Genomic DNA, 288,358 nt, shown 5'->3' with positions numbered 1-288,358 from the left:
TCTGATCATTGTTTGGTATATTACTCAAAAATGTAGTCCACTGCATATGATTAATCAGATTACTGACTTTACAGATTTATTAATCAGAAAAATGAATCACTTAGTTACTTACATAATTTTTTTTCAAACAAATTCAAAATAATGTCTATACTCCTTGTTCATCGACACACAAATATAATACATTCAGCACAACACGCTTCTCTCTGACAATGACTTGTTATGGAGCGTGCATCCTTCAGCTTTTACAGAAAATGCAAATAGATGTACAGTACTGAACATGGTTTTATTCACTCTCTCTCTCTCTGTGTCAGTTAGCTGCAGTGAAGATCGCACAGGATCCCAAGAGGGTGTGTTGATGTCACCAGGCTGGCCTGGATCATACCCAGAAAACTCTGTCTGCTCATACACTCTGGCTGTAGAAGAGGGTCTGCAGTATGAGTTCATGTTCACTGGGGTCTTTGATGTGGAAAAAGGAGAGAATGGAAAATGCATTGACTCATTAATTGTAACAGTACACTGTAACCCATTGAACACATACTTTTACACCTGCAATTTCCCACAATCTCATCTCTTTGTTTTTTATATTTTTAATCTCTTCTCTCCTTTTCCATATGGTCTTCTCTCAGGTAAAAACTGTCTCTGAAAACTTCGGTCCATTTTGTGGCCACATCCGCCCTAGCTCCACCTTTCGCACTCGGTCTCGACGTGTTGAAATTATCTTTAGGACAGATGATGCAGGAACAAACCAAGGGTTTAGCCTCAGTTACAGAACCAGAGGTGTGACTGTTACTGCTCATTTTTTAGAGCTAGACGTGTTTCTGCAGGTTCTAGCTCTATTTATGTATTTACTAATCAGATTGTTGATTGAAAATTGCTTTGGTTTGTCTATTTATATGTTGTAATATGTTTATCGATAAACATTATAACTCACAGAAATGACTTGTCCTGGAACCGTGACGCCAACGTCTAGTCTGAGCCTGAATAGTTCTGAATATTTCCCGAACAATGAGGTTACAGTAAAGTGTGACAAAGGACATGTATTGCAGTCAGTAAGTATTTATTGGTGAATATAATCTAATTTATCCTCAAAAGATTAAGGGCCATAGATTGAATGTTTGAGTTTATCAAAGATAGATTATAACAGTCATTTTCAACTGGTGGGTTGCAAACCCAATAAAATTGATCACAGGTCTGTTCAAATAAATATGACCAATGTACAGTCTGGGTTCTGAAGCAAAACCAGTTGGAAACACAGAAAATAATAATATTACTACTACTAATAATAATTATAATAATAATAAGAATATAGGCTATATATATATATATATATATATACATACACACACACACACACACACACAGTATATATATATATATATATATATATATACACACACACACACACACACACACACACACAGCATATATATATATATATATATATATATACACACACACACAGTATATATATATATATATATATACATACACACATATATATATATACATACACACACACACAGTATATATATATATATATACACACACACACACACACACAGTATATATATATATATATATATATATATATATATATATATATATATATACATATATATCATACACACAAAAAACAAACAACCGCCATTCGCCACTAAGTGGCGGTGACGTCACCACGACGCTTGTGCCAGGCTATGTGCACGTTAAGGCCACGTGAAGTGTCGAACGCCCGCTGGCAGGAGGTCACGGGACAGATCCAACCGGTGACATGGGTCGAATGACTGAGATGACTGGTTGATGCACCACCTGTGCCCCCTACTGTGCCAACTTGCTGTGCTTTAGCCACCCTGCGCTCTGCTCGTTGTTGTGAGCGTCGCTCCTCTGCCCTCCGTTGTTGTTGGAGGCGACTGCCTCCAACTGGCCAGCAGCATCCTTCACAAGCCTCCTCCAAAGAGGCCGATCTTGACACTGCTGGTACCAGTCGTCGGCAAGTCCACTCAGCTCCAGATCCTCCTGTACCACATCACTCCATCTCTTCTCCAGCCCGTGCCGCGCCGCTTAGCCCCCTCTATCCGGCCAAACAACAACTGTTTAGGCATGCGGTGGCTGGGCATGCGGGCTACATGACCCAGCCAACGCAACCTTGCCTGCCGGAGGAGCTCACCGATGGGACTTTGTCCACATCTTTCAAAGACTTGTGAGCTCCTCACACAATCCAGCCTGGTTAAACCCAGGATGGATCTTAGGCAGGCCAGCCTAAATGTTTCTAGCCGGCGATGATGTTCCATTAGGGGGGTCCACGTTTCGCAAGCATAGAGAAGGGAGGGAACGACCGTGGCCGAGAATACTTGAAGCTTTGTGCGGAGCGACAAACCGGGTAGCTTCCACACAGCATTACGCAGCCGATGAAAAGATAATGCCGCTCGACTGATTCGGAGTGAGACCTCTGCTGTCAAACCGGAGCTGGTCATAAGCACACTTCCCAGGTATGGAAAACACTCCACTCTCTCCACAACTGCCCCATCACCAATTGGGAGCTGTGGGGGTGTAGTGTCCGTTGGTACATAATACCCAGGAAGGTGCTTAGTTTTGGTTGGGCTGATGGTCAGGCCCCATCTCTTAGTGGCAAGCTCCAGGTTCATCAGCAGCCTCCAACTCCTCCTCTAAGTGAGCAGCAATCACCAGATCATCAGCATACATAATGTGGTTGACCAATAGGGAGCCATCCCTTGACCGCACCGGGCATCGATCAACCTCCCATTATATCTGTACCAGATGGAAATTCCTCCAGTACAGCCATCGAAGGCTTCACGAACCACATGGTCAAAATAGATATTAAATAATGTGGGGGCCAGAGGACATCCCTGTCGCACTCCAAGGTGAACAGGGAATGGCTCCGACTCCCGACCACGTAGTTTTACCGGGCCCGCTCGCCATCATGAAGGTCCTTAATGATCGCGAGCAGCGGGTCTGGGACTCAAAGCACTGAAGAACAACCCAGAGCCCAGACCTACTGATGGTATCATAGGCCTTGACCAGGTCAATAAAGCAGAGATGTAGGTCTTGCTGGAATTCCCTACACCTCTGCTGTAGCAGACGGACAGAGAATATGGCATCCGTGCAAGACCGCCCCTTCCTGAAACCACACTGGGGCTCCGCAAGTCTCTCCTCAGCGTGCCTGGCAAGGCGATGTTGAATAATCCTTGCCAGGACCTTTCCTGGCACACTGAGGAGTGAGATGCCCCTATAGTTATTACAATCTGAGCGGTCCCCTTTTTAAAGAGAGGGACCACCAGGGCATCCTTCCAATCCTGCGGAACCCGCCCAGTGGTCCAGACTGTTGTTATGATGTCATGTAGGGCAGTCTGTGCACAAACACCACCCTCCCTCAGCATTTCACTGGGGAGATCATCTCTGCCCAGTGCCTTTCCTGGCCTCAGGCTCCGGATCGCCCTCAGTACTTCCTCTAAAGATGGTACCTCAGCCAGCCACCCACAAGGAGTGACTTCTTCCTTCAATATTTGTGGCACATGAGCCCCAGCAGGGTCATCCCCACTTTGTCCCACAATGTTTTCCAGGCTCAGGGACTTCCCTTCCCCCAGGACCTCACAGAAATGCTCAGCAAATCTGTAAACCTGTTTCTGGGGGTCGGAGATTGGATCACCATTCTTTCCCCTAATGATGGTAATAGGTGTGGCGCTGCAAGTAACTTTTTTGTTAGAATTAAAGAGCGATTTGTGATCGTGGGCCACTGAGGCAGACTCCATCTCCTCAGCAACCCGCGACCACCAACCATCCTTGCAGCGCCTCACGGCTCTCCGAACCTCCGAGCGAAGGCTGCGGTAATCCTCCTCATTCTCTGACGTGGGATGCTGTAGACGATGAGAGTGGGCCTGTCGCTTTTTCTCAGCCAGCCTGAACACCTCCTCTGTCAGCCAGGGTTTCTGAGGAGGTCTGGACCGTGTGCCCAAAACTAGTCTGGCTAAACAACCCCCTACCTCCGTGTGGTGCCGGACGGGCAACGTTGTAGGTAGTGCCATGAGGGGAGGGCCAATAAAGACTGTTCCTTCCCCTTTCTGTCATGGTGCTTTACAGCGGCCAAATGGGGGCTCTGGACGGGTGCGAGGGGCTGGTAACCCCTCTACCTTCAATCTCATTACCACTAAACCACGAGGTATAATTAAGCTAGTGCCGGAGGCCCTGGGGGGACAGGCGTCTATGACGTCTCCTGGCCAAACTCCATCAGGCAGAGCCAGGAGACTGAATCCTCACCCTCGGGGTTCCTCCAGAAACAACAAAAAGCCACTACGGATGGCCACGTGGAATGTTCGAACACTCACAGCGGAGGAGAGGCTGCCACTCCTCTGTCGGGAGCTGGACCGGTACCGCCTGGATCTCTGTGGTGTTCAGGAGGTCCGGTGGACCGGCTCTGGCTCTTGCCACTATGAGGGGTGGACTGTCCTCTACTCGGGGCAGGCGACTGCCAAACAACAGGGAGTGGCTCTTCTTCTGAACAAGAGAATGAAGGCAGCGTGGGAGCGTGGCGGCGAGGTGTGGGAAGCTGTGAGCCCCAGGTTACTTTGGGTTCGCCTTCCCATCAACCAGAGGCGAGGAGTGGTGGTCGTGGTTATTTATGCCCCCACCGAAGACCGAACATCCGTGGAGGGATGCGGGAAAGACAGATGAGTCAGATGCCTTCTATGACCTCCTGTCACAGGTGTTGGCTAAAGTGGCCCCTCGGGATAGAATCATCATGTTGGGTGATTTCAATGCCCGAGTTGGTCATGATGCTAGCACCTGGTCAGGAGTGATTGGAAGACATGGGCCTGATCAGCTCAATAACAACGGCAGGAGGCTGCTAGATTTTTGTGCAGCCCATGGGCTTGTAATTACCAACACACTGTTCCGTCATCGGCGCATCCACACAACATCATGGATGCATGCTGGGTCCAAGCAAGAACATCTGCTGGACTACATAGTGACGGAACAGCGGATGCGGGCCCATGTCCTTGACACCAGGACCTACCGTGGAGCTGATCTGCCCACTGACCATCGACTTGTCATCTGTAAGATGCGCCTGCCATTCTTCCACTCCGGTGGTGGGTGTAAACCCAGGGCCCCTTTCAAACCCATAGTGGCCTGGTCTAGGCTAGCTGATGAAAGTTGCAAGCGAGAATTTCAGCATCGCTTGCAGCTGGAGTTGGCATCGTCCCCCACTCCTCTGGATGTCGAGGGGAAATGGGCGAGGTTTAGGGCTGTGGCTCATGTAACTGCAATGGCAGTTTTGGGCATACATACACACACACATACACACACACACACACACACACACACAGTATATATATATATATATATATATATATATATATATACACACACACACACACAGTATATATATATATATATATACATACACACACACACACACACACACAGTATATATATATATATATATATATACACGATTATTGCCAGACGGGCTGGTTTGAGTATTTCTGTAACTGCTGATCTCCTGGGATTTTCACACACAACAGTATCTAGTATATATATATATATATATTAACTATATGTATAACTATAGCTATACTGTAGCTATGCTGCAGACTATAGTTGTCTGCATGTATAGTGTATGAGCAACCCTTGTTTACCATTGCACGCTTTTGGTGTCTTTACCTTGAAGTTCAATATTCACACTGTGTTTCACAGGAAGCAGCAGCTAATGTTGAGTATAAATCCAAATGCCAGAGGAATGGAGAGTGGAGCCCTGTTATCCCATGTGAACGTGAGAAAATATCTTCTTCACCACAGGCCTCTTTTCATGATTTCTGAACAAACAATTTTTTTAGATGCATATCAATGTGTCTATCTGTCTGTCTGAACAACTGTCACTACAAAGAAACAGGAAAACAAAACATTAGCACAATAAACAAGCAGCATTCACAGTACATACAGTATAATTACATTTTTCACTGATAATGTTATTTAGATTTTTTTAGAAAATGTTTGTTGGGTGTCTTGGACCAAAATTTAATTTAAGTGAAACATTTTTGGAAAAAGTCATTTTTAATGTCCATTTTCAGCTCTATCGCTGATCCTTAAAATTATTCTTCTTAATGACTTCTTGGATGACCTTTTGAATGGCATCTTATGCATTATATGATTCAATTTACTGTAAAGGATACATGCAACATAGTCTTAAACTTAAATCTAAAATCATTTCAATTATTTATTTTTTTCAACAAATTTTAATTCACTCTCAAGCAGATTCTTCTTCTTTTTCCCCTTCAGCTGTGGATTGTGGCATTCCTGACCTACCAGATTTAATAGAGCTAACAGTGGAAGATCCTCTCACAACTTATTTAGAAAAAATCAGCCTCAAGTGTCCTGAATATTACCTACTCTCTGGAAATGGTGAGATGTGTGGTGCATGTGCCAACTACATTGATTTAATGCTTGATATAAATGAGTAATTGCTGCCTCTCTCTGTCCTCTTTTACCTTAGGCCATTTCATCTGTGATGCTGAGGGTAATTGGGTATCTGAGAGTGGTCAAAAATTCTCAGAAGATTTGCCTAAATGTATCCCAGGTACATTCATCCTGTGTGTTTGTGTGTGTGTTTGTGTGTGCGTGTACATATGTGTATAAAACATAAAACCCAAAATACCATTGGTTTTAGACCATTTTACATGCTCTGAAGGGGAAAACTCTTTCCACATATCTTTGATTTTTTTTTCCTTCTATATTTTAGTATGTGGAATGAATACACAAATCACTGCTGGTGGCAGAGTCTTTGGTGGGAGACCAGCATTACTGGGGCAGATTCCCTGGCAGCTCTTACATAAGTCAAAACCCAGAGGTGGTGCTTCACTGATCAGTGATTACTGGGCCCTCACAGCTGCTCATGTAGTTGATGGGTATGAAACAACCACCATGAATTGGTTAGGGGGAATGATTGATGCTCAGGACAAAAACATAATTACCATGGAGACACAAAAGATAATAATTCATCCAAAGTATAAAAATGGGGGACAAACAAACTTTGATAATGATATTGCACTGATCAAAATGTCTGCTAGGGTGCCACTTGGTGTAAACCTCAGGCCAGTGTGTCTGCCAAAGAAAACAAACAGACCTGTGATGGAGGATACGATGGGCACAATTTCAGGTTTTGGAGGATATAACAATACAAATCTAAACATGCTTATAAGTAAAAAATTGCTTTATGGGTATGTTCAGGAGTATTCAAATGATAAATGTATTTTAGGAGATCTGCCTGTCACTGATAACATGTTCTGTGCTGGAGATGATGTCCAGGGTATAGACAGTTGCAAAGGTGACAGTGGAGGTCCTCTGTTTCTCCCTACATTAGATCAAGGGTCTGCAGAACAGCCTTTTAGGCTTGTAGGTATTGTATCGTGGGGTCCACATGGATGTGGACATAAAAGCTATAAAGGTTACTACACTAAAGTACAGAACTACCTGGATTGGATCAGAGAAACTATAGATAACAACTAACATCCACACACAGAAATAAGATTCTGTTCCACCATTTTATTGTAATGCACACCAGTCAAGTCTCTCAGAAAATACGGTTACATCTGATCAGCTTGTAAATGCATCTGCTGTTTAGATAAATGATTCAGCATTTTCTATAAGTTTGTATACTCTAATATATTCTATTATACTATAGTATCATGTGTACTAAATTACAGAAAATGATAAAATATATATGCTCTATACTGCAATACAATAAAAATGTTGTATCAAAAATCACTTGTTATGCAATACCCCCAACGTGTGTATCATAACACTAATTGCAATCATGCTGGTGACAGTTTTCTATGATTGTATAACTGAACAGTTCATGGGTTGCCTCAGTCTGATACAGTTTCAATTGCTCTCTTCTTTTTCATGCATGTAATTTTCTATTGCAAAAAATAAAAAATAAAGTTTATTTTCCAGGTTTGTCTTCTTTAGCCAAATCAAACAAACCTGATTTTGGTTGTGACTTTTAGACTCATTTTCCCACCTATGACGCCATTAAAATTAAAAATTAAACATTTATGAACATTTTAAAAAACCCTTCATGATTGCTTTAGAGTATATATAGTACGCTGTATACTGTATGTCCTGACAAGGATGGACCACATCTAATAATCTTCAATAGATTTACTCTTAAGAAAAGTTCTAAAGAAAAAATGGTCAATATAGACTTTAACCCTTACTGTTTGAATAAACAGGTTTAAAAAACAACACAGGGATTATGGGAAAATTTGTGTTTATCTCTCTCTCTTATTTTTCTCTCACTGTTTTTCTGCCATAGCCAAATCAAACAAGTTTATCTTTTATAATGACTTTTAGACCCTTGTGCTCTCACTAGAGAGGCTTCTCATTTTTAATCGTGTAGGCTTTCTGAACACAAGATCGAATAATGGTCGTATTACATATTTAGTGAAACAGCTACTGACGGTGTCTGTCATGGGTGGAATACATCTTATATTTTGGTAAGTTGTGTTTAAATGTAATTATTTTGCATGTACTATCCTATAATATAATACTTCAGCCTTATGATTAATTTCATAACAATCATCAGGGGTTGCAATGTTAGTTAAGCATCTCAGACTGCATCTCAACACTATTTAATGAAATATTCAAACCTAAATCAATTATGACTTCTTTCCCACTTATTATGTCTGTTCCTAATGACACACAATATTCCAGCCTGCTGTGGGCCTATGTGAATGTTTGTGAGTGTGAGCCAGTCATGTTTGGGGAGGTGTCTTCTCCTCTGTACCCCCAGCCATATCCTGCTGATCTCAAGAAACAGTGGGACCTGGAAGTGCCACAGGGCTATCAAATCCAGCTAACGTTCAATCACCTGGATATTGAGCCCTCTTCAAATTGCTACTATGATTATCTCATGGTCAGTGATCCTTCATAAAAGTTACATACTTCAAAGACATGCCCATCAAGGTGTAATGGGGTGTGAATATTTTATGGAGAATGACTACTCCGATCCCATTTGAGTTGCACAATGACCATATTGCACCTTGTTCTGTGTATCTTGTGTGGTGAACAAAAGAAAATTGTTTCAAGGTGCATGACTCCTATTACATATACAGCGTTGGGGAGTAACTGAATACATGTAACAGGATTACATATTTACGAAATAAATCCACTACAGTTACATTTTAAATCACTGGTAATTAGAATACAGTTACATTCAAATTATTTTTTTTTCTTCTAGTAAGACCTTTGATATTAGGGCAAAAATCATATTCTTGATAATAAGTTTTGTATTGTTTTCCTGAAAAAATATCAACAAGTCCTTAAAACAAGATCAGTTTGATTTATCTTGTTTTAGAAACAACATTGAAATTCAGGTTTTTCAGAGAATGTATTTTAACATGTGTATTTTGTCTTACTGTACTGGCAGTTTCTGTATCTACCAGTGCTGTGCAGAAGTAATCCAAAGTATTTAGAATACATTTTCTGACTTAACTAATCTTGCAGAATACATAACAAATGACATTTTACAGCATGTATTCTGTAATCTGTAGTTGAATACATTTAAAAAGTAACCCTCCCAACCCTGTCCATATAACATCCAAATTAAGTTGAAAAATGTCATGCTGATGCTTCTAATAATGCTTCAAAAAAGATTATTATTTTGCATTTAGGTTGTGTCTGATAAGAAAGTTCTGGGGAAGTTCTGTGGCCAGAATTCCACAGACAGGTATCATCCAGGTAACAAGCCCATCTTGTCTCCTGGCAACCGTTTCCAGCTGGTTTTTCAAACGGATGACTCCAACCATGTGTCACATTTGGGCTTCACTGCATTTTACCAGGCTGTTGGTGAGTTATACAGCTGTATAACTGTTCAAAGTACATTTCAAACAATTCAGTGATGTAGTATACACTACCAGTCAAAAGTTTAGACACACCTCCAAATGTTAGAACAACAGTAGTCATCAAAAATATGTAGTGCTAAAACTGTTTGATAAATTAGCTTCTTCAAAGAAGCTACATAAGCCTGTAGATCAAAAGGTTATAAGACACATAAATCCTGGCTGGCAGTGTACTGTATACGTATGTTAAGCTTCATAACATCTCTTTCTGTATGCCTGTTAATGCTTGTGCCCTTATTCATCTGCTCTCCTAGACATAGATGAGTGTACCTCCACCACTGTGGAGAATGAGTCAGATCCACCATGTTCACAATTATGTCTTAACACTCTGGGCTCCTACCTGTGTGCCTGTCACCATGGTTACCAGCTACGACCTGACCAACGCACCTGCATCTGTGAGTGTTTTCTTTAATAAAAACCCATATTTTCAGGAAACCGTTTATGTCGATTTTGTAAGTCAGTTGTAAGTCAAGCTGAGCATCCCCAGGTGGTCTGCTACATGTTCACCTTCTGTCACTCACTCAACGTTGTGTCGATGTAGTGACACAAAATGTCTCTCTTGAGAGCCCCGGTTACCTCTTATCTTTGAGAAAAGGCAAATGAGAACTGGTGAACAGAATTTGCATGCTCCTCCCTAGGACATACGAGTATAAAAGGAGGGAATAAAAGGCCTCGTTCAGGGAATCAGGCATTCACATACTCAACTATCTCGATGACACACAGGGACCTGGTGCTCAGGCACCTCAGCCATTTAGGGCTTCGGGTCAACTGGGAAAAGAGCAAGCTCTCCCCGGTTTAGAGCATCTCTTTTCTCGGCATGGAGTTAGACTCAGTCTCAATGACAGCATGCCTCACAAGTGAGCATGCGCAGTCTGTGCTGAACTGCCTGAGTACAAACAATTTCAGACTAGAGTCCCGAGATGGGCATGGCGCTGCGGCACATATTGTGTGACCCTCACCCCTTCCTGCCATCACTTATTCAGCCCTTGGACAGACCTCTGTTTTCTACGGGCAGGAGTCCCCCTACAGCAGGTGATCAGACGTGTCGTAGTTCCTACAGACGCCTCCCAGTAGGGCTGGGGCGCCATGTGCAACGGGTACACAGCCGCTGGCTCCTGGATAGGGCTGTGGCTGGGTTGACACATTAACTGCCTAGAGTTGCTGGCTGTATTACTTGCCCTGTGTAGATTCCTGACGCTGATCCGTGGCACACACGTATTGATCAGCTCAGACAACACAGTGACAGTAGCGTATATAAATTGCCATGGCTGCGTTCGCTCTTGTCGCATGTTGCAACTCGCCCACCATCTCCTCCTTAGGAGTCAGCAGTGGCTGAGATCGCTGCGTGCCACTCATGTCCCGGGCAAACTCAACGCCACAGCGGATGCACTGTTACAGCAGGTAATGCTCAGCAGAGAGTGGAGACTCCACCCTCAGGTGGTCCAGCTGATTTGGGGTCGATTCAGCAGAGCACAGGTAGATCTGTTTGCCTCCCAAGAATCCACCCACTGCCTTCTCTGGTACTCTCTGACGGAAGCCCACTTTGGCACAGATGCGCTGGCACACAGCTGGCTCTGGGGGCTGCGCAAGTACGCATTTCCCCCAGTGAGCCTACTTGCACAAGTCCTGTTCAAGGTCAGGGAGGACGAGGAACAAGTCACTCGCGTGGCCCCTTACTGGCCCACTCGAACTTGGTTCTTGGATCTCACACTCCTCGCGACAGCACCTCGCTGGCGGATTCCCCAGAGGAAGGACCTTCTTTCTCAGGGATGGGGCACCCTCTGGCATCCGTGCTCAGACCTCTGGAACCTCCATGTCTGGCCCTTGGACGGGATGTAGAAGATCTAAGCGGTCTACCACCAGCCGTCGTAGACACGATCACTCAAGTCAGAGCGCCCTCTACCAGACAGGTTTATGCCCTAAAGTGGTGCTTATTCGCAAATTGGTGTTCTTCCCGATCTGAAGACCCACAGAGGTGCACAGTCAGGTCAGTGCTATAATTCCTGCAAGAGAGGCTGGAGGGGCGGCTGTCCCTCTCCACCTTGAAGGTTCATGTAGCCGCCATAGCGGCTCACTACGATGCAGTGGATGGTAAGTCGTTAGGTAAGGTAAGCACGACCTGATCATCAGGCTCTTTAGAGGTGCCTGAAGGCTGAACCATCCTTGGCCATGCCTGTTCCCATCATGGGATCTCTCCATGGTCCTCTCGGGCCTTCGGAGAGCCCTGTTTGAGCAGCTAGAGTCGAAGTAAAGGCCCTCTCCTTGAAGACTTCTCTCCTGATTGCACTCACTTCCATGCAGGGTGGGGGACCTGCAAGCATTCTGTCAGAGACACTTGCCTGGAGTTCAATATAGCAGATTCTCACGTCATCTTGTGACCCCGACCGGACTACGTGCCCAAAGTTCCTACGACTCTTTTCAGGGATCAGGTAGTGAACCTGCAAGTGCTGCCCTGGGAGGAGGCAGACACAGCCTTAGCTCCGGTATGTGCTTTGCGCACCTAATTGGATCGCACGCAGAGCTTTATACGTGATGAGAAGCTCTTTGTCAGCTTTGGTGGACAGCGGAAAGGGAACGCTGTCTCCAAACAGATGCTTGCCCACTGGATCGTGGATGCCATTGCGTTGGCCTACCAGTCCCAGGCCGTGCCCTCCCCTTTGCGGGTTCAAGCACAATCTACGAGGAGTGTGGCATCCTTGTGGGCACTGGCCAATGGCACCTCTCTAGCAGATATCTGCAGAGTGTCGGGTTGGTCAACACCCAATAACTTCGCAAGATTTTACAATCTCCGGGTTGAGCCAGTCTTGTCCCGTGTTTTGATAGGTCCGAACACGTAAAATTCGGTAATACGGAACAGCTGGCCAGGTGTATCGCTTGTGCATAGCGCCTTTCCACTCTCCTGAGGCGAAGACGTGCGCTCTACTCCCCCAGTCAACTCCACAAGTCATGGATCCCAGATGTCCATCCTCCCTAGCCCTCTGGCTCCGAATTCAGCAGAGGAGTTTGCAGCCAGACCCACTGCACAGACCCACTGCACAGAGTTGCCTGTACTGGAACAGGTGCTCCACAGGTACTGATTACTCCGGTAACCTCCTGTGATGTATTTTCCACGGTATGTCCCCCTGTCTGCAGACCCATGTCTCCCTTGGGCAGAGTTCCCGCTGCTCCCTGGTCGCTGTGTTTGTAGAGCTTTTCCCCGTCGAGGCAGGACCTACCACCGCGCCACCTCCATATGTGGCTTGTAAGCCTATGTGACATATTGTGCCACACGTTAACCTCCCCTTCTGGGCAGGATGTGGTCTCAGCGTGGCCTTTTCCACCTGAAAGAATAGGATAGGAAAAGAACACCTTCCCTGATGCGTGTTATAGCATTAGATGGCACCAGCCACATCTAACACTCTATGGAGTGAAAACATAGAGAAAAAGCAGTGGCTGGCGCTACTTACGTGTCCCTCTTGCCACAACACTGTACTAGCTGCTGAAATGGCCGGGACCTTACTCTCGGCTCCTCAGCTCAAAACCTGTCTGAACAGACACATGTTTCCCTCCTTTTATACCAGTATGTCCGGGGGAGGGGCATGCAAATTCTGTTCGCCAATTCTCATTGGCCTTTTCTCAAAGATAAAAGGTAACCGAGGCTCTCAAGAGAGACCCCTAGTGTCACTACATTGACAAAACGTCTTGTTCCCTCTATCAGGGAACAGAGGTTACGACAGTAACCAAGACGATTCTGTTTGCCAAAATATTTAGATAATTATTATACTCACCCTGAGGCTGTCTCAAACTCATATAACATTTTCTACAGAACACAAATGAAGCGAAATGCGAACGCTGAGCATTTGTTAACAGGACACGTGACGCAAATATCGTTATCAGCAGAGTGCGTGAGCACTGAATGCGTGCGTCTTTGAACGCACAGAGTGCTCCTGGAATTATTTGCACTAATTAGTGTCCACAAGGTGGCAATGCTCACATTTGAGCCATTGTTGTTGTCACATTTAAATGTTTTTTTTTATGTTTTGTGTTCATGTCTTTTAATATAAAAGTTTAGTTCCTTGTTTTGTTTCCTTTTTCTGGTTATGTGATATCCCGTTTCCCTCCATGTTCATGTGTCTTGTGCTCATTGGTTTATTGTCTTGTTAACTTGTTATCACACTTGTCGTGTCATTGCTTAATGTTTTAGTAATCTTGTTATAATGTTCATTAGTTTAGTCTCGTCATTGGTTGTCACTCATTTCAGCCCTCATGTTTGCCAATGTCTTTTGTTGAGTATTGTTGGTGTAACGACGTGCCTCGTCCGTCCCAGAGCCAGCGTTGCAAGCCTCATCCATGCCAGAGCCTGCGCTGCCCACTTCGGCTTCCCGGAGGAGGAGAAAGGCTTTTGTTTCCAAGTCTCTGCCCACGCACACGACCATGAAGGTTGTTTCCAAGTCTCTGCCCTTGTACATGACCACGAAGGTCGTTTCCAAGTCCCTGCCCATGTACACAACCATGGAGGTCGTTTCCAAGTCCCTGCCCATGTAGACGACCACGGAGGACGTTTCCAAGTCCCTGCCCATGTACACAACCACAGAGGTGGTTTCCATGTCTCTGCCCATGTTCACGACCGTGGAGGTCGTTTCCAAGTCTCTGCCCATGTTCACGACCACGGAGGTCATTTCCAAGTGTTTGCCCATGTTCACGACCATGGAGGTCGTTTCCAAGTCTCCGCCCATGTACACAACTACAGAGGTTGTCTCCGATTCTCTGCCCTTGTTCACAACCACAGAGGTAGTTCCCGAGTCCCAGTCCATGATCACGACCATAGAGGTCATTTCCGAGTCTCTGTCTACACCCACAACCCCAGAGGTCGCTCCTGAGAGTCTGCTCATGTTCACAACCACAGAGGTTGCTCCCGAGACTCTGCTCATGTTTCGAGCCTTCCACGACTTTGCCCCACGACATGGTCGCCAAGCCCGAGTTCTACGTCATGGCCGCCAAGCTGATTTTCACATCATGGCCGCCAATCCAGAGTCAGCTCCAGGCCATGTCACAGCCATGCCTCAGACTGCTACATGCCATGTTATAGCCAAATCTCAGTCTGCTCCATGCCATGACACAGCGAAGCCCCAGACTGCTCCATGCCATGTCACAGCAACGCCTCAGCTTGCTCCATGCCATGTCACAGCAACGCCTCAGCCTGCTCCATGCCATGTCATAGCAACGCCTCAGCCTGCTCCATGCCATGTCACAGCAACACCTCAGCCTGCTCCATGCCATGTCATAAGCAAGCCTCTGCTCAATGGTCCAGGCCCGCCTCTGCTGGTCCTCAGCCTCTCATGGAACATCCAATGCTCTGCGCTCTCCCCCAGCTCCCTACAGAACTTTGTGTTTATGTCATGTTTAATGTGTGTGTTCTTTGTGTGTGTTCTTGTTTTGGGGCGTCAGGAGCCTCCCCTAGTGGGGGGGATATGTAATGTTTAATGTGTGCGTTCATGTTCATTCTGTTGGTTCCCTCCATGTTCATGTATCTTGTTTTCATTGGTTCATTGTTTGATTACTTTGTTATTAGTTCTAGTTTGTCATTGGTTTTAGGTTATTAGTCATCTTGTTTATAGTTCTGTCTGTTCATTGGTTGTCTTGTTACCCATGTCTGTGTATATAAGCCCTCATGTTTGACATTGTCTATTGTCAATAATTGTTTGGAAGTGTAAATTTGTTTTGTTCAAGCCATGCCAAGTCTAGTTTATGTCAAGCCACGTTTATGTTTAGCCATGTTTTAGTCATGTTCATCTTGATGTCTAGTTTAGTTCTCATTTATAGTTAGGGTTTTGGATTTCACATTTATTTAATAAAACTGCACTTGAGTTCTATACTCCTTCATCTTTCTCATTACCAGCAGCAGCATACGTTACAGCAGAACACAGTCGATTGCCTCGCTCTCGCACTTTCTTATCGTGCCTTCGCAACATGCACCACCTTACAAGGGTAATGCCATGGTACAGAATGATTGATCATGTTCATATTTCATGATACTGTCATGGTACTCCAAGGTAATTTAAAAAATACCATGGTTTTACAATGACACATGTCATAAATATGGGGTTATCACAGATCAGGTCTGAAAATAAATAAATAAACAAGTGTATTACCATGCTACTTTTTGTGAGAAATATAACAGAATAGGCTATTATTTATGAGAAAGAAAAAATGAAAAAAAAAAAAAAAATGTACAGTATATATTTATATACAAGAAAATGTATAAAATCCTAAATAAGCAGATAAATGAGTTAAGTATTTATATTACTAATTAAAAAAATAAAAAAATAAAAATCAGTGCCCTTTTTTTATCCTTCCACCCCTTCCCTGCACATAACTGATGACCACCTCTTCAGACACTACAACACCCAGGGGCAGATTATGTCTAGAAAGGGCCCAGGGGCCATTGTTCTTTAATGGCCCCCTGGTCCAATTATCTTTTAAAGCTGAGATCTACGCAATCTATTTTAATTCATTGGAGGCTTTTATATGGAGGCTTCACGCTACTCTCTGCAGCATTCATGCACAACTCACAACGCGCACCATCGAGAGCAAACCACATTATAGTGACCATGAGGAGGTTACCCCATGTGACTCTACCCTCCCTAGCAACCAGGCCAATTTGGTTGCTTAGGGGACCTGGCTGGAGTCACTCAGCATGCCCTGAATTCGAACTTGTGACTCCAGGGGTGATAGTCAGCGATAATACTCGCTGAGCTACCCATGTCCCCTATTTAAGCCTCTTTTAATACCTGTTCTGTTATTTACAGTCAGATTACTTAAAACAGCACAGATGTGGTAAAGAAACCGCTGAACCGAAACATGTTTGCTGAATGGCCACTGTTCTTAAAGAGACAGTACCATTTTAACGTCTGTTATACATAATGTAAACTCAGTGTAAATACTACAAACTATGCATATAAACTGCATATATTTACAGGGGCCATAATAAATTATGAAATATTTTAGCTTCATCAGTTCTGGCTTGCGCTGCTATATGTTTTCTAACTCATCTGAATAATGGGGTGCATTCCATTCAGAAGTGATCATCCCTACACCCTATTTCCTTCAAATACTTTACCCTCTATTGTGAGAGCTTCAAAGTGCTGAAAGGAGTGGGCTCAAAATTAGTGGTCATTTGGTCATTTATTGGGAAATTCTAATTGGAACAACCCTACAGCTTGGCTACCATTATTATTCTTCCATCGAAAAGCCCTACAAAGGCATCATTTAAGCCTTTTCAAAGTGTCCAAAAATCCCCTAGACTACATTACATTGGCAGAATATTTAAACAAGGTACGAGTCTATTTTGGAATGTTCTTAATTTCAAACTTCAGCTGACAAAACGTACACAAGCCCTTTAATCTGCTTTAAGATGCTCTCTTTTTTCTTTCTTTCATTCTTTTCGTTCTTTCACTCTTTCTTACTGTAAAACCTGTTAAAGCATTTCAAACTATTTTAAAGTTTTTTCAGACCAACATTGTAGTTTGTCTCAAACTTTATGTATCTAGTTTAATCCGTACCTTTAAAGCTCACAAAGTAAAATATCAATATTTTCTTTTTCCTAAACACCTGAGCCAAGTTATTTTTTGTAATGTACAGCAAACATGCAGTTTAGCAATGAATAGTATAATAAACATTTTGGTTCGACAGCCCTTTAATACAAAGAATAAAGCTTAAACATATAAAGGCTAACGTATGAAATAATAGTCAGAAAATATTTTTTAAACCTGTTTAAATCTATTTTTCAACAAAATAATGAAATATTTTGAAGCATGTGTTGTTTGAATCAATAAAATACCTTTTTTGAAATATTAGTAACAAAATAAACATTGTTAATTTTACTTCATCAAAATCAGCAAAGATTTCACATAAAAAGATGACTGCATCAAACATGATGGTAGTTATTTTGGAAAAATATATAACAAGGTCTTTTACTTCCAGGACAGCATGAAAACTTTCACCAGGAGACAGTATATATCTCATTCACATTGTGATGATGATGTAGAGGCTTTAGAAAGTCATGTATCAAATATGATTTGCGCGGCATTAGGGAAGTTTAAAGAGTTGCTCAAAAAATTTATTTAATGACCCTGCAAAAGGGTCATGTAAGAGTGTTGGAGGCCCTCATAGTTACAGGGACCTGTTGAGCCCATATATTTACAACCTGGTCTCATAGTGAAAACATGTCTCTATATACATTTTTGCTAAACTTGTTATACGTGTCTCCAGGAACTGCAGTTCCAGGAGAAATGGTGCTGCAAAACCAGAGGTGCTGTGTGTTTTATTCACTTTCACTTAAATCATGACTTAAATGACTGATTATGACTAAACAAATGTTTTTCTCTCTATTACTCAGACCATGTTATTTTATGTTATTGACAAACTTTTACTGCTTGTGCAGTAGCTCATCTGATAGGGCATTGGACAGAGTTGGAGGACTGTGGTTCAAGTCCAGCCATGAACTTAATCTGAAAAAAATAAATAAAGAAACAAATATATATATATATATATATATACAGTTAACTTAAATTTCATGAGACCAGGCTGCATATTGTAGGATATTAGAGATGATTTAGAGATGAGGACAGGGTCAGTTAAAATGGGTATTTTGCACGCATTTTACCACCATTATATGTAGGGTAATTTGTATGCATGCTAAATTTAGAAGGGAATTTAGAATCTTGAAATATGTGAGCTATGAACTAAATGAAACTGTCCTTATTAGGTAAGGAAATGTATAATGGAATTAGTCGCGTTCGACAACCGTTATAAATTAGATAAATAACAAATAACTAGATTATTTGTCTTAATAGATTCTCCACCATTAAAATCGTAATACAATGTCTAGTTGTATCAGCTCAAAATTTCTACTGCAAGGAATTAGCTTTAAAAAGTGAATTATGATTAATTTATTTATTGGAGTTATATTATTCTCATGGCTTATTGAAAATAATATCACATGTATTTAGGTACAGCTTAGAAGCGAAATCTTGTAGAAACAGGGATGAGATTATTTATGAAAACATGCCACAGTCAAGTCGTCTTTGAACACAGACAAACTTTATTACTATTCTAAACATAAATCTAATCTAACACATATATACATGAGACAGGTTGGTGAGAAGAGTGACAGAATGTGAAATAAATGATCAGTACAGTGAAAATGAACTTTACGGTGTCTGACAATACCTTAAGAACCATTTATCCTTCTTTGCATCTACATCGATTTGCAATCGGATTACCCAAATTATTTAATTAATACACCAGCACTTTGAGCACAATATTGGAGATGTACTTGCTTGTCTTTGTGGTGTTTCCTTGCATTCTTTGTGTTGCTCGGTTCTTGGTCGAAAGTTCTTCCGTTTTAACTTCTGTGTGACCAAATTTATTGTCTGTATGAATAATTTTAGCTGTAAAGCCAGGCCTTCTCATGGGTTTGTGAACTGTAGATAGTGATGAGCTTTCTCAGGACCTCGAGTCCCGAGCTCCCTTGGACCTCACATGGCGCGTGCAGGCAGAAGAGCGAAGAGCCTCAAGAGGATGAAGAGATGAGAAGCCAGAGGCAAGAGAAGAAGAGCGAAGAGATGAAGAGAGCAAGAGAGGAGATGAAGAGAGAGAGAGTTCTTCCTGTTTGGAACTATTTGAACTGAGATTGGCCGCATCCCCCAAAGGTGTCCTGTGCCAATCAGAAGTGACTTTTCAGAGTCACATGGTCAACTGGGCTGTCTTTTCTGACAGTTGAGTTATGGTCCTTTGTTTCAGACTCTTAAAAATTTCCCACTCAAAAATAGTGCATATTTAATCATGAGCTTTTATATCTTGAGAATGGTACAAGAGACATGATATTAATTTTCACCAGATTTCTCTTCATACACCAGTGAACGCTTACATACTAAACATAAAAAAAAATTATGGATGTTATACGTGTAGGTAACAAAACATGAAAATCCCTGGTTACAAAATCATATTGGTTTTACACATCATTGTATTTTATCAAGTTAAACCTTATAGTTACCATACTTAGTAGAATTAGATAAATCTTACAGAATTAAAGATTATATTTATCAATTATAGGCGACTGCACATACACACATTTTAAAGAGGTCCATCAGTCTATAATCATTAATTTGTCAGGTACAAACGTTACCACATTTCAAAGCGATTTTTAGCATTATCTAACAAGGCTAGATTAAGATGAAATGTCTTAGAGTTGTACAAATCTGATGGTCCTTGTAACCTTACACAGAAACAACCTGGTTTAACTGGGTGGGGGTTCTTGTGAAGGGCTGTGATTTACGACATTGAAACATTCCAAACTGAAAGGCTGTTTTTTTCTCACTTCAAATCATGTTGGTGGAATTCTTCTGCATATATAATCTTACAATATTTAAGCAAATATAAACATTTGTTGATGGGCCGCAAGACCTTGAGCATAAAGTAATTTGACAAGCTTGCATTCGACTGTACGCAGACGCTGAGCATTTGCGTCAAAATCGAAGCATACATTGGGCTTTATGCTGCCTTTGGACCTTATTGACTTGCATTATATGGATATATTCACATCATATCTTGGGACATGGTGGGCCCAAATATTTAGCAGGTGGTGAGAAATGTGGGTGTTTATTTTGACACAATTTAAAATTTTGAATATTACATCAGGCAGATTGTTTAGGATTGTTTTTATCAGTTAAGGAACTTTTCCAAGGCTACAATTAGTGCAAAATGCTGCTGCTACTTTTGACACAAACTAGGTCTTCAAATCATATTACTCCTGTTTTAGCTTCTTTGCAGTGGTTACAAATTTAGCAGAACTTTTAAGACATTACAAAATATTTTGACCTTGTAGATCAGCTTGTTGTGAACTGTTGACTGTTCCAAGATCCAGATGCAAAACTAAAGGTGATGGAACTTTTGTAGTGAAAGCCCCATGATAATGGAACAACCTGCCCTGGGATATTAGATCTGCTGAATATATGTCTGTTTTTAAGTCTCATATAATGTGTTGTGTTTTATTGAGTACCTTGATATTAGGCTTTGTGAAGCACTTTGTGCTAAATTGTTAAAAAATGCTATAAAAATTAAGTTCTTAAAAGTTATTATCAAAATATGTGTTCCGCAGAAAATAGAAAGTCATACGATATGAGTTTGAGATGGCAAAAGTGTGAGTAAATGATGAGAGAATTATCATTTTTGGGTGACCATTTTTGTTTTAATTTTAAATAAAAAATGTATTTAATTAAAAATTTTCCTTTTTCCGGTCCATTTCTATTTTCACTGTAGTGTAATAGAGCTTTGTGCATCTGTTTATTTGAATGTGTAGTCCACATTTTTATGTTGATAGTACTAGGAGTGAATAGGTGAGGTGGTCAGAACCAAAGATTAGTGTGAAGTTTCTCATCCTGATAGTAAAAGAGAAAACACAAACTTAACAAATACAGGGCAAGACAAGTCATGAAACTATTGACAGCTACACAGGCATATGGCTAATGCGGTATGTAAGCCATTTTCGAACTTTACAAATGCAGCCAAAACACATGAATACGTATAGCAAGCAGAATAACTTGTGTGTTTCCTCCCTGTATTAGTGGACTGTGGGGGTGGAGTTTACAGTGAACCAGAGGGGACCATCTCCAGTCCTGGATACCCAAACACCTCCCCACTTGATCTACACTGCGTCTACAGCATCTCTGTACAGCCAGGCTTTACTATCACCCTCAACTTCAGCCAGACCTTCCACATAGAACAGGTCTCCAACCAAGGATCGACCTGCCTCTTTCACTGGCTGCAAGTATGTTTGGCTATAATTGTCTGTTTATCCATTTATTAACACTTTAGGTGTTGCACTAACAAGTCAACAAACTCTATTATTTCTACATCTATTCAATGCTTTGGGTCTGTGTGACTAGTCATGGATCACATGTCTTCAGTTGCGTGTGTTTTATCTACACATGACTACACAGAATAGTACTGATCAGATTACTGAGACCTCACAGCAGCTCATGTACTAAATTAATATGAAAACACCACCATGTCTTTCCAAATGTTACTTGATTGTTCTATTTCACCCATTAAAAGTGGCCTATTTCATGTCTTGCAATCACATGATAACTTAATGTATAAAACTGTCACAACTTTTACATAAGGAAAACATTAATAAGTCAACTAGTCAACAATTTGACTACTTATTTAGAATAAACAAGTAGTTGTGAAACCCCTAAATACACACATTTATCTATCTTCCAAACAAACATTTAAAAAATGTACTGTACATCTCCTATGATGTGACATTCCTACCAATCCATCAATGAGACACTACATGGAATATCTGTAGGCAATAATTTGATAAAGTCGAAAACTAAAATGGTTACCCGTTAGGATCTACAGAAAGTTATGCACTTTTTCCTTATATAGTCATACACATTTTAAACTAAAATCTTGATGCTGATTTAAAAATGTTATTATGTCAACAACCCATTTACTGTATATATACTTTTTTAAATCAGCATTAATAAGCTGCAAGACACACACACACACACACACACACACACACACACACACACACACACACACACACACACACATGTTGTGTTTCCATGTTTTATGGGGACTTTCCATAGACATAATGGTTTTTATACTGTACAAACTTTATATTCTATCCCCTAAACCTAACCCAACCCCTAAACCTAACCCTCACAGAAAACTTTCTGCATTTTTAACTTTTCAAAAAACATAATTTAGTATGATTTATAAGCTGTTTTCCTCATGGGGACCGACAAAATGTCCCCACAAGGTTACAAATTTCGGGTTTGACTATCCTTATGGGGACATTTGTTCCCCACAAAGTGATAAATACACGCTCACACATACACACACACACACACACACATATATTACATCTATTTATCTGTGTTCATCTCTGTCCCAGGTGTCTGTCCCACAAAAAGAGCCCCAGAAATTTTGTGGTGGAAAAAGCCCTGGACTCCTCCACACTGACTCCCATTTCACCCAGGTGGAGTACCACACTGACAGACACGGACAGAGCCAGGGGTGGAGTTTACATTACACCACCCAGAGTGAGTGAGAAAACAATAAATATCTAAACGAACTGTTTTTCCATGTGTGGGAATACTTATTCATCAGATATTCTCAATTGTCTTTAAAGGGGTGCAGTGTCCAAATCCAGGCAGGATACAAAATGGAAGAGTAACTCCGAACTTTGTCAAGTACTTGTACAGAGATTACATTCATGTGCTCTGTGACCCAGGATACAAGCTCATGATGGTAAGATTAAAAATAAAACTGGGGAGAAAATAAGAACAGCTAGCGTTAATATAAATCAATCATTTGTACGGTTCTGTCCTCTGATAGGACTATTTGAGAGTATAATTGTACTCGAATATGAATAGATATCAGTACTTACAAGCATTTTTCTCTCAAATAATTTCTCTTTCCTTACCCTTTGCCATTTCTAGGGAGAGAAAGAGATTCAAAGATTTAAATCCATGTGTCAGAGTGATGGAGAATGGCATTTGACATTGCCAGAGTGCAAGAGTGAGTACATAGGGAATACTAGGAAATAATGTATATTTACACTGACTTGTTTTTAGGACTGTTTTGCACACATTGTATAATATACCACTCACTTTATACATACACCTGTATAAGTATTTAGTCTCTTTTCAGTTATTGACTGTGGAGCTCCAAAGCCTTTGCTAAATGGAAGGGTTCAGTTTATCAGTGGATCAAACAATGAATATCACTCTGTCATCGAGTATCACTGCAATGAGCCATACTATGCTTTTGAGGAGATTCCTAAAGGTCAGATACTATACAAAGCCCACCTTATTCAATGTGATTTCATAACTTTCAACAGCTTGAACTGAATTTCAGCCATTTGTATCCTTTCATTATTCCTCTTGTGCAGCAAGATACACCTGTGCGGTGGACCGGAAATGGACAGAGGATGATAGCAATAATATTATTCCTCCTTGTATTCCTGGTGAGTTTTCTGTTTTGTTTGTTTTACAGACAGGCAGACCGAAAGAGTGATTAGCCACATATTCAGAAACAGAATGATTAATCTCTATCTCTCTCTCTTTCTCTCTCAGTGTGTGGAGAAAATATAGAACCTGCTTTTGCTGGCAGAGTTTTTGGTGGAATGCAAGCTAAAGTCGGGCAGATTCCATGGCAGCTCTATACTAGCTTGACAAAAGGGGGTGCTTCTCTGATCAGTGATTACTGGGCCATAACAGCTGCACATGTAGTAGATGGATTTGAAAACACAACAATGTCTTTTCTTGGTGGAATAATTCATTTAACTCAAGATGAAACCATTATATTAGAGACAGAGAAGATCATAATTCACCCAAATTATAAGAGGGTGGATAGAGGTAATCCAACAAACTTTGATAATGACATTGCACTGATTAAAATGTCTTCTAAGGTGCCACTTGGTCCAAACATCAGGCCAGTGTGTCTGCCAAAAACAACAGACGGATCTGTGCTGGATGGCATGATGGGTACAATTTCAGGTTTCGGAGGGTTTGAGGGTAAATTAAAAAGTGATCATTTACGCTATGGGCATGTTCAGGAATATCCAAATGATAAATGTGAATCAGGAGGTCTGCCTGTAACTGATAACATGTTTTGTGCTGGAGATGACAAGAAAGGTGTTGACAGTTGTCAAGGTGACAGCGGGGGTGCACTGTTCCACCCCATGTTGGGCTATGGGTCTGCAGAACAGCGCTATGAAGTGAGGGGCATTGTGTCATGGGGTCCTACTAAATGTGGCGATACAGTCTTTAAAGGTTTCTACACTAAAGTGCAGAACTATCTAGACTGGATTAAAGAAACTATGGCAAATAACTAGTATTGGCTGAACAAGATAAGACATGACCCATTTGTCATTATTCAACCCCAGATAAGACTTTTAACCTTGAATAGTTTGAAATTAGTTTCAGATATCCACATATCTATAATTTACATTCAGACTCCTGATAAAAGTTATTTTAAGTAATCTATTAATGTGTCAACTCTGAATGTGTTATTATGACCAAATGTTTTTTTAATTAAAGGGTAATTTAAAAAAGTTCAGCTTATTTTCCTCTGCTACAGCAGACATTGTAGAATTGTGCCATATTTCCAGAATCTTCATTTTTCGTGTTTCTCACCTTTTGTTCTCTCTTCAAGTTATAAGGCTAAGAATTCCATAATAATTTAATAAGGCATCCACGGGCATAAACTGCTTATAACGCTGCTCGAATTTAGCCCTGATTAGCAGTCGGGTTGAGTCTGTGCAAGTCGGCACCAGATTTTGGACCAGTCGTAATTGACAGATTTCACAGAGTATCGCAGTATGGGAATTGACTCCGATTTCTTATGCTAAGACAACGAACGATTACAACTAGTCAGTGTATATCATGTGTGTTTGTTAATTTAGAGCCAATTATAGAGGAAATCTGGTTGCCTGTGAAGCTCAGCGACTCAAATATGAAGTTATATGGTCATGGTGTGATCATTGTTTGATGTGTGTAATGCCTATTTTTTCTGAAGCCATTTAGCCATCAGAAAAATACACTATGGAATGTAAAACCTGCCTATATTAAATAAATGAATGCAGTGATAAAAATTACATTTAAAACTTCATTAACCATTTCAAGTGTCTGTAAAATATGTGACAAAATAAAACATTTAATTCAATAATTACATTTTCATTTTCACAGTGACAATGCTTCATTCTTGTCAAATTAAAAACTAAAATGCAATAGCTGATTTTAAATTTCATTTGCACTGCAATTTTGAGGCAAGACTGCCAATATACTTAAAAACGCAAATAAGAAAAATAAATTACAAATACATTTTCACAAAGCATTTTCTTAATGTTAGTGCTATAAATGTGACAATTAAAATTAAAAGTTAAGTTTTAATTTTTATTTTTTTTTTCAATTTCAAACCAACAGGTAAATTCTATGTTACTGAGAGAATCCTTTAATACAGTTGTTCTCACACTAGGGGGCGCAGAGAGGTTGACAGGAAGAAGGATACTGTATATAATAGGGTTGATCCTGATAAATCAGTCATCGATCAATTATAGTAAATAAAAAAAAAACAAGGAAGTTCAACAGAATTTACCATGCTAAGGATCTTAAAGTAATTAATTATAAATACGCTTGTTACTGTAAGTAGATTTTCCCAGGAATTGTACTTTTTTATGTAGTTTTAAAATGGGATTCTTTTACTTGAGTACATTTTATGTGCTGCCATTGTACTTTTTCTGCACTATTTTCGCTGTCTGTGTTCACTAATTCCCTGTCCTGATTTTATCTATCAGTGTTATTGGCTATGTGAGTCTTGTGACTCCTGTCAAATCAAATCACTCAGAAACTTGAACAGCAGCTGTAGACCTATCTATCTACTTTAAGGACTAATCTTTTTAAGGATACTTGTCAGATTTGGAGAAATCTGTAAATATTTTTGGAAACAACTTACTCGTAATAAGTATGGTGAATAGCATAAACAATGTCCCACAGGCCCAGTTATTTATAATGCTAAATAAAATGAAGCAAGATCATCTTATTAACACCTACTGTCACTATTACTTTTTAAAGTCCTGAACGGATCATTTGTTCAGTGTAGATACAGTATTTTTAGTTTTGAAAAAAAATTAAATTAGGCTAGATTAATTCTGTGCAGTAAGGATAAATTGCACATTAACCAAACACAGAGTGAACTGGGGTAGAGGATGATCTACAGGACTGACTCAGGGCCGGATTCAGCCAGCCCCACTAGGGGGTGCAGGTAGAATATCAGGGGGGGCAAGTCATTTAACGGAACATTTAAATTTGACAAATATAGTGATTTGATTTATATTGTGATATATATCGATATGGCCAGAAATGAAAAAATATATTATGAAATGAAAAAATCCTATATCACCCAGCTCTAATCTATCAGCTCCTTTGATCCATTTGATTTGTCTTATAGGTTTTATGTTGGATGCCCTTCCTGACACTACCCTCTGCATTTACCAGGGCTTGGGACCGGCACAAATAGGACACTGGCTTGTGCCCTGTTGAGGCTGCATTTATCTTTTTTTTTGTTTTATTTTATTTTTTTTATCTGTCTGTCTGTCTGTCTGTCTGTTTGTCTTCCTGTCTGTCTTGTCTGTCTGTCTGTCCTTTCGTTTTTTATTTCTTTTTTGGGTTTTTTTTGTTTTCATTTCTTTAGCTCTGTACACAGCATAGCTTATATCAGTCATTATAGCATCAGTCGTCTGCTTTTCTGTGCAAAAGTCCTAACAAATGCGTCCATATCTAGACCTGTTGTTATAGCCTTCTCGTGAGCCAGAATAACTACATTTCTTTTTCTCTCATGTAGCATAGTCGTGCGGAAGGGGTAAGAACACGAGACAAAGTGGAGAAAGAGCTCTGCATGATGCAGATGATATTCCAATCACAAGTGAGGTCACATACATGCGATGGAGCTGAGGAAAGGCATTCTTATACCTGTGTAGATATGTGCAAATGGTGGAGAGGTCTACAAACTCTACGTTCTCATCATCATTAGTCTTTTTGAATTCTTTTTCCAACATTATTTTTGCGACAAGAATCTCATTGGAAAGTTTGTCACTGTCACTTTTGCCATTTTTTGCAGAGGACTTAACATGGCAACATCCAGAAAAGAGGGAGATTGTGGTTGAAGGCAATTAACTGCTTTCATGAGATCCAGATTGCTTTTGGAGAATCTTGTCTCCATCTCTACAATGGCGATGTCCAAAATGTTGAGAAGAGCTCTCTTCAGAGCCTGGCTAGGAGTCATGGAGTCTTCTGCATGGCCTACAGTGGACGTAACAACGCTACCTACGAGCAGTGAGCTCATTGTTCTTTTTCTTTTAGCAGCTGGTGCAGGCATGCTGGTTAATGTCTCGCTCTCCTCATCTCTCATCTGCTTCAGAGCCTACAGAGATGCACTGACTACTTCTGAAGCACAGCACAGGTCAACAGAATGAGCCTGCAGCATAGCATTTGCAGACTTCAAGGAACCCAGAACTTTGAGGAGGAATTTTCCTATGTCAAAGAAATGATGCCTCCTTAACATCATCAACAGCCCTGATGCCTCTGTACAGATATCAACAGCAGTGGCTCTGTCCTCTGTAACCTCTGACAGGATACTCAGAATAGCATCCTGATTCTCCACAAGACACTTGGTCACATCATGGTGGCTTGTGCACCTGATCTCCAACAGTCGTTTAAGGGAGGGAACATTATAGTTCTGTGACACATAATGACGGTGAAAAAAATAGTGCAGTGATCCTGATAGATCAAAAAAGATTTTTGCACACGGCTCTCCTTGCATTGCATGGACCACGGCCAAGTGCAGCTGGTGGTTATAGCAGTGGATATAAGGAATATCCTTCCCTACCTTCTTTTGCAATAAGGCCTGAACCCCACCCCTGACCCCACTCATGACAGAAGCTCCATCATAGCACTGACTGATAATTTCAGCTGCACTATAGCCTGAGTCAGAAAGATGCTCAAGAATTTGTGTGGTAATAAATTCAGCATTTAACTGACTGAGGTCAAGCAGGCCAATCAGGTGTTCCTCTGGAATGCCTTTACAGACAAATCTAACCATGATTGACAGATTCTCCACATTACATCTGTCCCTCGTTCCGTCACTTTTGATGCAAAACCCAGCATAATCTGCTTTGTCATAATTACCTTTTATCTGATTTAATACCATTTTGGCCAGTGTTTCAATAATTTCATTTTGTATGTTGTGAGAGGTGTATTTTGCATTTGGTGGGATGTGTTTGTTAATTTCATTAAATTTGGGGTCCTTTGCCAGTGTGTAGTCAACCATTTTTAAGAACAGTCCTGCAGAGAAATCATCATCATTTGAACTTTCCACACTGCCACGAAGTGGAAGTTCATTTACTGCTAGGAACTGAACTACTTCTCCAATTGTTTTAATATAATACCTATTTTTTTCCATTTGTGTGGGCCCTATTAAATTACAAATGGTCTCCCCTGTGGCCTCTCTTTGGGACATTTCAGACCAGGCTTTTGCATTTTTTATGTGGCATTGACTTGATGCGTGCTTTGAGAATCCCTTGTCCTTTTCCAATGCAGTTTTCCAATTAGTAAATCCTTGTTTTGTGAAAACCAAATCCCTATCATTGTTCCCCCCAAATTTCTAACACGGGAAACAAAAGCACGCATCAAGCTTTGCTGAATATTCGAGCCATGGTCTCCCACGATACCAACCTGGGCAGAATGAGCGGGAGCTCTTGCCAAAATTACGTTTGGGGAAAACCAGAGCTATGGGTTGTGACGGTGCTTCAGTGTTTAAGCCTATGTTGTATTCATCCGCAACAGCCACGGATGGGCTGAGAACGACGGGGATTCGGTCTCTGCTGCAGCTAATGCCCTAGCAGCCTCGTTGCTGCTGCCAGTGCTAGCTTTAGCAACCAGAAATCGAGCATACTCGACTCGTCACTCGGTGCAAATTACAAGAGAAAGCGATAGAGAGATATGGAGGGAATGAGAACACGCTTACAGAAAGAGTAACCAAATAATTTCAGTGACTGACGTCGAAGGAAACTCAAAACAGGGGCTGAGCTCAGCTGATGACAGTGTGTCTGCCTGCTCCGCTCTGCAGTGACTGACTGAGAGTGAAGCTCTGCAGGTTCACCACAAGCCGGTGAAGCGGCCACGCCCTCCCTATGCATCTACCAATCAGTAGCTACTTTGAATGAGGGATAGAGAGCAGAGAGCGCTCACTCTGACCATTTTTCTTGAAATATTTTTTACATTTGGGATCTTTGCATGCCATCACGTTTGGGGGGGCAGTCACAGCATTTGGGGGGGCATTGCCCCTCCTTGCCCATGCCTATATCCGGCCCCGGACTGACTAGAGAACAAGATAACAAGATGAACTGGCACTGGACCGCAAATATGAGGAGACTAAAATAGGGAGAGAAATCAAGCGGGTTAATTCAGGGCAGGTGAGACTAATGAAACAATAACAAGCAAAAAAGGAGGCGGGGTGTAATGTAAGACAGAGAAGCACGTGGCGATACTTAAACAATTACAAAACCGCATGTTTTCACAAGAAGACATTTGTGTGAAATAGGGATGTCGCAATTACCCTATTTCACAATTAACCGCGATTAAAATGGTCATGGTTATTAAAGCGTAAGGATTTAGAAGCTATGGTAAAAAACTGGAGAAAACAAACATGTTGTCTATTAAACCACACACGCAGAACGTGAACTTTCAGTGCACGTGAAACTCTCAAAATGAAAACATGGCAGAACAACACGATCTCCCGGAGTTGTATCTGCCGAAGAAGCAAATTAAATTGTAATCAGATATTTGGGAGCATTTTGGCTATCTAAAAAATGACACAGGAATTGTTGAAGATGGGTTTCCAATATGCAAAATGTACAGACGAAAAGTATCAACAAAAGCGGTGAACACGTCTAACATGTTCCAGCACCTGAGGGTCCCCATCCAGAGATCCATACCCAGATGAAGGTAATAATTTTACAAGCACAGCAAATATTATATGTCGTGTACTACTTACCTTTTGTTAAAGTTTAAAAGAGGAGGGGTTCAGCTTTATTTTGTGAATGTGATGCTTTCAAATAGTTTTTCCTACTTGAATAAGATTTCAGTGAGTGTAAAAGTGCTGTGTTATCCGGCAGATCGTTAGATTACTGAATAAAGAAAGAAGGTTCTCCTAGACTAACACAGTTTTATTTAAACATATGGTTTAATTTATAGTTGTTTTTGCTTATTTATTTTTCATTTATATTTAATTATATTTTTAGTTATTGAAAAGGTACAGTACGTTTTGGTGTCAGGGGGCAGATAGAGAAAATTGCACCTACTTAAATACAAGTACTTTACCTACGTGTTTTCAACTTAGAAGTAGGAATATATATGTTAACTGCATGTCTTAACGAATGCTACAATAAAACTTAAGTTGTGATCTGTTTGTGGAGGGTTTTATTGTTGCATAATAGGTACATTTGCAGATAATCATAAAAATCGTGATTTATTTTTTTTAATCAGACCATAATCATACCATAAAACAAATTCACATCATGACATCCCAAGTGTGAAGTTCAGCCACACACACACCCGACCCCTTACCAAAGTGACCAAACTTCAGCACAAACTTGAAGACCGCTTGTGACCCGGGCGCACTGCGCAAAGGGGCCGAGGCGTGCAGATGCGAGACAGACACAAAGACCGACATAGATTATTGACGTGCATGCAGCCAAGATGACACAAGCGTGATGCATTTTAAGAAATGTTTTAATTAATGTTTACTGGTTTAAGAACAGAACAATGAAAACCCCTTTCTATATTAATCAAGCACCTAGATAGAGTACTTACAGGCAAACAGAATATCTCACGTTTTATTTGATCTTCTCTCAGTTTCTGCTGCTCTTGATTTAGCGTACAGAGCATAAAATTTACTGTAGGTTGAGGCCAATCTCGAACCTGCAAGTACTGAACAGGCTAGGGCTTCGGGTCAACTGGGGAAAGAGCAAACTCCTCCCAGTTCAGAGCATCTCTTTTTTCGGCTTGGAGTTGGATGGCACACCTCACAAACAAGCGCGCCCAGTCGGTGCTGACCTGTTTGAAGGAGTTCAGACAGAAGACAGCGATTACAGTGAAACCGTTTGAGAAGCTCCTGCGGAATATGGCATCCTCAGCGGTGGCCACACCTCTTGGGTTGATTCATATAAAACCGCTTCAGCACTGGCTCCAGACTTGAGTCCCGAGATGGGCATGGCGCCGCAGTAGACATTGCGTGGCTATCACTCCGTTCTGTCACCGCCTCTTCAGCCCTTGGACAGACTGTCCTAGTAGCACCCTACTGGCCCAACCAGACTTGGTTCTCGGACCTCACGCTCCTCGCGTCAGGCCCCCCTGGCAAATTCCCCTGAGGAAGAAGGTCCTTCCTGGCTCCAGACTTGAGTCCCGAGATGGGCATGGCGCCGCAGTAGACATTGCGTGGCTATCACTCCGTTCTGTCACCGCCTCTTCAGCCCTTGGACAGACTGTCCTAGTAGCACCCTACTGGCCCAACCAGACTTGGTTCTCGGACCTCACGCTCCTCGCGTCAGGCCCCCCTGGCAAATTCCCCTGAGGAAGGACCTTCTTCCTCAGGGATGGGGCACCATCTGGCATCTATGGAATCTCCATGTCTGGCCCCTGGACGGGACGCGGAAGACCTAAGTGGCCTACCACCTACCCGCTCGGCAGCCGTTTCTTAACCCCGGCGCATTTAGTGGTTGTCTACCCGGGGGACATATTTATCCCTTTCTGATGAGGAGGAGATCGAAATCTGGCACATTTCCGATCCTGGAGTGGGATTGACTACTGGTGTCTGAAGTAGCCACGGTGTTGCCCACCCTAGTGTGGAACTAATTTGCATAGCATATAAGTACAGTGTTAAAACAGTGCCTTTAAAGATTTACCCATGCATTATTTCTTTAACAAACCTCTTTCAAATTATTAAAGGCATTGTATAGAACAGATAGAGACTAAACATGATAAGAAACGGTTAAGTCATCATCCATGCATTCATTTATCTGTTAATAGGTCTGTCCTGTGAACTGTTGTGTTAACAGTCAATAATCATTAACATAAACTGTGCTTTGCATGGAGATGGAGTGGATGTGTTGCAGTTTATATTAATTTAAGGTCTCCAAACATAGGTATGAATAGATCTCTGTGGTCCTCCACTGCTGCTGCATCCAGGAGGTCCTAAAGGAATTTTAATTGCAGTTCTTGCCTAAACCTTAGGAATGAGTTTGAGTTAAAGTCAACCTGTAGTCCAATGAGATATTCTGCCACCCTTTGGTGGTGGTGGGTGCAGAAGGTCCCCCTTCTTGCCCTGTAAGAGGTGTCTGGTAGTTGTCTAGGCATACTAACTGATGTTGCTGAACATTTGTTTATTGTTCAGCAACATGGGTGAAGAAGTGTGGCACATCTTCACCCACACCAGCAGTTGGAGAGTGGCCCTGCCATAAACTGGTCCCTGGAATGCTATCTTAACTGATGTTGTAAGGGATATCCTCTTTGGGGTGCTGTTCCCCTCCAGAGGGTGCTCGCCTTGGGCCTCCCATGCCATGCTCCTCTCCACCCCTGCAGATGGCACCAACACCCCTAACCTGGGTCAACTCCCTGCTCGTTTACCCTCATTCCCTTCACCTGTGTCTAGGCCTATATACGTCTGTTTGTTCCCTGCTTATGTGTTCAGTCTTTAGCCTATGTATCCTGTGCCTCGAGTGGCCAACTCTCTTGCTAAGTGTTTTCTTGTTATACCGTTTCACTCTTGTGTCTATTTAATTTCTCTGTTTTGTGAAAGCTTGGCCTAACTTGTTTATTTGTACTTTGTCTCTTTACCAGGTAAATGTTTCCTGGCTCATTGCTCTTCTGCCCTTGGACTCAACTATCAGGGAGTTAGTTCAGTGGTAAGACACCTAACATTAGAGCACAACTGACCTGGGTTCGATCCCTGCCTATGGCAGTCTCATCACAGATGTTCACCACATGACAGTTAGAGAGGAGCCCTGCCATAAACTGGACTCTGGAATGTCATCTTAACTGATGTTCATGACAAGACCCATTCATTTATATACAGTATACTATCCTAACTTTAAAATGTTATGTTAAAATATTTTTTTTAAATTTTATTACTTCTGATGCCACTAAAAAAAGATTATCAAAACATTCAGGCTTTACGGAAAACATTCGTGGCTTAAGCCCCAGTAGCCCAGCCCTGAAGCTGCTTTTTTTTTAAGCAGAGTTATTTTAGTGGAGTAGGCTACCTGTAATATTCAGCTTTAGATATAGTTTACTTTTCATCCGTCACTGCTTGCATGTTGATAGCAGACATTCTGAAGAAGATCCCTGAGGTCTTCTTGTAGGCTACATCTCCCAAACTGCTGTCTCATCATCTTCGGGTGTTTTTACCTTGTTGTGCAAATTTGTGCAATAACAGGTGTGAGCCATGTGCACGAGTTTGTGAATGGGAGATTATAGTTTAATTAAGAGATGAATGGTGTGTGGTTGATACATCCATTCTGCGATCACACGTTATAAATTTGCTCATAAACGGTGACATTTAAAAAAAAAAATTATTACACAGGTCAGCCATGATACAGCACTCCTGGAGCAGATTGGATCAATGGCCTTGCTCATCTTGTTGGTGCTGGGGCTTGAACCCATGACCTTCTGGTCAGTCACCCAGAGCCTTAACTGTTGAGCCACCACTGCCCCTGCTACTACTGCACCCTACTTCAATCTGGTCACTCGCACCGTTGCACCTATATATTTTTTTCATAATCGCACACAATCATTTTCAGTCGCAAATGTTACAGAAATGGTTGCACTGTAGAGCTCTGAAGTGGGTTAATTCTGAAAATGTCAGACTGGCTCATCGATAAGCAATTATAATCTAGTCATAAAGTTCCCAAGAGGAGCGAACTCCCCTCGCCCTGCTATGGTTCTGACTTGGAACATAAATCTGGTGCTGAAGGCACTCACAAACTCCATTTCGAGCCATTGTAATTTGATTGAGCTGTGGGTGCTTTCCTTAAAGACTGCACTCCTATTGGCTTTGGACTCATTTAAACAGGTGGGTAACATGCAGGCTCTGTCGACTGATAGCTCATGCCTGGAGTTTGGTTCAGATCTGTCACCACCATTAAACCTAGAAATGGCTACATGCCTAACATTTTTCAACACCCTTCAGGGCTCAGGATGTTCGTTTTCAAGCCTTCTTTCCCCCACAATTTAATTCCGGTGAAGAGCAATCTATGCATATGTTATGCCCGGCGAGGGCATTGCATACATATGTTGACCGCACCCGTCAGTTTAGGCTGTCGGATTAGCTCTTTATTTGGTATGGAGGACACCCCAAACAAAGGCTCTCTCACTGGATCGTTGATGTGATCACTCTCGCTTATGAATCACAGGGAGTGAATTGGCCTATTGATGTCAAAGCACATTCAACCAGAGGCATGGCCTCTTCATGGGCGTGGACAAACAGTGTGTCCTTATAGGACATATGTTTGGCAGTAGGATAGTTCTCATCAAATATTTTCACCAGATTTTATAACCTGGACATGGTGTCCATCTCCTCAAAAGTCCTCTCTGTATAGAGCACTTCTTACATTCAAGCAGGTGAGCCCAAGGCCTTATTATGGGTGGGCTACCGACACAGGGCTATGAACACAGCCACCTAATTATATGCTGTTGAAATGTCTCTTGAAAAGTCATTAGGACTCTCATAAGAAATAAAACCCACTTTTACAACCTTGATGTGATTGGTTTAATAATCTATACTGTGTATATACACTCACCTAAAGGATTATTAGGAACACCTGTTCAATTTCTCATTAATGCAATTATCTAATCAACCTATCGGCAGTTGCTTCAATGCATTTAGGGGTGTGGTCCTGGTCAAGACAATCTCCTGAACTCCAAACTGAATGTCAGAATGGGAAAGAAAGGTGATTTAAGCAATTTTGAGCGTGGCATGGTTGTTGGTGCCAGACGGGCCGGTCTGAGTATTTCACAATCTGCTCAGTTACTGGCATTTTCACGCACAACCATTTCTAGGGTTTACAAAGAATGGTGTGAAAAGGGAAAAACATCCAGTATGCGGCAGTCCTGTGGGCGAAAATGCCTTGTTGATGCTAGAGGTCAGAGGAGAATGGGCCGACTGATTCAAGCTGATAGAAGAGCAACTTTGCCTGAAATAACCACTCGTTACAACCGAGGTATGCAGAAAAGCATTTGTGAAGCCACAACACGCACAACCTTGAGGCGGATGGGCTACAACAGCAGAAGACCCCACCGGGTACCACTCATCTCCACTACAAATAGGAAAAAGAGGCTACAATTTGCAAGAGCTCACCAAAATTGGACAGTTGAAGACTGGAAAAATGTTGCCTGGTCTGATGAGTCTCGATTTCTGTTGAGACATTCAGATGGTAGAGTCAGAATTTGGCGTAAACAGAATGAGAACATGGATCCATCATGCCTTGTTACCACTGTGCAGGCTGGTGGTGGTGGTGTAATGGTGTGGGGGATGTTTTCTTGGCACACTTTAGGCCCCTTAGGGCCAATTGGGCATCGTTTAAATGCCACAGCCTACCTGAGCATTGTTTCTGACCATGTCCATCCCTTTATAGCCACCATGTACCCATCCTCTGATGGCTACTTCCAGCAGGATAATGCACCATGTCACAAAGCTCGAATCATTTCAAATTGGGTTCTTGAACATGACAATGAGTTCACTGTACTAAAATGGCCCCCACAGTCACCAGATCTCAACCCAATAGAGCATCTTTGGGATGTGGTGGAACGGGAGCTTCGTGCCCTGGATGTGCATCCCACAAATCTCCATCAACTGCAAGATGCTATCCTATCAATATGGGCCAACATTTCTAAAGAATGCTTTCAGCACCTTGTTGAATCAATGCCACGTAGAATTAAGGCAGTTCTGAAGGCGAAAGGGGGTCAAACACAGTATTAGTATGGTGTTCCTAATAATCCTTTAGGTGAGTGTATACTGTGTGTATATTGTATATACAGTAGATCCCAGACTACATACATTTTCTTCTGCCATCTGCCAAGTGGGTCTGTTCATATACACTTTAATATGATTTATAAGTCATCGGCCTGTGACTCCTTATGATTATTTCTATTTAGTGTTATAACTCTTGGAGTGTAATGTCACGTAGTGCGGCGTGATAGGATATCGTTCCCTGTAGTGCTTACAGCAATGTTGAGTGACCTGAATCAAAAGGGAACGTCTCCGGTAACACATATACACATATAACCTCGGTTTCCTGAGATGAAGGGAACGAGACATTGGAAAAGCTGGTGTAAGGCTAGGTGCCAACCCAGCACATGCCCACATGGAACAACAAGACTTCTGGAAAAACAACACTCAAACTATCCCACAAATTAGACCCACACCTGAAATAAAAAAAAAGACATCACTGTGAGAAAAACCCAGCGTAACAAACATTGTCCACCTGAGACATCCTGCCATCCACATTCTGCCCCACAAATTCCAGCTGTTCTCTCTCCCCCTTGTCTCCCCCACAAGGCACACACAGACACAAAATGTATATGTGAAAATGTAACAAAGAAAAACCATGAAAACAAATAATGTAACCAGGCATGTTTGATATAATTTAAGAGTTCTCTGTTGCGACTGGTATACTGTTATTTTTTCCAGGTTTGTCAAACTAATGACAAGAAAGTTATAAGGTCTTTGCCAATTACTGAATAATTCTGGAGGTCTATCCCCCTCCTTGCCTGTATGTTAATAAGGTAAAAACCCTAGGAAGCCAAAAACCCATTCACCCCCAAATTCTCATTGTTCAAAGGATAATACCATTTGGAACACAATGTTTATTCTGTCTGGATATTTAAGGAAAGCTGGCCCAGAGCTGACTGCATAGTTTTCTGTCAGTTTTCTGTGTGTAGTTTCTATCAGGTTAATACGATTTGAATTTATTATTGTCCGGTATGTTTTTCTTTGATTTTGTATTTTATTTTTAGGAATGTTTGTTTATTCTAATCATATGTAAAATTGGCTTTGATTTTGTATTTCACATTTAAATCCTACCTGGCAAATACATTTTATTATTTGATTTATTCTGTATTCCTCAAATCATTTAATTACTGGAGCTTTAATATAGGAGGAAGCCATTTAAAGAATTTCAGTTTGAATTTTATTAGAACATTAGAACAGAACTATATTGGAGCTTTAATATAGGAGAAACAGCAATGGATATAGCCGGGCAGCAGAAAGTAATTTAAAGATTTTCAGTTAGAATATTGGAGCTTTTAAATAGAGTAAACCACTCAGGAGAACCAGGTAGGACAGCCTCCTAGGAGAGCCAAGTAGGAGAAAGTAATTTAAAGACTCTGTTTGAATTACAGATCAAAAGGACAATAAATAGAAGAGGATTTAGAGTAATCAATAACCTAAAATTGTTATATTAAAAGAATGATCAGAAAATAATTAGAGCTTTAATCTAAATTAGAGGTTAACTTAAATTGGAGTCATATTAATATAAAATTGGAGTCAGATAAAATTAATAATGACAGAACAACGCAGAGACTTTCAAAGGGCAATCTATTCTATTCAAAGCGTTCCACTCAGGTTTTCAACATATAAAGGTTTCAACAAGGTCGTTTTAAGGACACTCCTCATAGTTGCTTAGAGCAATGTATCTTTTCCTTCATCTCAGGGAACCGAGGTTACATGTGTAACTGGAGATGGGTTAGTGCCCCGAGGCTGAAAGCCATCATCACCCCTCTCAACCTGGACGTGGAAGGGAAAATGTGCGATCGACAAACCCTGCCTCTTATCCTGATCAAATCCTTCTTTCAACTCTCCAACCTACAGTACACCATGACCAAGTCATTGTGAGGAAATCTACCTTTTATATTCATTTATTTGTTATTAGAAGTAGCATTAAAGGCAGTATTAAGGGTGGGGACAGGAAAGGGGATGGGGGAAAAAAGTGGGACAAATGCAGATTCAACAGCAGGCCACCCTCACAAAAAAGCACATTCAGCACCATTATTATGCCACTGCGGTGATGCTTACAGCATAATATGTCATATTGCAATGTTTCCATCAGATTATTGGGGTGTAAATATTCACGCTGTGTGGGAGGTGCTATTTACACCTGGGTGCAAATAGTCACTCTGAAAATAAAGTTGGTATTATAATATACAGTAGCATGAAAAATGAAACTGAAGATGTTGGTTTAGGGAGCAATTTGCACCTGATTTGAAATAACTTTTTTTTGGTGTAAGGTTGATTCAGGTTAATTTAGGTTGATTCAGTCATGTTAAATAATATTTGTAACTTACTACAAATATTACCACAAGAAATACATAATACAATACTATACACACTAAAATACAGTATAATACATACTGCTCAGATAAGAAGTTTGAGAATGAACTGTATAAAAAATTGCAGACTTAAACCCTTTTTCCCTGAGTAAACTGGTTGAAAAGCTAAAGGGATTACAGAAAAAGTTGTTTACTGTTCTCTCTAACCATTTTTGCTGTTACTGTTGTTCTGTCATAGCCAAATCAAACAACAGTGTCTTTTATCATGACTGTTAGACCCTTGCTCCATCGTTGGTGAGGCATCTCATTTTTAACCACATACTGTCCAGTAACTAGAAAAACTAATGACTGCATTTCAGCCAGGATTAGTCAAATATCTACTGACTTCTGCATATCTGTCATGGGTGGAATACATCTAATAATTTGGCAAGTTCTTTTTTAGTATGATGTACTGACATTTGCATGTACAGTATTTTACATTAATAAAAAAAATTATCTTTATGATTAATTTAAAAAGCTGTCATTAGAAGGCAGCAATGTTCTCAAGCATATCAGAACACATCCCATCTCTGTTTAGTGATCAATTATTCAAGCATTAAACAATTATGACCTCTTTCTGTATCATCCTACCAAATATCAATGATTAAGCTTGCTATGGGAATGTGTGCGAGTGCGAGCCGGTCATGTATGGGGAGGTTTCCTCTCTCAGTATCCTCAGCCATATCCAGCTGAATGGAACAGTGGGACCTAGATATTCCGCAAGGCTATCAGATCCAGCTAACGTTCAATCACTTGGACATTGAGCCCTCTCCAAACTGTTGCTATGATTCTCTCATGGAAAATATTGCCTCACTATACCACTTTAAAACCATAGAATACTATAGAATCTATTTTGGCTTGTTCAAATAATTTATGGAACATTATTTGTGGATAACTATTAAAATTGCTTGTATATATCTCATGATGCCATATTGTCACCAAATATTGGACTAAATGTTTTTCAATGTTAACAACAATTACCAACTAGTTTGTTTTAATGTTTCACAGGGAAGTTTGTTTTGAAGCACTTATTTTGTAAAAAAAAAAAAAATGGCAGAAAGTCACACTTGTGGTGTTCCTGGTCAAAAATTACTAGCCATTGAAAATGAGTGGTGAAAATCGCCAAAAACAAGACATTTATTTTTAAATGAACCAGGGCAATTAGCCTAGTGTCATGATCAAGGATGTGATCAAGAGCCTTGTGCACAGAGAACTGCTTGGCCATTGTGCTGCCACAAAGTCAATGATGAGCAAGGCCCTTTGAGGCTTTATATACTTTAGCTGTGAGAAAGTTTCTGTATATTAGTAAACATTAGCTTTGTTTCCACTATCAGTCCAAATGAGGGCATGCTAGTGTGTGCCATGGCCAGTTACGTTCCCACACTCACTTCCAGGGCTTCATCGTGAATCTGATGGCCAGAGGCCTTTGGCCTGCAGATTAACCATGGTCCAAATGAGGCGGGTACAATGTCAGAGTTTCGCTGAACTTGTCAGGATATGTATAGATCACACAACGGTACAGGTTTGGGAAATAAATAAATAAAAAAATGTGAGCACTGTACAAATCCTTTTCAAATGGACAAAATGGTACCCAAAGTAATTTCTTTCCATGGTTCAGTGAACTTTCATAGACTGTGTGCTGGGACATCGTCCCGCTGTTGTGGAGAGACCACTCAGAACATCATAGCAGTTACAGTCGATTGTTTTCATTAATTTATCTTGCTATCTAGCTAATGTTTACATTAAATATAAACTCGATATTCTAGCTTGAGCTTCCCTTTTGCTTGTGTGAAATTGGCACCAGCTATTGGCCCCAGCTGGCCAGTTGATATCCCTGGCTCACACTGGCCTGATAGTGGGAAAAAAAAAGTCTATTGTTCTGCTTTGTGAGAGAATGAAAATTCCAAAACACACTGTCATAATATTTTGTCTGACAGGTGTGATGAAAGAAAGATCACAAAAGACAGATTATATTGGAGAGGGCTCACTGTGGAGCAAAGAAAGTTTGTTCTCTTATTTTTGATCTCCTCCATTCATTTTCAATGGCCAGTCATTTTTGACCGGGAACACCACAAGTGTTACGTTGCACCATTTTGTACAATATAAAAGCAATTCAAAACAAACTTCCTGGTTAAAAATGAAAGCACACTAGTGTGATAAATAGCACAGCATGTTTTCATATTTTATTTAATATTGCCAAAATTATCCACAAATAATGCAGTGCATATGCTCAGGTTAATGAGGCCTATAATCGGTAAGTTCCAAAAAGAAATACAAAACCTGTGCTAGTTGAAAGAAACAAGTTGACAAAAATATCTAATACAATATTTGGTAATAACATAGCATAATGAAAGTTTTATATATGCCGGTCATGTTTGGCCGGGAACACCAAAAGTGTAAAAGAGAAACAAACAAAAAACCCACGCAAAATCTTAAAATATATATGTATAATTGTTTTTTTTTTTTTTTTTTTTTTTTTGGGGACATTTTCATACCCTGTGTGAACAAAGTCACAAAGTTTTAGTCCAATAGGATAACAGTAATTATTATTTTCAGGCCAAAGAATATCATCTTCAGGTCAAAATGACTGGAAGACAACATGAGGGTTAAAAAATGCCATGCCATTATATATACTCATTCTATCTTTTAGCTTTCTTAAGATATACAGTGGCGGTAAAATCTAAGCCCACTTTTAAAGTTTTTTTTTTTTTTTTGTCTTTCTAATTTGATGCAGATTTTTATTTAATAATTTGTTTATTACAAATTATGTTAATAGCTTAAATTCATTTAAATGTAAGGACAGACTTTCTGGGTCTGTGGTATGCCCCCTTACACTACACAAGAGTATATAGCCAAGTACCTGTATGTTGTAGGCTTTTGAAACTACCGATTGTTTGATGCTTCTAGTATAGCTATACATATTCCATTTTAAAGGAATAGCTCACCCAAAAAGGAAAATTCTCTCTTGATTTACTCACTCTCCTAGCATCCCAGATGTGTATGACTTTCTACAGAACACAAATAAAAATTTTTTACAAGAATATTTCAGCACTGTAGGGCCATACAATGCAAGTGAATCAGTGCCAAAATGAGTGTAGTGACACTAGGGGTCCCTATGGAAAATAGCACAACTACTGAACTGTGTTATGTGGACTGGCGGTGCAAGACAGGCAGAGCTCTGTGTGCCTCGTAGCCAGCGCACCAGGCCGTCATGTAACTACCCACAATGCACTCGTAGGCGTCAAACGGTCCCCTGCACCTCGGGGACAAGATGATTGCTCCAAAAATAAGGACCGGCTGAGCCGCAGCCTCTTCTCTTTTTTTCCCAAAATCGTTCAGCTGGGGGCCATCTAACTTTTTTTGTTCCACATTGGGGGGTGTTCCTCCAAAGAGGAGGACACCGCTGAGACCACACCCCACCCGGAGTTGGGCTCTAGAGTGGGAATACATCACATGGTCTTACCGAGTCCAGTCGGAAGCACGTCATGTGGAGGGATCCCATGGTAGATTACCCTGGAGGAGTTATTACAAACATGGTGACCGGGGACAGAGAGGCCTCTGCCCAAGGAAGACGCAGTTTAACAACGGGGAAACACTTTTGAGGAAAATGCATCACATTTTATTTATTTGTTTATTTAACAGGGACAATGCCGAAACAGTGCTATAATTTCAAGCAACTGATGCTCCACATACAGGCTTCTAGCTAAAGGCTAATTTGCAGCCCCAGTCCCTGGTTAGGCTTTTTTAACAAAAATAAAACAATCACACACACAAAAAAAAACATACAACATGTCCCACGAGTGAGCTAATATTAGCCAGTCATCGAGTTAGTTGAGGATGCGGACGCCCGCTTCCCTCAGTGGGGCAAGGGCTGTCTCTGCGACCTTCGTGAAGGCGCGAGGGGACAGGGACAGGCCAAAGGGGAGGACTTTGTACTGATATGCCTGACCCTCGAAGGCAAACCGGAGAAAGGGTCTGTGTCGAGGAAGGATCGAGACATGAAAGTACGCGTCCTTCAGGTCTACCGCCGCGAACCAATCCAGATGCCAGACGCTCGCTAGAATGTGTCTCTGCGTGAGCACCTTGAACGGGAGTCTGTGCAGAGCCCGGTTCAGAACTCGTAGGTCGAGGATTGGCCGCAACCCGCCGCCTTTTTTTGGGTACGATGAAGTAGGGGCTGTAAAACCCCTTCTTCATCTTTGCTGGAGGGACAGGCTCCGAGCGAGAGGGACCAAGGGGACTATAGCATCAGACGTACTGGCAGGCGGGGCGGAGTGACGGGGCGGAGCCTGGGGTGCTGAGTTTAGGGACATCGAAGCACTTATCTTGCTCCTTGTGACCGCTCCCGGAACAGCCTGGGACGGGGAGGAAGAATTTCATCCTCGTGGCCCATGGAGACCGTCGGGGCGGGGTTGTGCCACGGCTGGGAGCGTGGAAGCAGGAGATCTGGTTCCAGGGCGCTGTACCTGCCAATGAGAGCTGGTGGCCGGCAGTCATGATAACAACGGCCGGGGAGACCGGAAGTAGAGCCCAGGGGCTGAGGAAACTGCTCATTTTTTGAAAATGTTATTTTGCCGCAACCCATTTGGGCGTGCGGCAAAATAAATTTTGAATGTAATCTCATCTTCATATAAATCAATAACCTGGAACCGGACCAACGCATTCTCCCAACCACACGTTTACAAACAAATAATGAATAATCTCTGAGTATTACTGTACAGGGGGGAAGAGGCCCAACCACCCATAACATTTGGTTATGTCAAGTCACAAACAAACTAAGGGAGCTTGGTTTGGAGGTGCCTGTTATGGTGCCCCGGCGTACTTTTTAGAGGAAACCTCAATGGAGCCTAGAAGCTTAACTACGGGGGTTGGGTGTCGCTGGCGGCGGTGAGGGGGAATCGGATTATTGAATAGAGGAGAGGTGTCGGTGTCTGTGTGGGGAGGGGGGTGGAGTTGTCTGTGGGTTGTGCTCACTGGCAGTTGTGGATCAGCCCCCTGACCTAGAGTTTAGAGCAGGTACGGTGACATTATTGACTGACCTAAATGTATCGTTATTTTATTATTATAGATTGCTAGAGCTAATGCTCCTATTACTGTCATGAATTATCATTATAAATATTATCATTGATACTATCACCACTAATATTAATATACACTCACCTAAAGGATTATTAGGAACACCTGTTCAATTTCTCATTAATGCAATTATCTAATCAACCAATCACATGGCAGTTGCTTCAATGCATTTAGGGGTGTGGTCCTGGTCAAGACAATCTCCTGAACTCCAAACTGAATGTCAGAATGGGAAAGAAAGGTGATTTAAGCAATTTTGAGCGTGGCATGGTTGTTGGTGCCAGGCGGGCGGTCTGAGTATTTCACAATCTGCTCAGTTACTGGCATTTTCACGCACAACCATTTCTAGGGTTTACAAAGAATGGTGTGAAAAGGGAAAAACATCCAGTATGTGGCAGTCCTGTGGGCGAAAATGCCTTGTTGATGCTAGAGGTCAGAGGAGAATGGGCCGACTGATTCAAGCTGATAGAAGAGCAACTTTGCCTGAAATAACCACTCGTTACAACCGAGGTATGCAGCAAAGCATTTGTGAAGCCACAACACGCACAACCTTGAGGCGGATGGGCTACAACAGCAGAAGACCCCACCGGGTACCACTCATCTCCACTACAAATAGGAAAAAGAGGCTACAATTTGCAAGAGCTCACCAAAATTGGACAGTTGAAGACTGGAAAAATGTTGCCTGGTCTGATGAGTCTCGAGTTCTGTTGAGACATTCAGATGGTAGAGTCAGAATTTGGCGTAAACAGAATGAGAACATGGATCCATCATGCCTTGTTACCACTGTGCAGGCTGGTGGTGGTGGTGTAATGGTGTGGGGGATGTTTTCTTGGCACACTTTAGGCCCCTTAGTGCCAATTGGGCATCGTTTAAATGCCACGGCCTACCTGAGCATTGTTTCTGACCATGTCCATCCCTTTATGGCCACCATGTACCCATCCTCTGATGGCTACTTCCAGCAGGATAATGCACCATGTCACAAAGCTTGAATCATTTCAAATTGGTTTCTTGAACATGACAATGAGTTCACCGTACTAAAATGGCCAGTCTCTATTGGGTTGAGATCAGTCACCAGATCTCAACCCAATAGAGCATATTTGGGATGAGGTGGAACGGGAGCTTCGTGCCCTGGATGTGCATCCCACAAATCTCCATCAACTGCAAGATGCTATCCTATCAATATGGGCCAACATTTCTAAAGAATGCTTTCAGCACCTTGTTGAATCAATGCAACGTAGAATTAAGGCAGTTCTGAAGGCGAAAGGGGGTCAAACACAGTATTAGTATGGTGTTCCTAATAATCCTTTAGGTGAGTGTATTGCTGTTGTTGTTGTGATTGTTGGGGTGAATAATACCCTCACTAAAACTATACTGATACTACCGGACTGCCCCTATCTATACTTGCGTCACAGAAAGGATCTCATGTGCCTACATACACCACTTTATCGATGACTGTGTTGGGCTGTTTTGTATTTTGTTGTTTTTGTTTGTTTTTGTGCTTATTCTCTCTTCTGTTTTGTATATGTGTCTCACTACCTTGTATGTGTTACTCCTTTGTTAATAAAAAAAAAAAAAAAAAAATACATTTTGAACGCAGCTCCTGCATTAGACCAGGGTCAGGACTACCCTTGTGTAGTTCTCTAAGTGCCTTGGCTTGGTGCACCTGCAGGAGTGCCATGGCATGCAAGGCGGAGCCGGCGTGCCCAGCAGCGCTGTAGGCTTTAGCCGTCAGAGACGATGTCAGCCTACAGGCCCTGGACGGAAGCCTCGGCCGCCAGGTGGAGGCGTTTTGCGGGCATAAGTGCACCGTGACCGTTTGGTCCACCTGGGGAATCACCGTGTAGCCCCTTGCCGCCCCGCCGTCAAGGGTATTGAGAGCGGAGGAGCTCACCGCTCGTGTGCGGGCAGTAAAAGGTGCCTGCCACGAGCGCGTAAGCTCCTCATACACCTCCGGGAAGAAAGGAACGGGGGCGGAGCGTGGCCGTAAGCGGCACTCTGGCCCCAGGAACCAATCGTCGAGCCGCAAGGGTTCGGGAGGAGGCATAGAGGCTTCCACTGTGGTCCCCATATCGCCCCCAGCGCTAACCGACACTGCCTCATACCCGTAGGTAGAAGGACCGAGTCGGGGAGCGGCTGGGGTGGCTCGCGCTCTTACGATGGCGAGCAACGTAGCCATGGCCATGCTCTCGCAGTGAGGGCATGAACCATCCACAAACGCTGACTCTGCATGGGTAGTACCCAGACACAAGAGGCAGTGATCATGGCCATCAGACGGGGAGAGAAAACAACCGCAACCAGGAAATACATACAAACGAAAAGACATCTTGAAAAAGATGCTTCACCATTTGTGCCACTCTTTTAGAGAAATATACTCTTTTATTGGTGTTTTTAAATATATATATGTGTATATGGGAATATAAATCTATATAAAAACGAAGTTATTCACTCCGTGAGCTCTTTTTCTGCTGCTGTAGCGCCCAGGGGTGTGTGCTCGGCACAACGTAGTGTGCGAGGGGGAGGACCGCTGGAAAGCGCCGTAAAACCAACAGCATGTAGAGATGAATGAACGGCAGAGGAATTCAGCTCTGTGACTGCTCTCTAGGCTCCGAAGAAGATATCTGATGTGTATTTGCAGCGTCACTCCTTTTTATACCCGTATGTCCAGGGGAGTGGCATGCAAATTCCACACGCCAATTCTTATTGGCCTTTTCTCAAAATCAGAGATGTCTGGGCTCCGCAGGTGCGACCCCTAATATCAACTCATCAACACAACGTCGAGTGAGTGACCGATGGGGAACACATGTACTCATTACTTTCGGATATGATGCTCTTACAGGCAAGTTCAAAAAATGGCAAATGGGCAAAATAGGAGAAACATGGTCTACATTTTGACAGTAGAAGACGGGATGGCATGACAAACATTTAACATAAAAAAGAAACATAAACGTGTAATTTCACTGTAGAAAAAAATCCTACACCGCAACATTTAGCTGATATTTTAATTATTATTACTGATAATATATCAACATGTAAAACTACTTTTTTTTTTTTTTTTTTTTTTTTTTGGTTGTCTTTTTTGAAAGGCACAATCAAATTTAATTGGTGCAGTTTAATGTTCTCTAAATCACTTCCTTACCTCATTTCCTCACAATGTTTTTTACTTTTTTGATACAAATCAGAGTAACAGAGAAATGTGAACAGGCCAGAGACAGAGACAGCATTGTATTAAGTTAGGGTTCGGGTCTAGTTACTTGATATTAACATACAGTATGTGTGATAAGCAGCTCGATCCTTAACCAGTGTCTCAGAATAATAGACAGGATCAGTGCAAGCCACTGAAAACTGTCACAGGCCACTCCCGTGCTTTTGCCTTCACACATAGTATTTTATGGAGTATTTTCAGAAATCAGTTGCTAATCTGCTTTGTTTGTATAATACAAGCCACAAATACCACTTGAGTTTTCTTGTGGATGGTGTTGCCAACATGTGATTAAGACTCCGTTACCATGAAGACAGATTGATTAATATCCCATAAGGAGCAATTCTGGACATGATAGGAAAGAGAAAACCTTAAGCAAGTATTTGTTTAACAAGTATTTATAATTTAGATCAGGCCACTTACAGAAATCAACTGTAGCGTTTTCATATAAAAAATGTTAAAGGGCAGCTTAAAAGAGCAATGGGGAAATCTGAGTCTCCTGAGGTTTGTGTGGAAGTGTTTCCTCCTCTTTCTGAGGATTTAGTGTATAGCAGCAGATGACCAGTCAGTCCTTATCCCTTTATCCCTGTGGTGGAAGGTGAAGAGTTACAGTTGTCCCAGGTGACAACAGATGAGGCTTTAGAAAATACTTAAAGAAGCAGAGCTTCATTCTGCGTCACAAAAGCCTAAGAGTCTTTAACTGCAGGGAGATGCTAAACCCTTCAGGGACAGGTCTTTAATTCCAATGGGATGATGGAGTATTGGTGGAACTTGCTGAATGTTCTAACTTTTTTTAAGCTAGCTCAGGTGCCATCGTGTCATTGCCATGTACGGCATCAGCTGCCAGTTTTATGGATTATGCCACTCAACGGAGAGCCAAGGAAGGGCAACATTACAGCAGAGGTTTTACCTGCGGTCCAGCTAGCATTGCATCATTTGAGCGAGCAGCCACCTCCTTTGGGCAACTATGAGCTTCAGTTTCACCTCACAGACTCTGAGGTAACACAGCAGACCTGCTCATGTCTTTCTCATTTGACTGATTGAAGCTCATACGTTTCTACCAAGAATGTGCACCAACTATTAATTAACTCACATTCATGTTTTGAATAGTAAGCACACTTTGTGATGTTTAACTAAAGAGCACATACATTGATTTATAATTTCATTTGAAAAAAATTGTGCACGATTGAACTATACAGTATATTATTCTTGTTATCCTAGGACCTTAAAGGAATATTCTGTGTTCAAAACAAGTCAAGTCAAGTCAAGTCAAGTCAAGTGGTTTTTATTGTCGTTTCGACCATATACAGTTAGTACAGTACACAGCAAAACGAGACAACGTTCCTCCAGGACCATGGTGCTACATAAAAACAACAAAGGACCAACACAGGACCACATGAGACAACACAACGAAATAAAATACCTATATAAAAAACCTATATATACCTATATAAAGTGCATGTGCAAACATGTGCAAAAAGTATGGGATAGTACAACAAATTACTGACAATGAACAGGACAATAGACAGTGCAGCGCCGACCAGTACTCAGTAGTGCAAAAAGATGACAGTTTCTAAAAATGTAAACATAACATACTATGAGATAATGTTCTATGCACATAGCAGTTATTGAGGTAGCAGACAGTTATAAAGTGTCAGTAATTAAAGTGCAACTCAGGACACGTGTGTGTCAAACCAGTCTCTGAGTATTGAGGAGTCTGATGGCTTGGGGGAAGAAGCTGTTACACAGTCTGGCCGCGAGGGCCCGAATGCTTCGGTACCTCTTGCCAGACGGGAGGAGGGTAAAGAGTTTGTGTGAGGGGTGTGTGGGGTTGTCCACAATGCTGGTTGCTTTGTGGATACAGTGTTTTTTGTAAATGTCTTTGATGGAGGGAAGAGAGACCCCAATGATCTTCTCAGCTGTCCTCACTATCCTCTGCAGGGCTTTGCGGTCCGAAGCGGTGCAAGTCCCAAACCAGGCAGTGATGCAGCTGCTCAGGATGCTCTCAATAGTCCCTCTATAGAATGTAGTGAGGATGGGGGTGGGAGATGTGCTTTCCTCAGCCTTCGAAGAAAGTAGAGACGCTGCTGGGCTTTCTTGGTGATAGAGCTGGTGTTGAGGGACCAGGTGAGGTTCTCCGCCAAGTGAACACCAAGGAATTTGGTGCTTTTGACGATCTCCACAGAGGAGCCGTCGATGTTCAGCGGAGTGTGTTCACCTTGTGCGCTCCTAAAGTCAACAACCATCTCTTTTGTTTTGTCGACATTCAGGGACAGGTTGTTGGCTCTACACCAGTTCGTCAGCCGCTGCACCTCCTCTCTGTATGCTGACTCGTTGTTCTTGCTGATGAGACCCACCATGGTCGTGTCATCGGCGAACTTGATGATGTGATTCGAGCTGTGCATTGCTGCACAGTCGTGAGTCAGCAGAGTGAACAGCAGTGGACTGAGCACACAGCCCTGGGGGCCCCAGTGCTCAGTGTGGTGGTGGTGGAGATGCTGTTCCCGATCCGGACTGACTGAGGTCTCCCAGTCAGGAAGTCCAGGATCCAGTTGCAGAGGGAGGTGTCCAGGCCCAGCAGGTTCAGCTTTCCAATCAGGTGCTGGGGAATGATTGTGTTGAATGCTGAGCTGAAATCTATGAACAGCATTCGAACGTATGGGTCCTTATTGTCTAGGTGGGTGAGGGCCAGATGGAGGGTTGTGGTGATGGCATCGTCCGTTGAACGGTTTGAACGATCACGCAAACTGCAGTGGGTCTAGTGAGGGGGGCAGCTGGGTCTTAATCTGCCTCATGACGAGCCTCTCGAAGCACTTCATGATGATGGGTGTAAGTGCGACGGGACGGTAGTCGTTGAGGCAGGACACTGAAGACTTCTTTGGCATGGGGATGATGGTGGTGGCCTTGAAGCACGTTGGAACGACGGCGCTGCTCAGAGAGATGTTGAAGATGTCGGTAAGAACATCTGCTAGCTGGTCTGCATATCCTCTGAGCACTCTGCCAGGAATGTTGTCTGGTCCAGCAGCCTTCTGTGGGTTGACTCTACGTAGAGTTTTCCTCACATCTGCCGTGGTAAGACAGAGCACCTGGTCGTTGGGAGGAGGGGTGGACTTCCTCGCCATCACGTCGTACTGCACTTCAAACCGAGCGTAGAAGTCATTCAGCGCATCTGGAAGGGAGGCATCTTTGTCACAGGCAACTGATGTTGTCCTGTAGTTGGTGATGGCCTGGATGCCCTGCCACATGCGCCGCGTGTCACCGCTGTCCTGGAAGTGACTGTGGATTCTCTGGGCGTGTGCGCGCTTTGCCTCTCTGATTGCCCGTGACAGTTTGGCCCTAGCTGTTCTTAGGGCTGCCTTATCGCCTGCTCTGAAGGCGGAGTCTCGGGACCTCAGTTAAGCTCAATCGACAGCATTTGTGGTAAAATGTTGATTACCACAAAAATACATTTTGACGTGTCCCTCCTTTTAAGTAAATGAGGCCAATCCATAAAAGATAAAATAAAAAAAAGAATTCTCACTGTTTCAAAAGTATAGCCACAAGACCATGATTTGGTGTAATAAAATTGCTTACCTTTTCTGTGACCATTATTATTATTATTTCATGACATTATTGCCATGATGACATTAAAAACAACCATAAAAAAGGGCCATTTAAACAACTGTACAGATCAAATAACACACACGTTTTAACAAGAATTAATGTAAGTCCTTTTATAGCTTATCAGATGCTGATGTAAATGTATATGACTCAATTCATTTATTTTTTTATAAAAGGGATGAGTCAAAAAAATTTAGATATATTTAGTTTTTTTGTTAATCCACATTATGCCAAAAATGCCGTCGATTTATCTTAACTTGTATTGAACTTGGAATATTCCTATTACCATTTTTACTATCTAATTTACCTTTTGACACAGATTGCTATTGTTAAGTGCTTAAAATATCTTAGTGTATGACATATATGAAATTCGTTGCTCTGTTTATGTTGAAAATTTAATAATACCTTTTAGTATATACTCTAATCTAGTTCCCCAACATTGCTGTAAATCAGCCTGCTTGAAACTTAGAAAAGAAAAACTGCTTATTTATTTTTCACTATGCTCTATTATTTGTTTTAGTGTGACAGAGCCAAAGCACTGAAATCTTTTTTTGATGCCACATTCTACGGCCCCAAACCTCTCATGATTTTTGGAGGGGTGTGTTCTTCAGTTACGTCCTTCATAGCCCAGTCATTGGAGGGTTGGAACCTTGTGCAGGTAGTCAATCAATCAATTGTCACAAATTTGTTATAGTAGTAAACACAGGAACTGTCTAATTTAGTCTCTATGATGGGACTTTGAGCATATTTGAAGCTTTTATTTGATTGGCCAACTATCTCTGTTTTCCAGCTGTCATTTGCCGTAACAGCCCCTTCACTGGCTAACAAAAGAAGATTTTCGAACTTCTTTCGTACTGTTCCATCAGACAGTGCTGTCAACTTGGCACTTGTGAGGTTTCTCAGGCATTATGGATGGAGTAGAGTTGGCACTTTGACCCAGCATGAGCAGAGGTTCACAGAGGTAATCCTAATCTGTGACCGTATGATTAAAAATACAGGGCCTATTTTGTATTAAAGACAAGTAGAGAGTAAACAGTCTCACCTGCGCTCCAAAGGTACAGAGTGATTTAAGCAGACATCTCGAGGTGGCTAACATCCAGCTTGCAGAGGCAGAGAGCTTCTCTGATGCCCCCTGTGCCAGTGTGAAAAAACTAAAGGCATGTAAATTTTCTTGTATTCTCAAACACATTCCACAAATCGACAAACTGTCAGAGAACTTTTTTTTAAGGTATTGGTTGTGAAGGTAAACTGTAAACAAATAATGCATGAAATCCATCCATCCACTCAAAACTTTTGAAACACTTGGCTTAAATGTTTCTCATGATCTTAAAAATCTTTTGATCTGAAGGTGTATGCTTAAATGTTTGAAATTAGATTTGTAGACAAAAATATAATTGTGACACCATATTCATTTATTTCATTATAAAACTAAATTGTATATATATAAAAAAAAGGTTATAATGATTACTTGGACCAAATAATAAAGAAAAGCAGCCAATAAGTGCCAAACATAGATGGGAACACCTTCAATACTGTTTAAAAATCATCCCAGGGTGATACCTCTAGAAGTTGTTTGAGGAAATGTCAAGAGTACATGTCTGCAAATTCTAGGCAAAGGGTGACTACTTTGAAGATGCTAAAATATAACACAGTTTGGAATTTGGATTTTGTTTAGTCCACAACATAATTTCCATAGTTCCACTTATGTTATTCCATAGTTATGATGACTTTAGTATTATTCAAAAATGTGAAAAGAAAAATGTATTAAGTGTTTCAAAACGTTTGACCAGTAGGGTATCTATAAAAAAAAAAATATATATATATATTCTTTTTTTTAATACACATCTAGTGGACACTGTAGATTCATCCTGTAAACATTTGTTGTTTTTTCCTTTCAGGACAATGATGTGAGAATAGTGTTTGCTCATTTTGATGAGAGCTTAGCAGCTGAAGTCCTTTGTTGTGTAAGTATATGTTCAGTTTGTAAGGATATTTTGTTTAAGGCAATCAGTGCTAGTTGTCCCTGATACATTATTAATGCAAATTTATACAACATAAACATGTTGTTGTGTCACAGGTGTATAATCTCAGCATGTATGGCACCAAGTACCAGTGGATTCTGCCAGACTTGTCCCAGAGTAGCTGGTGGACCTACACTGGGTCCACCAACTGCACTGCTAATAACATACTGACTGCCATGGAGGGATCCATCAATGCAGATTTTGAGACTATTAGCTCCAGACACATCAGAGGAATCTCTGGTAGGGTATGTTTGCATTAAAATGTACTATATCAATAAACTGTCATTATAATCAATATTATTAAAATAATACAAAGCTAAAAAATATATATATAAACATATATGGCTTATGCAGCATTCCATTAAACTCAGAAAGTGGAAATTTCCATCTTCCTACTTTGACAAGTGGAACAGAATGCCACTTGAATTAAGACTTACAACTTGGAAACTTGTGTGGAAATCTCAACTTGGAAGATGTTCATGATAGTTTATGATAAACATTCATTTTTAAGCAAATAAAAAGCATTACAAAACTTGTTTAGCCAATGTTTGCAGAGACAGGAGTGTACAACATGGTAAATTATACTCCCTTTTAATAATCATACACCTGTACAACAAATGCTATCACAGCATACTGTAGCATCATTAATCTTCCGTTATTTGGTTGCTAGACGATGTCTGGTGACAAATTAAAATCTGCTAAGCCAACGGGAGCCTTTTCAGTTTTGTTTCTTTATATGTCATCTTTTGAACATCGAGCAGTGGAATCCTTTATGGTCAGAGATTGGTTACATCAAGTGGTAATATCCTACTTCCAGCATTTGAATGGAACGCAGCATTAAAGGAATAGTTCACCCAAAAATATTAATTCTATAATTTACTCACCCTCATGCCATCCCAGATGTGTATGACTTTCTTTCTTTTGCTGGACTTAAACAAAGATTTCTAGAAGAATATCTCAGCACTGTTGGTACATTTAATGCAAGCGAATGGTGACCAAATCTTCGAAGCTCCAAAAAAGACAAAGGAAGCATAAAAATAATCCATACGCCTTCAGTGGCTAAATCCATATCTTCAAAGCTATATGATTGGTGTGGGTGAAAAACAGATCCATATTCCATATTCAATTGAATTAACTATTCTTGCACTTTCACGTCTGTGTGTTTTTACGTAGACACCTCAGGAGTATGAGAGGGAGTATGATGAAAGACGACAGATCAAGCATCTGGGTGCAAGCAAGTTTCATGGCTTTGCTTACGATGGTACATGGGCAATTGCCAAAGCTTTGGCAAGAGTCATGGAGACTGTGAGGTACAGACAGAGATACAGCATTTATCGCAACTATACAGTCACTGACCAAGAATTGGGAGAAATGATTCTGCAGGCCATGGACAAGATCAACTTCTTTGGTGTGACAGTGTGTACTAATTTCTGACTTCTGCTACAGAGATACTTTAGTGAATAGATAACAGTAATTATGTGAAACTTTTTTAGTTTTTACTTTCAGATGCGTGTTGACTTCTGGTTATGTTGTTGTTTCTGTCACTTTTTTGTTTTTTACTTTTAATGTGTAATATTACTTAGGGGCATGTTATGTTCTATCAAGGTGAGAGAGTCGCCAATGTGGAGTTTGCCCAATATCAAGGTACAGTACAATGTATGTGAAGGTTCTCACCTTTCTTTATGTCTCGTATTATTCTTGAGAAGTAAAAAATATTTTCCTTCACAGATGGCAAAGCTGTCAAGATTGGAAAATACAGTGCTAGCACAGACGAACTAGAGTTCATCAGTCCAATCAAATTTCAAGGTAAAAGTCTGGAAAAGAAAACGTGTGATTTTGTGACTGATGTTGCTCTGACTTCAGCAGGCCTCTGGAGGTGTGGTGTATGTAGGATGGATAGTTGACAAAATTTTAGGATAAAATTTGGGAAAATGTGTATTTTAACTAATCACCTAATCAACTTATAACCCTGTTCTGCCCTGGGCCTTTGCGTTTTGCCATTTGGGTAGTTTTTGTTTGTTTTGTTTATTTTTTTGAGTATTAAATAAAGCCCATTCTTCTCACTTTCTATTCGTCCTCGCCCACTCTTCTACCATTCCTGACACTTTTAGCTAGACAATTAAAAAAAACTTTGAAGCTATTTTCCTTTTACAATATTGACATTGTTACTGCTTTGTGATTTTGTAGGATTGAATAGACCTCTATGATAACATGCCAGATTCCAGATATTGTTATTTTCTATGCAACAATGGGAGCATACAAAGGAAGGCTGTATGTCCATATTCCATTCAAAGTTGCATGATGAAATTGAGACATATAGAGAAAGCTGATAGTAGATAATGAAAACAAATTATTTTTCATTATGAATTTCCAGATATACCTATAGAAGTATTTTTATATCGATGAAGAGATTCTGAAAATATTATATCATGATAGCTCCCGTATGCTAACATTTTTGTTGCTGGTAGACCAAATATCTCAATCAGTTTCCAGTTTTCTTATTGGAAAAAGAAAACATTGAATAATTTACAATTGCTGTTATAAGCCTGCTATGAAATAAATCATATGCATTTGCCTTCTACAGGGAATGAACCCACAAACGATCGAACCCATGTGTACCCTCAGAAAAAACGTGTCAGTATATTGCTCTATGGTATCATGGCATTTCTGACTCTCTTAGGAATTCTTACAGCTTGTTTTCTCCTAGTCTTCAATGTGAAAAACTACAATCATTGGTAAGTCATGTAATTTGTTTAAATTATTATTCTCAATAAATTTGCTAGCAATGTGACATTAATGAAATAAATGACCACAAATTAAAAATTCTGTCATTATTCTGCACCCAACTTGTAAATAGCAAAAACAAGTAAATTTAAAGAATGTACTGTTTACTCTTTTCCATGCAATTACAATAAATGGAGACTGGAGATTTCAAACTCCTAAAATAATGCATTATTGCACCATACATGTTTAATCGAAGTACTTCATATGACTTGTGAGCTTTATTCCAAGTCTTGTTAAAGGTATATATTATCCAAAAAGGAAAATTATCTCATCTTGTAATCCCCCTCATGCCATCCCATATGTGTGTGTATGTATGGCTTTGTTCTGCAGAACACAATTGATTATATAAGTTAAATATAGAGGTTTTCCTCAGCTCTTTAGCTTCATACAATGTAAGTGAATGGGTGCCAAAATCCACATAAATACAGGACAAAAGTAATCCATATGACTCCAGTGGTTAAATTCATGTGTTCAGAGACAATATGATACAGTAGGTATGGTTGAGAAACAGATCAAAATTATATATACAGTATAACAGTAAGTCATTTTTTGTCATAAATTCTCCTCCCTGCCCATTAGGGGGTGAAATGCAAGAAGGATGTGAATTATGGGCTGAAATATGTGCCACCAGAAACTGAATTTGAACCATTTATATTTGAAATTGTATTGTTTAATTAAAATTGAATTTATTCAAAAACTGAATCTGAATTGTATCATTTGAAATTGAATTTATTCGTTTGGAACTGAAGTCCAATAAAATGTGATCCTCACTGAAAATTAAACTCTCTATATATCTTCACATTCACTTCTCACAATTAAGATTCAGTTCTCAAATTCAATTTCAAGTTACTGAGACAGACATCCGGGTAGTTGGAGGATGAAGGAAGAGCAATCGAGCGCAGATCGATAGATAGCGTTCATTGGCGCACAGGACTCCTCTTGGGCCAATCAGCACCAATGTTTTGGAGCACAGTACGTTACCCGCCATGAAACTATGGAATTACGATTGTGTCAATAATAATGAATGTAACTTTATAAAACTGAACGTAACTTTTTCAGAAACTATCAAAAATATTCCATTACAAAAGAAGAAAAACACAATTAAAATGAAAAAAAAAAAAATGAACTCAGTCGCACGAATTTAACAGGCTCTTCAAATATTCTTCATTTTTTGTTAATGTTTTTCAAAGATTCGTTTTCGCAAATCGTGGATTCTGAATACATTGCCACAGATTTCTATGAGGTGCCCCTAGGGACATTATTCAGAATTACCATGCACATACACATATGAAACTAAATTCATTCACATACTATACTGAAATGCTCACACACACACAAGTGAAAAGCTCTCACACACCCAACTGAAACGCGCTCACACACACAACTGAAACGCTCTCACACACACACACACAACTGAAACGCTCTCACACACACAACTGAAATGCTCTCACACACACAAGTGAAACGCGCTCTCACACACACAACTGAAATTATTACGCTCACACACACAAGTGAAAAGCTCTCACACACGCATAGCTGAAACGCTCTCACACACACAACTGAAATTATTACGCTCTCACACACACAAGTGAAAAGCTCTCACACACGCAACTGAAACGCTCTCACACACACAACTGAAACGCTCTCACACACACAAGTGAAGCAGCTCTCACACACACAACTGAAATCGCTCACACACACAACTGAAGCAGCTCTCACACACACAAGTGAAATGCGCTCACACACACAACTGAAATGTGCTCACACACACAACTGAAATCGCTCTCACACACACAACTGAAGCAGCTCTCACACACACAACTGAAATCGCGCTCACACACACAACTGAAATGCGCTCACACACACAACTGAAATGCGCTCTCACACACACAACTGAAATGCGCTCACACACACAACTGAAACGCTCTCACACACACAACTGAAGCAGCTCTCACACACACAACTGAAATCGCTCTCACACACACAACTGAAATGCGCTCACACACACAACTGAAATGCGCTCACACACACAACTGAAATCGCTCACACACACAACTGAAGCAGCTCTCACACACAATTGAAGCAGCTCTCACACACACAACTGAAATCGCTCACACACACAACTGAAGCAGCTCTCACACACACAACTGAAGCGCTCTCACACACACAACTGAAATGCGCTCACACACACAAGTGAAGCAGCTCTCACTGCGCACAAGTGAAATGCTCTCATACATACAACTAAAATGATTACACTCTCACACACACAGCTGAAAAGCATTTCAGTATGTTGTATGCAAGCATTTCAGTATGTTGTATGCAAGCATTTCAGTTGTGTGTGTGAGAGCATTTCAGTTGTGTGTGTGAGAGCATTTCAGTTGTGTGTGTGAGAGCATTTCAGTTGTGTGTGAGAGCATTTCAGTTGTGTGTGTGAGAGCATTTCAGTGGAAACGGAAGCACATTTCAGTTGAAACGGAAGGTGGTTAAAGTACCCACTCCACTCCAGTTGGTGGCAGTAGTGTATGGCGTTTAATTTTGGACAAAACAGCGCAAGCGCAAAAACACAGCGCGCAAGTGAACTTCAACAGTGTGAGCACCATGACACAGCTTCGCACGTAAAATTTAAACATGCAGAACTTGCAAATCACAAACTCGAGCACAAAAATATGATTGTGCACACAAATTAACAAGTCCCACACCGCGAGAGTTTTTCTGCACGCGCGCAGAACTGTACACACGCGCGAGTTCTTTTCTGCACACGCACGAGTTCCATACAATGGGAAGCCAAACAAAGCAAAAGTGGGACGAGACAGCGGGGGTTTACAGAGCTCGCACCGCGCTGACATGTCATCTGCGCGGTTCAATGGTCCGAGCCGCGCGGCCAGTTCGTCAGCGCAGCGCGGACGTGTTTCCTAGCGACACCCAATGGGCAGCGCGGCGCGAACAATCCTCAACAGCGCTGCGCTGACCAATTTAAACAGCGCAGTGCAAACCATACATGCAAATTAATGTACAATAAAGAAACCCCTCCTTCCTTACCAAAAATTGGTTCTCTGCTGAAATTTAGCAGTTTTTCCCTACAGAAGACAAAGAAGAAGAAAGACAACATGAAAATGCATACATTTCTTATGTTTATTATCTTTAATAGTGTTAGTAAAGAGTAGTGTTGTGATATATATATCTAATGTTTTAGAATGACCTTAGCAGAAGGTTGGCGTGCTCCTCAAGACGACTACGATATTGAAAGTCATTGAAGTTTCTGCTTTGTACAGCTCTTTCCGTAGCCTCTATACATATGTGCAGTTCTTCAAAGTAGGGTATCGACGCACAACACTACTCTTTACTAACACTATTAAACATAAGAAATGTATGCATTTTCATGTTGTCTTTCTTCTTCTTTGTCTTCTGTAGGGAAAAACTGCTAAATTTCAGCAGAGAACCAATTTTTGGTAAGGAAGGAGGGGTTTCTTTATTGTACATTAATTTGCATGTAAGGTTTGCGCTGCGCTGTTTAAATTGGTCAGCGCAGCGCTGTTGAGGATTGTTCGCGCCGCGCTGCCCATTGGGTGTCGCTAGGAAACACGTCCGCGCTGCGCTGACGAACTGGCCGCGCGGCTCGGACCATTGAACCGCGCAGATGACATGTCAGCGCGGTGCGAGCTCTGTAAACCCCCGCTGTCTCGTCCCACTTTTGCTTTGTTTGGCTTCCCATTGTATGGAACTCGTGCGTGTGCAGAAAAGAACTCGCGCGTGTGTACAGTTCTGCGCGCGTGCAGAAAAAACTCGCGCGTGTGTGGGACGTGTTAATTTGTGTGCACAATCATATTTTTGTGCTCGAGTTTGTGATTTGCAAGTTCTGCAGGTTTAAATTTTACCTGCGAGCTGTGTCATGGTGCTCACACTGTTGAAATTCACTTGCGCGCTGTGTTTTTGCGCTTGCGCTGTTTTGTCCAAAATTAAACGCCATACACTACTGCCACCAACTGGAGTGGAGTGGGTACTTTAACCACCTTCCGTTTCAACTGAAATGTGCTTCCGTTTCCACTGAAATGCTCTCACACACACAACTGAAATGCTCTCACACACACAACTGAAATGCTCTCACACACACAACTGAAATGCTCTCACACACACAACTGAAATGCTTGCATACAACATACTGAAATGCTTTCATACAACATACTGAAATGCTTGCATACAACATACTGAAATGCTTTCATACAACATACTGAAATGCTTTTCAGCTGTGTGTGTGAGAGTGTAATCATTTTAGTTGTATGTATGAGAGCATTTCACTTGTGTGTGTGAGAGCGCGTTTCACTTGTGTGTGTGAGCGCATTTCAGTTGTGTGTGTGAGCGCATTTCAGTTGTGTGTGTGAGAGCGCATTTCAGTTGTGTGTGTGAGAGCGCGTTTCAGTTGTGTGTGTGAGCGCATTTCAGTTGTGTGTGTGAGCGCATTTCAGTTGTGTGTGTGAGCGCATTTCAGTTGTGCGTGTGTGAGCGCATTTCAGTTGTGTGTGTGTGTGTGCGCGTTTCAGTTGTGTGTGTGAGAGCGTTTCAGTTGTGTGTGTGAGCGCATTTCAGTTGTGTGTGTGAGCGCATTTCAGTTGTGTGTGTGAGAGCGTTTCAGTTGTGTGTGTGAGCGCATTTCAGTTGTGTGTGTGAGCGCATTTCACTTGTGTGTGTGAGAGCGCGTTTCAGTTGTGTGTGTGAGCGCATTTCAGTTGTGTGTGTGAGAGCGCGTTTCACTTGTGTGTGTGAGAGCATTTCAGTTGTGTGTGTGAGAGCGTTTCAGTTGTGTGTGTGTGTGAGAGCGTTTCAGTTGTGTGTGTGAGAGCGTTTCAGTTGCGTGTGTGAGAGCTTTTCACTTGTGTGTGTGAGAGCGTAATAATTTCAGTTGTGTGTGTGAGAGCGTTTCAGTTGCGTGTGTGAGAGCTTTTCACTTGTGTGTGTGAGCGTAATAATTTCAGTTGTGTGTGTGAGCGCGTTTCAGTTGGGTGTGTGAGAGCTTTTCACTTGTGTGTGTGTGAGCATTTCAGTATAGTATGTGAATGAATTTAGTTTCATATGTGTATGTGCATGGTAATTCTGAATAATGTCCCTAGGGGCACCTCATAGATTTCGCTTACGCTTCGCAGTTTTTCGTTTGCTGTTTTGAGACAAACCTCTCGTGGGGGTGGGCTTAACAGTGATCTACTCTGATTGGATAGTGAGCTTTTGATGGACAGGTGCTCTCTGACCGGATGTACAGACGTCACTCAGTGGCGCGATATTGGAAAGCTCTGCGGTGATTTGTAGTAATGCAATACGTCGTGCTTTGTTGTATTACTTACTAACAATATGTAAATAATATTTGACCTATAATTATATAATTTAATATTATATGAGACCTTCGATCGTCTAATAATCGTCTTCGATCAGTCTGTAAAGATGAGCTCTCAGGAGAGACACGGAGCGGCATCATCTTCCTCCTCCTCTTGTTTTTTATTTATTTAAAAAAAAAATTTTTTATTATTTTTTTTAATGCAAAGAACAGGAACATACAAAAGAGAAAGCATACGTACATCACATAATATCAACCAAAACAATAAAGAAGACAAAAATAAATAGGAAAAAAAAATAATAATAATAATAATAAAAAAATAATAATAATAATAATGTATATAACAATAAAAGAAGAGGTAGGGCCATTACATCACACAAAAATGTTCACATGAAGAGATCAAATGCAGTGCAGATTCTAACAGTCCTTATGGCTTTCTTATTAGTAGATACTGAAATCAAATTTAGATAATTTTCTATTTCTTTTAAGAAGACAGAGAAGATAGGTTTACAGTTGAAAAATTTGCATTTGTGAATATAGAATTTGCTTAGGAAAATAATTAATTTAATAACAAAACAGACATTTTCGTTTGTGGGGTCTGAATCAAAATACCCAAATATAATGTTTCTCATATGTATTGAGAAGCCTGGAAAAATCTTACACTTGATAAAAACATCAATATCATTCCAGAGCTTCTGAGTGTAATGACACGACCAAAATAAATGAACCACTGTTTCATCAGAATTCACACAAAAAGAGCATGTTAGCTCAATGTCAGATATAAATCTTTGTATAAATTTCTTAACAGGATAGAACCTGTGTATCAACTTAAAGGAAATTTCTTTCACTTTATTTGTGAGAATGAATTTCTGCTGTAAAGACCAGATTTTTTCCAATTAAGGTTACCAAACAAATTATTCCAAAAGGAAATAACAGGTGGAACAGAAATCAAATCCTTAAGAAATAAAGATCTTATAGTTTTTAGCTTTCGATTCTGAAAAACAGATTTGACCAACAGAAGTATCACAAGGTTTAGGAAAGGATGCAGTAGATACTGGGGTGAAGTAATTACGTTTTTTAAAAAGCATACATAAACCAGAGGGAATAGCACCCATTACTGTAGCAAATTCTTTTGGGGTTACTGGTATTTGGTATTCAGAAAGAAATTCTGAATATCTGAATAAAAGACCTTGCTTATTAAACAAATGCTCCACTCCTCCTCCTCTTGTCCTTCAAGGCAGCTTGAAGTAAGTTCGTGTTACTGAAGTAACCAATAACATCGATAAAAGCTTTATTCATGTAACGTTACTGTGTGCAACAGTTCTGGATTTATTTTGCAAATTTATTGTTTAACCACTTCAGCTCTGCAGGATATTTTGAATTTTTTAGAGAATTAGGCTTATCTGAATTTAAAAGAGCGTCCTGCCCACATACATTGGAGTAAATGGATAGAAATTGTCTAATTTTACAGAAAACACTCTAAATTTCAACACAGTGGTGGAATATTGCATATATTTTATTATATTTATTCACAATGTTTTGATAAACACATATAAAATATCATATATATTTTTTAATAATTTTTTTATTGTCATTCACAAGTTTGCAATGCACTGATGTCATGTCATGATGTTATGTAGAATTTGAGAACTGAATCTTAATTGTGAGAAGTGAATGTGAAGATATATAGAGAGTTTAATTTTCAGTGAGGATCAAATTTTATTGGACTTCAGTTCCAAACGAATAAATTCAATTTCAAATGATACAATTCAGATTCAGTTTTTGAATAAATTCAATTTTAATTAAACAATACAATTTCAAATTATGTGATTCAAATTCAGTTTTTCAATGCAATTATTCAAGTTCAGCCATTCAAAATCAAATATAAATGGTTCAAATTCAGTTTCTGGTGGCACATATTTCAGCCCATAGTGAATCCCCAAAAACAGGAGAATGCAAAAGTAAAGTGGAAATTAACTGAGCAGGGAGGCGAATTTATATATATATATATATATATATATATATATATATATATATATATATATATATATATCTGTTTCTCACTCACACCTACAGTATCTCATTGTTTCAGAATATATGGATTTAACCACCAGAGTCATCTGGATAAATTAATTTTTTTGACATTTTGGCACCCATTCACTTGTATTTTATTGACCTAAAGAGCTGAGAAATACTTAAAAACAATTGTGATCAGCAAAAGAAAGAGTCATTCACATCTGGGTTGAGGGTGAGTAAATGATGAGAGAATTAACATTTTTAGTTGAACTATTCCTTTAAGCCAAATGATAGCTTTGTGTGAGGAACAGACAGGAACAGACAGGAATTTTGTTTGCACATAATAAAGACTATCATAATCATATAGGTTTGAAACGATGTAAGGGTGAGATAATGATAACAGACTTCATTTTTTGGGTGAACCATTGCTTTAAGTACAGGAGTTCTGATAGTTTTGCATTCATTTGTTAATACATTTTTGCTATGACTAATTTTTCAAATTTTATCCATTGTCTACCATGGTTTTACGTCATTGTGGAATTTATTATTTTGTCATTCACAGGGCCATTAGCATGTCAAGCCCTTTTTTGAACTCTTTAATAATTCTTGGTGCTGTGTTGTCTTATTCGTGCATCTTCTTCCTGGGGCTGGATGGGTCTTATATTTCTAATGGAGTATTTGAAGCTTCTTGCTCTGTGAGTCTTCATGTCATCAGAATACTGTTCAAATTGTACTTTGAATATTGTAGTCTGATATGTGCTGTTAAACCGTACAATATATGCACAGTAACAATTATGCAGAATAACAATATGTGGCAATATATTTAACAGGTACAAATATGGCTTCTGTGTATTGGGTATACAGCAGTGTTTGGGACCATGTTTGTAAAAACATGGAAAATGTATGATGTCTTCAAAAATGACAAAAAAACAGTAAGAAAGATTTATGCGATTTTATTATTATTATGGAAAAAATAATAGCCTTTGACATAGTTTCTATTTTAAGCTCAAAAGTTTTTCAGACTTATTTTTATTTTCTCTTTGTCCTTCTGTTTTCTTGGTTTTTGTGGACTTCCCCAGATCACAAAGGAGTACAGGCTGATTCTAGTTGTTATGTTCCTTCTGTTGATTGACCTGAGTTTGTTAATTTGTCTGCAAATTTTGGATCCTTTGAGGAGGACCTTACAGGAGTATCGTATAGAGGTGAGAACAAGCAACAAGAAGAAACTCATATTCCAAATGTATTACGAAAGCAAGATATCCATCTTCATGCTGGGTTATGGTTTTATAATTGCAGGAGACTGCATGCTATGTTTGTTAGGATATATCTATTTTGGTTCTTGCTCATTACTAGCAAACAATAATGTGGCAAAGCATGGACTTTGGAGTCAAAATGAAATAACAATATTTCATTAGAATGTGTTAGAGAAAATGTATCGTCTAACAAACATTTAAAGCATGCAATGCAAAACAAAGATAGCATGACAGAGAAACTACACTAAAATGACAGTTAGATTCACTAAATAACAGGATAGGGCTCGTATCACACTAAACACATTTGACGAACATAAAACACTAAAGGTGTTTGAGAAACGAATGTAAGTTCAGAAATTAATTTGTGAGAAAGTGGCAAAACATTTGTGATCTGTTTAAACCCATGCTAAGCACAAAGCTGATTATTACTGCTAATACAAATTAATTGACAGTTGCTTCACAAAATTCACTGATCACTTACAATGTTTAGTACATGCAGATAAATAATTTTCTCAGTATGTTAAATTAGAGACCTCTGATATTTATGCAATACACACTATGAATAGTTGTTGTCTTTTTTAATTGGTTACATTTTAAGCACAAAGTGATTTTTAAAAATTATTCAACAATATACCATTTTTGTTCAAAGATGAAAGAAGCCCTGTTTGGAGCTTCTTTCTTTTTTTTTTTTTTTTTTACCAGGATCCATCTCTTCATATTTTGTTTCCATTCATTAAGCATCAAAATCCTCACTTTCTTCTGAATTTCGGCAGCACCTCGTAATTGTCTCATAAAAAGCCCATGAACATGCTTTTAAGTTATGTTTAGTTTTAAGGAATTGTGATTCTTGGACGGATAGACAGATAGATAGATAATTCTTATTATGCTTATCATTCTCAATTTTACTCTCTCTCACTTGCTTTTTTTAGGCTGACCATCATGGGCGAGACTTTTCCATTCAGCCATTTTCAGAACGCTGTGCAAACACGTACATGGGTTACTGGATGGCTGCTTTCTGTATTTATAAGGGGATACTCCTGGTATGAGTTTTGATGTTGACATGTTCAGAAAGTGAAATAGCCTATGTGCATTATACTGACAACAATTTGACTCAAATACATTCTTATATTAATATTATTAAATATTAATAATACTAAACATCAGGGTGTACTGAGGGACTCCAGCCAGGTTTTCTAAGCAAACAAATTGGCCCAATTGCTGGGGTGGGTAGAGTCACATTGGGGTAACCTCCTCGTGGTCGCTATAATTTGGTTCTCGCTCTAGGTGGGGTGCATGGTGACTTGTGCGTGGATGCTGCGGAGAATAGCATGAAGCCTCCACATGCGCTAGGTCTCCACGGTAACGGGCTCAACAAGCCAGGTGATAAGATGCGCGGATTGACGTTCTCAGACGCAGAGGCAACTGGGATTCGTCCTCCGCCACCTGGATAAAGGCGAGTCACTACGCCACCACAAGGATCTAGAGCACATTGGGAATTGGGCATTCATAATTAGGGATAAAAGGGGAGAAAATGCTAAATAATAATAATAATAATAATAATACTGAACATCAGTGAAATCAAATACATAGAAAACAGTTTATTCTTCAGATCTGTATAGTGTTGCCTGATGATTCTATGTGTTACATAATGATAGTTCAAACTAGGTGAAGTTATTGAACGCATGTGCACCTTTATTGGAAGACATTTTTTAAGAACATCCTGAGGGGAAAATGAAAACGATTACAAGATCCAAAGAAGCATGAACTTTACAAAGGGAAGTCACTGAATTTGTGACACAGTTGAGATAATTTAATAAAACTAGCTTTTTTTTTATTATGACCCTGCAAATATTATTAAACACAGAAACAGTTGGCGTAGCCAAATAACTTGTATCATAAATGACTATTAGTAGGCCTACATGTGTAGATGCACTTGGTTGAGACTTAACCTGCAACATTTGTGTTACCTGCTTTAACCACTAGGTTTCCTTGCTGAGTGTCAAAGACACTTTATAATGCATTAGATTAGATTCATATTAAACATTGAATGGAAATGTGATCATTTAAACATATGTTAACCATGTCAAACATAAGCATCTCCTGTCCCCTATCCAGCTGATTACCTGTTTCCTGGCCTGGACGACACGCAATGTGAACATTCCTGCCGTAAATGACAGCAGGGGAATCAGATTCAGTTTGTTTGTGTCTTGCCCAGTGATTCTGATGGGCACATATGCATCCATACTTACCCAAGATCAGCCAAATGTACAGTTCTCTATCGTGGGCCTTGTAATCATCACATCCTGTTCCAGTACTCTGTGTATGGTGTTTGTTCCAAAGGTATGACATGGATATTACCTGAAAAGTTTCTTTGCTATATAATGCCATCTGATTACTCAAATTAATTTCTATAGCCTATATTAGAAACTTTTCACATGTGCTGTGCAGAATTTAAAATTTGTCCATATTTTAAAACATCTATATTTTTTTAACCCTAAAAGGCTATTCCTTATGTAGGCCCTATTATGTCTTTTATATATTTTTAGCCTTTATTTTCAACTGTCCATGAAGGTTTGGATGATAACTGTAGGTAGTTTTAGGTAATTCATTAAACTGAAAATGTACCTCATGCAACATTACACACTACCAAAAGTTGACTTATGGCCTAGACTTATGATTACTTTTGCTCTGAACATATGAGATAATATTTTGCCCATAATTTCTTCCATTAATTTAATGTGACAGATTATCATCATAAGGATGGGTCCTGCATCCTTGTCTAGAAGGTTCCATCTCACCCAGTGGCATGAGATAGAGAAGGAGAGTGAACGAGAGAGTGAAGAAAATAACACTGTGGAGCAGAAAGACTCAGGAGCATATGACTATGAGGCAGATATCATGGAAAACATCTCTTCCATCCATGTCATTCTACGGTTGGATAACCAACACTTCAAACTACGCATTACAGAAGTGAGAAGATTTTTGCATTTACATTTACAAGACACACTTACATTTACTATCAGACTTAAGGCCAGACTTGGGATACTTGTGCAGAGATTTATTGAAAATACAAATCCAAAGACAAATAAATGAGTGTTAAGTGCAAGCCAGTGTTTCTCAGTCCTGGAGTAACCTAACATCACATATTAAGCAAGACAATCCAAACAAAAACATCGATTGGACAAAATCCACAGAGTATTAGAAAAAGCTAAATTTGACCTAACAATTACAGATTCAATAACCATGTGCATTGGCAATTTTTATATTGAATCACAGGAAATGATATCTAGGACTAGGTTTGTAATAGCACAGCATAGCATACCTCTCACTACTTCTGCCATAAAACTAGAACGCTAGTATGCCATTTTGGATGTGGATCCAATCTAATGCGTAGGCAATGGGGACCTCTGGTGGTGGGGAAGAAGCAGTTCATATGTAGTGACAATTTCTCTTCAGTGAATAGCAATAACACCAATTAAGAACGACAAATCTAAGAAGACCAAATGTAGGGAATGTGTTAGGACAGGTTAACTCAGTAGGTTGTTTATTTGGTTATATAATATATTATCTCATCATTTACTCACCCTCATGTCATCCCCGATGTGTATGATTTGCTTTATTCTGCAGAAGACAAATGGAAGTTTTTAGAAGAATATCTCAGCTCTGTAGGTCCATACAATGCAAGTGAAGTGTGAGAAAAACTTTGAAGCTCCAAAAAGCATATAAAGGCAGCATAAAAGTAATCCATACTACTCCAGTGGAAAAATCGATGTCTTCAGGAGCGATATGATAGGTGTGGGTAAGAAACAGATAAATATTTAAGTCCCTTTTTACTGTAAATTCCAAAAAATTGGAAATGCAATTTGTCAAAAAGAAAAGAACTCTTAGGAGAGAATAGCACTTAGAAGCGCTGATTGACTGTGGAGATTTATAGTAAAAAAGGGCTTAAATATTGTAATATCTGTTTCTCACCCACACCTATAATTTTGCATCTGAAGACATGGATTGGAAATGTATGGATTCATTTTGCCTTTATGTGCTTTTTGAGCTTTGAAGTTTGGTCACCATTCACTTGCATTGTATGGAACAACAGAGTTGAGATATTCTTCTAAAAATCTCTGTTTGTGTTCCACAAAAGAAAGAAAGTCATACACATCTGGGATGACATAAGGGTGATGAAATGATGAGAGAATTTTTATTTTGGGTTGAACTATCCCTTTAAGGCATAATTAACCTATTATCATCAACATTGTCCTAATTCATTTCAAACCTGCTGGAGGACCTATATTACACTCTTAAAAGTTATTTCTTCAAAGCTTTATTCGTATGTGTTTAATAGTTGCTCATATTTGAATACATTTGTGGCAGACAAGGAATGGATGAAGTGTCTGTAGTGTCACTTGTAACGCTTTTTAAACAATTTATTCTTACCTCCTGCAGCTGGATTCTGAACTGGAAGCTTTGACTAGGCAACTGAATGAACCAAATCCTATGGAGAATATCTTTGTCGGAAGTTCTGTTCACAAAGGAGGTTGGAGAATCCTTGAAAGCATGTGTGCTTTGCAGCAAAAACAAATAATTTATTAACTGTGATATCAGATGGATTTAGACTTTATTAGCAGCTTGTTTTGAACTCCAGTTAATAACTACCTTTGCACAAGGTGACTGATTAAAAAAAAATGTTTTTGTTTGTTTTGCTGTCCTTGTTATTTCAGGCAAGAAGAAATGTCTAACTCTCCCTGCAGCCGAATGTCTACCGGAGGACATTAACTCTCCTGAACAGTACGTGTCAATTGTCTTTTTCAGTCTTTTTAAAGTAAACTAGAATTCAATGGCACATGGGCAATATTCTGCAATTGAGAACTCATCTTAATAGTCACATTTTATAACATTTAGAAAGACTATCCTCATAGAATCCTAAATGGTTTTATTTGCCATGTCTTTGAGTAATTAACTTGTAAGTTTTTTTCTATGTTCCAATTTATTTTTTTTACTTGAATTGATTCTGAAATTTGTGCATATAGAATAGGGCTTGTTTGTAAGCTTTTTGTTTGTGTCATACTATCACCTTATTTGGATTGGTTTGTTGCTTTCACAGCATTCAGCGTAGACTCTCTCTGCAATTACCCATTTTGCACCATGCCTACCTCCCCTCCATTGGAGGAGTGGACTCCAGTCCTCTGAATAGCCCTTGTGAAAGCCCACAGCATAGGCAGATGCCCAAATCATATGATATTATGGTGTCTTGAGGGTCATGATTTGCTACCATAGCACTCAAAGACATGGTAACAAAATGCATGTAAGCATCCATGTGTATTTTACAACATACCTGTTATTTCGCTATCAGCCCAACCCAACTTGTAACCTCAAAACTTGTGGTTTAAATGCACAAACACATATGAGTAAGCATCATATTTGAAAAGAACTTATTAATGGCATATACTGTATATTGTATACACCGATCAGCCACAACATTAAAACCACATGCCTAATATTGTGTAGACCCCCCACGTGCAGCCAAAACACCGTCAACCCGCATCTAAGAATAGCATTGTGAGATGATATTCTTCTCACCTCAATTGTACAGAGCGGTTATCTTAGACTTTGTAAGTTCAAACCAGTCTGGCCATTCTCTGCTGACCTCGTATTTCTGTAACTGATGATCTCCTGGGATTTTCACACACAACAGTCTCTAGAATTTACTCAGAATAGTGCCAAAAATAAAAATAAATACACTGAGCAGCAGTGGATTTGATAAGAGAGGTCAACAGATAATGGCCAGACTGGTTTGAACTGACAAAGTCTACGGTAACTCAAATAACTGCTCTGTAAAATTGTGGCGAGAAGAACATCATATCAGAATGCTATTTTGAGATGCGAATTGGTGCAGATTTGGCTGCATGAAGGGGACCTACACAAAATTAGGCAGGTGGTTTTAATGTTGTGGCTGATCGGTGCATATGTAGTGCAGCTTTTACTGTGAACTTGTGATGAAACTGAAAATTGTATATTACAAATTATTGTCATTTAAAAAAGCTACAAATTAAAAATGGTGCTTTTAAATTGCATTTGTAAATGGCTACTTTATAAATCAATGGGGACATCATCATCATCAGACTCCCCAAAAGGAGTGGTAAAATATGACTTTTCACCAAGTGTGTTGCAACTGAAAAAGTTTGTGTGAGGTCCAAGCTCCATAAATTGGGAAAAGCCTATATAGCTTCAAAGCGAAAATCAATGTAAAATGGACTTAAAGGAGTAGTTAACCCAAAAATGCATATTCTATCATAATTTACTCACCCTTTTGCCATACCAGATGAGTATGACTTTCTTGCTTCTACAAATCTTCATTTTAGTTCAGCATAAGAATTTCTCAGCTCTATTGCTACATACAATGCAAGTGAATGGGTTCCAAAATTTTGAAGCTCCAAAAAACACATAAATCAGCATAAAAGTAATCCATACTCCAGTGGTTAAATAAATTTCTTCTGAAGCAATGTGATAGGTGTGGGTGAGAAACAGATCAATATTTACAGTGCTGTGGAAAAGTAATGGCCCCCATCCTGATTTCTTCTGTTTTTGTGCATATCTCATACTAAATTGTTTCAAAAATTCGAACGAAATCTAACATTAAACAAAGGCAATCTGAGTAAACAAACAAAAAAAAAATACAGTTTTTTTTTTAAATGGTAATGTTATTTATTGAAATAAAACATGAATGCAATACCAAATGGGCCTGTGTGGAAAAAGTATTTGTCCTTAATCCCAAAATCTATGAAACTGCCTTCATAATGGGGTTCAGCTGGACTAGACACACCCAGGCCTGATTACTGCCAGCCCTGTTCAATCAAATCAACACCTAAATAGAACTTTTTCAGCAGCATGATGTTGGCTAAAAGGTCTCACTTCTTAGCACACTATGCCAAGGTTGAAAAACAATTCCAGAAATGAGGAGGAGGAGGAGGAGGAGGAGGAGGAGGAGGAGGAGGAGGAGGAGGAAGAGGAAAAGGGAAAAGGAAAAGGAAAAAGAAAAAGAAAAAGAAAAGGAAAAGGAAAAAGGTGACTGAAATACATCAGTCTGGGAAGGGTTACAAAGCTAATTCAAAGTCTCTGGGACTTCAAAGAACCACAGTGAGAGTCATTATCTCTTAAGGGAGAATGCTTGGCACAGATGTGAACCTTCCCAGAAGTGGCTGGCCTTCCAAAATTTCTACAAGAGCACAACGACGACTCATCCAAGAAGTCACAAAAAAATCCAAGGACAACATCCAAGGAACTGCAGGCCTCTCTCAAATCAATAAAGTAAAAATGCCGTCCATTTAAGAGGAGCAAGGTGAAAACCACTGCTAACCCAGAAGAACATTAAGGCTCATCTGAATTTTGTTAAAACATAGCTTGATGTTCTGTGGACTGATGGATTTCGGAAGACAGGGGTCCCGTTACAGAAAAAAGGGAGGAAAAAAAAATAACTGAAGTATTGGCCCTTTAAAATATATTCAATATTTTTCACACATAATGCACATTGTAAAAATAGTTTGAGTTGTTGGTAATTAATGAAACTGAATTATATGGTTGCAAAGCTTTAATCTTTTTGAACATTTGATTTACATTTATGCATTTAGTGGAGGCTTTTTTTTTTCCAAAGCAACTTACAGTGCACTTATTACAGGGACAATCCTCCTGGAGCAACCTGGAGTTAATTGTCTTGCTCAAGGACACAATGTTGCTGGCTGTGGGGATTGAACCAGCAACCTTCTGCTTACCAGTTTTGTTCTTTAGCACACTATGCCACCACCACTCTAATTTAAAGAATTGAAGATCAAAAATTAAACAAAAACTGACAGTAATAAATTGCAGTCTGTAATTTAATTGGCTAACAAACATCTAAGGCAAATGCAAAAGTCCCATAGCATAAAGCATACGTGACCACTGTGCAACATGGATACAAAATGCACTGCACTGAATGCCAGGATGTGGTTTTGTAAACTGTTCATAACATAAGTCATCAGAGAAACAAATTAAATGTGTAGTTGAATGAGAAAGTTGCAAAGCTTAAGTAATGTTTTAGTAGTTCTGTCTTAAAGCTACCATTTGCAGTTTTTCTCAATCGATTTTACGCATTTTTCTAAACTCAGGTCACTGCTTTCAATACAATTAACACACCCATCTGAACACTTTGTAATTGTCCTAAAGAGATTGTGATTTTCTCAAAACACTACAAATTTCTCTGATCTAAAATTTGTGCTTTTAAAACGGTTAACACAAACAACTAAATTAAAGGCATACTCTCAAATGCACGCCAGGTTGTCAAATTATATCTGCAGTGTTAGTAATGCACACAGCAAAGAAAATGCAATTTACTAAATTTTTCACACAACTGTCATGACTTTGCTATAAAAGGGGTCAAATACGAAAATTCATAGCAAAAAAACAATTAGGAAGAAGAACATGAAGAAGATGTGCAAAATGAGAAGAGGTAGAGTGGGTAAAGGATGTGTAAATAGGAGGAAGAAGAGAGAAGAAAAGGGGAAGGTTCTCTCAACTTTTTCAGGGGTGAGAACTGTATTGAAAGAGCTGAGGAAAGAGAAAATGGAGATGGGGTAATGATGGTGAGCAGAGAGAAAGTGGACAGCAGGGTGGAAGAGTGAAGAAGACACAGAAGAGGCTCAAATGATCTGATAGTTCCTATAATTTATCATATTATTAATCACGTTCTCTCTGAGACACACAAAGTGTCCGGACTAATGTGAGCAGATCTACAGGGACTTCAATTTCAACAAAAAAGAAGATGGAGGAATGCCATTTCTCTGCATGCCAGTCAATCAATGTCCACAATTTGTTTTTTTACATTAAACTTTGTCATCATCCTTCCAGAAGAAGAGCAAGAACAACTAGAAATTTAGAGGCATATTATGAAAAATAAATTGGATTTTTATGATAAATGTGTTATTTCAATCATAGAGTTGTGTGTCTATAGCTGAAAGTGTTATGAATTCAATAGAGAACACATCTATAGTTTTGATGTTAGTATTTAGTTTTAATAAATGCATTTTCAAGAAAGAATATGTTGCTTCATTATGCAGTGAAATTGAATTGGTTTGCAAAACTGAGTGTCTGTTTCATCTGCTGAATTGTTTTGAGAGCACTGATTATAGTTTGGAGAAATTTACAAAATTGACTGAGAAAAAACTGTAATCTAAAGCTGCTTTCTTTAGAGCCTTTCAGATTCAGCTGTCGCTTGATCCTCCATTAATGAAGCTCTATCAGGAGGGGGTGTTGGACTTGAATCAGCATCCTCCATTTCCACTCGTTCAGCTTCAGGTTTTTCTGTTCTTGCTGATTCTCCGCGACACCTCATACATCCAAAAACTAATATTATCAGAGAGCTCAGGAACAGTATGGCCAATCCCACCACCTGAAAAACACATGACGACAATGCTTATACATTTAGTTTCAAAAGAAAAAAACAAGTAAAAACAGTGATGTTACATTGGAGACCTGTGATCCATAATTACATTTTTAACTTGGAAATAAACTGAATGGAGCAGAGCTTTTAAGGATTTAGAAAAATGTAAAACACAGTAAAGCATTATGACATAAAATGAAATAGAAGATTTTAAGATAAAAAATGTTTTATCAAGCACATTTTCTTGCTTCCACTGAAGTTCACAAGATGCTCTTTGGAACATTTGAATAACATGGATCATAAGGTTTTGCACAAACTTTGCATAAAGTCACTTCCAGCTTTAATAATTTGAGCAAAAAGTATACATACCAAATACAATTTTAGCAATTACCAATCAAATTGTTATACTAATAATGTAATTTGTAATGAAAAGACAAACTCATCATCATCATCTTCTTCAACAACACATCAGTTCAGCATCAACTGCATCATCCCCATGATTCACTCACCTGAGAATTATTTCGAAAGCTAAAAAATTCCATTTGTTTCATAGTGATGTTGTCAGGATTTATCAAAGGCTTGCACCATGTTGTTGAAGCAGATATGTCAGTGTGAACCGTCAGCCCTTCCCAGGAGGTTTTTGCACAGGAAAAGTATTGTCCATCAAAAAGCAACAACATGATCCAAACAATGGCTGGTGTGATACAAGTTACAGTGCAGAGAACACACTTTGAAACCTTTTTGTTGCATACAGGGTTTTGAATATAAAGCATGAGTGAGAAAGAGAACAGAGCAGGAACCAGAAAATAGGCAAGAGAGAAAATCAGATTCCACTTTGGATGACAAGGGCATGCAAAGTCCATCTCTACCAATTTTTCAAGGCCCAACATCAAAAAGCCAAAAATGACATTTGAATATAAAGGACGCCCAGACACTTCTTTCAAGCGTGCAATCCATTCCTTTTTGCTCATTGTCTATGTTGAAAAGCCAGAGAGATGTGTAGACTAAAACCGAAAGTGCATGCTGATTAATGTTTTGTACAGTGATGCACATGACATATACGAACCTTTCACATGTTCATGTGCCTGTTTGTTTTTCATCTCAGCTTTGTGTGTGCTCTCACATTGGTTGTGTGGTTATACTACTGAGATATCTGAATCTCAGCTTTGAAAGATTTTGCATGAGTGAAGTTGATGGCATTGCAATGTACTTCTGAGTGTGTGTAAATAAGTGATATGATTTGAATTGAAGTGTTGTTCTTTGTCAATCTGTTGGAGTGCTGAGGAAAAGAATGCCACCTTTGCTTTTGAGAACATTTTCGCATGATTTTAATGATCAATAACATTTGTACTTCTTAGTAGGCTCATCTTACCCCACTCTCTCCTGATCCATTAGAGTGTATAATTTTGTATAGTTTTTTGTCTAACAAATACTTAAGACTTTTATTAAAGTAACACCCAAGTGTGCAATTCAAAGTTGAGGTAACGTAAACAGAAAGTAAAAATGCGACCTTTCTGAGGCATAAATGACAGGATGTGGTTTGGCACACTTTGTTAAAGATGGTAAAGGAAAAACATGCAATTTGACAGTTTCAAGAGTTTCAGAATATATATAGTTTTTACTTATTAAAAGTCATGCTATACAAAAGTTTCTGTCAGCAATGCAAATACAAAAAAGACAAGGTAGACAAATTTCACGCTTAAGGTTTTTAATAGCTAATTGGCATGTAGTTTTGGCATGCCAATTTGGAGAATAAGTAGCACATTTTTAAATGTGAGGTTTGTGAACATGAAGGGGCATTTAAAAAGTCTTTATTCAATGCTGCTTTATTTAGAGCTGTCTTGATCCACAATGAATGAGGGGCTGTCTGGAGGGGGTGTTGGGCTGTTTCCAAAATCCTCCATTTCCAGTTGTTCATCATCAGGTTCTTTGGTTCTTGTTGATGTGTAGTGCCACCTCTTAATTCCCATCCATATTAGGGGCAGGGAGATCAGGAGCAATATGCACAGTCCCACTATCTGAGGCAAAATAATAATAACTTGAGTCCATATAGTTTCTTGTTATTAAAGGTAAAGTATGTGATTTCTGCACCTCTAGTCACCAAATGGATTTGCAAAAATAATGACAATGACTGAAAGCTATGGAAACTGCTTGATGCCACACTGCCCAGTTAGTCAATGACTTCTAAGGCAACGATTTGCATATGAATGCAACTTGTAGCAACCGCTATTTCAGACAGCCCTTTAAGGCACTTTAACATCATGCCTAATGACCAAAAACTACTGCTAGTGAGCTTTAGACATACCCAAGCAAATATTTAGAAAACAAAAGGATTACTTCTTGCTAGAAGTGGAGTCATTAATTAAAATATAGGAAAAACTGGACATTTGATACTGCTTTCACCTGCTCCATCAGACACCAGATTGACTAACAATCAAACTGCACATGGAGGGATATCAAAGTCAGTAAAGTCTTGATCTATGTTGACTTCAAAAACTGCCTGTTATGCAAATGATGGGTTCAGACGTGCCTCGATGCCTTCCTTTTTCCATATAGTCTTCAAAGGCAGCAATTTTCAGCTTTTGGATGCAGCCAATGACTGTATTCAGGCAGGTTTCCTTAACACTCACTCTATCTGCCATTGGTTGGTCAAATAGATAGTCCCACCCCAAACTCAAGACATTGTTTAAGCCAATGTCTCTAAGTTTCTTAGCACCACATAGCCAAAGTGTTTATGCTTTTAAGGAGAATTAACCTATGATTTGTATTTTAACATCGAAACATGTTCACCCAAAAATGTAAACTTTCTCATCATTTACTCACCCTCATGACATCCCAGATGAGTATGAATTTCTTTCTTCTTCAGTACAGTATAATATCTCAGCTCTGTAGGTCCATACAATGCAAGTGAATGATGAAACTAACTATGAAGGTTCAAAAAGAATATAAAGGCAGAATAAAAGTAATCCATATATGATGGTGTGGGTGAGAAACAGATCAACATTCAAGTCCTGTTTTACTGTCATTCTCCACTTAATACACATTCTCGTGTGAAAGTGACTTTCACATTCAGCCACCTACTGGTTGGGGCTGGTCAAAGGAGATTTATATTGAAAAAGGACTTAAATATTGATCTGTTTCTCTCACTCACCTATCATATCACTTTTGAATATAGATACATTTTATGCTACCTTTATGTCCTTTTGGACCTTCTGAGTTCTGTTCACCTTTCACCTGTATTGTACGGACTATAAGAGCTTCAAAAACTCTTTATTTGTGTTCTGTAGAAGAAAGAAAGTCTTTCAGTATACATCTGGTTTGGCATGAGGGTGGGTAAACGATTAGAGAGTTGCAGGAACACAATTGACTCAAAACAAATTGACAAAAACAAATCAATATTGCCCTCTAACTTCATTTACAGAATACTGGTTTAATTGTACCCTTAATTACATAAAAAGCATCATAATTGTAGCAGCCTCATCAGCAACAATACATCATAAATTCTGCATCATGATTCACTCACCTGAGAATTATTTCGATAGCTAAAAAATGCCATTTGTTTTTCTGTGATGTTATCAGATTTATTCAACGGCTTACACCATGTTGTTGAAGCGGATATGTCAGTGTGAACCGTCAGTCCTTCCCATGAAGTTTTTGCACAGGCAAAGTATTGTCCATCAAAAAACAGCAACATGATCCAAAGAAGGGCTGGAGTGAGACAAACTGCTGCACAGTGCAAACAGCTTGAATATTTGCATTGTGAGCTCTGGATATAAAACAAGAGTGCAAAGGAAAACAGAGCAGGAACGACAAAATACGCAGCTGAGAACACCAGATTCAGCTTTGGATTACAAGGGCATGCAAAATCTATCTCCACAAGTTGTTCAAGTCCCAGCATCACAAAGCCAATAATACAATTTGAATATAAAGGACTCCTCTTCACCATGAGTTTCAAGTTAGTAATCCATTTCCTTTTGCTCATTTTAAGCGTTTTTATGGACGAATGGTTGAATGGATGAATACACGCTACAAAAATCTAAATTGCTTACTAAGTAATATTTTTGCTGTGAGTGCAAAGGTGCAGATGACACATATATGCCTCTTCCACATATATATATTTTTCTGAGTGAGGCAAGCCTCGATCTGAGGTTTATGCGTGATGGTGACATATATTCTGCGGTTATGTCATTTAGAGATCCGAATCTCTAAAACAGTTTCTAAACATGGCACAGAAGTACATTTGATGGCACTTTTATGGATAAACTTGAAAACTGATTGTGCCATGGCACAGTCAATATAATGTTTCTTTCCAAAAAGTCACAAACAGAGCAATATGTAGCTCCACAGAAAATGTTATGGGGTCTTGTGGGTTGAGATGAGGGCTTGTAATTCTCAACAGACCTTCGGGTCGGCACGCCCAGTGGAGATATTATATATATATATATATATAATCTCTAACAAGCATTTACCTATATTTAATATTAATTTTTACAGCAATACACCTACATCACACAATTTGCCAAATAGTTAATTTTCTACTCAAACCCACATTTTGTTCATTAAATACCAACTCTACATTTCAAAACTTTCTCTGCATATGCAAAATTTCCAAAAAGTCTGATTTGGCAAAACTGTACAAATCCTAAGTGTTTAAAGCTGAGAGTTTGAACAGACCTCTGGAGGGGATGTCTTTCCAAATAGGCAACTCAGCCAATCTGGAGTCAGGTAAAATTAAGATTCAATCAACAGTTTTGTATATGACTTAGTTTAAATAAAATATGTAGCAATATAAACAAGGCTCAAGAGTTTAAAGACATCATACTTGAAAATTGTGTAGACAGTATCTTATGCGTGTCCTATCTGGTCCTGCTTTTAGAGTGACTTTTTTTTTTTACATATTGTTGAGATGAAAAATGTAGGTGGGAGCAAAACCGTATCTGTTTGTAAAGGCTGGAGGAACAAACAATCTTATCTTTGATAACTGTCATGATGCTTCTGGCCACATGATGGAACATTAAATTATTTTAAATGTAAATGTGTTGCATGTTGTGAATAAATTATACTTTTTTATTAATATGTCAATACATACATATATTGTGATATTTACTGCTACTATGTTGCTTAAATAAATAACTTTATGTATCATTTTAGTTTTAATGTAAAGGATATATTGATATCTTTCCTAGTCTTTGAATCCAATAACCTTAATCCTACAATTTATAAATAAAGTTTCTAAAATGTTAATGCATCCTCCTTTCATTTGAAAGTCCTAACACTCTGCATTACAGTTTTTCTTAATTGCTAAAACACTAAACCCCATTTTCTGAACCAAATGCTCAGTGGCCTAAACCCATTTGTCTATTCAGTCACTCTTTTGGCAAAACCTTAAAGTTCAGGTAGTTAGACACCATTTGCAAATTTCATCCACTCTTTTTGCAAAACTCCAAACACATTCTCACTCACTAAAACACATTTTGCACCGTGATGCACTTGTGTTGCAAAAGTTAAACACAACTACAACTACAGTTGTACAAACTACCTGAAGCACAAAGACTTGATTCTGAGGAAGAATGAATCTCTCATTGACTTTGATTTTGCAATTGCAGAACATGATTGAGTGTACTGTACTGTGTTTTTCATTTAGAGTCTTCTTTGTGGTTTTGCAGTTGGACTATTTACAGTATACGAGTGCTGAATATACAGACATTCATTGCTGTATTACTTGCAGTACTTACAGTATACAGTATATATTCACTGTATTACTGTAAGTTGTGATAACTATATTTTTTTTACAGTAATTGCAAAATGCGCTTACTGTATACAATAATAAAAAAAAAAACATGGCCTTTATGCCGTGTTCTCCGTTTTCTGATATAGTGTCTAATGAATGCTCTGAAGTGCTTATATATTGACTTGCTTGTGTGTATGATCTGAAAGCATTGTTTGATTTTGAGCACAGATTAAATGGTTTTGAAGCTAGGTCAAGGGTTTTGTGAATGTAGTTTGAAGATTTGTTTTTGTGTTTACATTTTTTTCCAATTCTCAAGTCTCCAAAAGTCTAAACACATTTTCTGCTTTACACACATTTTGCAATTCAAAATGGCACTTTTACATGCACTGCACAGGGTTCTCTGCATAAGACACAACAATCTGACATAAAGTCACATGTTTGCCATTTCAAAGCACTGCCATTCAAAATGACACTACATGAGCTAATTGGCCAATACATGTGTCACCTGGCCAAACACCTCAATGGTTCATTGTTAGCACTTCAATCAGGAAGAAAGCACTATGAAAAGACCACAAGTGAGCACCTTTTGTTTTACAATAACAATGGAAGACGTTGCAGAGAGAGGAAGAGGAAGAGGGAGGGTGAGAATGAGAGGGGGAGAAGAGTGAGATGTAGGGGTAGAACTGGTAGAGGAGTTAATGGCCAAAGAAGACCCAGCTGTGCGGCAAGATGCTGCCTAATTATTTTTCTTGCCTCTTTTCTTTTTCTATATATTTTTTCAGCACATTTTTTCTGCAATTTTATTTTTCTGTTTACTGTTTTTTGTGAGCATATTTTTGTTCAGTCCAATGTAAATATATCAGCTGTGCATATGTTGCACTGACTTGTTTGGTGAAAAATAAAACAAATAAATGTTTAATTAGCATGTGTGTGTATCTGCAAATATTTCTGTGCATGTGAACAATCTGAAGAATTTTCTACAATTTGAACTATTCTAGTATTATGGCAAAGCATACTAAAGATGAGAGTGCTTTTCATTGTGCACAACAGTGTGTAGTTGGTTAGACAAAAATCTGGAATGAATGAAGTTTGTGCCATTTCGTGCAAACGTTTGATTTTGATAATGCTATATGTAGTTTTGGTCGCAGTGCTTCATTTTGCAGGATATATGAGGTATTTTGCAGTTTGGGTGTGTGGTTTTGTGAATTGTGTTAAGTATTTTGATAAAACCAGCCTAGTTTGCAAAATTGTGGGTTAGCAATTGGAAAAAACTGTAATACAAACGGCTGCGCAATAGAAATTTAGAATTACATCTGTATTCCACTATAAACTTCTACTTGTACAATTCTACCATAAAACACATCAGCAGAAGAGTTTACACTCCCTGAAATACACAACATAACATATAGAAGAAATTATTTCCAGTTCAACACAACTGCATTTGTCAGAGAGAGAGAGAGAGAGAGAGAGAGAGTGTTGGAGCTAGTGTTGTTGACTATGCCATCACTGACATGGACCCCTCCTCCTTCAGTGCATTCACTGTCAGACAGCAAACTCCACTCTCAGATCATAACCAAACTAATATATATAATAAAAGACACCACACAGCAAAACAAAGAAGTATGGAGAACTGTCAAATGTATCAAGTACAGCAGAGATACAGATGGACTCCACACAGCTCAGACAAATATATCCAGGCCCTGAATTCTGAAGAACTGAAAAACCTAATCACTACATTTATTCACAAACTATTTGGAATGAACAAGGATAGTGTAAATCTGGCTACAAATGAAAACAATAACATGTTTCAAAAACTAGCCTGTAAAAAAGAGTTGAAAAAGAAAGGCAAAAAACATCCTAAAAAAAACTAACAAAATGGAAAAGTGGTTTGACACAGACTGCAAAACATTAAGAAAACAACTCAGAAAATTATCAAATCAGAAACATAATGAACCAAACAATACAGACATAAGAATTGACTACAGTTCCAAATTACAACAATACAAACAAACAATTTGAGTAAAAAAGCATCACCATCTCACCAAAAGCTAACATGAAACTGAACAATCAATAAATCAAAATCAGTTCTGGGATTTGTGGAATAATTTGAGCACAACAAAACAACACGATTTGCAAATCCAAAATGAAGAAATTTGGAATAAACATTTTGAAAACTTATATAAAGAAATCCCACCAAGACAACTAAATGATAATTATAATCAGGTCTAACAAAAACTACAAATATATGAAAACACAATAAAAAATAACCAAAATCCACTTGACTTTACAATTACACGTGACGAATTAGTCCAAAAACTTAAAAGCCAAAAGTGCAAAAAATCTTGTGCTGACAACATCTTAGGTGAAATGCTGAAACACAGCACACCTGACCTGCAGACTGCTTTGCTCAAATTATTCAACCTTGTACTTATTTCAGGCTGTTTCCCTGACATCTGGAGCCAAGGACTTATTACTCCAATTCACAAGAGTAGGGACAAACTGGACCCGAATAATTTCAGAGGCATTTGTGTGAGCAGTAATCTGGGGAAGTTATTTAGTAGTATTTTAAATAATAGAATTGTAAACTTATAATAAACACATACACCAGACCAAACAAGGGAAAATATTTGCATGCTTTGTTGATTTCAAAAAAGCATTTGATTCTATTTGGCATGACGGACTATATTACAAATTGTTACAAAGTGGTGTAGGGGTAAAGTTTATGACATCATTAAATCGATGTATTTGGACAACAAATGTGCAATAAGAATTGGCAACAAACAAACAGAATTCTTCACCCAGAAGGGAGGAGTGCGGCAGGACTGTAGTCTGAGTCCAACACTCTTCAACATTTACATTAATGAATTAGCGGTACAGTTGGAAAAGTCTACAGCCCCTGGACTAACTCTGCAAGACATAGACATCAAGATTTTGCTCTATGCAGATGACCTGGTGCTGCTGTCACCCACCCCACAGGGGCTACAGCAACATGTGAACCTACTGGAGAACTACTGCTAGAACTGGGCCCTGGCAGTAAACCTGAAGAAGACAAACATTATGGTCTTTCAGAAAAGCCCAGTTGTCAGGAACACAGATACCAGTTCTCTCCAGGCAGTACTGCACTAGAGCACACAATGCAGTATATTTACCTTGGGGTGATTATTACTGCATCAGGGAGTTTCAGTAAGGCGGTGAATGCACTTCAAATAAAAGCTTGAAGAGCTCTATACACTATTAAGAAAAAGTTCTATAATATTGAATTACCAATTCCAATCTGGTGTAAGATCTTTGATAGTGTCATACAGCCCATAGCGCTGTATGGAAGTGAGGTATGGGGTCCACTCAGTGATCAGAACTACACTAGATTGGACAGACATCCAACAGAAGCCCTACACACAGAATTCTGCAAATTAATTTTGAAATTACAAAGGAAAACACACAATAATGCATGTAGGGCATAATTAGGATGATTCCCATTGATTATTAACATACAAAAAAGATCTCTGCATTTTTGGATGCATTTAAAATCAAGTCCCACAGAGTCACTTCATTTTAAAGCGCTACAAACCCAAGAACTGAATCCCGAAAAAAGTCCCCTCAGTCAGCTGGTTCCTTAGACTCACTAACCTGGTTAACACTACTAACACTAACCAGCCTCAGACCAGCACTGCTTTACAACCAAACATCAGAATAAATCAGATCATCAAAAAATCTCAAATCACCTATCTGGAACATTGGGATCAAGAAACTAAAACACAAAGCTAATTACAATTCTATCGGACTCTAAAATCAAAGTATGAATTGGAAGAGTATCTCCTGACTGTCAGAGATACAAAGCAGAGACAGATCCTGAGCAAGTACAGGCTGAGTGAGCACAGTCTCGCCATCGAGAGAGGCAGACACAGAAAAACATGGTTACCCAGAGAAGAAAGGGTGTGTGCTCACCAGTGGGGATTTCTTTAAGACTGCAAGGGAAGCTCAGCTTCCCCTATAATGTCAAAAAAATAATGGTCAAATATGTACTATTGTGTAAACAATTTATTGACTAAAAATGCGTTAGAACACGTTCATCTCGAAGACGAGTTCGTTCAGAATCAGCTACATTACATATAGCAGGTCGGCTGACTCGATTTACTTCTCATACATTCCCGTAGCGTCAGTGCATTTCCCTGTTGAAGCCGAGCGTCCATTGACTTCAGTGGGGCTGCTCTGAACAGTTTTTTTCAGTGCTCCGAAAATAGACGGTCATTGGATAAATGCTGCAATTATGTCCCGCCCACGGACGCTCAGCGTCTCTGGGGGTGAATGAGGAGTGGGCTGGCCCGGACTCCGGGCTTCCGCGTGATGATTGGAGGATCTGTCGAAAGACTGCATCTCCTTTTGATTGACAGCGAATCTGTACTATAAGAAGTCACTGAAGCTATTTCGCGCTCAGTCCCATCGTGGATTTCTCAAGTGTAGTCGAAAGACATACTGCTGCAACCTATTTCTTTATATTTGTTTGGCGAAATTGCTAGTCAATTTGCATAATACATTTCACACAATTATACACCACATTCCTTGTTTCAGTTTTACCAAGTTTAATATATTTTGTTTTAGAGCGTTCGTTCGTTCGTTCATTCATACATACAGTAGGCTAGGCTAGCGTCGTACGGGTGAAACTGCGCACGATGGCAGACGGTGCTAATATTGTCGACCTGATTTTGGCGAAGCCATTTGAAAGTCTTCCTTACGAGGAAAAAAATAGAATTAAACAGCAGGGCAGATCAACACCTAAGATTGATTTAGTGCAAAAAAATAGGGTAAATAAGTTTATAATGTAGGCCGAAAATGAGCTTCCCCTCTTTGAAAGACCAGCAGTCGCCACTGGTGCTCACTGTATGACAGGTGAGGTTGAGACAGAGGTGCACTTTCTCCTTCACTGCCCAAAATTTCAAGATACAAGGGACATTTATATAGATAAATTAACAAACAGCATAGACAAATTTATAACCATGACAGAACAAGAAAAAAATTGATATAATACTTGGAGAGGGACACACAGAAGCACTGGCTGCAAGATACGCTTTAACGTGTTACAGCCTGAGAGACAGTGGGTGAATATGTGTTGTGTTTTACCCCCGTGTGTGACCCCAATGTTCACCACAGTGACCCTCAGTTTAAGTGTGTATATTAATCTATGTGTAAGTATATGTCAGTTCTCTTCAGCTATTTTAACACTTTGGTCTTCAGCAGTTCTGATCTTGTTTTTGTATTTATTATTTATTTTTATATTTGTTAAATTGTTCGACTAAATTTAATTACAGATGTAGTTCTGTCTTCATACAGCCTCTGCTTTGCCAATATTGTACTGTTTATACTCATGCCAATAAAGCTACTTTGAATTGCATTGAATTGAGAGAGAGAGAGAGAGAGAGAGAGAGAGAGAGAGAGAGAGAGAGAGAGAGAGAGAGAGAGAGAGAGAGATCCAAATGCCAGTCTTCAGGTCTGGAACATTTCCACCAATCTGTGAAAATCATACTGTATATTTAAACTCTTCCTCTTTCTGTGATTACATATACTATAGATTACATATATACTATCACCATAAATACTAAATACTATCACCATAGTCTTATATCGCATACAAGTGTGGATATTACATATCAACGTAGTAATGATTTGTTGTGTGATATTTCCCTACTGCCAGTATTACGACAACCGATGACAATACAACAATAGCTGATTGGTCAGTCTGCGAAACGCGTTCTTGTTTGTGCGTCGCGTGCGTGCGCGCGCCCGTGTAGTTTGGGTAAAAGTAACTGAGCTGGAATGAACATAAAACACTATAGGAATTAATTGCTAACCTCTCAATGAATTTGCTAAGGTAAATCTCACATCTGTAACTCGTATAGCGGATGTCAACAAGCAGTTGTTAATCTTCGAGTTGTCTTCCCATAAAAAAAATGAAACTGGTCTGTCATTTTTGTCTTTTTGGAAAAATAGTTTTATCCCCTCGGAACGTTTTAGCTAGTCAGCTGGTACAGCATTAGCTGGTTGGCTAGCTCCACTGTGCTAACTGGACATTTAGAGGTTTGGCTTTTTTTTAAATTTTATGTTGTGGTGTCTTATTTATACTCACATCTTGCTAGTATTTTTTAAATGTGAAAATTATTTATGAGCAGCAGAAAATAGAGAAGAATCTCGTTCTCCAGTACCTAGCATTAGCGTACTATTATAATCCAGAGAAGAGTCAGTTATCCTGTCTTTTTAATGTTGTCTTTATTTTTTAAATTTGTGTCTGGTACTTTTATAAGGCTTTCCGTTTTCGTTAGAGGCTAAACAAATCTTATCAGAACGTTTTAAATAGTGTGCCAGGCTATCAGAAGTAGCTGGTTAGCGGAGTTAGCCAGTCAGCCACTGTCACCTGCGAGCCTTTCAATATATGTTCATATATTTGTTTTGCTATTGTTTGTTGTTGACTGTGTTACTTCCTGGCAAGTGTACAAGTTTTAAGAATATATGTTAAATTTGCTGGCTAGAAGTGTATCAACATATTTTGGGTTAGCCAAAGGCCTTGTTTAAGCTACAACTTGCCAGCTGGTTCATCTTACACGCAACTGTACATGTTTTTGATACGTTTATAAATCCTGACCTTGCAAAAGCAATGCATGATTAAACAGACAAAGACTTAAAATGCGTTAATATAAAGTTCAATGTGTCCAGTTCTTGTCCATGCAGGTCCTGTAGTTTTTTTTAATTTATTTGCCTCCACATGTTAATTGATTTGTCTATAATTTATTTCCATTCATATGTGCGTCCACAGGACCAGAGTGCATTTGTGTTTTGAGAGAGAGACCTGGGAAGAGTACCCTCAAAATGAGCAAGAAACCTCCAAATCGACCGGGGATCGATTTTGAAGTTGGAGCCAGGGTAGAGGCCCAAGACTACCTACAGAAATGGTACAAATTTATTTTGAAAACCCATTTATAAAATACAAGCTACAATAACTGCTGCTATCATATTTGTGTCACACAAACAATGGTTTTAGAATAACATAACTAATTTTATATACTCACATGATGAATCTGTTCATGTTTATTATTGTGTTTGTGCCCACTTTATTGCCCTCAAGATAGTTGTTTAATGAACCATAAAGTGCATACTTATGTTCTGTGAATGTTCAGTGCTTTTGTTGTGGTGTTTGCTCCAGTTGTTCATTCATCCAAAATCCATGGTGAATGATTGCAGGTACCCTTCACGAATTGAGAAGATTGATTATGATGAGGGAAAGATGCTTGTGCATTTTGATCGTTGGAGTCATCGGTATGATGAATGGATTCTCTGGGACAGCAAGAGACTTCGGCCACTAGAGAGACCAACACTCCACAAAGAGGGTGTCAAAGAAGAAGAAGAAGAGATGTCTGTATGTTTGCAGTACTTCCTTTATACAGAATCAGATCTGTTAATGAACACATATTTACAGTATGTAAGATGTATGTCTTTGTAGTCTGTTGTCTAAATAGTCTAAAACAGTGGTTCTCAACTGGTTTTGCTTCGGGACCCGATTTTACACTGGACATCAAGTTGCGACCTACCATAGTAAAAAACGTAACTTGTATTTAATAAATTTTTCAAGTATAAGGGCATGTATCAAGTGACTTTAATTTTGTTGTTGATGTCAACAACAGATACAAGAAGTTTTCTCTCCCTCCTTTTAAAAATTTAAGAGACTATTTATATAAGCCGTTTATATTTATTATCCAGTTTATTTCCTATTTTCAAACATAATTCCAACATAACATATATATAACACAGGAGGAACACTTAATAATTTATCCACAAGTTTTGGAGGTACAGAATTTAAAGCCCTTATATTAGGCTTTCACGGTATACTGGTGCGAACGAAATATCACGATAGCAAAAAATTTAAAACGGTACAATATCATCATCTTTTTAATTTTGGTACCATATTGAAGTATGATGCCATTAGCAAAATGTAATGTAATGTGAGAGGTTTGAGATGAAATCTCAATGCTAATGCTTGATTTTCATGCAGTGTGTCCAATAGTATCCATTTTTGCAGAGCCACAGTTCAGTTTGTTGAGTGTATAAACAGCAGTGAACTCTCAAATAAACACTTTCTCCATTGCAGCTTGGAGATTTCAGCTCGTGAATTGTGGGAAGCTTGATTATAACAAACCCATCACAGACAGGAAGAACTTCAAAGATCTTTCTAAATAAAATTCCCGCTGAAATGAGAGCTCTATGCTCTAAATTGAAGACATTACAACAGAAAAAAAAAAAAAATATATATATATATATATATTTACAAAATATATCTATATAAAATATATATATATTTATATAACTGTATAAAAGTGTAATATTCAAAACTGTCGTTGTAATACTCATAGTAACAATAATATAATATTAAATGGTTATATTATTATTATTATTAATATCCGTAAGCAATATCCCATAAGAAAGTGTACAAAAAATTGATAAAATATCTGTACAAGAACATTCAGTATACAAAGAACTCCAGACAACATGAGTTGTGGAAATTCAGATGTGATCTAGGAGCTTTATACTATTTTATACCATTCGTGCCATTGAAGAGATGGTAATTCTATTCCTCACAGCCTTGTTGTCATTCCCATTAATAATCATAGATGGCGCTATCGTGAATAAGGTCAATATAAAATAGAACTGGATTACTAATTACGTCATAACAGTGAAGCCACTGCGCCTCTATATTGCTATGCCCAAACATTCCAGTGTCCCTATCGACTTAATAAGAAATCATCTAATTTCAGTGAGTAGACATTAGTCATTCAATCACCGATTTTATATCTGAAATCTGCATGTTCATCAATACAATGCAAACTTCCAACACATGTAATTATGTAATGTCAGGAATTGTTCCTGTTTCTTGAAAGCCTGAGCATGTTATGTTTATCTGTATCAAACAGTATCCACCTCTAACAAACTTAATCGGTGTAAACAAGTTTACTGAAACTGATGTAAGATACAAACAGACATTTTTTTTACTAAACTTTCGACCTGCAACCCACCAGTTGAGAAACACTGGTCTAAAATGTCTAGGATGGCTTCACAAGAATGAGAAATTCAGGGAAGTTTGTTGACTGCCAATGAAGCTTGTATAACTTTTTCAGTTTAGTAAAATAAAGTTTTCAGTCACACAAATGAAATAAAAGAAAATCTCATTAACCACTTGTTAATGAGATGAATGATTGATTAATTCTTGTCTTGCAAACATTTCTGCCAGGAGAGACTCGGCGAGATGAGAACATCACGCCTTCGTGAGCTCCCTGGAAGTTCGGAGAGTACAGAGGACCAAAAAGACTTATCCCAGCAGAGACAAGTACATACCTCAGTTGCCTGTCTACCTTGATCTGGCTCTCTTAACTGGTTGTCTCATCATTTTTAGTTTTTTTTCCCTAACCACATAGGCAAAACCTTATAATGTTCTGTTTGGGATCAACCAACCATTAAAAAATGTATTTATTTTGAAACCTTTGTAAAGAGGTGTACAACACGGTCTGTAGAGCCTTTATTGTGTACTCTACAATTCCACCATATGTCCTGTGTTGTTACACTTATTTAGAGATGGCTTTCCTTTGTGCTACACAGACCTTAAGAAACAAAATGGAAAAACTATCATTGAAATGTAATGCAAACCATGCAATGGTTTGATAACACAATTAAGAATCTGTAAATGAATTATTCTAATTTGGTGTACTTGAATTGGATTTGAATATGTATTTTTCGGGTTGTTTAACTGCTGTAATCAGCTTTATAAGTTTTTAATGAAATAATCAGAGTTTTGCCTCATGTTCATCACAGTTTGTTCTGCTCTCTCACCATTCACTTCTATGATCACAGCCATAGCTTTTTGTTTTTTGTGGTGATAACTGTACAGCTTGCAAATAATCTAACGGCTTAAAATGATCTGAGAAATAATTTTCTTGCTGTTATTTTCATCACTGATGAAAGCTTATTCATTATACTTAATTTATTTTCTGTTTTGTTTATTGCACACCTCTAGGAATTGAGAGATGGTGAGGAAGTGCTTGCTCGATGGACAGATTGCCGCTATTACCCTGCCAAGATTGAAAGTATCAACAAGGAAGGTATGATACATCATGCACCTTAATCCTCAGCCATGCCTGCCCTCTATGCATACTTCTACTGTTTAGTATCAATTTTACAGGAAAGAATTGAGTTGGAGGATGAGGTGTTACAGTTTATTTTATGATTCTGTTTAAATTAATCTGACACCAGATTGGTGTGCTTGACTGTATTGATTATTCCAAATAGATGAGGAAATGTTTTCTTCTCAAATACTATTTTGGAAAGGATTGCATTTACCCAAAGAATAGATCTGGCTGGAAGCCTGAAACAAGCTTGTTCAAAAAAATCAGAGCTGCTATATAAAATAACTCTGCATTCATACACAACTACATAATAGCAACTAAAGTAGAAAATGTCAAAATGTGCACTATTAGTTTGACATATTTCCAGTGGTAAAGGTAGAAGTAAAAAATAAATAAATACAAACATCCTTCATCTTAAAAACGAAACAAAATTAAAAATAACATTTGGTGGATATGATTTGCTGTATATTTGTATGATTTATTTTTGCTGTAGGCACTTACACTGTACAGTTTTATGATGGAGTCATTCGCTGTGTGAAAAGAATCCATATCAAGTCCATGCCTGAAGATGCAAAAGGACAAGTAAGTTTTTCAAGGGTTTTCTGTGTCTCAGAGACTTCACAGGGTCCACTTCTGTTCCTTTTATTTATCAGATAGGCAGTCTGAAGTTCCATATAATGTTCTAGATATGCATTGCTACAGAGCATTGTAACTATTGTATGACCTGCAGCAATCAATTCTTAACTTGCTATAGAGTTGAGTGTATATTTAAGTATGGCACTTTAGTTATGTCCTTGACCTCTTCCTCTCTTTCAGAAGGTAAAATGCATGGGGTCAATCCTGAATAATATTTGAAGACACAAGCAGCTGGTCCACACAGCTTACAGTTGCTTGATGCCAGTCAGGCAGCCCAGGGATGCCAAAGCACTTTATTCTACCTCAGTTCCCTTTACTACATTATTAATAGCTTGAAAAGCTATTTTTGCATGCTAGCCATGGCCAGCTGTTTGTTTGTGTCCAATCAATGTCAGTTGTGACTGATAGTGTATTGTTATTGTTCAAGCAGGACTGGATTGCTCTGGTGAAGGCAGCCACAGCAGCAGCTAAGAGTAAAGGAGGGAGCCGGCCTCGCACAAGCGCCAACAGCAACAAGGACAGAGAGGACAGGAAGGAAAAGCGGTCGGATGATGAGCTTGATAACGAGGATGATGAGGATTCTGAATCGGAGAAACTCGGTAATTGATTTGTATGGATTTTTTCTCTTTCCTTCAAACAGAAAAAAAAAAACTGAAGATGAATGGTTAAGGAATTGGGAGTAACTTCTGTATTGGTGCTGTCCTCCCTGTAAGTAAAACTGCTTATAACAAAATGCATTAAATCCCTGTATTCATGTTTTTTTAATATGATGATGGACAGCCCTGTGTTTGCATTTACTGTATACCTTTTATTGGGGTCACTGATACAATGCTGGTCTTCCAGCAAATCTTTACAAAAATCTAGAAAGTGTAGTATGTCACACACACTTTTGCTTCTAACAAAAGTCTTGAGGCAATTATAAATCTTCTGCAATCTAGAAAGTTAAACTGACACAGAAACTGTTCTTTTGCGCCTGCTTGATGAATTTTAGTTTCTGGACATGTCTTTCTTTTGTGGTGATGTTCTCACTGATCTTTGTTGAGTTACAATTTCCTGCATGAACCTGTACATTTAATCATGTGGTTGAAGACTTCTCTTCAATCAGCACAGTGTCCACCTTTAGCATTTTCATAACTTTGTGAGCCATATTAATCATGTGTATGTTTCTTGCTTTAAGCAGCAGACCTGGGGTCAGAAGAAGAGGACAGTAAACCAGCTGCTAAGGATGTTGAATCCACTGCGATGAAGAGGAGAAGCAAAAGACAAGGCAACATGTGTAGCAGGAAAAGGACTCGCCTTAGCAAAGGGACAGGTAACAGTTCGCAAAATGTAACTACTCAAAGCAAGGGTTTGTTTCTAAATTTTATGACAAGAAATGGGTTACTAACAGGGTCGGATTCGAGAGACTATATTTATCCATAGATATCTAATGTATTCTATTATTATTATTATTATTATTATTGATTGATTTATATGTAGGTTTCATAGGCTATGTTGCACATAAATAGAACAGATCGACCCATCCTATGAATCACTGACTGATGTTAATGACGACTCGGTGAAATTGTTATAATACACAATGTACAACCTCATTTAATCTTGGGTGCTTATCTTTATGCAGCTGGAAGATAAATAGGTGAATAGAAATATTGAAAATATCTTACCTTTAAGTAACTGGTCATCATAGAAGAACACATGGATCCGGTTGATCAACAGTGTTTTTGTGCAAACTTCCTTTCACATGCCACTAGTCTTTTGCATTCTGTGCTGCGTCTAGCTTTTTTGTAGCACAAGGGCATGTTCGATGTGAACAGCCCCTTTGTCTTTCTTCGATCCTCTTTGGTCCATTGACAGATGGGTCCTTGAAACATTGAGGAATTAACTATTATGGTAGTCATTTATATTTTTTTAAATGTTGCACAGCAATAATGTAACATTTTAAAGGAGATTTATTCCTTTAATTTTTTTTGTTTGTTTGTGTTTATTTTCTCCCCATTTTGGAATGCCCAATTCCAATGCGCTTTAAGTCTTTGTTGTGGCGTAGTGACTCGCCTCAATCTGGGTGGCGGAGGACGAATCTCAGTTGCCTCTGTGTCTGAGACCATCAATCCACGCATCTTTTCACGTGGCTCGTTGAGCACGTTACCGCGGAGACACTGCACATGTGGAGGCTTCACGCTATTCTCCGCGTCATCCATGCACAATTCACCACGCGCCCACCCACAAGCAAACCACATTATAGCAACCACGAGGAGGTTACCCCATGTGACTCAACCCACCCTAGCAACCGGGTCAATTTGGTTGCTTAGGAGACTTAGCTAGGATCACTCGCTGAGCTACCCAGGCTTCTATGTGTGTATGTATGTATATATGTGTGCGTATTTATATTTTATATTTTATATTTTATATATATATATATATATATATATATATATATATATATATATATATATATATATATATATATATATATATATTAGGGCTGTCAATCGATTAAATTTTTTAATTTAATTAATGACATTGTGTCCCGATTAATTAATCGCATATACAAATATTTGCTGAGAAAGCCCCTCATATAACAATAATTCAATATATAATGATGAAATAATTATACATATCTATCTTTAAATATTTACAATAAAACATACAGTTCACAGCAATCCATTTCGCAATTGAATTTGTCAGTCAGTTTGAGATTTATTATGAGGGCTTGTTTAAGGACCCGTCAATGTGTACCTGCTTCAGGCATGCTTGTGTAGCGTCTCGGGTGCGTTGTGTTATAAACGTAACATTTTTAGGTCACTGTGTCAAGTTAAATATAGGTTAATACTTACAACACATCTTGAGATCCCTGAAGCTGCGTTCACACTGCCAGCGACTTTGTCGTGCATGTCGCCAGTGGCTGGCGGTTAGGTCGCTAGTGGGCATTCCCACTACTGGTTGCCTAGTAACGTTTATAAATAACATTCACAGATGCCATTCCATTGCTGTTGACAGCCAATCAGTTTTCTTGCTGCTAAAAACAAACATTTTGGAGGGAAAAGACTAAATATAAATGGAATCAGTACATACTGTAAAATGCTTTATATCAAAGATGAACGAGAAACAAGGCGTGCTCTTTGCCATAGTGGCTGTTTATCTGCGGCGAAAACGCAAATGCCAGTCTGTCTGGGTCCACAAAACCATTCAACCTCGGAGTCAGCATGGTGAGTACCACCAGCTGGTGCAGGAGCTGCGGCTGAATGAAGTCCGGTTCCAGCAGTACTTCAGGCTTGACAGGACCCAGTTTGATGTGCTGCTGCAGAGGGTGGGTCCCCTGATCTTTCCATTACTGCAGGAGCTGAGAGAGAGCGACAGCTTGTATTGCCGGAAGTCACTGTGCTCTCATTGAAAATGAATTGGATAGTGTCGCTGTCTCTCGCGATGTCGCTGGCAGTGTGAACGCAGCTTTAGTTCGAATTTGCGCTCCAACTATTTTGAACGCAAGAATGTAATGCATGTTAGTGTTGTGCTGCCTGCTGAAGGGTTGTTTTGTTCTCTGTTTAAACTGCGCATTGCCATGCAGCTGAAGCTTCACTTACTGCCCTCTGGAGTAAACAGGTGGTACTACATTCTTGCATTTCTCAGGAATTTTCTTTATTACGATCCGGGGGCATTGCGATTTAATTGTTTTAACGTGTTATTTTTAATCAAAATTAATCACGCTGAATTAACATGTTAAATCGACAGCCCTTATATATATATATATATATATATATATATATATATATATATATAAAAATATGATATATATATATATATATATATATATATATATATATATATATATATATATATATATATATATATATATAAAAATATGATATATAAATATGCTGTATATCATAATGTGCATCAGCCTGATAGCTGTCCACATGTCCAGATTCTCCAATGGCCAATTCGACACTGTTCACAAACATACTTGCTAAAGTTCCTAAACTGTTTTTATTTTTGTGCTGGACATGAAATCAACCTTATTGATTTCTATTTTATGATCATCTTTTTAGATGTTCTCAACTGGTGGATTGCTACCCCAAAATAGACTTGGGTCTGTTTTTATAGTATTTCTTTTGCTGTTGACATCAAAGTCTGTTTGTCCAATCAAACTACTGTATTTTTGTCCAAATGTATCAGTCAGTTAGGAGAAGCTAACCGAAGTAGGCAGTAGCCAACATTTAACAGATCTTTTGGCATGCCTACATTCCTGAAAACCATTTTATTGCAGTTCATTGTAATAGTAATACATCAATATTTGATTTGAAAAGATTTTTTTTATTTGCTTTTGTACAATAAGCAATTTTGGTCCAATGTAAAAGCTCTGCGTTGAAGCAAAACAATTTGAGCACCACGGTTTAATAACACTGATCATGAGTTATCATGCCTGTGATTTCCAGTATACTGTGACCTAGATTCTGATATTTTGTGTGCATTTTTCATTTCTAATCATCCAGGATTTCCCGACACTGAGTCTGAAAGCAAAATGGATCCAAAAGAGCTTCCAGTGACCGCACAGCAGGTACAGATGAATTTGACATACCATGACTAATGTGGTGATTATTAGTACATCGCCTAGTAAACTACCTGTTTCTTTTCTACCTTTACAATCTTCAGAAAATGTCAGGAGAAGAAGCTAGTCTAGCAGAGGAGAGACACCAGTCTGCCAGTGCCCAGAGATCCCCAGCACCCCTCTCTATTCCTGCTCCTTTCCCGTGCAAGTCTCGCTCCAGGAGGTTTAAGCACGACTCGGGAGAGTCCACCTCCATCAGTCAGAACATAACCATAGCTCCTGAACCCAGTCCTTTACTCAGCTTGACACAAACCCTCCCAGACAGCGCACACATTGGTGGGTCACCTGGGGTGAAGATAATCTCTGTTAAGTGTTTGTATGGTTTGAATGTGTTTGGAGATATCAGCAGAAGTGAAGTAAAACATATGAAGATATTTCATATTCATATACCGTAAATCTAAAGATATCTATGTAATATAACACACATGTTACGGAAATATGTATGTCTTTGTGTAGCCCCTCTCAACTCCCCCCAGAGAAGGAGACGTTCTCAGCGTTTAGTGACTAGCTCTGACCAGACCTGCCCCAACTCACCGCACATGAGGGATTCCATCCCCCACCCTCCACCCACAGACAGCTCTCAGAAAACTAGTGAGGACACAAGCTTACATAAGTGGAGTTTTGTTTCAGGTTTTTTTTCTATGTCCAGTCTTTGTTTTGAAACTTTGTGTCATAGTAGAGCACTTCATACTGAGGAAAGTTAGATACATACACTACCGGTCAAAAGTTTGGAAACAATTGACTGAAATGTTTCTCATGGTCTTAAAAATCTTTTGATCTGATGGCGTATGCTTACATTTTTTTTAATTAGTTTTGTAGACAAAAATATAATTGTGCTACCATATTAATTTATTTTATAACTAAAATATAATTAATAATTTTTTTTTTTTAATTGATGACTTCGACCAAATAATAAAGAAAAGCAGCCAATAAGTGATCAACATAGATGGGATATATTCAATACTTCAATAGTGTTTAAAAAGCATCCCAGGGTGATACCTCAAGAAGCTGGTTGAGAAAATGTCAAGAGCACATTTCTGCAAATTCTAGGCAAAGGGTGACTATTTTGAAGATGCTAAAATATAAAACAGTTTTGATTTATTTTGGATTTTGTTTAGTCACAACATATTCCCATTTATGTTATTCCATAGTTTTGATGAATTTACTATTATTCTAAAATGTGAAGGAAAAAATAAAATAAAACAAATTATTTTTATATATATATATATATATATATATATATATATATATATATATATATATATATATAAAATGTATGTGTATGTATGTTAAAGAATGAGTGTTTCAGAACTTTTGACCTGTAGTGTACATAGTGTTTATTTTCAATAGCAACACTATATAATTTTGTTTTATACATTTACAGTATAGCATCGTTTCTTTCTTTGGTTGGTTGGTTTTTATTTTTTTTTTACTGGGCATAATATTTTGGGCAGAAAGTGGACCCAGGCCAGCCTGAATCCTCTCCGTAAACATGGCTTGTATTTTCTAGTATTAATATAGAGCCACAAACTCTACCATCTTGGGTAAAAGGGTTTGCATTAGTGCAATTTAGAATTAAACCAAGGGTTTCATAAGATTGAAATGCAATCTGATGTTCCAAATTGGCTCAAATCTTTCATATGCTTTTGTAAAGTAATTATTTAAGTCAACCTCCTTTTTGAGTTCACTTAATAATAGGCCAGTTTTCCGGTCTGTATCCCTGTCCTATCATGTTTGAATTCTAAATGTTAAAATGCTCATTTTAGATGAAGACTGCTGCACTGCAGTCAAAACAGAAGCTTCTTCACAAAAGCCAGTTTCAGGAAGTACATCATCAGCCCCACCCACTGGCAGTGCTCATTCACCAATCGCTGAGAAGGACAAGATGACTGACATGTTGACTAGTAATCAAACAATGCTTGGAGAAAACTCACCTTCTATAGCAATAGGTATGTTGATTGTGTAAGCATACCGTGGATGATGTGAAGCTTTTCCATGAAGGACATATTGGGTTTAGTTGATTCAGTAAACATACCGTTACCAACATACAGTACATAACACTTACCAGGATAGCAAAATACTGTACTGTCAACAGCAGACTATTAAATAATGTGTATTTAAATTATTTTTAATTTATTTTTATTTATGTCCAGCTTCTGGTCAGAAAGTTCCTTCCAGGATACCTAAAACCAACAAACATACCAGAGAGCCAAGTATGAATTGTTGCCTGTCTTCCATTCACTTGATTTAGATGTTGCATTTTAAAATTGATAAAATGATTTTTTTTGTGCCATCTACATGTCTTTTGAAGCTACAAGCATCAATATCTTTATTTAAAATTAATAATCAAGCTTTTTCTTCTCTTCCTTCCACAGTTATAAATACCAAGAAATCTGATGACCCTACTGCTCCCAATGAGTCTCTAATAGATCTGGACCATAATAAATTTAAGTGTAAAGTCCCTGGCTGCTCCAAAGCATTCCGGAAAGCAAAGCTGCTGGACTATCACCTGAAGTACTATCATAACACAGAAAAGGAAATGGATGGCAAGGTCTGCTCACCAGAGAGGATGGGCCGCACTAGGGCCACATCTGCTTCCATGCCTACTAGCACCCCTTCCGATACCCCAGAAAACAAGAGACGCAGGACCGTCTCCACTTCTTCCTGTAGGTTTCCTTATGGATGTATGTTTGTGCTTTTATCAGGATCATGTAAATCAAATGGCCATGAAATTTTGAGTAACTTGTTATACAAACAGAATTACAGAGTGCTCTTCTTTGTTGCATTTCAGCTCTGTCATCTCAAGGCTTCATGCTTCAAATGGACAGCACTGGCTATGTGCGGCCTCCAAAGTTTTGTAAAAAGAAACGTTCCTCTGCCTCTGTCAGTTCAGACAGTACAGAGGTGTCTCTACCACCTCCACCCTTTGATAACCACCACGACAGGTTTCTCAAGAAGGAAAAGCACCTAGATGCAGGTGAGTTAATTCTGCTGATTGGAAAGATGGTGGATGGAGTAACCTTACATTGTACTTTTCCTTCTCTAATGGTTTATGTTCTCAGCAGGACTATGTATAAAGACAGAGCGAAAATTCAAACTAGAGGAAAAATGTCAGTTTTTTGGTGAGTTTAATGAACACTTTTTCTTCTCAAAGTTCCATTTCCTTAACCAGAAAGTTGCCATATCTTGAATTTCTTTCTCTTCCATAGCGAAAAAGAGAGATAAAGACAGGCGGGACAGAAAAGAGAAGGACCTTTTCAGAATTAAACAGAAGAAAAAGAAAAAAAAGAAGAAGAAATCGAAACAGCACGGTAAGTAAATTTTTCTGGTCCCTTGTGTATTTGCTCCAATGAATTGAGAGGGTGATTGTTTTCTCAACTGTGTGCTTAGGTTATTCAGACCTGGAAGAGATGTCATTGGCTTACCTGGATAGACAGTCTTCCCCGCTACATCATTCTTCCTCCAGTGCCTTCTCAAAGCACAGCACCTTCCAATTCCCCCGTGCCATACTGTCTGTCGACCTTACTGGAGAGAGTGAGTCAGCAGTCCTCTCAATATGATTAAAGGTGCTGTTAGCGAGTTTAGCCGTTCTGGAACTTCCACCAGACCAGTTGCTGAATTAGCCATGCCCCCTCTTTCCAAAACCTGCTCTCCAAAGACATGCGCACACACAGACATACTAGACTAGGGATGTCCTGATACCACACTCATGTACTGGTACTTGTATTCATAAAAATGTTCCTATTCCAAAACCGATTCCATCTGATGAAAGTAAACATTCAGCCCACAAATTAAAATCACATCATGTCCTAGTGAGATTATTTAACTGCAAATTCTGTGATTTAATTACTTAAATATATAGTTTGCATGTAATTCAAATTGAGCGCTTGTGAATGTGTGGAGACAGTGTTGTGCTGATGCCAGTTACTTATACCTTTTAACATACAGGGAAAACACCATCATGAGCATCCCACACACTGTTTGTTGCAGATGACAGTAAATGGAGTGCAAATTCACGTTGTAGCGTGAGGCAAATAGAGAGTACATACTTATTTAATTAAATAGCAGCCTTGTGCAGTTTAATAATCACTTGGAGTCAAGTAACGACAGGCTTTTCCAGAGAGGGAATCTGGCGTCAGAACTCCTTGGTCAAAACAACACAGAGACACAGTCAAAATAAAAGTTAAATTTATAGGAAAAAAGACAGAAATAAATCACTACTGTAAATGTATGTAATATTCACTGTACTATACTACTACTAATAATAAATCAGTAGCAGTTGTATTATGCTTAAACATTATCTTACATTTTTGATGCTCTGTTATAAAGTAGCACTTTATTTGACACAATATATTCATCCAGTGTTGTATTTTGGATTGTGCTGTGAGGTTCTGTATACAAGCATTTTATTTGCTAAAGAATAATATGCTATTTTGTAAAAACATTATTATATTTTCATTTGATTAACATGTGGGGTGGGGTGCTCAAGTGCTATTCATCTGATGGAGGGCAGGCTTCTGTCAGGGGGCAGCACCCCTCCCCCCCTCGAGCCGCCGCTGGTGCTAGAGAAAAATAGCGCTGAAAGATCAGTGCAATCTATACTCCAGAGCTCTTGCTGAGTACACAGCTCAGTTGTTTTGTCGTGCTGCTAACCTAAAGTATAGAAATGATGAGATGGGGCAACCATCGTCATGATGTGTTTCTGTCCAGAGGGAACAAATCCGGGGTCCTGACCGCGGTCCGCTAATTGGTGACCATCTTCAGTATCTGCATTCTTAACTTTGAAAACAGTTTGTCCTCTCAATGATTTACCTTTCTCTTGCTGCTTTTCTCTTTCCCACCTCTCCCACATACCTTGGAGTACAGTGTTTATTGGCTATTTACTTGTGATATATAACCATATAACCGACATTGAGCCAGACTACAAGCAGTAACATTTCAGAGAGATGCGGTGGCATCAGAGCCAACGGAGCGCATTTTTAAATTTATCAGCAATCAGATCAGACAAAATAACGATTTTAATAATTATAGAAATTATGAATATTGGATCCAATTAGCGGCCAGGCCTATAATCGGTCGACCCCAAATGTGGAAGCAGGACACCATATTGGCAATTATTCAAGCATATATGGGCTGCCCTTTGAATGTGCATAATGAATGACAGGCAAAAAAAAAATCTTCTGATTGGCTAAACAAAGGATCTGACTGTGGACCTCAGATTTCTTTAAGCCCCACTGTTTACTGAGCCTAGCCTTTTCACAGAGAAAGGTGTGATATTACACCTATTTCAGTGAAATCTGACAGGTAATAGGGATGTTTTCTGCATATCATTTCATAAAAAAATTCCTTACAGCACCTTTAAGTTGTCATAATCATTTAATTAACCATATATAATGCATCAGTGTAAATCAGTAATAAATCTGTTGCAGTACTTAAAAGTTTAGCATTGATGTCTGATCCTCATCTCATATAAAATAGTGGTTTCTTTTTCCTATCTCAGACCTGTCAGACATTGACTTCCTGGAGGACTCAACCACTGAGAGTTTGCTGTTCAGTGGAGATGAGTATAACCAGGATCTAGACTCTATCACCATGGAGGACTTCCAGGATGAGGATGATGATGATGGTGATGATGAGATTGTCCGCTGTATCTGTGAGATGGATGAAGAAAACGGCTTCATGATTCAGGTAGGGCTATTATTCGAATGACACTAAAAGTACTCATAAATGTGGAGCAAGTCATTTTAATCCAATACACTTTTTGTCAAATTCCACAAACATCTCTTCACGGTCTGCTAGCTGTCCATTCTGTGTGTGTGCGCGTGGAAAATAAATCTGGTGTTTGTACACAGCCCTGGCTCTGTAAATGGGGAAAATAAGCAAAGTGGATTGGACTGATCCACATAACACTATTCCAGCCAACCAGCAACAGGGGGTGGTTCGTGCTCATGCACAGGATGGTGTGTGTGGTGGGGGTGATGGGGGAAATGGGGCTGTGAGTGAGAGGGAAATTCATTAGAAGAAGAAGAGGGATGGTAAATCTGGCTAATGCTAACTTGCTAAACTCCAAGCTGGAGAGATGGCCGAGAAAAAGCCCAAGAGAAAAAGATCAGACAAATATAAAAAGGAAGGGGTATAATAAGGCAAGGGCTAGGAGCCGTGTAAACATCGGAGAGGCTTTCCAACGGTGGACAGACCTGTGAGAGCTGAAATTCCTGAAGATGGATGTGGAGGTTGCTCTGTTTCTGCTTGATAGGTAGGTAAAATTAGTTTTGCTAGGTTTCACATAACAGCAACTGTAGCAACAGTTTGCTAACCAACTACCTAGCTAACATTATTTACATTACTTGCTGTGTTGTTGTTTGCTCTATATCATGGTTGCATGTCCATACAACATTTGCAAAAGTTTTTATAGCCACGACGGCCTAAAAACACAAGTTTGCTAGCACAGTGGGATTAATTTGAGTTACTAGCGATAATGTAATCGATACATTGGCTAAGTTTGTCCTCGGCTTAGACATTGGCTAAGTTAAGTATTTCGCTTCCACACCTATTCACAGGGTTGTCACACTTTTTACAGTACTACAAAAAAACATATGCCACCTGAATTTTCATAGTGATAAAGATTGCTTCCACTTATTGAGGCTAACTTACCCTCGGACAGCAGATGCACAGGGTTCCGCCATATTTGTCTTGGTCAGCTAGTCCAGTTGTTACTAGTGTCGTTGCCTTGGCAATGCTTGTGTATGAATTTGGCAGCCAGAACTTCTGAAGGAGCACTGGAGGAAGGGATGTGTTTGTTTGACTGAGTTCAAATATCAACTGTCTTTTTTAGGAATTGCCTACTCCTCCTTTTAAATTTGTTTTTATTCTGTCTGTACAGAAGCTTTCTCATGCAGGAGACATCTTAAGCCACATAGCTACTTCCTCAGTCTGCATCAATCAGATTATAAATAGTGACCCTGTTTGCTTACCATCAGACTGTGATGAAATGTGCTGAAATAGTTGCTTTCCAGAGTCTATATTTTTTGGATCTGAAGTGCAGTATTGTGTATAATAGATTCTGATATACATCTCTTTTTTTTTTATCCCTAGTGTGAGGAGTGCATGTGCTGGCAGCACAGTGTGTGTATGGGACTTTTGGAGGACAGCATCCCCGAACAATACATCTGCTACATCTGCAGAGATCCTCCAGGTACATCTTTCATGATTTGAACTTCATCTTTATACTTCCTAATGTGTAGATGTCTGATGACTGTTTCTAAGATGGAAATCAAGGATGTTAACTGAACACTGAAATCCTTTCAGTGCCGATATATTTTTTCTCCAAGTTTGTTACCAGGCTGATATTTTTTGCATTTTTCTCAGGTCAGCGGTGGAGTGCTAAATACCGTCATGATAAAGACTGGCTCCAAAAGGGCCACATGTATGGCCTATCCTTCCTCGCAGAGAACTACTCGCATCAGAATGCCAAGAAGATTGTTTCCACTCACCAGCTTCTTGCTGATGTTTACAGTGTTAAAAACCTGCTCCATGGCCTTCAGCTCAAGATGGACATCTTACAGTAAGAACCACCAAGCCCTTCCAAAGGCCTACCAAATTTTGAACATTCCACCAACAGGTCTTTTCCTCTTCATATATACATACATAAAGGTGACATTATGGGGGGAAAATTGCCTTTCACCTCGCTTTTTTAATACAACTTTTGATTTGTGTAGCAATGGTTGTGCTTTCAATTGCGTTTTTATGGTTTCTAGTGCTTTCAGATTTTAAATGTAACTTTGAATTGGCAACTGTAGAGGAAAGATGCAAGAACAATGCAAAACACACATATCATGTTTTCTCAGGAACAAACATAACCCAAATTTGCACTTATGGGCTCGGTCTTGGGTGAACTCTGATGAAGACCAGCCTATGGGGGGTGTTCCAGACTGCCTACATTTCAAAGAGCACCTCAACCAGGACTCAAACCCTGAAACCTATATCACCAGCGAGCACAGCTACCAGAAACCTCCCGGAACAAGCCTTGAACACGCTCAAAGGGATGATCAGGGGACCCAAACAGCCTTGCACACCACAATATTTAATATAAACGAAGAAGAGGTAAACAAAGAACAAATCTCTATCAAATCTGTGTCAGTATCTTAATGGATACAGAGAGTTTGGAATGAATTATTTGATTGTTTTTTGTAGGTAAGCAGTGCCATTGCACTGTCTAGCTGTGGAAATGACAGCAACCTGGGGTCCATGGAACAGGCCAGAAACTGCCTGCAGTGGCAGATGAACCTACTTACACACATTGAAGACATTCAGAACCAGCTCTCGGGCCGCATGGAACTCATTGAGAAAGAGCTTGATGGTAGGGTGGTGGTTTTTGTTGGGGGTTACACTGGAAATATCTATAATGGTGGCATGTCATTATACTGACATGTTTGATGAAAGTGTTTCCTGAATAGAGCTTGGCAATGTTTGTTATTTCTTTAGAAAACTTACATCTGTTGTAGCTATGGTTCTACAGTTTTTAGTCATGGTGCTTGTGGAAGATGCTGGGTCACCTCTGACCCATATTTTGTCCCGTATTTCACCTTCTCCCCATTTCCTGCCATCTCATATATTTTGCTATCAGTAAAATGGCATAAGAAAAAGAAAAACCAACTTTGCATGTTTAACTGCTCTGAGAACTGTCTGTGTCAACAGAGAACAAATGAGAGACCCAATTATTTAATTCTGTCATTGCTAATCTAGAACAGTCACATGAGATCCACATCTTTAGAGACATACATATATATATATATATATATATATATATTGAATTTAGTAGTTGATAATGTTTCATTCTTGAATTCTGTCTCCTCCCCTGTCTGTGTTCTTGTATGAAGTGCTGGAGAGTTGGTTGGACTTCACGGGTGAATTGGAGCCTCCCGATCCCTTGGCCCGACTTCCACAGCTCAAGTGCCGAATCAAACAACTTCTGACGGACCTGGGAAAAGTACAGCAAATGAGCACCCTCTGCTCTGTGTGATGCACCAAGACAACACACACATTATAGTGTGAAGTCTGTGCTTGTAACACCATCTACTGTTTCTACACACACATGCTCTACATGTTTGAGGAGGTGCATTCAAAATAATGCTCATTTTCAGTAGATGTGTGAGTAATGCTGGACTTGGAAGAGAACAAGAGGAAAATGATGTGCTTGGCAATGGACAATTTTATAATGCTTGTCAATACAAAGTATGAGATAAAGGAACATTCGTGAATGTGTGAAACAGGAAGATGCCGGTACATACATGCCGAGTCTAAAAATAACCACATATCTGATTCGTTTTTCCACCGAAATATGAAGAGGTCACTATGGCAGATTAATTTCTTTACATGTAAGGACTGAAGAGATTGCATCACACTCATACAGTTTTGGTATAAAAATGTAATCATAAAGGCTTCTCCCACTCAAAAGGTGAATGGTCCCAAAAGTGCCAAAAAAAGAAAAAAAAGAAAACACCACTGTGATCTGTTTTTTCAGGCACATTAAATTTTGTTAAATGTTTTTGAAATGGATGTTACGTTTTAGGCCTGGTTAGGCTCATTTGCAGTCCGATTCACTGGTACTAAATGTTCACAATTCCAATAGACTTTTATTAGACAAACACTGAAGTAGTTTTCATACAATTCATGTCTAATACTTGCTTTGGCATGTTTCTCTACAGTCTTGATGGATGGATGTTGTAGTGAGTGACAAGAAAGTTAGCTTCTCTAACAGCAGATTATCCAGCTAGTCCACAGATATTGGTCTCTTCTCATCAAGGTCTGTTTATCATGTTGATACTTTGTGAGATGCTACCCTTCGAGTAAGCTAATCCTAAAATGGATGTAAATGCATATAACATTGGAAACCTTTTGTTCAGTTTTCTTTGGGGGAGGGGGGGGTATATACAGTTTTTATAACAGTAAGAAAAACCACACAAAAACTAAGGCATACGAGGACAATACTTGAAAATGCCTGTTTAATCTCAGTTTCTATTAATCTGTAAAGAAGTGTTTTAGGTTTAAGACTTGAAGTTTCTTTTGATGAGATACCAGCTGTACATTTAAAGAGTTTATTTAAAGACCTGATGTAAGTATCTGTATGTACAACCTCATTAAAATATTCTCTACATTTTGTGTATGGTGATACATTTTTAGATCATTCTCATTCTTTGGAGCATTTAAAAGCAGATAGCATAGATTTTAAATATTAATTATTTACAGAAAGAGCACAAATGTAACTGCCATTGTTCTTGAAAACGTTCAGGCTGCATTACCTTTTATTATTCTTTAAAGTAAAAGGGCAGCAAAATGTACTAAAATGTATTAACAATGGGTAACTCTTACCTGTAGTTGAAAGGGGTTTTGAGAAGCTGCCAGGTTAGTTGCTGACACTCCTTTTCACAGAAGCACTCTCAAAAGTTCTGGCTTGGCTGCTCACTTCAGTGTCCAAAATGTTCTTATTCATCACCAGGTTCTCTAACCAGGTTGGAGAGGTTTGTGTTTTGATAGTAAAAAAAAACCTAAAACAACACACATTGCTGAACAGGTATGACTGTGCACATCTTGGACATGGTATATAAGACACTGGAGTCTTGTGGTGCTATTTAGGAGATTTTTTGCATCCTAGAGAAGATGCAGAAAATGGGACAGAGGAAGCTCCTTTGTGTATCTGCCATGCTGCTTAACATCCTCTGTTTAACATGTGGCAAGATTTCAGGTAAGAGGATCTTTAGCCTGTTCAGAGTATACATGTGAGAATAGCCTACAATTTCTCAGTGGACTTTCTGTATGATATCACCATTAAACTTAATCTATGTTCTGAATCTAACACCTATTTGTTTGACTGTAAGTTTCACTGGGTGCTGTGTAGGAATTTGTATATTGAGAACTCATTCACTTGTTTCTTTCCATCAGAGTACCAGCTGGAGTCCGAGAGTTTGAGTCAGTGTGAAAAGCTCAGGGCTGTCGGCGCAGCCCAGGAACATGAGCACATTCCCCAGTGTTCTGAGGACGGCCGCTTCAGGTGCAGTTAATTCACTTTTACAGTATATTTACTAACACAAAGGTACCATGGTATTACCGCCACAGTGGGGGCAAAACACTTGGGGCTTTCTAGCCCAAATAGTATTTCAGTGACACAATGTTTATTAATCACCTTTACTAAATATCCTAAATCTGTTGTCTCAAAATATATGTGATGGATTTAGGGATTCTCATTCACTACATAAATCTGCAACAATTAAAAAACAATTTTTTAGGTAATTTGATCAAAACTATCATTCATTGCAAGTAATCTCATGAATAGATTTAGGCCTTGTAGGGATTTTACTTTAAAATTATTATGTCGTGTTTTATTATGTTTGTAACTAAAAACATAAATGTTGCGTAATGTAAATAATTTTTGTTTTAGGCATGCTCAGTGTAATCTTGGAGGTGGGGAATGTTGGTGTGTGAATGCACAGGGACTGGAGATACCTGGGAGTCGACAAAACGGATCTATTGTTCATTGTAAGCCACTCTACATAAACATAAGAGAAAGAAATTTGATGTAATGAATCATCTAAACATTATTTCAGAGCTATGCACGCCATTGTTTACTGTACACAGTAAGCCCAGTGTGCTATGTTAAATGGCTTTTAATGAAGGATTGCTATTCATGCCCAGATTTAATCTGTGGTAAGGCTTAAACCTTAGGGGGGAAATATGTAATCAAAATCACAGTTTACTGAATTAACTGCATGCATTGAATAAACTATTGAATTCAAATGAACAGACCACTCTGTCCGGTGTTCTCTCTTTGTAGGTTTGACCTCATGCCAGCTCCAGCGACAGAGGGCACTTCAAAGTGGAGACAGTACATTGGTGCCTGTCTGCTTGGACTCCGGTGAGTACGAGCAGGTGCAGTGTGATGCATCCCGTGGCCAGTGCTGGTGTGTGGATCAAGAGGGCATGGAAATCTATGGAACCAGGCAGAATGGAAGACCATCAAAGTGTGAGTGCAGAGTTATTTCGTAATAATAATTAGCTTTGTAGGAGGCATTACTTGAACTGATAAAGAGTTCATACTTTCTTGAAACCTGAATCAAGAACCTGAATTCTGATCCTGAATAGAATGCTTATTATACAAGTGTTTTTGTTTGAAAATCTTGACCTTTGACCCTAGGTCCTGGTGTTTGTGAGGTGAGACAGCGGCGACTTCTTCATGGTATCGGAGAGCCCTCTCCCCCACAGTGCTCGGATGATGGAGGCTTCTTACCTGTGCAGTGCAAGTTTGTTAACACCACTGATAGAATGGTCTTTGATCTGCTACACATCTTCAACAAGTGAGACACACACACAGAACTAGTTTAGAAATGTTTTATGTTCATTAGCAATTTAATAAAGGATAATAGTATGTCTGAAATTATTGGTAATAATTTTTAAATCCGTAATGATGGTTCTTTAAACCGTCAAACCTGTCCTTTTAATTTTACAGATTTAAAAAAAAAAAAAATTAACAAATTGGAAATTAAGGGTAATTTAGTCAGATTAAATTATTTTTATTACAATATTGCATAGTCCAGGAGTATTCTCCAGGGGGTACTAGCAGCTCTATGAAAAGTTTCAAAGAAAAAATGTCAAATGATGTTTAAATAAAGTTAAAAGGTTAACATTTGACCGAAGTGCTGTTTCATTCTGCTTTCTGTAGACTGGTTGAAAATCATGAGGTTTTAAGTATGATTACTTAAAAAAGCATTTCTTAAAAAATATAGAAAAATGTGTTCATCTCCCCTTCCTTGCAACATACATACTTTTGAGCGTAGATTCTACTTGTATCTTTCTAGTCTGTATCTGTATCTTTCTATCATTATTCTCTGTAAAGCTGCTTTGGAACAATTTTTATTGTGAAAAGTGCAAAATAAATGTTTCTGTTTAGGTTTTCCATCTAACATTACTCTAATATTGTGTTGAAAAAAAAAAGGTACATTTTCAACTGTAATACTAAGTAAATCTTTTCCAGATATTTTAATTAATATTATATTTTACTGATTTATTTTTGTCTTAAGTGCAATAACAATATAAAATATTTTTATACAACATGTTGTGCTTATATCGCTCGCACCTACTATTTTTTTTCACACAGTATTAATGGGACTTTTATTTTTTTATACAATTAAAGGAATAGCTGGCTTTATATTTTAAAAAGGGTGTCCTTCTGAAGGGGAATATATTTGGGAGACGTTGATGACAAAAAGTTTGCAAATTCCAAAAGATTGCTTAGTGTAGGTCTAGACCTCTAACTCTGGGAAACCAGCCCAAGCTGTTTATTTTTAACCACTAGATAGCAGTACAGCATCACCGAAGGATTAGGTTGATGTGCACTCTTCCCCAGTTTTGAATACTTGTAGACTGTATAATACAGCTGACTAGGATGTGTAGTGTTTCTGTTCACACATGGAAAATCTTAAAGGTTTAACATAACACATGTGAAACATCGGTTGTAAACTGAGGTAAATTTTTTAATCATTCAAAGGCACATTTCCAGCCATAGAAAACTACAAATAGAGTAATGGATGGCTTTTTAACATGAGTCACTCTTATGATGTGCTCATATCATACATTGAAGTATCATATATCTTAACTTAAGTTCCTTTTCTATAACAGAGAACCAGAGGTATTTCAGACTTTCAGTGGTTTTAGAAAGGCCTTCCCAGAGCTGTCTAGTTATTGTTTCTGTGCAGACAGTCGTGGAAGAGAGATGCCACACACGGGTAAGGCAAACCTCAACAGCTACACCCACAGGCTTTATCTCAAAGTGCCTTACTAGAACAAAGACCTTCAGTTTAATGGGGTGGATTGTCCCTGAAAGAAGTGTGTTGGAGAAAAGCGTTAGCTAAATACCAAATTAGTAGACTAATTAGTTAAGCACCACTTTAATTCTGAGATTTCATAGAGAAATCAAAGTAATTTACATAGATTTATTCATTTTTCACTACATTAAAGCTCACTTAATGTTACATAACCTGTGTTTGACAGGTTGTGGAAAATTTGTCCATCTAGCTCTGACAGTTTGGTTTTTCTGTTGTCTAGGTGTGGAGCTGCTGTTGAATGAGGTGTATGACACTGCATTTTCAGACCAGACTGTAGGAAGCACATTCTCACAGTCAAACATGTATCGAATCCTACAACGCCGCTACCTTGCTGTCCAGCTGGCCGTGAGCGGGAGATTTAGATGTATGTGCGCAACAATTTGTTTGAAAAGAAACATCACTAAAATGATTATAAATGTAAAACGTGTTCCATTTACTTATAGAATATGGGGAAAAGAATATAATATTGAGGTGTTGGACTATAATCCACCTTTCAAATTTTAGCGGTTACATCTGAATAATAATATAGGTTCTTGCTTAACTCTCATTGTTTTATAAGGTCCCTCCCCATGTGAGAGTGAATGGGCTGCAGCTACTCAGGCTGGTAATTTCGTTGTGCCCTCCTGTACTGATAATGGAGAGTATGTGCCAACCCAGTGTCAGTCTGGAGGTCAGTGTTGGTGTGTGGACACTGATGGCAAAGAGATCTTTGGCACACGGCAGTATGGCGTGCCACATTGTAGTGAGTATGACCTTGATTGCATTTTTAATATGGAGTAAAAGTAGTATATGTATTTTATAAAATATTCCATAAACAGCTTATGATTATTATTTGCAATGATGCCTCTTTTTTTTAATGTTTTTGGTAAAGGTAAAACTTAATTGAATCAATCAACGACATATGCAAATAATGTACATGTAGTCAAATATAATCTATAAAACAATATTCACATTATTAACTAATAATGTCATTTTATATACAGTAGTTTTCTATGTTTACCATGCTTTAATTTTTCCTTGTTTAATTTTTCTCATTAGCTGAAGTGACTGGTTTATTGCACAATCATTGTGGTCTTAAGCTTATTTGAGTGATTTTGCTTGCCAAGGGCCAGTAAACCAAAAACACTTGAAACTGATTCTAATGTGTTTATGCACTGACTAATGTTGTTCTTCCTGTTTTTTTAGGCTCTGGAGTGAAAGACTGCCTGTCTGAGAGGAGACAAGCCATCTCCAGGCTCTTTTATGGTCCAGTTGGAGATTTTAGCAAGTCAAATGTGTTCTCAGCTTCCAAAGACAGTCGTTTTCTTTTAAGTCATTGCAGCCCAGAAGTCCAGGAGCTTTTGTCCAACTCTGGTCTTTTGCAGTCCTTGCCAGAATTGGAACGTCCAAATATTGGAGACATCCTAGCAGAGCTCCTCCAAGGAATGTTCCCTTCTGGGGCACTTGCCCTTAAAGCACTTGCTCTTGCACCTAATCCCAAGAGACTCCAGGAGAATCTCTTTGGAGGAAAATTCCTCAAAAATGCTGGCAATTTCAACTTCAGTGGCTCTCTTGGAACCAGTGGTACATTGAGTTTCAGTCAAGTATTCAGTCAAGTTGGTTTGACGCAGGTTGCAAATGAATTTATGCAGTTGGCCAAGATGTTCTCAGATGGCTCTGCCAGTCCTAATCTAGACCAAGAGATCTCTGATACCTTTGGCCGTTCTGTGAACCTGAAAAACAACCAAGATATGATTAAAATTGTTTCCATGACTCTTGAGAACCAGCAGTTTCTCACTACCCTTCTTGAAGCCATCAAACAGCTGAAGGCCGAAGATAGCACCCAGTTGGGTCAACTGTTCAGAGCCATTTTCCAGACATCCCAATCAGATGTTTGTAAATCAGTGACTTCCACCTCAACTCTGTACATGCCCCAATGTACTGAGGATGGACGATACGAGGAAGTGCAATGCCAAGGCTCAGATTGTTGGTGTGTGGACTCTCGTGGTCTGGAAATAATGGGTTCTCGCTCAACTGGGTTGAGACCGAGGTGCCCCTCCCAATGTGAGAAGGAACGTCAAAAGGCAATTGCAGTGAAAGCCAGCAGTTCTGCAGGCTCTGAAGTTTTCATCCCGAAATGTGAGGTTGATGGTGCTTATGTAGCACGTCAGTGCCTTGGCAAAAGCTGCTTCTGCGTGGACAGATCTGGAGCAAAACTCAACATTCAGAGTTCAGGAAGCTCTCTTCAATGTGAGTCAGGCACACATGCCCAAATGCTGAATTGCAAATCCATAAAGTTGCTGGATTCATATATTCAGCACATTTAATTGATCATACATTTAACAGGCAATTTATCCGATTGAAATGCCACCATTATGCTTTGTAGCCATTATGGAGCTTCGTTGCTTTCTAATTTTGAGAGGCTAGCTATTAAATGTTAGCTACTTCCTTATTTATTTGTAGTATATTCAAAATTGTTTACAATAATGTCAAAAGGCAAATACATATGTCCAGCTTGCATTGTTTTCGGAAGGCCACCAGGTGAAAATTGTCCCATGGTGCTTGGGCCCGTCATCGCTGCTTGCATATATATTTATATATATAAAACTGTAATTTTAAATTTTCTGAAGCCCAGCATAGCACATACCTGTATAACTCCTATGGCATCATATAGTCAGGCTAATATGAGGTTCAGTGCTTCCAGTTTTGCGAGGCTACCTAATAAAGGTTTGTTTTATGCTTTGCATTTACTTTGTAGATAAAACTGTAGGTCTACTTTACATTTTCTAGCTTAGAATAGCACATATAACACAGACATCTTATGATCAGTCTTCCTGTATGTGAGCAGCCCAGTTCAATTACTGCAAATGCTTTTCTCAATGCTAAAATTACATAATTACACTCACAGTACTTATGCAAGTCTGCTGGAAATCAACTAATGTGAAGTTAGCTAATGCCGTTGTAATATTTGCTCAAAGATTTTAATTTGCCTGAATTATGTTCTGACTTTATATAAAATAATTATTGGTCTTCTTATAAAGGTCCAACAAGCTGCCAAGCCAGAGCAACCCAGCAATTCCTGTCCACAGTACACTCTGTTCTGTCTGATCCATCTTCTGTAATCCAGTTCTCTGAAGTTTACATCTCCCGTTGTGCCTCTGACGGAAGCTGGCACCAGATCCAGTGTGATGGACCTTCAGAACAAGCGATTGAGTTTTACCATGAGTGGATCCAGATCATCAATGCCGGAAAAGACCTGCCTGTTTCAGACGTTCTTGGAATTCTGCAAGCATATGCAAGAAATACAGCAGCAATGGCATCATTCCGAGCCTTCGCCTCTGAATTATTCAAAGCTGGGCACCATAATGTATTTCCTGCCCTGGCAAAGTTTGAAAAGTTCTCTGATCTTCCAGCGGACATTTTAGGTGGGAATTTTGAGGCCATTTCTGGACCATCGGTTTTCCTGAACCCATTATCTCTATGGAGACTAATCAGAGGAGAAGATTCTTATCCAGGCCTGCTGTCAGACTTCAGTGCTCCTATTGGGAGTTTTCACCTGCGTAAATGCTGGTGTGTTAACCCTCAAGGAGACATCCTAGCAGCCAGTAAGGCACCTGTCGGACAAATCCCCAAATGTGAGTCGTACACAACACCTTTTTTAAAAATGTCATCATAATTTATTTAACCCTCTGATTCATGGTGTCCACAGTTGACAGACGTTTAAAAAACATATTTAATCAATCATGTAACCTGTGATGTTACGTCCAAACCACCATGGATGAATATCTTTGACCCTTACCTTGAATTCTGTATTATACAATTGTATTTTTTTATTTAATAATATAAATTCAACATGACTTACAAAAGTGGTAATGCACCAAGTACCACACAAACATCTGCTATAGTCCTTTATTGCAGTGGATAGATGTGTATTTCATAATTAATTTTTTTAAATATTGGAAATTAGATGATGATTCTTTGGCAGTGGAAAAAAACACACACACATACACACATTTTTGTGATTGAATAAATAATGCATCAGAGGGTTAAATAGTTTTCATAAGAGTTCTGTCTCAATCCTGTGTCTCTTCAGGTCCAGGCCCATGCACTGTGGTTCACAGCCAGGTTTCTCAGTTCCTGAAGCAGGCAGAGGAGCTGATCTCTGCTTCAAACAGCTCACATATCCCTGTGGGTTACTCTTTCCTCCAGGCTAACAGTATTTATCTGACTCCTGAGGAGTTGGAGCAGACACATTCCTCAGAGTTTGCCATCACTCATTCTCTGCTGAGCATCACTGACTCAGCGCTGAGACTAGCTGCTCATTCCAGTAAATTCTTTTATTTTCTGTGTTCTTTTCTGTTTTCACAAGGTTGCTTCCTTCCTATGATCACAGACACCGATATCTTTTGTTTTGGTCTCTAACTAGATCTTGATCAATGGCTTACTATAACATTAGTTTATTAATTTGACTCCAGAAAAGTGTTTTAATTAAAAACAATATAGTGAAAATATTTTCTCTATTTTCAGTGCTTTGTTATTAAATATTTGGGGCTTTGGATGGTGCTTTTTTCATTGCCTGTTTCTTAACTCTGTCTACTCATTATTGATAGTAGTTGTAATGATGGGATAGGATAAATCTGAGATGTTTCTGAATGAACTGATGTGTTGTACCCACACTAAGAATCGAATTTGCTTTAACTTCTCAACAGCCCTACATTTCTTCTGGCAGAGCAGGCTAATGTCCATTGAGAAAGACAGGCAGAGTTTAGTTTTGGGGTACCAGCCCTATATTCCACAATGTGATGCTTATGGTCAGTGGCTGCCCAGCCAGTGTCACCCCAGCACAGGTGAGAACGTACTTTAACTCATTTATAATCAACACCTGGGCGTTTACCCATGGTACTGTACACGAGAGGCGCGTCATAAGCATCTTGCGTTGAAGCATTTTTTCATTTAATTCTTAGTTTAAATTAAATTGATATTTTACAATTTAATGTATTTATTATTTTTAATTGAAAGTTTGTGTGACCATTGCTTTAAGAAATAGGCTGACATAAACATAAGTGCAAATTGTATTTGTAGATCATTTATTCATCAAACTGGGCTCTTTGTTTAAATCAAAGTCTTTTTTCTTTTATTTTTTGCTCTCTGTGATCTCGTAGGACACTGTTGGTGTGTTGATGGGAAGGGCACATACATCATGGACTCTCTGACCTCTCGTTCTACACCCCCTCAGCAGTGTAAGAATAAACTTTTTTCTTGTTTAAGTATCAACTTAACTGTATTGTTAGTCCATGATTTAGCAAGGGCTAATGTTAGTGTCTTTAAAGTTGAAGTATGTAATTTCTGTGCCACTAGCGCTACCAAATGGAATTGCAAAATAACATTTCAAAACAGCTTTACAAAACATAAGCCCCCTATCTGCCACAGAGACAAAGTGCTTACAGAGAAAATGAACCTATGAGTTGCTTACTTATATTTGTCTCTGCATTTTAAGGTTGGATAGGAAAAAGTATTTTAACACAGAAAAGGTTTCATACTTTAGCTTTAAGGTTTGTCTCTACTGTGCAATAGTTTGAGATTGTTGGGTAATTAAAATAGCTAAAATATGTCATTTAATTCAGTATTTTTAATAATTATGTAATAATTTGTAATATTTTGTCTTTCAGGTCAAACTACATGCCAAAGGTTCCAAAGTCACTTCCTGCTCTCTGATTGGACACAAACAAACTCTAATAACACTCACACATACAGCCCATCATGTGATGAGGTGAGGCTTTCTCTTGTGTTTATTTGGTCTGTAGACACATTCTGTTTTAACTAATGGAGGCATGCATTTTAAATATGTCTGTTTATTTATTTGCATGTTTGTAGGATGGTGAGTTTTCATTACATCAGAAGACCAGTACTGGCCATTCGTTAGGATTATGTGTGAATCCAGTAACGGGACAAGTAATCCAACCTGCTATCTTCAGTCCCTCTGGAGATTTGCAATGTAATACATCCCTCTATCCCTCCCATCCATCCCTCTATCCCTCCCATCCATCCATCCATCCATCCTTTTGTGTCTTAGGTCCAGGTTGGTGCACACTACAGAAGACTCTGGCTCTGAAGAGAGAGGTGGGTGTGGGGTATGAGCCTGAATGTGTGCAGGAAGGACATCGGTTCTCTCCCCTGCAGTGTGACCTGTCTGACTGTTGGTGTGTATCTCAAAGTGGAAAGGAGCTGCCAGCCACACGAACCCCTCGCAGCACAGGACAAATTCCATCCTGTGACAGTATGTGAATGTCCTGGAAATTTATAAAAGATGTAAAATATATAAAAAGGTTTAACCCATGAACAAGGCCACCCAGCTTTCTTAAACACTCTTTCCTTTATGTAAGTGCTTATTAAAACTTATTTATGAGGAAAATAATGATACTTAAATATATCAAAAAGCATCAACATATAGTCACATTTATTTTTGTTTTTCTTTAATGCTTTGGCATGTGCTTGGTTGTGCACTGACAGATGTGGCAGAATATTATCTCTCTTTATTTGTGTACAGTTCCTGAGTGTTCCAACCCATTTGGCGAAATATCCCATGGTGCTGTTCTCTGTGGCACTGAGGACATGGCAGGTCAGCAGAGGCAGCGATGTAAACTGTACTGTGACCAAGGTTACATCAATGCCCTTTCTGCCACCAAATTCCTGTGTGATCCCCAAGCAAAAAAATGGCTGAATAATGCTCCACTATCTTATGCCTGTCAAAGTAAGGCCACACATACACATTTTCTCTTTACCTGTTTTACCGTAAACACTCACATGGTATATTAAATGTATTATGTTCATTTTGGTTTTGGTTTTCTATGAACGATTATTGCTCTAATTACTGAGCTATTGGGTATGTGTGTTTGATATATCAGGGCCTCAGGCATTACAGACAGTGCAGGTATCCTTACAACTGCAGCTGTCTCTGGCTGAGGGTCAACAAGGTTGCCGCTCACAGAGCATTGATTTACAGACTGCATTGCTGCAAGACATGAAATCTACAGGCCTTTGCAGCTTGCAGGTAAAATACACTGCAATCTGAAGTTATACTACAGCTCAGGTGCTGTTATACCACTGGCAAAAAAATTGCACAATATAAAAATACACTACAATATTTATGTAATTTGCTCTGATACATCATAGGATAGTTAACAATTACACAAAAAAAAGTGTTATTTAGCCTGCATGTACAATATAGGACATTCTGCTATGTACAGGTGTTATTGGCCTATAGTGCATAATTAAAACAGAAAACAAGTAGATAAGGTCACTTTTCTAACCTGTCTTAATCTTAATCCCATTTCTTGAAATGGCGCATTAACACATGTTTGTTTTTTGGTTTTTTTGCATACTTTTTTGTGTGATAGCTGTCCTCATCTGGCAAGATCGACTCTGTTGTAGTGTGTGATGAGTCGTCTGTGTCTCTTGAGTGTTTAAATGACAAGGAGGTCACTGCACACATCACCTTTAGGGCCCGCCTCTCTGATATGCCAATGAAATCACTCCCTGATCTCCATGACGTTGGTGAGAGCAGCCTTTATAAATTCAGTTCCAGATGCTCTACAGTCATCTAGTGCTCTGAAACTCTTGACTTTATACTTCTAATTGAATTTATACTCTTAACACATCTAATGCACTTCATTGCACGCATGTACAGTATAATTTACATTAAACTGATACATAATAGTTCATGAAAACAAGAATATACACATGAGATTACATCAATTTACAATTTGGTTTGAAGTCAAATTAAAATAAATGTAATATTTTTTCATGGATTCTTCTAACCAATTAGATGGATGTTTTTTTATTTATTTTTTTTAGATAAGGCACTTAGTGAGGAAAGGTTGTTGAATGGTGTGAAGAAATTAATCAGAAATGGATCATACCAGTCCATCTTCATCTCCGACGGTTCTCTTGCTCTCTCCAGTCCTCCCTCATTTAGCTGCTTGGCTGGCTATAAGCAGCTGCCGCAATACGCTGGGTGTGGTAGGTTGGCTTTTATACCCACTGGCCATCTTAATAACAGAATGGTCTATATACCATAAAGGAAGATGGGTTTACTTGTGCTTCATGTTTTTTTTTAGCCGATGCATTTAGTTTACTGGCATGTGCAAAAGTAGAACAGGAGAGAAACCCTTGTGTTTCGACAAAATATGTTTGTCACACATATAACTACCTTTTTTTTTTTTTTTACAAAACTTTCTTATTAATCTCCCCTTGCATATCTCTACTTCTTCCCTTTTTCCATTCCATGTCATCTATACTCAATCACTGTCTCTCTGTATTTTATCAAAATTTTTTATTAATCACCTCTCTCTCTCTCTCTCACTCACTCACTCACTCACTCACTCACTCACTCTCTCACACACACACACACACACACACACACACACACACACACACACACACACACACAGTGTTGTGTCCAGCTGGTTCCTTCTCTAGTGATGGTGTGTGTACTCCGTGTCCTCATGATACATTCCAAGCAGAGGAAGGGCAGATCTTCTGCTCTCCCTGCCCCTTCGGCACCTCCACTGTGGCCCAGGGAGCCTTAAATCCTTCTCACTGTGAGTAAAGACCAAACTAAGCCAGCCCAGCTCAACTGTTTCAAAAAACAAACATTCAGTAAAAGAGAAAACATTTTGGTTCAAATAGATCTAGAATCAACTCAAGAATAGAGGGAGTGGATGCTTTTGGTTTTGAAATAATACATGGAAGCACCGTCAACATTTCAAAGTCTTGTGTGGTTTTGATGGTTTCATAAAAGCTGCCGACATTCACTAGAGTGCATAGCAGTGAATGTGTTATTTTTGAAAAACTGAACTGAACCCATCTTTTTGTCAGGCTTCATATTTGTATTGCAGTCCAACCCTCTCTGTGCTTCCTTAAAGGAATAGTTCACCCAAAAATGTAAATTCTCATCATTTACTCACCCTCATGCTGTTCCAGATGTGTACAGTATGACTTTCTTTCATCTGCTGAAGTATTTTAGATGAATTTCTCCGCTCTTTTGGTCCATACAATGCAAGTTCGTGGCTGCCAAAATATTGATGCTCCAAAAACACATAAAGGTATCACAAAAGTAATTCATTTTACTCCAGTGATTTAATCAGTATCTTCAGAAGTGATATGAATAGGTGTGGATGAGAAAAAAGATCACTTTCACATTCTTCTTCTTGTGTTTTTCGTTATTCACATCATTCATGTATATTGCCCCCTACTGGGCAGAGAGAAGAATTTCAAGCAAATAAGAACTTAAATATTTATCTGTTTCTCACCCACACCTATCATATCACTTCTGAAGATAAGGATTAAAACATTGGAGTCGTATGGATTACTTTAATGATACCTTTGTGTTTTTGGAGCGCCACAATTTTGGCACCCATTCACTTGCATTGTATGGACCTACAGAGCTGAAATATTCTCCTAAAATCTTTGTTTGTGTTCATCAGAAGAAAGAGTCATACACATTTGGGATGGCATGAGGGTGAGTAAATAATGACAGAATTTTAATTTTTGTTTGAACTATCCCTATAAGTCTGTAATTTTCACTCTTTCCTCATTCTACTCCATCTTTATACTAAAGGTCTTACTAAGTGCCAGCAGAGTAATCTGAGTTGTACAGAGAAAGGGGATTTCCTGTTGGCTCAGAAACACCCCCTGTTTGGCAAATGGCTATGTGTCACTCCACAGGGGGAGGAACTTTCCTGGACCTCCTCTGATGGATCAATGACAGTTGAAGAATGTGAAGGTATGTGCTACAAGTTTCAAGTCTGTCAACTCAGAACTGTGCTTAATAAATGCTTAACAGGTAAATTGTTTTCAGTATGATTACTGCCAACTGCCAACCAGACATCAAAGGACAATTCAGTGACCCATGCCTGCATCATCTTAGTCTCTTAGGATGGACTTGACAGACAATAAACTACTACCTACTGTTCATTTTGAATGTACTAATTAAGACTTTTAATCAATATCCGTACAATATAATTGTTCATTACAGTATTAAAAATGCCTTACTGTCATATAAACAAATGTGATCCCTTAAATCTATTTAGTGAATACATGACTTTGTATACATGACTTAAGATTGGCTTATCTACAGTATCTATGTGTGTATACATATACTGTATGTGTGTGTATATATATATATATACTGTGCAAAAATTGTAGGCACTTAAGATGTTTCACAAAAGCATGTGTCTTAATGTTTATTTATATCTTCAGCTTTAGTGTGTCAATAGGAAAAATACATTTTAGACTCACAAACATTACTTTTGCAAATAGAAAAGATTAGAATAAAAGAACAGAGTGCTCTGCAAGTGATGGCATTGCCCCCACAAATCCCCCCCACTGAACATTGAGTCAGTCTGTGATTACAAGAAGAGACAGAAACAATTGAAACAGCCTAAATAGGCCAACAACCAAGAAAAACTTTGTCCAGTTATACCAGGGAGAATTGGGGCTGTTTTAAAGGCAAAGGTGGCCACACCAAATATTGATTTCGCTTTGTTTACTGGACTTGGTATGATTTTCATTGATAAATGAAAACTATTTATGGCGTTATTTTTTAAGACATCCTTACTATGCAACATTTTTCACAAGTGGCTAAATAAAGCCAGAGGGGAACTTAGTCTGGTTTTTCTCTCTGAAAACAAAATATCTTATGGAGTTTTACAATGGAAGTGAATGGGGCTAGTTTTTGGAGGGTTTAAAGGTAGAAATTTTAAGCTTATTGATTTATAAAGAACTTACATTAACTCTTCTGTTAAAACTTGTGTATTATTGGAGTTGTTTAACTTGTCGTTTTTACAGTCGTTTTAGGGTTTATGGCATTATGTTGTGATGGCAAAAAGTTGTAATATTGGATATAATGTAACTTTACACAGAAAAGGTTAGTAAGTGATTGTATCACACTAAAATCATGTTAACACACTTATAATTTGGCCCCATTCACTTCCATTGTATGTCCCTCTGTGTAGCTCAGAACATAGTCCCACAGAAAAGGAGGGAGAAGTCGAATGTTTTGTTATTGTAATCAACATTATGCCACTAATGCTGTCAGTTGAGCTTAACCTGTATTGAACCTGGACTATTCCTTGAAGGCATGACTGTGAAGCGCTACAACAAATAAAAATTGACTTGACTTGAGTATGAACGCACAAACAACACACATAATTTTTTAATTTCTTCAGAATATGTCTGTGTGTGTGTGTGTGTGTGTGTGTGTGTGTGTGTGTGTGTGTGTGTGTGTGTGTGTGTGTGTGTGTGTGTGTGTGTGTGTGTGTGTGTGTGTGTTTGCGTGCACGTGCAGTAATGGAGAAGTTTGCAGTTTTAGCCCCATCATCCCTGCTGCTGAACTCAGAAAATGCTGATGTACTGAACTCTGATTCCTCAACCCTACCAATGGAAACACAGCTTAGGAAATGTTTGCTTGGTGAGTTACACTGTTTCTGCAGCTATTCACCTGTACTTCAATTAGTGTCAATTGTACTGTCACATTCTTCATGGATATAGTAACTTAAAAAGATCACACATGTCTCCCCTGCTCTCTGTTAGACTGTGCCATGGAAGACTTGTGCCAGCATGTGGCCATTTTCACCGATGAAGGGAGAACTCACTGTGACTTGTACAGCACGAGTGTAGAAAATGTTGAATGCAAGTCCGCTGAACAAGTACGACCAAGAAGCATGTATACTTTGCCCCCTTCTGAATTGCATATTGTATGCATTGTATTTGCAAGAGATCCACAGATTATATGAAAACCTCTTGTCAGCTTATCTCAAAATAATAGTTACAATATCTCTACATAAATAGTTTTTCCATATTTCAGTTTGTAGCCTGATAAATTCAGCATTGATTTTGACCACTGTTTTGTGTTATTGTCTGTATGATCACCTTTTTTTTTTTTTTTTTCTTAGAAGTATACATTCTTCATTGAAGTAGTAAAAAATCATATTTAAGTGTTATTTCCATTATCTGGCTCAGCATAATTTTTCTCTTGGTCTTCATTCCCAAAAGTGACGTTATGTGGTTTGTTTGGCATTACAGAGTAAAGGGTTTCTGGGAAATGATGGTGCTGAGACGTTCCAGACTCTCAACTGTGTTCTGAAAATAAGAGGAGGAGATAAACCCAATCTGATAGTACTGAGAAAAAAAGGTAAGACCTTCATCTAAAATCACTAGTTATAACACACTTGTTCTCAGTTCAGATTTTATTTGAGTGACCTTGATTCTTAGTTTATTACACATCACAGTAAAATGTACTTTGAAAATGTATGAGTGGTGATCCACAGTTTGATTCAGAGTTTGAGTCAATCCGAATTTAGAGAAAGTTCTGTCCTAAGGGGACCAAGAGCAAATTACAATAAAAGCCTAAACTATACTGTATAATTAACATGGATTCGTCAATATTTAGATAAGGTCCTCAAATCTGACTGGACAAGCGGCATTCCAAGAGAGCTGATTGTAGTGTAACAGCATTTGGATGCATCTCTGTTTGTATCACTCTACTTGTCTGTTTTGGTCCGTTCCAGATGGGCTCTCAGTATGTGCATTGCTCGCCATCACTTAAAGATTGTTCCTGCTTGGACTTTGTTTTAAACTATTACCATTAGTCAAGCAAAAACAGACAAAATATGTCTAGAATGTAACTAACTCAACATTAACTTCTTGTTTATAGAAATGTTATATAAAGGCAACATCACTAGGGCTGCACCTAACGATTATTATTTTTATCGATTAATCTAACGATGCTTTTTACGATTAGTCGATTAATCTAATGACTAATTTGCCGATATTTAAAAAAAAACTTTTCTTTAATTATTATTACTTGATTAATATAACTATAATTTAACCCAAAATAAATATAAAACAATTTTTTTTTTTTTTTAAACTTTAATTTTATTAAATTATCTTCTTAAACACAAACAAATGTACAAGAAACAAATTGTGCACTGCGGGGCATTATTCTGCAACAAAAATATCCCTGTCTTAACTGGTAATCTACATTTTATAGTCCAACATTAATTTCATTTTGGAGAGATTTTATGTTGGACTGCTAAACTCGAGGTTGCACAATGTTTTGATATTCCTCCTGAAAGTGACTAGAATTTTACATTTAATTTATTTTGTTGTTGAATTGCAAAATTTAGATTACTTTAATTGTATTTATTTTAAGTAAGAGCTTGTTCAATTCGAGTAAAAGGAAAGTGCAATCTACATTTAGCAATCCAACAACAAAATAAACAAATGTGAAACAAATGGAATATCTAAACATTGTGCAACCTCGAGTTTAGCAGTCCAACATAAAATAATTTTACTGTACAATTAGTGCAATTTGAGTAACACTTAAATGTTTTTCTGACAGGAATATCTAAAACTTGTGCATTCTTTATAAACTCTCAGTAATACACACACCCAACTTAACACATACACACAATCTCTCTCCCCCTCCTTCATTCCCTCCCCTCCCTCCACATTCCAACTCTCCTCTCTCCTTAGAGTAAAATTATTGCAATTCGAGCAACAGTTAACATTTTTCTAACAGGAATATCTAAAACTATTGCAATCTGAATTAAATCTCAGTGGGGCAAGGAATACAATTGAAACGATTTACAGACTATAACAGTTATGCCATTTTCTCACTCATACATGGCCGTTAAGTAAACAGAAAATATAAAACGGCCAAATAACAAAATTAGATGACGCATGGTGTAAAGTTACGTTAGCAGCGGTGCAGAAATTACTTTTAACATGGGGGCGATGAGGAAACATTTTGAAAATCTATTTTAAGTGACTACTACTAACAGAAACACGTGTTGGAATAATAATATGTCATTTTTGGGTGGGGACAAAAAGTCAAACGGACTTAAGGTGCTGCCGTCTTGACAAGCGCTCTGGGATGCTTTCGCTTCAAGTGTTCGTTCATGGCTGTGGTCCTGCTGTGATAAGCCGTTTCCAATTTGCATAGCTTATACCGCACCATATTGTTGGGTCTCTGGCTAAAATACTCCCATGCTTTAGATGACCGTGAGCAAGTTTTTTTAGCTGCAGCTTGTTCTTCGGGGAATCCATGCTTAAACCGGGTGCTGCCATTTTAATTTTACCATTGTGACGCACTGGCGCATGTTATGCAAATCGACATATTTCTGTAATCGATGACGTCGATGAATCGTCCCAGCCCTAAACATCACACTCGCAATGGTTTGTGATTACCTGTGGCCTTGTGATATTCAGTACAGCAGATCTGTTACTTGTCTAATATTGTGTAAATACCATAATAAACTAAACTGTAATCCCAAAGATTACATTGTGGTTAGTGTGTGATGAGTTTAAAATGTCGTTTTTTTGTACTGCAGACATAACAGTAAGAAAAATTGCAGTTAAATCATTCCCCAGACTTGTTCTGTTAAGAGATAAATTAAACGACTTCAGAAATTGAGGGAGATTTAACTTGTCTGAAGCTCCCAGTTTCCAGTTGTTTTTGGCGACCCAAAAGCATTTAGATGTATTTGTGCTTCTTGGCCAAGTCGTAAAGAGTATCTGTTCCTCTTTTCCTTTCTCTTTCTTGTTTTCTCTCCACCCAAAAGGTCATGAATTCAGCACAGCGGGCCAGAAGAGTTTCGAGAGGCTGAGTTTCCGTAAGGCTAGTTCTGGAGTGTATCGGACACTTGTGTTTGATGCACGTAAAACCAATCTGGCTGATGTCCATCGCTTCTGTGTTAACACCTGCAGCAGTGAAGTCTGCTGTGATGGATTCATCCTTAACCAGAATGTCCTCAGTGGTGGTCAGAATTGCTCACACTCCTTACATGCAGATGTAGCTCCTTTCTATGGTTCAAAAATGCTGAAAGCTAAAACCACTGATGTCAAATTAGTGGCACCTGACATACAGTTGCAGGAGGATGTATGTAAACCCTTGGATTTTCTTGGATTGCTGCATACTGTTTTAAAATGGAATCTGATCTTCTATTAGTCACAACAATAGGCAACACAATTTATTTCTATGAGATGCTCTGACAGGAGTATAAGTCCTCCCAAGGATATTACTGAACAAAGTTCAGTTGTGGGTCAGATTAAATTATGAACAATTGATGCAGAAATAGGATACTTATACCTTTCCTGCAACTGTAACTCTTATAACATCCTCTGGTCCATTCTCTTTTTTCGCAATAATTTCACTGTATATTAATCATTAGAAAAGCTGTTATTCAGGTATATTGTTAAGAAAGAGTAAGGAAGTACATCTGTGTATTATGCTATTTTTATGTGTTATTGAGTGTTTGTGTCCTGTGTTGCAGGTTCTATAATGTGTGGGCTTCTGAGCTCTCCTTCAGTGCTACAGTGTAGTGAGAAAGACTGGGATGTGAGCGGCATTGCCTCGTCCAATCGAATCTGTGGGGCTGGCGTCCAGTACAACAAACAGCAAAAACGTTTCACTTTCAACTTTGGAGAACAGAATTTCACCATCAGTATGTCCAAATACCAAACGTGTTTAATTGTTGTTTAAAGCTTGCACAACTTTGTTTAATTGTTGCATAAAGTTTATTAACTCTGTGTGTTTTTGATGATTTTAACTTAATTGCATCATCCTGATCTTATTTCCCTCTTGGTAAAAATGTGAAAACACTATTGTTGTAAATTACATTTACATTGTTCATAATGTATGATTTATAATGTCTTGCAGAACCCCCACTGATTGAGAATCTTTGGGGTTTTATATAATTTTTAATTAATACATATAAACAGTATAAATATTGTTTTATTTTATTTTTTGAACATACATTATATTATAATTATTACATGTACTGTATATTATTATTGTATATACAGTGTGGGTGTATGTATGTGTTTGTGTGTGTGTGTGTGTGTTTATATATATATATTTATATTTATATTTTAATTATACACTGGCGGCCAAATGTTTGGAAAAATGTACAGATTTTAATCTTATGGAAAATAATTGGTACTTTTATTCACCAAAGTGGCATTCAACTGATCACAATGTATAGTCGGGACATTAATAACATGAAACATTACTTAAACTACTTCAAAGTGTTCTTGTCAAAAATCCTCCACATGCAGCAATGACAGCTTTGCAGATCCTTGACATTTTAGCTGTCAGTTTGTCCAGATACTCAGGTGTCATTTCACCCCATGCTTCCTGTAGCACTTGCTATAGATGTGGCTGTGTTTTCGGGCTCTTCTTCCGCACCGTAAGCCACATCTATAGCAAGTGCTACAGGATACAGTCTTGCTGATCCCACAAAATCTCAATGGGTTTAAGATCCATAACACTCTCTTCCAATTATCTGTTGTCCAATGTCTGTTTCTTTGCCCACTCTAACATTTTCAATTCATCCCATAAGGCCTGCACCCCTGAGTCTTCTCTTTACTTTTGCACATGAAACTGGTGTTTAGCGGGTATAATTCAATGAAGCTGTCAGCTGAGGACATTTGAGGCATCTATTTCTCAAACTAGAGACTTTGATGTACTTATCCTCTTGTTTAGTTATACAGTAAGTCTGGCTTTCCACATCTGTTTCTGTGCTTGTTTGATCCAGTTGTCCTTTGTCTTTGAAGACTGTAGTGTACACCTTTGTATGAAATCTTCACTTTTTTGGCAATTTCAAGCATTATATATCCTTCATTGCTCAAAACAATGATTGACTGAGTTTCTAGAGAAAGCAGTTTCTTTTTTTTGCCATTTTGTTTTCCTAATATTGACCTTAAGACATGCCAGTCTATTGCATACTGTGGCAACTCAAAAACAAACACAAAGACAATGTAAGCTTTATGTAACAAACCAAATAGCTTTCAACTGTGTTTGATATAATGGCAAGGGATTTTCTAGAACCAGATTAGCAATTTAGCATGATTACTCAAGGACAAAGTGTTGAAGTGATGGCTGCTGGAAATGGGGCCTGTCTAGATATGATAAAAAAATTACTTTTTTCAAATAGTGATGGTGCTGTTTTTTTACATCAGTAATGTCCCAACTATAATTTGTTATCAGTTGAATGCTACTTTGGTGAATTAAAGTCCCAGATTCCTTCCGAAACAGCTAAATCTATAAATTATTCCAAACTTTTGGCCGCCTGTGTGTTTATGTATATATATATAATATTGTTATTATAGAATATCTAATTTATTTTGGTTTTGTTTAATGATTTATTCACAATTATTTTTCATATCTATGAAGTTTTATGATTTCATTGGATGGATATTATAATGAAAATTAGCATTTTTTTGCAGCTGATGAAGCTTTACCAGCATCCAGTAAAAACAAAACGGGTTACCAGGAAACACTCATCAGCTTCCAACGTGTCTACCTCTGGAAAGGTACAAACATTGTCAGCACACACCAGCCCTCATTTAACACAACTGGATTTCCTCCTCAAATTATATCACACAGCAATCATTACGTAAAGATATAATCTATTAATAATTCATATTTAACTTATAGTTGTTTGACAGTGCAAGAAAATTATCTCCTGATACAAAATCTAAATCAAATTATATAATTATAACAATGCCTTTCACAAAACCCTTTTTTAATGAACAAAGAAAGAAATCGTGATGAATTGTATTCTATCTTGCATTCATGTGAGTGATGTACGTAAGTCAGCCTAAGGGGTTGTTCACAAAAGATGCATTATTTTGTTTGTCTGCACAATATTTTGTTGTTTATGAGTTAAGAGTACTTTTAAAAGCATTCTGTTCCATTTTGCTGCAGTGTGTCTAGCTATTGCACATAAGAGCACAATCTTGGAGAATGGCCCCTTATAGTTACAATTTATATCCTTAGAGTCTGATATGAGCACACGTCCAAAAATTCCCTCCTTTTGCAGTGGATCAGCTTTACTGGAGGATTCCCGAATTCCTCTTTCTGGTAAGAATGAGTCTGATGTATCAACACCAACTTAAGTTTTAAATTGTGTTCATATTTACCACAGCTTTTTTTTGTCGTCTTGTGTTTGAAAGTAGCCTCATAATCAAAGCTTTGACTGCCTCTGGATACTGCCGTGTTATTTTGTTTTAATAAACTTCTACTAAATTGTCCCCTTAGACTCAGTCAAGGAGGCTTTCAGTGTTCTTGAGATTGACAATGTAAATGTTGACTCAGAGAGGAATCTTCCCAGCCAGCTGTACTGGATCTTTAAACACCAGTACACCATCCAACAGGCTCAGCTATGGTGTCTGAAACGTAAGATGCAAAATTGAGAAGACAAACGGAGCCATTTGTTCACACCATGACAGCTTAAAGTGACTTAATGCTACTATAATGATTTAGCTTCTGATGTGTCTATATGCATGCTTGGTGTTTCAGGTTGCGAGGAAGAAGACCTGTGTTACGTGTCTGATATTCGTGATGAAGGCCCTCTGCATTTTGTGTGTGTGTTGTATCCTGACACACGAGTCTGTGGGGCATATGACAAACCTCTCAGGCAGGCCTGCAGTCTAGTGTTGGGACAGAGTCCTCAAACTGCATACCAGAAAAAAGGTTAGTCATCCACACACATACATTGAAAATTGCTTGAAGAGGTTTACAAGTTTCCAAATGTGCTTAAGAATTTAGTGACTAGATTTTGTTTCATGTCACAAGCATACAATTTGAATGTACCGACATAAATTGAATGCACCAATATACTTTGAAATGTGTCTTAAATAATAATTCTGCATTTTTTGCAAACAATTACAGTTTTATATTTTCCTATTTCTCAGTATAGGCTCTCTATTTATAAAGATTTTCTCTGTGATGGGATGGATGTTTTTTGCATTAACTTACACAAGATTCATGATTCATTGTGGTCTGCTGAAACTCTGATGTCAGACTCTTCTGTCATTACGATTTAGTCTTTCGGCCTTCACTAGCTCAGTTGAAATGCTTCTGCAGTATGCCAGATAATTTAAATATACATTACATTTAAATATACACATATTCTGTGTAGTATCTCAATGTATATGGGCATTAAAAGTGCAAACATATTTGGTTTAAAAGTAAATTAGCACAATTTGCTGCTTAAAGTAGTTGTAGATGGAGTATAGCACATCGCACCGCAGGTAAACTACTTCGTCAACAACTACTACAACTGCCCATATTTGTAAATACTGTTTAGTGTTTGCTTTATGAAGCTCTTTTTTGCACTGCTCTTCAGAAATGACCAACTAATATACCTAGTGAGACTGAAATTGCATTTATACTTATAGATCACCCAAAAATTACTATTCTCTCATCATTTACTAACCCTCAATGCCATCCCAGAAGTGTATGACTTTGTCATCTGCTGAACACAAACAAAGATTTTTAGAAGAATATTTCAGCTCTACAATGTAAGTGAATGGGATCCAAAATGTTGAAGCTCCAAAATCTACATAAGGGCAACATAAAAGTAATCCAGACGACTCCAATGGTTAAATTAATATCTTCTGAAGCCATATGCAAGGTATGGCTAAGAAACGGATCGATATTTAAGTCCTTTTTTAAAAAATTTTTTTTTTTTTTTTTACAATAAAGTCTCCATCTTGCTCAATTAATTTTCACTTTTGGTGATTCACATTCTTCATGGATATCGCCTACTACTGGGCAGGGAGAATAATTTATGATAAAAAAAAGACTTAAAAATGTTTCTGTTTCTCACCCATACCTATCATATAGTTTCTGAAGACATGGATTTAACCACTGGAGTCATATGAATTACTTTAATGCTCCCTTTATGTGGATTTTGAAGCTTAAAAATGTTGGCACCCATTCACTTGCTTTGTGAGGACCTACAGAGCTGAGATATTCGTCTAAAAATCTTAATTTGTGTTCTGCAGAAGAAAGAAAGTCATACACATCTGGGGTGCCAGGAGGGTGAGTAAATAATGAGAGAATTTTAATTTTTGGGTGAACTATCCCTTTTAAGCACTACAAGTCGTTTCAGACTGTTTTCCCAGAGGTTTTTTGTTTTTTAAAGTTAATTGTAGTTGTATGTACCGATACAGTGCTTGTACCTTCACTTGTTTTAGGACTTTTGAAGGTAGCTTTAACTGCTCTATACAACTGCAAACTTGAGTTAGATGCATTATCTAAATTTCTCTCAGTGTCTCTCCTCTGCCTCAATGCCTTGGTAACATATATATTTATCATTACACATTTTTTGAGCTAGAGCTAACAGGAATTGGGTTTGAGTGGCAACACCACCTCACCCATCATGTGGCGTGCAGACAGCAGTGACTCCTGAACTGACTGACCTGTAGAATCAACAAACTTATATATATATATATATATATATATATATATATATATTGCTCTTCATGTAAGGCTGGTTTATACTTACAAAAAACGTCTGTGTAACATGTACGCAGTGAAGTTCTGTCATTTGATGTCTGCTGCTGCTGCTATTGCCAACAAGAGAAAGTGTAAATCATTCTTAAGTGTGAAATCTACAGGATTTTCTAGTACTAGAATTGTGCAAAAGTGAATTCTGAGAGTAGAGTTCTTATTTTTGTTTAATAAGCCTAATGCAAAGTTGTATCACTTCAGGTTAATGGAATTTAAGGTCCTCTATTTTGGCTGTGGTCGATACACTTCAAACAAAATTAAAATAAATAAAACATAATTTGACTATGTATTTTTGACTTGTTTTGCAATAAAATTATTGACATTTTCTTAAAACATTATACATTTACTTTAGAAGCAAAATTTCACAAGATTTTATGTCTTGTTTTCTGAGAAATCTAACAAAATGTAGTAATGTTTATGCTTATAACAAGAAGAAAAAAAATGTGCTTATGGGGTAAGAAATTAATTTGATTCAAAGGGAAAACATGTTTATTTTTCTTACTCTATTGGCAAATACTTTTTTTATAAATAAACCACACCAAATTTAGTTATATTTTTCTGAAAACAAGACATAATATTTTATGCCATTCTGCTTAAGTAATTTTATAATTTTTTTAATTCATATTTTAACATTATTCCAGGAAAATAGGACAAGAAATGCAATAAGAAAAATATTTTTTAAATGTTAACTTGACGTTTGAGAAGTAATATTGCACTGAGTTGGAGTAGTCATTTCTGACTTATTCAGTCATTGTGAGGTTTTTTCCAACAGAGTTTGGCATAATTTCACCATCTGCTCTACTCGTTTCTCTACCATCTTCACCATTTCCCATTTGTAATGTTCATATAGGTGTCCGAATTAGTAGTCTGGGAATCCTAGGAAAATTCCCTTGAATGAAATGAGAATGACAGGGAGCCTTCGTTTATACATAGTTTGCCTGCAGTTTAGATTTTCTTTTAAGTTGGTGAAGAGAAGAAATGGAAAAGAACTGTTACATAAGTCTTGGTTAAGTGAGTGAGTGGCAACACTGTAAAGTGGTTATTCTAGATGTCTTTCGAAACTGCTGTACAGCTCCAGGATTTATTCTAACCTGAGGGGGCTGAAGGACTCACTCTCAGATTACTTAAGTCATTCATTCCTCTGGCAGAGACTCTGTCCACTTTTTAGTTCCTCAGCATTTTAAAGCTCAACCCTGATTTCCCTATAAAAACTCATGGACTATTTAGGAAATTTTACTCTGATTTAGTTTAAATGTGATTTGGTTTAGTGTTTTGGGTGGTTTCTCTATGGCAATTAAAACATGTTAATGAAATAACTTTTATATAAATATCTACAAGGCAATAAATTACTATCCAACTACAAAAAAACGTTAATGTTTTGGATTTAAATGTATCATTAAAATACCAAATCATAAATATTTTAGATGGATAGTCCTATGTTCTAGGCACAAAAATACAGCTATTTTAGTCAAAATAGAGGATCACAGAGGGGATTGTGTCTTTCATGGCTTATAAAGTAATCCACTGCAAAAAAAAGAAGTGATTATAAACTCTTAACATGTGGTCCATCTGCTGTAGACACTGTATGGTGGAAAATAGTGCTACCTAGTTGGACATCTGCCATTAGGGAGTTCTCTTGGTGCTATATATGAGAGTTTCCTTTCTTTCTTTCATTTTTACCTTTGAGGAAATATTTCCCATCTTTGTATATGCCTGTGTTAGCATACAGTTTGATTTTGCCAAAGAAATATGTCTTGAAAGTATCCATCTGTCACAAAAGTCAGGTGATAAACTAATCACAGCATATTTTTTTCAAGTGATATGCCTCTTTTTTTGGCTCAAATGTTCACACATAAAGAAATGTCTTAAACATGAAGAGAACAGTGCTCTGTTTGTCTTCGAGGAACTAACAAAATCACTTAGAACTATTCATTGTTATAATGTGTTCATAACTTTGTTTTTTCTTGGGCAGTTTCTTTGACAGGCAGTGTGAAGAGCTTCTATAGTCGTATTCCATTTAAAAAAATGGTCTCCTACTCTGTACGCAGTAGAGTCAGTTTGTCCAGCAAATCCATCACAGAAGGGTGAGGGCAAAGGCAACAAAAAATGGTCTCTGTCTCAGTTTATTTGTTTCCCTCATCCAAAATTGTGTTTGAATCACTTGAGCAGGTTCTTTGAATGTGAGAGACGATGTGATGAAGACCCATGCTGTCGTGGCATAGGATATGTCCGAGATTCAGGCGTACCTGGTATGAGACCGACTTTACACCCAGGCAAAGAGGCAGTATTTACATAAAAAAAATAAAATAAACTTTACACTTTCTTGCTCAAGGAAGGCATGTGATCTATTCATAATTAATAAACATAATCCCAGGAATGGAAGTGCCTAAAAGCTTTTTATGTTTTGTCTTTGTACAGGTTCAGATGTATTGTGTCTGACTTTGAATAGCCTGGGTATCCAGACATGTGGTGAGAATGACAGCACTAACTGGAGGACACAGGACTGCTCACCATCTAAAGTGCATACTGAAGTTTACCCATTCGGCTGGTATGAAAAGCCAGGTAATATACTGGTGCATGAGCTCTGAATTCCTGGTTTATGTGTGTGCATATATAGTGCATTTTCGAACACAGAGACTGAAACTCTCATTTGAGAATTTCTTGAATGTGAATTGTTGGGGTGATTGCCTTGCGACAATCATGGATCCATTTATGAAGAATTTTAATGAATCCGGTTTGCTTCTGTCTCTGTAGTGAACCAATGGACAACATCTCCCAGTGTTTGTCCACGATTCAGTCTCCGCTCTCCCTCAAAGAAGAGTAAGCGACTCTTAAACCTGTTTAAACATGTTCAATTACTGCACAAGAGATTGTGCATAGCTTTACACGTATAGTTTATCATAAAACAATGTTAATTAATTCTAGAAGAGTAATTAAAATCAAAGATAGGATTTATAAACCGATATAGAATATCAGATGAAAGATTATTAGTGTGTAATCTTTATAATCAGTTTTCACAGTAAGATTAAAAAAAATAAAAAGCTGCATGCATACACTATGGCATGGGTCAATTCTTTGTTGATCTCATATTGTTTGTAATTAAACAGCTGACATGAAGAACTGGAAACAGTTAGATGCCTCCACTGTCCAGGTGGATTCCTCTGTGGCTTCTTTTGACATTGTCCACATAAGCAGAGACATAGCAGAGGATCAGGACAAAGTCAGAGAGTGGTGTCTTTCTGGTAATAACTCATTCTATGTCTGTATCTCTCTTCTTACAATTTTAAGGAACTGACCATTTTTTTTTATTTTCACTGGAAGCTGATATGATAGGGCCACATGTTACATGCCAAACACGTGACAATTAAAAAGTTTATATTTGAAAATAATATAATAGAATGATTACTTTGATAATTTTACAAAATGGTATTTATTTCACAGATTACACATTTTTACAATACAATAGCTCAGGGGTGTGAAAAGTACCTGAAAATGATACTTAAGTGAAAGTATGGATACTGAGTGAAAATTTAACTCAATGAAAAGTCCAAGTATCTAGCCAGAAACATATATTTGAGTGAAAGTTAGAAGTACCACATTAAATTGTACTTAAGTTTTAAAAAGTAAAAGTAACATAGCAAGAATGAAAACAGATTTGATGGCAAATTTTCAAAACTTTCCTTGGTGGGAGTGGGAGACAAAGGAGACATTTCATCTTGTATGAATCCTTACTAACTCCACTTAAAGAAAATATTTCTCTAAGGTAGGACCTAGGGCTGGGTATTGATATAGATTTCCCGATTCGATTCTGATTCACAAGCTCTCGATTCCATTTCGATTTGATATCAATTCATATGGGTATATTTCAGTTATAATGTCCCTTTTGCTAACATGTGAAATAAATAATCTCTCAGATAATGCTGTGAATTATACAGTGGACCTTATAACTAGGTACAATACGAAAATATATATTTTTTCTAATGATATTTTATTAGTTTTTCATTATTTGTCACATTTTAGCTTTATAAAACTGAACAAATCAATGTTTTAATCAATAAATATGATACTATATTGCATATATTATATTTTGTTACATGTTTGTTTACTTGCATAATTTGTAGTATTCACAGGTATTTACAGTGAGTTTTTGAACACGTGCTAAAACCGGTACTGTCTCTGGCATTTCTGTGAACAGAGTCTGTAAATGAGCACAAGTTAGAGACATGAAAGGCTTTATCTAATCTGTGCTATGCCAAATTATGTTTATTTTTGGTTGTTTTTGATCAACAACTGACTATAAAGAACAGAAAGATTATTAAAAGAGACATTATTCTTTGACAAATATATTGCGTGGATTTCGTCTTTGGACACGCATTACATGGAACAAATTTTTCTCGCAACATGCAGAGAAAGGATCTCGCAGCTGAATACTCCACACCATTACAATACACAATTAATTCACTGGTGATAGAAATTTAAACATTTACCAGCCAGTTGCCTATATATATATATATATATATATATATATATATATATATATATATATATATATATATATATATATATGTTTAATCATATAGTGTGAAATTTGGTTGCAAATGTGAGTGATTTCCTCTCATTGTAGTGGAGGGATGCACATAGTAAATGATTAATCCATGATATTTTACAATCGATATCAAATCAACAAAATAAAAATAAACTAAATTAATAAATTAATTGATGAGACGTGATGCCGATTCTCAGTGACATATGACCACATTGTGGCCAATTACTTTGTATGTTAAAACAGATCTAATTGGCGGACTAAATTACATTGAACTTAAACTGGGCATCAGTGCAATTCGATTGGTTTGTTAGTATTAAGGTAATACAATTATCTACAAAAATGTAACAAGTACTTTTCAAGTCTAAATAAAATCATAAGAAGTAAAAAAAAAAGTACTATGTTTTCTTTGAAAATTTTATGAAGTACAAGTATTCAGTTTAAATTGCACTCAAAGTACAAATCCCCCAAAATAATACTTAAGTATAGTAATGAATTATAATTACTCAAGTACTTTACACTGCTGCAATAGCTTTATTACTACCTGCATAGCAATTTAGTCATTTAGCCTACAGTATATTACAATATGTATTTTTGTGTAGGTGCAGATGTATATAGTTACTGGTTATCGATGTGTGTTCTTATAACTCGTGCCTCTTACAGCCTGTGAGGAGAGTGAGTCCTGTTCAGCAGTGTCCATTGATAACAGAGAGTCCGCCATGAGATGTGTAATGTATCCAGACACACACACCTGCATTCCTACAACCAGCGGCCAGCACTGCTTGCTAATCATCAAAGAGCCGGCTCAATCAGTGTACATAAGGACAGGTGAGCATTTCAAACTCCCACTGCACCAAGAATTATTTTCTGTTTACTAAGTGTCTCAAGCAGGGCAATGTTTCTGATCTCTTTTTACCACAACAACAGATGATCTTTCTTTAACTTAAACTTAACAGCTACTTGCAACAGGACTTTCTAAATTAGCACAGTCCAGATGGGCTTGTTTCCATTGAGTTTAGAAACGGACAATTATTATTAAAGAGAGAGCGTCTTTTGTTTTTATTTAAGGCCCACAGTGTATTATTTGTAATTAACGTTCTTACCCTTTAAGGACAAGAACAAATTTTAAATGCATGTCAGAATTCAGCTGAAGTTGTCATAACATTAACCTATGGCCACAATTGTTGTGTTTTAGGTTTAAAGACACATCTGACATCCATTTCCATCCCTGAACATGGAATACTCCTTGGAGAGAGTGAAATGAAATCGATAACTAGCTCTGATAGCAAGCGTGTGACCTACTACCTAGGTGTCCCATATGCTCGTCCACCAATTGGAGAGCTGCGTTTTAGCCCTCCACAGCCAGCTAACTGGACTGGTACCTGGAATGCCACATTTTCCCGGTGTGTATATGCCTGTGTTGACTGGATGCTTGTGAGGATATAAAGTTTGTGTTATTAAACAATGCCAGTCCCATATTTTTTTGTTACTTTACTGCAGATATAATAAGGTCACTTTTTTGAAGACTAATCAGTAAGAGTTCTGATTTATTTAATCAAAACATTTTCAGATTCAGTTGTCTTCTGCCTGGTGACACCACAGAGTCCAGCTCTAGTGAAGATTGTCTCTATCTCAATGTATTTGTTCCTAGTAGTGTGGTAAGACCTCATTAAATATCAGAGAGCTCAAACATTTACAACCCCAATTCTGGAAACAAGTTGGGACAGTATGAAAAATGCTAATAAAATAAAAAAGGAGTGATTTGTAAATTTTATTCACCCTTTGTTATAGTGAAACATTATATGATTTTTACCTTGTGAATTTCATAGTTTTTTTTAAGTTTTTTTTTTTTTTAAGTACGGTAATTTCAAATCAGATGATTGCAATACACTCCAAAAAAGTCTAGACAGGGACAATTTAAGATAATAACAATTTGACAAGTTAAAATAACAAGGCAATGTGAAACAGGAGATGGTAAATGGGTGAGGCAATAGTTTATAAGGAGCCTCCAAAAGCAGCCTAGTCCTTCAAGAGCAAGGATTATTCGAGATTTGTCAATTTGCCAACAGATGCTTCAGCAAATATCCCAGCACTTTGAAAACAATGTTCCCCAAAGACAATTTGGAAGGATTTTGGCCATGTCACCCTCTATATTGCACAATATAGATAAAAGATTCAAGGAATCTGGTCAAACCTCGATGCGTAAAGAGCTAGACGAAAACCACTTCTGAATGCGCGTGATCTTTGATCCCTAAGACATAACTGTCTTAACCCCATAAACTCTGGTGCATTTTTGGGCTACCGCCCACAAATTTTCACACTCAGATTTAAAAGCTTACCATTCGCACATACTCTGGACTTATTGCAAGAAATTGGTCTAATATTTCAGAGAACCACCCAAATAAAAAAAAGATTCCAGTTATTCATAAATATTATTGTATGTGTTTATAATCTTATGATAAACAGAATATTTTTTTGGAAAAAAAAAAGAAAAAAATATTTGTTGTCCAAAATTTGTTAACATGTAAATCGGGCTCTGTTCACTCAATCTCACTTTGAAAAGTCTCATTTTATTCCACTAGGTGGCAAAAAGCGTTTTCTCTATTGCATTCCATCACAATATACAGATCTAAAATGTAGGTGGCATATATATAATGCATTTTATCCCTCAAATATGTGCTTGGCCATAGACATTCAGTCTAATTTTCAGTTCAAGCATCACCCTTGTTGTTTTATTGAATATCTTAGCCTCTGAGTGGATTAGAAGCTCATTCTAGATGTCATTTGAAAGCTAAGATCCTCCCCTTTGTGGTGAAATAAAACGTTCTTTTAAAAATCTTTTAATCTGTGGTGTTAGGGCAACACAATTTAATGTAATTTCACATTTCTTAGAGAGAGTGCTTTCATTTGCTGTAATATTTTAGCATTAACTTTTTTTAGTGATATAGCCCACCCCTCCATCCAAGAACCATCCAAGCTGTTATCAGCATCAGGTCCACAAACCAGTGTCGGTATGGGCCAGGGGTGTCAGTGCCAATGGCATGGGTAACTTGCGCATCTGTAAGGGCACCATTAATGCAGACAGATATGTAAAAATTTTGGAGCAGCATATACTGCCACCCAGCACTGTCTTTTCCAGGGACTGGAATTTTCAGCAGAACAACTTTAAACCACATATTGGCTGAATAAGCAGAGAGTGCGGGTGCTAGATTGGCCTGCCTGCAGTCCTGACCATCTCCAATAGAGAATGTGTGGTGCATTATGAAGCGCATAATACAGCAAAGAAGACCCTGTACAATTGTGCAGCTGAAGACCTGCATAATGGATGAATGTGGGAAAATTCCACTTTTTGAACTTAAACTTGTGTCTTCAGTGCCCAGTTTTTATTAGAAGAAATGGTGATGTTTCACAGTGGTAAACACTCAACTTTTTGCAGTGTGTTGCAATCATCTAATTTGAAATTACTGTACATAAAAAAATAAATATTAAATTCAATAGGTAAAACATCATTTCATGTTTTAGTTGTAGTGCTTTCAATATAGAAAGTGTGAAATATAATTTACAAATCACTCCTTTTTTTGTTTTTATTATCATTTTTCATACTGTCCCAACTTTTTCAGAATTGGGGTTGTATAAAAACACTCTCTATAATTCTAAATAGTAAAAAAAAATGATCTCTCTCTTGCTGTTTCATGTACTGTTGCATTCATAAATATGCTGACTGTAGTGTTAATGAAATGATTACCATTGATAATGCCAATTGTATTGTTTTGTCACAGGGAAAAGATGCATCAGTTCTGTTGTTCTTCCATAACTCTGGATCAGGTGTTTTAGATGGTTCTTACCTCGCAGCGGTTGGCAACATAATTGTAGTGACAGCCAGTTTCAGAGTGGCCGCTTTCGGATTCCTCAGTGCAGGTACACACACATGCACACTTGTATGCATACATGATCTTATTCAGATTTGCATTCTTGATCAAATTCCTTGAAACAGTTCTCATCAACAAATAGTACTAAAGTTTTAATCTCGGTCATAATGCTGGCTACATTGCCTGTGTGATATGAAACATCTATTTTGCTGCAAAGCTTTTGTAGTGCAACATACAGCTTTTCTTCCTACTACAAATGTAAAACTGTCTTTTATTTACAATAACCTCTTGTGGAAAGTTGTTTTAAAGTCAGTGTTTTGCATCATCTTACATTTTATGTTGCTAAAAAGGATCACTGTTGTATATAGCAGTAGACATGTGGTGAATGACAGAGTCTTCATCATTATGAACTCTGAATACATTCAGTACCTCAAGAATTTTCATAGTATGAATGGTTTTGCCTTCATCTTTTCTTTTTTTTTTTTTGAGAAAAAATGTCTGAAGGAAAAATAGCGGTGTTAAATTGTCTAGGAAGCTGCATTAGGTTAGAACAAAATGACGTACTGGAAAAATTTGATAATTGTTCCCATATACTGGAATTCCAAAAGATGGAATGGAATATGTTTACATAAGGTTCAATGTTCCATTCTAAATTGCTGTGGTTGTAAAAATAATTAGGTTATTTTCCCCTTTGCCACCACTTGCTGAATACGTTTGAAGAAGTGCTTTTGAGCCTATCTGTTTTTCTAAGTGATCTGTTAAAATCCCTCAGATCCCAAGATGAGCTTTTCACTGTCCAGTCAAAAACAGCACAGAGTTAATGCCTGATTGGCTTCCTGTAACTGCTCCTGTAAATGGCATTTACCTTTTTTTCTTTTTACATTTTAAAATTCTCATAGTTTTTGGACTTTCACATGCTGGTTGGTGTTACAAAGTATAGAACTGAAACATTAGGTGATTGGTCTGTTATGTCAGATCAATTGAATGCCATTTTTAGCCATGTTTCTTCACTACAAATTATCTAGTTCCTAATCTATTTTAAAGGGATAGCTCAACTTAAACATGTATTATTATTATATATTATAAATATCTGTCATTATTTTTCATAACTCATATAATTCCAAACCCCTGTGACTTTCTTTTGTCCATGGCTCAAAGAAGGCCTCAGCTGCTCTCTTACATACAGTGAAAGTGAATGAGGACAAGGGGCCATCAAAAAACACAGTAACATTTTATGTAAAAGTAGTTCTTATGACTTATCCACAATATTCAAAGTTTTCTGTTGCCATATAGAGCTTTGTGTGAGGAATAGACCGAAATTGAATTCATTATTTACTGAAAATTTTGCCTTAAAAATAAACAACTATTTCTGTGTTCCATGAAAGAAAGAAAGTCATCAGTTTTGAAAGACATGAGAGTGAGTAAATAATTTTTGGGCGAATAATTCCTTTAACAAATGTGAAAAGTAAATTAGTCACGGTCTGTCTTCACCGGACGCAAGCATCATGTCAAAAGCAAAACAATTATCCAGTTGTGGTGCGGTGCATCGCATCAATAAAAGCGCCGGTGTAGACAGGGTGTTACATGGCCCTCTCTGTTGACTCTTTACAGGTTCCACTGCTCTGCCTGGGAATTATGGGCTGCAGGATCAGGCAGCCGTACTGGGTTGGGTTCAGAAGAACATTGCTCTGTTTGGAGGAGATCCCACTAAAGTCACCTTGGGGGCAGAGAGAAACGGAGCCGACATTGCAAGCCTTCATCTCACCTCACCATCAGCTTCATCACTCTTTCGAAGAGCTTTACTAATGGTAAGAACAGAAAGCTTTTCTAAATAGAAAAATCAGTTCTTCACATCACTATTATATTGTTTAATATAACTGGTTTGTGAGGTCACTTTTACGGTTAGATCATACTAATCCTCCATCTGTAACTCCAACAATAATGAAACATGGTTACACTGATATTTTGAAACTCTCTCATACTAAAAGCTTGGAATTGGAATAATCTGGAGGAACTATTTTAAAGGGATAGTTCACCCTGAAATTAAAATGATGTCCTCATTTATTTTACCCTCTTGTCTTTTGAAAGCCAGATGACTTTATTCTTTTGTAAAACATCAACATCAATTATATATATATATATATATATATATATATATATATATATTACACTTTGTGCCCAATTATTAGGCAAGTGAGTATTCTGATCTTATCATTATTTCCATGCACATTTTACAACTCCAAACCATGTGAACTTGAATGCTTATTGGATTTAATCATTTTCAGGTTGTATGTATTTGTGTAATGAGGGAGGGTGTGGTGAAAGTGACTAACATCTTATAACAAGGTGTGCATAATTATAAGGCAGCTTCATTACCTCAGGTAAAATGGGCCAAAAAAGAGATTTAACTGACACTGAAAAGTCAAATATTGTAAAATGCCTTTCAGAATGATGCAACACTCTTGAAATAGCTAAACTACTGAGGCGTGACCACCGGACAATCAAACGTTTGTTGCGAATAGTGCGAAAACAACGCATGGAGAAGAAAAGGCGCAAATGAACTGCAAAAGACTTGAGAAGAATTAAACGTTCACGCATCCTCCAATGCAACCATATTCCAGAACTGCAACCTACCTGTACTGTCCAGAAGTACAAGGTGCCAAGTACTCAGAGACATGACCAAAGTCAAGAAGGCTGAATATATTTGTTGAAGCTTCAAGATTGGGCAAAGATATACATGAACACTGATTTTTCAAAGGTATTTTGGACAAATGAAATGAGAGTGACTCTTGATGGACCAGATGGATGGGCCTTTGGCTGGATCACTAATGGTGACAGGGCACCACTTCGAGTCAGGTGCCAGCAAGGTGGAGGAGGGGTACTGGTATGGGCTGCTATCATTAAGGATGAGGTAGGTGGACCTTTTCGAGTTGAAGATGGACTGAAACTCAACTCTCAAACCTACTGCCAGTTTCTGGAAAGTACTTTCTTCAAGCAGTGGTACAGGTTCAAATCCTTTGAACAGCATTTGGTTAGGCTGTGGTTGCTGCTTCAGTGAAAGTTGATCGTGAACCGATCAAGAAACTGACAGACTTCATGGATTGAAGGCTCATGGCAGTTATTGAAAAGAAGGGTGGCTATATTGGTCACTGAATATTTTTGAAAGGCCAGTAATTATTTAATTGTCATTTTGTGTTACTTATTTGTTGCACCTACTCTAAAAATTGAGAATAAACAATTGAGATGGGAGAAATTATTTTTGTAATTTAGTTGCCTAATAATTGTGCACACTAATAGTTGCCTAACAATTGTGCACACTTATATATTCCCCTAAGAAAGACAAAACTCACTTTTTCTTTTGTTAAACATTCAAGTTTGAGGTTCAATAACATTTTGGATTGAATGAGAGCATTGTGTTTGTTCAACAATAAAATGAATGCTGAGGAATACAATTTGCCTAATAACTGGTGTGTGTGTGTGTGTGTGAGCATTTATCACTTTGTGGGGACCAAATGTCCCCATAAGGATAGTAAAACCCGAAATGTTTGACCTTGTGGGGACATTTTGTCGGTCCCCATGAGGAAAACAGCTTATAAATCATACTAAATTATGATTTTTGAAAAGGTAAAAAAAGTTTTCTGTGAGGTTTAGGTTTAGAGGTTGGGTTAGGTTTAGGGGATAGAATATAAAGTTTGTACAGTATAAAAACCATTATGTCTATGGAAAGTCCCCATAAAACATGAAACGTGTGTGTGTGTGTGTGTGTGTGTGTGGCAGAATGTCCAAGCTGCCCTTTTCCATCCAATGCAAGTCTATGGTGACCACGACTGTTAAGCAAAATTTTCTGTAAATCATTATTTTAGTATTTAATCTCCATCAGTGAACCTGCATTGATTTGTCAATGCACCTCCTCATAGCTGTCTTCCTCAGTGACCAAACTGTCAAGCCGATGGTCAGGCAGCATATAGACAGACCTCCACCTCTTTTTCTTGAAGCTAAATTTTTTTCTCTCTGGTTTCTCCTGCTCTCCTATCAAGGACATGTAGGAGGAGACACTATTCTGAACCCCGTAGCTGAGCGCTGTATCTTGGTTAGCAGAGGAAGGGCTTGTACTCTGGTACATTAGCTCTGAGCTAAAAAGGATAAAGATTTCAAACAAAACAGAAACTCAGTGTTTACAGTTTTCGGGCAAATCAACCTATGAATTGCTTACTTATAGTTGTTTCTGCAAATTAAGCTGGGATAGAAGGAAGTATTTTAGAGAAAATGGTGCAGAGCTTTAAAGGATATTCCCTTATTCATTTATTATGTTTTTTTATGCTATGGCTACTGTAATCAAATTTTATATTTGATCTTACCTGTTCACTGCTTTCCAGTCAAAGGAGCGTTTTCGCCCATCAGATGCAGTTGGAGAGAGCTGATTAAGAGTTGTTTCACAAACAGTCAAACACGGGCCAGTTAGAACACAACACAACCCATCTGCTATGTCTGTAAGAGAGCGGCAGACAAAATAATCAGCATTACACAGATAAAGTGGCCAAATATTTTACACTAAAACAGCACAAATGATTATTGGTTGTTGTGGTGGTGTATTGTATGGTTTACCAGAGTAGTGGTTGACCAGGTCTTCCAGGCATTGGAAAGTGAGGCGTGGAGAGATGAAATACCAATTGTTTGGCATCCGAACTATTCGATAATGCTTAATGGATCTGTGGCGCACAGACAAGGTGTACATACCTACAAAGATAGAAGCAAAATAATTTAACTTGGTAGATGTGATTGTAACTTCAGCTATTAAAGGAGTATTCTGGGTTCAATACAAGTTAAGCTTAGTTGACAAAATAAATGTCAAAGTTTATTACCACAAACATTTATTTTGACTCATCCCTCCTTTTCTTTAAAAAAGGCAAAAATGTATGTTACAGTGAGGCACTTAAAATGGAAGTGAAAGGGTGCCTATTTTTGGAGGGTTTACAGTAGAAGTGGGGAAAAATATAGTTATGTTAGAGTATCGTAATATTTTTCAGAGTAAAATTTTATCTATATTTGCACGACAAATATCTATATTATTATTTAAATTTTCTACATTAATATTGTGGTGCTGGGAAAAATTTTGTCTTTGCCAAATCAATCTAGTAACTCAACAACAGTCCCTTAGAAGGTGCAGTTATCATGCTTTACACATAATCACCCTCCCTTACTAAAATGTATTAAGATTTTACAGTAGTAACATTAACTGAGGTATATTGACAAAAATGTTAGTGTCATATAAAATAGGTTAACATTTTAGGGGAAATCTATGATACTTTTGTGTATTGAAACCATTGTAATAGTGTTTTTAAAGTGTTCAGGCTACTATTGTATTCCTAAATACAATCATATATTTTTAGAAAGACAAGATACATTGACCTAACCACAGAAATAGGGAGCCATTATGGTCTTATTTGCTCATGGCTTTGCATTGTACACTGATATTAGGAAATAAACTGGCCTTGTTTTGTAAACTGGCACTTTTATTTTAATTTAACAATGCATTTGGTGATTTGGTAACAGGTCTCTTAAGTCCAAAGAAGATGAATGAGAAACACTGAGTGAAATTTCGCAATATATCAGAGTTTTGAATCACTCTACTCCCAAAGTAAAGAATCGTAATAATATCCTGTCATGACATATCTATATAATATCGTATCGCCAGTTACTTTGTCATTCCAACCACTAGTTTACAGGCAGAAATGTGAACTTTCTATTTTTATAATAAACTTACAACAAGCACTTTATTTCGTCTGTAAAAATAATCATTTTTATTATCATTTTAGTGTTTACAGCATTACGTCATTATGGCAACCAAGTTGTAAAATTGTATACAACTTCACACTAAAATCATGTTAACATGTATATTGTTTATGTCTTGTGGCTATACTTTTGAAACAGTGACTATTTCAAAGATTACGGATTGCCTCATTCACTTCCATTGTATGTCCTTCACTGTACGCCAGAGATGCCTGCACCCACTAAGTGTGGTTTGACAATCACGTCTGTAGCAGCTGGCAATAGGCTGGTTTTGGAATCACATTAAGGTGGTACTTCAAGCTTGAATAGCTCCAATGGTAGGAAAATCCCTTATTACAGAATTAACAAACTGGAAAGATATAAGGTATGTGTGCAATTTTATTTAAAGCATTATTTTGGAACTAACAAATGTTAATAAATTAACATGTTAAATTGACAACTTTACATGCATATGAATGACCATACTAACAATCTGTAACCTATAATAGGTATTATCATTATGTTTGGCACTACATTGGACAAAAAAGAAAGGAAAATGTCAGAGTGGAGGTGATATGAGTACAATGTTTGTTTTAAATAAGTATACAGACCTTTTGTGCTCTCTCTGATCATGAATGACCCAACTCTGTTTCCTGGGAGACGAAGCAGCTCTTCAGCCTTTGGTCTGGCCACATTTTCAAACAGCCAGCTGAGACAGTCGAGAAGGTTGCCATTAGCACTTAGCAAACACAACCGTTGAACAGCTAGCCATCATTGATGCTAGCTGACTAGTTACTAGTTTAGTTAGTAATTTCAAACTTACCCATGGTAGACCTTTGCTGCATGACAGTGTGGTATATAGTTCACTTCTTTAGTTTGGACTGAGTAGACCTTCCACCAGTACCCTTCCCTGATAGAGAGGGAAACTTTTTTTTAATGGACTTTTACTTACCACTATATCCAACAAAAAAACATTATTTCAGTATTAACAAGAGATTGGAAAGAGAATAGAAAAGGAGCTAGTGAAGTGGCGTGCCATTTTATAGAAGACTTGTGTAACAATGTAGGTGGCCGGATGCTTCTTTTTGGTTGTTTTTGGTTTTCAGATGTCTATTCAGTGAAAAGTTGTTTTTGGTCTGTGTAACGTGTTCTGCAATGGCTGCAGGGGTGGTTTGGTTTTGTGGTCAGTTGCTCACTGTGTAAAATATAGTAAGACTGCACTTCAAAACCTATAAGTTAACTCAAATGGTTCAGATAATTGGTTGCATTGCCCTAGTTTTCGTGTGTCTGTGTTGAGTGAGCAATGAGAGACTTGGAGGACAACAGGGTGGAATAATCATGTCTTGTAAAGTATGACTGAGACTAAGATTTTCTAGTACAACATGCAGGCTAATGCTCTTTTAGAAAGATGAGATTTGAATGCTTACTCAGACACTACTTTCAGCCACTCTCCCTTATGAAATATGGGCTCACAGATATCAGGAGGAGGGTAATTATCCAACACTACTGCTGTGTCATTGTCATGCACTGCAAAACAGAGAATATCACGTCATTATCTTGACAAAAATTCTATTAATATATTTTATGTATTGTACTTTGTGTTCTTTGCTATCCAGGAGTCTTGAGGTTGTAAGTGTAGGTGATACCACTTTTTTCTTTTCGATGCAATACAAGTACTTTCAAGACCAAGATTGCTGATATATATGCTATACTATAGTATAGTAAAATACTACAATATTATACCTATATACTTTCTATTGAATGGAATTTTATTAAATTTGTTTATTCTGATTTCGGAGGATAAAATTAGTAATTATAACCATTAACATTGTTTTGAAGACCACAAATGATCGGACTTCTGTTTTTGTTTATTATTTAGAAAACAACAATTACAGAACATGGTCAAATTTGTTGATTCGTCGTTATTTAGTGTGAACATACTCCAGATTTTTTTCCTTGTCTTTATTTATTATTCCTTCCTCAATTGATTAGCTTATTAATGGATCTCTTTTTGTTCTCAAATGTTTTTATGTTAGGAAGTTATTATATAGTCACTATTTAGTATGAAAGTTACAATGCCAGAAAGCAGCTAATGGCTCCTGCCAAGCTTTAAGCTAACTTGATCTTTTAAGTCAAGATTGAGTTCCAAACAGGAAAATGAACTTCCCTTTCAATCATTTCTAGGTTATAACACTTCTGTTTCTGCAACTTTTAATTGCTTTTGTGCGAATAGAGCAACAGTTCAATTTTAGACATCCCTGGAGGCTTTTAAAAATAGTGTTTCAAGGATGGACCAAAGCTAACACTGCAAATATTTATTGCAGAGTAGCGAACTCGTATCTATAGGAAATCCTACAGTACAGTTTGAGCCTCTTCACACACCACAACATCTGTAAAAGATATAAACGGTTGTGGCATTGTCTACAGTGATGGCACATAGAGAAAACATCACTTGACAATAGACATGCGTATGTTTAGTCACTTATAAACACTGGTCAGTTTTTGTACCTCTTGGTAGAAGGTCTTCATTATTTTGAGTTTGTCTGAAATCCTCTGGGGTTCTTTGGCTTGTCAGAGCACCTCCCATTGCCAATCTTCATATATGTACAGTGCTATTCCTGTGGGTTTTCCTCATCCAGCTATGCAGATGAATATGGCTGCTTGTTGCTCTCCTCTGTCTGTGTTCATAGTGTGTTCATTAGTCTCTACTGTTATTTATTGTGTGACTTCCCACTGATAAGTGTTTACAAAGGGCCAAGTCTGCATAAATGGGGAAGCTGTAAATCTCCTCACACTTTCCACTTCATCTAGAAGCAAAAATAGGAAGTGCAGAAAAGAAAAAATGTTATCGCATGCAAATACAATGCACTATAAATACAAACAGTGCACTTCTTCTGGTAAATGGGTGTATGAATAGCATATGCAAAGAAACCCACTCACTGTTTCATGATTTTCTCTTTTCAATACATACTACATTATTCTGAAGATCGCTGCATGACTACCTTGGCCCCAAGAAGTATTTAGGCATTTCTGGACCCTTAAGCCACACTTGCTGTAAAATGTCTGAATTCCATTATATTAAATAACAAAACAAAAGCAAGTGGCATTCACAAACAAATTATACTAATGCTTTCCTTAGAACTAACTTCTCTTTACTGAGACAACTTTTGTGATTTGAAAAAGAGCCTTAAATTCTCTCTTCAGATCAGAAGTCTATTCTCAAACAATAAAAACAAAAATATACCTATTTTGAAATGGCTGGTCCAGCTGAAAATACATTATTATGACTAATGACTAAAGTCCAGGTACCTTTTAAGCACATGCAATGCTTAACATTACTCTTGTGTACGCTTAGGGTGGATCAATTTTCTCGCCAGCTGTTGTGATGAGTACATCTAAAGCCCAGGCTCAAGCTGCATCTCTAGCCAGAGAACTTGACTGCTCTCCCTCTGACATTGCAAAGCTACTGACCTGTCTGCAGAGCAAATCAGCTCAGAGCATTAATGCTGCCCAGACAAAGGTATGACGAATCTCCTATAATGGAAATACTTTATGAAAATCAGTCATACTTTTAATTAAATTGTGGTTTAATATTCTGTCTCTATGCATGTGTGTGCATGTGAGTGCAGTTGTTAGCTGTTAGTGGTCCCCTAAAGGCCTGGTTACCAGTGGTTGATGGAACAGTACTTCAAGAAAAGCCTGTTGTGTCCCTTCAGTCTGGACGCTTCCACAGAACAGATTTACTTCTGGGGTCATCAGCTGAAGATGGCCTCATAAGCAGAGCCAAACACATCAAGGTCAGGACATTTACAAAACACACAAGAATAAGAAAGGGGAGGATGACCAAGAGAAAAAAAAACACCTTAAGGATAGTGATTGGATAAAGCTGGGGAAAACAAAGAAATGTGTGAAGGGTGGGTGCGATTTAAAATAAAATAAAAAACATTTAATAGGGCAGACCAGGGCTAGTCACCACACTTTGTACTCAACTGAATATTTCTCATGGTAGGTTTAGTTTTTTAAGTCTTGGATAACTTAATTTCCACAGTTTTTCCCCAGGAAAAAAAAAAGATACAGTTTAATGAACACTGACCCAATATTGTTGTCACCAGTTATGGAGTAAATTGTCACAAAACATGTTACAACTTGCCCCAATCTGACATTTATGAAAAACACCCCTATTGTGAGAACACATCATTTCATTCAAGATTTACCTTTATTATATTAGTTGATCTACAACTATTACCATGCAGTCAGGTGGCTTTAAGAGATTGAGAATCCTGTGTAATATTCTTACTGACACTTTTCTGTTTCTTTTCTATTTATTTCTACTTGAAAAGAATTTTGAGCAGCTTCAGGGAAGGGCTGACAGTAAGACGGCTTTCTACGAGGCCTTGTCGAACTCTCTGGGTGGAGATGATGCTAATGCATTTGTTAAGGACGCAGCAACCTGGTTCTACTCTTTGCAACACTCCCCCTCACCCTCAGGATACAATGTTTTCTCTCGAGCTCTGGAAAATGCTACAAGGTAAGTGAAAGTCAAATGCCAGTGTACATATATCAGTAACATGTACTGTATAAGGCTTTGTCATTATGATAATGTTGCATACAAAAAGATGTGCTTCCATGGTTCTAGTTGCCTTCCAAATCTGTACTGTAGGGTAAACTCAGTGGTTAGAAAGTTGCTTAAATATTTTATTAGTGCAGTAAGATTTACTGTATTTCAATGCTTGCCAAATGCTCAGTGCTTAAAAGACATCTTTACATTTTTAGGTAAACATTTATAAGCTCCCTGACACAGCCAGTTTATAAGAAAACAGTAACCCTTAACTCTTATTATCCTGACATCTTTTGTTTATGCTAGATGTTGATGTCATCATATATTCATTCAGCTTATTGTTTGTCATTGTAAAGGTTATAATGTTAGTCAAAACTATTTTGTTAGATGCCAAAATTAACAATCCAAATATGTTTTTCTCTCTTGCTGTGTTCACAGCTGACCTCCTGTAAGTGAATGATTATGCTTGTCCAGAAACCTCAAAAGAGCGTTAAGTAGTTTGGAATGCTTAAACAGCCTATAAAAATAATTTGGTGCCTTAGGGTAGTACTCGCTACTTGAACCACAACTTTCTAAACAGCCTGTCTTAGAGTTGCCACCATAGCATTTGCTTAGGGTGGGGAGACTGTAGTGTTTGTGGCAAAGAGGAAGGAAATAGCATAACTGGGCCTGACTGAAATAAACCCAAGAGGTAATAAGTGTTAGAAGAAACTACTGCTTTACTGTTCTGATAACCGTTTTTATGTCTCTAAAATAACAGCTTAAATTAGAGACTGGGTTAGGGTCACTGATATAGGAACATATCTTGACCAGCCACTGAGCATGTGTACACCTTAGTGTATATAAAAACTGTGCCATCACAGGTAAATAATTCAATTTGTAATACATTTTTAATGAAAGCTTAAGTCTGCTTTTTATGAAAAAAATTTATTTGAATCTATTTGAGCTCTTTTTCTTTTAGCTAGTCCCAGTTCTGAATGATATTTTAAGATGGATGCAAACACAACTTTCTTTTCAGAATAGCTGAAGAGGTGAGATTTTATTCAAGTGTGCCTGGAAAATGAACAGCATGTAAAATCTTGTGTGTCGCGTAATGAGTACATGAAACAAACAACTCTTTCTTTCCCCTTTCATTTATTGCTGTTTGTGATGTCCAGATACCTCTAAAAAAAAATAACTTACTGTTATACTGCTGTTTTCTTTTTCTTTTGTAGATATATATATGAAATATAGAGATAAATGATGCATCAAATTCAAATTCCTCTATGATGTAGATAGTGTGATTTTTGAAGTCAAAATGTCACTGATGCGACATGCTCCACAGAATTTAAAAATTCATGATCAATAATCACATAATCTTTAAAAGGAAAATCAAATTCCACACTTTGTTTTTGGAATTTTGTGTCTTGAAGGGCACTGCTTGGATCTTTTTACTGAATTATATTCCAAAGTTTGTCGGTGGCTCTAAATGTAGTTCAGAATAAGAGTGAGTTGTGCTGACCATATAATCACTAGTGTCAGATATAGTACAGTCCAGACCTGACTGACACATGTGACACACCCCTCTGAACTGCTACTACATACAGTACACAGCAGTATAGCAGCCCAAACAGTTATGGGACACAAGGAAAACTCAATCTATTTGTTCAAAATATGAATATAGGTGACTGTGTATGGAATATGTAATTTAAGATTTTCTCTCATATTCTTGTACTGAATCTGTCTGATAGATCAGAGCTCAGCTGCTGTTTATTCTCTTATATAAGGCAACATAGAAACTCTTGGCTGCTGTTACTCCAAATTAAGTCACTCTATGAAAATACTCAACATTCCCACTTAGAAATCTAACTAAAACATTTAAATGAACTCAAGGTGCCCCCATTCCATTTGGTTTGGTATACTCTTATGGGAATCATTTCTATTGATATTTAATATCAGAATCCTAAGAAAAGAATGTTATTTGCCATGCATGCATCCATCCATAACAAAGCCCTTTATTTCTGCAGAGACCTTTTCATCATCTGTCCAGCTGTGAACATGGCTGAATTCTGGGCAACTAATACCCAGTCCAATGTTTACCTGTACAACCTTCCTGAGGACACCGCTCACAACAGGTGCCCTTCAGTTTATTATTTTATTATAATTTATTTATAACACACCAGTGCTGGACTATAACCATTCATAAGTACACTTATTAGATCCAATGATGTACACTAAATGTTTTTCCTTTCAGAGCTGTTGCCTAGCAATTAGTACATGTGCTCCAACAATATTGAGCTATAGTGCTCATGCGAGTTTGTGTATTTAAAAATGGCAATAGGCCAGAAAAAAAATAGTTTGCTGCCTCGGGCCTAATCATTTCCACAGGCAACGTGTCATTATGAGCATATTTGTGTTATTTAGAAATTACAAAATTGAAATGTTCTGTAAGCTTATGTAAATTGTTTACGTATACATTAACAAAGAGTTTGAGAGTTTCTTAATGGCTGTTTTCCAGGTGTTTTTGAAACAGTGAGTGAATGTTTAAACTGGTTTATTTGCTAGAAATGTCTCTAAACAGCAACAGAAGACTTATTTCTAAACAACATATTCATTGGCTTTCAAACATAGTTTGAAAAATTGTACAAGGACTAGCTTGAACTATGACTTGTTCCAACCTTTCACGAAATTGTTGTAGTGCTTTTTGTTATGATGAATGGAGCAGCAGACCGTCACAATCCTCGCCTGCAACACTGTATAAAACTTCTGTTGCTCTACCCTCTTTCTCTCATTCTGTCTATCCCTTCCTCTCAGTGTTGATCTGTCAACTCCTATGGATGTGCTATACCTCTTTGGAGTTCCTCTTGCCCCAGAAATGCATGACCTCTTCAGCTCCAATGAAAGGACACTGACCCTGCAGATCATGAACTACATGGCAAACTTCATAAAGTCTGGGTATTTATCAAGAACTGGTTGCATGTTTTGTACAACAATTATGATTTATACATTCTCTTCTCAAATATTCTCTTTTTCATTAGAGCCGTAGCACAGTGGGTAGTGCTCATGACATATAAGAGCCATTACACCCTCACACCAACTGACCTATATCTGACAAATAAAGACTAAAAAGCCCTAAAAATAAAATAAAAACAATTCTCGCCACAGATATTAACAAATATTCTCTTCCTGTCTTGACAGAAACCCCAACCTGCCTCTTGCTGTGTCTAGGACATCCTTCAGTAAGTTTTTGCCCCCTTGGCCTCAGTTCATGCCACACTCAGGGGGGCGGGGCTATAAGGAGCTGTCCCTTATGCTCAGTAACCTCAAGAATCTTCAGAGCCCTCAATGTTCATTTTGGTCTCAGTACGTGCCTGCTCTGATCACTTCCACCGGTTAGTACTACTCAATGCTTCCAGACAATTTCCTGATGATCTTTGCCATTTATAGATTGGGACATACCGAATATAAATACCAAAGAGATGTAACTTAACTAAATGTATACCTAATCACAGTTTGTTTTTTGGCCAATAACCACTGTATATGCTTAAACATGTACTAAATAGTCATACAGTTGTGTACCTGTTATTACATAGTAATACTTAAGTAGTACATAAGAAGTAAGTAAATCTGCAAACCTGAATTTTTGTCAATCTGACTTTATAGCCACACTGTCTTGTGGGACATCAGTGGGAGATGCTGGAGGTATTCAAACTCCAACCAAAGGGCCGATATCGCTCGCAAAAACCAGCTTCTTTCTGACTCCAAGCAATCCTAAATCTGAGAAAGATGCTTACAGTTAAGAGTCACAAAGATTTACAGATTTCCTTCTAATTTCTGTTCCAGAGCCAAACTCAGCAGTCTGACATGTAATTTCTGTAGTTCTGTCTCATGTAAATGTATTGTGATTTATGAATCAATGAATAATCAGAAGGATTTAAGCAATAAACTGCATTTAAAACACTTCTTGTTTATTTTTCACTTTGTTATTCGCTATTTCCCTCATGGTAAGAAACTTGGCACAATATCTTTAGGGCATTGAAAATTATTCATTAATAATTAAGCTAGTGTTTGAAGGTTAAAATGATGACATCAGAAAGCCTGTGGAATAAAGTCAGACCCAAGTACCCTGAGTAATCCTGATCATGTAGCATTTTGCAAGTTTCCAGATGTGTGCCACTTACTGAGGGCTATTCTGAAATGCTAATTATCACTTTATTCCTGGAGATTATAAGAGTCCTTTCCTCTTTGTCTAGACATTTTTTTATTCACATCCACAACAAAGTTGCACATTCAGGAATAAGGGCTAAAATACCCATGTTTTTTCAACTGAAAGGTATTTTACTTTGTGGCATAGGAGATTAGTTTAGATTCTTGTTTTAGTGTAGGTTCTTCTGTTTAGTGTATCAGTGGCAAGCTGCCCTGCTGTCTGTTTCAGTTGAAACCAAACGTCAGTCAGTTTCAATGATCATTTCATACAAACCTTCCAAAATGATGGATATTTGCACTACTGAAACATTTTAAATTTGACCATATAGGTGATCTTAAAAATCTGTAATGCAGTTTCCCCAAAATAAATCAATATTTAATCTCAAACTGAATTAAAACACTAAAACACACCAAATTATTTGTGAATATATTTCATTTGGCTAATTCTTTATATTTTATGAGTGAAATAGAATGTAAAAGTGGGAAACGGCAACATATTTTTGTTTACACATGCCAGTTCTGCCAAAGGAAACGTCTTACTGGACACAAAGTTCTCTGCTTTCATGGCACTCCTTAGTATGGTTTCTGTTTTCATGGACACAGTCAGGCACTTAAAACAGTATGCATAATGTAAGAAATATTTGCATTTAAATAATGCATTTCTGGTCTTAATACACACTTATATATTAAAGTGAAAGCACTTTTGTATTGCTTTATTTTCTCAAGGAGTGCATACAATTTGAAAATGAATGGCTTGGGTGGGTCAGACTACATCACTTGACAGGTCCTACAATCATACCTGTCAACCCTCCCGTTTTTCTCGGGAGTCTCCCATAATATGTAGGCCTATGGCCCAAACCTCGTTATATGAATAATCACATCAATATTATTCCTTGGTTGTCCAGTTGCCAGATCTTGTATGAAACGCATCCTACTCAAACAATCGACACAATTGAAATCATACAAATTTCAACCCATCTGTGACCTCAACCTGGCAACCTACAACCCATTTGCGCTGTTGATATTTGCGCAGGTAGTGGTGCTCTGGCAAAAAACAAAATACATGTAAATTTATTTAACTTAATATCTCGAAGCCATATCGAAAATGCCCACACCTTTTGCAATGTGTGTCGCACTGATTTTAATATCGGACACGGTGGGTAAAATTACGCAGTGACGTGCGGTGATGTCTTAAAGAGGCTAGGCACTGAGTTATGAAAGCCAGATTACCTGATTTATTGTTTAAGCTAATAATACGTAATAACAGTGAACGTTACGCACAAGCGCAGCATATCAAGAAATGTACAAATCAGGATGTATATAGTGTACTCTCTCTCTCTCTCTCTCTCACGCACACACACACACACACAAGCGCGTAAACAGTGAACGTTACGCACAAGCGCGACATATCAAGAAATGTACAAATCAGGATGTATATAGTGTACTCTCTCTCTCTCTCTCACACACACACACACACACAAAGCGCGTAAACAGTGAACGTTACGCACAAGCGCGACATATCAAGAAATGTACAAATCAGGATGTATATAGTGTACTCTCTCTCTCTCTCTCTCACACTCACACACACACACAAAGCGCGTAATAACAGTGAACGTTACGCACAAGCGCAGCATATCAAGAAATGTACAAATCAGGATGTATATAGTGTACTCTCTCTCTCTCTCTCTCACGCACACACACACACACACAAGCGCGTAAACAGTGAACGTTACGCACAAGCGCGACATATCAAGAAATGTACAAATCAGGATGTATATAGTGTACTCTCTCTCTCTCTCTCTCACACACACACACACACACAAAGCGCGTAAACAGTGAACGTTACGCACAAGCGCGGTATATCAAGAAATGTACAAATCAGGATGTATATAGTGTACTCTCTCTCTCTCACGCACACACACACACACACACACACAAGCGCACAGCCATATAGCCAATCTTTTCTTACATACCAATCAGTTTGAAATGATCGGATAATTTTTGGGCCCTTTTGCTGTACTAGTCCATCTAAGGCTGGCGTAGACCTCCCTCTTGCAATTAACTCATATTTGGAATTAAAATCGAGCTTGGAAAAATTTCTTAATTCCGTGATTACGGCCGGTGCTGTCATTTTGATTTTGAATTTGGCGGGGATTAGGCATGTACGCTAGCTGTGGTGTAATGACGTTAGCTACGCAAATGTCCAGGAATATCTTGATTTTAATTGGTCCATGTCTGATACATAACGGAGATGATTACGGGCATAACATATTTACGTCAAAAGGCACAGCAGATTTGTGCTTTTTGCCGTACGTGTTAAAGAATACAGGATCGAAGTGCGCATGCGCAACATGGGTTTTCCGCTTGTCGTCTGCAATGAATGGACCGTAAAAGCACTGCTTATTCTACCATTTGTTTTTAGTTGATTATGCGTAACTGCTACATTTGTCATCATAACGTCTAAACAATTGGAATAACACACATATTGCATATATAAATCACAAGAATAAAAAGTAAAAATATAAACACAAGTTTATTATTTAATAAACATTTTATTTTTGAATTTTGGCAGGGTAGGCAGTGCCTAGTTTGCCTACCCAGACCGCACGTCAGTGAAATTACGTTACTCAGCACATTAAATCACAACGGTACAATTTGTATGTAGCCTACATAGCCTGCCTCTGCCATCCAGACCCCCATTTTGGTACCCAAATGTTGTATGCCTACAATAATTATATAATTGCCAAGACATAGGGATTAAGGAGATGAAAGGATTTCGTCGTAAGTGTCAGTTGATGAATACTGTATGTAATAATTTCAAAATTATGGTTTGTGTAGGAAAACTATTAAGCAGTTGGTCAAGTCAATTTCTTGGCAGTGCAGATGTTTTATTTATATTGTACTTTTTCCACTTGAAGAGTGAACAGGAATGAATTGAAGGAAAACTTCCAGCAGCAAGAAAAAAAAAAAAGAAAGAATCTGACACGCTGACGTAAGGCAAGACACGAGTAGCACAGACAGACATCTGCGAGTGTGTCATTGAACGCACTGACTGTGAGGGAAACAAAGTGCGCTGTGGATTGCTACTGTAACAAACAACATTTCTTGTATCAATGTATTTATCTCAGGAATATAGTGATGTGGACACTACTGTCGTGGATTTTTGTGACAGCCAGTTTGCATCAGGTGAGCGGTCTTATATTGTTATGAATTAATCACTTAGTTACTAATTGAGACCCGATTGAGGGCGATTTTTCACAGTAAAAGGAAATAAGAATATTTATAGAAATATAAAGTGTTTTATGTTGCTGCTTAAAAAAGTAAGCTATGAAGCTGTGCATCACTGCAAGATACACCAGGAGGTCGCTGATTCTTGGAAATCGTATTTATGTCTGTATAAAATGTCTATCACCCATAGTTTTTCTACGCAAACATGCCCTAGGCTAGACGGATGTCTTTGACCGCTGCTTTTTGTTTTCAGCGTCTCATGCTCTTTTTTGTATTCTTTTTATTCAGAAAAACTTCAACTTTTTTTTAATCACTACTTAGTAGGTCATCGTGGTGGCGAGGTTACTCACCTCAATCCGGGTGGCGGAGGACAAGTCTCTGTTGCCTCCTGAGACAGTTAATCCGCGCATTCTGTGGAGACTCCCAGCATGTGGTGGCTCATGCTACACTCTGCGATTCACGCATAATTTTCCACGCACCCCATTGAGAGGGAGAAGCACTAATCGCGACCACAAGGAGATTACCCCATGTGACTCTACCCTCCCTAGCAACTGGGCCAATTCAGTTGCTTAGGAGACCTGGCTGGAGTCACTCAACATGCCCTAGATTCGAACTCAGTACTCCAGGGGTGGTAGTCAGCGTCAATACTCGCTGAGCTAACCAGGTCCTCAAAAACGTAAACTTTTATAAATACGAGACAGCTGCGTTGTTAGTTGCGTCTATTTTTTCAATGCAAGAACTCATTTGGTCTGAACGCCCCCTCAAACTGCATGCTGTGCTAAATTCATTAAGCCAATCAAATGCTCACCTGAAGGGGTTGGTAAATAATGAAATTTGCTTAATTTAATAAATTTCAACTTAATATATGACAGTTTAATAATTTTAGACTGGTTGTGGATGTGTATATTTGGGTTGTACTTGCTTGTTTTAATAATTGTGGGGTTACCTCCCCCATCCTCCCTGGAATCTACACCCCCAGTCCCAGGATACATCAGGTGTGTGATAGTTGCTTGCAAATGTATCATACAGTAAAATAATTAGTATGAAGTATTGCTTATTAATAAATGGGTAGGTAAATAATTTCTAATAGAATATATATTGGCTATTAATCTATCTTTTTTTAATCTTTTTTTACACATGATTATTTGTGACATTTTTATTAATTATGATAACATAGACAGTGTTTGCTTTTTAAAGCAAAATACCATGCGTGAAACATATTGCATGGGTATCTATTAGTATATCTGTCCAAATGAATCAATTTATTGTACTGGGATCAAGTAATACTTTGGATTTATTTTTTGTATTTTGTATTTATTTTTTTGCTTTGGATAAAATGCCTAAATGGAAATGTATTCCAGTGTCATATTTAAAACTGATCCAAAGCTTCCTTTCCAATGAAGTTCTTGGGAAACTATTTAAAAAACAATAATAATAATAATTAAAGGACCCATATTTACTATAGATTCAAAGCAAAGGCTGTGCTGCCCCATATTGGCTGAAGTTGGCATGTCTTCTTTATGTTCCTTCCTCTCCTCTCCCGCACAGGCCAGTTCCCAGAACTCCACAGACTCTCCTCTTATGACCACAGATTTGGACCCTTATAACCGGAATCGATACTGCAAATGGCCCTGTAAGTGCCCCAAGAGTGCCCCTGTGTGTCCACCCGGGGTCAGCCTGCTAACAGATGGGTGTGACTGCTGCAAGGCCTGTGCCAAACAGGTGGGGGAGACCTGTAATGAGAGAGACACCTGTGACTATCATAAAGGACTTTACTGTGACTACAGCGCTGACAAGCCAAGATATGAAAAAGGAGTGTGTGCATGTAAGTGACCCCATGTATTCTTTTACTTGTTCAGTTTCATGTAATATGAGTATGATGCAGCATCTACCTACATACTGAAACCTACAGTAAAATAGTGTATACATACAGTATCATCAAAACATACATTTTTACAGGTTAGAATTTTAACATGCAAAACATCAGGTGGCTTGAAACATCACCAAGGAGGGAATATATAAAAAATGTTTTTTTTGAGCTGTGTTGTGCAGACTTATTCTTTTGAAGATGTTTACCCCCTTTTTTTTGCCCGAGCACCTACACTGAGCACTTTCGCCATTGGATGTATGTGCTATTGTTTTGATATTTAGTATTTTTAGATCTCTTTTTTGCTTTAATAACAGCATGCACTTGAGCTGGCATGGACTCACAAGTTTGTTCCAAATCAGATGGTCCATGTTATCCCAGCATGATTTCAGAATGTTACAAAGAGCATCTTATATGTTTCAATGGAAGCAAGGATATCTGACCTATTGTACATTGGCGTAAACTTGGTCAGTGTCACAGATTTGCTTATTTAATGACCTTTGAGATAGTACAGAGTCTGAAATATTTTACTTATTAAGTATTTTTAAATGTTCTGTTTATTTTCAAATTTAAATTAGATTTTTAATTTCAGATTTTCAATGTGATCTCTAGCTTTTAGACCCACTTTAAACATTAATACTGAAGTTCAGTGTAGCATGAATTACACTGTGATCATACTGTGCTTGGAATCAGTATATTTGTGAATAATGTCAGATTGTGCTAATCTGTGTAGCTATGACATAAGGCTTGATTCCATAGAAAAGATTAAAGATGATCCACTTTTAATGTATCATTTTGTCTACAAGCATGGTCTGTATAACCAATCACTCATTGCTATATAAAGAGAGGACAAGTGCTCTCTGTTTGGTGTTTCAGATGTTATGGGAACAGGCTGTGAATATAACGGTGTAATCTACCGTAATGGCCAGAGCTTCCAACCCAATTGTAAGTACCGCTGTCTCTGTGTGAATGGGGCGATTGGGTGTGTGCCCCTTTGTACTGAGTCTCAGCCACCCCGTGTGTGGTGTCAAAGACCCAAGAGAGTGAAGATTCCAGGTCAGTGCTGCAATAAATGGATCTGCGAAGAGTCCCGTAAACCACGCAAGACTAACCCAAGACACGCCCCTGAAGAGGGTGAGTAGTGCATTAGTGTTACGTCTATCAAAAGTACACATTTTTCTGTTGCACTTGCATTGATTTGAGTTGGTCATTATATTGCGATTGCCACCACCACTCTTGCCTTTTTAGTTTTATCAATATATGTTTGTATATATGAGTATGAATGAACCACTTTTTTGTCTGTTTCAGTGTCTCTCACCACCAATAATATTTGGCAAAAAAATTGCATTACCCAGACCACCCCATGGAGCCCGTGTTCAAAAACTTGTGGACGGGGCATTTCCATGCGCATTTCTAATGACAACGCTGAGTGTGTGATGGAAAAAGACAGTCGACTATGTAATCTCCGACCCTGTGAGGTAGACATCACCAAGCACTTTAGAGTAAGAAAGCTATTAATTCACTCTTTCATTTCATCTTCACACATCATTGTTTCTGGGAGCGCTCATAACTTTCTCAACTAAGATTAATTCATTCATTTACTCACACATCAATATATAATTTATTTTCTTGCTCATTGATTGATTGATTGAAAATATTAGAAGTTTAAAGTTCAGTCTTTAATTAATTGTCATAACTGTGGCTCAGCCAGGTAAAAAATGCCTGAACATCTATCGTGAACCAGATTTTCAGAACTTCACCATCTCAGGCTGCATCAGTAAGAAGCCGTATTGGCCCAAGTACTGTGGAGTCTGTACTGACGAGCGCTGCTGCATCCCCTACAAGTCAAAGACCATTGAGGTGGAGTTTCAGTGTCCTAATGGATCTGTCTTTACCTGGAAATACATGTGGATCAACGCCTGCTTCTGCAACCTCTCTTGCAGGAATCCAAACGATATCTTTGCAGATCTGGAGCAATACTATGATTTCAATGAGGTTATTAACTAATACATTAACAAAGAGCCAGATGCAATGTTAAAAGGTGAGATGGAGTCTATCAAAAGGGCCTCCATGTTCATACTGTGACAGTAAATGTGATTCTTTGCTTCACTAAATTCATAAGCTGAATGGTACAGAAAATAATCTTTCATGATATATGAAAGAACATCAACGCAGTCACACATATTGAAATGGCTTGTAAGAGGAATGTTTGTCCAAACAGGGACATTATGGTGCAAGATGATTTCTTATTGATGTACAAAGGTGTTATATTTAAGAAAAGTCCTGCGACTTTCATAATGTTGTATAGCCATTTTGCTACAAGTCTATGCAAGGACTCTTTAATGATTTTATAATCTTCAAATACATTTTACAGAAACATTTGTCACAAATATTTTATTCTAATGGTATTTATGACTCACGTCATGTACATTTGTATAAAAATATCTTAGAGAAAAGACATAGATCTTTTTGTTACTCAGCTACTTACCAAATGTTTTATGAAGTCTAAGTTGTTGGTATTCATACTTAATTATGGAAATATTGTAAGAAAAATATTGAAAAAATATTTGTTGTATTTATTTCCTGTTGTTTCTTGGGATAGATCTACATAATTTCTGTGAAAGTGAGAATTCATGACACTTCTGTACAGATTTGATGTTCCTTTCTCAAGGATAAGCTTTCGGTTTGCTTTGGAAGTATAACATAGTTTATCATAATATGCTTACCATAATGTATGTATTTTAACTATATTATGTTGTATTTTAGTATTATGGAGAACAGCACCACCCTCACGTCATGGGAGATTTTCCACTATTCAGATAAGAAATAATGATATATCAAAATATATTAATTTATGGATTATAGGGAGATAAACATCACGCAACAATGAGACAGACAGTTTAGTCATGGTTTTATTTTCTTAATACATTTGTTAGATACACAGTCATCACCAACTTTCAAAGACATTTATTGTAGTCTTGCTTAGGTCAGTAGTAACGGATTGCCTAAAATGTTTAGCACATACTCCCTGTTTATTCTGAATAGACAAATCTAAGCAATACTGTCAGAAGTATAGTTGGCATAACATGTATTAAAAAAAGAGTCAATTGTTTATCGAGTGATTGTTAACGTTCCATTGATACTTGTTGTCCAATTTCCTCCCAACACTGTACAAATCCAACCAGTTTTTGGACAAATGCCCATTAGGCTACTAAATTATATGTTCAGGGTACTGGAAGGTCAGTACAAAGGAAATGCTTTTTGCGGTTTTGTTCATTTATTAAAAAATGTTGCCAACTGTTATTACATTTTAACACAAGCAATTTGAACATACCCTGCAGATATTCACCATTGTCATTGACTTCCCATTTGTGGTGGACATATGTTATCCTGATCGTTTATTAGTTATAATGGCCTGCATAAATTCTAACCAAACAGAGGACTTAACCTATAAAGGCTGGTGGAAGATTAGTCGAAAAACCTCATTACAGATTTGTAATGATGAGGATGGTTATACCAATTAGGAAATTAATTTTACAACCGAATCCATCCATCCATCCATCGTCAACCGCTTATCCTGTGTACAGGGTCGCGGGGGGCTGGAGCCTATCCCAGCTAACATTGGGCGAAAGGCGGGGGACACCCTGGACAGGTCGCCAGTCCATCGCAGTTTACAACCTAATGAAATTACAAAATTATAAAATTAATCTGGTACAATATAATGTTGCTAAATACCTGAATACTACTATTTTTTGCATTTTGGAAATATAATTATAAATGATAAATATATAATTATAAGAGAATAATCTGTCTAGCCTATCTATAGATATCTGCATCTTCGTTCATTGATCTACTGTTATGCTCCATGTTGCACACTAGATGGCACAACAGTGTTGAAGTTCAACATACATACAATACAGTTTGTCTTCACATGCGAACTAAAAGGTAATATAAACTTGTTGCGAATGTAAATATACTAATTTAACGGAATATTCCAGGTTCAATACAAGTTAAGATCAGCTGATAGCATTTATGACATAATGATGATTACTTCTACTTGTTTAATAATATTTGTATTATTTCTACTTGTCCCTCCTTTCCTATAAAAACGCAAAATGGGTAGTAACACATAGAAGTGAATGGGGCCAATCTGTAAATGTAAAAATGCTCACACTTTCATAGAAGACGTAAACAATATGCTTGTAAACATGATTTTAGTGTGATACAATCTCTTTCTAACCTCATGTCCAATTTTACAACTTTGTTGCCCAGACAATGTAATGCTATAAACCTTAAATCTCTAAAATATCCGTAAAAATTGTGATTTAAGCAACTTTTCAGCTCAATAATATTGATGTAAATGAATGTTAGTTCTTTAAACCATCCCAAAAAATTGGCCACATTCCCTTCCGTTGTGCCTGACCGTAATCTCTATTTTTGTTTGTTAGTTGTTTTGTGCTAATCAACATTAAGACAAATAAAAATAAAAAATGTTGATTAAGCTGAACGCTAATGCTATATTTTTTCTTTTGCTATTTTCTATTTTAACAACTGTAACTGTAAAAATGTCAGTTGAAATTTAATTTCCAAACCATTTTCTATTATCTCTGCGCCTTGTCAATGTAACTCTTAAAATAGTATTTTATTGGCGTTAATTCATCAAGTATGAATCATTAGAATTAGGTCATTTAAATTCCATTCGTTGATACAAATAGAGAAATTAAATTCCATTCTAATTTTACACTTTCATTTGTTCTTCTCTGTTGCTGTGGGTGACGCTGCGTCTCCATGGTTGCAGCAGAAGGTAATCGCCGCTGCGCGGACACACGCGCACAGATACACGGTGAATCACATGGAGCGAGTGTGACACATCTGTGAGTATGAAAAGCAATATTAAAAACACCATTAACTCATCTTCTGGTCTTAAACGGTGTCATTAACATATATTTGTGAAATCGCGACGCGCGTAATATCTCTGAGGGCGGGGAGCTCGCGCTGGGTGATTTTCTGTGTGTAGTTTTCGGGCTGTTATAGTCAATAAATAGTTAAATATTTATCGTATGTCATTAATTCCATTGAAATGCCGTTGTATTATGTTATGAACATGGTTTGCAAAAGGTGTGGGAAGTTTCTTCGTGACGGAAAGTGATCGTGTGTGACCGGCGTTTTCATAACAAAAGCGATGATGGACTGCTAATGCTAACAGTCTCTATATGTGTGCATGCATTGACATTACATAACACCAATTATAAAGCTTTTATTTTCATATTTATTTTCGGAATTATAGCCGCGGAATAATATGTGTAGCTTTATTGTTCTGTGATCAGTAACTGAACTCGCTCTGTGTTGCTGGAATTGGAAACAGCTGGACGCATAACAGCATCATGCACTCCAGCGCATGTCGAAAACCTCGTTAACATTGATGTACGTCAGAGTGGGACCTTCCTTGATTTAGTCCGTTTAACTTGTATATAAGAGCAACAGGTCGTGATCAAGCTCGGTTCGTGTGTCTGACCCAGAGAAAGAGAGAGAGAGAGAGAGAGAGAGAGAGAGAGAGAGAGAGAGAGAGAGTGAGAGTGTGTGTGTGTGTGTGTGTGTGTGTGTGTGTGTGTGCTTGCGTGCGTGCGCGCGTGCGTGCGTGCGTGTGTGGTGGTGGTGGGGGGTCTCTTTGTCTGGATGCATGCCCATTTATGGGCGCTGAAGTATTTAAACCTTCTCTAATGATGCATCGGTGCATTATTTGCATGTATGTTGTTATGCTTTTGTCGCTTGAACAGCCTGATGGTTCAGTTTTGCTTAAGCTGTGGTTTGCGTTCTCAGGAAGAGATGCTCCCATAAAAGAGCTTTCTTGAGCCTGGATATCTCAAGTTCATGTTTCAGTTTTTCTACACAGCTGCACATGGCTGTTTCAAATGAATGTTGGTGTAAGAAGTGGACATAAAGCTGTCATTGTTGAGAAATGATCTGTGTGAACCATTAGCTCAAGTTTTTGAGCTCGAGTTCTATTGTGTGCTATTGGCATTGACACTCAAGCAGTTTTTCAGATGGTTTTGTCCTCTGTTGGTTAATCTATGATGTCAAGTTACTTTGAAATCTTATACTACCAAAGAATATTTAATTGCATCAGTTGAATTGTTTTCATTGTGGAAAATGTTTGTTTTACATTCCTCATTTATGATAGACTGTTCACTGGAATTCAGTTGCAAAGATGGATATTTAAATGCATTCTTTTATCAGCTTTTGTCCAAAGCAACTTGCAAATGCAAGCGACACACTTAAAAGACTTTGGTTATTTAATATGCTTGATTTAGGCTAAATTAATATTCTGGTTTCAATACAAGTAACAGCAATTGTGGCATCATGTTGATCACAAAATAAAATAATTCAGACTTGTACCTCTTTTGTTTTTTTAAAGCAAAAATGTAAGTAAATTGAGGTACTTACGATGGAAGTGGACAATTTTTGGAGGGTTTAAATGCAGAGATTAGAAGCTTATAATTTATTCAAAAGCACTTGCATGAATTCTTCTGTTAAAATTTGTGTATTATTTAACTGTTGTTTAAATCATTGTTATATGGGCATTTTAGGATTTTTGCATTATGTCGTCATGGCAACGAAGTTGTAAAATTGGATTATTATTTGAAGAAAGCCTTCTTCAGGAGTTAAAAGCAGCTCTTACGTTCATACAGACAGGATCATCACAGACAGTTTTGCAATATTGTGACCACATCAGACCTGAAAATAAAAATAAAAACATCTAGAAGAAATGTTTACGGTGATGGCCCAGTGGGCGTGTGCACTCATATGGCACACATCAGACTTGCTGGCTTAAAGAGATGAATCATGGATAAAATATATTTAAATGTCCACGAAAGTCCTATTTGGCAATATTTGTGCTCCTTTAGACCTGCATGAACCTTTCCTGGACTTGCCATGGATCAAAAGAGATTTGATATTTTTCTTTATTGGTATTTTTTGATTCACCGCCATTGTTTCCTCCAGCTGATGGTCAAAAATATAGTGGCTGCAAGAGAAAAGTGATGCCACTGAAACAGGTTAATAGTGTTGGAGAGGCTATTGGACTATTAGGTTCTGACTCTACTTCTATTAGCAGTAAACACCCCTGTGTGTCGGTCAGGACACAAATAATGAGGAGATGGGAGCTTCCTTTCCAAAGTGTATTAAATCACACAAGATTCACAGTCTGAAAAACAACATTCAGACATTTTACATTCAAATAAAGTATAAATGGGTACATATTTTGATTACTGTCAATGTTCAATCCAAAATCTAAGCATATTCACTTTCACATTTAAATAACAGAAAAAACTCAATTTACAAACAGAATTTGCAATTAAGAGGTCCACCGAATTATAGGTTCTTCCAAGGAATGACTTGAATATTGATATGTTATTGTCAATAAACCCAAATCAATGTACACACAAACTGTTTGTACAAATAAACCTCATCCAACAGAATATAATACAGGTTAACTCTTCTGTAGTATATTGTTATAGGCAGATCACAAAGTAAACTGCAATATTTAACACCGTATACATCACAGATAAAGCGATCATACATGAATCGCGGCATGTCCGGGCATGTCCGAGAAAGTGCATAAAGTTAACTAATACTTCCAGTACAATTTAAACATAAAGAAACCAAATAACACTTACTTTATGGTCATGTACTAACACCTTGAACCACCAAATCACCAACTAACATCCAGATAACAGGCAGAGAAAACTTTCATCCGCACCGCTGCAATCCTCTCCATATAACACAATGGCTCAGCCAAACGCAAATTAACGCAATGGTGCCTTCTACAGGAAGGGTAAGGTATTGCAACTCTTATCATAATAAATGTCCTGCATTAAAAGTTTCTTATTTGGGAGACTTTTATACAGCTGACCCCAAAGCTGTTAAGCAGCTTTGCTCCTACTAAAAGGTGACTTAATTCAGTTTGGACTTGTAGGACTATTTCCATTATCTGGCAAATCTGGTAGTATAACCAGTCGTGCTACTGGTCGAGTGTAGATTTGCCCTTTAATATCTACATCAGCAGATCTGACATGTCCATCTAGACTGCGGTGGGTCTTGATAACATGTCCAATAGACCATATGACTCTAGGCATTTGTGGATCTACCACCATGACAACCATTTTCTCTGCTAAGTCAGAGGGGGAAGCTTGCCACTTTTGCTCTGTCTGGAGGTCTGGGAGATAGTTTCGGTTAAACCTGGACCAGAAGTTATCAGCCAAGACTTGTGAATGCCTCCATCGTCAGCGACTCAACAATTCGGACTCTGGGTAAATTACTGGTGGTAAGGAACCATCTGGCCGCCCCATGAGCAAACTATTTGGTGTCACTGGATCACTGTCTCTAACATCAGAGGACACATACCCTAAAGGTTTAGAGTTCAGAATGGCCTCTACCTCCAACAGTACTGTTAGGAGGACCTCTTCTGGAACTGACTGGACTCCCAAGACAGTATAGAGAGCAGACTTAACAGATTGTATCTCCCTCTCCCACACTCCTCCGAAGTGTGGGGCTGATGTAGGGTTAAAGTGAAAGTGGATTCTTTGACGAGCAAGCTGTTTCTGTAAATCAGGAGCCATGTTTTTACGGACATTTTCAACCTGTCCCTCTCCCTGTCTGTAGTCCCCACATGCTTTAAAACATCAACCATTGTGCCTGTACCTAAGCAAGCCAAAATCACTTGCTTAAATGACTGGCGTCCTGTTGCTCTGACCCCCATCATCGGCAAATGCTTTGAGAGGTTAATCAGAGATTACATCTGCTCTGCTCTGCCCTCCTCTTTGGACCCATTGCAGTTTGCCTACCGCAACAACCGCACCAGTGATGATGCCATTGCATCTACAATACACACTGCTCTCTCCCATCTGGAAAAAAGGAACGCATATGTGAGAATGCTGTTTGTAGACTACAGCTCAGCATTCAACACCATAGTGCCCTCCAAGCTTGATGAGAAACTCCGGAATCTGGGTTTAAACAGCTCGCTGCGCAGCTGGATCCTGGACTTCCTGTCAGGCAGACGTCAGGTGGTTAGAATGGGCAGCAACATCTCCTCATCACTGACCCTTAACACTGGAGCCCCGCAGGGCTGTGTTCTCAGCCCACTCCTGTATTCACTATACATACATGACTGTGTGGCAACACATGGCTCTAATGCCATCATTAAGTATGCTGACGATACGACGGTGGTAGGTCTGATCACTGACAATGATGAAAGCGCCTACAGAGAGGAGGTGCACACTCTGACACGCTGGTGTCAGGAGCACAACCTCTCCCTCAACGTCAGTAAAACCAAGGAGCTTGTAGTGGACTTCAGGAGGAAAGACAGAGAACACAGCTCCATCACCATTATTGGAGCACCGGTGGAGAAAGTCAGCAGTTTCAAGTTCCTCGGTGTCCACATTACTGAGGAACTCACATGGCCCGTCCACACTGAGGCCGTTGTGAAGAAGGCTCACCAGCGCCTCTTCTTCCTGAGACGGCTGAGGAAGTTTGGAATAAACCAGCACATCCTCACACTGTTCTACAGCAGCACTGTAGAGCGCATCCTGACTGGCTGCATCACCGCCTGGTACGGCAATAGCACCGCCCACAACCGCAAAGACCTGCAAAGGGTGGTGCAAACTGCCAGAAACATCATCGGAGGTGAGCTTCCCTCCCTCAAGGATATCTATAACAGGTGGTGTGTGAAAAAAGCTCGGAGGATCATCAGAGACTCCAGCCACCCGAGTCATGGGCTGCTCTCACTGCTTCCATCAGGCAGGCGGTATCGCAGCATCAGGACCTGCACCAGCCGACTACATGACAGTTTCTTCCCCCAAGCAATCAGAATTTTGAACACTTAATCTGTCACGATCAACAATCAGCACTGCACTTTATTAATCATCATCTTGTACCACACACTGGACTGTCAATATATTCTCCCCAATTCAACGACTGACTGTATATTTTTATATATCCTTACCCATATTTTTTATTTTTATTGTATGTGTATTCTATATTGTGTGTATTGTTTACTGTACATTTGTATATTCTGTTGTGTAAGTATGTGTACATTTGTTATGTTAAATATGTTGTTTATTGTAATTGGTACTGCTATGTTATTCGGAACTGCACACAAGACTTTCACCTACTGTTGCACTTGTGTACACAGTAGTGTGACAATAAAGTAATTTGATTTGATTGATCGTTGCAAAAGCTTCTCCCAGTTCTCTCTTGCCTCCTCTGAAGTTTGTTCCTTGGTCAGACCACAGCTCTGCAGGAGTACCTCGTCGTGTGATAAATCTCCTCAGAGCCATTAGGAAAGAATCAGCACTCATGCTTCTGAGGAGGTCCAGGTGCACTGCTCTGGTCGTTATGCACTTAAAGATTATTCACCAGCGCTTTTCTGTGCGCCTCCCAATCTTGATCAACATTGGCCCAAAGCAGTCTACTCCACAGGCATGAAAGGCAGGTTTGTAGAGGCAGAGACGGGCTGAGGGTAGGTCTGATATCTTAGGGATGGTTGGCCATGCTCTCCAACATTGGCACTCTGGACATGTATGCTGGTATCAACGAATGGCTTCACGGCCATGGAGGATCCAATAATTGCGTTGCATTTCTGCAAACACTCACTCAGGTCCTGAATGATGCAACTTGTTATCATAGTGCTGAATCCTCAGCCGTGTGACAGGATGAGAAGCATCCAAGACAATGGGGTGTACAGCAGTTTCTTCAATGTCCTCCGCTCTCCTTAGTCAACCTCCAACTCTGATTAAATCACTGGATTCATCGATTTCAGTCATCGGGAAAGGACTCCTGCTGAGCCCGCTTAAGTATAAGGATTTCTGCCTTGTGAGAATCATCTGCGTTAAGATAGTAATTAGAGGTAGGGTTTACTTGGATTTCTTGGGCAGTTGCATTAAGGATTTCCTGCCAGGTATGGTAATTCCAAACATCAGGGTTGCTGGATTGAGAGGACGCTATGGCGGCTCCGCAGAAGGTAGAATTCCGTAATTCAGTGTGGTCATCTGTCGGGTTGGATTTTGGCATCACAGGCCAGGAGCTGGATCTTGAAGTAGGAAGGTAGGTCCATGAGACCATCTGTTCTGTTTGGTGAGGGCATTCAGAGGCTTACCTCTAGTGAGGTCATCAGCGGGATTATTCGCTGAATCCACATAACACCAGGAACATTCTCTGTTAGCTCCTGGATTTCGGCTACTCTGTTTCCCACAAAGACGTTATAGTGACAGGATTCTGAGTTCAGCCAGGTTAGAACCGTGGTAGAGTCGGTCCACAATACTGTACTCTCTATAAGCAAGGTCAGTTCCCTTTCTAGCAATTTAGCCAACTGTGCTGCCACAAGAGCTCCACAAAGTTCCAATCTAGGAATGGAATGTGATCGTTTGGGGACCACTCTAGATCGAGCTACAATGAAAGACATGAAAGCTTGGCCTCTCTTGCCAATGGTCTTCAGGTATGCCACAGCTCCATAGGTTTGTTCTGAAGCATCAGAGAATATGTGGACTTCATACTTAACACCATCTTGATCGACCTCAGGATGGACATATGCTCTAGGAACAGTGATATTTGGTAGTGAGTGAGTTTGTTCTCCCAGATGTGCCATGCTTGCAAAAGCCCTGATGGTAAGTTTGGGTCATCCCAACACCGCTGTTTGCCCCATAGCTGCTTGATGATATTCTTCGCACGGGTAGTGTAAGGTAAAAGCAATCCCAGAGGGTCATATTGAGTGGCTACTACTTTGTAGATATTCCTTAGGGTGGGAGTCTCATACACAACAGATTGGTGCTTGTATGCAAGGGTATCCATCTGCCAGTTCCAACTTAGGCCTAAGGTGGACTCTGGTGTGTCCCCTTTATCTTGAGCCAACCAAAGTTCCAAGCTCTCTGATAGGGCCTCGGGAGGTAAGTGACTCAGAAAACTGGGAATATTGCTGGCCCACTGGCGTACCTCAAATACAGCTTGTGCTAGTATCTCTTTCAGTTTATCGACTAAGTGTTTAGCTCCATCAGTAGTGCACAGACTCTGCAGGCAGTTATCCACATAAAAACATCTCCCTACTGAGAACCGGATGGACTCATCTGTCAGGTTGTGCTCATTTACATGGCGCTGCAGAGCATAAGGGTCACAGCACGGACTGCAGGTAGTGCCGAAGGGTAATACTTGCCATTCAGACTTTGGGGGGCTTATTTACATTCAGATCATGCCAGAGGAATCGTAGTAATGGATCTGATGAAACATCGCTTTGATGTCGCCACTTACTGCAACTGGATGCTCTCTGAATCTAAGGAGTACACCTAACAACGATGCACCAAGGGTAGGACCAGGAAACAGGTACTGGTTGAGACTCTGCCCATGGTATTGGTGGGAACAGTTGAAAACCAGGCAAGATTTTCCATTATGACTGACAAGGTGATGAGGTATATACCAACATATATCAGAGTCTACTGCTGCTTTGGTAACTTCCTGAATAGCTCCTGTCCGTACGAGCTTCTCCATTTCTGCTCGATAGGTTTCCACTTTCACTGGGTCCTTCAGCAAATGTCTCTCGTTACTGCGAAGAAGCTACAGGGGCATACAATTGTGGCATATCTTTATGTAGTAATAAGGGTGTTGCCAGTCTGATAATTCCTTCCACTTCCGTATGGATGGTCTTTGTTTCAAGCAGCTTTAAAGCCTCCTGATCTTGCTTGGACTGAGTCACTTCTTTCTCATCCCTGTGAGGAACAGTCTCCACCTGCCATAGTCTCTGGACATTCTTGAAAAGCTCATCTTCTGGTGAACGAACAGAGGTCAGCAGACATTGTGGAGAGGATACAGGATGCCCCATGAAGGATACAGGGCCCTGGAAGGTCCGGCCCAGGTGTGTGTACGGCAGCAGGTCCACCAGGGGATCCTTATCTAACAAACTCAATTGGAGCAATAAGATGAGGCTGATCTGATCCAATAAGAAGTAGAGGCTGAGCATCTTTGAAGGGCAGGATAGGAAGGCCTCGTGACTGTTTATACTTCCTTTGCAATTGATCCACAGGATAAGACTGACGTGACAAGTTGAGACAGTCTGCTGTAAAGGCATGTTCGATCTTGTAACTGGTCTGAGGCTTATGGGTTGGTGAAATTTTAAAGGATATAGAGAGTCCATGAGTAACTCGAATGTCATCTCGCACTGTGCACAATGGGAGATTTTCAGGCTTGCCCTGTATGCCTAGGGGTTTGGCAGCAGTTGGAAGCAGGATGGTTCTTTCAGAGCCGTCATCCAGAAGGACGAAGGTTTCTAAAGTGTGGTCTTCATACTGAATGTGCACAGGAACTATATTAAACATGACTCGGCTCCCAGCAACAGGTTTATCCAGGTAAAATCTATCTATTGATTGAATGATGGTATTCAATTAAAGATTGAGCTTGAGAGTCTCTCAGACTCCTTGATACCTCATGGTATGTAGCAGTACCATGGTTTGATAACTTTATAGACTCTATACACTTCCTATGGTCTGCCGTGGGTTCAGGCCAGGGTGGAGGCTCAGGAAACTCTTTATCATTGGCTGATATAGCTGGCTCATACTGATCAATGTGGCAGGGAGAACTGGTATGGCTTTTAGCGGTATCAAGGTCTGTTCAAAGGTCTGCTCGAAGTGCTTGGGCAACTTTAACTAGTTCTTTGAACTCTGTATGTACTTCTTTCAACTCCAGCAGGTCAGCATGGAAGGATTCCTGCGACTGAAGCAGTTTGGCATTCTCTTCACGGATGGCTTGGAGATTATTAAGGTGCTCCGGTGCAGGATAACTGTTCCACTGGGCTGAGGAGGATGATTGAGGTAGTTGTTTGCTGTACTCTGAATAGTTGAAGCTTGGTGATGCTACACACGTGTCTGTGTGTTGAGCTGCATCGCCATGGAGATTGTCAGTTTAGTTCCATAATGACGGGAGAGGTGTCACATGGCTGGGTGTCTCCCAGGGAGGTAATATTAACATTTCCAGTCACAGGTCTGCCCCCGACATGCTTCACTTCATAATCCTGGAATCGAACTGGTGGTCGTATTTGGTGCTTAGGTCTGGTTGCTTACCTATTCTCTTCATCTAACTCCATGATGGCAGGAATGAATACTGTATCCGGCTCAATGGACCAATTTGTTGGAGAGGCTATTGGACTATTAGGTTCTGACTCTACTTTTATTAGCAGTAAACACCCCTGTGTGTCAGTCAGGACACGAATAATGAGGAGATGGGAGCTTCCTTTCCAAAGTGTAATAAATCACAGAAGATTCACAGTCTGAAAAACAACATTCAGACATGTTACATTCAAATAAAGTATAAATGGGAACATATTTTGATTACGGTCAATGTTCAATCCAAAATCCAAGCATATTCACTTTCACATTTAAATAACAGAAAAAACTCAATTTACAAACAGAATTTGCCATGTAAGAGGTCCACTGAATTATAGGTCCTTCCAAGGAATGACTTGAATATTGATATGTTATTATCAATAAACCTCATCCAACAGAATATAATACAGATTAACTCTTCTGTAGTATCATTGTTATAGGCAGATCTCAAAGTAAACTGTAATATTTAACACCGTATACATCACAGATCAAGTGATCATACATGAATCGCGGCATGTCCGGGCATGCCCGAGAAAGTTCATAAAGTTAACTAATACTTCCAGTACTTCCAGTACAGTTTAATCATAAAGAAACCAAATAACACTTACGTAATGGTCATGTACTAACACTTTGAACCACCAAATCACCAACTAACATCCAGATAACAGGCAGAGAAAACTTCCATCCACACCACTCCATATAACACAATGGCTCAGCCAAACGCAAACTAACGCAATGGTGCCTTCTACAGGAAGGGTAAGGAATTGCAACTCTTATCATAATAAAAATCCTGCAATAAAAGTTTCTTATTTGGAGAGCCTTTTATACAAATAGTATTTGGGTTTGGGGCATGGCTACTTGGTTGAGCTGGGGGAATACGAACAACCATGGCAGACTAAATTGAGACCAGAGTGAACATTGTTGTCCCTTTTACAAGGTGGAGGACACACACACACCACAAATGTTGAGATCGCTCTGGAAAAGATATCTGCAATAACAAGATCGCTGTGCAAGTTGCTAATGGTGCATTCAATTACTCCTGGGAAGTTCGTACTTATGAGGTTGGAGATCGTATATACAATGTGATGTGCATTTGTAGTCGGAAAGAATGAACCCGTTTTGCAATGTCATCTTTCTCTTATTCTCATACTGGCGAAGCCAGAAAGCATTCTCGGCACCAGTGGAACAAAATGAAATGTAAGCCGCACATTAGGCGTGTAATTAATGCTCTATCTATTTTATCATTTTCGTGCAGCTACATATAATGGTGGGAGATGTAGTTTTATTGCACAAGCCTGTCCCTTCCTAAACCGGCTAAAATTAGTCTTAATAATTGTTTTATTGTTATATTTCATGAACTGTACAAAAATGCATAAAGACTGCACTCCTTTAACTGCACTATGATTCTTAAATTGGCATCGCCCCAACTCGAAAAATCGAGGCTAAAAGTATATCCTGGCAAAAAATACGTTGACGCAAAATATGCGCGTCGATTCGTCGGACCCAAAACAAAGATGGCGGCGCCGGCGAGTAGTAGCAACACGAGTGGCTCCTCAGACTATCAGAATTGCAAGGCGGCATGCACTCGTTAATCTAAAGTATGGGAATTCTTTAATTTAAAGGAAACAATTCCGTGATATGTCGTCTTTGCAAAATGGAGATGGCCTTCCATTCTAGCACCACGGCAATGCACCAGCATCTGAAGAGGCGCCACCCGGTAGCAGCTGCAGATGACAGAACACCGTAAGTTTTTTTCAATTCCCCACTTTGCACTCGATGTTGGAGTAGGCTATAATACGTTGTCGACACCTAAAGTTTTCGCTTATAGCTATTAATAATGCGCTTATAGCTATGAATGTCGTGAAAAATACATAGAGGACACTGACAACGCGCTGACAGACAGGACCAAGCAGGTAACATTTAATAAAGTCATTTTATACACCCCAACCCCCGATGAAACCGGTATTACCGGTGTTGTCACAAGTCGATTAATCGAATCGAAATCGAATTGGACTGAAAAAAATGAATCGTTAGATTAATAGATGCATCGAAAAAATCAATCGCTAGATTAATCGTTTAAAAATTAATCGTTTATCCCAGCCCTACTGGTGGCATACCATACTAAACCCCCCTCTCTACCCACCTATATAAAAGGAATAAGCATAGAGGTGGTAGAGCAGTATAAATACCTGGGTACTGTGATAGACAGTAAACTCAAATTTGACATTAACACAGAGATTATCTGCAAAAAGGGACAACAACGATTGTACTTCCTAAGGAAGCTTAATTCTTTTAATGTCGATAAGGTTATCCTGTATTTATTTTATAAATCTTTATTGAATCTGTTCTTACTTTTGCTTTTATTGCCTGGTATGGGGGCATCAGCCTGAGGGAGAAAAATAATCTACGCCATATTGTGAAGGTGGCTGGTAAATTAATAGGCTGTCCACAGGTTTCCTTGACATATATTTATGAGAGGCAGGTTATGAGGAAAGCAGATGCCATATTGGACTGTGTAAATCATCCCCTTCATTGTTCTTTTGAGGTCCTCCCCTCAGGTCGGAGATTTAGAGTCCCTTGTTTTAAGTCCAATAGGACTAAGAACTCTTTTATACCAAGTGCAATTCGGTTGCTAAATTTGCACAATTCTATGACGTAGGTGGGTAATACTGTAACAGTGTTTTTAATTAGTAGTTTGTGTTGTTTATTGGTATGTGTATGTGGTGTTTAGGCTACCTGTTGTTTCACCTGTATGTTTACCTGGCTGCAAGACAAGTTTCCCTTAGGGGACAATAAACTGAACCTAACCTAACCCCCCACGCAACAACACAGATTCCTCTGTCACGCTTTCTGCCTGGTGTGTTTATGTTGTAGTGGTCTTGTTTTTTATTATGTTAAAATTGTATCACCTTTTATTTGTTTATAGGGAATCAGAGAGTACGAAAGGGCATTATGAGTCTTATGGCCCAGGTATACTTCGTTTTTGTGTGTTCCAGATCGCCTCGCGTCAGGTAGACCGCTTTGCCTTTTTGAGTATACTTATCTGACTGCGAACGAATAGGAACGTGTGCGACACATGCACACTACAACTGCTTTGCACACTTTTAGTATAGTCAATGGCCACCGCATGCGCGGATGATGAAGGCTGTGCTGATGACGCAATTTTGCTTCGTGAGAAATATGGCAGTTTATTCCGTTGTCAAGTTAACACTGCTGTTGTTGTGGTGGACGTCCATTAATTATTTCATTGGTGTTGGGATTTTGAGGAGAGTGTGTATGATTTTGTATGGACATACATCTATATCAGTGTGTTACCGAACATTAATATACTGTGAATAAGTCATAAAGACAAGGAAAGCCTGAACAAAACTGGTGCTCTGTTTCTCCCAGATGCAGTTGTGATTTAATCTAGGCACAAACGCAACATTTCAAGCTAAATTATTGGTTGTTTTAGTGGAGTACCTATGTTAGTTCAGCTTCAGATGTGTGTGCTTTTCATCTTCTCACCCTGCATGCTCAAATCATACAGACACACTGAAGAAGAGCTGTGATGATCTCATACTATATGTTATCATAATGTGATGCAATCACAAAACATTTAAACCCTCAAAATTGTCCACATTCACTTCCATTGTAAGTGCCTCACTGTAACCTCGATTTTTGAAGAAAACGAGGAACGAGTCGAAATAAATTTTTGTGTTTATCAACATTATGACACAAATCCTGTTGATTCAGCTTAACTTGAATTGAACCCTGAATATTCCTTTAAAGAAAAGGAGGGACAAGCCAAAATAAATGTATGTGGTAATCATGCCAATTATATTATAATCATTAAACATTATGCCACAAATGCGGTCGAATGAGTTTCCCTCTCCGCTGTTTTACCTTGACACACAAGTAAACACTTCTCCATTTCGAGTTGGACCTTACAGTATGTACATTAGCCTTTTAACTCATAAGTCTAATTATTTTTTATTAATACTTTAAAAATACTCATTAAATTAGTACAAATACTTTACTAATATTTTATGTTGATTATTTGCTTCCATTGCCTTTAACTGTCCATCTAAGGACATAAACATTGCATTGTACACGCAACTCGCATTGTATTTGTCATATTTGCAATCACAGACCCAGCACAACTTCTGCTGCCGTGGAAATGCCCTAGGTGCAGGCCAGGAGTGTAAAGCCTATTGCACACTACATGACTCAAGCTCGTCTCCTTTAATGTTTTGAGTTGGTTACTGGTCTGCACCAAGAAGTCTCAGAACTGTGCGCACTCCTGCGACCTGCCCCAACAAGTTGCAGAAGCTACTATGGATTTCAAACCAACTAGAAATCTAGATGTCTTGTCATCTGGTGTGTGCACTACCCCAAAGAGCAAGAGACTAACAGTGAGCCACATCCAATGAAATATAGAGAGATCGCAAGAGGAGAGCAAGGTATTGGGAAGCAGGAGACAAATAATAATAAATGGTAAATAAAACATCTCCCTACCCTCTGTCTTTTTTATTTTCAGCTGTTCTTTATATTATTTGTGTATAGCTAAGTGAAACCGTGCTCTGTTATTTGTGTGTTCGCTTACTTTTTTGTGCTTTATAATCCTATATTAATTCAGTAATACACAGAAGAAATGATTGATGTATGATAAGATATCAAAGACTCTCTCCTCGAAATCTGAACATAAGTGGTCAAAAGGGAATTTTGATAAGATAGATATCAAAGACTCTCTCCTCGAAATCTGAACACAAGTGGTCAAAATGGGATTTATGTGCCTCAGTCAGGGACAAATGGTCTTGTAGTTGATACACCCAGTCTGCGATCAGTTGTTAAGTGTGTGCACCAACATGATGGAAAACAAGACTGAGCCGCATGGCACCAACTGAAAGTCTTGTAGTGTGCACTTGTAGTGTGCAAAAGCTCACCTCTGTCAGTAAGGCAGGAAGCATTTAGGCAGGGATGGGTGTCTTCCTATGCACTGCACCCCCACCATCCAAGCCACTGTTTGGAATTGTATGTTGGAAGAGTTTCTCTTGGCTCTGTATACTGAAGTCTAACCAATGACGTAAGCTGCCACCATGGGGCATGGGGTGGCTTCCTCCACAGCAAGTGAATACTCTCCTTTTTATTAGGAAAAAGTGAGCAAAGCTGGAAAATCAGTAAGAAATTAAAACAGGATGAAGGGGTGGGGGGTGTGAATGTTTTCTTTGATTTCATTCTTTTTCTATCGTTACATTTCCCTGTATTTTACCACCTCTGCCTCCCTCTCATCTGTTTTCCATTTTGACACAAATGCTATAGTTTGTGTGTGTGGATTTCTTTTTTTATTTGAGGATTATCTCTGTTATTCGTCCAGAGACTCATTGAGCATAATCAAAGCAAGCGCCTTCATTTGAGGAAAGTCAGCCCAAAGGGTATGTGACATTTACCCAGCATGCACTGATCTGAAACCTACTGCTGGGAATTCCTCCCTGAGAACAAAGTCTTCCGGGGCCTAGAGTCTTAGAAACCTGTTACTTACTGCTACATAGTAGTAGTTTTTTTTATAGAAGATATAAGCTGCAGGGCCCTCCCACTGCATTTCTGCCTGTCAGTCAGTGTGGCCTCATTTAACGTTACCAATGCTTGACAGTTCCTGGCTGCCTGCCAGCCACATACAGAGGCAAAAATGGGGAAGAAAGTAGTAAAGGTTTCTGAAGTGCACTGTTGCCAAATAAAGGGTTATGCTGTTATTCTTAGTGGAACAGCTCTCTCAGATCCCTCAAACTATTGGATGCAGATAGCACAATACACTCATGGTAGGTGACGTACATGGTTAGTAAGAACATTATTTTAAAAGAAGCTTTTATTATATTGTAAATGAGATGCTGCACCATTTGGTCTCTTGATTTCCCAGTGCTAAGAACTTGTCTGGCAGTGTCTGCCGCATTCTCCTTTCAGATGTAAAATACTTTTTTGATGATTTCAGAAAGAAGAAACTTTAGAAGTAGGTCACATTCATGGGAAACAAAGCTTGTAATTTGACAGCTACATAGCTGCAAAGGAGGTCAGAGCAGATGACTGCAGTTTGATTGAAAGGATAAGTATTTATGTGTTTACTGTTTATATTTAAGAATGACATTTTATTTAGCATCCGGTGTGTTTATGTCATGCTTAATTTTTGCTCTTTTACAAGTAGTTTGTGAATGTGCTGTTGCCTCAGAGCAATTTCCTTCCTTTTTATGTTAAATTATGATAATGAAGAACAAATTTTTGTTTAGTTAGATTTGCTAGTTTTTAGATTGCATTGACAAATTTTATCTGTTTATCTACAGTAGGGCTATTCAACTGGCAGGCAAAATGCTGCCCACCAATCATTTTTAATCTGGCCCTCCGTCTAATTTTTATAAAATCTCCTCCCAGTCTAATCATCAGAACACACTCTGTGCAAAACTTGGAGGTAATTTAACTTGTGCACCGGCATTCGCCAGTGAATTTAACAAAATTCAGTGGCGCGTATTACAACATTCAGCTGTCGTCAGAGCACTGGAGAGCACTTGTTTAAGTTTCTCTGGCTTCTTCTCATTCAGTGACACTGCTTTCCAAAACATGAACCAGCACAGATGAGCATATTAGATTGCATTTATTCAAATTACTTTGCTGTGGTGCTAAACGAAAAAAAAAACACTCATGAAAATCCAGCATTTTCTTCAAGTGAAGCATTTTTACTTTGAAGTTGCTCATGCAGAAACCGTTTACACAGATCGCCTGCTTGGATTGTCACAGGCAGACCATCATGTAACTGAGTTTTGATCCTGGCTGATGGATGCTTTTTATAGGAGCGCTTCACATCAACCAGGATCAAAACTCTGTTCTTCTGATTTACAAATGTTACATGATAGTCTGCCAGAGTAGTGGTGGCGTAGTGGGCTAAAGCACATAACTGTTAATTAGAAGGTCGCTGGTTCGATCCCCACTGCCAACACAATTGTGTCCTTGAGCAAGGCACTCCACTCCAGGTTGCTCCGGGGGGATTTTCCCTGTAATAAGTGCACTGTAAGTCGCTTTGGATAAAAGCGTCTGCCAAATGCATATATGTAAATGTAAATGTCTGCCTGTGACAATCCAAGCAGGCGATCCATGTAAACTGTTTGCGCCTTGCTGGATACGTCAGAATCACTGTGCACTGTATGTAAATTTGGTTTGATTCAATCTTTTTTTGAGAAAATTAGTTTGCTAATACACACATGTGGTTGCTGAACTTTGCACACTGTTATTTTCTTCTTCCTTACACAGTATATTAACAATTTCTTTGTGCAAATAAATTACTAAAATTGGACGACTAAACAGTAATCAGAAGAAACTGTTATCTACTATTTAAAATACATTCTTATTTTTTCAGATAATTTTTTAAAAGTAAAAGTTTTGTATGAAAGTGGTAAATTGAGTTCTTTCTTTTTTTGTGCAATTTTATGTGTATGTTATTTCCTATATTAAATCGGCATTATATCAGCCAACCTGCTTTCGTCATCGGCCATTAAAAAACTTGTATTAGTCACCCACTAGTACAGAGTCATGGTGGCAAGGACAGGCTGGTGGCCATACTTTCCCTGGGGATTCCCTGTGGCCATAGTCCAGAGGCACAATGAGGGGAAATGCTTCCTGTGGGGATCCCATGGAGTTCTGCTACTACTGTATCTTTCTACTGTGGGAATTGATCTGTGCAAGCACCATTTGCATTCATCCTTGTGAAGGGCTTTCAACCCTGTCATAAAAACAAACAGTTATCCATAGGGCCATTGGAAAGCCCCTGAGCTCCTGAATAAAATGTAGTTTTGATTTCTTTGGGGATTTTGAGATTACGCAATGTCATGAGCGATACCCCAGGAGAGAATGCTCTCTCTGCAGTTGACACAGGGTTAGGCATGTGTCATGTTAGGCATTTTGGACAGTTGATTGCAGTAAACACAATTTACAGGGTATTTCTGCATTCAAACGGTTTAGATGGGAAAATCAGTTTGAAATCTAAACAAATAAATGATTATGTAACAACAGCTGTGGCCAAAAATGGCTGACCTGGAATCATGTGTGACCCCTGCTAAAGGCAGTGTTTATACTGGTCCGTTCAGAATGTTCGTATGCACGTAGATGTGTCATGTGAATGAGTGTGTCATGAGATGTTTTTAGATTGCAAGATGCTGTGATCTTTGCTATTGCTAGGTAAACAAGTCAAATTGTTTCAAAGCTGATTCCTGTGGTTTGTGTACATGATCATGATGGCAACTTTAAGACACATTCTAGTTTCTGACCTTTTGGTGGGTGTTCCTGACTCTAGCGCATCTGGTGTCTTTCACACTGGTCTAGAGTAATGAGTGATGGTGTGAAATGTTTCAGTACAGGCTGAGTGGCAGTAGACAGATGGGGCTGTCACTGGACTCTTGCTCTGTGAAGGAGATGGGCCTGAAGAAGTAGGACATGTTCTTAAAGGCACACCCAAAGGGGCTCGTTAAGACCCATCTGGAAGATAAAAGTTATTTTCTGTCTTCCTTTGGAGAATGCATGAGAACGTCCAGTGATGTCTCAGAGACATGAAGTGATTGACAGATCTCCAGCTACTGGTTTTAGGGTTCAGTTGATAGGATATTGGTAGGTTGTTCCTTGATGGGAAATGGCTATTGCAGCTATTTGTCTGGTTTTCCTAGAAAAGGAGATTGATGTAAATGCGGTTTATCGCTACCATCTTGGTGTTCTCTTTTTCAGAATTTTCTTCTAAAGCTTTATGGCAAAATCTGTAATTGATGTGAACAGGGCTGGTTACACCCCTAGGTCTGAGAAATAAAATAACTTTTCTAGGAGAGCAATAGAGTTTACTTTTAGAAACTGGACAAAGAAATTCCCTGGCAACATGCCACTGGAGTGGCTTCATTACAGTGATTCCATTCCAAGTGTTTACATGCTTTGAACTCTGCTAATCTGATGCTGGCAGGTTTTGAATGAGGCCTCTTCATTTGTGTACCATGCACATCTGACTGCTACCCCAGACTAAACAAATATATCACATATTCTGGGCTAAACTCTGTATATGATGAGGTGGCACTCATATGTTCTTTATGATGATTTGATTTATGGCTGGTTTGTGGAATGACACCTGGCATGTTGTTCAATATCAGTCACAGCATGCTCATCTGACAAGTGCTGGTTGGGAATTGTCATAAAGATACTAAGGCTACAGAGTAAACCACTTTTGTTCGACAATGCATTTCACATTTCTGTCAGCTGCAGGGGTGAAAGCCAGGCGTGAAGGAATCTCCACAGAACTCTGCTAAGCTGTGGTCTGGCAGCTGGAATACAGAGTTGAGTTTCAATAGATTGTGGTCAGGGAGCCTCCAGTAACACGTACAACATGGCTGCTCTCTCATTATCTTTGTCTCTCTTCCCTTCCTGTAAGTTCACCCACCCTTTAACCCACCACAACTATTAGAATCTCTCATTTTTGTAACAGGTCTGTATTCAAATAGAAAATCAATTTAGAGAGCATCACATTAGGTGTCACCCTACTGAAAAGTAAATGTCTTGCTGAATTAATTTTTCTTTGCCTGATCTTATTTAGGGCTGAGAAGACAATGAAGATATTGTTAAATTCTACACACTTGCACCTGACACCTGTTCATAAAATGTATGTTTTGGACAGTGATACTTGAGAATGTATGCAGTCTCTTATTCTCAGGAGGAATCATCTGTACCAGAACTTGCTTGGAATTAGCTGATTTGTGTTTGGATGTGTCATGTGACTAGAAAGGAGATGATGATCTCAGTGTTGTCAGGGATTACTGCACCATTCAAATCTCTTCTGTTATGAGGGACTCTGGGTCCTACTGGTCAGAAAGGATAAGGATAAAACCCCAGATCTTTTCTGACATCACAAGGGCTGTTACTATAGAAACTGGACACCAAAGCGCACACACACACACACACACACACACACACTACCTATACAGTCAGCATGACCAAGTTAATTCTAATTCTATCTAGTCATGTAGGTCCTTAAACACTTCCTTTTGCCTGGTAACCAGAGGTGGGTAGAGTATGACTTTCTTTCTTCCATTCAACACAATAAGGAGATATTAGACAGAATATTTGCCTGAGTCACTATTTACATTCAGTGAATGTTTTTTTTTCCTCCATATTTTGAAAGTTAATGGTGACCGAGACTGTCAGTCCCTAACATTCTGTCTAACATATTTTGTGTTCCACATAATACAAAGACTCGCACTGGTTTGGAACAACATGAGGATAGAGAAATGATGACAGAATATTCAATTATGGCTGAGCTATCACTTTAATGAGAGAGTTTACCAAAAATGAAAATTCTCTTATCATTTACTCACCCTCATGCCATCCAAGATGTGTATGACTTCCTTTCTTCTGCAGAACACAAATTCAGATTTTTTTAAATATTTTTTTAGCTCCGTAAACCAAAATTGGGATGTTCCAAAAAGCCCATAAAGGCGGTATAAAATTAATCCAGTGGTTAAATACATGTCTTTAGAAGTGATATGATAGGTGTGGGTGAGAAACGGATCAATATTTGTTATTTTGTGCTAGACAGCAGGGGGAATAATGCAGAAAATAATGTGAATCATCAAAAACATGAGAAGAATGTGAAAGGTGTGGATGAGAAACAGAGAAATAGATCACTATCACATCACTTTTGAAGATACTGATTTAACCACTAGAGTCTTATGGATTATTTTTATGCTGACTTGTGTTTGTTTGATTAGCTTTCAAATGTTGCCACCAGAGTATGTGAGTGGATTGGAGCAGCAACAATTTCCCCTCCGCTCTCAAAGCTTTCTTTAATCACTCTGCTCCAGCTCCACTTTTCGCTCCTCGCTCACTCCACACTCCTGGATTAGTGAAACCCCACTCTGTGTTCGCTCCGTGGCAAAATTAGCGCCTAAATACCTCTCCATTGTAAAGTTATTTCTGTATGCTTTTTAATATCACAACCTTCCATGCAGAAGGTATATTAAAAACAAAATAAATACACAATACTAGAAGAAAAGCTACAATTTGCTTTATTAGAATACTAACATTAGCCCAAGTCTAAATCATTTTTATAGCTTACTTTTGAAACATATCAGCAGCTGGGTTTGTTCAATTAAATAAATTGCTAGATGCAAAAAAAAATAAAAACATTAAATAAAAAATATCAATTACCAAATAAAAAAAAAAAAAGATCAATTACCAAAAATAAAAACATTATTTATTGCCTATTATTTTCTAGTATTGCACTTCTTTTAATTAACCTTGACCTATAATTCTGTGGGGAAAAAACATTCTCAGAATGTTCTACACTTTTTTTTTTTTAATCAAAACTAAATAAGACTGTCAAAACTATATGTTTAATGCAGAGTTCACTTTTAGAAATACTAGAGTTTTTAAATCTTCCTCCTCTTCTTCTTCATCTGCAAATGTATAATGTATAAATTAGCCTACGGCACTAAAATAAATTTAGATGGCAATTGATTGAAGTCAAACTGCACAATATTAACATGTTGATTAGTTCAGTTGGTGTTGTGTCGTTAAAAGTTCAATTCCATTTAATGCGGGACATAATAGCCTACAGTTAAGCTTGTGATGCATTAGATTATAATGATGATATGATTATTCAAAATACTTAATTGGGGAGAGATATAGATGTACGTATTGATGACATTTAGATTTTCTCTCCACGTATGAATGGATTATCATGTTTTCTGGACATGTCTTTTAGGATTTCACAACAAACATTTTGATCGTGGCAGTGACCTCCCCACTCATGTTCTCTTTCACCATCCCATTATTAATTTTCAGTAAACAGCAGTTGATGCAGGAATAAAGAGACAAGACACAAGCAGGTAGTTAAGTCAAGCTTTACCACAAGCTTAACTCAATAATAGGGAGCGTGAAAACGAAAATAACATTTACGCATGAGGTCGAACATTACTAAGTTATGCTAGATTTTAAATTAGTATTTCTATTTTTTATCACATTCTTTCTGGTTATATCAGAAATTCCATCTGTCCTTCATTCCAATATTGTTTAACACTGCTTAACACGTGGTTAATTATTGCATTAAGGTCCGTTAACAGGTGCTTTGCCTGTGATGGAGCATTAGTGGCGCGCTCTTGGGGAGAGAGAGAGAGAGAGAGAGAGAGAGAGAGAGAGAGAGAGAGAGAGAGAGAGAGAGAGAGAGAGAGAGAGAAAGAGAAAGAGAGAAACAAAGAAACAATAACGCTCCAATTTTTATTAAAACCCGCTCCAGGCAAAATCATGCAACTCCGCTCCACTCACATACTCTGATTACCACCCATTCACTTGCATTGTATGGACCTACAAAGCTGAGAAATTCTTCTAAAAATCTTAATTTAAGTTCAGCAGAAGAAAGAAAGTCATACACCTCTGGGGTTGCATGAGGGTGAGTAAATAATGAGAATTGTAATTTTTGGGTGAACTATCCCTTTAAGGGATCTTGTCAAATCTGGATGAATTTGTCAATAAGAAGAGAGCTTTGGAAATATTTCTAGTAATTATTAAAGTGAAAAATGTACCATATAGGGCAGCAGAACCAGAATCTCCCAAAATAGATTTTACATCAGCGTTTCTCAACGGGGGCGGTACCGCCCCCTAGGGGGCGTTTGGACAGTGTTGGGGGGGCGGTGTGAACGAGGCAGCAGAGAGGGGGGCGCTCAGGCACAAATGGGGGGCGTTACTCAGAGGTACTCAACAGGCGGCCTGCGCAAAAATCTTTTCAGCTCTTCTCCTTAGCCTATGTCTTCGTCTTGCTCAGATTACTGCTGTCACTTTACCAGGAGGATATGCCAGGAGAGCCGCTTCCTAAGTTACACATGCTTTTAAGAGGCGGAGAATTATCAGCGCAGAATAGAGGCGCGCTTTCACCGGCTTTTAACCAAATGTTTTTATCCAAAGAAACTTAAGTAAATTCAAGGTATACATTTGATCAGTGAAAATGACCCACAAGGACATTATATATAATGCTGAAATATAATGCCTTCTTTTGCAATTTCATTGCTTTTACAGTCCTGTGTGGATTCTTATTTCAGTATAGTTACAGATTTCTGCATTGTAAGTATTTAAATAGTTAGTTCTGTACAGCAGTACCGCCGCTCTCTAAATGCAGAGTATGCAGCCTATATAGGGCACCAACCCTGATCGTGGAAAACACGCTGTGTCTGAAATCACCCCCTATACACTATATAGTGCACTATTTTGAGTTTTCGCTATTTTGTACGAGTGTCTGAATTCTGAGTGAGCCACTCGTTCCCTACATTTTTACCCACAATGCACTCACATTTCAAGAACACTCGAGGGAACCACGGGGAAGACTTACGAGCTAGGAGTTTACTGCTTCCTTCACTCCTGCAATGTTTTATTGCATGCTGAATTTTATAAATAACTTTTTAACAAATAATTACTGGATTAAAGTAATGTAATTACATATAGAGAGACAAAACATTTTAAATATACTTTTAAAATTTGATCAGATTTTAACATTTTAAAATGTACTCTTTATTTGATCAAATGTGTTTACTCTTTATATTAACACACAGTATATATTAAAAATGACAAACATAATTAAGATATATTGTATTAATATATTATTTAATAAGAATATCAAATAAGGCCCAAGTATTTTTAAATTTCATATGTGATGATTCTGCACCAGCCCCAGAGCTCCGACACTCTCGTCCGAATTCACTAATTTCATTACTGCTGAGATATAGTGCACTAACTGCCATTCACTATATAGGGAATGAGTGAACGATAGCGGACACAGCCACTCTCGTCCCCTCTCGCCCGCACATCTCTTACACACCGCTCAACTCGCTGTGTACGCGCAGAAATGCTGTCTGCTCGCGCTTCAGTTGTCGATCACGCAAATGGCAGTGATTAACTTGGATGTTTACATGGATTTATACAGTTAATCTGCCTGAAGTAGCTGCGATAGTTTCTAGTACCCCCGTGAGAGCACGAAGTATATGCATAAATACTGATTATGACATGCGGGACAAAGCACACTGATATATTGCTGAACTGATTTAAAAATGTATACTTAAAAACTGATGTCATAAGAGCCCAGTTACAGAATCACCCTGAAAATGATAATCTCATTACACAGAAAAGCCCTCGTTAGAATTAGAGACAAAACTTAACCTCGACATGCTGCCTGAAGTTGGAGCTGTGACTAATCTTGAAATATCAGCTTGTCTTGGTGTTAAAAGAAGGTATTACATGACGGAACAATAATTTTTTTCACTGTGTGGAGTGAAGAAAGTGTTTCATTTTGAAGAGTATGATGCTGCTGCACTGATGACTTGAGTGACAGTCTCGTCACTCAAGTGGGAACGTCTCATCGCACGCAGCTGTGAACTTCCGCTTTCTTAAAAGTCCCATTCAATAATCTCCCAATAAATTACACATTAATTAAAATTAAATCCACTAATATAACGATAGTAATGCAACACATTGTAAAAAAGTAAAAGTAAAAAAAAAATGGGGGAAATTTACTAGAAAGTACCCACTTTTAAACCTACTCTAAAAGTAAAATTTAGTTACTACCCACCTCTGCTGGTAACAAATGGCACACCGCCAACATGGGGAGTGAAAAAATTTGCCACATTGTAGGCTGATGTGGTGGTGGAAGCGTGGCTAAGTGCTGGCGCCTTTTTGAGTTTAATTTTGCTGACTTCTGCTCCGTGCACAGCTTGAGGAGGGCCCGATGCTGCTATTGGTGGATGCTGGCAAGGGTCTTAAACATTTTCTCCAGAGGTGAGGCCTCCATGGCGGCATTCTTCCGATACACCGTCGCACTCCTCCACCCCCTCAGGTGGACGACAGCCGCTTCTCCCCAGCCGGACCAGGGTCAGACTCCCGACCCCCGGCGGTCAGAATGCCCCTCTGCGTTCTTGGCGACTCGTGGGGACACTCCTCCGCCCCTGGCAGCGGCCCTACCGCTCCAGGCGGTCATGGAACACTTCCCTCCTCCCCTCGCTGACGGTGGTCTTGCTCTGACCCCTCCACGTTTCTGGGGGATGGCAGGGCTCTCCTCCGCCCCTGGCGGCGGCTCCATCGCTCCAGGCGGTCGGGGAGTCCAGTCCCCACTCGCCTCGCAGACGGTGGCCGTTCACCGCGTCCAAGCAGTCGGTCTACTCCCTCCCCCGGTGGATGGCAGCGGCGCTCCCCTGGGTGGACAAACACACACATGACGGACATGTCCGTAAACGATCTCTCTCTCCTCGCACCACCGTCTGCCATCGGCCTTTATCCCTCTCCGAGGCTTAATTTGCCTGATAAGGGACCGGGTGTGTATGATCACAACCCGGCCCCGCCCTCCACCCTGCCACACTGATCAAATGTATACCTTGAATTTACTTAAGTTGCTTTGGATAAAAACATTTGGTTACACTATAACAAGGACACATTGAAAAAAATGTAATTACACAAGTAAATACTGATTATTACTTACTATAGGTTTAGAGTTTGGTATGGGTTTGGTTTATGGTTAGTTGCTTGTAAGTACTCATAATTCTATAGTTATTAGTAATACATGCAATATGCAGTAAATACATGCAAAATGAGAAATGTAAATGTTCTTTACCAGCAAAGTTTCATAAAGCCTTTGTTTTGAAATTTCGAAGATGACACAAATTCTAAGAAGAAAACAATAAATTGACTGGGCAATCGTTGATGTAAAATCTATTTTGGGAGATTCTGGTTCTGCTGCCCTATATGGTACATTGGCTGCCCTGTCAGGGGACATAAGGTGCATGCACCTTGTAAAATGTATTGAATTTCTTATTTTATAAAAAACACCTTTGCCCTCAGGACATCTTTGAAGCAATCACTTGTATACCAAATGTCCTGGTTTTCAGTTTGCCAAGAGAAAGAATTTGATATCTCACTGAAAAGGTCAGCGTTTGCAGTCTTAATGATTTTGTCTTTAGAATATCTGAATGTCAGAGATTTACACCAGATGTGTTTTCAGCTGGGAAAGTTGTTTTGCTGAAAAGTTATATATTGTCGTAACTAATCTTTACATTTGTGATCTCATTTTAGGAGGCTTTCCTATCTGGGCATGAGAGGTATCTCAGCTCTTAGGAATCTGTGCTCAAATATTCAACCTTATAAAGTTACATGGCAATGAAATGCATGTATGATTAATTGTTTTCTTCTAGCTAATTATTTAATCCTGTCGTAAAAGGCGAGAGTTCTTCTGAGTAGTTAAAAAGAATTTTTTCGAGGATACTCATGTTTCAAAACAAGTTCCAGTCATCTAAAACTCTCTGACCCTCTTCATTTCGGATCTAGCTAAATTTATTTGATGACAGCTGGTGGGGGTATATTTAGAACACAGGTGGCCATGAGAGCCTTAGTGCCCTGCAGTTCCTCTCCAGTCAAGTGCAGAACTGAGACAGAACAAATTCAAACCCAATCTACAACTCTCACCCATCAAACACAGGTTCAGTCCCACCAACAGGGAGACACCTGGCTGTCACAACAAACTTACACCTGCTCTTTGCACGGTGTCTCAAGTAGTTGTCATGCCATTCAAAAAATTAATGTCTATGATTCTTTTAAATAAATACTCAAATAGCTGTCCTGTCTAAAAGTGGAGTTTAATAAATTATACTGAAGTTTGTCACAAGACTAGTCTAGCGAGCTAGTGACTATGCTGCCTTGGCTTGTTCTAGAAAGTGTGTGTTGATGCTGCTATTGGGCATTTGCTGCCCATTGACATTAGCGGATCATTGTAGAGGAGCCCTTGCACTGAGGTTACTTGAGCACAACGGAGTAGGATGGAGGGGACGTTTTCCACATCACATCTTACCTACAATAAACATTGACCTTATTCATCTGAAGTTCAAAGTTCATTAGAATCTTCTAGGGTGTATATGTAATCAAATAGAAATTTAAAATCTCCTGACTCATTTGGATGTGACTCTTTTTGCTCCACTTGAGTAGGGCGATTAGAACATACAAATGAATTGGCTCAGAGTGGTGGAAGACTTTTTATTTAATTTTTATTTAATTAGAGAAAATTCATCCAGAGAGTTCCAGATTGTTCACTGTGGCTGTGAATTGATGTCCTTATCAACACAGATTATAGCACAGGGCACTTAAAACTACTTTCCTGCAAGTATCCCCTCAACAGACCAAATATGTTTTTAGTGAAATGTATGTGTCTAGAAAGGTGTTTTTATAATTTATTTCAGTTTACCCTTCTAGAAGTATGAAGTAGAGTTCTTTATTACATTAGTCATTAAAAAAAACAACTGTCTCTGCCATATTCTGCGTTGTGGCCTAGATGAGTCATGTTTCCTTTGTTTGATCACTCGGGTCACCTGCCCTTGATGATGTCATTTGCATGTAATCCTTCAATTGATAGGCCTTTTTGAAGCAAAGCTAGGACTTCTGCAAAATAAGAACTTGCAGGGTTCTTGTGTATACCTGTTTACAAACATGCCTGGAGTCTGGTTAATTCAGAAACAGACTGATGAGAGCTAGATGAGTGCTAGTGCTTTTACTACAGAGGGGTTGTTGCATCTCTGTTGGTTTGCATCTAAAAAAAAATTAGAATATTGTGGAAAAGTTCACAAAAGTAATTTTTTCCGTAATTTAATTCAAAAAGTGGAACATTCATATATTCTAGATTCATGAATGCTTGAAATATTTCAAGCTTTTTTGTTGTAATCTTGATGATTATGCCTTACAGCTCATGGAAATAAAAAAAATCCAGTATCAATATATTAGAATAAGGAATGTATAATACAGAAATGTCTACATTCTGAAAAGTATTTCATTTATGCACTAAATACTTGGTCGGGGCTCCTTTTGCACAAATTACTGCAAATAATTATTGCTCCGTGATCTAAAGTCCTCTTTTCAGATGAAAGCAAATTTTACATTTCATTTGGAAATCAAGGTCCCAGTGTCTGGAGGAAGAGTGGAGAGGCACAGAATCCAAGATGCTTGAAGTCCAGTGTGAAGTTTCCTCAGTCAGTGATGATTTGGGGTGCCATGTCATCTGCTGGTGTTGGCCCACTGTGTTTTCTCAAGTTGAGTGTCAATGCAGCCATCTACCAGGAGATTTTAAGAGTACTTCATGCTTCCATCTGCTTACATGCTTTATGGAGATGCTGATTTCCTTTTCCAGCAGGACTTGGCACCTGCCCACAGTGCCAAAACTACTAGTAACTGGTTTGCTGACCATGGTATTACTGTGCTTGATTGGCCAGCCAACTTGCTTGACCTGAACTCCAGAGAATGGGGTATTGTCAAGAGGAAAATGAGAGACTACAGACAAGCTGAAGGCCGCTATCAAAGCAACCTGGGCTTCCATAACACCTCAGAAGTGTCACAGGCTGATTGCCTCCATGCCATGGCGCATTGATGCAGTTATTTGTGCAAAAGAAGCCCCGACCAAGTATTTAGTGCATGAAGTAACATACTTTTCAGAAGGTCGACATTTCTGTATTATAAATTCTTTATTCTAATATTTTGAGATACTGGATTTTTGATTTCCATGTAAGCCGTATTCATCAAGATTACAACAATAAAAGGCTTGAAATATTTCACTTTATTTGAAATGAATCTAGAATATATGAAAGTTAAAAAAATTTTTATAGAATTACGGAAAAAAAAATTATAATTCTACGATATTCACATTTTTTTGAGATGCACGTGTATAAGGTTGAGTCGGGCAGTATTTTATTCTGCCTTTTGGTTTCTTAAACTTCTTATCTTGACACACCAATACTAAAAATTAACTTAAGAAGGCACAAAGTTTACCAAGAAAATAAACAACTGAGAGTTCCAGAAGTCCAGATTAGTGTACATTCTTAGGTCCGAGTGTCTGAATTTACCTTGGAGCCAACATCTGAGAACACACTGCACTATTGGCCTATCCCACCTTCCAGCTTTATGTAAAAGGATTAGGCTCAAGATGTGCTAAGCCTTCGATGAGAATGGCAGGACAACCAAAGGGGTGGCATTCTGGACTTTGTTTTCCTAACTGTGTGGGTGTTGAAAGGTAACACGATTTATGTGGTTTAGGCATCGGAATGATAAACTTGCATAAAATGAGTTTAAAAAAAATCTATGTAATGAGGTAAATACCTGGTTAAATCAAATGCAAGGTACCATTTGTTTTATCAGAAAGTGAATGAAATTTCAGACCTAAGGTGGAGGGGGAAATTATTAGAATTTTATGTAACACTCAAAAGTCAAATAGACTACCTAATTATATAATTCCTTTAAAGGAATAGTCTGGTTTTAATACAAGGTAAGATCAATCGACAGCATTTGTGGCATAGTATTGATTAGCACAAAAATAAATTTTTGACTTGATCCTCTTTTTCTTAAAAAATACAAATAAAATTTGGGTTACTTACAATGGAAGTGAATGGGGCCAATCTGTAAATGTTAAACTACTCTGTTTCAAAAGTATTAGCTACAAGATGTAAACAATATGTGTGTAAACTGAATTCTAGTGTGACAAAATCACTTACTAACCTATTCTGTGTAAAATTATATCCAATTTTACAACTCTGTTGTCATGACAATGTAATGTTAACAAAACCTAAAGCCCTAAAAAGACATTTTACAACTTTACAGCTCAAATAATACATGTGATTTAACACACACACAGAGAGTGAGTGTAAGAGGGCTCATTTTTTACATTAATGTTACCTTACAAGATTAAATGTTGATGTGATAAACTGTGTACATGCTTTGGTCTTTGGAAATGTATTATGAATTCGGATTAAATTTGAACAAAGAAAAAGTCTGCTTTTAATTAGTTCATGAAGACGTCAGTCCCCTCTGTTGATTGACGCTGAAGACTGTGACTTTGATTAGTAGAACATTCTGTTAAACACAACCCATGTCGAGTCAACAGATGCCGCATGTTTATCAGGAGAATGTGCACATGACATTAATGTATGCTTTGCTGCTTAAGTCGTGTGCGATAAAATAATACTTAAATGATTTCCTTTGCCGAATGTGGAAGTAGGTGGGTTTTAAGTCGCTCACGGTAGCTTCTTACCGGAATGGTTTCTTTACATTCTAGTTATAGTGCGGAATTAAGTGTCTATAAAATGTTAACCTGCTTTAAAACAACAACAACAAAAACCTAAAGAGGCAAGTGCGTACTTAGTGATACCTATTAGGTTCATTCGCCGTGCTATTTTTATGTTCGGATGCAGAGAGCGAGAAAGAAAGGTGGGGGTGGGCAGGTCTCAACTCCTCCTAAGAGCATTATGAGTGCCTTTTGTTTGTGACATTAGCGGAGGGTGCTATCACTGTCATATGGCAAGCCAAGGCAGTCTCGACTGGTTTAAAGCAGAGACTGTTATTACGGATCGCGACTGTTCACCCTCCGTTATTCCCACTAGAGCCCCCAGCGGATCACAGTCTATCGCTGAGGTAAGGGGGACAAATCTCAAGAGTCACCGGGTTAAGACAGATCCGCGCTCGTTCCGCCCGACTTTCTTACGCGTGTTATTGGAGAAATTGCGTTTAACTGAAGATTCGGGTTTTACTCGACTTCTGTCGCTCACTGCTGGGTATATGCATGGTTGTGCGTTCTTGCAGCCGGCGATGGTTCCTGTTTTTTGTTTTGTTTTGTTTTTTCCTGGTTAAAAGTCACGTTGTTTGAGCAGTTGGCACAGGTGAGCCCTAATTTCGCCTCTCGTTGCGCGCCGTTGTCAAAGTCTATGCTGTCTATAGCGCGTGAGTCGTACCTGTTGCTCACCATTAATTGCGACTCCAAGGAGTTTATTTCAGGTTCTTCTGTTGTATGTTATCTTATTTATAAATTGCTTTAAGATTTAGGAGCGTATTTGTGTTATAATGGGGGGATAGAAAAGATGATTGTGCACTTGACAAATTCATGTCTGCTCTGCATTTGTCATCTTTCTGTCTGTAGCCATGTTATTTAGCATATAGCATATACTTTAAACATTTTCTCTAAAACTTCTCTAAAAGGTACAAAAATCAATTAAAATTGAGTTTATTACTGAATAAGCAAATGTACATTGGTATCTGATTTTCTAAAATGTGGAATTTTTGTCCTTTTTGGTAATCCGTCTTTCTTGTGCTCTTATTTACCAGCTTTCTCCAACAACCTCTTGCTCGTTAATGGAGTTCCGGCAGGGCAGCGGTGATTACTGCCACGCCCAACATTGCAACGCTTGAACTCAGGTGGATTCGCCTGGATCCACCCCTGGATGTCCAGAGAAATGCCTTCCCTGCTTTCTCTTTCTGGTCTTTTTGACTGACCACCTCTCTGTGCGCCAAATGGGTTAACTAGCATCGCTGCACCTGGCATTTGGCTACCGGACACTGTTCCACATGTCTAGTTGCCCCTCAGAGTGCCCCTAACAAGCAAAAGAGGCAGAATTGTTAGAAGAAGATTCTTGTGGCCTACAAAATCCCAGGCAGCTGTATTTTTTGTGAACTGATTAATAGTTTATATACATTTATCAGAGGATCCTGTGAATCCCTGATATTTTTCACTGTGATAGTGCATCTGCTGTAACACTGCTCTGTAGACCAGAGTAGTGCAGTACTGTGAGTGAACTGCTGAGGATCCTGGCCCAGATTGGGTGTTTGGTTTTCTGCAGAGTACAGGGACACCAGCATGGTCAGGATGAACCGGCCGGCTCCTGTTGAGGTCTGCTATAAAAACATGCGCTTCCTGATTACGCACAACCCCACCAACGCAACATTAAGCAGCTTCATAGAGGTGAGAAACCATTAAAAAACACAACACCAGACCCCTGTTAAAGAGGTGATTGACAATAACATCACAAACACCTTGCTCTAGAGGAGTCTGTAATAATTAATTGTCATGTGAAACATTTTTTTAAATTATTATTTGCAATTTTGTTTTTGTCCCTAGGTAACAAACTTAATAGAATTTACTCAATCTTGTTTTTTAGGATTTGAAGACATATGGGGCAACAACAGTGGTGCGTGTATGTGAAATTACCTATGATAAGACACCACTGGAGAAGGATGGAATTACCGTCATGGTGAGACCTATTTCTTTGTCAGACTGTAAATAAATATTCATATCTACAAAGTATCTCCCAAATTACCTTTACCTTCTCATGTGCAGTTTTTGGTTTAATAACAGACAAAAGCTTGTTAAGACTAATGAATTTGTGTTAGTTAAAACATAGAATTGGGCCTGGGCAGGGCTGGACTGGGAAGAGAAATCGGCCCGGGATTTTTACATAGCAACTGGCACAAAATTGTAGAGAGGGGGAGTTCACTGTCTGTGGTGCCATTTTGTTGTCAGTTCTGCACAACGCGGTGGCTCATTTAAGCTTATCGTGGATGACCCACCTGCCCGCTCTGTTCTCCCGATGGCCAGTCCGTCCATGATCGGCCGCAAAGTACGCAGGCCCACCTGGAAAATGCCCGGTATGCCAGATTGCCAGTCCAGCCCTGGGCCTGGTTAGCTCAATGAGTAAAGACCCTGACTACCACACCTGGAGTTCGAATCCCAGGGCATGCTGAGTGACTCCAGCCAGGTTTCCTAAGCAACCAAATTGACCCGGTTGCTAGGGAGGGTAATCACATGGTGTAACCTCCTCATAGTCACTATAATGTGGTTAGCTCTGGTGGGGCGAGTGGGGAGTTGTGCGTAGATGCCACGGTGGATGGCGTGAAGCCTCCACACGCGCTATGTCTCCATTGTTACACACTCAACAAGCCACGTGATAAGATGCACATGAACAGATTGACTGCCTAAAAAAAATGTAAACGTTATGGGTTCTCTCAATACGTTTTCATGCACTTTGAAAGTCATTGCACCAGCCGTTAATTGGACCACGATTGGTCTTGGCGTGTGTGCTTGCTCCCAAAGACAGATGTATGACATGTTTAGGACACGTCACTTCCTCAGCTGACATCCCTCTTTCAAATATTCGATTTTGCATTTTTCATGTATACTTGGACAGACAGATGAAGACTGTAGCTCGACTATGTCAACCTGCTGTAGCTCAATTATAACTGTGCAAGTAAACGTACTGAGTGTAGTACTTGCATTTAAACACTGACCTATAGTCAGTTTCTTGGCTCTTTTATTTACTGTCATTTCACCCATTATGAACTCTCACCTTCTGTTCTGAAACATTTATATGTGTCCATCTGCACACACTCACTCTGCCACTTGAATATAATAATCCTGGATCTTACTGTAGTTGTGTCACTCCATGACACCCTGCCTTTAATTAACACCCTTGCTATACTGCAGTGATCTGCTCCTGACAGTGAGTGAAGCTGCTACATAGATTTATACAACAACAGCTAATTTAAGATGAGGTTTGTCCCAGTCAGCACTGACCAGATCCATACAGTCCTTCTATGCATATCTTATCTTGGAAAATAAATGCTTGGCCTCATAGTCATGTTATATAATGTTAAATGGAGTGATAGGAGGTTGCTTTTGTTCTGGTCCTCCGAAGGGAACTCGGGGCTGGAACTGCAGGCATATGCTTTTGAGGATTAAATCCTATAACTCCCTGCTTTTTGACAAATATTAGAGCTTTCTCTGCTTTCAACTCACTTTTTGTGCTGGAATCCAACCTCCACATGTGTTTTCAATTTGGCTCATCAACATTTCACCGTTACCATGGCAGCAGGATGGGAGTTTGGTCTCCCTCCCTCCCTCTGTGCTTTTTATTAAGACTTATTACAGCCTAATTCCCTTACATTATTTTCATCTTCTCATTAAATGATAAGGCATATACATGGTTTACAGTCTATTGTATGGACCTTTAAATCTACTTTGTTTTATAGAATTTTCCTTGGCTAAGAATTCTAGAAATGTATATGTCTAAGCCTCCTACATTGACCTGGGGTAATTTTTGACTTATTCAGCATGCTGGTGTATCCTGGGCTTTACTTTTTAAAAAAGTATTAAGAAGTGTATGAGAAGCATGCAGTATAACAGACACACGGTTATGTAAATTATCTTATTCCTCAGTGCCATTAGGAGGACACTCTGCTGAAGAGAAACACTAATCATTGATAAGGCCAATCAAAAAGCGGCTTTGGAATACAATGTATTGTTTACTACCATATTATTGATCATAAGCCAATCATTGGCACACAGTTCACAGCAATCCATTTCACAAGTAAATTTGTTAATCAGTTTGAGATTTATTATGAGGGCTTGTTTAAGGACCTGTCAATTTACACCTGCATCAGACATTTTTTATTTTTTTAGAAACAAGCCAGGGGTATACATAGTACACAATACTACAGATATATTTTACAATAATGCCAAGACATTATATTCATTACATAGTGCAATGGTTTTCAATGCTTTGGAGTTGTTGGAGGTACAAAGAGTATTTAAATAATATTTTAAGTCTTTACAAAAAAGTGCAAATAGGGGCTTTATAGACATACATTTACACTTATGTATAAAAAAAACTTGGCAAGAAAAATAAACAGATTCATCAGAAAATATTAACTTAAGATATCAAAACTGTGAAAACCAGATAAAAAGTGTTTATAAAGCAAAGAAAAACAAGTTAAAATAGAGGTATGTACAAACAAACAAAATTTTCTCCAAAATACTACAACGTGGACACATTCCCAAAAAAGGTGAGGGGCAGATTCATCTACAGCATTACAGAAGGAGCAAAGCATGTTTATTAAATAAAGATTGACTGGGTAAAAACGGTGTTACAGTTTAAAGGACACCTCCTTAACCTTGTTGGTAATAAAAATTTGTCAGGTAAAGACCATACGACCTGCGTCAGACATGCTTGTCTCAGGTGTGTTGCGTCATAAAAGTAAAATGTTTAGGTCAGCCCTAATAAATATATATATATATGTACTCTATAAGAGGGAGCCTGTTTGAAACATTGCTATTATATGTTTATGCCCAGCTGGATTAGATTTAATGCTTTTAGTCTGATCACAGCTTCCATGGCTCTTCATCAAGTAAACACAGAGCTTGTTACAAACATTGCTGTTATGCAGTTTCATACTTAGTATTTTCATACTTTGTATGAAACTTTTTCACTTTTAATGGACTATATCACAATTCTAGTGGGTCAGACATTTACATACACTAAGTTAACTGTGCCTTTAAACAGCTTGGAAAATTCTAGAAAATTATGTCAAGCTTTTAGGCAATTAGCCAAATAGATTCTGATAGGTCAATTGGAGGTGTACCTGTGGATGTATTTTAAGGCCTACCTTCAAACTTAGTACCTCTTTGCTCGACATCAATGGAAAAAAGTCTGGTTCATCCTTGGGAGCAATTTCCAAACACCTGTAGGTACCATGTGTACATCTGTTCAAACAATGCCACTCAGGAATAAGACTCATTCAGTCTCCTAGAGATGAATGTAGTTTGGTAAGAAAAGCGCAAATCATTCCCAGAGCTACAGCAAAGGACCTTGTGAAGATGCTGGAGGAAACAAGTATACAAATGTCTATATCCACAATAAAAACGAGTCCTATATCGACATAACCTGGAAGGCTGCTCGGCAAGGAAGAAGCCACTGCTCCAAAACCACCATAAAAAAAACAGACTGCAGTTTGCAAGTGCACATGGAGACAAAGATCTTACTTTTTTTTGATGAAACAAATATTTAACTGTTTGGCCACAATGACCGTCGTTATGTTTGGAGGAAAAAGGGTGAAGTTTGCAAGCCGAAGAATACCATCCCAACTGTGAAGCATGGGGTGGCAGCATCATGTTTTGGGGGTGCTCTGCTGCAGGAGGGACTGGTGCATTTCACAAAATAAATGGCATCATGAAGGTAAATTATGTGGATCTAGTGAAGCAACCCCAAGCATACCTCCAAAGTTGTGACAAAATGGTTTAAGGACAACAAAGTCAAGGTATTGGAGTGGCCATCATAAAGCACTGACCTCAATGTGATAATGATATAAGTATAATAAAAATAATAAATAAGAAAATTTGTGGGCTGAACTGAAAAAGCGTGTGCGAGCATGGAGGCCTACAAACCTGACTCAGGCCAAAATTCCAGCAACTTACTGTTTAAGCTTGTGGAAGGTTACCCAAAATATTTGACCCAAGTTAAACAATTTTAAGGCAATGCTACCAAATACTAACAAAGTGTATGTAAACTTCTGACCCACTGGGAATGTGATTAAAGAAATAAAACTGAAATAAATAATTCTCTCTGCTATTATTCTGACATTTCACATTCTTAAAATAAAGTAGTGATCCTAACTGACAGGGAACGGTTTCTACAATTAAATGTCAGGAATTGTGGAAAAACTGAGTTTAAATGTATTTTGCTAAGGTGTATGAATTGTGTATAAACTTCTGACTTCAACTGTATGTTTGCACTCAGCTAGACAAGATTCAGTTCCTTTATTTGGTTTGCAAATAACTTCCATAGCTGTTCCTTCAAAAGAGTCATTTTAATCACACACTTTGGAGGTTAATTGAATAGGGTACTGTGTGAATTGTGCAGTTTTTGTCCTTGTCTTCCATTTATTCAGGCAAACATGCAGTCCTGCCCCAAACTCACACCATTGGTTGAGCCAGAATTTGACAATCAGACCGCAAATGGAGAAATGTTCTGTAGCCACTTTTCCACAATCGGGCCAGTGCGAGCCAGGGCCGTAAACTGGTCAACTGGGGCCAATAGCCTCGGACCTTGAGCGAGAACGAATACAGAGAATGCTCTGTATTGCCACCAATCGGGCCAAAAGCCCCACATTGTTTCCCTAAAACCTTCTCTTAATACAGCACCCAATTGCAAACGACGCACACCCCGGCCATTTCAAAAGCCAAACAAACATGTAGCTAGAATATCAAGTTTATATTGTATGTAAACGTTAGCTAGCTAGCAAGACAAGTTAACATTGACAACTCACTGACTGTAACTGCCATGGTGTCCCAAGTGGTCTCTCCATTAACACAGCTATGTCCACGAACCACGAAACCATGGAAAGTTCTTTGGGCACGTTTATCCATTGTGCGCCTTGAAATATTTGTGTTGTGTTCTCAATTTTTGTCTCGTAGAGATGCAGGTGCGTGACATCAAACAAACCCGTCAGCACCCAAGAAAATGTAGAAAGTTAATGATCATTCACTTTTATTAAATGATATCGATCAATGAGTCAAAGTTCCTTCATAACAAGATCTTAACTTGTTCAATAAACATTTACAGAGACAGCTGTTCAAAACACAGTAAATTAAACTTTCTTTTGATAATCATACACCTGTAGCACATAAGCTGGCATAGCAGCATTGTTTATCGGTTGGGAGACATCTGTGGTGACAGTCAAACCCCTGTTAAGCAAATGGGAGCATTGCAGTTTTGGTTGTTTAAAGATAATTTTCAAAACATATGGCAATGGAATTCCTTTATGGTTAGATATTGGAGAATTCAAGTAGGAAAATCCAACATCTGAATTGAAGGAGCGCAGCAGGAGTATATCGCTAAGCTCCGCCTCTGACATTAACCCCGCCTCAATCCCCATTTGACCTTCTTTATCCCAAGGGTAATTGGCGGGCCGATGGAGGCATGATTAAGTCCCGGAAGTGACGGTGGGAACGTAATTGGTCCTGGCACCTTCAAGCACACCATCGTTTGGCCTGACAGTGGAAACGTGGCTAGTGGGAAGTTAACATACGAATAACTTAGTTTTAGGTTTTTTTCAGCACTTTAAACTGGGAAAGGAGAAAATGTTGAAAATAAATCATTACACCCAGTGTTTACACTACTCAGGAAAGTCAACTTCTGAATAGCTTTTTTTTTTATAGTTTTCTCTGCACATTAAACTAAAATAGAGAAAATGTTTTAACAAAAATCACACTCTTCACCTTTGCTGTATGCTCACTTTCTCTCACTCACTCACGCACGCACTTTCTGTCTGTTTTTGTGATATAAACACATCATTTCTGCTCTTCCTAAGAGGAGATGAGGTAATTGCTTTGCAGGGGGTCAAAACATGGAATGGGATTTCCTCTCCATTTCAATCAACTCCAGATTAATTTAATATGTCGACCTCCCTATTTTTACATGTTGCACCAGATCAGTGTTTCAACAGTTCAGTGAACTTGCAACAAACTGATAATGAAAAGCAGAGTCACTGTTTCCCTGTATGATTAATCATTTTATTTATGAATTACAGCTGCTATTTAAAACTGAGACCGGCTTTGTAGAAGTAGTCTATAAAGGCAAACAGTGTGAACACTGTATAATATAAGATCTGTTCAAATGTTTGTATGAGTCTAAGTCTGCATGCCTCATTTTGACTTGTGGCAGGATCAGTAAGAGGACGCAAACCTAGTGTCATTCCACTGTGTGTGCACTTTGGCAGTATCTCGCTATTTTAAAAACAAGAAAATTCCTATAGCTCAATTGGTTGAGCACAGTGTTAGTCATGGATTTGATTTGAAATTGATTGATACTGAAAAAATGTGTAGCTAGATTGCACTGTAAGACACTTTGGATGAAAGTGTCTTACAAGTGTATAAATGTAAGAAACCCTTTGATGGAATGGATGACACAACGCATTTGTTGACAGCAAACAGGTGTTTTAAAATCTCTACCACTCTCTTGTATGTAGAGGGTCGAGTTGCTGAAGGAATAGCAGGTATGCGATTCGAGGAAAATGCCATGGCATTTTCCACAGTTAGGCCCACACTGCTTGTTCTGGAGTCGGTGCGCCCTGGCAAGAGTACAGAGCGCTCCCATCTTGGAATGGACTCCTGGAATTAATAGCCTACTGTTGACATACCAGATAAGGAGGGGCCTATTAACCTCTTAGTGGATTAAAATGTTATTTTTAAACTGGGATATTCTCATAGATGGTCCTAGTAGAAAATAGTCTCTATAAGTGTCCCCTTTACAGAGAAATCACTGTGGACTATTCGTTGATGTATTTAGGTCCAGCACATTTGTGTTTATAAAGTGTCAATCAGAATCAGGTCTTCCTTGAAAAGCTGCTGAGTCTGATTGTGCCCAGATTATGTGTCGTTCTTCCCTACTGAAGTTCTGATATGCTGAAGCAATTATCATAACCCAAAATATTTCTCTGAAGCATAGAGGGCAAAAGTGGATGTGTTTGGCTGAGCAGCTCCAACCATGGATTAAGTCATGAGAAATGTAGAAGTTTTATATCTGAAGACTTTGAGATTGTTGATCTTGAAATTTTTGTGTCTGCCTCTGTTTGCTTGGTTCATTAATCAAATGACATTTCTGATGATTCAGCTCTTGCACATGGTGCTGAATTGAGCTGTTCATGACAGATCTGATTGAACTGGCAAAGTCGATAGGACAAGTGGACTTGCCATGTTTGCTGTTGCAGAACTTGTGAAAATCACACAGGAATCTTCAAAGGGTTTCGCAGGCTGCCGTGAATCTGGGAAAGAGCTAAGATGCAGTTGAATGCGGTCCTGTACAACACAACCTGCTTTTGATGATTGGATAGATTCTTCACTTCCTTAACTTTTCATTTTTGCCTTTACATTTTACATTTATGCATTTGGCAGACGCTTTTATCCAAAGCGACTTACAGTACAATTATTACAGGGACAATCCCCCCGGAACAACCTGGAGTTAAGTGCCTTGCTCAAGGGCACAATGGTGGTGGCCGTGGGGTTCGAACCAAGGACCTTCTGATTAACAGCCCTGTGCTTTAGCCACTACGCCACCACCACTCCACATGGAATGATGGAATGGATGACACAACGCATTTGTTGACAGCAAACAGGTGTTTTAAAATCTCTACCACTCTCTTGTATGTAGAGGGTCGAGTTGCTGAAGGAATAGCAGGTATGCGATTCGAGGAAAATGCCATGGCATTTTCCACAGTTAGGCCCACACTGCTTGTTCTGGAGTCGGTGCGCCCTGGCAAGAGTACAGAGCGCTCCCATCTTGGAATGGACTCCTGGAATTAATAGCCTACTGTTGACATACCAGATAAGGAGGGGCTTCTGCGCTTTCTTTTTCTTTTTCCTTTTTTCCTCTCCTTTTTCCCTCTCTGTTTCCTTTTCAATACAGACACAGTAATCCATACTTATAAACACCCTTTGTTCACAGATGTGAGCTCATCCTACTTTTTGTCTCACCCAGGACTGGCCATTTGATGATGGTGCACCACCTCCCACGAAGATCGTGGATGACTGGCTCAGTCTTCTGAGGAATAAGTTCTGTGAGGATCCAGGGTGCTGTGTGGCTGTGCACTGTGTGGCTGGCCTGGGACGGTAAGTGGTAGGCAAGCAGCAATACGTCACATAACTCAAATACAAAACATCACAAAACTCTTATTGGACAAAGTAGTACTGGGTATTGATACATATTTCCTGATTGAATCTGAATCTGATTCAAAAACCTTTGATTCTGATTTCAATATGATTTGATTCCATTCTGATACATTTGGGGGATATTTCAGTTATAGTGTCTATTTTGTTAACATTTAAAATAAAAATTTCTCTCAGGTAATGCTGTAAATCTACAGGAAACCTTCTAACTTTGTAAACTTTGACACTAAGTAAAACATTAATAAAAAAAAATTATAACAGGGCCCAGTCTATGCAACCAATTTGCTATGTATTTAACAGATATTAAAATCAACACAACCTAAAATGAAGTCAACTTTAAAGTAAATTATTAATCTCAGGATTTTAAGAATTTAATGTTCAAATAAAGATCGTGATTAAACAGAAAATGTAAATTTTTACGTAGTCCTTACTGAAAAACATTCATTCAAAACTGTTTTGAGAAGAAGTTTTAATTCTAAAAAGTATATACCGTAATTTCCGGACTATAAGCCGCAACTTTTTTCCCACGCCTTGAACCTCGCGGCTTATACAATGACGCGGCTAATATATGGATTTTTCCCGCTTTCAAATTTTATATACATAAAAAAAAAAATAATAATTCTGTGACGTGCTCAGTTTTTTGGCGGCGTGAAGCTTTCATTAGACCAATTGAAATTGCCGAACTAAATTACGGTAGTAATTTTGTCACCCTCACCATGGCAAAGACATGGAGAAACGCATATGATGCTGCTTTCAAGTTGAAGGCGATTGATCTGGCTGTTGGAATAGGAAATAGAGCTGCTGCACGGGAGCTTGGTCTTAATGAGTCGATGATAAGACGTTGGAAACAGCAGCGTGAGGAATTGGCTCAGTGCAAAAAGACAACTAAATCTGAGGCTATACTCCGACACCGAAGGAGATCACTTCAGTGGTATCAGTGCACAGGACGAGGAAGATGGTGACCATAGACTCTCTTGGTAGGCTACTGTTTACTGCAAATGTTTTATTACAAGCCGTGTGTGGCAGCGGGGGCGTGGTCAAGCGCCCGTCCGGGAGAGAAAAGCTGTAAGGGCGCTTACACCTGCGCTAAATTATGTCTAACACCGGTGTCTTAATTTCAAGTGCCCTGCTTCACGTGTCCTTGGGAAAACTGTCACACGGGCACCAGTGTGACAGTTTTCAGCAGGGCACTTGACGTTCCAGGTAAGGCTTTTAATGGCCACAGCAATGTTTACAATCAATTTTATAAAGTTTCTCAATTCTTCTATGCGCCAACACTAGACTGACGTGTGTCACTCTCTCAGCTCTGTGGCTGCTGCCTTTTTATGCCGCTCTCCCCATGCTTACTGAAATTAGACACCGGTGTTAGACATAATTTAGCTCAGGTGTAAGCGTCTTTACCGCTTTTCTCTCCCGGACGGGCGCTTGACCATGCCCCCGCTGCCACACCGTGTTTCGTTAAAGCCTGAGTAAAGTTCATTTGTTTCAATGTACCGGTAGGCACCTGCGGCTTATAGACAGGTGCGGCTTATTTATGTTCAAAATAATATTTTATTTAAAAATCAGTGGGTGCGGCTTATATTCAGGTGCGCTCAATAGTCCGGAAATTACGGTAAACACAGAAGGTTGGGGGATATATAGAGGGGAATCTTTATATATAATTTTTTTTTTATAGAATTCTGAGGGCACAGATTGCATGCAGGTCTAATTAAAACTTTTCAGCCTGGCGTGTGGTGTTTTAGAACATGTAGACCAGAGTATGTGAGTTGAGAGGAGCATCACCGACGTCCACACTCCGAGTCATGCAATCACTCCACACAGGTTTTACGTTTCCTGCTCGTTGCTCGCTCCCATCTCAATGATGAGAGAAACCCTGCTCCAAGTTCGCTCCATAGCACAATTTGCACCCAGTTACAGCTCCTCTTTAACATTAATTGGTCCTGACATTGGTCCTCTTAGCAGCATAGTGAATAGAGCTGTTCAGCCGTGATGTCAATTTGTAGGTGAACCCAGAAGTCTAATTCACCTATAGGACTTTATAATAATAATATGTTTTGGATTTATAAGTCAAATAAAATCTGTGGTAAACATTACTTGACGATATGTGGACATTTTGTTCTAACATGCATTAAAAATGTAAATTGCATAGAAAAAAAAGGTATGCAGTTTAACATGGCTTCAAAATTAACATTTGACATATGAAAGTGTGTAATATATGTTGTAGAACAAAGCCTCCACAAATCATCAAGTAATTTGTACCACAGACCTTATTTTACTCATGAATCCAAAACTCCCATTTTAAAACCTCATAGGAAAATCCCAAGGGAACCCATGGCAAATTCTCTTCTGTGTTTGTGGACTACAAACTGAACAACTCTTGGGTGGTAATATGTGATATGCTCGTGATGGAGCGATCTTGGAGCATGATGGAACACAGACGCTCCATGCTTCAGGCAAAATCATGCAACTCTGCTCCCTGCTCCATTTCCACTCTGTATCGTCTCACTCTTATGGAGACATTTCAATTCTCATCTTACTACATCTGCTCATGGTGGGCAAGCTTTGTTGCTGAGCTACATTCTTTTACAAAACTTTATCAAACATAGCATGCCTGTTAGACAGCTTTCCCAGGATCTGTTGCTCTTTTCCCCATCACAATACAATCAAGGATTGTGTGCAATATCTCTGCAAGAGCTTTAAGATGGCAAGTGTTAGTGTAGTGTTTGAGTTTACTGTTTGCATTTGGTTTTTCATCATATTTTTTTGCATTACCCCAAATACCCCCTAGCGAAAGGCCTCAGTCTTCGCCTGTGTCCTCTCCAGGTCAAACTCATTCTCCCTGCCTGACCACTCTGTGACAAAACCAACTGTCCACATGGAAGCACACTATTAATCCAAGTTTATTACTTGAAGCACAAAGGTTGACATCCAAAGACGAAACAGGAAGAGGTTGATAAGCAGCTCTCTTAATTGCTCCTCTGTGTTTTCCATATCTCTTCAGCAGAGGATCCTATCCACTGTGTTGCCCTTTTATCTGGCCAGCTGTCAAAACATGCACAGACTTTAATTAAGCTGTGGCTCTTAAACCGTTGAGCCAGACGATCAAATGCAGGAGTTCTGCAGGAGTGGTCGGTTAATGGCACACCGGTTAACCCTGCCTGCCCTCATCCCACTTCGACCTCTGACTGCTTTTGCCGACAAATTAAGCACCAGCCTCTCTGACGTAGGTTGCCGCTCCTGTGGGAACCCTCAGCAGTTTTTGACAGGGAGCCAATGTTTGCTTTACTAGGCCTAGTTTGTTTTATTACACATTGGAATGGGGCGCACTCAGTGGGGACTTCAAAGCTATCAGTATCCTGAGCTTAACTGGTAAAATAGATGAGCTGCCTGATGGGGAGTGACACGCTCTTTAATTCAAAATGCATTTTATTGTTGTAAATCTGGGATTAACTTGTCTGGTTTTAAAATGTGAAGTATTGATTTTAGGGCTGCACAATTATTACAAAAAACACTGAAATATAGTCGTTCAAATTCCTTGATAATTGTAGGTAGCGGCAATTACTTTTACTTTTCAGTTCATAGAATTTACATTAGCAAACATATTTTGTCTGGGCCATATGTGTGTCATATTTTTATGTAGGTTACGCATCCAAAATATGTTCATAGCTCATATGTGCTCACACATCATTTACTGATGTGTACAGCAACAATAAAGCATGAGTATCACATTGGTCCTCTTAGCAGCATGAAACAAACAAACCTAAAAAATTCAAATGTTTAATAAATTATACACAGAAAACAAGCAACAGACATGTCTGTGATTGATTACAATGCTCAACCACTGCAACAAAAAACATTTTAAAAAAACCTACAAGAAAACAAAATATTACAGGAGTAGACTTGAATGGGATGCCGTAATGGACACTTTTCATTAGATAATTGTGTATTTTTCATTTTTTGGGAGTGTGCAGCCCTGTTATCTCATCATCAAGGATTATGTGTTTGAAGATCGCCTATATTTGCGATAGCCTCCTTTGTAGTTCAACAATGTGTCTTACCTATCACAAAACGTATACTACTTCAACTGAAAACTTGTCATCACATGCACTAGGTGGTTTCCTTAAGGTTAAGGTTGGGGTTAGGTTTAGGGTTAGTACCTGGTAATTACTGTAGTTGTTGTAATTATATAGTAGGTAAATGTAGAACAATACTTTAAAATAAAGTGCTAGCCAGTAAATTATGCAGGACTAGGGCATATTAATGAATCACACAGCACTAACACAACACAGGGATTATGTGGCACAAATTATTCATCTGAAAATATTATGTGCATAATGAATTATGAGATGGAGTATAGCAAAATGCATCTTAAACAAATTATACTGTAGGTGTTTAGTTGTTTTACCTATTATATTTTAACCTGTATTTTGCCATAAAAATAGCTTTAGAAGCTGACGTGGTGGTACAATCAAGCATATAGTATAGCATTAACACACATGATATAGGATTAATACATTACAGGAATAATAACGCAGTAATAACAGATTATGGAAAAATGTTCCAATATTAATGACTGTTTTATTACTGTTTTATTCAAAATGTGTTAATATTCAAAATTCTCAATTACACTTTTGATGGCTACATGTACATATTTTTTACGCAGGAAACGCCGAGGCGCCATAAACAGCAAGCAACTGACATACCTGGAGAAGTACCGCCCCAAACAGAGACTGCGTTTCAAAGACCCACATAACCACAAAAGCAAGTGCTGCCTCATGTGATTCAGTCTCACCAGCCTGCCACTGAACAACCATTCACTTATGGACTAAACCAGACTGAAATTACCAATCCAGTGCATTTGAACTCTTGTTACTTTTCAGGAGGGGAATTTAACCCCCTTTGGTGTATATGTATATAGGAGACCCCTTCACACAGGGTCTTAACCAGCTCAGGGCTGTGAAAGATGAGCCTCTTGAATTTTGTCTTTACACAAAAACCCCCATCGTAAGTGTTTTCACAAATATATTGTGAACAACCACACATACACTTATGCATACTCTTCTACACACTCACAGCCATCATTCTGTACCAACAGCACACAGTCCAAAGATGATCATGGCCAGCCACCTGCTCCTCTGGCATGGTGAACCACAATGAGGTCATAGAACAAAATCACTGTTTGTGACTACCTAATATCTCTCCCTTTTATAATTAAGGAGTTTCAGAATGCACGTCACTCCAGTGAATCACTACCATACATTTTCTTTGGGATTAGAGTTTTACACAACTGGCTGCTTACTGATAGAACTGTGGGAGCTGGATTGATTACATAGCACACATTCATGTTGTTACAAAATTTTGGGATGTTTTAGCTGCCTTTGAGATGTTTTGAGGGCAAAGTGAATGTCAGAACTCTTTGTGATCTTGTTCATCCCCTAGCTTTGCTCATAGAAAAGTCCAGCTAATCTGATACATTAAGTGTCCCAGAATAGCAACAATGAACTGAGGAATATGTGCTTAATTTAATATATCCACAAGAGTGAGTTGTTACACTACATTCAAAGTAATAATCCAGAATTGCAGAGCCATGACAAATTGTGTAATGGTTATTTATGGGGGGGTTGTGCACACTCTTGGCTGTTTTTCGCTTGACAATGTTGTACTATGGACACTGAAGGATTTTAAAATCAATTAAATGTAAGAGCAGGCCTTAAAGGGATAGTTCCCCCCAAAAAGTATTGATTCATGATTTACTCACCCTCATGTTGTTGCAAACCCCGTATTACTTTTTTTTTATCCATGGAACACAAAAGGAGATGTTAGGCACAATGTTAGTCTTAGGCAAGGACTAAAAACAAGATGCTTTTCATTTTGGTTCGTTCTGAGCAAAAACATTATTTTTTCATTCCAGTTGAGGTTCTGCAGCCTTACTGGTTAGAAATAAATGAAATTAATGGTTAATAATGCTCTTTTAAAATGACAGTGCTCTGCGGTAAGGGGTGGGTGAAATACTAATAGTAGTGTTGCCAGATCTTCAGGAGAAACAAGCAACATGGTCTGAAAAAAAAAACAAACCCAAAATGTGCCACTTGCCTCACCAAAATAATCTAAAATAAGCTTAAAAACAAAAACAATTCGCTTTGTGGTGGATTTATTGGCATAGAAAATTATAAGCAGTTAATTAACAGTTAAGTATAATTGTATTTTATACAGATCTGTATCTCAGTCAAATCTGTATTAATGCATCATATCTAACAATAATTCAGTGAAGACATGGAAACAACTGAGAAATGTTCTTTTTCCACTAACCGTGCACATATATGTAGTAATTATACATAGTTGTTAAAATGTTCATTTTTTGGGCAATATGAAGTGGTGTAATTCCAGAACCCTTTGGCCTTTTAGTTTAATTTAAAAATGATCGGAACAATAATAACTGCTTATAACCGGTTACCAGCATTTAAAAATAAAGTTTGCACTCTGGAACAATTGAAAATCACTTTGTTCCAGTTTTCAGTTACGTTCTATACAAAATGTATTTCATTTTCGTTCCTTGAACCGTTTTTAGTCCCTGGTCTTAGGTACTATTCACATTCATTGCATCTTTTTTCTTACAATGCAAGTTGATGGTGAGTGAGGCTGCCATTCTTCTAAACATCTCCTTTTGTGTGTGCCACAGAAGATAGTCATAAGGGTTTGGAACAACTTAAGGGTGAGTGATGACAGCATTTAAATTTTTGAGTGAACTATCCCTTTAGTCCATTTTTTTTTTTTTTCAGAATGAGAAATGAAAAGGGATCACAGGATCTCTGTTGAATTAGTGGTCCTGTAGACACCAGGGAAGCTAGTGTGTAAATGAATGTGTACTCTAACACATGCTTCAACTATATGATCATTAATCTGCTTCCTCTTAATGTCAAATTCATTTGGATATGAATGGTTAGTATTCTAAATGTGGCATCTATTGCGTTTGACCCTAGGTCTGGATAATGTCACATTTCTCTGCAAATCAGATTGCTCAGTGAAGCAAATATTAAAGACATTTCCAATAAAAGTGTATCTGCAATTATATCCAGAAGAAGGACTATGGTGAGCATAAGCAAATACCACTGCACCTACATTTTCATTCTGCATTTTAAGGAATAGTACGTTTAGCTTAAGTTTGATAAATACAGTACATTCATTTATCCTCCAATATTCCTCTACAAAATTAATTACATGAGCCATTGTTATTTTTTTCGAAACTCGCTGTAATAGAGATCAGGTCTTAAGTTTACACCTCTGACCTTGCTAACTAGACACAATTTTGATACTTGAGGAAGTTATGTCAAGCAGGATTAAGCTGCACTGACAAAGTAGCTAGCTTTCATGACGCTTATTTTAATAATCTAGCCTCTGGATTTAGTAGTCTCCATGTTTATTTTAAAATTTTTATGAGAGAGATCTTTAAGTCTAGTCATGTCGAAAGTGGATTTATAGTTAAAAATAAATAAAGCAGCCTTATGTTGCTCTCATATAAGGGCTTTTCTCCAATATGTACAGAGATAGTCTTTCTCATAGGCAGGGAATTTCATTCATTTGGTGGTTTTGATCTTTTGTACAACTCCACCTGTTTGGGTGTTTGCCTTTGTGAACCTGACATAATCATGTAATGTTAAGAGTTAACCTTGACACATGAAAATGAGATACATCAGCAAAAAATAAAAATAAATAAATCAAAGCACTGAATGTATTTTTATATCATCACTGGCACCACCTTCAACACTGCCATATTTTATTTAGATTTTTCATGATGAAGGATGGAGCAGAACATGTTTTTCTTGACCTCATTCGCTCAGCGTCCTGAAGATATTTTCATTGTTCACTGACAAGCCTGAATCCAGACCTTTTTTCTTCTTCCTGATATTCAGTCGGAGCCCCATCAGTTTTTAATTAGTGAGTTCTCAGAGCTTGACTCATTACCCTCACCTTGGGTGGCATACAGTAGTATCTGTCTTAAAAGTGTGTGGGAGGCAGAGATAATGTGATCTGGGTGTAGACACTACATCACAGCAAGGCTAATTAAGCCATCATTTATTGTTTCACTGATCTTATCTACACTGCCTAGCCAAAAAAAATAAAAAACTTCACCGTTTGGATTTACATAAGCAGATACTTAAGAGCCTATTGGATCGTTATTGCGGTGATTAATATGTTTCTGCTGGCAACAATTCTTTTAATCCTAACTGATGCAATGTGTAGCTTCTCATTTCTTTAAACAGCCATGTCAGAAGACGTATCCCATGGATGTGGAAAAGGTCTTGCTGTGTTTCAGAAGGGGCAAATTATTGGCCTGCTTCAAGCAAAGAAAACAACAAAGGAGATTGCTGAAATCCCTGGAATTGGGTTAAGAACTGACCACACCTGGAAGGATAGTGGAGAACCATCAGCTTCATGAAAGAAATGTGGTCAGAAAATAATCTTGAATGATTGTAATCGGAGATCACTAAAATGCTTGGAGAAGTCACATCATTAAAAATCAACATTAGAACTCACAGCTATGTTTAATAGTGAAAGTAAGAGCATTTCCACATGAACAATGCGACGAGAATTTACAGGATTGGGATTGAACAGCTGTGTGGCCACAGAAGCCAATTGTTAGTAAGGATAATTGAAAAAAAAAATGACTTCAATTTGCTAGGGAGCATAAAGATTGGACTGTGGAGCAATTATAAAAGGTCATGTGGTCTGACAAGTCCAGATTTACCCTATCCCAAAGCGATGGGCACATTGGGGTAAGAAGGGAAGCACATGAAGTGATGCACCTGTCATGCATAGTGCCAACTGTTAAAGCCTCTGGAGGCAGTGTTATTATCTGGGGTTGCTGTCTAGGCTCAGCAAAGTTATGCAGCAATAAAATGAAGTCAGCTGACTACCTGAATGACTGAATGACCAGGTTATCCCATCAATGGATTTTATCTTTCCTGACTGCATGTACATATTCCAGGATGACAATGCCAAGATTCATCAGGCTCAGATTGAGTTTTAATGAAAGCAATTCTGGATGGAAATAAAGGTTGTGACATCACATAAGGTTGTTGAAACAATGTTACCGCGAATGCCCGCCATAATCAAAGCTAAAGGCATTCCAATGAAATATTAGAGTATGCAACTTTTTTTTTTGGCCAGGCAGTGTATCTGTCTATTTGATATGATTGATAAAACAAGCTTAACCATTTTTCTCAAACGCTTTGGACAATTCTCGAATGAGAATATCTATATTTTTTAAAACAATAAGTTCAAATCTCTGAACAATTAGTTTCTCGTTCACACCAGATTTGAATTTCTTATTAATTTAAGCAAATTGCACATGTTTTGGCACATGTGTGCAAAAGAGTAAGTACAATTGTCTACAATTTGCACAATCACTAAACGCACATGGTTGCTGATCAAAACTGATGAGTTGATTCTCAGTGAAATTGTCATACTCTTCACAGCTTCATTCTTTCATTGTGTGAGCCATAACATGCTAAATGATCTGTTCTGTTGTATATTCCATAAAAATCTATGACATGGAATGTTTGTGATGTCTACTAAATCTCTGGCCAGACCAACAAGAGCAACGGGATATCCGCCAAGAAGATGGGAACTTGTAGTGTTACGTACTGTGAGGAGGTACCATTATTTTAATTTTTTTTACAGGGCAACTGCAAATTGTTGTTGTTTTTTGCGTGGATGCCATTTTGTGGCAATTTTCTGTTCATTATATATGACATGTAAGAAATTTATAAAAATGGACACGCAAATGTGAATTTTCTGTTTACATGTAGCCTTACACAGTGCTACAAATATAAATTACTGTACACTGTACCACATTTTAAGTTGGTTAAACTTGGAAACAAAACTTCACATGCTGCCTTAAAAAACGTAAATAAACTCAAATAGTTACATTTTAAAAGTTGTTTAACTAATGATCATTTGTTGTTTCAACTTGATACTATGAGTTAAAACAACTTACTACATTATCAGTTCAAGAAAACTCCATTTGTCTAGTCAAATAAACACAATTCCTCACTATTTCACTCCAGTTAAGATAATTTAAACTATATTCATATCAATTGCATTTTATGTTAAGAGCACTAATGTTTTTAAATTGGTTCCTAAATGTATTTCTCATCTTGACTAATAATGGCAAGTTTGCCAATTTCCTTATTTACATAGAATGAACATACAATTTTTCTGCTCAAAAATATAACATTTATTTTAACAAGAACAATGTTACGTAAGCTTTAACATAGGCTTGGGAATTCATTTCTAGTATGACAACAGGTTCTATTAAACACTGGCTGTATATACATCCATTTCATCTAAACAATATCCAGGTTTCTTCAGTGTTTTACAGAACTGGTGCAATCACATTCGCAGAGCACGGCCAATGTGCTGAACTTTTCACCACGCAAGAAAGTGGCAACATTGTTACATTTTGTCAACACAAATTTAAAAATACAAACTCACCTCATCGCGCCTTTGTGTGATTCAACAGAAATTCAGCTACTCCAGCTCTCTCAAAAAGTGACCCCTCCCCCTTTTGAACTTATAACTTACAGACATAAGTTAAATGTACATTGACAGACAAAACTCACAAGTAGTCAAGACAATTGATTACTTTGTCTAATTGTTTTTGAAAACGTAAATACTTAGAGTTCAATATCCAAAACTTTCCATGACAATTGGAGTTAAAGATAAGAAATAAGTTCACAAATTAATGGGGCTATAAATTTTTACAGTATATACATGCAAATGTGCATATCCTTTTTCTGTGTACTACAGTATTGTACATTATTGCCTTTTCCAGTAAACTTTTACCTACTGTTAAAATCTCTATCTTAAAAAGTTGAGTGTGATACACAATAGCATTCAGCTAGACAAAACTGATATTATTGTATAGTACAATAAGCAATCAGTGTCAACAAAAAGTTAGAACAAAAATGAAATTTGTATATAACAAACATTTCCAGGGTTGACTGCCATGGTGAAAAAAACATCTAAACATTTTGACCAGTACGGCTCACACAATGACAAAAATACTTTGGTGGCTTTGGACAATTTAATGACACAATAACTAAGTTTTGAAGCATGAAGTAAATGATTTGGGTGAGTTACTACATTTTGCAGACTTGCAACAGAGTTGTGATGTCCCATAAAACAGTTGTGACAATTGCACTTACAGAATCAGAATCAGCTTTATTTCCAAGTATCCTTACACATACAAGGAATTTGTCTTGGTGACAGGATCTTCCAGTGCACAACAATACAAAAACAATACAAAAACAGCAGCAAGACATGGATAATAATAAAAATACAAAAATTATAATTACACAAATACGTGCATGCATACACACACACACACACACATACACATACATAATCATAATACAAATCTGTTATATGTTATGTACAGTGCAAAATACAAATCTTTTTTTTGTTTTTCCAGGAATGAAATGGCAGAAGTTGAATAGAGGTTGGATAAATATAAAAATTGTGTATTGCACATAGTTATTGCTCAATGGGGCAGTTTTAACTGTTCATGAGATGGATAGCCTGAGGGAAAAAAACTGTTCCTGTGCCTGATGGTTCTGGTGCTCAGAGCTCTGAAGCGTCAACCAGAAGGCAACAGTTCAAAAAGATAATGGGCAGGGTGAGTGGGGTCCAGTGTGACTTTTCCAGCCTTTTTCCTCACTCTGGCAATGTAAAGTTCTTGAAGGGAGGGCAGGGGCAACCAATTATCCTTTCAGCTGTCCAAATTGTCCTTTGTAGTTTCTGATGTCTGATTTAGTAGCTGAACCAAACCAGACATATACTGAAGTGCAGAGGACAGACTCGATGAGTGTTGGGGTGTTCCTCCCAAAGTCCACAATCATCTCCACCATTTCACTGTGTTCAGCTCAAGGTTGTTTTGACTGCACCAGACAGCCAGCTGTTTAACCTCCCTTCTGCATGCAGACTCATCATCATCTCGAATGAGGCCGATGACTGTGGTGTTGTCTGCAAACTTCAGGAGCTTGACAGAGGGGTCCTTGGTGATGCAGTCATTGGTGTAGAGGCAGAAGGGTATGGAGAGAGCACACATCCCTTGGGGGGCACCAATGCTGTGATTGTACAGGTGCTGGAAGTGAATTTGCAGCCTGTCTGTCAGAAAGCTGGTAATCCACTGACAGATAGTTTAATTTAGTCCGGAGAATAGCTGGGATGATGGTGTTTAAAGCCGAACTGAAGTCCACAGAAAGGATCCTTGCATATTTTGCTGGTCTGTCCAGATGTTGCAGGATATGATGCAATATGTTGACTGCATCATCCACAGATCTGTTTGCTCGATAAGCAAATTGAAGGAGATCTAGAAAGGGTCCAGTGATGTTCTTCAGGTGATGTTCTTACAGTTTAGAGAATGTTAAGACTGTTTCAAAAAATAAACCAATTTTTTTTAGAAAAACTGTAATACCACAACACCAAAATTTGAAAATGCTGTACATCTTTCTCTTTTTTTTGTCAAACTTGATCAAATGTTAAATATGAAATCTGGGATCAATAATAATAATAATAATAATAAATCATTTAAAAGTGAAAATTGATGAGTTTTGCTCTATACCAGACTGTGTTGTCTCACTGGATAGAACAAACATAAACCACATACACCACCTAATGGTCATTCTAGTTTTCATCATCTTTTTTCATCATGCCTGTTTTTAAGTGTATGAAACTAAATGCCATTGCTGGTCTGAGCAGAACTCCTCCAAAAGATATTTAAGGTGTACACCCAGGGCCGTAGCATGATATTCTGGGCCCCCTGACTGTATATTGCTCTGGGCTCCTTTCCTATTCAAAAAGGAACGTTAACAATTTGTTGTGGGGCCCCTTGGAACGGTGGGAGCCAAGAAGCATTAGCACCTTTCAACCCACTAGCTACGGCCCTGTGTACACCTTTCATGTTGAAAAAGGTCTACAACATGTATTTGACACTACCATTCTGAATGCTGAATACTTTCTTTTGAGTGCATGTGAACATTTGGCAACATATGTTTACATCATGTTGTACTTTTATTTTTATTTTTATAAACAATAAACTACAGTATTCTGATCATAAGTGTGTTTTAGGAATGTTCCGGGTTCAATAAAAGTTCAGCTCAATTGTCAGCATTTGTGGCATAATGTTGATTAGGCCTACCACAAACATTTATTTTGACTCATTCCTCCTTTTCCTAAAAAAACAACAAAAAACAGTGAGGTACAATGGAAGAGAATGGGGACACATTTTAGAGGGTTTAAACACAGATATGTGAGGCTTATACTTTTATAAAAGCGGTTGCATTAATTCTTCTGTAAAAACATGTATTATTTGAGCTGTTAAGTTGTTTAAACTTTCAGTAATTTTAGGGTTTTAGGTTTTGTTGACATTACATTGTCATGGTAATGAAGTTGTAAAATAGGATATAACTTTACACAGAAAAGGTTTGTAAGTGATTTTTATCAAATTAAAATCATGTTTACACATATTGTTTACGTCTTGTGGCTATACTTTTGAAACAGTGGATATTTTAACTTTCAAAAATAGCCTCAATGTAACCAAGATTTTTTTCTTTTTTTAAAGAAAAGCTGGAATGGGTCGAAATTAATTTTGGTGGTAATCAATATTATGCCACAAATGCTGATGATTGAGCTTAACTTGTATTGAACCCAGAACATTCCTTTAATTGAGGAGAACTTCTGGATTATAAAGGACAGATGTAACAAGATCTAATGGAAAGGATTAAAGAGCAACCAATGTTGCTGTTGAAGAACTGAATGGTTTAATGTTGTCAGTCTTGCAGCTAGTAATGGATTTTATATTTCCTTTTTAAAGGTGCTTGTGTGTGCAACAATTTTTGAGAGTATTTACATAGTTTCTTAAATTCCTCCACCTAAAAAGCAAACTCAAATGCTCCCATCATCATGTTTCGAAGTGAAGACGCTTGCCTTTGATTTGTGTCAAACACAACACATAACTTTCATAGAGTTATAGAGCTCAAATTTAGTCTCATTAGACCTAAACTTTTTCAAGCACATTAAACTTCCATTTTCTTCCATAAACGCTCCTCGTGACCCAAAGCATGGCATTTCTCAGAAGTGGTTTCCTTCCAGTCCCTCCCATGAAAATACAGAACATGTGAAGTGATGGTCGATGTCTTGACTGTTTCTGTATTGCAACCAATACAGAAACAGCAACAACGTTGTAGGCTGTAGCTGGCCTCAGTTTTCTAGTTATTGCCCTTGTTGGTAGGAAAGCCTTATCTGGGTTGTGCAATGTATTTCAGAGTTCCACAGGCACCTCTTTGGTAAGCTGTTTCACATTTGGGAAAAATAATTATGTTAGGGATGTTTATGTGCAATTAACCACAGATTAATTTGAAATGAACACAGTAACTGACCGACCGGAACATTTAAAAAACATTTTTTTAACCGAGACCAGTGTATTTGGGTACACTTTGTTAATACATGGTTTGGAAGATGGATGTTTGTTGCATTTATTTAGTTAGTAGACAGACAAATGCATCTCATGTGAAAATAAAATTGGCATGTTTATTCTGCTCTGTATTTGTGCTGTACAGCAATAGCAAGACGTGTCAAAACTGTACTCGGTCCATGTCTACCCTTATTTGAATAGATTATCTTATCGGTCTCTTTCTCTGTGAATGTGTCTGTAGGGCTACTTACAGATTTAAGAAGCTTAATATGCATGGTAAAAATAAATTGAGGAAGCATAAATACATATAGCCTATAGGTCTAAACATAGCCCTACACGTTTCACACACATCAAAACATCAAGGAAACTGGTCTCTGTCTCTATGTGTGTGTGCGTGCGTGCGCGCGTGTGTGTGCGTGTGTGTGTGCGCGTGTGTCTGTCTGTCTGCGCGTTCTCTCTCTCTCTCTGGTTGTGCTTCAACCCCTAGTGAGTCACCTACCTAGACAGCATTGTTAGGCTTCACATGCGCGTTTCTATCGTCCCTTTCGAGCAGCTCATTGGGTTTCGTGACGCAGCCTCATTTCAGTGCAGTATCCGCCATATTGTCTATCAGGAGACGCCGAGAGGTAATGATGTGTGCGTACACGACCTACTGACATATGTATTCCTACATGAGCAGTTTTATTTCAGACCTTATTATTTCATAAAGGATAGGCACGTAATACACCTTGCTACTAAAATCTATTTGTTTGGGTTTTGTGTGACTGTAAACCGTGGGATATTTTAATTACACAGCGTTTGCCATTGCTACACGCTAACCACTAAAACCCGACGCTCATGTTATTAAATCAACCTGTAACTCAATATTTGGCCCCAGTTTTGGTTTAAGTGTAGATATTAACGTATTTTATTGTTTACTATTTTGTGAATAGAGTCTTGTGCTTTTATTTGTACATATTTTTAAGTAAATCATTTGTGCGAATGCAACTAGCGGCGTTAGCTTTGATGTAGCGTGTCGCGCCACGTTCAGCCAGCAGCGTTTGAGCGATAAAACATCGCAACATTTGTCTTTCGGCCAATGTATTTGGAAACTTATGGTTTTGTAATTTGTGTTATATTCGTATAAGACGTTTGGAGTGTGAATCGGGGTTAAATGCGTCGGGAAATAGTTTAGACATGGCTTAGGCGTGGCAAACGATAGCTAGTTAAAGGTTACCTGACAAACTAAAACTGTCGTGAAGCTGGTTGTTAGATTCTGAGAAATTGATTAATCTCATAGTTTTATTCGACATTTTTTAATGAATTAGTAACGTCGATTATAAACAGATGAACGGGGAAATGCAGAAAAGCTGTTAAGTGAGTATGGCTGCTTCTTTGGCTGTGTTATTAGGCCTGTGTGGATCAGTATCAAAAACAAGATATTGATTTTGTATAAAATATTTCAGGTTTACTAGTGTTTCTTTAGTTCAGTCTATAGTGCTCAAATAATCCTTGTTATGATTTAATGTATTCCATCCTGTCCCTAATCTTAATTAACCTTTTGAATTTGTCATTCATGTTATTCTAATGATTAGTAGTTAATTCAACTTGCCACAAACAGCAACAAGTCATTTTTATTTGTATAACGCCTTCTACAACACACATCCTTTCAAAGCAGCTTTACAGAAAATGAAACCGTAATATCTATAAAGTCGTAGTCATCGTTGTTTAGTTTGATTAAATACGATTATGAAGTGTGTATGAAAATAGGTAATTAAATAATAATTGTATTATAAACCCAGCAAACAAGCCGTAGGCGACTGTGGCAAGGAACACAAAACTCCATAAGATGAGAAATATAACCTTGGGAGAAACCAGGCTCACTGTGGGAGCCAGTTCCCCTATGGCTAACAGCTTGAATATAATGCCAGTATTACTTATTTATGAGCAAGCAACCTGGTTAGTTGTTAATGGATGTTGGTACATAAATCAGTACTTTGACAGTCCGGCTGATTCTGCAGAATCAGATTGCCGTTTTTTAAAGTTTACAACATCCTTGTGTTTTTCGTCATCTACAGGGCTGCGAGGAATGACGTTTAGGATTGTTTTGTCTCCTGATTAAGTTCCTGGATGTCCTCTTTCATTAGAATTACAATCAGGTTTGTTGTTCATGTTGCTATGCTTAAATGTAGTAAACCTCAGCTAATAGTGACTGTCAGATATCTTACCAGATGATTCTTTGCAGCCTATGCTCCACCATAAAGTCATCACATCTGCCTTCATCAGCCCCACCTGTCATTTGCTGCTTGGAGGAACCCTCCAAGGTAATCTGCAACCTATATAACTATTATGTGTGTATTTATTTGTGTTTGGAAACACAAATAATTCACGAAAATGTTCTTTAGAAACAAAAATAAGTTCTTGGGCTAAATAATATGTTCGTAAGAATGTTCCTAAGTACAATTCTTGAAAAATTCTTCAGAAGTTCTCAAATGTTTTCTTAAGAACATCCTAATGTTTTTTCTGAAGAATAAAATGACAGGCTTTGACATGGTATGATTATAATAGCCTGCTTATTAGGATGCCTTGTCTAATAAAACTAATTCAAAACTTCAACACTGGTAAATCTTAACAAAAATGTATGGATCTATTAACATTTTATTAAAGCGCCAAGCTGCTCGATCATTTTGTTTTAATGTAAAGTGCGTAAGATGTTAGTTTTACAATATTGTCTGTAATATACTTTCAGTGTTGCTATTTTAATGTTGTAATGCTTAATATTGCCACCCTCCATCATTTTGAATTGCTTTGACCCAGACACAAATTCTGACTTTTATGCACAAAAGTAAAAATTACAGTCAATTGATTAAAATAATGATGTATATGCCTCTAAAGATTGTGGAGAGCACTACATGCGGCGCATCTGTTTCAATTGACTGGCATGATTGACCATATTGAAAAGCTTCAAATCAACATTTATTTTTTATAATGTTTTGATAACAATTACATGATTTGGAAGCAGAGACACAGTCAAAAACGTGTTTTGTTCTAAAATCATGTTTCTACATAAAGAGCGCATTGAGACTTCCAATTCAGCGCGAAAGAATGCGTCGCCTATTAATCCAATAAATTCATTAAACATCTAACCTTTTGGGATCTAAGACAACTGTGAGGTCATCCTAACTTTTAAGAAGTTATTAAGAAAGATTAAGAACATTTGTTGGAGCATTTGAATGCTTACGTTTTTTTTTTTGAAAAACATAAGAACTTAGGAAGTTTTTTTTCGGGAATACAAAATTATTCTTAACTTAAGGAATTAAGAAAAAATGGTATTATAGAAAATAAAGTTTTGTGAATCCGGACCCTAGAGTATTCTCAGACAGTAGCTTCAGAACTTAATTAGATTTTTAAAATGAGCCATGTCTTAGCTAATTTTTGTTCAGTTCAGATCTGTTCTGTGTGTAGAACATTTTACTATGTTGTTAGAAGGTGTTTGCTTTACCACACATCTTCCTGATGGTCCATTTAATCTCTCAGTATTGTATTCTGTCTTTTCAGGTGTTTCAGGGAATACCGTGTGTCGAATATGTCTGGGCCTGTCCCAAGTCGCTCTCGAGTTTACCCTGACGTAAACACACAGCGACCCAGAGAGTACTGGGACTATGAATCCCATGTGGTAGACTGGGGGTATGTTCTCTTGAATTTTAATAAACTTCAAAAATAATGTACTCTAGATTAGTGGTCAACCGATATATTGCCATGACAGATAAATCAGCCAATGTTATTTTCAAAATTATATCAGCATTGGGTGATACATTTTCCCATTTGGCAGATTTATGTCGTAAGCCGCAGCGGTGCTGAGAATCGCCTGCTTTTCATGTGAAGGAGCCATCTGAGTTGTGTTAATGTCTGTTGTTTTTGCTATTAAGTGCCATTGTGTTTCCACCAAAATAGAACGGTGTTCATGTCTCATTCAAGCAGTCCTAGTCCCTGAGCAGACCTCACAAAACCTGTGCAAATCCAACGATTTCTTCCTGTGAAGCATGTAGTTCTGTGAAGCGCTCATATTTCTTCATCTGAAACTCGTATTATATAATTCTGGATCAAAACTGTGTACCTCTGGCTCACAAATGTTGATGTTTGATGTTGATGTCAGCGTCTTGGAGCAGTTCCCATGCATTGTAAAACCAAAATAATGCAGGTTCACCAAACATCTGTACTGCTGCAATTTATTATAGAAATCTAAAAACTCCACACTTCATGTCTATCAAAGAAAAGGAGGTAATGACAACATTTAAAAAAACTTGTAATGTGGAAAACTGTAAAATGTCATTCGCACTGCACATTTTCCATCAAAATAAAAGCTCCAGGTGAAGGTTAAAATGACACATAATAACATATTTTATAAAACGAATCTAATCCTCAAAATAATTATAATTCAGTATTATGTCATAAGAAATTTGACTGGGTCCCATATTAATAATTCATTATTAAACAACATTCAACTGTCTTTCAAAATGTGTTGCAAATTTTGCACATCATGCTCATTCACAAAAAAGTGTTTTAGTTCAAATATATGTTTAATAATTATTTACAAAATCATTCTTTCTTATGTTCATATAGTGTACAAGTGTGGAAAACATGGCTTCATTATTCTGACTAAATTTTTGCATGAAACATTTTGAATATATTCATAGGTTAAAAAAAATATATAAATATACAATTTTGTAGCCATATTGCCCAGCCCTATATGACTAAACAAACCATTTTATTTTACAAAGTTGAGGTTTTGAGTGAAAGTTGATAAAAAATAATGGTAAATAAAAGTTAATTGTATTTTTAACCATTTTCTGCATATGTAATTTGCTATCATTTTAAATTGTGTGATATAATGGTTATCAGCATAACAGCTACCTAACAGCCTCCCTTCTCTCAAGATACCAGCATTGGCCATTTAAAAAAAATTGGTTGATCACACAATCAAATATATAGCTAATATTGACTTAAATACAATGTTACATTATCCCTGTGGATATTTTGTGTTGAAATGCTCTTTTACTGCTTTTGATAAATAAGCAGCTTTTTATTACAAATTTTTATCTCTTATGCTTTAATATTTACATTTATGCATTCTAGGTTTGGTGCATTCAGTGTTGCTGAGTTTTAGGTCAAATTCACAGAATATGTACTGTGATGTTTTTGTTCTACAGAAATCAGGATGACTATCAGTTAGTGCGAAAGCTTGGCCGGGGGAAATACAGTGAAGTGTTTGAAGCCATAAACATCACTAACAATGAGAAAGTAGTCGTCAAAATACTCAAGGTATCATATTGTTTAAATTCACTGAACTGCAGATTATGGAATAGCTTTGTAAAGAAGTATCTCAGTTTGTCACGTTTTCCTTTTTTTTTTTTCTTGCTTGTTTAGCCAGTGAAAAAGAAGAAAATTAAACGAGAAATAAAAATTCTGGAGAACTTGAGAGGAGGCCCAAACATCATAACACTTTTAGACATCGTAAAGGATCCTGTGGTAGGTTTATTCAAATTATTTGTGAGTTTATATTTCAATGTCTTCTTGACCTTAGGTAAGACAGAGTCAGTCTGTTTTTAACTTTGACACATTTTATGATGACATGCAGGTTTTATTTTCACGAGGAATGGTGTTGATGCAATGACACTGGAATATGTGAGGGTTTGTTTGTGTGCCCTCAAGCTTAAAATCCATTCTGCCTTGTTTTTCCCAGTCACGAACGCCAGCACTGGTTTTTGAGCATGTAAACAATACGGACTTCAAAGTAAGAGTTTGATTTTTCTGTCCTCTTTTTAGTATGATTTATGTGAATTTAGTTTATTGAATGTTCTGTTTCTTTCACAGCAACTGTATCAAACATTATCAGACTATGACATCCGCTTCTACATGTATGAAATTCTGAAGGTGAGACAGACATTGCGGTTCTCATGTACAAAAGCTTTTGTAAAACTTACCGTTATTAAAGCCCATGTTAATTGTGGGTTGCAAGACCGAAATCATGGAGCATAATAACCAACCAATATCTGCTCATTTTGCAAAATCAATAAGGTTTCATTTTTGCTCATAACTTTAGAAATAATGTTCTGCAGCTGTGGAAACTTTCCTACAGTACTACACTCAGATTGCACTGATGTTGGGTCTAATGATTACCTACATGGTATTCCTCCCCAGGCTCTGGACTACTGCCACAGTATGGGGATAATGCACAGAGACGTAAAACCACACAATGTCATGATTGACCACGAGCACAGAAAGGTAACTCAGCCACATCCAGGTTAAGAAGGTGCCCAATCTTATAAGCACAACTTGTTTTCTTTGTTAAATATCTGCTGTACACAAATTTTGGGATTGAGGTCCTGGTGAATTCTTCTGGATTTATTGGATGACTCCAGGGCTCGACAATAAGGACTACCCAATGGCCTGGGGCCAGTAAGAGGGATTCGGGCCAGTTGCTGGAACTGTCACTTGCTCGATCGGGCCAGTGCTGCGTTTATAACATTAGTGCAAGCAAAAAACAAGCGTGAGAGCACAATAATTACACTGAGCGAACAAAGTCTTCTAACCGAGGAGCCAGACATGGGGACTTGTGACTTGGTGACTTGGACTCGAGTCGACTCGAGTCGCTATTTTTATGACTTGTGACTTGACAAAAAATAAAATACTTGAGACTTGACTCGGACTTGGAAGTTAAAGACTCGGGACTTGACTTGACTTGAGAGACGAAGACTTGAATGACTTGAGTGTTAATCACATCATGTTTTCAGTTTGAATATAAAATATATAAATTATTTTAAAAAATAAAGTTGATCCAGCTGGAGCGCAGGCTGAGAATAGTTTTGTCATGACTGGATCACGACACTATAGGCCAGGGGTGTCAAACTCAAATACACAGTGGGCCGAGATTAAAAAATTGCTATAAGTCAAGGGCCGGACAGGTTAAACGTTTATTGAAAACTTATTGAAACAACGTATTATTATTATGAACCTGAAACCAACATATATATTATTGTCTATAAAACAACATTAATTAGGAAATAAAAAAATTAAATTAATAAATAAAATCAGTTTCACTAATTTCTTATGGTTATTTACAAAAGTTATTTACTTCAAAGGAAAATCAAATGTCCTATAGCAAGAGAAAGAAAAAATGCAAAAATGAAACTGCATTAAAGACTGAAAATGCGTCAAAGCACCGCTTGCTGCTCTGCTCATTGGTCTGAGCCAGATGCTTGGTGTCTCATCTTGGATACAAGTTCATCAATGTCTGGGGTCAGGCTCTGAGATGAGGAAATCCTCAGGATTGAGTGAAGGTGTTCATCAGTAAGACGAGTCCTGTGTGAAGTTTTGTTTATCTTCATCAAAGAGAAGAGTTGTTCACACAAGTATGTGCTGCCAAACATAGAGACCGTTTGAGCAGCCTGGGAGCGCATCTGGGGCATTGTATTGGGGATGAAACGTGGAAATTCTGCAGCGCCCACAGACTCATATTTTGCCTTCAGTGTGTCACTACATTGGAGCTCAATCAGCTCCATTTGGAGGTTTGATCGTGTGCTTTTTTGAGCTTCAAAATCGGCAAATCGCCATGTGAACTCAGCACCAAGTATGCTGAGTTTTTCAGCAAACTGTGTAGTTGGGAAAACGGTGGTAGCGACCTGCTCTTTCATTGTTTGGCAGCGCGGAAAATGGCTCATGTCTTCCTGCAGCATCTGCGTCTCCCACAGGCGCAGCTTGGTTTTAAAAGCCCTCACTATAGCGTACATGTCAGTGATGATACAGCCCCGCCCCTGAAGCTGCAGGTTGAGCGCATTCAGGTGGCTCGTGATGTCACACAGAAACGCCACTTCACACAGAAACTTTTTATTTCGGAGCTCTTTTGTGTCTTTTCCTTTGCTTTCCGTGAACTCACAGATCTCCTCACGCAACTCGAAAAATCTTTCCAGCACCTTTCCCTGGCTTAGCCATCGCACCTCTGTGTGATAGGGCAAGTCACCATATTCTGAACTTAACTCCGCCAGAAAAGACTTGAACTGGCGGTGATTTAAACCTTTGGCTCTGAAAAAGTTAACCGTTTTTTTTATGATGCTCATCACATGTTCCATTTTCAAAGCTTTGCCACACAAGGATTCCTGGTGTATGATGCAGTGATAAGCTGTCAGCTCACCTGTGACGTTTTCCTCCTGCATCTTTTCTCGGATCCTCCCCACCAATCCACTTTTTTGACCGCACATCGCAGGCGCTCCATCTGTTGTCAGTCCCACAAGTTTATCCCACGGCAACCACATTTTATCTACACATCTGGACACCTCTTCAAAGATAACTTTCCCCGTAGTTGTGCCATGCATTGAGTGTAATCTTCTGTTACGCACAGGCTTGAGTCCACTCCACGGATGAAAATTGACAGCTGGGCAGTATCAGAAGTGTCGGTGCTCTCATCCACAGCAAGGGAGTATGCTATGAAATCGTTTCCCTTTCTCACAAGCTGTTGTTGGAGATTGGTAGCAAGGTGACGCACACGATCAGCAACAGCGTTTCGGCTCAGGCTCACATTTAAAAATGCTTGCCTTTTTTCTGGGCACACGGCGTCGCAAACTTTAATCATGCAGTTTTTGACAAATTCCCCCTCGCTAAAGGGCCTGGCTGATTTTGCGACCTCTGCTGCCACAATAAAACTGGCCTTAACAGCAGCCTCGCTTTGTGATTTGGCTTTAGTGAACATAGCCTGCTGTGACACCAGACTTCTTTTAACTCTTCTACCTTCTGTAGCCTTTGTGTCGTGGTCCAGATGCTTGTATTTGTCGTGGTGCTTCGCTTCATAGTGTCTTCTTATGTTGTATTCTTTCATTACAGACACGCTGTCTCCGCACAGGAGACACACAGCTTTTCCCTTTACATCCGTGGAACATATACTGTGACTCCCACCTGTCCTGAAAACCCCTGTTTTCAAAGTCCACCTTTCGTTTAGCCATTTTTTTGGGAGAGAGTTAGTTGATTATTGTGGTACGCTTTCGCGGTAATGTTTCCATGGTGACACGTCATTGCTTGTCACGTGACACAGCGCAACCACACAGCGCTGAATATATAGATCAGTGCGCTGAATGAGTGCTCAGCTCCCACTGGCTCCCACGTAATTCGAACCGATATACCGGCGGGCCAGCTCTAAAAATAAATACATTTTGTCATGCGGGCCAAAGATAATTAATTTGCGGGCCGGTTGTGGCCCGCGGGCCTTGAGTTTGACACATATGCTATAGGCTATCATCAGCCATGCCCTCTCGTACCTTACGCACACCACGCCCACTTAGATCAGATAACACATCAACATGTCAGCCGGAGGGGTAACGTTACCGAGGGTCATCGTTTTCGGCTTCAAAAATGATTATCAAGATAGTAAAAGACGAACAGCGCTTTGCAAGACATGCAACGTTAAGATCGCGGACAGCCAGACGACAACCTCCAATTTCGTGCGCCATTTGAAGAGCCATTCTGCCCAGTAAGTGCTTGTCAATTTGTTAATTTTATTTGGTTAGTTGGTAGTTAGCTAATGTAATAATAGCAGGGTTCCCACGGGTCCTTGAAATCCTTGAAAGTTTGTGAATCTGAAAAATAAAATTCAAGGCCCTGGAAAGTTCTTGAAAATAAACATACATATACAGGTCCTTGAAAGTGCTTGAATTTATTTTGTGCAAGAAGTTTTCTGGAAAAAAAAATCTGTCCATTAATTTTTTATTTCGCCAACACTTCGTGGCTTATGCTGCATACTAGCCTGCTTGATTTACGTTAGTTACTGCGCATTTAAGTGTTTCCCGTGCGAGGTACTTTGTTTTGTACGCTGCCATGACGCTCACGCCGCTGGTACCTCAACGCTTCCCACTCACAGACATTGCAAAAATAGGCTTATGGATATACTCTGAGTGTGTGTGTGTGTGTGTGTGAGAGCGTGAGAGTGAGTGTGTGTGTGTGTGTGAGTGAGTGAGTGGGTGTGGGGTGTGGGAGAGAGAGTGTGTGAGAGAGTGAGTGTGTGTGTGTGTGTGTGAGCTGAGAGTGAGTGGGAGTGAGTGAGTGTGGGAGAGAGAGTGTGTGTGAGTGGGTGTGTGAGAGAGAGAGAGTGTGTGAGAGAGGGTGTGTGAGAGAGGGTGTGTGAGAGAGGGTGTGGGAGAGAGGGTGTGGGAGAGAGAGTGTGGGAGAGAGAGTGTGTGTGTGAGAGAGTGTGTGTGTGAGAGAAAGAGTGTGTGAGAGAGAGTGTGAGAGAGAGTGTGTGTGTGAGAGAGAGAGGAGAAATGTAACAAAGTTTAATGTATGTAACTGTGTTTGAGAGAGAGAGAGGGAGGTGTTCAGAGAGGAGTCTGTTGGATGTTAAGCTGTTATATGTTTTATGGACTCAATGTTGAAAATTTAAAACATTTCAAACACTGTTGGCAGAAGTGAAAAATAAATAATTTTATGAAGTTACAATTTTGTTTGATTCCATGATGTATTTTACTGAACATGAGTATTGTAATTTACTGACAGTTACTTATATCTTGTCTTTTCACTTTATTATGATCAGATTCTGCAGGTAAAATTACAATAATAAGGTGACTTGACTTGGACTTGACTTGACATAGCCTGTGACTTGACTTGGACTTGACTTGACATAGCCTGTGACTTGACTTGGACTTGACTTGACATAGCCTGTGACTTGACTTGGACTTGACTTGACATAGCCTGTGACTTGACTTGGACTTGACTTGCCCAAGAAAAAAATACTTGGGACTTACTTGAGACTTGAAGGTTAAGACTTGAGACTTACTTGAGACTTGCACATGTGTGACTTGGTCCCATCTCTGCGAGGAGCGAGTGTGAGTACAGTGCATCCGGAAATTATTCACAGCTCTTCATTTTTTCCACATTTTGTAATGTTACAGCCTTATTCCAAAATGGATTAAATTAATTATTTTCCTCAAAATTCTACAAACAATACCCCATAATGACAACTTGAAAGCAGTTTGTTTGAAATCTTTGTAAAAAAAATAAAAAACTGGGAAAAAAAATCACATGTACGTATGTATTCACAGCCTTTGCCATGACATTCAAAATTGAGCTCAGGTGAATCCTGTTTCCACTGATCAGCCTTGAGATGTTTCTACAACTTGATTGAAGACACTGAGCACAATGTCCTCACTCTTTAAGTGTCTTAGCAGCAGCTATTACCAATGTGTAGAAAATAGCAGGGAAAAAAACCCACTTAAAGAATTTTGCAGTGGGATTTAACGTCTTGTGCAACATTTTAAGTATTCCAGCACATTCCGTGTTCATGGTGCGTGAAATCCCCACATTTTTAGTTTTTACATGTTGGTGAAAATTAGTAAACGCATTGGAACACAAGAAATCAACAGTTTCTTTCTATTGGACTGAAAATCCATGTCTCTCTGTGTATATATCTCATCATCATCTCTCTCCATGCAATGTAGACTGTTTAACATGCATGTGCACTCGTAAAGGGACAGAGCACTAGTTTTTTACCCACTGTAAAAAAAACAAACTCATTTTCTCTCATTAATTCGCATTTAGAGATGAAGCACAGAATGAAACGTAATAAACTTTGTTAAACCCCAGTTATACGTGTGTCTGGAAATCACGAGCTGTTCAATATCCAAAATGTAAGTATACATTTAATTAGCTAATGTTTCAAAGCGTCAAAATGTATCTGAAATGATAATGCCGTTTGATGTGAAAAGCAAGATCTCTATGGCTTTTAATATCAGACCTGTTCAGCTGCAGGTGAATATGAATATTTGAAACCGTCTACTTCATATCATCCTCTTAAAACATGTTACATGTCTAATTTCTGGACAATGTATTTTTTATTTGTTCTTTGTATGTCAGTGTTGGTCTTGTTTGGTTTGTCTGATTTCATGTTATATACATATTGTTAATTCACAGATTAGGCCTAATATCTACCTACTGTATATTGCACCTCACTACTGATTTTGTAGCAAGTCTGTTCTCTCAGCCAATAATCAAATCTTTAAGTGACTCAGTGAATAATCTTTGATGCTTCTTGTGAAAACACTACACATGGGCAAAAGTTGCGTGATTAAACTGGTGACCGACAACCCGTCATCTCCTCCACAGCACTCTTGGCTTAAAAACATGTGTAAATGAGGCTAATATGATGTATTTATGAATTTATATCTGTAAAGTGCATATATGGGATTACATAAGGCATAAATCATATCTTGCAAATTATAAATGTGATAAAATTTTGGGGGACATTGTGTTTTTTATTTTTTTCTAACCAATTTGGAATTCCCAATTGCGCTCTTAAGTCCTCGAGGTGGCATAGTGACTCAATCTGGGTGGTGGAGGACGAATCTCAGTTGCCTCCGTATCTGAGACCATCAATCCACGGATCTTATCACGTTGCTTGTTGAGCATGTTACTGTGGAGACGTAGCGCGTGTGGTGGCCCACACTGTTCTCCGGCATCCACACACAACTCACCACATGCCCCACCGAGAGCGAGAACCACACATTATAGCGACTACAAAGTTATCCCATGTGACTCCCCTCCCTAGCAACCGGGTCAATTTGGTTGCTTAGGAGAACTGGCACTCAGCACACCCTGGATTCGAACTCATAACTCCAGGGGTGGTAGTCAGCGTCTTTACTCGCTGAGTTACCCAGGCTCCTAGGGGACATTGTATTAAAAACAAGATATGTGAAACTATTTATCTTCGGACATATTTTTTAAAGCCATGATGGTAAAAGCTATTTATAATTTTTGTGTTGGGCCAGTGAAATTTTGGCAGGGCCAGTAAAAATCAGAAGCACTGGCCCAACTGGTCTAGTAGAAAAAATTCTTAGCATTGAGCCCTGGACTGAGAATATCTCTCTTCCTCTTAAAGCTTCGTCTGATTGATTGGGGCTTGGCTGAGTTTTACCACCCAAACCAGGAGTACAACGTACGTGTGGCTTCCCGATATTTTAAAGGGCCTGAACTCCTTGTGGACTACCAGGTACATTTTTTTGTTATTTTGGCTTATTGATGCAGTATTATTGGCAAAACCTTTACATTTTCAGCTGACATTTCAGAGTTGTCAATTATATAAAGAAAATGTGATGCCATTTAGATGTATGACTACAGTCTGGATATGTGGAGTCTTGGATGCATGCTAGCAAGTATGATCTTCAGGAAGGAACCGTTTTTTCATGGACATGACAACTATGACCAGGTCCATCTCTTTCTTTTGCCTGAACACAAAAACAAATTGCAGTGATTGTTTGCTTAGTTATTGTAATATATAAGGATCTCCTATGCAGATATATTTATTTTTTGTTGCTTTTAGCTGCTTTAATTTAGTATCATGGTCATGAAGCATTTACAGTTGGTTTCAGTGCATTGATTATGCTGTTTTTCTTAATAGCTGGTTCGGATTGCAAAAGTTCTGGGAACGGAGGACCTGTATGTTTACATTGACAAATACAACATTGAACTGGATCCACGCTTTAATGATATTTTGGGCAGGTATGAATTGAGTGTAAAGTTAATGTTGATCAGGACATATTGATATTTCTTTCTGCCTGGTAGATTAAAATACAGGGATGCAAACTCCTCACCTTTCTGCGTAATTTGCCATTTTGAAGCCAAAATTGGTCAGTTCTGTAATTCATGCATATCCAAAGAGTTTTTATTTTGAGGTAGGGGTGGTCGGACTCCTGCGTGATTGATTAGAGCAGCGGCCAATCGTAGTCCTGCTGAGGCAGATGGCTTGATTACTAATGGCTACAGCCAATGTGTGCTTTGTTACTGCAGTACATGCACTGTGATTCTCATCTGACAGGAATGATGTGTGAAGCGGCACTCGTGAAACATCTCATTCATAAACTGAATAATTTATACAAATCAAGGAGTTTTCACATGACTCGCATCAGTGCTGTTCAATACATTGAAGTGTAAGTGCAACCAATGCTCCGGCTTTACATCAAAGTGTTTTTCACATGTTTTTGCTAAAAAATTATGTCTTGGGAGTACAAAGCAATGAGAAAAAAAACTGTCCATATTTATGAAGAGATAATGAATGTCTCACAATTCCTGGAATTATGAGACATTCAATATCTCTTCATAAATTAAATGATTAAATATTACCTTATCACTTCCGAGTTTGCCCGTTATTTAACTCCAGTTATTACATTCACCAAGAAAGCGCTCAGACTGAAACATAGATCTCTTCTTTTAACTTTCTGCAATCAAAGTAATTTAAATTTCCCCCAATGTTTACCGTTTACATCTCCTACTTTCTTGCATGACCAATCCGTAAAATCACCCTAATCGACGCTTTCTGCAATTCTTGTCATGTGGAGGCCAAAGCGCCACTTGATGCAGGTGTTGAACAGAGTGTTGATGCCTCGACACAACTCATATGAAATTCGCTTTACACTGATGAAAGGCCATTATTGAAACTCATAATTATTATTATTTGGCTATTATTGTTGTCTTTTTTGATAAGTCATACTCAATAGTTTAAATACTGTAGGAAAATGATAGATCTGCTTTGTTGCTATAATGCTTAAACTAGGGCTGTCACGATTACTTGATTTAATTAAATTATTAAAAATATTCCTTGATTACAAAATTGCTGAATTGACAAATCAAAAATAAGGCGGAAGTGATGGAGGAGGGTGTAAACACATAACGATACAGGGTGTTAGCTGTGTGCGAGCACTTCACTTTAGATTTGAAAACTAATGCAGAACCTAAAAAATCCCCATAAGATCATTTCAGCAATGCAACAACACTTGAAAAGATGATATTCAGTTTTAACAGACTGAATACGGCACTGTAAGTTCACACTGCATGCAAATTGCAGTGCTATGTCCATATGCACGAGAAGTTGAGCTATTCGTTGCTGTGCGGGGCACTCGGAACTCAGCAAAAAATCACATTGGAATTCAATCTAAATCTATCAACACAATCGTTTGCAATATAGGCTTTTTTTTAAGCAACATAAAATGTCATGAAAAAGCTGTCCTTGTGACTTGATTAAAGTTACTGATGCACAAACATATTCTGTTCAATATATCTGACCGAACCAGATGATCTTAGATTATTTTCATCAAATGATCTTGAGTTCTGTGTAAATTAATTACCATTTGAATGTAATTGCAATCTTTCTCATGTAAATTAAATTTCTTGATGATTGTTTAAAAAATAGATCGCAATACCCCACTTCCGATAAATATTATGTAGTTTATGGCCATTATTGGGAATTGATAACTTTATTTACTGAATAAAACCGCAGATCTGTCTGTATGCTATCAGTCAAGACTCACCGTGATTCTGCTGTTAAAAACGCATAATAAAGCTTTGGCTTACCTGAGGGAGAAATTGCTAGTCTTCGCATGTGGAAATTATTAACAGTATTTCTTTGATAAGGAACTGAATGTCCAGATGCTTAAGAGCATTTTACACAGTATGTGGCAAGCATCAAGCTTTTGCGATCTGCAGTATGTAGCACAAGTGCAACAATGATCGTAACTGCTGCAGCTCAATGCAAGAGTGAAAACCTTTCTTGTGTAATTACTGTGAATATTTTAGTCTGTTTTTTGCTTGCAAGTACAGTGCTGTTAAAAAGTATTTGCCCCTTCATGATTTCTATTTTTGTGTACTTTTCATGCTAAATTGTTTTAGATCTTTAAACGAGATAATACATAAATGCAACCTGAGTAAACACAAAATACAGTTTTCATATATATATATATATTTTTTTTTTATTGAACAAAAAAGTTGATCCAATACCTATACCACCCATGTGAAAAATAACTGCCCACTTAAACGTAATAGCAGGTTGTGCCACCTTTTGCAGCAACAACTGCAACCAAACGCTTCCTATAAATGGAATTTTGGCCTCTTCTTTGCAGAACTGTTTTAGTTCAGCCACATTGGAGGGTTTTCAAGCATGAACTGCCCTTTTAAGGTCCTGCCACAGCATCTCAATCGGGTTCAAGTCAGGACTTTGACTAGGCCACTCAAACTTTAATTTAGCTTCTTTTGAGCCATTCAGAGGTGGACTTACTCCTATGCTTTGGATAATTGTCTTGCTGCATAATCCAGTTGTGCTTGAGCTTCAACTCACGGACTGATGAATGGATGTTCTCCTTTAGGATTTTCTGGTATAGAGCAGAATTCAGAATTCCCTCAATTATTGCATCTTGCCTTGGCCCTGAAGCAGCAAAGCATCTCCACACCATCACACTACCATGCTTGACCGTAGGATTGATGATCTCTTTGTGGAATTCTATGTTTGATTTACACCAGATGTAATGGGACCCCTGTCTTCCAAACTGTTCCACTTTCAAATCCGACCACAGAACATTCTCCCGAAAGGTTTGAGGATCATCAAGGTGTTGTTTTGGCAAAATTCAGACAAGCCTTAATGTTCTTCTGGGTTAGCAGTTTTCGCTTCAGTGCTTTTCCATGGATGGCATTTTTGGCCAGTGTCTTTCTGATGGTGGAGTCATGAACAGTTCCTTGGATGTTGTCCTTGGCTTTTTTATGACTTCCTGGATGAGTTGTTGTGCTCTTGGAGGAATTTTGGAATGTTGGCAATTCTGGGAAGGTTACCTACTGTGCCAAGCATTCTCCATTGGGAGATAATGGCCCTCAATGTAGTTCTTTGGAGTCCCAGAGCCTTTGAAATAGCTTTATAACCCTTCCAAGAATTATGTATTTCAATGACCTTTTTCCTCATCATTTCTGGAAAAGTGCCACACCATGGCATAGTGTGCTACTCAGTGAGAACTTTTAGCCAACATCATGCTGCTGAAAAAGTTATATTTAGGTGTTGATTTGATTGAATAGGGTTGGAATTAATCAGGCCTGGGTGTGTCTGTTCCATCTGAACCCCATTATGAATGCAGTTTTGTTGATTTAGGGTGTAGTAACTAAGGGGGCAAATACCTTTTCAAACAGGCCCAGTTGATTTGAATTTGCGTCAATAAAATTATCATTTAAAAACAGTATTTTGTGTTTACTCAGATTGCCTTTGTTTTATGTTAAGCAAATACTTGTTAACAGCACTGTATAATGATAGTTTAAAAAAAAGAATTACATAAAATGGCTTTTATCTCTATTAAATAGTTATATAACTCAAACAAAATTGGTCGAATATTTTATTTACATGGCCTGTTTTCCCATATTTGATGAGTTTATAATGAGTAGATCATGTTGAATTAGTTGTAGAAAAATGTAGATTGGGCATTTAAAAAAAAATTAAGTTGGGCTCATGTAGAAGCCAGTCTCTGTCAGCTTGAATTATATACATTTCTGATATTATAGGTTTGCTTTGGGTGTCTGTTGGGTTTAGATATTGTTTGCACAATTGTTTTGTTGTTATTCAATCATAAAAAAAAAACTTAGGCTAATGGATGCATTTTAGTCAATTGTAATGTCACCTCAACATTATACAATCTGAGTTAGTAAAGAGAAATCCAATTACTCGGTTAATCTTCAAAATAATTGTTAATGACAGCCCTAGCTTAAACATTCTACTGAAGTCAGTAGAGTTTTATACATGTAAATTGTAATAAGTGGAAGTCAAGGGTGTTTTTGAAACTCACTATGATTGTTGTCTTTTTGGATGTAAAGTCAAGCTCATTAGTTCAGAAACAGAGCAAAAATTATAGATCTGCTTTGTTCCTTTAATGATTAAACACTAAGTTTCTTGGTAGAATTGGTTTGTGAACATCTCAAAATGATTCAATGACTCCCTCATAGCACAGAAGATGCTCATTTGTCTCCAAGTAGTGGCTTCTCCAGAAGGGGGTTACTGAGCTAATCAGTTAATTAAACTGAACAAATTTGTGAAACAGAAGCAAGTCACACTAATTACCCTTTATTTTTGCAGTTAAGTCTGCACAATTGTGCTGTTGATTTTGCTACTTTTAGCTTATTCTTTAAAAAAAAAAAAAAAATCCCCCGAAAATATACTCGTGGATCAGTGTGTCCTGCTTTTATCTTTTTTTTTTTTATCCCTCATGAGTTTGCATCTCTGAAAAAAGTTTAACCTGTGTATTATCAATTATTATAGCCTTAAATGATAATAAGTTGTAATATAAATTACAATTCAGTTTATGTGACATCTTATTAATAAATAACTGAATTGTAGCTATTAGGTTTATATTAGTTGTCTTAAACATGAATGTTTTAACATCCATCTTGCTCACTTATTTAGACACTCCCGGAAGAGATGGGAGAGATTTGTGCACAGTGAAAATCAGCACCTGGTCAGTACCGAGGCTCTGGATTTTCTGGACAAGCTGCTACGTTATGACCACCAGGCCCGACTGACTGCCCGCGAGGCCATGGACCACCCTTATTTCTGTGCGTTCCCTGCTAACTAATATTGATCAACACTCCCAAAACTTTTGAATGCATGCTCTTCTCACTGATGCCCCTTTTTTTTTTTTTTACTTTGTCAAGTTAAATCCTTTTATGTTTGTATTCTCAGTCTAAAACTGAATTTATTAACAACATTCTTTTTTTGAAGTTTAACCATGAAACGCTTGCAGTACATTTATTTAACCCTTTCATACTTGGCATCACACATTTCAGGGTTCCCATGCGTTCTGGAAAACCTGCAATATTGTAATGCAGTTTTCCAGTCATGGAAAATTTGAAAAATACCTAAATGTCCTGGAAAAATAATTATTTGTCCTCGAAAATATTAATATAACCATTTGACTGTGTTGCTAGCAAGGTTTCCGTTAAAAGCATAAACACATGGGTAACGATCTGACTCGGAATAGGAGTCAAATAAACAAATTTGTATTGCATATTGTGAAACAATATCAGCGATTTAAGGGTGCTTACGCCCTCATGATTGATTACAGCAGCAGCCAATCATGAGTTTGGCAATCGTGTTGCAACCGAGGCAGATCTCTTGATTGGTTACAGCTACGACCAATTGCGTGCCTTGCTTCAGCGGTGCATGCAAAGTAAGAAGCGGCATTTGTGAAACCTCATTCATAGACAAACTGAATGACCTGGTACTTGTACCGACTGAATGAGTGGGGAATGTTGTTCTTTTTCATCTGCATCGGCATGTGAGTCTACCTTGTTCATCATGGAGAGAAAAAGGCAGAAGAGCTATTAATGTGTAAAAGTGACTGACGTTTCTGCACATTGAGGGGATGTCACGTGACTTGTGTCAGTGATGCTGAATACATTGAAGTCTATGATGACGCGTCAGAATTTATAACCTCGGCTATAAATTCACTCCAAAGTGTTTATACACGTTTTGCCTCACAAAAGATGTCTTTTGACCGTACAAAGCTTTATGTGAAAGTTTAACATAAAATCTGAAAAAAACAATGCCATTAAGCATACTGCTTATCTGGAGGTAAGAAACTTCTGTCAAATACACACAGAAATAGCTAAATAAAAGCTTGATTTAAATGGACATGTTTTTTTTTTTTGCATAAAATGTTCTGGAAAAGAGTGGGAACATAATATTAGTTTCTGCAACAGCCAGATACTTTACAAGCTGCCAGATTCAAATCGGCTTTTGCGCTGACACAGCGCAGTGGTCAAACGTCTGTTATTTATGTTATTTCAAACAGTTACTTGTACAGTCTTTTAAACCACCGAATAAGTTTATTTTATATACATCCAACTCGTCACCAAAATACCATAATAAAAAGTTTACAGCTCCTATATGCGCAGTTAATACTTCAAATGCGATCTTCCTCCGATGCGTGATACCATGTTTGTTTACATTAGTAGCATTTGTCAAACAAACAGCTACTCATACAGTGTTTAAGAACATAACATGTTTATTTTATGTAACAAACGGCCTAAATGTCACCAAAGTACCATGATAATAATTTACAGCTTATATGCACAACTATCATATCTAAATGTGATCTTCCCATGCACGCAGCCATGTCTGATAATTAGGTGCAGATGCGGTTTTCATTCACACAATCAGCATCTCAAACTGTCTTTTCAGGCATACAATACATTTAGCCAAACTAACAAAAGCACCACGATAACAGTTTATAACTTGTATACTTGCAGTGAATACATGCTGATCGAGCGTGATTATCCATGCATGCAGCCAAGTCTGGACATAACCCATTTGTTCACATGTTTACAATATTATGTACAGTAATTTTTTATATGAAATCAAAAAGCAAAATAATTAAAAACATTCATCTACACTTTTCCCCCCTCTACCGACTGTGCAGTGACACGTTAAAAAATAACTCACTCCAGGGGTCACTGCAGAGGACTATAGACCCTACTCATAAAAAGGTTAAAAACAGATCCTCCATAATGGCTTTAAATCTGACACACTAGCAACTTTCAAAGCAGTGAGTGAGTTGGGATCAACTGACAACAGGTTATAAAGGTGTTCTGGCATGTGATAATATCTGTGATTTAAGAATTAAAAATGGTTGGCAAAATTTATGATATTAGTGCAGTGAGATTCTGAGAAAATGAAATTAAATTTAGTTTTTAGCTTGAGTGAAGCTGCCAGGGCATTTTAAGACTAGATTTCTATGTAACCGTTAAACTGGCTTCAGATGGAATTGATATCCAGGTTGTTGGAAAATAAAATCTCATGTCACAGTTTTTGTCATGTTGTTGTTTAGAGGAGAATTAACTTTATTTATTTTGTGTGTGTATGTGTAGACCCCATAGTTAAAGACCAGGGCAGAGGAGCACCGGCTGCAGGAATGGCTGCCAGTTCCACACCAATCAGCTCTTCTTGCTTGATGGCAGGTAAACTGTTTCTCCTTCTCCCTAGTTCTTTACCTCTCTAGTCTATACAATACTTTCATAATTCATTATCAGTTTTAAAAACTTCAATCCAAAGGATAAACATTCCTGAAAAAGTAAGTCTGGGTATTGTGATCCACCTCAAAATTCAATACATTGATATGTCACTATCATAATTATATCAAATTAAATGAAATGGCACAATCTATTCTGTGTCTTTAGAAGAGACTCTGAGAAACAATTGTCTGAGTGTTTGCACTTCTTTAGATAAACTGCTGCTTTATTACACTATTTTCAAAAACAGATGGACAATGCAAATAAATCAATACAAATATTGATACAAGAATATAAATTATTGTATGAAAAAGTGTTGTGATGTTTCAATAGATGATTGTAAAGCCCATCCCTATGAAGGTCTTTGACCAAAACATGGCTACAGATTTGCAAAGTTTGACAGTGACTTTTTCCTGTTCTTTCCATTATAAAAACTTAAATCTAAAATGCTAAGCTCTAACATGTTGGTTATTTTCATGCTGCAGGCATCACATCTATGACTCCGAGCACACAGCCCAACATCGCCAACATGAACGCTGGCTCTCCCGTCATCCCTGCCCCAAACACAATGGCCACACAAGTGCCCACTGCCGCTGGAGCCCAGCCCTGAGTACCAACTGGCCCCTACCTTCCCCCCTCTCTTTCTCATATCCCTTTATCTCTGTCTTTCATGGAATTGTGAATGTGGCGGGGGGGGGGGTCATTGATTTCATTTGTCGTTATTTTTATGTTGCAAATAACAAAGAACTAATATTATGTTACCGTTTTATTTTTTTCCTTCAGTTGTGTTGTTTAGGGATTTATGGACTCAAAGAAACCCATCATGTTTTTGCACCTGTCTGTGTGAGTTAGAAAAGCATATGGGTGTGAGCTTTCTCACCGTGACTGTTTAGAAACATGCATAAATGTCCACCTGAAGAAGGATAATAAAATTTATTTTATATGTCCCTCTAGCATTCTTGTGCTTGAAAACTATTTCAATGACTGACTTGTTTTAATTGTGTTTTTGGGACACAATTTGTTTTTTTCTTTTTTTTTTATTCCCGTTAATTTAGTGTTTTTACCATTTAAATCACAAAGTTCACAAAACCTGGTGGTGTATATATTGAACTTCTCAGAGTAAAAATGCTGTGAGATTTTGAAGAATATGATGATAGGTTCAAGAGAGCTCATTCTGTGTCAGTGTAGTTGTTCTGGGAGGTTTGCTTGGTCAGGGTGCTGATGGGCTTAGCATTTGTGCTTGTCAATTTCGCCCATCAGCCTGTTTCAGATATGCATTCAGACCGAAGGCCAGATTCAATTAAAACTACTGTAATATTTCTGAAGTTTTGTGCTCAATCATTGTGGAACAAAACACATACCAATAATGAAATATTTAGTTTCAGCTGTGCTGGTTCTGTGAGTATTGCAGGTTAATTGGATTTGGTCCCAGATTTTGTTAAACTCATAGTTGCTGTTCGAGGACTGTGTACCAATTGCTGAGTAACACAATCAATAATATGCCAATAATTGTGTTACCTTAAGGTGTGTGTGTGTGTGCATGCATGAGTGGAGTTGTTTTTTTTAAGTCTCATTTGTTTGATAATACGAAGAAGTTTTGTAATTTTCTTTTGAGAGGAGACTGTTCAGTGAGATACACATCTCTTTCTACCCCACAATTAAATCAATTAAACGGATGAAATATCAATTTAGCATTGCATGTTGTGTTTTCCTGTGGTTTGCCTCGGTTGGCTAATTGAAAAATGAGCAAGAAAAGGTTATGTGAACATTTTCTGTGACACCCAAAGCATTTGTTTACACAACTAAATGACAAACCTTAATTGTTTATGTTTCTTAAACTGTTCTTGCTTTTGGTCTTGTCAATTAGTGAAATATCATATGTTGAATATTAGCTCTGGTAGAGACTTGAACTTATGTTTGTCCTCTGCCTATGTTAAGTGTGAAAAGTTGAAATATAAATATCTTACTGTATTGTAAATTCATTGATTACATTTTGCAATAGATCATTTGTGGAAATAAGATTTTTTTTTTTGTTTTATAAACAATTTAACAGAGAAAATGTATTTAAGGGAAGAAAAAAAAGAGACCATGTCACTTGCTTTATTTAGCTGTACGTTTAATGCAGCCTCTCTTAATACAGTGAATGGTATGTTTGTAGTCAGGTGGAAGAAAACAGAGGCTACCTCACTCACATTTATATGGATTTCAATAAAAAGGAAAACAACTGCTACCTCTCGTTGAAAAACTAGGTTTAACTTATGTCTAGAGGTGAGCCTTGATGAAATGAACCACAGATTTAAACCTATCACTTACATTTACTATGGTTACCTTATTACTTTAGTATGATTGTATGGTAGACACTATAAATGTATTAACTTGTATTTTTTGGTTTATTTTATGGGTAACATGGTTGGTCTTTGTTGTGGTTTTGATTAATTAGATTAATTATTTAAAAATTTGCCACAAGCATAGCTAAAACGTGTAGTCATGATTCCTTTTATATTTAATTTTCAGATTCTCCCCCTATTTTCTTGTAATACAGGATTTAAAGTTTTGTTGATGCAAGGGTTGCACGTTTGAGAGCTTTTCCTGCCATCTAGTGGTCGAAAACCCATGCTTTAATTTATTTAATGCCAACATTTTATGTATATATATATATATATATATATATATATATATATATATATATATATATATATATGAGAAGCTGTCATCTTTGTTTGGACACTTACCCAACAAATGAGGATTGTAACTGAAGTTTTTAAAATTATTTTGTAGTGTTTAAAACAAGTACTGCTGAATATACTTTATCACCCTATAACACCATTTCAAATATATTTGATATTGCTGTACAGAAAAGATAAATTCTGATTACTTATTTTAAATAAAAACATGTCAAGTTTCAATTGTAGGCTAAATGAATGAATGAGAAAATACGTTTGTGCTTTAAAATAGCTTTTGTTCACGTGGTAGAAGTGCTGTGAATGTTCTGTGTGTAACTTTTGTGAACTACTATAATGGTTCCTTGTTTCTTAACAATGGCACAAACAAGATCTTTCACTGGTTTTCTTTGAAGGAAAGGAAATGCCATGGGGCAAATGCAGCCATGCATCCCATCATTATTATAAACACACCAGCCGTTCAAAGTATAACAGGTCTTTGTCTGCAACAGAATCAGTTGTTCAGGTGGTAGAATATGATCTCATGTTTATTTCGACCTAGGTGATAAAATCAAAGACAATAAATATCTAAAAAAAAAAAAAAAAAATGCTGACCCTTTTGTCTCCAGCAAAACAGAATAAGAAAATGTATTTGCTTCATTGTGCTGATGCTTTTTAAATAACTGGGCAAAAAATAAGTTCTGACCAACCTTTCCTTAGAAACTTGCTTACCTGAAATTTGACTGCATTTCCTTTCCATCAATGCATAAGATATAATGAATATGTCATTAAGGATAAAAATGTTTTCTTAAATTTTTTATCAATCTCCAAACAGCAAACATTTTCTCTGTCCCATTTAAATATTCTTTTACAAGTGGCTTTGCTGGTTTCTCAGGACCCCCTCTCTTGTGCCCCTTTACCTGGTCATCTGTTACACTATTGTCCACTTCACTTCCTGTCTCCAGATCAGTGATCTCCACTGCTATAAAGCCACAAATGACACACGAGCAGTCATCAGAAGGACATCACCACACAATATGAAGCTGTAAGTAGTCCATCTGTACAGGTTTTTTCCCCCCTACGATAAGTTTAGTTAGCATTTTCCCATGTGCTTAAATATTTAGGGGTGTTTTATGATTGTTGAAAAATGAATGATATTTGAATGGTGAAAGAATGGCAAAAGAGCTCCAAAATGACATGTTTATTTAAAACTAACATTTAAAAAAAAAATGTTAATTGTAATTTTCTCTCTCATCCTCTCTCCTCCCTGGCTCAGAATTGACAGATCGATGACTCTTCTAGTCTTTATCAATGCTGTGTATTCAGCGGCCATGAGAGGTAAACTAAAAAAAAAGAAAAAAAAAAAAAATATATATATATATGTTACTTGCATAAATTTGAAAACTCAGCCCTGTTTCCTGAAAGATTTGAAACATTGTGTTTAAGTTTTAGGCAATGTTTTTCGCCTTGTCGGTGTGTTTGATCATAATTTCATTACCTAAAATTCTCATAGTTAACTACCTGGACTTTACACAATCAATTGTGTGTTATGGTATCTCAGAAATGATGTTAAGCAGAATTATATGTAATGGACTTTGTCTATCTTGTAGAGTTATTTGTCAAATTTGTATGTCTGTCTCATGATAAACCTTGGTATTACAATCGCATTTCTTTAGAAGGGGGTCTGGATTTGTTACATTTTCTGAATGGTGAGCTCTTCCCTTCTGCTACAAGAATAGTTTCAAATTCATGCTAAAACTAGATATTTATTTATTCCCCATTGTTTATGCTCACTCTTTAGACGCCTTTGAGATTACTCAACCTCCTGACCACCTCGAACCAACAAAACTCTCAGGTCTGTAAATTGTAGATTTAGTGTGACCCTTTTGCATGGAAGTCAAGGAAAGTGCAATTAATACTGTTGTAGGATCTTACATTTGTATTGTTTTGATTGACTATTGAAATGACTATTAATAGTCATGCCATTGGTTGTTGGTTTCTGACCTCAGAGCTATCTGCATAACCCTGAACGGTTGTAATGTTGTATAAAATTAAAAAGTCTCTTCCTTTCAGACATTGTCTATTCCTTTGTAGAAATAGAGAAGAATCTTGAACCTGCAGGTCCAACAGCAGGTGAGTGCTGAGACATTGGATTTAAAAAAGCAGGCCATCACGGAAACCACGATCATGATCATGCATGTTTACTTGAGATTTGATTCAAGTAATTGCTGAGATTGGATTAAACATCCTGTGTCTTTGTTCTCTTCCTGCAGAATGTAAAGCCCCAGAAATAGTTGGTAATTTTGTTGGTATGTTAACATGAGATTTGTTTGTTCACAAATATATTAGTTGGCATTTTTAGACTGGACATTTTTCAAAGAAATTGCCTTTTTGTAATTTAGAGGTTTCCAAAACAACTCCCAAACCAAACTCAGTTGAAATTACAGGTAAATAAACATAAAATGACTTTTGAATGTTGTAGGATTTGTCTCTTTAATTTTCAATTATACATATGACCTTTCGAACATGTCTGTATTTATCCTTAGGCATTGCACAAGAGAGATCCTCTGAGAGCAGCAACTCAGGTGATCGTTCAAGTAAAAAACATCTGGAAGTGTTTATATACTGTCAATATCATTTTAAATGTATTACTTTATATGTTTCAACAGACAGCAGATTAGCTGATAGAACATCAGCAGAAGACAGCGGAGGTACAGGCCTATAGTATATTCAGTCTATATAGACTACATCTTTTATTTATTTACAGAGCCTGTTAGTTGATAAAAGACTGAAATTTTCCAATTTCAAGTTTTGAGGCCATTTAAAAACAACAAGAAGAGAAACACTCCAGCCTACAAAGGATATATAATTTAATTCAATAATACTTCAACTTGAAATGTTAACTAAAACTGCCTATGGTTTGTTCCAGAGGTTGAAAGATACAATAGGTCATGGCTGAGGACCACACTCACGGGTACTTTGCTGGATTTTATGCGATTATTGCAATAAACAGTTAAATAAGTTTAGTCTGTCCCACATTGTCTTAAAATGAGTTTTTATCTACTGTACTTCATCACAACAGAGACCAGCGAAGCATTACGGGGACATTACAAGAATTCAGCAGGTGAGAAATAGTTCCATTTGTGCCCCATGCCATTCGTTTGTTCGTATTTACATTTCAAATGATGTGATATCAGTGTTGAAGATGATCTTAGACTCTTTTTGTTTACTCAATGTATACATCATCTAAACTGTGCAGAGATGGACAGACCAGAGGAGAATGGGAGATACCAAAACCAGAAGATGATAGGACAATACAGTGCTGAAGTGACAGGTGTACCTGATACAGAGAAATACCAGCAAGAAAGCAACAAACGAGCAGTAGATTTAGACAGTCCAGAGGATATGGACACCCCTGATAGAAAAGACCTCGATGTTGACAGTGAAGAACGTTCTGCGGGACTTAGAGCAAAACTAAACTATGCTGCTAACCATGCCACACTGGACGAGAGCAGGGAAATTATTGATCAGAACCCAAGATGCATTGAAACATCTGTTGAACATCCCGTGGAAGAGAACAACAGTCTGGAAGTCCGTAATGTGGACCAGGAGATCCAAAAGAACACAATGAGCTATCAGAACCAGCTGAGGAAAATATGTCCCAGCAGGAGAGCGAGAGTGTCCAACAACCCCAAAGGACAGCTGGATTTTGATAGTCCAGAAAGAGTGAACAGTGAGCTTTTGGACAGAGACAACAGCGTTGAGAGGCTGGAAGGACATGCGTCAGTTACTCTGTAGAGTTTTGACTTGATTTGTTTTTTAGCAGTATTGCTATTTGATTATTGATCATTTTATATCTTTTGTTTATTTGTCATTGAGTTGCATGAATAAAATAATCAGAGTTTTGTGATTTTGTGAAACATGAATTAAACATTATTTTCATTCTGGAATAGTGTTTGGGATTAAATAGCTAAAAATAGTGATGCTACTTTACTACATTTAGTGAAAAGAAGTTGATGGATTGTAGTGAATTGTTTTGTTTGGACAGATCATTTCAATCAACATAAATAACGATTCCATGATTCAGTATTTAATGTCTTATTTTTTGTTGCAAAATATGAATGTTGCAAATCAGTTATATAAATAAAAATATTATTTAGAGTAAATATATCTGATTAAATATTGTATCATGAGTTCACTGCATCGAATCATCTTTAAAATAATAAAGCAAACAAATTTGACGTGCCATCAGAAGTGCTCGTGGGCACGTGACATGGCTCGAGCTCCTAGAACCCCTTGGAATTTCAGATTTAAACAATAAATAAATAATAAGATAATTTAGAAATAATAAATGATAAAGGTGTTTAGAAATAAATGTGGAAATGGGGAGGAGGATGTCGGAAGAATTATCACCGGAGTGAGGTAACCACCTGAGACATCACTGTCAGGACTTTTCTACTCTCAAACTTACATTTGTAGCTTCATTTAATTCTGTCACCCTGATTAAGGTCCTCATTGTTTACACCAGATAAATAGACCTACTGTTTGAATGAATACAGTGCTACTGAGAATATGTTTAAAAAGATATTGCTCCTTCAAACAGCTTTAGTGTTGTAAGCTATTTTAGTTTGTAGTTTAGCGAACTACTTTTTTCATGATGAACCTACACAGTTTTAAAAACTATACACACTTATGTTCCATTCATTCCACTTAAATGATTAGTGTTCCATTTATTTTTAAATACAAATGTCCATATTTTAAGGGATTTAAATACCTTTTTTTTTAGCAATGGTTATTTTTCTGCATAGAACATCTTGTTGTGAATGTATCATTGATTTAACACAGTTAAATGATTAAGTCTGTCAGCATGCAGCTTTAGACAGACAAATAGAGAGTATTTATCAGTTATGACAAGACAGCTCATGGCTCTGCAGACGCAACGGTGATGAGTGTGTCTAATATTTCGGCCAGATCCACCTTTCCTATCCGTTTATCAGGCAGATCCCCCTCTCTTCTCCATTTATCATATAGATCTCATCCCCATGGCTGCTTATTTGTTCTCCGGTGTTGCTTTTGGGTAGTTTTCACGATCAGTATCCAATAGCGGATCAACTCTCTGCAAGGGGCTCCATGTACCGTTGGCTCGATGGCGTCCTGTTGGGGTCATAAATCATGCAGTCTCTCCACTATGGCAGACTCCATCAACTCTACCAGGCCTCAGAGAGTCTTTTTTAGACTCGTAATCATGACAGAGATGTCAGCATGTCTAAGGAGATTTACAGGTGATTCTCACTCTAAGCAATTGTGAAATTACAGCTCTGTTCACAGCTGCATAGCAGGTCTATCGATCTCCGCACAGCTATATTGGTGGTTACTGAAGATAAATTAATCTACAAAAAGACCATCAAACCACAACAAATCCCCCTGAATGAGAGAAATGGATCATATGAAGCAAAATTTCCTATCAAGCCATTATGAAAAGCGTCATATTGGAAACCATTTAAATTCTTGCTGACCTTGTAAAAACATTGAACAGATCTTGCACTCATAGCAATCAACCAGTTTTAGGAGTCATAATGTATGTTGTCATCTAGTTCGGTTTTACAGCGATCGTTCCCATGTGTGGAAGGTGACAAGGGGCAACTTATTGGACAGCAAAACCAAAAAATGTATCTTTCCTTTGAAGATTTTTACACTGATGTAAATCTGTCACTCCCTTACATTCAAACTGGTTACAGAGATAAAAGATCATTAAACCTTCTCCAACCTTCTTACCCTGCGTATGAATTTCCATTGGCATACAATATGTAGTAGATTTGATGAATAACTTCTCGATCAATGAAGTACATTCTTTTGGCATGCAGGCGTATATCTGACGTGTTGGTATTGTGTTTTGACCCGTATGTTCTTTGACCTACAGTCAGGTCCATAAATATTGGGACAGCGACACAATTCTAATCTTTTTGGCTGTATACACCACCACAATGGATTTGAAATGAAACTAACAAGATGTGCTTTAACTGCAGACTTTCAGCTTTAATTTGTGGGTATTTACATCCAAATCAGGTGAACGGTGTAGGAATTACAACAGTTTGTATATGTGCCTCCCACTTTTTAAGGGACCAAAAGTAATGGGACAATTGGCTGCTCAGCTGTTCCATGGCCAGGTGTGTGTTATTCCCTCATTATCCCATTTACAAGGAGCAGATAAAAGGTCCAGAGTTCATTTCAAGTGTGCTATTTGCATTTGGAATCTGTTGCTGTCAACTCTCAATATGAGATCCAAAGAGCTGTCACTATCAGTGAAGCAAGCCACCATTAGGCTGAAAAATCAAAACAAACCCATCCGAGAGATAGCAAAAACATTAGGTGTGGCCAAATCAACTGTTTGGAACATTCTTAAAAAGAAAGAAAGCACCGGTGAGCTCAGCAACACCAAAAGACCCGAAACAACTGTGGTGGATGACCGAAGAATTCTTTCCCTGGTGAAAAAAACACCCTTCACAACAGTTGACCAGATCAAGAACACTCTCCAGGAGGTAGATGTATGTGTGTCAAAGTCAACAATCAAGAGAAGACTTCACCAGAATGAATACAGAGGGTTCACCACAAGATGTAAACCATTGGTGAACCTCAAAAACAGGAAGGCCTGATTAGAGTTTGCCAAACAACATCTAAAAAAGCTTTCACAGTTCTGGAACAACATCCTATGGACAGATGAGACAAAGATGAACTTGTACCAGAGTGATGGGAAGAGAAGAGTATGGAGAAGGAAAGGAACTGCTCATGATCCAAAGCACACCACCTCATCAGTGAAGCATGGTGGTGGTAGTGTCATGGCGTGGGCATGTATGGCTGCCAATGGAATTGGTTTCTCTTGTATTTATTGATGATGTGACTGCTGACAAAAGCAGCAGGATAAATTCTGAAGTGTTTCGGCCAATATTATCTGCTCATATTCAGCCAAATGCTTCAGAACTCATTGGACGGCGCTTCACAGTACAGATGGACAATGACCCAAAGCATACTGCGAAAGCAACCAAAGAGTTTTTTAAGGGAAAGAAGTGGAATGTTATGCAATGGCCAAGTCAATCACCTGACCATTTCACTTGCTGAAGACAAAACTGAAGGGAAAATGCCCCAAGAACAAGCAGGAACTGAAGACAGTTCCAGTAGAGGCCTGGTAGAGCATCACCAGGGATGAAACCCAGTGTCTGGTGATGTCTATGCATTCCAGACTTCAGGCTGTAATTGACTGCAAAGGATTTGCAACCAAGTATTAAAAAGTGAAAGTTTGATTTATGATTGTTAATCTGTCCCATTACTTTTGGTCCCTTAAAAAGTGGGAGGCACATATACAAACTGTTGTAATTCCTACACCGTTCACCTGATTTGGATGTAAATACCCTCAAATTAAAGCTGAAACTCTGCAGTTAAAGCACATCTTGTTCATTTAATTTCAAATTCATTGTGGTGGTGTATAGAGCCAAAAAGATTAGAATTGTTTCAATGTCCCAATATTTGTGGACCTGACTGTATGATGTATGAACAACTACTGCAAAAACAATATGCTCTGATGTTGATTAAACAAGCACAATTTAATCATGAGAAAAAAAACTTTTTTGGTACCTAAAACACTCATCAGCCATTCTTAGTTTGAATGCTGTAGGTCTTCTGAGTGTTGTTCGCCTACTGTTTCATGATAAATAGTAAGTTTTAGGACATCCTACTTTGACTTACTGCTGTTTGCCTTCTGTGTAGTAGGGAGGCACAAATATTCATATGCAGGGATATATTTTACCTTGTGCAGACACGCTTCCATAGAGCATCATCTTCCAATACCATGAAACTGCTCAGGACAGGGATGTTGTATCATTATACAATGCATTAAAATGCATTCAATATCTAGACATTTAACATCTCTAGAAAGATCTATTACTAGATTAAAGCCTCAGGGGAAACCCAGTGCAGCTCCAATGTCTAATGTGTAAATATGTGTCTTTATGCATGGTTATTTTATATTTAAAGCTGTATATCCAGAACAGCAGAAGAATCAAAATTATTAATCAATTTATAGGCCATAAATAGCATAAAAAAGACTTTTTTATGGGTCAAAGCTCCCTATCCAATAACAAGAACCTCATTGCTCAAAATTCTTTAGATTCCTCATTTATGGGGTTTCTGTCATTGGACTTGAGGCCTATAAAACCAAGTGCTTCCCTGAGCACCATCAGCACACAATGTCTAAACGTTTAAATCTTTTTCAGCCACAACAACATTTTGTCCATTAAACCAATATCAGTCATATTAGTGTTTTTTGACTCTCTTTTTCTTTTTGTATTTTATATTTCTTTTGACCATCAACCTTTTCCAATTGACCTTTCTCTTTTCCTCTCTAAAAGAACAGGCAAACATAATTTATGTTTTAGATTTTGAAGATTATTTTTGTTTCATCATTTGAAATAAACTTTGGCAATTTCATTAGCCACATCACATGCACAACTCAGTTGATTAGCTCAAAATGTTCTGTTGTCCCATGAGCAAAAGTGGCAGATTTCATATTGCACACTGCCATCGAGATGAATGGGAATGCTAACGGATAGCTTTCTCCAGGTATTATTGACCTCCTTGATCTGTATTTATATATTTGAAAACCTTCACTTCACCTGTCCTTCCTTCCTTTCTTTTTTATTTCTTCCTTCCTTCCTTACTTCCATTTTTTACTTACAATGGAAGTAAAGGGAACCAATAATTTAAAGGCAGAAATATGAAGCTTATTATTTTATAAAAGCACTTACATTCATTCGTCTGTAAAAACTTGTATTATTTTAGCTGTAAAGTGTCCTACTGCAAATGCAATTTTTGCGAGGAACAAGTTGAAGTACATTTTTATCCTAATCAACATGATGCCACAAATGCAGTCGATTAAGCTTAACTTGTATTAAACTTGTTATATTCCTTTAAGATACAATTACATATTCCAGATTATATTTCATGGAAATAGTAAATGTGTGTACATTCCCTCAGGTTCTTTTGGATGATCACAGAGTCTGCTTGATACACTTTAGCTTTTCATTGGAAAGCTGGTAACTGCACATGTTGAGGAAAGTTTCATGTTTTGAATTTATATACATGGAGCTATCAGCCAGTTGGCTCTGCTTACAAAACCAACGAGTGACCACTTTGGACAGATATATGCACTTTAGACAATACATCAAAAGCCATTTTCTACACTGGATTTTCAAAAAACCCAATAAGAATTATAAGACTCTGATGAAAAAATGAAATACTATGATGAAGACTTTATGGTGACAGAGCTGATGGCTTTATTGGTAATCTAATAGAGTCTCTATTACATATTTGCATTGTTCAAGACAGAGGCTCCAAAACCAAAACTTGAGAATGTATGAATGACTGAAGCTATGTTTGAGGTCTTGTCCCATGACTGCTGATAGCTGATCATCTGCCAACGAGTCTGGTTCTTCTCAAATGGCTGAAATCTTCCGGCTCTGTGTCCAGAACCCCTGCGGCCCCCGATGCAATTTGTCCACAGGCCCAACACCGAACCGCACACCAGATCAGCCGTGTGAGTGAGCGTGTGTGTATGTTCACCATGGAGAGCTGTTTCCGTCTAAGTGGAGTGAGAGGCAACATGTGTGACCACTCCATGTCTGGCTGCAGCCTCTCTGGGAGGAAGTGGGGTTTTATTCTGCAATGGCTTTTCCAGGCGGTACAGTGAATGGGAAGGAGATGCAGAGGGAGAAAGGGGAGAGGGAAGAGAGAGAAGGGAGGTGGAAGATGGGAAAAAGAAAAAGGTCTGGCTTTTGTTGGAGACTAATTACATCCACTACCCATACAGCCTCCACAAAAGAGCTCTTCATTTGGGGTCTGTCAGAGAAAAAAAAACTGTAATTCCCAGAGATTAAATGATGGGTGTATAATGGCGTGTTTGTGTGTCTGTGGTGGCAGGGTAGTATGCAGGGTGTCTGTATGCTTGAGAATGCATGGTAAAAAGAATATATTTGCAGAATCCCTCTCCAGTAAAATAGTTGCAGTTGTTGCAGTTTTGGGGAAGTTACTGTGAATCTGTAGCCTCTCAAGTTACAAGCTACTCATAATTTAAAGTAGTTTGACTCCAATCAAGATACCATTTTGAAAAAGTATAAAAAGAAGTAAGAAAACAATATTATTATTGGTGTTACTTCTTCATTTATTTGAATTTTATAAATTATTGGAAAACATAGTGATGAATAGCAAGGTTTAACTAAATATTATATTATTTTGTCAAATTCTTTTTAATAAATATTATAATAGCATCTTTATATAGGTCTACAAAAAAGGAGATATATATTGTACCGCAGGGTTCTGCGAATCGTGAATCATTTGTTTGAACTGTTTCTAATAAATGAATGTTGAAACTGATTCACTAAAATGAATCTGACTCCCGAGTGCTTCATTTGAGACTGGACATAATAGGTGAGTGTGTTTGATTATTTACTCAGTTTGCTAAAATGAAAGTTACAAAAAACTGTGATGTCGCATTTTGTTATGGTACACTGTCTTTGCTCTGTTTTGCAAAGCAGCGGATCTACTGTCATGTTTCTGTCAGGGTAGAGACCAGGAGATCGGAGGTAAGTGATTCAAATATAGTTTTATTCAAGTATAGAAGGTGAAAGGTAAGTATCAGGTGACTTTTCAGGTGTTGGTTTAGTGAAGATAGTTCGTTGCACGGAGAACAACTGGAAATCCAAATGACTTGGATCGTAGAACATTCACTCTGTATCAGTTTGTTTACTCCTTCTCTTTTCTAGGAGCAATCGGGCTGGTTTGATCAGATCTCAGACAAGTGTTCAGGAATCGGATAAGTGATCTGGAGATGGCAGAACAACAGTGCATAGGGTTAGTATGAATCAGGTAAGAAAACGGAATACTCAGGTTTTCAGGATCGATGGAGATATCAGGACTCAGGGAGAAATGGTCTGTTCCTGTTGGAAGCTTGACAAAGACTGGATACAAGGTGAGTGTTTTTATGAGTTGGCTGATGAGGTGATAAGTGATGACCAGGTGTTTGTGATTTAGAATTCTGGGGAGAGTGATCTTTGAGTAGTGGACTGCAATGAACTTGACTGATCTCTGACATTACCCCCCCCCTCCAGAGTCCGCGCCAGCGGACCTAGTACCTTGACGTCGTGGGGGTCTACCTCGGGGTCGCGGAGCAGGCCTTTCAGGATGAAGTTCGTGGAATTCTGTGAGTAACATGGGGTCGAGGATGTCCCTTCGAGGTACCCAACACCTCTCTTCTGGGCCATAGTCTTCCCAGTCTACCAGATATTCGAGTAGACCCCTACGATGTCGGGAGTCCAGGATTTCTCTAACAGTATAGATGGGGTCGGCTTCAATGGGAGGTACTGGGGGGTTGTCATCATGCACTAGGTCTGTGGAGGGAACAGGAACAAGTGAATGATGGGGTTTCAAGAGTGAGACGTGGAATGAGGGGTGGATGCGATATTGGGCTGGTAAACGGAGCTGGTAGGTGACTGGGTTAAGTTGTCTTACAACGGGGAATGGACCAATGTATCTTGGACTTAGTTTACGACAAGGGAGTCTTAGACGGATGTCTCTGGTCGAAAGCCAGACCAGTTGCCCAGGCTGATATTCGGAAGTGTTACTGCGGTGAATGTCTGCGAAGTGTTGTTGACGGTTCAAGGCTTGTTGGAGATGATGATGAGTTTGGTTCCATACCCTCTCACTGTTTTGGAACCAAGTGTTAACTGCGGGGACTTCAGATGACTCACTGGACCATGGAAACAATGGTGGTTGATAACCCAGTACACATTGAAATGGTGTTAGATTCGTGGAGGTTTGTCGAAGGGAGTTTTGAGCATACTCTGCCCATACGAGATATCGGCTCCAGAGATGTTGATTCGAATGGCAGAAAGTACGAAGGAAACGACTGACATCTTGTATTTTTCGCTCCGCTTGACCATTTGCTTGTGGGTGGTACCCTGATGTTAAACTCACTGTAACATTCATTAGTGCAAAGAAGGCTCGCCACACCTTGGAGATAAATTGTGGCCCTCTGTCTGACACAATATCCTCCGGGATGCCAAAATTCCGGAAGACGTGTTCCATCAATAGCTCTGCAGTCCCGAAGGCTGTGGGTAAGTTCTTGAGGGGAATTAATTTGCAGGCTTTGGAAAAACGATCAATAGTTACCAGGATACATGTATTCTCGTCTGAGGGAGGAAGGTCAGTGACGAAGTCGACTCCAATGTGCGACCAAGGTCGTTATGGGACTGGCAGAGGCATGAGTTTTCCAGTGGGTAAGTGACGAGGGTTCTTGTTCATGGCACAGAGAATGCATCCTTGGATGAAAGTCTTGATATCCTGTAACATGTTGGACCACCAGTATCGAGTTTGAAGAGTGGAATAGGTCTTATTAACTCCAGGATGACCTGTGCCGACAAACGAGTGTGCGGAGGAGATTAGAGAGGTACTGAAATTCTTCGAGTACGTATATCTTTCCGATAGGACATTCTGGAGGACTGGGTTGGTGTTGAGACATTTCAAGCAGTTGTTCATTTAGGTCCCACTGAATGGGATTGACAAACATTTTTTCGGGAAGTATACTCTCAGGTTCTTCGTGGGAAATTTCGGGGCATGGAGACGGGACAAGGCGTCTGCTCGGACGTTCTTCGAACCCGGACGATAGGAGATCTGGAAATGGAAGCGAGTAAAGAAGAGTGCCCATCTGGCCTGGTGTGGGTTAAGTCTCCTTGCCTCTTTCAAGTACTGCAGATTCTTGTGGTCTGTGAGAACTAGGAATGGATGTTTGGCTCCTTCTAGCCAGTGTCTCCACTCTTCTAGCGCAAGTTTAACGGCCAGGAGTTCTCGATTACCAATATCATAGTTCACTTCTGCAGGAGATAGCTTGTGGGAGAAGAATGCACAGGGCATGGGTTTAGGTGAGGAAGCAGAGTCTTGTGACAACACCGCTCCTACTCCTGTTGTAGAAGCATCTACTTCCACAATGAACATCTTTTCAGGGTTCGGGTGTTGGAGTAAGGGGGCTGTGGTGAATGCGGTTTTGAGAGATTGAAAGGCATGTTCAGCCTCAGTGGTCCAGAGCAGTGTTTTCGGTTTTCCTTTGAGTAGAGAGGTCAGAGGAGCTGTAAGCAGGCTGTATTGATAAATAAATCTTCGATAGAAATTTGCAAATCCAAGAAATCGTTGTAACTCTTTGACAGACTGTGGAGTGGTCCAGGAAGTAATGGCTTTGGTTTTACGATCATCCATCTCTACTCCTCTTTCACTGAGGTGGTAACCGAGAAATTCGACTGAGGTTTGATGGAAGGAGCACTTCTCTGCTTTCAGGAACAGGGAGAATTCACGTAGCCGTTGGAGTACCTGAGAGACATGTTGCTGATGCTCCACCAAGTTTCTGGAGTAGATTAGGATATCGTCTATGTAGATAATGACAAATTTATTCAGGTAGTCTCGGAAAACTTCATCCATGAAACTTTGGAAAACTGAAGGGGCGTTGACCAGACCATACAGCATGACGAGATATTCGTAGTGTCCTGCTGGAGTGATGAATGCAGTCTTCCACTCGTCAGCCCTTTCGGATTCGAATGAGATTGTATGCACTTCTCAAATCCAGCTTGGTGAATATCTTGGCTTCTCGAAGTTGTTCAAGTGAAGAGGGAACCAATGGGAGTGGGTAACTGAACTTGACGGTTATCTTGTTTAAAGCTCTATAATCTATACACGGACGTAAACCTCCATCTTTCTTAGGGACAAAGAAGAAACTGGCGGCAGCAGGTGAAGTAGAGGCCCGAATATAGCCTTGTTTTAATGCTTCTTCAATATACTGTTTCATGGCTTCTTGCTCAGGAATAGCCAGAGAGTAGATTCGCCCCTTGGGGATGGATTCTCCGGGATCAGATCGATGGCACAATCCCATGCTCGATGGGGTGGTTACTTGGCAGCCTTGACGGGGTTGAATACATCTGAATATTGAGAGTAGCATGAAGGAATGGATACCGACAAGTTGTCTATGGGGCTTTCAATGGAGGTTGAATTCATCGGGATGGTGTCGGGCAAGTTGGCGATGGGCGATACGGGGTGTTCAAAACTCATGGACGAGCACAGGCAACCCCATTTCAAAATCTTACCCGATTTCCAGTCAATGTTAGGTTGATGTCGTATAAGCCATGGACGGCCAAGGATAATATCAGTCTGGCTATTCTCAAGTACAAAAGGTTCAAACAGTTCATGGTGGGTGTCTTCAATACAGAGTAGAATAGGTTTAATTCGAGACGTGACATACCCCTGATTAATGGTTTCACCCGTCAATGCATGGATGGCGTATGGCTTGGAGGTGGCGGATTGTTGAAGTTGGAGTTTCTGACAGAGCTGCCCGGAGATGAAGTCTCCTGCTGACACGGAATCCACAATGGCTGTAGCAGAGACATGGAAACGTGTAGATTTCAGAATCACAGATATCGTTAACGGAGCTGATACAGAGGCGGACGTGCAGACAGAACTCACAAGCATTCTAGGAGGTCGTGTAGGGCATGAACGAAGAAAATGTCCTCCCATTCCACAATATAGACACAGTTTTAACTCTCGACGGCGAGAACGTTCAGCTTGGGACAGTCGATAATTATCCACCTGCATCTTCTCGACAGTGACTTCGGAGGGTCGTTTATCGGGGTACTGAGGTGGTGAAAAGGTGGGTTGCTGGGCTTCGCGATAGCAGCCTTGAGATCTTTGGTGCACACGGAGAGCTTGCTGTATGAATTTCTCGACCCCCAGGCTATCATCATAAATCGCAAGTTGAAGGCGGAGTGCAGGATTCAAACCACGTCGGTAGATGGAAATGAGCGCTTTTTCGTTCCACCCACTGGCGGCGCTAGAGTGCGGAATTCCAGTGAATATTCAGCAACTGACTTCTTGCCTTGGTGTAATTGCAATAGCTTGTCACTGATGGATGAATCATCTACTGGACTCCCGAAAACTTCTTTGAAATGGTTTATAAATTCTTGTACAGAGGAAGTAACGGTAGATTCCTGCAGCCACAAAGTTTCAGCCCATCTTAATGCAGCTCCTGATAACTGTTGAATAATAAAAGCAACCCTCGACTTTTCAGTGGGGTATAACTGGATTTGTTGTTCTAGAGCGAGCGAACACTGTAACAGGAAACCGTTGCAATCCTCCGCCCGGCCAGAGAATGGCGCTAGACGGGAAGTTGGATTGGTGAAGCAAACCAGAGAAGGAGCGGGGTTTACGGAAGTGCTGGAAGCTGGCTGACTGGGATTAACAGCGGCGGCTGTCGGTTGTGCAGGGTTATCAATATTACAAACAGATTCCATCAAGCTGTTCTTCTTCCCCTTTTTTCGGCCAAGCCTTCTGTCAGGGTAGAGACCAGGAGATCGGAGGTAAGTGATTCAAATATAGTTTTATTCAAGTATAGAAGGTGAAAGGTAAGTATCAGGTGACTTTTCAGGTGTTGGTTTAGTGAAGATAGTTCGTTGCACGGAGAACAACTGGAAATCCAAATGACTTGGATCGTAGAACATTCACTCTGTATCAGTTCGTTAACTCCTTCTCTTTTCTAGGAGCAATCGGGCCGGTTTGATCAGATCTCAGACAAGGGTTCAGGAATCGGATAAGTGATCTGGAGATGGCAGAACAACAGTGCATAGGGTTAGTATGAATCAGGTAAGAAAACGGAATACTCAGGTTTTCAGGATCGACGGAGATATCAGGACTCAGGGAGAAATGGTCTGTTCCTGTTGGAAGCTTGACAAAGACTGGATACAAGGTGAGTGTTTTTATGAGTTGGCTGATGAGGTGATAAGTGATGACCAGGTGTTTGTGATTTAGAATTCTGGGGAGAGTGATCTTTGAGTGGTGGACTGCAATGAACTTGACTGATCTCTGACAGTTACAGGCTCCTCTGGAAATATATTTAAGGTAGGAGCATCACTGCTTTTGGTTATTTTTCAGAATGTTGCTAATTAAATAATCTTATAAATATCTTCATGCCTATTTGATTTTCATACCCAGCATCTAGGCTCAGCAGCTTTGATGGTGACATGGGCACTGTGTTCCATCGAACGCTGTGGAGTTCAATTCCATTTTCTTTATTTCAATTTTTCCCTTCCATTTAAAATTGGCAAACTAAAATTTTAATTAAGTCAGTGTGGCAGTAATACAAAACTACATTTAATAAATATTGAAAAATTAGTAAGATACAGGCTCACACTGTAGCTTTGCCTTTTTTCTGCTTGAGTGGCAACATTTAGACACACATTTAGAGAAAGAGCTGTTTTAGAAATTGTTTTCACTTAGCTATGGTTTTAATTATGTTATTAATAGTGTTTCTCTGCTGAGAATGCATTTAAAGCCAAGGAATAAATTGATGCATCTTAGCCAAGGAATAAGTGCTATGTCTGTAAACCAGCCCTTAGGTGATGTGTGTATTTATTTTTACCATTCCCATCTTAATGCAAAGACAACTTTAAGCAATGCATATATTTCCCTGACAAATTGTATGCAGTGGTGCTTCCAAATCATTGCTCTGTTTGTTTTAGTATCCCGCCAAGCCTGGCACAGCAACGCAGCCTCAACTAATGGTGTAAGTCTCTGCAGGTATTATCTGTTCAGTTACTAATGGCAGATGGGGGAATGTTTTGTAAACCTGACTGAAAACAGTCATTATTTTTGTAATTGCATTTAGCGATGTTAGTGGGACAGAAAATGACACACTTTATCTTTAGACCTCTCTACTGATATCAGCATTGTTGAGTAAGTGACATCTACAATTTATACTATACTACCTTCTCTTTAAATGTACTTTTCTGAAGAATATTTAGTCTAAATTGCATTTACCTCCTTTTATCGTTTTTGTTGTGGAAAAACAGGGGTGGTGTTACTGGTAGGGTTGCAGATGACACCCTGTAGATGAAGCTGTTGCTCCTTGTAGGAAATTTGATTAAATTCGGCAAAGACTGGGTAACCCATGTGTCTTAGAGTACAGATTTTTCATTTTTCTTTAATTCTCATTTTTAATTTCATGATTGGCTAAAGCTCCAGGTGGCTGCTTAATGTCCAACAGATGGGCCCCTCCACAAACCCAGTTTTCCATTGCAGGCTGATGGCAATAAAAGGAGGGATTTACACAGTTCCGCAGGCACCCGTCGCATTTCCACTCTCCCAGGGGCAGAGAGAGAGAGAGTGAGCAAGACCGCAATGTTATACTTTGTTTTTATTAAAGCACTTGATTGATAGCAAAGGAAGATTTTTCCAGTATTAAACTCTAAGCCCAATTGAATAGGACAAAATACACCAAGTCTCGACTCAGAACTACTGGGACCAGTATATCTCTCTCTTTCTTTTCCTCTTTCTTTGTCTTTCTGTCTTTCTCATTCCCCTTTCTTTTTTCTGTTTGCTATGAAGACAAGTGATCTTTAGTGAGCCACAAGGAGCTGACCAATTTTCAAGACTTCTTCAAGAAATCAAAACTTTTTAGCTCACATTCAGTGTTCAGGATCTGGATAAGATAAAGTGAGAGGAGGCAGTAACACTCTTTGGTTCAGAAGGGAGGGAGGTATTGAATGAGAGAGGAGCCTTAAGATGCATCAAAGTTGGGGCCTTGAGAACACATGTATGTGCATAAAAGTGTACGTGTGGATTAGGAGCGCTGTAAAACCAACACTAACTTTTTATCCTAAGGCCAGTCAAATTCGAAAGGAACAGCTGCATACTCCAAATCCCTCTGTCCTCATTGGCCTTCATCACCATTGACATATTCCAATTCCTCACTCTGATATCAGGGGTCAGCAATTCAAGACTGAGTAGCATATTAAAACCTGAAAGATAGTCACTTTAAGTTCACTTCCCAGATACCTGATGTATTACATTTTCATCTTATTTCATTTGGCCTTTTACCAACTCAACTCAGAAGAAAACAGCAGCTCAGATGAGTCATTATGAAAAAGATGAAGACCTAATATTCATAAATGTAATTGTCATAAATGTAATCATTATAAATGTTCAACCAATTCAAAATATGATAGGCATATAGAAACTCATGCTATTACTCAAACCCTAATTATTCATCACAATCAGTTTTAAAAAATCTTCAAAACTTTGAATTTTCTCAAATGGATGAATGGTCTTTTTTAAATAATCTGACCATGGACGGTTAAATTTACATTTAAAGGGGTCATGACATAAGGAATCGCAACTTTTAAAATTGTTGTTCTCATTCTGATTCTGCCAATGACTGTGTAAACAAACAGAGAAGATCTGAGATGTGAGGACCAGCATCTCTGCTTTGGCCTGTTGCCGGTTGAAGCACCCAACATCACCATGTACTGCATTACGTTTGCATTTTCAGAACATTATAGCATGCATTGTATGTGTTTACGGCTCATATCAGCACGGACAGCTTGTGAACCAGTCACAATATGATTCAAACTTTACAAAAGAACTGTTATTGAAGGATGGAAGTTAAACACTACCAAAACTGTGAGTAATGTCATGACTGTTTTATAGTTGCTGTGCTTTAGGGAACATTTTTATACATTCGTGAAATGTAGAACTGTTATTGAAGGATGGAAGTTAAACACTACCAAAACTGTGAGTAATGTCATAACTGTTTTATAGTTGCTGTGCTTTAGGGAACATTTTTATACATTCGTGAAATGTGATGGATGTACGTTATGAGTTAACCACATGTGTGTTGGTCACAACTGGACAATTGTTGATACATAAATGCTAAATAATACATAAATAATAAAGGATAATATCTTATCTGACTTTATGCAAACTAACAAAAACAGATGGTAAGTAGACTACTGAAATGTGGAAACATTTACTGAACCAATAACTTAAAAGAAAATCCTGATCCAGCTAGACGTAAAGATATTGTCAAAAATTCTGGCTAACGATTTATTAAAGTTATGAGATCTCTTGTACATATAGATCAGGTGGGGTTTATTTGCTGCCGCAGCTCTTCTGATAACATTAGGTGTCTCATCAATATTATGTGGTCAGTGGCGAATGTTCAGACTGCAGTCACTGCCATCTCACTTGACACCAAAAAGGCATTTGATGTGGTTCAATATTTTGGAAATATACGGGTTTGAAAATACTTTTATTGGATGGATTATGTTACTTTATAGACACCCAGTAGTGGCGGTACAAACAAATTGATTAATTTTAGATTATTTTGACTCTGGGCAGGGGCACCCTTTAGTTAGAGTTCATTTTGATCCTTTAATAAAAAGTTTTTGATCGATGTGGGCAGGTGGGCTTCATTACATTTATCTATGATTAGGAAGGTTAATGTTATTAAAATGAATTGTATTCCAAAATTCAATTACCTGCTACAGTCTCTCCCTGTAGATATCCCCATCTCTCATTTCAAGCAATTTGATGGCATAGCAAGACCTTAATTTGGAATGATAAGTGTCCTAGATTACATATATATGTATTATTTTTATTATTTTGTGTGTCTATAATCATGTAACCACTGGGGTTTTGTTGGGGGTCGGGGGGTAATAGTGGAGGCTAAGTATTGATTCTGTTTGTATCTGTTTTGCTTTTCTTGGTTTAATAGATAAAAAGTCTTAAATGAAAATAAAAAAAATGTTAATCATAAAACAATAAATTGTCACGAACCCAGCTCCCTCGCCACGCCCCCTCAAGCTTCCACGCTCGTTCCGCCCCCTCGAGCTCCCATGCTCGTTCCGCCCCCTCGAGCTCGCACACTCTTTTTGCTCGCTCGAGCCCTCACGCCCACTTTGCTCCTACTCGCTCACATGCTCGTAGGCAATCTCCCTTCCTCGAGTTTCTCACGCGTTTCCAATCCCCCAGAACATTATGACCACCTGCACTCGCGTCATCTGCACTCCTGCACATTAGTTTCACCTGCACTCGTCTCATCACCTGTCATGGTTTACACCTGCACTTGCCCCTATATGTATCACTACCCTTTCGTCTCACGGTTGTTGGTTATTGTATTTAGTTTCCCGTGTCTTTGCTCCCCGCTAGTCTCATCTAGTTCTGAAACTCCTCTCGTTTACCCCTTAGCTTGCCAGCTCCCCTTGTTCCCCTGTCTTTTGCTCCCTCTAGTCCCGTCTCGCTGATCCTGTTTACCCCGGCTTTGACCCTCGCTCCCCTCTACTACTCTCCCGGATTTGCCCCCTTTACTCTCTCCGATTCCCCGGCTTCGACCTCTCGCTCCCCTTGACTACTCTTCACTGGATTTGCCCTGTTTTTGTACTGTTGCCTGCTTTGTTGGAATAAAGCAGTTTTCTCCGACATTGTGACTGTCTCGTCTTGTGTTTGTGTGTGCGGGTTACAAAATAACCAACCTCACCGAAGACAGTCACAATGCATCGCGCTGAGGATTCGCGCAGCTCACTAGAGCGGAGGAACACGTGACATTCAGCGCGAGGAGCTACAGTGTGGAAACTTGACAAAGCGCTCGCGGCCCAGGGGCAGCAGGTATGTTCTATGTCTGAAATTTTTCACCCTGTTTCACCTGTGTCTGCCCCTGAGCCCGATGATGCTTTCCACGCATCCGCGAGCGCCGTATGCTCTCCATCCCCGGAGAGGTTTTATGGCTCATCGGACGCGAACCAAGGGTTTTCCATGCAAGGCAGTGGTTATGTAACTCATAACCCCGTCCTTGACATTATGGAGCCAGCGGCCCGACTCTTGGGTTTGCGCCAGGGGAGCCAACCCTTGGAGGCTTATATTATGGATTTTTGTGCCCTGGCGTACCAGGTGAATTTTGATGAGGTGGCTCTGAAAGACATTTTTCAATTTGGACTGAATGAGCCAGCCTCATCATTCATGCCTGGTGGTCGCTGCTCTCTCAACCTGGCTCAGTTTATTGACCTCGCCCTACTGTACGCTGGTTCCTCGTTTACTGTGGGGGAGGCAGAAACTGAACCAGCGTTCCATACCACAGCCCCCGTCTTGAAGCCTACCACGGCCCCCGTCTTGAAGCCTACCACAGCCCCCGTCTTGAAGCCTACCACGGCCCCCGTCTTGAAGCCTACCGCGGCCCCCGTCTTGAAGCCTGTCGCGGCCCTAGTCCCGAAGCCTGACACGGCCCTAGCCCCGAAGCCTTACACGGCCCTAGCCCCGAAGCCTTACACGGCCCTAGCCCCGAAGCCTTACATGGCCCTAGCCCCGAAGTCTGTCATGGCCCTAGTCCCGAAGCCTGACACGGCCCCAGTCCCGAGGCCTGTCACGGCCCCAGTCCCGAGGCCTGTCACGGCCCCAGTCCCGAGGCCTGTCACGGCCCCAGTCCTGAAGCCTGACACGGCCCCAGCCCCGAGGCCTGTCACGGCCCCAGTTCCGAAGCCTGTCACGGCCCCAGTCTCAAAGCCCGGCACGGCCAGCGAGTCAATGCCCATGCCCGCCACGGCCAGAGAGTCAGCGCCCATGCCCGCCATGGCCAACGAGCCAGCGCCCATGCCCGCCACGGCCAACGAGCCAGCGGCCATGCCCGCCACGGCCAACGAGCCAGCGCCCATGCCCGCCACGGTCGGCGAGCCAGCGCCTGGGTTCTGCTCCACCCTCAGAGTCTTCCACGGCTCTGCCAGCCTCTGCTCCGCTCTCAGAGTCTTCCAGCCTCTGCTCGCCCCTCCGCCTCTCGAGTCTCCCAAGGCTCCTCCTCCCAAGCCTCCCAGAGCTCCTCTCAAGCCTCCCAGGGCTCTTCCTCTCGAGCCTCCTAAGGCTCCTCCTCTCGAGCCTCCCAGAGCTCTACCTCCCAAGCCTCCCAGGGTTCTGCCTTTCAAGTCTCTCGAGCCTCCCAGAGCGCCGCCTCTCAGGGCTTCTCCTCCCGAGTCTTTCAAGGCTCCTCCTCCCAAGCCTCCCAGGGCTCCTCTTCTCGAGCCTTCCAAGGCTCCTCCTCCCAAGCCTCCCAGGGCTCCTCCTCTCGAGCCTCTCAGGGCTTCTCCTCTCGAGTCTTTCAGGGCTCCCCCTCCCAAGCCTCTCAGGGCTTCTCCTCTTGAGTCTTTCAGGGCTCCCCCTCCCAAGCCTCTCAGGGCTTCTCCTCTCGAGTCTCTTAGGGCTCCTCCCCCCCTCAAGCCTCTCAGGGCTTCCCCTCTCGAGTCTTTCAGGGCTCCTCCTCCCCTCGAGCCTCTCAGGGCTCCGTCCCTCGAGTCTTTCATGGCTCCACCCCTCGAGCCTCTCAGGGCTCCGTCCCTCGAGTCTTTCATGGCTCCACCCCTTAAGCCTCTCACGGCTTCGCCTCTCGAGTCTCTCAGGGCTCCTCCTCCCCTCGAGCCTCTCAGGGCTCCGTCCCTCGAGTCTTTCATGGCTCCACCCCTCAAGCCTCTTACGGCTCAGCCTCTCGAAGTCTCTCAGGGCTCCTCCCCTCTCAAGCCTCTCAGGGCTTCCCCTCTCGAGTCTCTCAAGGCTCCTCCTCCCCTCAAGCCTCTCAGGGCTTCTCCTCTCGAGTCTTTCAGGGCTCCACCCCCTTCCAAGCCTTTCAGGGCTTCGTCTCTCGAGTCTTCCAGGGCCCCACCTCTAGAGCCTTTGCTCCTACTCGCTCACATGCTCGTAGGCAATCTCCCTTCCTCGAGTTTCTCACGCGTTTCCAATCCCCCAGAACATTATGACCACCTGCACTCGCGTCATCTGCACTCCTGCACATTAGTTTCACCTGCACTCGTCTCATCACCTGTCATGGTTTACACCTGCACTTGCCCCTATATATATCACTACCCTTTCGTCTCACGGTTGTTGGTTATTGTATTTAGTTTCCCGTGTCTTTGCCCCCCGCTAGACTCGTCTAGTTCTGAAACTCCTCTCGTTTACCCCTTAGCTTGCCAGCTCCCCTTGTTCCCCTGTCTTTTGCTCCCTCTAGTCCCGTCTCGCTGATCCTGTTTACCCCGGCTTTGACCCTCGCTCCCCTCTACTACTCTCCCGGATTTGCCCCCTTTACTCTCTCCGATTCCCCGGCTTCGACCTCTCGCTCCCCTTGACTACTCTTCACTGGATTTGCCCTGTTTTTGTACTGTTGCCTGCTTTGTTGGAATAAAGCAGTTTTCTCCGACATTGTGACTGTCTCGTCTTGTGTTTGTGTGTGCGGGTTACATAAATAAAATCTGTCATCTATACAGGAAGAAAAGTCTAATATTTATCTATCCAAGTGTAAAGGGATTAATGGAAAGGAGGAGGCAATAACCGGCTTGACAATATAAATAATAGCTTAATATAAAACTGAAACAAAAGTACAAACACACAAAGGTGTCGGACAGTTCATAAATATTTCTCTCTGCAGCTTCCAGTCGGCCCTCTGAGGGTTGATTAGCCTGATTAGGGCCCGGGTGTGCAGAATCACAACCCGGCCCCTCCCTCCACCCTGCGACATCAACCCGCTAGTTTTAAAGTTATCAACAGCAATACCAGTATCATTTGTATTGACTTTCGATTTGTGAAAAAAGAAATGGCTGTGTGCAAAACCACACCGTGGTGAATTAATGAGGTGCAGACGGTCCACTCGTTAGCGATGAGTGAAACGAAGAAGTCTCTGAGGAAGTGTCTCAGTTGTTGGCTGCACACAGCTACCACCGGACCTACAAACAGTGTAGGGAAAAGTAAAAAAAAAAAAAAAAACGTAAAAATGACTACAGAACCATCAGGGAAAAGTGGAAGTGGTTCGACCAAATGGACGCTATCTAAACTGGCGAGCAATGGGTGGGAGAGTGCCCTGGACTCAGCCACGATGAAGGATGGTATGTTTTGTTACGTTAACTCTATACTCTGCTTGAAAGCTTCATTTTATTTAGTTGACCAGCTACTGGAAGCTAGCTTCTAAAACAACCAGGCCAATTTAACTGTTACACTTGTGTAAAATCACCATGCAACAACTGCTTTATGCAGCACAATAAGCTAGTAGCTAACAGCTAGTGGTCGTGTTATTGTTTTGGTCAGTTTGTTTAAGATGATATCACGGCAGTAGAGGCGGCGCAACTATGGCGATCAATTTATAATCCCACACATGCTGAGGAAGCACTAATCTGCAGTGGAAATGCAAGCTCAGAAAAGTAAAGCGTGCAGAGTTGAGGCGAGTCAAACCATAACATGCAGTGGAAAAGTGCCATTAAAGTTGCCCTTCACAAATCTAAAGGTGCCCATTTGATCGAGAGGAGATTTAAGTGGAGGTTACTTTAAGAGCTCGCGCTACAGCACAATCCCTCGCTGACAGGCTGAAGCGGGCAGCACAACTGTACAAATGGCTGTGCTATTATATAAAAAATAGCAACTTAAACAAGGGAACAGTAATATTTAAGTTAAACATTAAGATCTCCTTTAAAAAACTTTTGAACTCTAATTTTGCTTGCCACATTAGTCATGCCCTACTGTTTTCTGTGTAACCCATCATTAAGAGAGGACAAATTAGCAGGCCATTTTCAACAATAGAGAAGTTCAATTTTAGCCACCCCAGCAGGAAACAATTACCTGAAAGCAGGTATAAGTGGACAGGATCATGTTTTCTGACCATAATAATGTTGACACAGAGGTAGCTGGCAGAAACTCAAGTCACTCTCTCACGTGTGTGCGTACATGTGTTTGTGTATGGCGGGGAGGGGTGTTAAAGAGAGTTGCAGTGGAGCAATCAGGCTCTTTGGACACCTGTCATCCCATCCTGTGGTATTCACATGACTTCCTGCTGGATCTTTGAAAGCTTTAACAGAAGCCTGAGATATGGACAGATACTTTACACACTCTCACAGAGCACAAGATTGATCAAATACAAAAAATACAGTAGAAGAGAAAACAAAACATCTTTATGCACTTCAAATCCATTTTAAAGTTGAAGAGTGTAATTTCTGAATACCTAGCATCACTAAACCGATTTCTCGAACTACCGCAGCCCGCCCCAATGATCCTATGTTGCCATGTCGGACTTACTGGGATACTCAGTAATCAAGAATCAAATTTGTAAAGTGCTACAGTGTTTAAGCTTTTTGGAGGATCAAACTAATTCAAATTAATCCGGATACATTTGAAAACTCACCTTTGTCCTTTACGTTTGTCATTCCATCCACTCTGAGACAGTATTTTTATCCAGCGAAATTGCTGGGATACTTATGAAAACGCTCTCCCAAATGGATACATTTGAAAACATTTGTGTTGTCTTGTGGACTGGGAAAATGGAGATATTAGAAAACTAAGACATATTTGTTGAAATGTGATGCATTCATGTGATCAATTCAAGCCAAAACAATCAAGATGTTGGCCCATGTTGTTGTGCCTGATATCGACTTTAATAGCATTGTTAAAGATAAATGTTACTTGTAGAATCTTCACATTCCTTTAAAGGCAACAGGACGTTTATTTGGAATTGCTGTCCAGCAGAAGAACACGAGGACAATTGTGTTTCAGACCACGCTTCTTACGTTTTTTTATTGCATGCGCAGTAAGGGGATTTAAGCGTTTCAGATGTTTTAGTGTTGACAAGCAACTTTTGAAAAAACCTTGAAAATGTCAGTGTGAACACAGTTTTCAAATTTATCAAGATTAAAGTGGGAGTCTCAGTTTATAAATTATTGAAATGAAAACATGCAAATTTCATCTTTAAATACCAAACAGATAAATTATTTTTAATTAATACATATTGAAAAGTCGCCTTTCGCCCAATGTTAGCTGGGATAGGCTCCAGCTCCCCGCGACCCTGTACACAGGATAAGCGGTTGACGATGGATGGATGGATGGACATATTGAAAAGTTTCACTGGATCATTGAAATCTCACTGGCTTTTCATTAGGCCATTTGAAACCTTATAAAACAATTAATCCAAGCCCATTCTAAAGGAACTGCATAAGCATGTTTTCCTTCTTCAGCATGCAGGTGCTGCTGGTTAGCGTATTTAGGGCAAGTATATTATTCCACTAAGACTTCCAGTGAGTAGAGCATTTTTCAAGGATTTGTATTGCTATTGCTTTAGATGAAATCATTCAGATCAGTTTTAGGTCATACATTGGTAAATTCCTGGTGCAGATGGTATCATAAGTGGAATGACTTTTATACTTTACTGGTGTCTGAAATAATTAGCATTACACATCCTACTCCTTTCTATGGCAGTGCATGTTTAGCACAGAGTAGGCTACTCTAGCACTGTGTTCAGTTTATGGTACAGTACAGGATTCTGCTGCAATCCAAAAAACTACAGAACTCACATTTAATGTCACTCGTATACTACAGCTGTGTAATTCTTTTCAATGTCAAAATACTTTCTCCTATTCCATATTCATATTTTCCAGATTATGTCTCCTTTTTGTGCCATTCAACTCCCAATCCCTTCACCTAATTTAAACTATGAATATTAGACTAATTTTGAAGCAGAAAATGATATAAGTGGGCCCCTTCTGCTTCCGTGGCAACAAGTCCCTACAGTGCCATCTCCAGCCACATGGGATGATATAAGCACTGTTGATGTTGGATAACAGAAGCAGATGGAGAAGGAAGGAGTGAGTTAAATGATCTGAGAGCACTAAGCTGGTCACAGTTCAAAGACTCTATATTGAACAAAATATGGCTGAGCTGAAAAGAGGGATCCACTGACAATGGGAGACTAGAATTTACTGAGATGAGACATAGACAATTATGCGGAAGGTCTCAGAAGTTTAGTTGTGGCATAGTGTCACTCAGCATTACAGACAATCAATAACAAAAATACATTTAGATGCCCTCAGAAGCATACTCATAAAAGAAAAGTTGGGATTTAGAACAGTTTTTCTTCCCATTGTGCACTGAGAAATAGAGAAAAGAGTAAAACCATATGTTACAATTTGTATTAGGATAAATTTTCTGTATACAAAGAGTGTGTAATATACAGAGGGGCAACAGTGACTAGTTGTCACACGAGGAAATTATCACAATAAATCAGCAACATTGCTGTATAAATTACACTATTGTGCGTTTTCATTGTACAAATTAAAACATAAAGTGTTATTTTGAAAGATAAATGAAGAAATAATTATGCAAAGGAGTGCATTTTTTTTATATTTTTCTAACAGATTTTATATTTAAAAGATTGTTTACCTGTCAAAAACATTATACAGTATATGAAAGATTATTCTCTTTAAAGAGAAAATAAGGCTTTGGCATTAAATATTTACACTTGCTCTAGTCCTCTAATGACTTGAAAGACTTCAGAATGTATGACAGCATATCCGGAAAGATAACATAGAGAGCAACGAAGCTCCCTGGTTTTTATGGTGCATTCTGGTAATTTTTATGGAGCAAACATTTCAATATACTGGAAAGATCTTTAGTTTAAAACAGCCCTAGAAACGGCTGACTTCTTGACCAGTGCACTGACTACAGAACTAGGGAGCTGAATGAGAGGCAGCCCCAGACTGCTTGTGTGTGAATGTGTAAGAGAGATTGTGGCCAGAGGTAGAGGTCACTGCATAACTGCCAGCTCACTATACCTGCAGATCTCATCTAGACTGAATGTACAGAACCATACTTTCTACTGCTTCCCCACCCCAATCTTCTTTCAATATCTCCCTCACTACTCGGACTACTCACTGTCAACTGACTGAGTTCACTGAATTCCATTGCACTCGATATGCAACCTAGACATATGCGCTATTTGGTATAGACATGACTGTTGCTTTATCAATGTTTAATTGACAAATAAATATCATGATAATAACAATTTAGTTACAATTTAAGACAAGACTTAAGCATTGATATTTGCTTGCAGTGTAGGATTGTGTTCTGATATCAGAAATGCATTGTTTTTTGACATTATTAATATACAGTACACCCCAAAAAGTATTTGGACATTTTAAAGTCCATGCTTTAAATAATAAAATATCAAAGCAAGTAGCATCTCATTCATAGAAAGAAAACGCAAGCACATGCAAAACATTTAATGGGTCATGTCATGTGTTTCTTTTTTTTTAACTTTAGTATTTTCCTTGAGGTTCACTTGTTAGAAAAAACAGCCATTATGTATTATTACATGACCCTTTCTCTGGCTTTCCATCTTGTCTCTGGCCCTCTGTCTGAAACACTCAGTTTCAGTGAACTATCCATTTAAGTCTTCAACATACATGCCCAGTGTGTTATGATTGGCTAACATCTTAGCAGTGCAAACAACCCCGCTATAACACTTGTGAAACGTTTTTCCAAGAATAAAAGAATTCTGAAAGCACTCTGTCCAGGCAATCATTAATACCTATATGCCCCAATTTATATGAAGCACGTGATCAATACACTACAGTCGTTCGACTGAATTAACAGTAGACAACTGGACAAAGTCGGCACACAGTTGCTCCCCAATACTTGCATTCATACAAGATTTGGTGATAAAATAAAGCAATATAAAACTGATAACAGTAAAAACAATCCAGACTAACACAAGCTGTGAATGTGAAGGGTTAATAAATCTGTATCCAGCTGTAGGTCAAGTTATATGGGATGGTGGGGCCTGGGCTTCCCCTCAGTTGTGTTTCTGCTTCAGTACACATCACATGTAGGTAAATATGGGATGTTCACTGGGTGGGAAGTCTCCCAAGATCATTTAGCTGTTTAAATTCAGGTTGAAGGGTGTCCTGGTGTGTTTAATTTGCCCAAAATACAGGACATACTGACTAATATGAGACATTTGTGACAACTGGCAAGCTTACTAGACTACACAATTGTCTTTCACTACACTCTTTATACATTGCTACACTTTCTTCTTACAGAGTAAAATCATCTCAAATCAATATTTCATGAGCAATTATATATAATTTTGGTAATTAACAGTGTACTAAGCACATCAGCTCCATGTTGGAGTTCTGATCATACAATTCCTTATATTAAACACACACAGTTGAAATATTTCGATCAAATTCATTACTTACCAGAATGGCTGTCATGTCTAATATAGTTGGCACTGTTCCATATTTCAATACAAGTTTCTTTGCAAAGCCATGTTAGTCCTTAAAAGAATCCATAGAGAAATATGCAAAGTAAACCTATATTTAAACCTAAAGTCCTATATTCATCTTTTCAGGAACTTAGTTAAAATAATGCCACTCGTTACTAAGGTTGGGATCCTTCAGAAGGCTATGCAGAGATGCATATTTCCACAACCAAGAACACAACAGCATCTGGGGATCTTACTTGACATCTTAATCTTTTTGTTGGTTAAAAGTAAACAACAGTAACAATAGTACCACTTTCAGAGTTGGAGTACCTCAGCTGCAACGATTATGTATGTTGTGGAGTCGGAGCTATTCAAATGACACTGCACTGTGATGTAACAATATAGCAGAATTTGAAACAAGTCATTTTTGCAGAGTGGAAACAATAAATGCACTTTTTGTACTGAAGAGGAAGTTTTCAGTTCTGAAACGTATGTTTTTATAGAACAATGACCTCTTATATGTCAAAATATCAAGGACAATTTGATTTCTCAAGACATGACCCCTTTCAGTTACTCAGCTAGGACACCTGTGTGAACTTGAGGGTAACTTCACACATCCAATAAAAATCAATTTGACATTTGTTTGCGAATGCTCATGCAATGACATTCAGACACTTTTATGTGTAACTTAATGGTCCAAAAGTGTCCAAATACTTTTTGGGGCCACTGTATAGAAAATAACATTCATGTAGTGCATACACAATATCATAGGGGAAAAAGGGACAAAAATGTTGGTGTGATTGTTGGTTCCATGTTGGTTAGGTGATGTGATTTAGTTGTTGCAACAAGTTCCTCCTTGCATTCTTCTTTGTCTTCTGCTATTTTTAAATCTTCAAGTCCAGGTGTAACCTTTTGCCCCTGTTTATAGTGTTGTAACTGGATTAAGCAGAAGTACATTCAAGAGCTTATTTACAGCAAATTTACATCAAATGTGCACTTTGGTCAGATGAGTTTCTTCTGAAAGATGCAATGGGAATGCTCTCCTCTCTTTTCCTCAGCATTAACTTCTTAATGCTGCTTTTCTTTCTCTGTCTTTGTTCTGAAAGAAAACAACAAAGTGATCAGAGAATGACTAGTTTGTAGGTTAAAGGGTATTTATAAATCATGTACATTCAATCATTTTACAGACACATAAAAACAATTATCTCATTAGATTTATAAACAAATTAAGACACTGATGAGCATTTGAACTCTGACCGTCATTATTAACAGGTCAGATTAATTCAGATGTCTCAAATGTAATCAGTAATATCTCAAAGATAGAGCTCTTTTAGGAAATCTGATCTCCTTGGACTGTAGGGGTCTTGCTATAATGTCAACTTTGGGTGCAGATCACCAGGCCCGGATTACCCAATGGGCATTATGGGCACGGGCCCAGGGGCCCATGCGCACTTGGGGCCCAAGCGAGGGGAAGATTTATTTATTTATTTTATTTATTTATTTTTTTTTATTTCCGAAAACGGAGCGTATATTTGCACTACGTGCCGGCCCGGTGCCTGTCTTTTTAGCAAAAAGACACTCGACACAAAATAACTACTGTAGCGTAAGGCGTGAGGTGCATGATGGTAGCTTTTGGCGCGTTCCGCCAGAGTTCGAATCCGCCTTTTGCCGAACTCGCTCTTCTCCCTTTTTCCAACACATCACATGCAGGTACTTACTGCTGGTGGTGACACGTACGCGTGCATTTGAGCAACACTGGCAACAAAACTAGCACTAGTGTAATTGCTAAATAAGTTAATTGCCATTATGCAACGTTTTAGAGTATGAATTAGCAGAATATCCAGTGTTATGAAAACAGTAGGTCAACATAACTACAATGCATTCTTTAATTCCCTGTCTTATTCTGCCCTCTGGCATATCGAAATTAATACAAACCTTAACATAAAGAGACGGACAGTGTTATGAACAGACAGTAAAAATCATACTAATAATACTATGTAAAAAAAATCTGATGACCCAGAATATAAACTCAACGTGTTTAATTACACGTTATAAGCATTGCCGAATACACTCAAATGAGATCGACTCAGAAAAGACGTCAATAAATGCACGCGTCATCTGCTACATCCTCTTTGTTGCATGCGCAAATTATGATCACTAATACAAAATAAAATTGCTGCACATTTGTTGAATTCTGAATTTTGCACACATAAGTTGAAAGCAATTTGTTGTAGGCACAGGCTATCCTAGAAGAACATATCTGCAACATTTATCAAGTTCACGGATACTTGTGCGTGCATCTGATCTATTAAATTAGTATTATTAAGATAGACAGATAGCCCCTGAGGAGAGGAGGAGAGCATGAGACAGACAGACAGACCCTGAGGAGAGGAGGAGGTATTGTGTGTGTGTGTGTGTGTGTGTGTGTGTGTGTGTGTGTGTGTGTGTGTGTGTGTGTGTGAGAGAGAGAGAGAGAGAGAGAGAGAACAACTTACATGAAATATAGTATTATCAAAAAAAACAAAAAAACAAGCTGCTTTATTTTACATTTGATTTACATTTACATTTAGGGCATTTGGCAGAAGCTTTTATCCAAAGGGACTTACATGTAGTACATTTGTCAATAGTTGGACAGGTCATACACCAGCAATTGTAATTTGTATTGTAAGCAACCAATATTATACCATAATACTTACAGCATCTTGTAATGTGTCTACTACCATTTCACTATCATTCAATCATCAAACAAAGTGCCATTAGGGGCCATGAATAATAAAGTGCTAAATAAGTGCAGAATTTTTTAGTATAAAGAAGAGAGAGTATAAAGAAGAGTAAAAAAGTTGAGTTAAGATGACCTATACTGTTTGCATCCTTTTCATCACAGGAAGAGGAGAGGGGGAGAGAGACAAAGAGCGGCATCCCCTGTAGAGCCGAGGAGTAGAGGACAGGAGAGGAAGAGAGAGACAGACAGGAAAGCTACATTAATGGGTGTGTGTACGTGTTTGTGTGTTAATTATGGAAGAATTTGATTCATATAACTGGATTGGTAAAGGTGAGGCACTATGTGTTTGCATATGCCAGCTAGTTGCTCGCTATAGGTGTTACCAGCAAATAGTATCACAAGACCCTACAAGACATTGTGCCCAGGGGCCTCTGAATTCTGCAGATCACCTAATTTTTTTTCCACCCACACAGAATGCACAGTGACCCACCTGGTACATATTAATCAGTACACACTTCTGAGTGTGTGTGGCTCAGTGCCACTACAGTGGCATGTTGGTGATACGTAACTGACTGATGCTACAGTAGGTGCATAACATCAGTTCACTCAATAATCCATATCAGCATACTTACACTGACTTTTAGGGATTATAATGGCTCTCTGGTGATAATACACTTTATGTACAACGTTTTTGTGCATGTGTGTACATGTACATTCTTAGCTATAGTATGAGGACAGAATTGTTCATAAAATTGAGGGAGCTAAATCTGTCAAAATCTCCCTTTGAGAATATTTGGGGTAATTCTTAATAAATAAAAATGATTTTTGTTGTTGTTGTTGCTCTCAAAATGCTAAAATATTTTCTTAAGGGGTTAGGGTTAGTCTATAGTAATTCTTATTAACTATATAAAGACAAGAGAAATCTTTGGGATTTCCTTGTTTAGATTTTTGCCGTTTAGGACCTTTGATGAATCATACATTTGTGCGTAACAAAAAAAATAAGTGCTCTCAGCTAATAAAACAAACTCCTTTAAATGTTTGGCTTTAAACATTGAAATTGCAAGTTTGAATTCATCAGCTCTCATTAATTGGTCACAGCCGATGAAAATTTGATTAATAAATAAATAATCCTCTATGAAACACGGACCTAATATTTCTGCAACAGCATATGAAATTCTAGATGAAAGGATGAATCGAGTGTTTTCATTAAACCCGGGTGTTTAAGGGGTCTGTTCAGGATTAGTCTCCGTAATGATGATGAGGGTGTTGAAGGCTTTGGTGGAACATAGGACATACGTGAACTACACAGGAAGACATTCAGTTTGTCATGGGAATAGACCAGATGTTTCTAGTGCACTGCACACCCACAGCAGACACATAACAGCTTGTGCACAATGTGTTTATGTCATTTTGTAAAAACTCTTGCACATTTCAGAATAATTCTGTTTGTATGCAAACTGCTCTTATGTCACAGTACGTCATAGTAAGTTAATATAACACTTTCAGTTTAGAATATGGTAGATGTTGATTTATGTGCTTGCAGTCAAACCAAACATTTAGCGTTTTGCCAACTTTCAGAGCTAGAATAATCTGTATTTATGATCTGATGACATCGAGAAATTATGCTAATGTAAGCTCAAAAAGCTAGGCATAAATATCTGCTTTCCTGTCAATTGCACTCACAGAACTTTTCATTGTTTCAGACACTATAATATTATTTACCAGTACTATTCTACATTTTCTTACTTTACACAGTAATTACAAGGTACTAAGCCTAAACTTACCCCAATATTAAGTACATGTAGTTAACTAATATTACTCAGTACTTTCTTGGGTAAGCACACTGTATGTATACTGAAAGTGCACGTACTGTAAAATAAAGTGCAACCAAAGATAGGCCAGTATTACATGACTGAATAACAATGCTCTGACCTGTCAGTTAAGAACAGTATGTTAACTGTAGTAACATTGTAATAAACATGTAATTACATGTAGCTACTAACATGTAGCTATTTTTTAAACTGGCAGCTGTGGTTGCCAAAACTTTACTGTAAAAATATAGTGAAAATGTTTTAGGCATTACAAGATGTCATGCTCGTGCCTGTATATTTTACACACCACCTAAAATACATTTTCGGTGATGAGTAATACATTTTTCTGTAGAATTATTGATTTTTTTAATTTTTTTTTTTACAATATATTACCGTAAAGTAAAATGTATTGTCTTGGCTATGCTTGGCTAGGCTATAAATTCATATATGTTAACCAGTTTACCAATTACCTATTTTGTTTACATAGCATTTTTACACTCTTTTACCATTAAAATGACAAACATCTTTACAGTGTATGTAATTTGTTACAAAATACCCTGGAATGTTCTATTAATATATCAGTCAGATGTGTACCTAACTAAGCACTCATTCAATTTGCAACTGCATTCAAGCGAGGTACTCACCAGGCGTCTCTGGTTACTGAGGCAGAAGGTGCAGATCTGTCTGGGCTGGGAGTTCTCTGAGTCTGGGCTAGGCGTTGTGCTCTTCTGGAGGTTGTGATGGTGATGATACAAGGCTCCAGAGCTCCTGAGACAGGGCTGGCCATCTCCACACTCCTCTCCAACCAGCAGGATGTTCCCCAGGTGAGAAATATAGCTTGAGGCCAGCCGTAACGTTTCAATCTTGGACAGTTTCCGGTCGGCTGGTTCGGTAGGTATCAGTGTCCTTAAAGCAGTAAAAGCTGTATTCACGCTATTTGTGCGATCCCGCTCTCGAGCATTTGCTGTGTTCCGCTGTCTCACCTCAGTGATCTGGGGACGGAAATCTGTGGGAATCTCTATCGATCGGCAGCTGTATCTCTTTTTGCGAGCACCCAACTTAAAGGCGTTGTAGCCATTGCCAGCCATACAGAAGGATTTGTCGTCAGATCCAGAACCCTCGCTGCCATTATCATCGTCCTCGGACAGCATGCTGATCTCAGAGCACAGGAAGTGACCAGGAGTTGGTCGCACGATAGCAAAAGACATGCTCACCTTCTTCAGCACCTCACAGGTCCCTGGACCCTTCTTTTGGTCCTTACAGCACAGGAATCCAAATCTTTCAAGTTCAAGTCTATAAAAGCATAGGGATCAACTTGGTCCCTTTTTTCTAATGGTATACTAAGCACGTGGACACACTATTGCGTATTTGCTTGAGTCTACATGCAAAGTGATAAAGTTCTCCGGCACACATTCAGCCACAGTCCTGCTTTAGGAATCCAGTCACGCTCTCTACCAATCCAGCATTGCTTGACTGAGTTCTGACTCATTCATAAAAAAATACTCTTCTCTCCACTGTCACCTGTTATTTAGGGTAACAGCATGCCAAATAGCCTCCCAGAGTATGTATGCTCTCAAATGTGTGTGTGTGTGGGAGTGAATGAGTGTGTGAGCTCCAGATCCTTCACAGTTCCACGTGTGATTTTGGCTGAGCATTTCCTTATGCCTTGGATTTATAGTCAGGGGGTGTGGCTGGGGTCTGCTTGCCCTGCAACTACCGTAGATGTGAAATCCAGTGAGTAAGTGGGAGGAATGAGAGAGGAATGGGGGGACCATTCTCTCTCTCCCTCAATTTCTCTTTTTGACCTCCCTTTAAAAAAAAAAAAACATGACCCTGAAGTTCTTCCACTAAACATTAATCATTGTGTTAGATTGGTTCTTTGCTTTCAATGTATTGAACTTTTTTTTTTTTTTTATTTAACACAACAATTTCAATGTCAATCCATTAAGTTAAAACAATTCCATGCCCTCTCATTCGTTCTGTCACAAACCAAGCTCACTAGAGCTAGATGATCATGAATCAATCCAAATCTAAATCTGAATGTGAATTTGGTCCTCAGTCAGTGGAAGTTAGCCCAGATCATTTTGCCTTTGGCACCACATTTCAAGGCCAGAAAAATTATTGAGCAGTTGCTAAGGGGTAATATCACAGGATATTATGCAACACTCATAATATTAATTCTTCATCACTGTTATTCATTCATAATATTGTGTGTGGAGACTGGCCACGAGCAGCCCTAGTTCTGATTAAACAGGAAGTGCCCTGGGCTGGGGAGTTTTTTTTTTTTTAAAGTAAGCTCAATATGAAGCTCATAATGGTTGTCTGGAGGCGAAACAATATGATATATGTACTTTGGGACATGTTTGAAAATCTTTATGATATTCACACTGATATTTTAATTTGCTATTCTTCTCAAGCTTTACCAGAAATGGGCTTTGCCTTATCTTAAAGGGAACGTTCACCCAAAAATTACATTTCTGCCATCCTTTGCTCACTCTCTGTCCAAACTTAAACAGACTTTTTTATTTTCTGTAGAACAATAAGGGCATGTTAAGCAAAAACCGATAGTGTCATAAAAAGAAAATGTAATCTGAAAATCTAAATTTCTGAAACAACTACATTTAAAGTGCAAAATATAAATAAGTGTATTCCACTACAGTTACAATTTAAATCATTTGTATTTAGAATACAGTTACATTCAAAATGTATTTTGATTACTGAAGAGATTGCTTTGCCTTTTATTGTCATTTGTTTAATTTAATATTTAGTCCTTTCAGATGAAAACATTTATACATATAAATGATGCGATCCAAAGTGCTTTTGAACATCGGTGAAACACTTTCTTATGATGTGTTACATTCACACAAGCAGACAGAGATGTAAATTTGGAGCAGAACTAGAAATACATTTTGTGTAAATTATCAGCTTTACACTAAGCTAAAATGCTATTTTTAGCCATTTTACCTGCACATGTTACCAGACACGTCCTTAAAATAGATAATATTTTATTAATCTTGTTTTATAAACAACACTGCATAAGATATTTAGGGTTTTTAGAGAATGTATTTTTAATATGTGTATTTTGTCTTACAGTACTGGCAGTTTTTATAGTCAAAACAAGTGAAAGGCTCTACCAGTGCTGAAGAAGTAATCCAAAGTATTTAGATTACGTTACTGACCTTGAGTAATCAATTGAATGCGTTACAAATAAAATATTACAGCATGTATTCTGTAATCTGTAGTGGATTACATTTCAAATGTAACCCTCCCAACCCTGCCCGTAGGACTCATAACTCGTTTACATATTTGAGTTCATTAAAACTTCACGTTGTTGATCGTGGGATATTTCGGACCTTTGAACATATTTTTTTATTTGAAATTAAATCATAACACGCTCCGTAAACACAGTAGCCTACATAACATATCTGTTGACTGCTTGTTGTCTAAGCTGGCCAGCTAAAAACATTAATTTTCCGATTAGCTTACAAAGCACAAATTTAACTTACAGTAAAAACTTCAGTGATCCCCAGATCCCTTAGGTCAGTTAGTACAGTTTACTGCAGAACAACTTATTTTGTCGGTTTGAAACAGACAGTCACAGTTATGGAAAGTTAAAAGTTCAAGTTAATGCTTCAACTCCTTCCGACGTTCCCAGAAAGAAGTCCGCAGGTGCCTCTGCGACTACTTCACTCAGAGAAGCTGTCAATCACAGCTGTCAATCATGATGTCACACCCCCTTTTTATAGCTTTAAATAACTCATTAAAACTAAACTTAGCAGAAAAATGAACACTTGAATATAAATCAACATTATAAGAACTACTTAAAATGACAGAAACCATCTTTGGGAATGTTTTTTTTGTGTGGAGTACTTTGATTTTTTTGTTTGGCTCATGTCCCATCCGTTAACATGGAGGGGGCATGGTTTATGACCTATACTGCAGCCAGCCACCAGGGGGCGATTTAGATGCTTTGGCTTGACTTTTGGAGAGCTGTCATGTCGTCCATCTTTGGCTGCATTCCACTTTGCTTTTAAAATCCACTAGCCAAATCTCCTAAGGACTTCCCCTCGGGGGAATTCCCGCCGCCATTTTGGAAGTCCGTTCCAATTGTTAAATGAACTAGGGAAGTTTCTACTGACAGACCCTGAACCCCTCGATTTTGACCGAGGGAGCTAGCCTACTCTGAAGTACACATGAGGCAGATCCATATCCCACAATGCAACTCGATTGAGCATATCACACTTCTTCAACCCCACCCCCACACAACTCTAATGAATAATGAAAGTGAAGTTAGGTCAGTTAAGCAGTTTAGAAAAGTTTTATTGAGATTTAACAGCATAATACTTGTAGCTGCCTTAAACTATCTGTTTGTCACACAGTTAAAGCCTATGTATTCTTTGTTATGTTACCGTTTTTTGTTTTTGTAAAGCTTGATTAATCCTTTTTAACAATTAATTGTATAAAAACGGAAAAATACCTGAATCTGTGGTTGCATCAAGCTCTGAAAATGTTGTTTTCTCAGATGAAAAATCACTAAATAATTCCACAAATTGACATCAGCCTTCAACATGCTGCAAGTGATCAAGGGTTTAGGGTGTTCCAATTAAACCCACTGCACAGGTTCCACGGTAGTGGACATATGTGCAATGTTAGCAATGACGTACATCCGAGTCCATGAGATGGATGGAAGTTAGCGAGAGAAGGGCATAAAAAAGTTATGTGGAATGCAGCCTTTAAATACAGTCTATGCCCGTCTATGCCCGTCTTCTTCTCTGAAGTGGACAAGACATGACATGCTGTGCGAAAGCAGATGACTGTATAGACTGCCCTTTCAAAGTCTGCTGGCATTGTTACTCAACGCATTTGTCCTGGAATTAATTAATTGACGATTGATAAGCTTTATCAATCAAATTATTAACTACGATTAATCGATTAATGATCAGTCATTGACATCCCAAATAGTGAGTCACGTCAAAAACGTTTGGTATAAATTTAGATATAGTAACTTGTTTCTATGAGACCAGGTTGGTCATATGAGTTTGGAACAGATAAGGCTGAATAAATGGAGAAAGTATTTTCATTTTTGGGGCAACCTGTCCTCTAACAGTTTTTGAACCATTATACAGTCCTTATGCACACTCAGATTTTGCATTCGGATTCAACTGTGTAATCACATGAATAGTTCTTCTGTCTTCTGTACTGCACTAAAAATCCTTGTGAACTTTCGTATGCCCAATGTATGCATCATAGAAATAGCCCTCATTACTGTTCATGCTGACACTAGATGTCTTTAAATCAGAGCAGATCAGTAGTTCTTCCCTACATCTGATTATCATTACCTTCTCTGGAACATCTGTGGTGAAACATCATCCCATCTAAGAGCCCTTATCCTTGTGCCCTGTGTAGTTTAACTCTTCTGGCATGGGTCAGGAAACTGTCATAATTCATCACTAATCCTTTGCTCAGGACTGCAGACGGTTCTTATGGATGTCTGCCGGACGCACATCCAGTCAAATATCAGGGGACGTTGCTGTCTAGCCACAGTTGGGGACAGGCCAGCAGTCAACAGCCATGTCTGACAAACAGGGCCTCCAGAGCTGGATAATTTAGTGTAAGAAGAGAAGGATTTTGGGGCGGAGATAGAGAGAGTGGGACAGTGAAAGGGAGAATCAGTTGTCTCATTTTATGTGCAAATGAATTTACTTGTCACATAAGAGGTCTAATTAGTAATGAATTATGACCTCATCAGTTACATGTATGAAGCGGGGCATTTTTTGGGCAATGACTAAATGGGCAATGCTGCTTCAAATAGGTCAAATAAGCTCAGCACTAGGGATAAAATAATTTGGCATCTAAGTCATCTCTCCACTGTCGACTGGTAATTGACTTACAGTGGCCTATGCCTCTGACTTCATTTCTGCTCCTGAAATAGAGGGGTTGGAAGTCAGTCTTCACTGAAATTCCATGCTGTAATCATCCCGTTCCTTGGAAGCCAAAAAATTCAGACGGCAAGCAGGTCAGTGGGGTTGAGAGATGGAAAAAGTGAACCGCTAAGAAACTTTTGGAATTTTGTGCCCTTCAGAGCCTCTCTGACAGATCTCAACTTTTATAACCCAGATTGCATTTAACAGACGTGATTAATTTATAGTTTTATTATGTGTACAATTTAAGACAGACAGATAGACTAAACTTAAGTAGAAAGTTGTATTTTTGGGTCTTACGAGTGGGCATATGGAACCTTGCCATCATGTGTGACAGGTTTCCCTAATACACCATTAGTCAATAGGCATTTTTCAATAGGCAAACACTAGAGCGTGTCACTCAGAATAAGTCATTACAATTGAACCGTGATCCATGTTGCTTTACTCACACTGAGTATCCAAAGCAAGGCGTGTAGTGTGTGGTGTGGCAGGAGGGGGATAAGTCAAGGCCTTATCTTTGAAGTTTGCCTTGTAAAGCATGCAGCTGGTGAGGGCAATCCCAATGCGGCTTTTTGGCCTGAGCTTGTAAAATCCACCTCCGCTCCTCCTAACTGGAACCCTGGGACTAACCTGTGGCCCTACTAACAATGGCTCAGTGCTAATTTAGCGACTCTTTAAAATCAAAGCATTCTCCACTTTGTTTGCTCTTCATTGTGGGAACATTTCATATTTTTTCCTCACGTGACAGCATTAGGATTGAATCACCTCACTGATGTGCAGCTGCACACTTTCAAATTTGAATCAATCCTGTTTATTTTTTTAAGTATTAAACTCTTTTAATAAAAAAACAATGACTCAAGATTAAAGAGATAGTTAAAAATGTTAACTAATGAAAATTCTGTCAATGGGTTTGTATAACAAGAGTGTTGTTCCAAGCCAATGTGACTTACTTTCATCAGTGGAACACAATAGGTGATTAGGCAGAATGTTAGTCTCAGTCACCAATCACTTTCATCGCATCTTTTATGTATACAATGAAAGTGAATGGTAACATGCTGCCTTTTGTGTTCCACAGATGAAAGAAATTCATACAGGTTTGGAATGACACGACTGTGAATACTGTAAAATATGACAAAAGGTTCACATTTGTTTGAACTTACACTTTAAATAATTTATCAATTCTTAATTAAATATATATGGAGCTAATTTATTAAGTAAATTATATTTTCAAGTCCAGTTGTGTACTTGATGGATGCAATTGATACTCGCTCTGATAATGAATTAAAATGTCAGATTGCACAGACTTCAGGGAAGAACATTTACACATTTAGAGGGACAAGTGCTTCCCAAGTGGGTGGCTAACTTGACAGGAAATTTGCAATTTGCAGCTATTATTTTTTATTAATGGTGATTTGACACTGCCAATTCCTGTTTGACCAAGGCAGAATATGTCAGAGGGCAGAAGGTCATATATTTTTTCTTTACAACATTCAGCAACATAGCTCATGCTTTAAAATATGTTAATTACACTGAACTGCACCTTGTGAAGCCTCCTGATGGTGACTTTAGTGCATTATACAGTATTTGTAGTATAAAACTCTCAGAAACACACGAGGAACAGTAAGTTAACATGAAGAACCTTCAATGCATGTGCATCTTTCTCAGTGTTAATTTCATGTTTGAAGTAAATACATATGTATTTAAATATGTAAGAAATATATAATTACTATATGTTAGGTATAACATACAGTCAACCAGTAATTTTTACAAAATCAACACTAACGGGGTGATCAAGACCACACATTGAAGAGGAGGGTCTTGTGTCATCCTGAAGGGGTTATTTTGAGATAATGACTAGCTGACTGTACATTATCTCACTATTTACATGGCTACTTAACAAATAAGTAAATAAATAGTGATTGTGTATGTAAAAAAGAGACTGCAGAGTGATACAAGAGACATAAAACTAGCACACTGGAGGTTTGCTGCCAGTGCCAATGGTCAAATATAAAGTTCTGTGGCCATTATTATACTAAAACATTTGACCAAGCAATTCTGTGATTGACCAATCAGAATCTAATATTTTTATAGCTTAAACTTCACAGTTGCTCAACTCAGTAGCAGCAGTAACACACACACAGACATCCCACACATATCTGAACGGAAATGGACCTTAAATGGAAACTGGAGGTTCACACAACCATGGACTGACTCCAATTCCATTTCATATCCATCAGCCTTGCACGCCCCATTCTGCTGCTTGTGGTCATTTTTAATGTAAGCAGTAGCTAACTGGCTGCTTATATAATCTTTGAGACCAACAAGCTCATATTTCTGGCTGTATTGTTGCATTCATGTAGATTAGGTCCCAAAAACCAGTCATCCATTTTGGGTGTGGGTGAGTACATGCAGATGGATTTTTAGAACAAATATTTGCTGGCCTCTTTCATGATGTATGGAGTAAAAACCATCATTGAATGTAATGTAGTGTTGGGTACGCTTTGTCCCGAAGCGTTGGCTCTGTTATTTCTTTTCTTTATAGTGTTTGGCAAAACAGTGGTTGCCACAAACCTGTGGTTACCAAATCTGAAATCCGTAAAAAGTTCAAATCAGCATGGAAAAGATGCATGTATGAAGACTAACAGGATGTTTTTACTGTTAATTTATGATTGTGGTTTAGTACTTCTGATCAAGAGGTCCATTCATAATTTGAAAGTATTACTACGTGTGCGTATGTGACAGAGCACATACTTAGCTATAGTTTTGGGGCCATAGTATATATATATACTGTATATTATGTTAGTATTAGTTTGTAGCAACTATAGCTCTATATTGTATAAAACAATAAAAGTAGGGTATGTCCTCATTTAGATAAATAAATAAACTAAATAAACGTGTGTGTGTGTGTGTCTGTAATGGAGTTTGAAGTATTGTTAGGACATATGCTTGTCATTATCCATAAAGGAAAAGTTAAATAAAGAGTGAGTGTAAGGGAAATCCACAAGACATATATCAGTCATAGACTGGCAGGACATTTGCCCTCTCACACATCCTTTTTCAAACCATGTCCCAGATATGATCCAAATACAAGTAACTGTGGTCATGCCGCTATCTGAAATGAATTGTCAAATTGCCCTCTTATTGTTGCCTCATTTCAGATGAATTTGTGTTGCTGAGTTATGACTGAAACTGGCCAAAGACAGATGTATTGGCAGATATTAGCAATGATCTTTGCTATCAGTCCATTGGGGTGGAAAAACGTCACTGTTGTATCCTCCGTTCCATGATGGAGGGAGCGAAATGTTGTGTTGAGTGAAGCGACACTAGGGGACTAATTTCAAGGCCTCGATTACCTCTGAACTTGAGAGAAGACCAATGAGAAATTGGCAGACAGAATTTGCATGTCCCTCCCCCGGACTTACGGGTATAAAAGGAAGGAATCATGCGTCTGTCCAGGTTTTGCACTTAGGAGCCAAGAGTAAGGTTCGGCCATAGCAGTGGCTCGGTTCAGCGTCGTGGCCAGAGGGACACAACGTCTCGTTCCCTCCATCAGGGAATGGAGGTTACAACATTAACCTAGACGTTCCCCTTCTGTTGCTCACTTTGATACTGTGTCGAGTGAAGCGAAACTAGGGGTCCCTATTAAATCATGTCAAGCGCTGAACCGAGTACGTGCGCTGCTTATGCAGGTGCGGGCAGGCAGTTGCGTTCCAAAGTGACAGGCTATGTCAGACTTTTCTCTCTCTATGTTTCTTGCATAGAGTTAAAGTGGCTGGGGCCATCTTAATGCTAAACCTGAGTCATTGCTGGCTCCAAAGGAGGAGATGGTAGGCAAGCTGTGACATATAATGAGAGCACACGCCGCCTTGTGTATTTATGTATGCTATCATATCGGTGCTGTCTGATCAGATCAAGACATGCATGCCCCGAATTTGCAGGAGAAACCTCTACAGGGCAAGGATTACAACCCAACCGGAGCCCTGTCTAGGAGCCGGTAGCTGCGTGCCCGTTGCACACGGTGCCTTAACCCTGTTTGGAGGCGTCTATGGTGACCAGAACTTGTCGGGACACTGTATGGGGACTCCTGTCCACAGAAAACAGAGGTCTGTCCAGGGTTTGAAAGTCTGGCAGCAGGCGGAGGTGATGAACGCACGGTACGTGCTGTGGCACCATGCCCATTTCAGCCAGTGCTGAAGCGGTCTCATATGCATCAACCCCAGTGGCGCAACCACCGCGGAGGATGCCATATGCCCCAGGAGCCTCTGGAATTGTTTTAGAGGGCCTGGCCTGGCTTGAATAAGGTGAGCCATTTCAGCACCGACTGAGCACACTCGTTGGTGAGGCACGCTGTCATTGAGACTGAGTCTAACTACATGCCGAGAAAAGAGCGTGGTTATGAGCCATGATTACTTTAATAAATTAGTGAAAGTGTCAAATAACAGGACGGCTACTGAGATTAAGCAAGTAGTATTCTGCTGGTCATGCGATCTGCTCTCCATTTACAATAAAACAGCTTTCATAAGGTTACTGATATGACTGGAGTCTTCGTTCTATTGTGAGTGGTCATGATTTCCTACATATATTGCAAAATTACAATTCACAACTTTAGGAGTTAAACTTTTTAATGAGGAAAGAATTTTCTCTTAGTACACTTAGTGCACCATTAAATTGGGTGACAATGACAGCAGCGTAAGAAATTTTGTAAGCTTTGCACTATAATTCCATAAAGTGAAACTAACGTTAAAATTTTTAACACACCTAATTTGATTACTCACCTTAAAGCTTGACAAAGCAAGGAATATAATGAGTAAAGCTATGAATTAAAGCTATAGTAGCTGCATCAGTTAAAAAGGGACAAGCTTTATCATTCAGAATTCAGTTAATTTTGGAATGATGCATCCCTACTTGAGATAAAACAAAATAATCGTAACTTGCGCATCAAATCAGGAGCACCATAATGGGGGGAATATTAGAACAATTCTAAGGGGCCTGGACAGACATGGGGCCCAGTAGAACCTCCAAGACTTTTCCTGCATGATGTTTTTTTTTAATAAATGGCCACTTCGCACTGGTTAGCTAAAATGAAGACTGCTCTAAGTCTTACTTGATAATAAAAGATGATCTAGTGTGTGCAATCACCCCTAAGACATTTTTAACCGCTAAATGCGCTTCCCATCTGTACAGCTATACAACTGTTCAATCGCGTGCATCCTTCCTCTCGACGAGTCATAAAACTGACTTGACTGGATCATGCAGATCACTAAACAGCGCAGAACAAACCACAAAACCAGAGTTAAACCGAAAATTTTCTACTTTGAGGCACTTTGAAGAATGACAAAAATCTCATAAGTCCAGACAGACCCGACATTCTGAATAGCGCTGACGAGAAAAAGACGAGAAAACATAGTGTGTGCCATTACTGTAGCATCACCAACAGCAGGTTTGATTAGACAGAAAAATTATAGATTCATATTAAAACTATAAAAGGGGAAGGAGAATTTTACTTAGTTTTATTATAACAAGTTTTAATGATAGATTTTAAATGGTTAGGCTACTGTTCTCTTTCCAAAACAAAAGGTTATATTTTGTTTTATAGAAACCATAGTTGCATTGAAATATTCAATAATGATGAGCCATCCATGGTCAAACCTGTGGTAATTCTAACAAATAAAAAAGTTAAATCAAGGGCTTTAAAGCCTGACCTCTTTGCATTATGGGTCAAGCTATCAGTTTTTCACCTGTGTAAAATATGTTATTCTATGCAACTTAATACATATATGGGTCAATAAAAAAATCCAGGTGAAATCTAGATGCTTATATTTTACAAAACGACTTATTTTTTCAAGGTAATTTAACTCAGACGATATTTACATTTTTAAATCGTTTATATTGTATATCTTTTATTCAATTTTGAAGACTTTAAGACACAGTGAAAATTAAGTATACACTTTTGGGTGAGAGTCTAAAAAAGCATATATATTATATCAGAAATATGGGCAATTTGGTGGTAAAATGGAAAGTGTCTCACCAACTCAACCACATACATAAGTACAATGGACAAAAAACAACAAAAGAAAATTGCTATAAACTTGTGAAATTACAACCTTATGTACTCTATATTGCCATATGACACTGAATTTCTATATTAGTCTATAATCAATCAATATATAACAAAAATAACACCAGTGTTAAATTAATTGTATACCATAGGAAATACATATGGGTTATATAGGACCCACACATGCTTTCCAGGGTTTGTCATGGAGATACTCTTATAATAATAAAAAAAGATTTATTCAGCTAAAAAGTGCTATACAAAAGTATGTACACATGATAGAGGACACCATAATTGAGGAATACCTGGAGTGGTAGATCAAAAGAAAACTTCATGTAAAAACGATGTCTTAACTTTATGCTGAGACGTTTTGACCCACAAATGCGTTCTAGGTTTGAATCAACATTAAAAAAAAAAATCAAATATTTCGATTAGAAACACAGTCCCAACTCACTAAACTGACATTAATTTATTTGTATAGTTATTTCAGTAACATTTTACAATAAGGTTCTATTTGTTAACATTAGTTAACATGAACTAACAATGAACAATACATTTACAGCATTTATTAATCTTTGTTTATGTTAATTTCACCATGTACTAATACATTTTTTAAATCAAAAGTTGTGTTTGTTAACATTAGTTAATGCACTATGAACGAGCATGAAATAAAAATAAACAATTGTATTTATATTAACTAACATTAACATAGATGAATAAATACTGTTAAAGTATTGTTCATTGTTAGTTCATGATACCTAATGCATTAACTAATGTTTACAAATGGAACCTTATTGTAAAGTGTTACCGTTATTTCTATTAAATGCATTGTTATTTTAATTAACTTTTCAAACTCAAAGTTTTTTAGTGTCTCTTATTGAATGTGCAATCATAAATGTAATCACGTTTATTAATAATTATAACATTTATTTAAAACAAATTGTGATAAGTGGCCAAGAGTGCAAAGTTGCTCAAATCCTTACTTCACCCCTGCATCTAATAATAACTATTACGTCAGTGGAGACTGTACAATCATCCTTTATCTAGCATAACTAACATTACATTTTTTCCAGAACGTCATGCGGCGACACACATGTGGAACACAGATCACAGAATAAAAGTACAAGATTATTTAGATTATCTTTGATTATTATTTCACTGCTACCTTTACTGGGATATAACTTAATTTGATCTGTAGTTTTTTCCCTCAAAATGAGATGAAATGGTGCCTTTTTTATTTAATCTTTGCCCGAAAACTGTCTTCCAAGAGCATCATGAATAAGTTGAGCTGAAATTTCCTCATGGTAGCCTGCAGAAATAACAAATGTGTTTGTAATGTATTGGATCAAAATCCTGTCAAAAGTATTGCAGTCACGGATCCAAAAATAATATGTGTTAATCAAAATAATAAGGGGGCAATTTGCATCCATATTGGTCCACTAGTTCTTGATCGACAGCTCCTCCTCTAACCAATCATTTGAAGAGGGGAGGTGACATCACTCCAATGCAACTCCAGTGGCTGCTGCTCAATATTATATTATTTGTGGTTGATAGATATACTGCTTGTGTCTGTTTTTAGTATTTTCTGCCAGTTCTAGGAAACAATGTGTTGTCTGAGAAGGCCATTGTCAAAGTCTGTTAACACATGTATTGAGTCAGCTGAATTTAGTTACCAGAGTTTTAGTTTAGGCATTATTTATGACTTCCTTGTTTGTAGGTTATTGGCTGCATATCTAAAAAAAAAAAAAAAAAATCCAATGCTGGCATCATTGGCACGGCTACATGTAGTTTATTTTTCCACGATACTGCAGCGAAATCAGAAACAATTGACCAAGCATCCCCACATCAATAAATAATGCAATGTTCGACGTTCTTTATTCACAAATAGATGCACATTTAGGGATCAACATGGCAGCCACCATGAGTCAGCCCATGTAGAATAAAACAGCTTTTTTCAAAAGTACTGTTTGTTTATTTAGGGACAAAAGTTTTTTTTACTAAGTTTAATATGAATGCAGATCCAAACCTCTCAATGCTACCCTTAGGAGTGATTTCTGTGGTTAGTTTATGCTTCATAGTGTAAAATGTTTTACTTACAGCAACACTGCAGGTTTATTAGACTGCCAGGCACCATTATGAAAGTATGATAGTATATTTTTTCTTCGTTCTCCTAGAATAGCAGCTATACTGATGTATCACTTTTGGAATAAAGGGAAGGACAGGTCTTCCACTTTGTAAGAGGTGCTTGTACAGATTTAAAAAAGAGTCATATGAATGAGCGCCGGGGCTGTAAAAGTCAGGACCATCATTTGGTCTGACTGGTTTGACCCTGCAGGACCCCTTCCACTGCATGCATGACTAGAGCCATTGTACCACAACAGAAGATTAAATTCACTCCTTATTTAGGTAAGCAGAGAGATGGGAGATTTGGACAATATTTCCAACCATCAGGTTCACTCAGAAGTCATGAGCAAAGTGGCCTCAGAGCATCTGCTTGTCCCGTTCTATGACTGCAGACATGTTTAGTTTCATTCACCATGCCAGTGCTTGAGCTGACAGAGGATGGAGGGTCTTCCAGCCATAAAATGTGCTTCTGCTACTTTGTCTTGTGTGCTCATAAAGTTCAACTGCATATGTGTGGACAGAGGCTCCTTGTGAAAAACAAGATGGCCATACATAGATATGCCAAGAGAAACATAAGTAGACAGAAAAGTGTGCGCAAGCCTGAGGAACATTCTTTTCTTCATGGCAGATCCATAATTTTGGAATTCCACATGGTTTGTGTCTGAAACGATATGTGGTGTATAATAATGTGTTGGGTTTGTGGTGTTTGTTTAACCTCTTTTCTCCCACTCCGAATCTGATATGGTCCTGTATTGCTGATTGAGTTCTCTGATATTATCTTTTTCCTAATGTGTGAGTTGGTAGTGTAATGCCATCAATGAAATGCCAATACTACACATGATACATGATTAAGAGATACCTCTGGCTTTGGATACTTTTGCAATAACATTGCATTGAAAATATAATGTTACCTGTCAGTTCAAGTGTCCAATTCAGAATGCTCCATTTACAACAGGGTATTGTTATTTATTAAAGTGAGACATTTGATTAATTATGCCTTTTTTGTGTGGACATATGGGCAGAGAACTTAAAGATACAGAATGTACTGTACAAGCCCACATATGTATATGTGTGGTTTTCATGTCAGCAAGGTTAATATCACTCAAAATGTTTTATGATGAATAATTTAGATGCATGGATAACTGTCCTGGCTCAGAGTTCGCATTTCCAGCTCATTTTTCCCTCTAGTATGGTGTAGTAACATCTGACTTGGCTTCAGACAATGGAAAAGCCTGATTTAACGCCCTCTACTTCAGAGAAGCCCATGTTTCATCAGTGTTACAATTCAGAAATTAGATTTAACAGTGATAGGATGCATTTTACTCATACATTTTTTTTTGGCATTTTCATATAATCAAAAAAATTATTGGGAGGTTCACATAAGAGTGACAACGAAGTAGAGATCAAGTCTGGTCAATTTATTATTAGGTTGTCTTTATTTATTATTTGGTTTGTCATGGTTTTGTTTCAGGACCCA

At 38.7% G+C, this 288,358-nt stretch overlaps 11 protein-coding genes across 24 annotated transcripts in view; 8 read left to right on the top strand and 3 right to left on the bottom strand.

Annotated features, from left to right (window-relative positions):
• Nucleotides 1–25,636, top strand: part of c1s.2 (complement component 1, s subcomponent .2) — a 28,134-nt gene extending 2,498 nt beyond the window's left edge. The window contains exons 5-22 of the mRNA XM_052146521.1: nt 312–505; nt 627–777; nt 934–1,049; nt 5,707–5,782; nt 6,289–6,411; nt 6,503–6,586; nt 6,749–7,512; nt 8,362–8,504; nt 8,722–8,923; nt 9,681–9,855; nt 10,163–10,303; nt 21,515–21,717; nt 22,855–23,002; nt 23,092–23,210; nt 23,402–23,480; nt 23,613–23,747; nt 23,854–23,928; nt 24,038–25,636. Coding sequence (XP_052002481.1) covers nt 312–505; nt 627–777; nt 934–1,049; nt 5,707–5,782; nt 6,289–6,411; nt 6,503–6,586; nt 6,749–7,512; nt 8,362–8,504; nt 8,722–8,923; nt 9,681–9,855; nt 10,163–10,303; nt 21,515–21,717; nt 22,855–23,002; nt 23,092–23,210; nt 23,402–23,480; nt 23,613–23,747; nt 23,854–23,928; nt 24,038–24,798 — 3,689 coding nt within the window. The 3' untranslated portion in view covers nt 24,799–25,636. The remainder of the gene's footprint in view (nt 1–311; nt 506–626; nt 778–933; nt 1,050–5,706; nt 5,783–6,288; nt 6,412–6,502; nt 6,587–6,748; nt 7,513–8,361; nt 8,505–8,721; nt 8,924–9,680; nt 9,856–10,162; nt 10,304–21,514; nt 21,718–22,854; nt 23,003–23,091; nt 23,211–23,401; nt 23,481–23,612; nt 23,748–23,853; nt 23,929–24,037) is intronic.
• A 21,589-nt stretch (nt 25,637–47,225) lies between these two features.
• On the top strand, nt 47,226–70,062 carry LOC127658225 (gamma-aminobutyric acid type B receptor subunit 2). The gene is made up of 19 exons (XM_052147398.1): nt 47,226–48,152; nt 51,274–51,411; nt 51,544–51,714; nt 51,809–51,910; nt 52,652–52,717; nt 52,831–53,019; nt 53,948–54,190; nt 54,358–54,418; nt 54,503–54,580; nt 55,359–55,509; nt 63,460–63,592; nt 63,728–63,829; nt 63,977–64,099; nt 65,080–65,190; nt 66,266–66,490; nt 66,896–67,120; nt 68,591–68,681; nt 68,866–68,932; nt 69,249–70,062. Exons 1-19 carry the CDS (start codon nt 47,904–47,906, stop codon nt 69,397–69,399), a joined length of 2,676 nt encoding a protein of 891 aa, XP_052003358.1. The 5' UTR covers nt 47,226–47,903; the 3' UTR covers nt 69,400–70,062.
• A 5,155-nt stretch (nt 70,063–75,217) lies between these two features.
• On the bottom strand, nt 75,218–77,562 carry LOC127658393 (calcium homeostasis modulator protein 4-like). The gene is made up of 2 exons (XM_052147662.1): nt 77,080–77,562; nt 75,218–75,574 (listed from the first exon to the last, which is right to left on the bottom strand). The coding sequence occupies exons 1-2, from the start codon at nt 77,536–77,538 to the stop codon at nt 75,383–75,385; spliced, it is 651 nt and encodes a 216-aa protein (XP_052003622.1). The 5' UTR covers nt 77,539–77,562; the 3' UTR covers nt 75,218–75,382.
• A 7,510-nt stretch (nt 77,563–85,072) lies between these two features.
• On the top strand, nt 85,073–104,846 carry phf20l1 (PHD finger protein 20 like 1). 6 transcript variants are annotated; one of them, XM_052147224.1, is made up of 24 exons: nt 85,073–85,153; nt 86,093–86,228; nt 86,518–86,692; nt 88,559–88,654; nt 89,339–89,423; nt 89,941–90,029; nt 90,511–90,682; nt 91,261–91,395; nt 94,574–94,638; nt 94,734–94,965; nt 95,146–95,280; nt 96,456–96,638; nt 96,843–96,902; nt 97,065–97,355; nt 97,481–97,666; nt 97,752–97,811; nt 97,899–98,000; nt 98,080–98,223; nt 100,190–100,377; nt 101,785–101,884; nt 102,058–102,253; nt 102,537–102,792; nt 102,883–103,048; nt 103,569–104,846. In XM_052147224.1, the coding sequence occupies exons 2-24, from the start codon at nt 86,146–86,148 to the stop codon at nt 103,709–103,711; spliced, it is 3,342 nt and encodes a 1,113-aa protein (XP_052003184.1). In that variant the 5' UTR covers nt 85,073–85,153; nt 86,093–86,145; the 3' UTR covers nt 103,712–104,846. The 6 variants fall into 6 exon arrangements, with proteins under 6 accessions (XP_052003184.1, XP_052003187.1, XP_052003183.1 ...); XM_052147227.1 differs by lacking the exon at nt 85,073–85,153 and adding an exon at nt 85,182–85,359 and having other exon boundaries at nt 90,514–90,682; XM_052147223.1 differs by lacking the exon at nt 85,073–85,153 and adding an exon at nt 85,182–85,359.
• A 502-nt stretch (nt 104,847–105,348) lies between these two features.
• Nucleotides 105,349–151,546, top strand: tg (thyroglobulin). The gene is made up of 48 exons (XM_052147180.1): nt 105,349–105,433; nt 105,631–105,739; nt 106,127–106,224; nt 106,520–106,708; nt 106,880–107,039; nt 108,361–108,467; nt 108,787–108,930; nt 109,126–109,308; nt 109,752–110,795; nt 111,587–112,180; nt 112,639–112,872; nt 113,255–113,392; nt 113,708–113,785; nt 114,215–114,315; nt 114,420–114,540; nt 114,619–114,822; nt 115,093–115,296; nt 115,451–115,596; nt 115,943–116,099; nt 116,400–116,564; nt 116,996–117,145; nt 118,165–118,329; nt 119,893–120,015; nt 120,138–120,253; nt 120,630–120,738; nt 123,170–123,367; nt 123,881–124,051; nt 125,835–125,921; nt 126,388–126,471; nt 126,649–126,786; nt 126,910–127,083; nt 130,880–130,991; nt 131,077–131,156; nt 131,326–131,469; nt 131,662–131,727; nt 132,015–132,149; nt 134,114–134,278; nt 134,646–134,853; nt 135,021–135,108; nt 137,230–137,368; nt 138,931–139,127; nt 146,444–146,608; nt 146,718–146,885; nt 147,429–147,616; nt 149,653–149,760; nt 150,440–150,580; nt 150,824–151,017; nt 151,289–151,546. The coding sequence occupies exons 1-48, from the start codon at nt 105,349–105,351 to the stop codon at nt 151,423–151,425; spliced, it is 8,211 nt and encodes a 2,736-aa protein (XP_052003140.1). The 3' UTR covers nt 151,426–151,546.
• On the bottom strand, nt 139,370–146,144 carry LOC127658086 (src-like-adapter). The gene is made up of 7 exons (XM_052147184.1): nt 145,597–146,144; nt 144,516–144,615; nt 143,912–143,998; nt 143,700–143,797; nt 141,925–142,056; nt 141,678–141,807; nt 139,370–141,452 (listed from the first exon to the last, which is right to left on the bottom strand). The coding sequence occupies exons 1-7, from the start codon at nt 145,673–145,675 to the stop codon at nt 141,218–141,220; spliced, it is 861 nt and encodes a 286-aa protein (XP_052003144.1). The 5' UTR covers nt 145,676–146,144; the 3' UTR covers nt 139,370–141,217.
• A 3,329-nt stretch (nt 151,547–154,875) lies between the features above and the next one.
• On the top strand, nt 154,876–160,856 carry LOC127658085 (CCN family member 4-like). Of its 2 annotated transcripts, none has more exons than XM_052147183.1 (5): nt 154,876–155,017; nt 156,608–156,884; nt 157,803–158,060; nt 158,235–158,428; nt 158,671–160,856. In XM_052147183.1, the coding sequence occupies exons 1-5, from the start codon at nt 154,970–154,972 to the stop codon at nt 158,962–158,964; spliced, it is 1,071 nt and encodes a 356-aa protein (XP_052003143.1). In that variant the 5' UTR covers nt 154,876–154,969; the 3' UTR covers nt 158,965–160,856. The 2 variants fall into 2 exon arrangements, with proteins under 2 accessions (XP_052003143.1, XP_052003141.1); XM_052147181.1 differs by having other exon boundaries at nt 158,634–160,856.
• Nucleotides 160,857–161,723: 867 nt separating this feature from the next.
• Nucleotides 161,724–209,101, top strand: LOC127658425 (protein tyrosine phosphatase type IVA 3-like). Of its 4 annotated transcripts, none has more exons than XM_052147711.1 (5): nt 161,724–161,800; nt 192,221–192,854; nt 193,051–193,143; nt 201,199–201,329; nt 206,050–209,101. In XM_052147711.1, exons 2-5 carry the CDS (start codon nt 192,750–192,752, stop codon nt 206,165–206,167), a joined length of 447 nt encoding a protein of 148 aa, XP_052003671.1. In that variant the 5' UTR covers nt 161,724–161,800; nt 192,221–192,749; the 3' UTR covers nt 206,168–209,101. The 4 variants fall into 4 exon arrangements, with proteins under 4 accessions (XP_052003671.1, XP_052003669.1, XP_052003670.1 ...); XM_052147709.1 differs by lacking the exon at nt 161,724–161,800 and adding an exon at nt 190,069–190,139; XM_052147710.1 differs by lacking the exon at nt 161,724–161,800 and adding an exon at nt 191,396–191,533.
• Nucleotides 209,102–216,443: 7,342 nt separating this feature from the next.
• On the top strand, nt 216,444–237,632 carry csnk2a1 (casein kinase 2, alpha 1 polypeptide). Of its 2 annotated transcripts, none has more exons than XM_052146897.1 (15): nt 216,444–216,488; nt 217,920–218,000; nt 218,087–218,165; nt 219,400–219,528; nt 221,052–221,163; nt 221,269–221,370; nt 221,585–221,635; nt 221,716–221,775; nt 222,043–222,126; nt 228,758–228,868; nt 228,983–229,084; nt 229,277–229,377; nt 234,083–234,231; nt 236,545–236,634; nt 237,171–237,632. In XM_052146897.1, the coding sequence occupies exons 4-15, from the start codon at nt 219,428–219,430 to the stop codon at nt 237,293–237,295; spliced, it is 1,188 nt and encodes a 395-aa protein (XP_052002857.1). In that variant the 5' UTR covers nt 216,444–216,488; nt 217,920–218,000; nt 218,087–218,165; nt 219,400–219,427; the 3' UTR covers nt 237,296–237,632. The 2 variants fall into 2 exon arrangements, with proteins under 2 accessions (XP_052002857.1, XP_052002858.1); XM_052146898.1 differs by having other exon boundaries at nt 216,475–216,498.
• Nucleotides 237,633–237,781: 149 nt separating this feature from the next.
• zgc:194210 (uncharacterized protein LOC794982 homolog) lies at nt 237,782–243,407 on the top strand. 4 transcript variants are annotated; one of them, XM_052146903.1, is made up of 12 exons: nt 237,782–240,390; nt 240,622–240,683; nt 241,022–241,054; nt 241,147–241,200; nt 241,419–241,478; nt 241,619–241,654; nt 241,748–241,792; nt 241,892–241,930; nt 242,015–242,056; nt 242,275–242,319; nt 242,428–242,469; nt 242,605–243,407. In XM_052146903.1, the coding sequence occupies exons 1-12, from the start codon at nt 240,383–240,385 to the stop codon at nt 243,141–243,143; spliced, it is 1,005 nt and encodes a 334-aa protein (XP_052002863.1). In that variant the 5' UTR covers nt 237,782–240,382; the 3' UTR covers nt 243,144–243,407. The 4 variants fall into 4 exon arrangements, with proteins under 4 accessions (XP_052002863.1, XP_052002862.1, XP_052002860.1 ...); XM_052146902.1 differs by lacking the exon at nt 241,022–241,054 and having other exon boundaries at nt 241,440–241,478; nt 241,892–242,056; XM_052146900.1 differs by lacking the exon at nt 241,022–241,054 and having other exon boundaries at nt 241,892–242,056.
• Nucleotides 243,408–268,734: 25,327 nt separating this feature from the next.
• On the bottom strand, nt 268,735–273,989 carry scxb (scleraxis bHLH transcription factor b). The gene is made up of 2 exons (XM_052147592.1): nt 273,426–273,989; nt 268,735–269,347 (listed from the first exon to the last, which is right to left on the bottom strand). Exons 1-2 carry the CDS (start codon nt 273,987–273,989, stop codon nt 269,309–269,311), a joined length of 603 nt encoding a protein of 200 aa, XP_052003552.1. The 3' UTR covers nt 268,735–269,308.
• Nucleotides 273,990–288,358: the final 14,369 nt, after the last annotated feature.

Source organism: Xyrauchen texanus, chromosome 17 (genome assembly GCF_025860055.1).
Source record: "Xyrauchen texanus isolate HMW12.3.18 chromosome 17, RBS_HiC_50CHRs, whole genome shotgun sequence".
Lineage (NCBI taxonomy): Eukaryota > Metazoa > Chordata > Actinopteri > Cypriniformes > Catostomidae > Xyrauchen > Xyrauchen texanus.
Note: the sequence above shows the minus strand (reverse complement) of the source record. Positions and strands in the feature narration are given on the sequence as shown.

Excerpts from the sequence above, each read along its gene's own strand:
- LOC127658225 (XM_052147398.1), top strand. The coding sequence starts at position 47,904 with ATGATGGAGTATTGGTGGAACTTGCTGAATGTTCTAACTTTTTTTAAG. Across the intron at positions 48,153-51,273 it reads TTCACCTCACAGACTCTGAG|TGTGACAGAGCCAAAGCACT; the intron begins GTAACACAGCAG and ends TATTTGTTTTAG. Across the intron at positions 63,830-63,976 it reads TCAAAAATGACAAAAAAACA|ATCACAAAGGAGTACAGGCT; the intron begins GTAAGAAAGATT and ends GGACTTCCCCAG.
- LOC127658393 (XM_052147662.1), bottom strand. The coding sequence starts at position 77,538 with ATGAGCAAAAGGAAATGGATTACTAACTTGAAACTCATGGTGAAGAGG. Across the intron at positions 75,575-77,079 it reads GCTATCGAAATAATTCTCAG|ATAGTGGGACTGTGCATATT; the intron begins GTGAGTGAATCA and ends ATTTTGCCTCAG.
- phf20l1 (XM_052147224.1), top strand. The coding sequence starts at position 86,146 with ATGAGCAAGAAACCTCCAAATCGACCGGGGATCGATTTTGAAGTTGGA. Across the intron at positions 90,030-90,510 it reads CTGAAGATGCAAAAGGACAA|CAGGACTGGATTGCTCTGGT; the intron begins GTAAGTTTTTCA and ends TTATTGTTCAAG. Across the intron at positions 96,903-97,064 it reads CAAACATACCAGAGAGCCAA|TTATAAATACCAAGAAATCT; the intron begins GTATGAATTGTT and ends TTCCTTCCACAG.
- tg (XM_052147180.1), top strand. The coding sequence starts at position 105,349 with ATGCAGAAAATGGGACAGAGGAAGCTCCTTTGTGTATCTGCCATGCTG. Across the intron at positions 114,541-114,618 it reads TCCCTCTGGAGATTTGCAAT|GTCCAGGTTGGTGCACACTA; the intron begins GTAATACATCCC and ends TTTGTGTCTTAG. Across the intron at positions 118,330-119,892 it reads GACAGTTGAAGAATGTGAAG|TAATGGAGAAGTTTGCAGTT; the intron begins GTATGTGCTACA and ends GTGCACGTGCAG.
- LOC127658086 (XM_052147184.1), bottom strand. The coding sequence starts at position 145,675 with ATGGGAGGTGCTCTGACAAGCCAAAGAACCCCAGAGGATTTCAGACAA. Across the intron at positions 143,798-143,911 it reads GCAGCAAAGGTCTACCATGG|CTGGCTGTTTGAAAATGTGG; the intron begins GTAAGTTTGAAA and ends CGACTGTCTCAG. Across the intron at positions 141,453-141,677 it reads GACTGGAAAGCAGTGAACAG|CTCAGAGCTAATGTACCAGA; the intron begins GTAAGATCAAAT and ends TATCCTTTTTAG.
- LOC127658085 (XM_052147181.1), top strand. The coding sequence starts at position 154,970 with ATGTGGACACTACTGTCGTGGATTTTTGTGACAGCCAGTTTGCATCAG. Across the intron at positions 155,018-156,607 it reads TGACAGCCAGTTTGCATCAG|GCCAGTTCCCAGAACTCCAC; the intron begins GTGAGCGGTCTT and ends TCTCCCGCACAG. Across the intron at positions 156,885-157,802 it reads TGAAAAAGGAGTGTGTGCAT|ATGTTATGGGAACAGGCTGT; the intron begins GTAAGTGACCCC and ends TTGGTGTTTCAG.
- LOC127658425 (XM_052147711.1), top strand. The coding sequence starts at position 192,750 with ATGGTCAGGATGAACCGGCCGGCTCCTGTTGAGGTCTGCTATAAAAAC. Across the intron at positions 193,144-201,198 it reads AGGATGGAATTACCGTCATG|GACTGGCCATTTGATGATGG; the intron begins GTGAGACCTATT and ends TGTCTCACCCAG. Across the intron at positions 201,330-206,049 it reads TGTGTGGCTGGCCTGGGACG|GAAACGCCGAGGCGCCATAA; the intron begins GTAAGTGGTAGG and ends TTTTTTACGCAG.
- csnk2a1 (XM_052146897.1), top strand. The coding sequence starts at position 219,428 with ATGTCTGGGCCTGTCCCAAGTCGCTCTCGAGTTTACCCTGACGTAAAC. Across the intron at positions 221,164-221,268 it reads TAGTCGTCAAAATACTCAAG|CCAGTGAAAAAGAAGAAAAT; the intron begins GTATCATATTGT and ends TTGCTTGTTTAG. Across the intron at positions 228,869-228,982 it reads AACTCCTTGTGGACTACCAG|ATGTATGACTACAGTCTGGA; the intron begins GTACATTTTTTT and ends GATGCCATTTAG.
- zgc:194210 (XM_052146899.1), top strand. The coding sequence starts at position 240,934 with ATGGACTTTGTCTATCTTGTAGAGTTATTTGTCAAATTTGTATGTCTG. Across the intron at positions 241,055-241,146 it reads TTTGTTACATTTTCTGAATG|ACGCCTTTGAGATTACTCAA; the intron begins GTGAGCTCTTCC and ends CTCACTCTTTAG. Across the intron at positions 242,470-242,604 it reads ACATTACAAGAATTCAGCAG|AGATGGACAGACCAGAGGAG; the intron begins GTGAGAAATAGT and ends TAAACTGTGCAG.
- scxb (XM_052147592.1), bottom strand. The coding sequence starts at position 273,989 with ATGTCTTTTGCTATCGTGCGACCAACTCCTGGTCACTTCCTGTGCTCT. Across the intron at positions 269,348-273,425 it reads TCAGTAACCAGAGACGCCTG|AACAAAGACAGAGAAAGAAA; the intron begins GTGAGTACCTCG and ends GTTTTCTTTCAG.